At 37.2% G+C, this 284574-nt stretch overlaps 17 protein-coding genes and 1 pseudogene across 26 annotated transcripts; 11 read left to right on the forward strand and 7 right to left on the reverse strand.

The window, feature by feature from the left end:
* Positions 1-47397: 47397 nt before the first annotated feature.
* LOC120418549 (uncharacterized) lies at positions 47398-92504 on the forward strand. The gene is made up of 7 exons (XM_039580981.2): positions 47398-48307; positions 73190-73480; positions 86847-87093; positions 90097-90224; positions 90376-90432; positions 90593-90699; positions 91133-92504. Exons 2-7 carry the CDS (start codon positions 73202-73204, stop codon positions 92301-92303), a joined length of 1989 nt encoding a protein of 662 aa, XP_039436915.1. The 5' UTR covers positions 47398-48307; positions 73190-73201; the 3' UTR covers positions 92304-92504.
* A 6282-nt stretch (positions 92505-98786) lies between these two features.
* LOC120418557 (zinc finger protein 706-like) lies at positions 98787-100075 on the forward strand. Its single transcript, XM_039580987.1, has 3 exons — positions 98787-98936; positions 99164-99319; positions 99556-100075. The coding sequence occupies exons 2-3, from the start codon at positions 99176-99178 to the stop codon at positions 99646-99648; spliced, it is 237 nt and encodes a 78-aa protein (XP_039436921.1). The 5' UTR covers positions 98787-98936; positions 99164-99175; the 3' UTR covers positions 99649-100075.
* An 8009-nt stretch (positions 100076-108084) lies between these two features.
* LOC128092258 (zinc finger protein 706-like) lies at positions 108085-108951 on the forward strand. Its single transcript, XM_039580988.2, has 2 exons — positions 108085-108242; positions 108368-108951. The coding sequence occupies exon 2, from the start codon at positions 108375-108377 to the stop codon at positions 108606-108608; it is 234 nt and encodes a 77-aa protein (XP_039436922.1). The 5' UTR covers positions 108085-108242; positions 108368-108374; the 3' UTR covers positions 108609-108951.
* A 1891-nt stretch (positions 108952-110842) lies between these two features.
* LOC120418544 (uncharacterized) lies at positions 110843-131041 on the reverse strand. The gene is made up of 12 exons (XM_052709897.1): positions 130906-131041; positions 128573-130843; positions 123931-124898; positions 123458-123860; positions 121749-122857; positions 121210-121630; positions 115934-116283; positions 115046-115333; positions 114926-114979; positions 114528-114743; positions 112141-113190; positions 110843-112025 (listed from the first exon to the last, which is right to left on the reverse strand). Exons 1-12 carry the CDS (start codon positions 130976-130978, stop codon positions 110877-110879), a joined length of 8352 nt encoding a protein of 2783 aa, XP_052565857.1. The 5' UTR covers positions 130979-131041; the 3' UTR covers positions 110843-110876.
* On the reverse strand, positions 114373-116509 carry LOC120418518 (uncharacterized). Its single transcript, XM_052709542.1, has 4 exons — positions 115662-116509; positions 115046-115355; positions 114912-114979; positions 114373-114762 (listed from the first exon to the last, which is right to left on the reverse strand). The coding sequence occupies exons 1-4, from the start codon at positions 116369-116371 to the stop codon at positions 114405-114407; spliced, it is 1446 nt and encodes a 481-aa protein (XP_052565502.1). The 5' UTR covers positions 116372-116509; the 3' UTR covers positions 114373-114404.
* Positions 118782-119934, forward strand: LOC128093291 (transcriptional activator cubitus interruptus-like). Of its 3 annotated transcripts, none has more exons than XM_052709544.1 (3): positions 118782-119044; positions 119120-119511; positions 119577-119934. In XM_052709544.1, the coding sequence occupies exons 2-3, from the start codon at positions 119446-119448 to the stop codon at positions 119751-119753; spliced, it is 243 nt and encodes an 80-aa protein (XP_052565504.1). In that variant the 5' UTR covers positions 118782-119044; positions 119120-119445; the 3' UTR covers positions 119754-119934. The 3 variants fall into 2 exon arrangements, 2 of the variants coding, with proteins under 2 accessions (XP_052565504.1, XP_052565503.1); XM_052709543.1 differs by having other exon boundaries at positions 119120-119934.
* Positions 123407-125072, reverse strand: LOC120418517 (uncharacterized). Its single transcript, XM_039580954.2, has 2 exons — positions 123931-125072; positions 123407-123860 (listed from the first exon to the last, which is right to left on the reverse strand). The coding sequence occupies exons 1-2, from the start codon at positions 124969-124971 to the stop codon at positions 123426-123428; spliced, it is 1476 nt and encodes a 491-aa protein (XP_039436888.1). The 5' UTR covers positions 124972-125072; the 3' UTR covers positions 123407-123425.
* Positions 131042-134104: 3063 nt separating the features above from the next.
* On the reverse strand, positions 134105-135125 carry LOC120418543 (elongation factor 1-alpha-like; annotated as a pseudogene).
* A 974-nt stretch (positions 135126-136099) lies between these two features.
* Positions 136100-136960, forward strand: LOC120418530 (mediator of RNA polymerase II transcription subunit 20). The gene is made up of 2 exons (XM_039580966.2): positions 136100-136271; positions 136334-136960. Exons 1-2 carry the CDS (start codon positions 136189-136191, stop codon positions 136902-136904), a joined length of 654 nt encoding a protein of 217 aa, XP_039436900.1. The 5' UTR covers positions 136100-136188; the 3' UTR covers positions 136905-136960.
* A 3358-nt stretch (positions 136961-140318) lies between these two features.
* Positions 140319-141613, reverse strand: LOC120418528 (CDAN1-interacting nuclease 1). Its single transcript, XM_039580965.1, has 3 exons — positions 141459-141613; positions 140700-141401; positions 140319-140636 (listed from the first exon to the last, which is right to left on the reverse strand). Exons 2-3 carry the CDS (start codon positions 141398-141400, stop codon positions 140459-140461), a joined length of 879 nt encoding a protein of 292 aa, XP_039436899.1. The 5' UTR covers position 141401; positions 141459-141613; the 3' UTR covers positions 140319-140458.
* A 250-nt stretch (positions 141614-141863) lies between these two features.
* On the forward strand, positions 141864-197160 carry LOC120418520 (serine-rich adhesin for platelets). 4 transcript variants are annotated; one of them, XM_052709592.1, is made up of 7 exons: positions 141864-142072; positions 162787-163026; positions 177471-177736; positions 185285-187890; positions 188146-188331; positions 188533-188685; positions 195484-195747. In XM_052709592.1, the coding sequence occupies exons 2-7, from the start codon at positions 162977-162979 to the stop codon at positions 195499-195501; spliced, it is 3279 nt and encodes a 1092-aa protein (XP_052565552.1). In that variant the 5' UTR covers positions 141864-142072; positions 162787-162976; the 3' UTR covers positions 195502-195747. The 4 variants fall into 4 exon arrangements, with proteins under 4 accessions (XP_052565552.1, XP_039436890.1, XP_052565551.1 ...); XM_039580956.2 differs by lacking the exon at positions 195484-195747 and adding an exon at positions 195885-197160 and having other exon boundaries at positions 141865-142072; XM_052709591.1 differs by lacking the exons at positions 188146-188331; positions 195484-195747 and adding an exon at positions 195885-197160 and having other exon boundaries at positions 141865-142072.
* A 4972-nt stretch (positions 197161-202132) lies between these two features.
* LOC120418532 (nucleobindin-2) lies at positions 202133-204808 on the reverse strand. Its single transcript, XM_039580969.2, has 4 exons — positions 204662-204808; positions 204318-204537; positions 203978-204082; positions 202133-203822 (listed from the first exon to the last, which is right to left on the reverse strand). Exons 2-4 carry the CDS (start codon positions 204477-204479, stop codon positions 202341-202343), a joined length of 1749 nt encoding a protein of 582 aa, XP_039436903.1. The 5' UTR covers positions 204480-204537; positions 204662-204808; the 3' UTR covers positions 202133-202340.
* Positions 204809-216063: 11255 nt separating this feature from the next.
* LOC120418531 (ADP-ribosylation factor GTPase-activating protein 2) lies at positions 216064-225470 on the forward strand. Of its 4 annotated transcripts, XM_039580967.2 has the most exons (7): positions 216066-216423; positions 216490-216681; positions 216753-216884; positions 223081-223224; positions 223345-224107; positions 224174-224431; positions 224492-225470. In XM_039580967.2, exons 1-7 carry the CDS (start codon positions 216352-216354, stop codon positions 224635-224637), a joined length of 1707 nt encoding a protein of 568 aa, XP_039436901.1. In that variant the 5' UTR covers positions 216066-216351; the 3' UTR covers positions 224638-225470. The 4 variants fall into 4 exon arrangements, with proteins under 4 accessions (XP_052566277.1, XP_052566278.1, XP_039436901.1 ...); XM_052710317.1 differs by having other exon boundaries at positions 216064-216681; XM_039580968.2 differs by lacking the exon at positions 223081-223224.
* Positions 225471-240343: 14873 nt separating this feature from the next.
* On the forward strand, positions 240344-248559 carry LOC120418534 (keratin, type I cytoskeletal 9-like). Its single transcript, XM_052710102.1, has 9 exons — positions 240344-240729; positions 240807-240896; positions 243085-243228; positions 243306-243395; positions 245739-245861; positions 245949-246098; positions 247672-247791; positions 247855-248070; positions 248130-248559. The coding sequence occupies exons 1-9, from the start codon at positions 240554-240556 to the stop codon at positions 248476-248478; spliced, it is 1458 nt and encodes a 485-aa protein (XP_052566062.1). The 5' UTR covers positions 240344-240553; the 3' UTR covers positions 248479-248559.
* An 8025-nt stretch (positions 248560-256584) lies between these two features.
* LOC120418525 (uncharacterized) lies at positions 256585-257680 on the forward strand. Its single transcript, XM_039580962.2, has 3 exons — positions 256585-256994; positions 257064-257235; positions 257320-257680. The coding sequence occupies exons 1-3, from the start codon at positions 256747-256749 to the stop codon at positions 257356-257358; spliced, it is 459 nt and encodes a 152-aa protein (XP_039436896.1). The 5' UTR covers positions 256585-256746; the 3' UTR covers positions 257359-257680.
* Positions 257681-260860: 3180 nt separating this feature from the next.
* Positions 260861-261937, reverse strand: LOC120418516 (uncharacterized). The gene is made up of 3 exons (XM_039580953.2): positions 261806-261937; positions 261578-261701; positions 260861-261423 (listed from the first exon to the last, which is right to left on the reverse strand). Exons 1-3 carry the CDS (start codon positions 261873-261875, stop codon positions 261090-261092), a joined length of 528 nt encoding a protein of 175 aa, XP_039436887.1. The 5' UTR covers positions 261876-261937; the 3' UTR covers positions 260861-261089.
* Positions 261938-262972: 1035 nt separating this feature from the next.
* On the forward strand, positions 262973-270765 carry LOC120418515 (keratin, type I cytoskeletal 9-like). Of its 2 annotated transcripts, none has more exons than XM_039580952.2 (4): positions 262973-263208; positions 267078-267237; positions 270253-270448; positions 270541-270765. In XM_039580952.2, the coding sequence occupies exons 1-4, from the start codon at positions 263148-263150 to the stop codon at positions 270679-270681; spliced, it is 558 nt and encodes a 185-aa protein (XP_039436886.1). In that variant the 5' UTR covers positions 262973-263147; the 3' UTR covers positions 270682-270765. The 2 variants fall into 2 exon arrangements, with proteins under 2 accessions (XP_039436886.1, XP_039436885.1); XM_039580951.2 differs by having other exon boundaries at positions 262975-263214.
* A 10752-nt stretch (positions 270766-281517) lies between these two features.
* On the forward strand, positions 281518-282805 carry LOC120418561 (uncharacterized). Its single transcript, XM_039580992.1, has 3 exons — positions 281518-281720; positions 281835-281993; positions 282054-282805. Exons 1-3 carry the CDS (start codon positions 281648-281650, stop codon positions 282557-282559), a joined length of 738 nt encoding a protein of 245 aa, XP_039436926.1. The 5' UTR covers positions 281518-281647; the 3' UTR covers positions 282560-282805.
* Positions 282806-284574: the final 1769 nt, after the last annotated feature.

The following is a 284574-nucleotide window of genomic DNA, read 5'->3' on the forward strand; positions in this document are numbered from 1 at the left end:
TGTTTGCAAATATTTCATTCCATTTTACAAAACGGAAGCAATCACGTTGCTGTTAACCTTTCGTCGTTGATTGGTGAATATGGAAGCTTCTAATCATATTGTCATTTCTTTATTGGTTTTACTAGCTGTAAAAGAGTGATGTGCTATTGAGAGATTCGACAGAAACGTGCACGCATCCTGGTGGCGAGTAGAAGCACTACGCAACGATGTTCGGAATGACAGCGTGCTTGGAAATATTATTTTTTTTGCAGTTTTTGATTTTTATTTCCTTCAAATATTTTTAAACGTCGATGAAAGTTATTGTAAAGTGTGGCAATCGCATAAACGAATCGAATGATGTATAAATCATAGGGGCTAAGTTAATTTTTCATGTTTTTTCCTCAAATTTACCAAAAAGATCTTTTGAAAAATTGATTTAAATATGATTTATTTGATTGATAATGCTCCTTATGTGTGTATTATTGATAGAACAAACTATTAGAGTCATATTACAGCATAATTACAATAATTTTCTCAAAAAATTGCCAGTTATTCGAATTTTTCCAAAAAATTCCAAAAAATCACCAAATAGTAGTTTATGCAACAAGTTGCAAAAAGAGGATTTTTTCAGCACGAGTCGTACATTTATCCAACGAGGTTCACCGAGTTGGATAAATACGACGAGTGCTGAAAAAATCAAGTTTTGCAACGAGTTCCATACAACATTTTTTGCAATTTCGAAAAACACCCATTGAGTGAAATTTTAAGTCGAATTTTCATGTATTTTGTCAATAAATCGTTTAAATAAAAAAAATGTTGAAAAGTGTTACTTTTCAAAACAAGTGCTGAAAAGTTCAACTTTTCAGCACCCATTTCAGTGCTGAAAAGTAGAACTTTTCAGCATTTATTTTGAAAAGTGTTGCTATTCGATTCTGTTATTTTTGGTACAGAAAAGTAGGCTATTTCGTCGTTCAAGAATGACAGGAAAAGTAAGTAGTTTCACGACGGAATTGCAAAAATGCATTTTTAAGGTCAATATTTTGGTCAAAGGGGAAGAAAAGTAAAGTTTAAACACTTTTACATAACATTTCATCATTACTTTTAACTTTTGCCACATTTAACTCAAGTTATCCAAAATATCGATCATCTTTTTAGAAAAATCGTTTAAATAAAATACCAGTCACAATTAATCACTACAAATCATAACGCATTATGATCGTTATCGAAATTGCCACACTTTGCAATACCCCACTTTTCTGAAAATGCTCGATTTTTCATCATAAACGCGATTTTTCCCTAAAAACTGCTCAAACTGTATGGGGGCTGCCATTCCGAACACCGCTGGAACAACAGCGAACCTAGCGGAAAAAACGTCGTCGAATTCTTCAATCAGTTTGCACTAGTTCAGTTGTTGTTTCCAAGATGTACCTTTTTAACTAAATAAAAATAAAATGAAACTGTGACATCACTACACAGCAAAAAATCCGATGGTAAAATCGCATGCAAAAGCATGCACATCACCTTCGTCAAAATAAACACTTAATATTACACACTGCATGTACAGTTTTTGTTAACACAAAAAAAAAGTTGCAACCGACGGGATTCAAACCTAGCACCTACAGTAAGGACTGGCGCCTTAGCCCACTCGGCCATCAGACCGATGAAATCTGTAGGGATAAACGCATATATGAGTTTGACATTTCGGTCAAGTAGGTTTCCCATACTGCTGGGCCACATATTTCGGGGTGTAAAATTACATAGAATTGCATAAAATAGTGCAATATTTATTTTACACCCAGGCCTTTTACACGCAGCTGGATTACTACATTTTTAGCTGTGTACGCTGTTTATCATCATAACCCAAAACGTACTCAAACCTAATCTTCCACGTGCTCATCATCAAAAGGTCTTCTCTTTTTTGTTTCTCAACATCGCAACTTCAAGAGCTTTTTATTGTTTAGGGAATGTTTGCTGTCTGGCCACGCTCCTTCATCATCGAAGCGACCCAAAGACTACGACAACGTCAAAACGGCGACGCGCAAAGATGCTACCTGTCAACCTGCAACAACAACAACCCCAAGAGGTCATCAATGACGCACATGTGTCGCGGGCTGTTTTGGGCACCCAAAGTCCTCCATTTATGGGCCAAAGCGTAAACAGACAGGCCCCGGCTTTCGTAACCGTCCTAACTGGTTTTGTGATTATTTTGGGACCCTCATAAATTGCAGCCACCACCAACAAAGCTGCCTCGAGTTGAAACCCCCCGTTTGAACTTTGCAACCGATTAGCATGCTGTAATCACGTTTGATCATAAATACTCCTCCCACAAACTGTCTTAATCGTTGAATTTATTATCAAACCACAGACATTTCCACTAGCATAAATTGTAAACGGTGCCTGGAGTCTGCGGACAGTACCTTTCATTTTCCTAAATTCCACGCTTAGGAGCTGTCATGATTTAAATTAACTGCAAATCGATTTTTGAACCGGTTGAAAAAGGAACAGCTGAGCTTAAGCCCACCCAGCTGAGGCGTATAGCGCAACAAGTTTGAAATCGCTTCATGCGTAACGTATTTTTCATACGCGATGTATCATGAAAGATGTAGCGCAACATGTTTTCTGGGTTGCCATCTAGTGGGTAGTAGAAGAAATAGGGAGAGAATATTTCATGAATGAAACCAGAAAAGTTGAATAGAAGGGTATTCGGAGCGAGACAAATGGAAATCGAAATATTTAGGTGTACCGGGTTAGTTAAAAGGTTAAACATGATTTCTAAAATTAAACAACACTGTTGTTGATGAAGAATATACTTTTTGCATTTCCACTGTGAAACTGTCAACTTTTCCTGTCTTTCTGGAGAAACGAAACGACATACTTTTCCCTACCAAAAATAACAGAATGCAAAATTAATAACTTTCAATAAAAGTGCTGAAAGTTCTACTTTTTAGCACTGAAATGACAAAACTTGATTTTTTCAGCACTCGTCGTATTTATAAATGTACAACTCGTGCTGAAAAAATCTTCTTTTTGCAACTTGTTGCATAAACTACTATTTTGCAATTCCGTTGTAAAACTATTTCATTTTTTGTTTTTTATTTAAAACCAATCAAAGCACAAGAACTGTCAGACGATCCTTTGTCTTTTGCCCGATTGGTAACTCCGTTTGACAATTCTTGTGTTTCGATTGGTACTTTTGGTTTGAGATGTCCGTTCTCTAATAAGCTCCAGGTTCTCTAGGCGAAACGGCCTACCTCGCCCAAAATAACAGTACTGAAATGCAATTGCGTCGTGAAACTACTTACTTTTCCTGTCATTCACGAACGACGAAACAGCCTACTTTTCACTACCAAAAATAATAAAATCAATTAGAAACGCTTTTCAAAACAAATGCTGCAAAGTTCTATATTTATCTATTCTAATCTAATCTTATCAGACCCTAGCGCAGCCAATCTTTCGAAGGGATCCTGGAGAGTGCCTTAGGTTAGATGACGCCTAGCACTCTTCTTGTCATTTATTAACATTTGTAGTGCGCCATTGCATTAGAATGCATTGAAACATCACAAGCGTTAAAGCGGCCAGGCCTACTGCGTAAAGCCGTATCGCAGAGATGACTCGTAATTGGGTTGAGTTTGAGCACTGAGTGTTCGAACAACAACACAATTCTGAATCGACAGGGGAGGAAGAAGCGTGGGGACACACCACCATACGCTCCGAGATTTGGTTGTATTCGTTGGGAGCACCATGCTAAGAAGGGGGACCCTCTGGGATGGGACATTGTATTTCCACGAATGCCCTGGACACTATTTGCCGTGGTTATAGCGCCACAACTCGCTCTCTGTAACAGTATTCCTAATTCCAGTCCACGCTCACAAAGTCGTCATGGCCTAGTGGTTAGCATTTTTGCTTTCCAATCCAAAGGACGGAGGATCGAACCGACTTTGATTTTTCGTTCATATTCATCATTTCAAATTTCTGTGTTCTTAACTTTCTCGTTGGGAGCAGATGGGAATCGAACCCAGAACCATTCGCTTACAAAGCGAAAACCGTAGCCAGTCAGCCACGGCCGCTCCATGCTGCAAAGTTCTATATTTAAGCACTAAAATGGATGCTGAAAAAGTTGAAGTTTTCGTCGTATTTATCCAGCTCGGTGAACATCGTTAGATAAATGTACGAATCATGCTGATAAAATGCAACTTGCTGCATAAACTACTATGATATCATTTCTTGTGTGCTGAAAATTTAACTTTTACTTTACGATACTGTTTTGGAGTTTGGCACTTATCTTACCGGCCAACAACAGTCAAGATTCAAACGGAGAAATAAACGTTTCACTGAAAAAAGGAACAAATTAGGACACACAGTTTTAAGGTTTAAAAACATCAATAATCTCAAAATTTCAATATTAAAAAAGTCTCTAAAGTTGATATCAAAGTAGTTATTGGCATTTTAGAAAAAAAAAGAATGTTTTTTTGAAAAATGACTCATACAAATATTAACTCGATTCGACCTAGAGCTTTTTAAAACTGAGATCGGCGAAGGTCAACCAATTTTAAACATCAAATTGATACTTAGTTTTTCTTCAACTAATTTTTTTGGGTGTATATTTTCGCACGTTTGGCTAATTAGATCCCATTTTCTGGTGATAATTCTATCAAAATCGTGTTTCTGATCCAATTTCACAATGGAAATAATCATTGAAGTTTTTTTAACTGAATTTTTGCACCTTCAAACCGTGTCCCGATTGACCCCGCTTTCCATTCACCTAGATTGCCCATATTTGACCCAGATGCTAGCTATTCCCTAAAAATTTTAGACAAATTTGTGAGGCCGAACAAAGGGGTGTGTAAAAGAACTCGCTGTTGAACTATTTGAATAGTTTGGGACAATTAATTAGTCAAAACTTTTTTTTTTCAAATAAAAATATCTGCTTAGCCTGGTACATATATTTTATAAAGTTATTGCCAACCCCCTTTCAAAATCGGAACCGAAAAATCAGGGGGCAACAAAAATATTTTTTCAAAAAACTTCAACATTTTAACGGAAATTCAACTGCAGTCTGCTGGAATTAACTGAAATTGCATTCCCCTGTTTCTAGAATAATGTTAAGCATGTTTGGGCTTATTTAAAAATCTCTTGAATATTTGAAAATTTTCGATGTACAGTATCGCAAAAAGTTTTTATTTTTCGTCAAAACTAACATTTTTTGAAAACTGATAATTGCAAAACAACTGAACTAGCGTAAAATGCATTTTAGAACACTTTTTTTTATTGAAATGATTGGGTTATGGCTTGTTTATTAAATTTTAATATTTTTTTTTTATTTTGATGCCCCTCCCCTCGACTTTAGCCAGAGCCGAGTGACAAAAACTTTAGAAAATATATGCAACAACCTGATTTCATAATTGATTTTGTACATATTGAAAATCGGATTAATTGTTTACATATTAATATATTTTTTTTTAACTAATTGTCGGTCACGCCCGTGTGGATCAATCGGACCGCGCACTGGACTCACAATCCGGAGGTCGCTGGTTCGAATCCCGCGGCGGGCGCTCTAAAATTCTTTGTGTAAATATGGGTATTCGGCGCCGTCGCTCCGTGCCATACTTTCATACACTTAGGAGCCCAGGGCGGCGAAGTCCTTGTAGATAAAAAGGAAGACACTAGTGGTTGGTACTAGCAATAGGGACGTGGCGTTACATCGTGCTGCCATCTGGTTTTTTTAAGTGCAAGAGTGGAAAAGTGCTGAGTCATCGTCTAAAAATAGACGGCGTCCTATCTCGCCCAGCAAAATGAAGTCGATAAAGTAGTCGGTTTCGATGAGAAAAAGTGGAAAACGTGGTCTAAAAATAGCGACGCCATCCCCCTATGGTGGCCGACAGCTATAAAGTCAACTTCGTTTTTTGTCGGTAGCACAAACTAGAATGTCCCCAGAATCACATGCAGTTTGATTTTTTTCCAGAATATGAATGTAGGGTCGAATGGTTTTTCTCCAAAGTGTGTATGAAGAATTCGGTCAAGCAATCGTTATCGAATAAAACTTTATTCTAAAACTACAACTTTCTCACCCATAATAATGAGATTACAAACATGAAAAGGTGTCGTACCTCTAATGCTAACAAAATACCAAGTGCATCCCAAAGCAAACCAGCCCACGAAAAGTCAATAATCATTATATTAGAACGGAAGCAAAATATTTATCCTTCCAAGTTTCACCTTCACCCTTCTATATTTGAATCCCGGCGACATGACCAATAATCACATAGCGACCCGGGCAACATTTCTGGTAAAATATCGCTATAAAAAACGGCCATCCAAATGCAACCACCCACTCACCGCTTCCACCTGAATTATGTGGATTAATTATTTATCCGTGCGCACGAGTTAATCACCACCCTTCGACAGAAGGGGAGGTTGCATTCGGCGTACTTTATTAGAATATATATGTGAACGTGGACTTTTTCACACAGAATGTTTTTTTGGTATTATTTCTTCATGTGAAATAGTGTAGGATCAACAACAAATTAAGATCAACATTCATGTTAAAACTGGTGATGTTTTGATGAAATTCACATACAAGTTATTATATTTACTTCCAGCAAAATTATGTCTTCAACTACCGTAAACCGGGGTGACTTTGATAGGATTTCAATTTGTTTTTGGAATATTTTCCAACAGGTAAGGTTTTTCTCAAGCTTATTATTTTTAAAAAGTGTACTGGAGTAGGCCACACAAAGTCCATGCACTTTTATGGAAAAAAAGTTTTTTCAATAGTGTTTAAAAAAAATAGTTACGTTAAAAAATATTAGTTTAAATTCCGGGGTGACTTTGATAGTAATAGTTTTTCTTGTTAAAATCATATTTAAGATGATCAAACTTTATTTGTACGTTAAATGTACCATCACTAAAGAAGCTGATATAGTTTTTAAGATAAAAAAATCAATGTTTTTATTTAGTTAACTAAGTTTATAAGCTTTTAAACAAAATACATATAAATTTAAGGTAAAATTGTTAAAAAGTCGGAATTTTGCCTGAAATTTGTTAAAACTAGTTTTGATTATAAAATTATCGATTCATATGGCATTTTATATTGAAATCGAAGCAAGAATCGATAGTTTTCACATTTTATATGAAGTTTGTTCTACTGAAAATGTCTATAAATTGGGAGATTTTTTTGAATTATGTTTCCAAAACACATAATATCAATTATTTACAAATTTATTTTACCTTCTCCTAGTAGAAAATTGTCCAAAGAATCCGAAAATGCATTCCATTTTTTGATTCAAAATCAGGTTCATTGAGAAAATAATGACACTTTGAGAATATAAAAATAATGCTATTTATCGACATTTTCTTAATTATAGTTAACTAACTTTCTAAACTTTTCAAAATTTTATGAAAAGTTCTTTTTGAGGTACTTTGAACACTTCTCTACCACGGTCAGTATGATTCTAAACAATTCCGTACGTATTTTAATTGTATTTTTCATTTTGCGGAAAAATCGCAAACCTATCAAAGTCACCCCGGCTATCAAAGTCACCCCGTTTTACGGTACCATTGTCTACCAATTATTTTGATGTAATAACCGTCTGCAAACTGTTTGTAAAGACTTTAAAGTTCCACCATGTAAAAGGACAACAAAACTATGAAGTTACAAGCTTTAATTACCTAGCTATTAAAAACCCACCACCAAACAAAGTTACTCCAAACATTCCTTCTTTTGAGAAAAATGGCCACCGCCCCCCTCCGCCTAACCCCGGTAGAACACGAAACGAAAATTAGCTTCTAATAACTTCGTGATTATGGCCCATTCGGGCACTTGGTTATTTGCTTTTCCACCCGGCTAGCGCTTTCGCGTTATGTAAATCTTGCAATGCTAATAAAGTCATTCCTTAATGTACCTGTACCTTCCATCTTGAAGTTGGGACTTTTGGAAAGTCGCACGTGGATTGAGGAGCGGAGGTTGCCGGGGTGAAGGAGCAGCCATAAACATGCCCATTTATTGACGTCAATGTGCGCAAGTATGGCGCTCATTACTCACGAAAAAAATAGGATCGATCGATGGGTGATATGAGGTCCAGAGGGCTATAATTCGATATGTTAATCATAATCACGAATATCAATACAGGCGAATGCTGCGTGTGGTTAATTATAGGACTGAGCCTAAGTCGACACCAATGGGGATGCGTTAAAAATGTTTGGGCACAATTAAATACGATATCGATATTTAGGCCGCTGAAAATAATGCTGATGCTTTTTTTCTTTAGATATTATTCTTGTATTCCTTCGATTACTCTAGAGCGACATAATATTTTTGCAATCTTTTTGAAACAACTTGTTCGTCTTGTTCCAATCAACAAATAGATTAAAAAAGATTGTATAAATGTTGTGTCGTTTTAGAGAGTCGAAGAAATACAAAGTGTAACTCTTGCGCACTATGCGAGGTTTAACTGTATTTCAATTTTGGGGCAATGACTGTTAATGATGGTTTTGAATTCAGAGTCCAGAAATAACAAATTATAATGAAAAATAATCACTTTATGCAAAATGCTTCAACAACCAACACAAAGAAAACCATGTGTTGATTTATACATTCTGATCAAGATTTAAATGTTTTTCTAATACAAACATGGCCGCCGAATGGCCGATCGGAAATGATGCCTTCCAGAGCCTTAAGAGGCAGTTTTTGTAAATATTGCTCGGTTTGATCTAGAGGTCGTATCGAGGTGCTCCGATTTGGATGAAACTTTCAGCGTTTGTTTGTCTATAAATGAGATAAACTCATGCCAAATATGAGCCCTCTACGACAAAGGGAAGTGGGGTTAAACGGGCATTGAAGTTTGATGACCAAACAACATGAAAAATCTTAGAATTGCTCGCATTTCCGTAAAACTTCATCAATTCCAACTCTCTAAGATGCATTTGAAAGGTCTTTTGAAACCCTTTAAAATGTGCCTTAGGCATCCAGGATTGGTTTATTTTTTTCTCAAAACTTTTGCAAATTAACATTAGCATTAGCATTAGCATTTGGAGGACGCCCCACCACCGGAAGGCTCCACAACGCTTATCCCACTGTTTGGTGTGGTTGTGTTAGACCCTCATCCGGAACAATAATCCAACACGGGAGATACCATGTCTTCATCTTTTGATGAGTGTGTAATACAACCCAGGGCATAAGGGGGTCCTGGCCGGGCCCAAGCTATCCTCAGGGATGGGAAGGATCGTTAGTAAACACCTATCTAAAGTGCGCAAGGACCCCTACGTCACCTTAGTGGTATAGATGTTTGTAGGGAGGTTTTGGACTCAATGTTAGTAGGAGAGGTAGAACCCTAGGATACACCTCGAAAGGCGTTGCGGGTTGGTTGTAACAGTATTCCTAATTCCAGTCTATACTCACCAAGTCTTCATGGCCTAGTGGTTAGCATTTTTGCTTACCAATCCAAAGGACGGGGGATCGAACCCCGCCTCGAGTGACTTTGGTTTTTCGTTTATATTTATCATTTCAAATTTCTGTGTTCTTAACTTTCTCGTTGGGAGCAGATGGGAATCGAACCCAGAACCATTCGCTTACAAAGCAAACACCGTAACCAGGCAGCCACGGCCGCTCCTCCAGTTTAATTTTTTCTCAAAACTTTTGCAAATTACTGCACAAAAAGGATTTTTTTTTAAACCTTAATATCTTTTTGCAACAGCCTCCAACACCCATACTCGTATAGGTTGAAAGTTAGGGAATTTCATGGACGGTATTAACTTTTTGGCCAATCGCAGTTTTTCTCATAGTTTTTCGATTTTTCTATAACAAACATTTTACAACGTTAGTGTTTTCCCTGTAGGCTTCCATAGAGGCACTTTTTGGTCTCAATTTTGTCATATTCGGAATCCTCGGAAAATTTCACGTTAGTTAGAAGTATTGGAGTCGTAAATTTGATTTCAAAAATAATTAAATAAAACATTTTTGAAAAAAGAAATAGATCTTATTTACCCTGTGATCTATAGGGTAGGGTAGTCATCAATGAGACACTTTTGGTTTTCAACTTTCAACGATTTTTCTATATTTTATATCAGCATGTTTTAATGATCTTTTTGCTGTATTTTCTTTCTTTTAGTGTGTTCTAACATTGACCAAAATTTGAGATCGATCCGACCGACATCTACAGCCAGAGTTATTCAACTGTCTCATTGTAGACGCACTTGGCAGGAACAATGAGACAGCTGGGGAACAATGAGACACTTTACGAAAATCAACATTTTTCTAGCAAAACATCATGTTTTTGTATTGTTCCATTGCAGGTGACTTGCCTTGCACATTTTAGAGCAATTTTGCCTACATGAAACTTTTAATAACAAAAGTTACACTAAAAAGTATTGAAATTTTGTAAAATCCATATATTAATACCAAATAATTTAGTATTTTTGGTAAAATGACGTTTAAACTCTATAAATATGCCAAAAATCACTTTTAATTCATGTTTTGAAAGATTTTCATCGATTTTGAAAAGTTTATTGAAGAAAAATCAAAGTGTCTCATTGTTACCCATGGGCTAAAATGAGTGGGGAACAATGAGACAGCCCTGGATTCTGGGTATATTCTAAATTTTGGCCAAACCTAATGAAAGGACATTGTAGCCCAACTTAATCCCTATGGAACGTCGAAAGAAATTTGAAGAAATATTAGTTTTTGTGTAAATGGCAGCCTACGAGCGAAAAAGTATTTTTTGTCCATAATTTACTTTTACACCCCATAATCAAACATTAATGAATTACTTTTCAAGGGAGCGTCCATAACCAAAGCCACTAATATGGCAGATGTGTATCCAGTAGACACACCTTTCCCCCAAATATGAGCCTGATTGGTTGAAACTACGACTTGTGAGAGCCATTTTATCATTGTTCCCCGTGTCTCATTGACGACTACTCTACCCTACGTCAAATGCTGTATCATGTAGGCGAAAACCTGTTTTATCCCTTATCCAACAAATTGTTGAAATAGTAGTTTATGCAACAAGTTGCAAAAAGAGGATTTTTTCAGCACGAGTCGTACATTTATCCAACGAGGTTCACCGAGTTGGATAAATACGAAGAGTGCTGAAAAAATCAAGTTTTGCAACGAGTTCCATGCAACATTTTTTGCAATTCCCAAAAACACACACTGAGTGAAATTTTATGTCAAATTTTCATGTATTTTGTCAATAAATCGTTTAAATCAAAAAAATGTTGAAAATTGTTACTTTTCAAAACAAGTGCTGAAAAGTTCAACTTTTCAGCACCCATTTGAGTGCTGAAAAGTAGAACTTTTCAGCATTTATTTTGAAAAGTGTTGCTATTCGATTCTGTTATTTTTGGTACAGAAAAGTAGGCTATTTCGTCGTTCATGAATGACAGGAAAAGTAAGTAGTTTCACGACGGAATTGCAAAAAATATTTTAATTGAGTGCATAATTGGCAAAGGGAGCGAGCGGTCGTAAAAAAAAATTCGGAGTGAAAAGTAATTTTTTTTGTGTGTGCCTTTTGTTTCGCATTTTTGTCGTGAATTGTGCGCTTCGAGGAGAAGATTACCCTCCGAAAATGTAGCGTCATCAGTGCATAATTGGCAAAGGGAGCGCGTGGTCGTAAAAAAAATCGGAGTGAAAAGTGATTTTTTTGTGAGTGCCTTTTGTTTCGCATTTTTATCGTGAATTGTGATATAGTTTTCGATAAAAACGATCCGAGTTCGTTAGGTTTATCGCGTAACAAAATTATTTTGATTCATCAAGAACGTCGTGTGGTGCGCGAGTTTTTTTTTGTGTTGAAAAGACCTTCCCATAGCTCTGTAGCTCGGAGGGCTTGACGTCGGTTGTTTGTGTGTTAAGCCCTCTCCATAGCATCGTAGCTCGAGAGGCAACGAAAATCAATACCTTATCTAGCTAACAGAAAGAAGATCGGAAGGCACTTGATGATTGAGTTCGTCGCGTCTATTCCGTAACAAATTCATGAACTATCATTGCAGCATTGCGTTTAACACCTCATTTTATAAATAAATATTATTTGGTTTTATCTTTCCACAGCCGGCTGTCTAAGATTAATCCATTTCATTTAAAATTTAACAACAGTTAAACGGGAAATGTCTCATCCGCAGCAACCGATTGTTTGCCTTGAGAATAAAATATAATACCTTTCAACAAACACTATGATTTTGGGTCGCATCATCATCTTCTATGATGAATCCTGACCAAACACCCTATCCTACTAACCAATTTTCAGGTTCCTGGCGCTTGTGGGATGTAAGCACAGAGTAAATCAGCTGCCCTAGTAGCAACCTGCGCTAACTAACATTCCCGTCCCTTAAAATCGAGATCTACAAACTGACATGGCGGGCGCCGTTGGTGGCCAATGACTGTTACCTATTCGCAACTGATCTTGTTCTGGAAATCATGGTGTTTTATCTTTTCAGTGCATTCATACATGCTGTTGATAAGGGAAATACCACTTGATAGTCGAAGCCTATGATCAGTAGTGCTGAAAGGATATTACGGTTCTTTTCAGCAACGGAGAAGGACAACCATGGGTGGTCTCTCATGCTCATGCTCATGCTCATGGAATTGCAAAAAATATTTTAAATCATTCTGAATGGCATTTTTTCCAATCACGGAATTGCATACACGGAATAAATTTTGTTAATCAGTTTTGCTTTTGAAAACAATTCAAGAAGAATTTATTACATTCTGAAAGAATTCTTCTTAAATACGCTCCACTCGACATTATCCATAAAAAAACGAAAAAGTAGAATTTCGTTTTGTAAATCTTATATATTATAAAACTCTCACTATACTTACAAAACTCTCACTTAATTGAAGGTCGATTTCAAATTCATCGGACTTTGCTTAATTCGCGAAAAACAACTACAAAGTGTTTAATTGCAGCTGTTCCCAAGGTTAGCGAAAGTGAACGGGTGGGTGTAAAATTCCCGCGACAAATTACTACACCGCGTTTTACAAACCATGGGAAAAATGAATGATTCAAGTGTTTCGGTTGCAAAAGGAATTTTAATGCCCCTTCAGTGGACGGTAATGGTCGCTTTTGCTTTATCAAATTCAGAGCAATTTACGGTGGCTCACCAAGCTCGTCAAAGTGTTACGGCAAAGAAATTTCCCCATTTTCTTCGCTCAGATTTGCTCGAAACTTCCGAAAAGTGAAGCGGCCCCTCCCTAACTTCAACATCCCTGTCGGCTGTTTCGAATCATGGCCTGGAGGGAAAACCCCGGGCTCCTCCGGAAGGCATTTCCGTAGTCTTGAAGGCGCTGGATAAATGAGCTTTTCCACTCATTTTCTCTGTTCTAGAGACCTCCAGGGCACACTGAAGGGGTGCTTTTTGCCTCTATCGAGCACTCAGTTGCGAGGAATAGCCCGAATTGGTGATCATTTTAATATGAAAAATATCACAAAAATAAATAACAATCAAGACATTTATTCATCCAGAAGTGAATCAGAACATGTTCTATGAATCAACGTTTTATGTTGCTTTGAATAGTTTCAGATCCAAATTCTGACTCCTAACCAACTATTTAAAACTTTGATAAATTTTCATAAATTTAGAAGCTTATTCCTAAGCTATAAAATTTTCTTTAAAAAGAAAAAAGGATCTATTTGGTTTCAAATTGCACTTTTTTTAGAATCTAAGTGTACAAAAAGTCTGCGAGTGTGGGTTCAATCCGGCCTGGCCAGCCGTTCGACCGGCCGGAGCCCAACGCCGCGAAGGTGCCTGTAGGCGCCCATTTTTATGCTAATTCATGTTTCATGTTGGTAACATGTATATTCCGTGATTAGAATGCATAAAATTTAGCTCCTTCTAGAATAAATTCATGTTATTTATACCTGGAATAAATCAATTTGATATTTTTCGCCCGTGGTAACTGAACTGCCTGAGCTGCTAAGGTATAGCCCGGGCAAAATTTTTGGTGAAATTTTCGACCAAAGGAAAACATTTTCTTGCAAAGAGAATGATTACTTTCCGACCATTAACATCGTGACAGGACGGAAAAAAGCTCGATTGTGAAAATAATTGACTTTACCGGAGATAATAAATAACACGAGGAGGAGAAATTTTGCACGGATTTTTGGTGCAATAAATCATAGAGAAAGATATGTAATATATTTTACTCGGTGGTGGAAATAATTGATTGTTCTGAATGTCTAACATAGAATATAATAAGAAGAAAAAACATTCCTAATAAATGAATGATAGTTTGCAAAAAACTCTCTATAATTTTCCGCAAATCGAATTTTTGTATAGTTGAAGTTTTAAATTGAAAATTATTAGAATGACTTTGCATGATAAGAATATAAAAAATAGCGAATTTAATTGCTTTCGATTCTAGAGTGACTCATCTAGACTGAATCAAAATAAATGCTGAATTTTTTTTTTTCAATTCTTCAAATGGCATACCATACTCACAAAAATTTTTATTTTCTCCATAGTACGGTAATGACGCCACGAAGCCCTAACTTTGTATATAATTATCAGCTCCAAACAATCAAAAAGCCACCCTCCCTCGTCCCATGCTCCTAATCACCAACCCAAACTCCTCCCCCTGAAACCCACCCCTAAACTCCGTCGGTTGGTCGTGGAGGTCAAAGGGCATTTCGGACGCACGTGGAACCGAGCTTCACGGTGGGGTCCAAAGCATCGCACGCGCAGGTGCCAACACCACCAGGCAAGAATTTGCATGCGATTTAGTGATTTCTTGCGTGCTAATTGATGGCCTCTAAGCTAGCCAACCACTAACCGGGAGCCATTTTAGCCCTGGTGGAGCCACCAGAACCGTAATTTGAGATTACACGAAATTCTGCGTACCTGGAAAAGTGCTTTCAGCGGCGTAGAAATATGGTTTATGAATAATGATTTATGGCCAGGCAGAGTCGGGTCGTAAATTTATCACAAAAAAAGTAGTTAAAGAGTATATATGTGTCAACAGTAATTAATGGGCGCAATTAAATATAGTATAATTGTTTTATGAACAATTATTTAAATTACTTTTTTATGCAGATTGATATTTTCAAGCTAAACAAATATTTCTCAATCTGTCAAACAACGCTACTTTGCTAATTGCCAAATTCCTCAATTCCTAAAAAAAACCTTTCTATAAAATAAAACTAAAATCAAAAAATGGTTCTAACTATCTCTGAATCCAACATTTCGATGCGAAAAAAATATACTACACAAAAAAACAAGTTTATGTCCAAAACTAACTTTTTGCATAACAGTAGAAATGGTTTACAATCATAAGTTAAAAAAATCATATGCTTAAAGAAAACAAAACTAACTTAATCCACCTATGTGGTTGATGCCTTCCTCACTCTTTACCAACAAAGGGTAATAAGATGGGTTTTGATACAAATTTCATCATTTTAGATCCGGAATAACAAAGTACATAAATATCACTTAAGTGGTCATAACTCGAGGTAGGGTTGCCAGATTTCCAATGTTTTGGACTCGTTGGGAAGGTCTTTCGATTACCTAATCAACGATATATAACATGATTATATTTGGAGCGATTTCCTGCCATTTATTCAACTTCTGAAAATATGCGAAAACACATTTTTATACATAACTTTTGAACTACTTATCGAAACATCAAACAATTCAATAGCACCGCATGGGACCCTGAACCAAGTCGAACGCAACTGGTTTGGTCAAAATCGGTTCAGCCAGTGCTGAGAAAACTGAGTGAAATTATTGGTCACATACACACTAGGGTGCCCAGAATATGGGCAAATGTTTCAAAACCTCGCTCCACAAGCCGAAAACTGTTCCCTAGGGTATTCTAAGCCTCTGTGCAAAATTTGAGCGAAATCGGTCAACATTAACCCATTGATACTCGGGCATGAAGTTTGTATGGGGAAAATCGTCAAAATGTATGAAGAAACGGCATAGTTTCGTAATACTCCCTGTAGGTGGCATTGCGAGTGTCCAAAGTTTGCCAAACGTGAGATTCTTATGTGAAATTTATTGCCCAACAACTTTGTAGAAGAGTGCAAGACGATCCGAGTTAACCCCAAAAAGTTATTAGCATTTTAGTGAAGTGGTCTCCAACCGACATGGCCAAAGGGCCTAATCCGGTATTGCCACTAAGGAAAGCAAGCATAAAATTGTAATTTTGGGATATTTTTTGTCAAACAAAGAAAACAAAATCAACAAAGTATGAATTAGACTAAATCGATCCAGCTGAATCCGAATTTAAAGGTTGATAGGCGGAATTTTCAAAAAGACGCAAGACATTCAAGATGGCGGCCAAGATGGCGGCTGTATAGAAAACCCTAAACACAAAGGGTATTATGCGACCTTCAAATGACTACTCAAATTTAACTAATCTTGGGGCTCTGCACACGATTAAGACCACTACAGACTTCCAAACAGACAATGTTATTCAAACCAAGATGGCGGCCAAGATGGCGGCTGTATAGAAAATGCTAAACACAAAGGGTATTATGTGACCTGCAAACGACTACTCAAATTTAACTAATCTTGGGGCTCTGCACACGATTAAGACCACTACAGACTTCCAAACAGACAATGTTATTCAAACCAAGATGGCGGCCAAGATGGCGGCTGTATAGAAAATCCTATAGATAATGAAATACTAAAATTCTAAAATACTAAAATACTAAAATACTAAAATACTTAAATACTTAAATACTTAATTACTAAAATACTAAAATACTAAAATACTAAAATACTAAAATACTAAAATACTAAAATACTAAAATACTAAAATACTAAAATACTAAAATACTAAAATACTAAAATACTAAAATACTAAAATACTAAAATACTAAAATACTAAAATACTAAAATACTAAAATACTAAAATACTAAAATACTAAAATACTAAAATACTAAAATACTAAAATACTAAAATACTAAAATACTAAAATACTAAAATACTAAAATACTAAAATACTAAAATACTAAAATACTAAAATACTAAAATACTAAAATACTAAAATACTAAAATACTAAAATACTAAAATACTAAAATACTAAAATACTAAAATACTAAAATACTAAAATACTAAAATACTAAAATACTAAAATACTAAAATACTAAAATACTAAAATACTAAAATACTAAAATACTAAAATACTAAAATACTAAAATACTAAAATACTAAAATACTAAAATACTAAAATACTAAAATACTAAAATACTAAAATACTAAAATACTAAAATACTAAAATACTAAAATACTAAAATACTAAAATACTAAAATACTAAAATACTAAAATACTAAAATACTAAAATACTAAAATACTAAAATACTAAAATACTAAAATACTGAAATACTAAAATACTAAAATACTAAAATACTAAAATACTAAAATACTAAAATACTAAAATACTAAAATAATAAAGTACTAAAATACTAAAATAGTAAAATACTAAAATACTAAAATACTAAAATACTAAAATACTAAAATACTAAAATACTAAAATACTAAAATACTAAAATACTAAAATACTAAAATACTAAAATACTAAAATACTAAAATACTAAAATACTAAAATACCAAAATACTAAAATACTAAAATACTAAAATACTAAAATACTAAAATACTAAAATACTAAAATACTAAAATACTAAAATACTAAAATACTAAAATACTAAAACACTAAAATACTAAAATACTAAAATACTAAAATACTAAAATACTAAAATACTAAAATACTAAAATACTAAAATACTAAAATACTAAAATACTAAAATACTAAAATACTAAAATACTAAAATACTAAAATACTAAAATACTAAAATACTAAAATACTAAAATACTAAAATACTAAAATACTAAAATACTAAAATACTAAAATACTAAAATACTAAAATACTAAAATACTAAAATACTAAAATACTAAAATACTAAAATACTAAAATACTAAAATACTAAAATACTAAAATACTAAAATACTAAAATACTAAAAAACTAAAATACTAAAATACTAAAATACTAAAAGACTAAAATACAAATCAAAATTCATAATCATAATCATAATCATTAGTCTGGGGCACTTGAAAAAATACTGCATTCTTCTTTTTACTTAAAGTCTAGGAAATGTAAGTAAAAAACACAGCCAAAGCTGACCCCTAAAAAATACATTTTTAAAAACATTGACGAAGTCACGCACAATAATCAAGTACTTCCAACACACACAGTATTTAAAATTTAAGGGCTCTTCTTTCCAATGCTTTTTAAAGATCAAAAATTTGTTGAACAATGGATTTTCCGCGATTTTTTAAATCTAATCCCGTCTAAAGGCGGAGTTGGGTTGTAGAGGGATAACCTTGTCTGTTTGGACGTGTGTGGTCTTAATCGTGTTCAGAGCCCCAAGATTAGTTAAATTTGAGTAGTCGTTTGCCGGTCACATAATACCCTTTGTGTTTAGCATTTTCTATACAGCCGCCATCTTGGTTTGAATAACATTGTCTGTTTGGAAGTCTGTAGTGGTCTTCGTGTTCAGAGCCCCAAGATTAGTTAAATTTGAGTAGTCGTTTGCAGGTCACATAATACCCTTTGTGTTTAGCATTTTCTATACAGCCGCCATCTTGGCCGCCATCTTGGTTTGAATAACATTGTCTGTTTGGAAGTCTGTAGTGGTCTTCGTGTTCAGAGCCCCAAGATTAGTTAAATTTGAGTTGTCGTTTGCAGGTCACATAATACCCTTTGTGTTTAGCATTTTCTATACAGCCGCCATCTTGGCCGCCATCTTGGTTTGAATAACATTGTCTGTTTGGAAGTCTGTAGTGGTCTTAATCGTGTTCAGAGCCCCAAGATAAGTTAAATTTGAGTAGTCGTTTGCCGGTCACATAATACCCTTTGTGTTTAGCATTTTCTATACAGCCGCCATCTTGGCCGCCATCTTGGTTTGAATAACATTGTCTGTTTGGAAGTCTGTAGTGGTCTTAATCGTGTGCAGAGCCCCAAGATTAGTTAAATTTGAGTAGTCGTTTGCAGGTCACATAATACCCTTTGTGTTTAGCATTTTCTATACAGCCGCCATCTTGGCCGCCATCTTGGTTTGAATAACATTGTCTGTTTGGAAGTCTGTAGTGGTCTTAATCGTGTGCAGAGCCCCAAGATTAGTTAAATTTGAGTAGTCATTTGAAGGTCGCATAATACCCTTTGTGTTTAGGGTTTTCTATACAGCCGCCATCTTGGCCGCCATCTTGAATGTCTTGCGTCTTTTTGAAAATTCCGCCTATCAACCTTTAAATTCGGATTCAGCTGGATCGATTTAGTCTAATTCATACTTTGTTGATTTTGTTTTCTTTGTTTGACAAAAAATATCCCAAAATTACAATTTTATGCTTGCTTTCCTTAGTGGCAATACCGGATTAGGCCCTTTGGCCATGTCGGTTGGAGACCACTTCACTAAAATGCTAATAACTTTTTGGGGTTAACTCGGATCGTCTTGCACTCTTCTACAAAGTTGTTGGGCATTAAATTTCACATAAGAATCTCACGTTTGGCAAACTTTGGACACTCGCAACGCCACCTACAGGGAGTATTACGAAACTGTGCCGTTTCTTCATACATTTTGACGATTTTTCCCATACAAACTTCATGCCCGAGTATCAATGGGTTAATGTTGACCGATTTCGCTCAAATTTTGCACAGAGGCTTAGAATACCCTAGGGATCAGTTTTCGGCTTGTGGAGCTGGGGGTCATTTTTTCTGGGCACCCTAATACACACACACATACACACAGACATTTGTTCAGTTTTCGGTTCTGAGTCGATATGTATACATCAAGGTGAGTTTTCGAGCTTTAAATAAAAAGTCTATTTTTAGAGCAGGATTATATAGCCTTACCTCAGTGAGGAAGGCAAAAATTTAAAAAAAATGTTACGGTGCTGTACGAAGAAATTATCAAAAATTCAATATATCAAACATGTTTAAAAGATTACCAACGCAGGGAAATGGATTTGAAACTAACTTCAAATAATAGCACTGAAATTTTGAAGGTTTTCAGAAAAAAATCAATTCTTTTTCTTCTTCTTCCTTATTTTCTTCTTCTTCTTCTTCACTACTTCTTCTTCATTACTTCTTCTTATTATTATTCTTTCTTGTTTTTCTTCTTCTTCTCTACTTCTTCACTACACTTCCCGACATCTTCACGACATGTTCGCTACATCTTCACTTCTTCACTTCTTCGCTTTTTCACTTCATCACTTCTTCACTTCTTCACTTCTTCACTTCTTCACTTCTTCACTTCTTCACTTCTTCACTTCTTCACTTCTTCACTTCTTCACTTCTTCACTTCTTCACTTCTTCACTTCTTCACTTCTTCACTTCTTCACTTCTTCACTTCTTCACTTCTTCACTTCTTCACTTCTTCACTTCTTCACTTCTTCACTTCTTCACTTCTTCACTTCTTCACTTCTTCACTTCTTCACTTCTTCACTTCTTCACTTCTTCACTTCTTCACTTCTTCACTTCTTCACTTCTGAGCAATTCTCTACGAAATCGGTCTTTTTTCTTCAATTTTAATTTTTGTATTTTTTAATCCGACTGAAACTTTTTTGGTGCCTTCGGTATGCCCAAAGAAGCCATTTTGCATCATTAGTTTGTCCATATCATTTTCCATACAAATTTGGCAGCTGTCCATACAAAAATGATGTATGAAAATTCAAAAATCTGTATCTTTTGAAGGAATTTTTTGATCGATTTGGTGTCTTCTGCAAAGTTGTAGGTATGGATATGGACTACACTGGAAAAAAATAACACACGGTAAAAAAAATTTGGTGATTTTTTTATTTAACTTTTTATCACTAAAACTTGATTTACAAAAAAACACTATTTACTATTTTTGTTATTTTTTGATATGTTTTATAGGACATAAAATGCCAACTTTTCAGAAATTTCCAGGTTGATGTTTTCTAAGTCTCACCCAAACAACCAACCATTTTCTATCGTCAATATCTCAGCAACTAATGGTCCGATTTTCGATGTTGATATATGAAACATTTGTGAAATTTTCCGATCTTTTCGAAAACAATATTTTCAAAATTTTCAAATCAAGACTAACATTTCAAAAGGGCCAAACATTCAATATTATGCCCTTTTGAAATGTTAGTCTTGATTTAAAAATTTTGAAAATATTTTTTTCGAAAAGATCGGAAAATTTCACAAATGTTTCAAATTTTAATATTGAAATCGGACCATTAGTTGCTGAGATATTGACGGTAGAAAATGGTGGGTTGTTTGGGTGAGACTTAGAAAACATCAATTTTCCTGTTTTTAAACCTTTGCATTGCAATATCTCAGCAACTAAAGGTCGTATCAACAAAGTCCGAAGAAGCAAAATATAGAGAATTTTCTCAGCTTTTCAAAACTATTTTTTTCAAAACTGGGCAAACATGTGCACTAATTTAAAAAATGAAAAACTGCGACTATTTTCAAAAAAGTCACTTAAATATGGCTATAACATGAAAACGGTGCACTTTATCAAAATTTCACTGAAGTACTTTTTGATTGCAAATTTGATTTTACATCGAAAAATGAAGTTGAAAAATTTTCACGACCAATATTTCGATATTTTAAAAAAATCAGTATTGATTAAAAAAATCATAGCTCGGTCAATGATTTTTTGCACAACCTGGAAATTTCTGAAAAGTTGGCATTTTATGTCCTCTAAAACATATCAAAAAATAACAAAAATAGTAAATAGTGTTTTTTGTGAATCAAGTTTTAGTGATAAAAAGTTAAATAAAAAATCACCAATTTTTTTTACCGTGTATTATTTTTTTCCAGTGTAGTCAATACCTACAACTTTGCCGAAGACACCAAATCGATCAAAAAATTCCTTCAAAAGATACAGATTTTTGAATTTTCATACATCATTTTTGTATGGACAGCTACCAAATTTGTATGGAAAATTATATGAACGAACTAATGATGCAAAATGGCTTCTTTGGGCATACCGAAGGCACCAAAAAAGTTTCAGTCGGATTAAAAAATACAAAAAAAAAATTGAATGACCGAAATCCTAGAGAACTGCTCTTCTTTAGAAACTATTCCGTGAAAATCGTTTTAAAATTGTTTCTCATCAAATTCCATTGAGCCGTTTGGTTATTCGCAACAGCAGCCCATACACTAATTGAAATTTGAAATAAGAAGACAACAACTTGTTTGGTTGCAGTGCTCCCTTAAAAGTTCTAAAAGCTGTGAGATTCCCTGTGTTTTTAGAAACTTTACTAAATAAAATTCTGAAATTATATATTTACTGGATCATTTGGTTTTTTACCACATTACGTGAAAATCTTGATTTAGCCGAAGTGAATAGTAGTCTTTTTATAAATACGGACTGTATAAATAGCCTACTAATTTAAACATGATTGCATTGTATTTCTGACTAAACAAGGGCACATTTTGATCGCTATTATTTCCTCAAATATTTAAAAAAAATGGTGTTCTAGTTTCATTTGCCCCTGCTGAAGATTTGAATATCCAATATTCGAACATGAGAAGTTTACAAAATCTTGGAGAAATTGCTGAATGAGTCTGTGTGGAAATTCCAATTTGATGTTCCGTTATCTGAAAACGGTACATAGTCAAAAGTATTAGCAGGAAGATTGAAAAAGTTGCAGTTTTGGAGTGCAACATTATTCTATTGTGAAAGCTTTCAAAACGTGTGATTTGTCGCCACTGTTGAAGGTCATCTGTATTAGTGCAGTTGCATAAAACAGAAATCGAGTGATACGACAGCGAGCGAGACAACACAACAGGTCGTTGAACCTGTCACTATGATCATCGGGACTTCAGCTGAAATTTGGTGAGATCCATCCAAAACAAACACATAAATAAAAAAATCTTCTTACTAAATACGCGCTGATTTCTTGTCCACGGATAAGAAATCGGAATCCAATTGATGCAAACGTTCTTTAAGGCGGGGCCTGTCGGTTCAAGCTGAGGTACCTCGCGTACGGCTAGCCTACGTAAAAATGGGTCACCGAAGCTCGGCAGAGCTAACACCCAGTCACGAAATATTCTAGCAGAGCTGGTTCTGCCAGAATCCTGCTAGAACGGTTGAACATTTTTTCTAGAATACTGTAAGAATATCCAGCTCTGTGAGAACTCTGCTAGAATCCTGCTAGAACGTCGTGACTGGGCACCCTCCAAATGCCTATGCGAGTTATTTGCATGTATAAAATATTAATCTAAAATACATGGAAAAAACTCAATTTGTAAGAAGAGACAGCGTGGTTTCGTTTGGTTGGTTGCACACACATGAGAAGTTTACAAAATCTTAGTTTGAGTGAAACTCAATTTAAAAAAAAAACTAAGTTGCTCAAGTTCTTCTAGAACAAACTCTTCCCTGACAGTCATTCATCAGCCTGGTGTCAGTGAACGTTTCCGCGCGGGTGCGTTCCATTTTAAGGAAGCACTCGCGACTCGCGCGACTCATCTTCAAAACAGAACCCTTCTCTTCAACCTGGCACAAATGCATTTCCGGTTGTCATTCAAGGCGTTTATCCATTCATACTTTGATTTAAGCAGCGACTGGTTGTGCGACGTTCGAACGAACTCGACACGTCAGCACACTTGCAAAATGTATTCCGACTCCGTGGCCCTGTTGTAAAAACGGCTCCTTCCTTAAGGTGGGTCATTTTTGGGCCAGCAGAGCGTATAATTTCCGCGCCACCAAAAGATGAGCTTTTTGGAGTTGCACCAAACAAGAAAAATAACTTTTTGGTTTCGGTGTCACGGCGCGTCGTCCACTTGATGGATTTAAAACTAGATCGTCTTCTCCGGCTTATTTGATGGTGATTTGTCAGACATGAAGCGAGTTTTGGCGTGTGTTGCGATTTTCCACGGGGTTTTCACTAGAAATGAACGAACGCCCAGCTATAATCGATTCTTGCTAATTTGTTTGAAATTTACCGCCTCTCGAATGTTCACATATTTAGCATCGTCCAAATCGATTCGACGTAATTTAATTGATTGCCTACCATCAATATTTCTATTAAAAGCCAACCCCAAAATTAAGCTCCTCGCGATGGCCACTAATCTGGCTGGCTGTAAATCAGCGCAAAATGTTGCGTGTTGGTTGGCTTTTTGGCGCATGATCAATTCTTTAGCAAACAGAAATCTACAAAACAAAACCAAAAGAAAAACAAGAAATCTCCCCATAATGTTCTATACAGTGTGGCATTTCCCGTCCACAAAATGATACCTTCTCAAGTTTACTGCTGCAGTGAGGAGGGTCCCACCCCGAGGGGGTACATAACAACCAATTTCTATTTTACATAACATAACCCGTCACTCACAGCCAGCCAAATCCACCCCCTTGCACACAGCAGGAAAAGCCCGTCCAAGCCAAGTTGTGGTGGATTTGCGGACCCCGTCGAACCGAACCACTGCTGCAGACCGAGACTCAAAAGACCCTACTCTCTTCGAGGCGGTAACAAGAAAGTTCTGAGATTACAATCGAAAAACGGTTTCGTCGAAGGCATGTTACAGACCCTCAGCAGAGACATATGGTGGTGGCGGAGGTGTACAAGGAAACCTCTTTCAGGTGTACTATTATGGCAACAGAATATGCACGATTACGGGGAGCGAAACAGATGTTTGAAATTGTTTTCTAAAATAACTAAATAAAAGAGACTCACAAACGTCAACTATGACAAAATATCTAATTTAATTACTGTTAAAAAGTTATTTGAAATTGTTAATACAAGTCTCCATACAATGTTGTGGGATGGTCATACATAATTATTAGTTATAGATTATAATAAGAACTACATATTCAGAAAAATAGTTATACTAAAAAAAAGTTTCTTTCTTTATTTTTTTTTTTACTATAAGCCGAATTCTCAAAATACATTAAGCATGAGGGTGCAAAATCTTTGACCAGGGATACGATTTATTGATGAAATTTGATTTTTGTAAAATTTCAACAATGGGTAATTCTTCATCAACGCACACATCAATTCCCCCCCCCCCCTCCCCTCTCCCTCTTTCAGTAAAATGAATCACAAATCCGAAATCCATTTTTCGATTGCTCGAGACAGTGGAGCGGTACGATCCCTTTCTTTTTTTCTTAGGCAAATGTCATTTTAAAGAATTTAATGCTTTTGCAATAACCCATACCAGTAATTCTTTAACAAAAAAATCATTAAAAAAAGTGTTTTTTAAGCTTGGCAGGGTAACTTTTCAAAGCAGTAGTTCTCAACCTTTATTAACCCATTCCCTCTTGGCTCAAATTCAATTTACAAATACTTGAATCATTTTTAAAACGATTTTTCATTACCTGCTCACTTAAAAAAAAATATGGATGCCGAATAACTTTTACAAAAAAAAACATTTTTTGAAACTCTATTGTTTTTCAAAGTTATAGAACTTTGCTTAAAAGATGCAAAAACTCCCAGGAATAATGTTCTCAAAAACTCGAATCAACGCAAACCCACACAAATATATTTTATGCAATTCGGTAACCTCGGTAAACCTCGTTGGATAGATGTACAACTCGTGTTGAAAAAAAACTACTTTTTGCAACTTGTTGCATACAGCACATATTCAAATGCTGCATTTTCAAATGCTGCCCAGTTAAAAAAAACAAATTCAATTTGATTTTCAGTAAATTACCTAAACCTAACAAAACCTACTTATTTATTTATTTTTCAAACACTGCTCAATTTGAAAGAAGTGCTCAAGGTTTTTAACAAGCATTTTGGAAGCAGTTTCCAATTCAAAAATATTGCCTGTCAGATTCATGTTTTCAAGAATATTCTACGAAATGCAGAAAGTTGATTATACATTTCCAGCAAAAAAAAAGAATATTATTCAACTCTACAATAAAAAACAGCATAAAAAGTTTAAACTTAGTAATTTTTAAATCACTGTAAAATTGATTAAAGTAACGATGAACAAGTTGCATTTAATGTGAAATTAATTTTCCTTTTAATATTTTGATTACAAATAATGTATTTTTGACATAAAATTTAAAAAGAATTTTGCAATATTTTGTTATTGTGATCCGCATGTAAAAACTGCTATTTATGAAGTTTTGCCTAAACTTTATTTGAATACTCAAAATTTCTTATTGCTGAAATATAGGAAAACAAACAAAATTTTACACCTTTTTAACTGATTCTTATAATCAGGATGTTTAGGATGTGCTTCGTATTTGGGTAATTCTCCGCCAACTCACACAGCAGTTGCCCCGAACCCTCTTCGATTTGCGTGAAACTTTGTCCTAAGGGGTAACTTTTGTCCTCGATCACAAATCCGAGATCCGTTTTTTGATATCTCGTGACGGAGGGGCGGTGTGACCCCTTCCATTTTTGAACATGCGAAAAAAGAGGTGTTTTTCAATAATTTGCATAACCCCGCAAAGTTAGATAAAAACACGAAATTTTAAAATGATAAATTTTGTTCTAAATGAAAAAATGACCTTTCTGGGTATTGGATTGGACCACACACACACACAAAATGAAAAAATGACCTTTCTGGGTCAATATAGATTCGAAAAGTACATTAAATTTCCCTCAAAATGACATGCTCCAAATTTTTTTACAGTCAAGTAACGGAAAATGGCAGAATTTTTAAAAATTTTATAGTGTTTTTTTCGATGAAAATTACTTTTTTTTTTTGGAATTCTGAGTTCGCCATCAAATCGGGCGTCTAATTTTACATAAAAGTAAATTTCTATCTCATCACCGTTTCAGGCTGCAAATTATTGAAAAACACCTCTTTTTTCGCATGTTCAAAAATAGAGGGGGTCGTACCACCCCTCCGTCACGAGATATCAAAAAACGGACCTCGGATTCGTGATCAGGGACAAAAGTCACCCCTTAGGACAAAGGATCACGCAAATCGTAGAGGGTTCGGGGCAACTTTTCCCGATTTCGTGTGAGTTGGTAGAGAATTAACCATTTGAGATGTTTCAGCAAATCATATTTCTAAAATGACGGGTTTTTTTAATTTGCCTAAATTAATCTAATATAACTATTTTTAAATAAGTATTTGGCGTCAAGGGGTTTATTTTGCATCTTGAACTACTGCAAACTTTTAGGACACTTTTCTGTTCATAATTATGCTAAAAGAACACATTTTCTTATTCATTTTTGAACAGTTTTCAGAGTACCTTGAAATTGCCGTGAAATTCCTCTGTTTTGTAATTGGCATGCCACGAAATTTCGATTTTTGTTCCGTGAAAAATCATTAGCCCTACATCCAATAATGGTCAAATTCCCCCTTCAGAGGGAATTCCTCACCGACTGAGAAACGCTGTTTTAAAGTGTACCAATATTTTAGTAAGTTGTAGAGCAGACAATTATAGAAGATGTTTAAATATAAGGGAAAAAATCGTAAAATAATGAACAATGAAAACCGGACCTCAGATTACCCCTTTGAGCAAAGTTTCAAGCACATTAAAGAGGTATCTGTAACATTTTTCCCGATTTCACTTGAGATGGGGGAAAATTACCCTAATACATACTTCAATGTCAGAAGGAAAATTTGCAATCGAAAAGTACTTTAACGAATTTTTGATAAAATGCATCGTTTCGTATTCAATTTTAGGTTATATTTTTTGGAAATTTTTACGTTGTCTGTATTTTAAAAATAATTTGTGAAGATGAGCTACTCAACAACTATTTTTCAAAGCTTTCTTTCAAGTTTCTCTTTGAAACCTTGAAAAAATAAATAATACTTTCTGAGATACATGATTTCATCGATTATAAGCAAACTTTAAAAAAAAAAAGAATTATCCGTTGAAATCAATGAAAAAATCGAGTCAGACTTGTCGGAATATTATCTTAGTTTGTTCTAGGAAACTCATCATACTCGGAATTTGAAGTAAGAAATTTCGAAATTGCATGAGAGTATAATAATGAACGGGATTATTTTTTTTTCTTAATCCATATAAGTTGACAATGCATCACCCATGTTACAATAAATAAAAAAAACGACTTATTTAACACCAAATATTTGAAGATCTGAAAGCGCAGAACCCATTCAACTTACACGTTACCGGCTACCTTTACTCAATAATTCAAAAAAAATTATAAAACGAAATATGAAAGTCAAAGGAAATGAGCCAGATGATCAGATAATCCTAAGACATAATCCTCCAGAACCTACCATTATTCTATCAATCAAATTAGAGATGTTTCGACTCTCGAACATATGTTTTGAATTATTATAAACTTTTTTAGCGAGCGCTCAAAAAATATCATTATTTAAATATTTCACACTCACTTAAAATGATCTGATCTAGACCGAAAGCATAACAAAAACCATATGCTACAAACTTCGTGGGAAATTTTAAATTTCCCTCTATACAGTTCGAGAAATTCCCACAGTCCTTTTAAAAGTCACCTCCATTCGACAATATGTTGCAAAAGCACTCACTTATTTTTCCCACCAAGGATGACCAACTGACGCAACGATGATACTCACCTCAACCCTAACTAAAATAGTGAAGAAGAAAACGCAAAAAATAAGCGAAAAGACTAAAATTTAAACAACTGCCTTGCTCAACACATTTCCAAAGGACACTCGTGTCCTAAAATGCGATAGAGGGAGAAACACATTAAAAAAAAACAACCGAGGGTCAAAACGTCAAACGACAAAACATATGCCGACGACCGGCGACCCATATGTCAATGTCCCCGAGCCCCGTGGGCCGCAAGTGACGGAATGGCGGTGTAACAAGTTATGTTCCGGTCCGACGACCGCAGCAAGTGTGCGACGGCAGACTTAGCAGACAAGTTGAAATTCCCTCAAATTTAGTCCTTGCTTTCAGGTGGTGTAGAAGCATTCTATGCGCAGCTTAATCCAGTTGCAACGCGATGCTTCAGAAGGGGGAAGTTTTGCCGTTTCTTGTGGCAGGGTAGAGAGGGATAACAAAAAAAAATGAGGGGTATAACTAACCGTTGGAAGTTGACTCCGCATTTCGACGTTGACGAGCTACCTTGTCGCATGGCGCTTTTTGTCGTTCCGAGAAAACGCGTTTTAATGTTTGACTTTGAATACACAAAAACTAGAGCACGCAATGTAAACAAGAACAAACTCGTTTTGTTTGGCTGGCCATTCTGTGCATTTTCCCAAAGTTTGGTTATATTTGGATGCCTAAGTCCCGAATTATAATTACAAAGGATTAAAATCAAATTTTGTGGAGCTGAGAAGGTCAAAATGTGAGGCATTAAGAGGTGCGCAAATGGCGTTCTTAACTCAATTTGGACCCAAAAAAAACGTGCGACAAGATAGCACAACAACGACGATTTGACCCTCTGTCAACTGATGAATATTCTCAAAGAGCACCTGTTGATATGTTAAGCAAGAAGTTAACAATTCGTCGCCGTCATGCTATCTTGTCGTATGTGCATTTTGGGCCAAGTTGAGTTAAGAACGCCATTTTGTGCAGCTCACAACGCCTCACCTTTTGACCTTCACAGATTCCCAAAATTCGATTTCAATCCTGAGATATTCAACGAATTCCGAAAAAAAACTGCGTGCATTGACAAACACTTAACATATGAAAGTAGTTTCAATCTTGTTGTGATATCTTGTCACTCCCTGAAAATTGATGTAAGTGCGAAAATTTGCCAAAGGGATTTCAGGTCAAAACGCGTTCGACGCACCGTAAACATTTCTGGAGTTTTTTTTTTTTTTTTGAAAATGTCCAATAAACCAAATTTCCAGTTTTTGCTTTTTGGGTGTTTTTAGAACCGCCTTGAGTCAGGGGTATTGAAAGACACCCAAAAAGCAAAAACTGAAAATTTGGTTTACTGGTCCTTTTAAAAAAACTCCAGATTTGTAATTATAACTCGGGACTCCAGCAACCAACCTCAACCAAACATCTATACAATGCACATAATGGTCAGCCAAAACAAAACGTGTTTGTTATTGTTTACATTGCGTGCTTTCGTTTTTGTTTATTCAAGGTCAAACATTAAAACGCATTTTTCTCGGAACGTCTAAATGGCGGGTGCGACAAGAAAGCACGACGATGTCGAATTGTGATTAAATTTAAAAGTAATTGGGAGCAATTTCATATTTTAAACATTATAACTGATATTTCAAAAACTCATTGCAATATTTACAATTCAACAAAGAGCTAGAAAAAAACAATATTTAATTAAACTGAGTAACCTTCAAACCCAACCAACCTTTAAATTAAAAATCAACAATTACCAATGAAATAACAAACCAACATTTCTTGGAAAACTGAATAAGACTAAAAAAGTCACCTATTCTGATAAAATTTAAATACCTCAAACCAGAAGGGAGCAATAAATTGAAGCAAGTGCTATCCATTCTAAAAAAAGACATCGGGACTTCACCTGTCCCAACTGACTTCGCGCCCTTTAAAACCTGTTTTTATTAAGTATCTTAAAGAACTTTTTGCACTCATTTGATCCTTTCCTTACACACACTCATTTGTTTCACCTTAACGTTAATTTCTTCCTTTCCAACCCCTATTTTTTCGTTGGTTTCTTTCCGTTTTCTTGCTTTTCATAAACATAGGTTTCGCTTCCGATCGCAGGCCGGCTGTTTCTTCTTCCGAACGGAGGAAGAGCCACAAGGAAGAAACAGCAACAAGTGGATGTGTCAGGTGCATCTCTCCTCTTAACCGACTGCCGTAGCACGAGCGGCGCGAAATGCAACGTCGAAGAATGACGCAAGGTGCACAGAAAGATGAACAGCTCAAACTACCTGAAGTCGTCTCGTGTACGCAACGGTTCGTAACGACGACAACGACTGCTTCTTCCGCTCCTCTCACATGAGAACACGCGTGGGTGGTTCGGAGGAAGTGGTCATCGCGGCATCATAGAAGGCAGGGTAATTTCACCAAATCCTCCTCCATTCATCTGTCGGCATTAGTGTCAAGATTCTTTTGGCGGGTAGAAATATTTCCATCGGAACAATGGGATAGCCCCCTGGCGAACGGCTTTTGCTCATTGTTTGCCCGTTTGATTTAGCTCACCGGCGGTGAGTTTGTGGTTTTCCACTTTCCACTTTCAATCTGTTCTGTTGGAAAAACTGAAAAAAATGCCACCGACCGCAACAAATTCTATGTTTTGCCGTGTTCTGGAACGTCGTATGTTGGGCAGGCAGTTTTTTTTTTTTTTTCATTTGAATTTATTTTGTTATAGTTCCACTCTCATCCGTCCTTTCCCTTCATTGATGCAAGAGAGTTTACTTTCTAGGGTGACCATCGGATTGATTCACGAAAAGTTATTGTAATCGGACTTAAAAGTGTTAAAAAATTATTTGTTCAAATGTTCACACTTTTCAATTAAATAATTCCAAATAAAAAAATGTTCAAATTTTGCACATCTCATGTTTAGTAGCCGGATAAAATTTTCTAATTAGACAATTAAACTGTGATAAATTATGCTATGACAATTAAATTTACTTTAACAATCGAAAAAAATATTTACACCTACAATTTTTATGCACGTTGTATAATCCTTTGATTGAGCATAATTATATTCTAGAAATGTTTCGATCTCACTTGGTTTTTTGGCCAAATTTTCCCTAGTTTTTGTTTAATTGCATTTGAAGAACCTTCTGTTACCAAGCGGTTAATGAAAAGGAAATAGTTGCAAGGAACACCAAATCTCTAATAACCAGCCATTCACACAAGTTGTAAAATTGTTATTTCGTTAAATAAAATGAATTGAATTGAATTGAATTGAATATTCTAGATATAAAATTTAAATGTTTATGTTTTACGATTGCAAAATTAAGTGGAAAATATATTTTACGAAAAATTGTAAAGTTATGGAGCATTGCCCTGCGCATTTTCGAGATATTTAAGTTTTAAATTTGCATCTTATTAAAACAACAACTTTCAAAAAAGACAAAAAAATCCCAAAAAATATTCCTGAAAAGTTAGTTTTTCAAAATCACACTAATCATGAACCACCCTAATATTCAACCCAACCAAAAGTTGCCCTTTCCCATTTGCAACAGCTCTTTTGATGACACCAACGCTCCAAAACTTCACCATTTTTCGGAAAATCCATTTCCACTTAATTTTGCGATCTGGACCACTGTGCAATCGGGTTAAAATTTTTAGACAAATATGATGTTATTTTAAGATTATTCTTATGCAAATTGAATAAACATATTTTCACAATAGAAGCTGATAACTTTTGAGATAAAGGATAATTTTTTTCACATTTCACCTGCCTATAAAATTAAAAAAATGCCTTTTTAAGTATTTTATCACCGCCATTTTTGCCGCCATCTTAGATTTAATAATTCTAAATCACTTTAGAGCAGTTTAGGGGTACTAAAGCTTAACAATCTAAACTAAGACAATGAATTTTATTTGTCGTGATTCAATTATCCGAAGTCTAAACTGAATTTTCATAATAAATATTTGGAAAAAATATCCTATCCACTGAAAAACTCATATTTTGTTCAAATATATTAAAGGTTTAGTAAGTCGGTTTATTTAAAAAAAAACATTTCCAGAGCGTGTGATGCGGTATGCAGGCTTGCCACAAATACAGTTTTTTTTGCACATACCAAACACTTAATCGAGTATAACTTTAAAGAAAAACATTCTTACTAAAAACTGAACATGCCAAAAGATGTTACAAATGTTTATCTTTTTGGCCAATTTAACAAAAACTGCTCACATCTATTTTAACTGTAAAAATAAATTCATTTGTGTTTCGGGCCTGTGCTGAAAAATCAGTTTTTGTGGCAAGTCTGACGGTATATCCACGCATCCTTCCTCCCCTGAATATTCTGTGAACAAAATCCTCTCCTCGGTTTATACAACGCAATAGGCCTGGCCGCTTTAGCATGGGAAACCTACTTGACCATATTGTCAGGCTCAAGAGGCGTTTATCCTTTGCACTCTTCATCGGTCTGATAATCGAGCGGACTAAGGCGCCAGTTCTCTCTGTGAGTGCTGGGTTTGAATCCCGTCGGTTGCCACTTTTGTAAAAAACTAAACATGCTGTCTAATATTAAATGACATTCAATCTGGGTAATTCTCTACCAACTCACACGAAATCGGGAAAAGTTGCCCCGACCCCTCTTCGATTTGCGTGAAACTTTGTCTAAAGGGGTAACTTTTGTCCCTGATCACGAATCCGAGGTCCGTTTTTTGATATCTCGTGACGGAGGGGCGGTACGACCCCTTCCATTTTTAAACATGCGAAAAAAGAGGTTTTTTTCAATAATTTGCAGCCTGAAACAGTAATGAGATAGAAATTTGGTGTCAAAGGGACTTTTATGTAAAATTAGACGCCCGATTTGATGGCGTACTCAGAATTCCGAAAAATTGTATTTTTCATCGAAAAAAACACTGAAAAAGTTTTAAAAATTCTCCCATTTTCCGTTACTCAATTGTAAATTTTTTTGGAACATGTCATTTTATAGGAAATTTAATGTACTTTTCGAATCTACATTGACCCAGAAGGGTCATTTTTTCATTTAGAACAAAATATTTCATTTTAAAATTTCGTGTTTTTTTAACTTTGCAGGGTTATTTTTTAGAGTGTAACAATGTTCTACAAAGTTGTAGAGCAGACAATTACAAAAATTTTGATATATAGACATAAGGGGTTTGCTCATAAACATCACGAGTTATCGCGATTTTACGAAAAAAAATTGAAAAAGTTACTTTTTGCGCTTCTTTTTGTTTCGTCGTCCGTGTCTGTCGCGGGTGACCATGAACGGCTATGATCGATGACGACCAACTTTTTCAAAACTTTTTTTCGTAAAATCGCAATAACTCGTGATGTTTATAAGCAAAACCCTTATGTCTATATATCAATTTTTTTGTAATTGTCTGCTCTACAACTTTGTAGAACATTGTTACACTCTAAAAAATAACCCTGCAAAGTTAGAAAAAACACGAAATTTTAAAATGAAAAATTTTGTTCTAAATGAAAAAATGACCCTTCTGGGTCAATGTAGATTCGAAAAGAACATTAAATTTCCCATAAAATGACATGTTCCAAAAAAAAATTACAGTCGAGTAACGGAAAATGGGAGAATTTTTAAAACTTTTTTAGTGTTTTTTTCGATGAAAAATACGTTTTTTCGGAATTCTGAGTACGCCATCAAATCGGGCGTTTAATTTTACATAAAAGTCCCTTTGACACCAAATTTCTATCTCATCACCGTTTCAGGCTGCAAATTATTGAAAAACACCTCTTTTTTCGCATGTTCAAAAATGGAAGGGGTCGTACCGCCCCTCCGTCACGAGATATCAAAAAACGGACCTCGAATTCGTGATCAGGGATAAAAGTTACCCCTTAGGACAAAGTTTCACGCAAATCGAAGAGGGGTCGGGGCAACTGCTGTGTGAGTTGGCGGAGTGTGTGAGTTGGCGGAATTACCCATCTGTTAAATGGAAAAAATAAATAAAATCGTGAAGACTTTCTTTTTTGTCATATACATTTTCCTAACACGTCAAAATGAAAACGACAGGCAACCCTAAACATTCTGATACACATAAAAAAAACAGGTCGCTACCGTCCGCGGGCAGTTGAATTCCAACGGACAAAATTTTAATTTCTCGTCGCGCTTCGCTGAGTCCTTTCTGGAGTCATTCTGTGGAAATGATTAACCTTGCGACCGGTGAGCACGTGGAGAGTCGGTGCATGTATGTGTGTGTGCAGGAACTTTTGACCAGTAACGAATTTTGAGATGGTTGCTTAAACTGTCATAAAGCTGGTCGAAGAACTTGTATGAAATTAGAGTCACTTAGAATAAGCTTGAGCATAACTTTAATGTAAAACTCTTCAAAATAAAAAAATCAATTTAAATATCAGCGGTAAGATTAATATTTGCAAAATATGTGGATGTTTGAACAGAAACCAAAGACACGGCATGAACTTATATCTAGCTTTTATGTAGTACAGTTTTCATGAGGTAAAACCACCCCACACCAGAATTCTTGGAACTAAATAAAATTCGTTAGCTTTCTTAAGTGTTTCTTATCGCCATCCGGTAATCATCAGCCATTTTATGAGTAATTTTTCGTACGTCACAGACGAAAAACACTAAAAAATCACGCCAATAAAATTCAACCTAGCAAAAGGACGCGAAGAAAAAAGCAGCTCAAACACGAAACCTGCAATAACCCCCTCCGAAAAGAACAGGTATATCACGAAATATGTGTATATAAAACACACCGCCCTGTTCCCTCCGTAATGAAAAAAACAGAAGAAACGATTTAGATTAACTTCAAGAATATTAAAATCAAACACAAACCGCATAATGTTTGCCAGGGGGCACATAACCCCAACTGCCAACCCAAGAAACCAACTTTCTTCCCCCTTCGCCAAGACTTTTTCGGACTTTTCGCTCCTGAAAATCGACCGCGTAAGGTTTAGACTGGTTGTTGGAAAATGTTCACCCCACCTTTTAGCTTAGAAGCAGCTCACGATCGCAGTCATTAGCGTTGAATATTCCATGTGCCCGGTCAGGTGTTATTACTCCGAGGGCAGAACACACCAAGCTGGTTGGTGGTGGCACTTAAACGCGTTGCTTGTTTTGACTCTATCGTGTCCAACTCATGAACACGAGCCAACACCTACGTGGGGCAGTTTACTGGCAAAAGTATGCGATTTGGTGGAAATCTGGGAAATGATTTACATACCGTGTGGTGTACTCGATAGCAAAATCCCTTCAAACAATTATTAGTTTCTCTGAAGTATTGATTTTTAACACAGTTCTTTTCCATTTTTTTCTTTCCACATTTGGCAATTGCATCGGCCTTAACAGTTATGGTTATTTTAATCAGTTTCAGTTTGTCACACTTTCAAGCAATGAATTTCGGAAACCCAAATTTTAAAATTATGCTTGTGAGAAAAAAAACAACTTATGAATAACTTCATTTGAGTATGTAATACAAAATATTACATAGCATTTTTTTTTCTCTCTTTTTCAATAATCTGTCTCAGCAACTTATTATCCAATTTTTTTTTTGGAAATTAAATATGTCTTTATTGAACATTCTTATAATAATTACATTTCTTTTACATGCTAAGTGGTATGGCCTAATGCTCTTCATCTTTGTTGTATTTTTCGTTTTATTATTAACTGATCACATTCATTTTATTTACTTCAAATTGTTTAACATTATTGCATTGAATCGAATACATTTGGGTAAAAAAGAAAAAAAAACACTTTAACAACTAATCCTAACTTAAAACAAAAAAACTAAATTCATTGAAATATTCAAAATCATTAGAACGAGTAAACTACGAACTGTATTTTAAGATGAATGCTCCAAGCGTTCTTACTTGTTCTTGGCGAGTTTTGCAACCACGCAGTGTTGTTGTCATCTCGATGAAAATGTTCAAAAGTTCTTGTGGTGAAAACAGGTCACTACTGCCTTCACCCGTTGATGTTGGTTGGTTTTCCCTTCGGTTGCTGACTGAAGCCAGGAGGTGTTGTATTCTCTGCAACTTTTTGCCGCTGATTCAACGGCAATGGCTGCAGATTTGGAACCACTCGAACAGATCCCGCTCCAGGTGACGCCAAAGCAGGAAAATCCACGTCCGTGTATGCTGGTGGTGTTTGCGACGATTTGGTTGGTGCCTCGTCGTCGCTTGCTGCCGATTTTTTACAAACTCAGCTCGTTTTGGGCAGCTTCGATTCTTGGTCAAATGGTCACCGCCGCAATTGAAGCATTTCGCTTCGATGTTCTCGTTGATTGTTTCGCAAGCTTGAGTTTTGTGCTCACCTCCGCAGGTTGCACAACGACTCTTGTTGAAACAGTTCCTTCCACCATGTCCAAACTGCAAACAGTTCGAACACTGTGTCACGTCACGGTGCACTGGACGATAACGTTCCCAAGTCACGATGATGTTGAAAATTCCCCGAACTGCTTTCAGCTCAGACGGCGTTGTCGATCCTTTCTCGAGATGAACCAGGTACAGTTGATCACGATACTTGATGTCCTTGTTGTGTCTCGTCATCTTGAAGACTTCGATCACGTTCAACTTAAGAGTTTTGAGCACTTCTTTCAGCACACTCACATCCATGTCGTACAGGCCTGGGAGGAACTGTTTCATGGGCCGTTTACCTGGATCGTCATGGCTGTAGTATTCAATCTTTGTGTTGTTCAGGAAATCCTGAACGTAGTTGTTATCCTTTCTGGTAGGTAGCAGAATTTTGAGTCCATCAGCACACAAGCGAATGGAAGCTCGTAAAGCACCAGATTTGATAAACCCGGTCAGCCACTTTCGCACCGAATCCGATGACAATGTTTTCACAAAAATGGGTGGCAACTTTTCCCGTCGTTCAAATTCTTTCTTCTCGCTCACGCCCACAGGGAGGGTAGCGAACTGGTTTCCAGACGAATTTTGAGCGTCCTTGCTCAAACCGCCTGGCTTTGCAGGTAGCGCTTCGGCATTCTTTAGCTTCTTCAAATCTGCCGATCCTGCTGGTGAGGACCGCCTCTTTTTCTTGCCGTGAGGCATTTTTTGCACTTTTTAAGCACTTTTCATGAGCTAATATCCAGGAGTACCTCACTGATTGGTGTTCCACAAAGGAATAACTTATTATCCAATTTTGAAGGATCTCTCAATATTCTTTCCATCTCGATGATTCCCTTACTTGGTTGTCCCTTGGATTTAATTTGCTCCTGAAATACTTTACATGTGTTAATATTTTCTGCTTCTCATGGATTTCATGGACATTTTCCGAAGTGAAACGGAGCATTGAAGGGAATTTGACATTGAATCGAGTCTTCTGTTATCGTCAACTGGGGCGAATCGGGACTATAGTCTGAACAGGGACAGAGCGTTTAAGAGTACTTAAAAGCTCCAAATTTGGAAAAGAATGCATACATTTTGTTGCTCTGAATCTGGTCTAACCGAAGCCACCCAAATTTTTTTTTAAATATTAGGCCATAACAACTACATTTCTAGATTTTTTTTTTAAGTTCCTATAAACAATGGGATTCCCCATGTTACCTTTTCAAACAAAACTCTAGATTTTTCAAACAATTGCGCTTTCTTTAAAAAAAATCCTCACCTCGATTTTTTTTCCAATGCATTTCCTTAGCTTCAAAGTTGCCTACTGAAAGAAACATATCAAATAAAAAAAAAAGAAAAAAATTCTAGTGCTTAGAAAAGTTTAAAAAATTCCTTTTTTAGATACCGTTAACCGGGGTGACTTTCATAGGATTTCAATTGATTTTTCTAATATTTAAATATTATAATATTTTTCTAATATTTATTATATTAAAGTTTATTAACTTTTAATAAAATGTATTTAAATTTGAGGTTAAGTAAATTTAAATTTCCAATTTTCATTAAAACTAGTTAGAAATTGAATTTTTAATACAAAATATTTATTTTGATGTCATCAACACCAACTTTGTAGCATGATAAGAATACAGTTATACTGAATATTTATATAAATCTGAAGATATTTTTGAATTATTTTTTAATAACACTTAGCACTTGTGACTTAGAAACTAATTTCAACTCTTCTATGTGTTAAACTGTCAAAAGAATCCGATAAGGTAATCCATTTTCCGGTTCAAACCCATTTTCATTGAGAAAAACATGACAATTTGAGTAAATAATCTCATTGTTCTATTTATTGATAATGATTTCATGATTATAGTTAACTAAGTTTTAAAACTTTTCAAAAAATTGTGAAAACTATCTCTTGAGGTACTTTATACACTTCTTCATCAAAAAAGCTTAATTTCAAATTTCAAGCCTAATTTAAAAAAATAAGTACATCAGTACAGTTATCAAAAATTTGCAAATATGATGCAAATAGCCGGGACCGTGATGTAGGGGTAAGCGTGGTTGCCTCTCACCCAGTCGGCTTGGGTTCGATCCCAGACGGTCCCGGTGGCATTTTTCGAGACGAGATTTGCCTGATCACGCCTTCCGTCGGACGGGAAGTAAATGTTGGCCCCGGACTAACCTTAAAAGGTTAGGTCGTTAGCTCAGTCCAGGTGTAGGAGTCGTCTCCCTGGGTCCTGCCTCGGTGGAGTCGCTGGTAGGCAGTTGGACTAACAATCCAAAGGTCGTCAGTTCGAATCCCGGGATGGATGGAAGCTTAGGTGTAAAAAGAGGTTTGCAATTGCCTCAACAATCAAGCCTTCGAACACCTAGCTTCGAGTAGGAATCTCGCAATAGAGAACGCCAAGGCAATGCTGTAGAGCGAATAATTTTTTGTTAAATTTAAGATTTTTTTAAGACTCCCGGTCCCAAAATTCAAAACTTGTTTAAATGATCAAATGATCTTTGTTTGATTAAAAATTAAAAAAGCCAGAGAGTCGACCGTATTTGAAGGGATTGAAAAATAAATTCACATATGGAGCAATATTCATATCGAGATGAAAACAAAGCTGTTTTTTAAATACTTGAGTTTTTTTTTTAATAGGTCCTGTAAACATATGAAAGACAATAGTTTATAGGACCTTTTCAAAAAACTCTAGAATTGGTCATTGTTGATCCTGGCCATTCAAGGTCACCCGCAACCTCGAACGATGAAACAAAGAGAAACATAAAAGGTACTTTTTTGAAACTATTTTTCGTAAAATCGCGTAAATCTTTATGGTTACAAGCAAACCCCTTAATAACATAATATGTTTACATATAATTTTTTTTTTTGTAATTGTCTGTTCTACAATTTTGTTATGTTACATTCTTAAAATTAATCCTGTAAAGCTACAAAAACACACAAAATTTAAAATAATTTTTTTGTTTTGGATTCAAAAATTCATTAAATTTCTTATTTAAATGCCAAATTTGTTAACAGCTGGGTGCTGAAAAGACAGAATGCGTAACGTGATTTTCAAATGCTCCCAACTGCTCCTCACTACTACAAGTGCACTACTACTGTAAACATAAACAAAGTAGAAGGCTTTGTTCAAGCTCAAGCGTGACATATTTTTTGCTGCTGAAGTGACTGGTTTTGAAACATTTTGAATCTGTTGATGTTAAAGTTTTCGCTGAAAAATTAAGTGCTTCGCGCATTTTTTGTTCGTAGACTAAACGATGGGCGGCCAAAATATGCTTTTTTTATTTTCCACGTGACGATAAATTGCGTCAGAAGTGGGTGGAATTTTGTGAACCAGAAGAACAACCGAATGGAAGTTCCGAGATTATGTATCTTTGTATTTTAATATTTGTTGTCTTGGACTACCTCAAAAGCTGGATTATTTTTTTTAATCCTGACAAAATAAATTATAGATCGATTACAATACTTGCCATTTCTTGGTATCATTTTGCAAACAGTAAATTGGTTCCGCTTTGACAGTTCTAAATTGAGGCCGCTTTGCGGACAACTATTCTGCACCCAGGTTAACAGTATTTATTTTTCTCGATGAAAAATACGTTTTTTTTCTGAATTCTGAGTACGCCATCAAATCGGGCTTCCAATTGTTTATAAAAGTCCTTTTGACACCAAATTTTCAAACCATCACCATTTCAGGCTGCAAATTATTGAACAACATGTATTTTTTTAATGTTCAAAAATGTAAGGGGTTGTACCACCTCTCCGTAACGAGATATCGAAAAATGGAGGATTCGTGATCAGAGACAGAAATTACCTCTCAAAGGTACACAGAAACCAAGGAAGTTGTTGTCTTCTTATTCCAAAATTGTGGAAGTTAAGGAACCAATCCTGAAATAATATGATTATACATTTTTTTTTGTAAATGTTTATCGAAACAGTAGCCTAGGGGATGAATAAAAAATAATATCGATAGTTCCCGTAGTTTTGCAGATACTAAAATGTCTGTAACAAAAATCTGGGTGCAAAAGTTCTAGTTGATGTGCACCGTAACACAAAGTTTCACGCAAATCGAAGAGGGGTCGGGGCAACTTTTTCCCGATTTCGTGTGAGTTGGTGGAGAATTACCCATACATGTTACATTTTGACAATCATAATAGAGAAGAATGCTTGAATTTTTCAACTCGCTTATTAAACCGTGTATTGCATGTTGAAGCAAAATGTAATTAGCAGCCAAAAATTATGAATAATTCGTCATTTTTTCAAGGCATAATCCATCACGCCCAGTGGCAAGGTAACTCACTGTAATGATCCATCTTCCAGTGTTCTCAATTTATTTTATTGCGCAAAATAAAACTAGACAGGTTTCGGTCCGCCAGTGAACCCCTCCAAATCACACGTTGATCCAGAAGTAAAAGTTCTTACTTCGCTCCCATGTCGAAGGTTCACCCACAGTCACCAAACGAGCTAAACGGGCCTCCTCGTCGACCTGCGACCTTTTGGTGCCGGAAAACCGTGGAAAATGTTGTGGGACAAAAAAAAAGAAACCAACATTTATCCGCCCCTTCCCACCACCCTCAGAAACAAGAAGGCACTAGGTGCCGAGGCTCATTTCGATTTAACAAACTCCTCTCACGAACAAACGTAGCGGCCGCGTGTTGGCTCTGAATCATGCCCACGTGGCATCACGAGAGGTATGTAAAACACATCATCAGCACTGCGTTACCACCACCCACGCAAACCCCTCCCACCATTTCTAAGGTAAACATCACGATCCATCATGTTTAGTGTGAGTGTTTGTGGGACACAACACTGTTGTTGACCAATTGTGAGCTATTGTTTGATTTGACTGTTGAGCATATATTAAGGAGAAACCCTGCGAGGCTATCATCATTTGTTAAGGCACCTGAGCGAACGCACCAGCCTAGAGATACGATCGGTTCTGCCACGTGGAATGTCGGCTGCAGATTAATAAGGACGCACGCTAGGGTCTGCCCCTTTCGTGTTTCGTCCCGAAATCGTTGGTAACGAGACGACGGGACAGTAGCAAAGTAGAGTTTTTATTGTGTTGCAATTAAAATAAAATTCAAAGCAGCACATGGATCCGATGACGATTAGTCATTAACAATGAAGCAATGGATAAAGTACCTCAGATATGCGGCCTTGGCAGGATTTAAACGATGTAAATCCAACCCTAACGTTATTGTCGCCATTTTCAACACATTTAACAAGGGAACTATTTAACAACTGAATTAAATACAAAACTAACATTTTCTAATATAGTCATTCTAGCTTGTTTTTGCTATAAAAAACATTTAATTAATTATAGAATTCAAGACCATTTATTAACGGTACTCGTCAATCAAAATATGGTTAATTTAGAGTTTTAACAAAAATTCGTGTATTTTTAAAACTACGGAATTTAGGGATATGTTTTATTAAACTCATGAATTATTGTTTACAACAGGATTAACAACAAAGTACGACATTTTTTACAATCAAATAGTCCATAGATGCAAAAACTTTGTAAAAGAAAACTGTAACTGGAGAATTCTATCGATTAATTGGCCAATTCACAAAAAGAACACGTATTTAAATTTGCAGAACAACAGAGCAAAAAGATTTTCTCATATTTTTCCAAAGGTTTTATGACCTATTCCGGTCTATGGTCCAAACAATCAAAGTTTTCAAAATCTTAAACGTGTCTCATTGGGTTGAAAATGAAAAAAACAACGTTCTAACAGCTTTTTCAATAAAAATTTATGTTTCGCGAAAAACAATCTTGGAAAAACACATTTAAAAATTTAAAGGAAACGCTGCCATTTCACGTTACTCAACCGTCAACAATTGAGAGATTTGTAATTTTTTGAGAAATTAGTTGTACTTTTTGAATCTGAAATAACCTACTCTCTTGGGTGACAATGAAATAAGAAAATTTTGAAAAATCTTAAGAGATACACCCTGGCTCGATTCTTTTGATAAAAATAAGTAACTGTGCCAATTTTGAGCCGAATCGATTAAAAGTTGCTTTTTATCGTTGATTATTTTATAGGAAAATTCGAAAAAATGTATGGGGAAAAGCAAACATTTTAAAATTCCGCCAAAAGATGGCGTTGAATATGTCGGATCTTTTTTTTTTCAGACAAACAATGTTGTCAAACAACGCGAAATAACACCGACGAGTTATTAACGATTTAAAGAAGACGTTTTTGTATGAAATGTTTTTTTTTTTTCAACGATAAAAAGCGACCCTTAACCGATTTCAATCAAAATTTTCATAGTTACTTATTTTTGCCTAAGGAAACGAATCAGGGGGTATCCCTGATGTCGTTTTTTTAGTATTACCCTACTAGAGAGGTTTTTTTTCTATTAGAACAAAAAATGGATTTTAAAATTACGTGCTTTTTGTAAATTTGGAAGATACTATTTTAGAGTGACAAAGTTGTAGAGCTGAGAGTTGTCTGGTTGTACAAAGTTGTAGAGCAAACAAAAACCAAAATTTTGATGTATAAACATAAGAGGTTTACATGTATTCTATACGAGTAAACGACTATCCAGGTTACTATTAATAATACATACTACACTGAAAAAATGTTATGTTTTCCGTTATGAGCAATGTAACTAGCTTATATCTTTGAGCCCATACATGCAATTGAAATGTGGTCAAACACAAACTTATGGGAAATTGGACGAGCTTTCCGGTAAAAATATATATTCGAGACTGATAAATCAAGTCTGTCATATAGAAATTGCCAAAAACCATCAAAAACCAATTTTTTCAACATTTTTATTTTTAAAACCACTGTAACTTCACAAGGATTGGACTTAGGGCAATGGTCAATATGGAAACTTTTAAGTAAAATTGTCTGGAGAATCGACTCTCGTTTTCGGTTTTTGAAAATTTTGATGTTTAGAGCACTTTTCAAAAAAACGGTTTCAGTAATTGATTTTTGTATTTTTTTAGGTGAGTGGCTCCATCCTGCATTTTTCGTGAGTCTTTTTGTAACATTTTAGGCTATTTTCACAAAAATTTTGAACGAAAAAAAATCGAGGGATCACCTTAAACTTAAACTTAAACTTAAAAATCAAAAAATCTCATAAAAGTAGAGTGTTTTTTTCTTTCAGTGTATTTTTTTCGGAAAGCCCGTCAAATGTCCTACAAGTTTGTATTTGACCACTTTTTGATACGATGCAACGGCTTCGAGATACAGCAATATTTAAATTACGAAATACAAAAATATTTAAAACACTTACGCCCTTCTCAAATATCATTATCGAGTGTAACTGGCTCCATATACACAAAAATGGCTTATATAAGCATAGGATAACATGTCTACAAAGTTTCACTGAAATCGGAGAGGGTCGGGTACAACCGATTCCCTATTTGACATGGAATTGCTCAATTGTAAAAAAAAATAAAAATCCAAAGGGTAATTTTAGAAAAAATCCTAAGAATTTGGATCAAAATCGCTTCAGGAAAGTTTGATAAATTTAAAAGCTTTTCTTGATTTTTTTACAAATAGTCCATTAAAATAAGAAGAGACTCAATCGAAGGCGGTGGTCTAGTAAATAAAACAAACATCTAAAACATAAAGTCACAGCAAAAAAAAAACAATTTAAACATGTGCTTTCTGTTACAATCGAGACACAAATGTCCCAAAACTAGTGACAGTGAGCCGTTTTCTTCAAGTTGTGTGTAACCCACACACCTAATATTTTTCCTTCACCAGGCACTGACTGGTAGTGGATGACCCTCCGGACTACCCCGCAGCAAGGAACGAAAAAACTTATCCGTTCGCCGGTATCTACATCTCTCCCCAGTTCAAATCGCACACACATGTCAGTCAGTCAGTCAGCCCGCGCAGCACTTTCTCGGCAGGCTGGCCGGTTCTGCCACCAGTTTTTGTTATTTTTCTCCACCCAACTCTAGGGGGGGAGTGCTGCGGAAAATTGCTCTCTTTCTCCACTGGTGGTGGTATGTCCTTTTATGTACAGGGCAAACAGGGCTAAAAAACATCAACAACAAGGCACGAACCTCACGGCAAAGCAACGAAGAAAAAAAGTGAGTATAATTCAAATGTTAGTGTAGCACACTTTTTGTACATAAAGGTGAGGGGAGAGAGAGAGAGTGCGCGCGAACATAAAAGAAAAACTATGGCCAGCATAATGGCACAGGTGAGTTTTATATACTCCATCCACATCAGCATGCACCGGCCGACCGGCAACAATCAAACCATCAAAAAACTAACACAATCATCACGTTATAGCATTTCTTTGGCGCGAGTGCACGGTAGGGTGGATCTTAGATCACACCGTTCTATAAAATGGATTGAACTTTCATAGATTCTAATCTTCATATTGATCCAATGTTTTTTAAACCTAAGTAATTCTTAAATTTGAAATTTTGATGCAAAGTTTTATTGTTTTTTTCCGATCTGTAACCAGATAAAGAGGGGTGAAAAAAAATATTTTAAATTTCAAGCCTTATTTTAAAAATATTGATGCAAAAAGTTTTACAAAATACTTTATTACTTTATACAGAACTACAGTTGTGCTACTGTCAAAATTTTATGAAATATCAATAAATTTATGGACATTTTTTTCCTAAACTTTTAAGTCTTTGGTCCATCATAAGACCAAAAATTCAAAATTTGTAAAAGCCTTAATGTTTTGTTAAAAATACAAAAACAAATTTCAAACAATGTAATCAAATAGTTTTTTTCAAATAGTTTTTTATTGTGATAACAGCTAACAAAAGTTGAATGTTTTCTCCATAAAAGAGAGGAAAACTCTCTTGACTTGTGATAATTGCTGACAATAGTTGAATATTCCCTTTAAAGCTGAGTTTTTTTAAAGAAGGGAAAACTCTCTTGTCCCTCAGTACTGCTGACAAAAGTTTAATTTACCCTTTAAAGTTGAATTTTGCCTTCTTTAAGGGGTTACATACATGTAAATCATCAAAAAGGTCCGAGGTTGATGTGAGCACACATTCAAACTTTTTTATAAACTTTTTGCAGGGCATTTAAATGTACATTTTCAGCTATTAACAAAATAAATATGAAGACATTTGGATGTACCATTGCCGAGATATGGCTATTTTAAGTTAGCAGTTTTAGATAGAGATAAAGATAGAGATAGCCGGGGCCGATTTTTCGAAAAAAATGCCAAACTTTGAAGGTCTGTACCGAGCTCCAGAGTGCTCCAAATTTCAATGTTATATATATCAAAAAATCCGCAAGGATCTGGCCTACACGCCAATGATGTTGAAAATAAACACATCAGTGGCCAAAATGCCTCAAAAAGTGACATTTTTGAAAAAATCTTTTTTTACGGGTTAAATCCCATTTAAAGTTGAAGGGCGGAGCGCCAGCTCCTGTTACGTCCGTTCAAGCTCATGTTTTGGATTTGGGCTTAGTATGCCCACCGGAACAAACCCTTGAATGCCCGCACAAAAAGTCATTTTTGTTACATCCTAGTAAAAATATTGTTTAATTTAATGTTAACATGTTGAAGTTATAAATAATGTTATTTAATGTTACTGTTACAAAGATATATTGTTATTTGGGTAATGCTCTTCCATTTCACACGGAATCGGGAAAAAATGCCCTCTTAAATTTGCGTGAAACTTTGTCCTAAGGGGTAACTTTTGTTCCTGATCACGAATCCGAGGTCCGTGACGGAGGGGCCATACGACCCCTTTCATTTTTGAACATGCGAAAAAAGAGGTGTTTTTCAGTAATTTGCAGCATGAAACGGTGATGAGATAGAAATTTGATGTCAAAAGGACTTTTATGTAAAATTAGAATCCTGATTTGATGGCGTTTTAAAAATTCTGAAAAAAACGTATTTTCATCGAAAAAACATTATTTTTTTAAACTCTGCTATTTTCCGTTACTCAACTGTAAATTTTTTTGGATTATGTAATTTTTTTTTCTAACTTTGCAGGGTTATTTTTAGAGTGTAACAATGTTCTACAAAATTGTAGAGGGGACAATCACAAAAAAAAATGATTTATAAACATAAAGGGGCTTGTTTGTAACCATCACGTTTATCAGATGCTTTAACAATAGAAAGTTGCTTGCTCACTTTTATTTGAACTATTTATGATTTTGAAATAGCCAAAAACCTACAAAGGAAAGCTGCAATTCATGATTAAAGTTCCGATAAATCGATAATAGAAGTCGGCTCATTTTCCATTCTGAGGGGTATATTGTTATTTAGAATAGTATCCTGCACGTTGTGATATTTTTTGGTATTGATTTTCCTCTTCCTTATAAAGTTATGAAAATAATCAATTATTAATGATTATCAACCTGGAATTCAAAAATAATATAACTTTATGCTGATTCAATTTGGCACCAAATTGGATCAGCATACATTCTTAAAATTGAACTAAATATGGAGCATTTTAGTGTGAACATCAATTTTCTTTGAAAATGATTGACGGCTTCACCTTAAAAGTCTTTCTTTTCAAATTGAGAAGTCCAATGATCGTTTCTTTAGTCTAGATATTACGATAAATTTAGATCTAAAACTTCCCATCGATCTCCCTCAGGTCCACCCCATCGCGCTCTCGATCGCTTGATGTGTACCTTTTTCATTATTTTTTTATTCGCACATACAAGTTCGCTCTTTTTTTCTCTATCTCTCTGCCTCTCTCTCAAACCACCTTTCGCGGGCGCCTTCTGCTCTTGTTTTATGTGTTCCATTCCATTCCATTCCACTCCTTCGATTCGCTCTTTCCACCTGTATTTTCCACACCACCACGGATAGTCAGTCGCCTCAGTCTACCCGGTCGTGGCCACCTTCGATCCGTCAGCCGTTCAGTCGCCTTCTACTCCTCCTCGGCGCCCGTACATAAGCCGCCTTAGGTTTAGGTTCTTTTAGTTGTTCGCGAGCGTTGTCAAGGATACTCCACACGGGGACCGTTCTGTGTGTACCCGCGAGCCGTCCGGTTACCGAAGTAACGCAAAATACAAAACAGTTCCAGTCCGTACGTCCGTCCGTCCGCAGCAAGGATCTTCGGCCAGGACATTCCTATCCGATCCCGTGCGAGTGAGTGAGTCGGGACTTTAAACCCCCTCCAAGACCGTGCATGACCAATAATCATTTGATTTGGTGAATTACCAAGATTTGGTGTGTGCTGCTCGGAATCCACGCGGGCAGGAGGCCTTTAAAGGATAACGAGCCCTCGCCGGAGCTAGACGAGCACGGCGCTCAGAGAGGTCGTGGGCCCCCAGGACAACTCGCAGGACACCCGCAGCCGACCCAAGACACAGACCGCAGTTGACGGTGCCCGGTGCTGGTCGGTGCCGGTCTTGACTCTCTAGTGTTCTACCCCGCGCTTCTAAGAAGATCTTCGCGTACTCCATAGTTCAAAGTTGAAGAAAAGTGGTGTTCTAACTTGAAAGTGATATTCAAACAAAAATAAAAGTTCCAAGTGTTTCAAAAAAAAATCAGAGTGTTTCGCATCGCTAATCCAACACGAGAGCAATAAAACCGTCCAACGTTCCAGGTGTGTCGTGGTCAGTCGTGGGTGCTGCGGCCGGAGACTGCCGCCGTTCACCAGAAGAAATAAATTCCTGGTCACGGTGCTATGATTTCGTAAGTATCCATCCTTATCTCCGGTTGCTTCTTGACTTGCGGAGTGCGAACTCTTCAAGACAAGAGACATAGAATCATACATTATTAATGAGTGTAAAGAGTTAAATTAATTCACTCTCGGGGGCAAGAACATTTCACTTGGCGTTGCGTTCATATCGCTAGTGTGGCTCATGGATTGTGGGGGAAAAAGAAGATTTTAAATTTGAAGAATTGTTTGAGATTAGTTGCTGTTTAGCCAGTCACGCTTGTTTGGATTGGTCTTGTTTGAAATTTTATTTTATTCTGTTTAAATGAACATAATATTTCGATGCCTCTGTGCTCTCTTATGTTAACTGAGTAGAAAAACCAGCAAGCTTAGTACAAGAGAGCACAGAGACATCGATTTATTTTTTTATTTTCTAATAATTTGTACCAGTAATGTTACGTCACAATGGATCCAGTTCTAGTGATTTTATTAACTTGCAAATACGCTACAAAATATACTAAATAGAACTGATTATTAAACACTTCTACCCTATGTTGAATCCCCAATAGTAATCATACTAATGAAAACGTTATATTTTAATTTTTAATTTTAATTTTTGAAATCGGTGGTTAATTTCGATTTTAATTTATGATATTCTGTATCTTGGGAAGGGATTTTCTGATCGATTTGGTGTCTTCGACAAAGTTGTAGCTTATGATTAGGACTATTCAGAAAAGATAGGACGGAAAAAATCTCTTTTGTTGTGAAATTTTGAATTAATAAAAATAAAAATTTAATCCCGAAATTTTTAAATATATTTCAGGAACTTAAAAAGACATGACATGTCGAAAACCTAGACATTAAAATTATTTTTTAAAGCAAAATCTAATTTTTAATAGAAAGATTCTTTAATCTTTTTTGATAAAAAGTACCTTTTCACACGCATAGCTATTTAAGGTATACATTTTCGATGTTTTTAAGGTTTTCGAATTAAAAAAAACTAATTCTTGATAAAAAAAAACATCTTTTAAACAATATTATTAAAGAGCTGAGAAAATTTCCTTAAATTTTCTATCTGTAACAATGAAAATCGGGCAACCTGTCAATTTTTTTTAAACAAAATATTAATGAAAGTTTTAAATTGATTATTCTTTTAAGGACAATATCTTCCCTTTTTTTCAAAAAAAAATCTTCAAAATGTATAAAAGCATCAGTTACAAGAAAATAAAAACAAAAAAATCTTTAGTTAATCTTCCTCAGATTTCAATTATATTTTGATTTAAATATATCAACCAATGCTATAACATGTGGCCTAGAAAAATTCTATAAAATTGACCTTAGTATCTGTTTTTTTTAAATATTTTTTAAGTTAATAATGGGAAAATGATATACGAAAATAATAGGCTAGTTTCAAAAAAAATAAATTTGGTTCATAAATAACCAATCAGGCCAGAAATGGTTAAGATGAACCATTGAAAAAAATTAAAATTTTAAAAGGTTAGTTATACAACTGTAATTAAAAAATAATCTTCTCGAAGTGTCATGATTTTCTCAATGAACATGCTTTTGAATCGAAAGATGGAATGCAATTTTGGATTCTTTGGACAAATTATCACTAGGAGAAGGTAAAATAAGTTTGTTAATAACAAATATTATGTTTTTCTGAAACATTATTCTAAAATATTTACAAATTTCATATAAAATGTGAAAACTTTTGATTTGTGCTTTGAATTCAGATTAACTTGCAATTTAAATCAATAATTTTACGAAAAAAAACTAGTTTTAACAAATTTGAGGCAAACTTTGACTATTTCACAATTTTACCTAATATGTATATGAATTTTGTTAAAAAGTTTATAAACTTAGGTAACTAAATATAAACATTGTTTTTTTTTTCTTGAAAACTTTATCAATAACCTTAATGATGGTATATTTGGCGTAAAAATATAATTTGAACACCCTAAATCTGATTTTAACAAGAAAAAAACTATGACATCGAAGTCACCCCGGAATTCAAACTAAGAATTTTAAAGTAACTATTTTTTTAAACACAATTGAAATAACTTTTTTTTCAGAAATAGTGCTTGGACTTTGTGTGGCCTACCACAGTACATGTTTCAAAAAAAATAATCTTGAGAAAAAAAAGCTTACCAGTTGGAAAATATTCCAAAACTAAATTTAAATCCTATGTCACCCCGGTTTACGATACCTTTCAAAAATGAACAACATTTTGGGAGTATTTCTTGGACCTTTCCTTTCCATGACTGTTTCGATTTCAAACTGACTAATTTTTGTCTAGATAATATCAGAATGATATTTTAAATGCATAAAATTTTGATATTTTATCAGTAAATAATTTGAAAATTCAGCTTTAACATTAAATAAAAAAAAACATTGTCATACAAAATCCGCGAAACTTTACCAATCAAATATTATTCACCTTGTTCCAAAGTCCCGAAGCTGATTCACACCCAAATCCCAGACGCTTTGTTTCCAAGTGACGATTCACAATCACCGACACCGATTCGGGGTGAGGGCTCGCAGTCTCACAGCCAGCCAGCAACCAGCCAAACTCACATGTCCTGCCACGGTTCAGCGAGTTCGGCCAATTGACCGACCCAGCCGGCTCACAGCCACAAGTTTCGTGAGTCAGGAAATTTGCACCAGATACACTCCATTAACCTAACAAGACAATTTAAAAGTCAGAATAATAAACTGTTAGAAATCCATTTTATGAACGAGCACACACAACCAAATACATGTCCGGGGTTCTGAAAGGTGCTGGTGGCCACTTCAAGGTGATCATTTCTTCACCGGAGAGCTTGTGTTTTTCCGGCATTACGTCCGCTTTTCAAGTGGGTGAATCACTACACGGAACAGTCGATACATATTGAATGAGACTTCCTAGTCTGAAATCAATAACAGAAGGCATTCTTGGCGGTGCGGTAACCAAAATGCTTATTTTAGATTCAGTTCCGTCAAAGTTATTAAATCGTTGTCATGGTTGAATTTTTTATTCCAACTTAGTCAAGCCCGCCATTAGCAGTGATTACCATGCATAAAACAAGGATTATGCTTTAATTAAAGGCAAGAAAACTTAAAAGCAATCACAAAATACTTCAACTGACCCAAAGAAATGCAGCAGCATGATTTATCGACCGCCGCTCGCTGCGCTGCTGATTTGAACTGAATTAAAAATGAACGGTTGTGGTTGGATGAATGATTTATTATTGACCTCTCTACTTGGCGAAGATAAGTGATGTGAGTGCACTGACAAGTTGACAGCGGGATCCGATGAGCTTCTTGAAATTTTCAGGAAATGCGCAGGTCAATTAGCTTTTAATGGCGTTGAACTTTTTGAAAAAAAAAAATATTGGCAATGGAGTTCAGTCACAAAGTGCGGTTGAGTGCTGATTTTTTTATGTTTAATTAATTTACAATCATCAGACAAAGATCATTATTTCTTCTTAAAACAAACAATAGAATTCGTTAATAAGTGGAATAATTAAATTAAATTAAATTAAGAGGCAGTATTTGTAAATATTGCTCGGTTTGTTCTAGAGGTCGTATCGAGGTGCTCCGATTTGGATGAAACTTTCAGCGTTTGTTTGTCTATACATGAGATGAACTCACGCCAAATATGAGCCCTCTACGACAAAGGGAAGTGGGGTAAAACGGGCTTTGAAGTTTGAGGTTGGAAAAACGTTGAAAATCTTAAAATTGCTCGCATTTCCGTAAAACTGCATCAATTCCAGTTCTCTTAGATGCATTCGAAAGGTCTTTTGAAGCACTTCAAAATGTGCCAGAGACATCCAGGATCGGTTTGATTTTTTCTCATAGCTTTTGCAAATTACTGCTAAAAATGGATTTTTTTAAAACCTTAATATCTTTTTGCAACAGCCTCCAACACCCATACTCCCATAGGTCAAAAGAAAGGTAATTTATAGGACTATAAGCCTACGGTATTAACTTTTTGGCCAATCGCAGATTTTCTCATAGTATTTCGATTTTTCTATAACAAACTTTTCTCAACGTTAGTTTTTGCCTTGTAGGCCGTCATAGACATCCAGGATTGGTTTGATTTTGCCTTCCTCACTGAGGTAAGGCTATAATCCTGCTCTAAAATAGAACTTTTTATTAAAAGCTCGAAAACCCACCTTGATGTATACATATCGACTCAGAATCGAAAACTGAACAAATGTCTGTGTGTATGTGTGTGTGTATGTGTGTGTGTATGTGTGTGTGTATGTGTGTGTGTATGTGTGTGGGTATGTGTGTGTGTATGTGTGTGTGTATGTGACCAATAATGTCACGCAGTTTTCTCAGCACTGGCTGAACCGATTTTGACCAAACCAGTTGCATTCGACTTGGTTTAGGGTCCCATACGGTGCTATTGAATTGTTTGAAGTTTCGATAAGTAGTTCAAAAGTTATGTATAAAAATGTGTTTTCGCATATTTTTGGAAGTTGAATAAATGGCAGTAAACTGAACCAAACATCATCATTATATACATCGTTGAATAGGTAATTGAAAGACCTTTCCAACGAGTCTAAAACATTGAAGATCTGGCAACCCTGTCTTGAGTTCTGACCACTTTAGTGATATTTATGTACTTTCTTGTAGCCGGATCTCACTTAAATGTATGTAAACAATGTCCGGATCCATCATCCGACCCATCGTTGGTTAGGTTATCAAAAGACCTTTCCAACGAGTCTAAAACATTAAAGATCTGGCAACCCTGTCTCGAGTTCTGACCACTTTAGTGATATTTATGTACTTTTTTGTAGCCGGATCTCACTTAAATGTATGTAAACAATGTCCGGATCCATCATCCGACCCAGCGTTGGTTAGGTAATCGAATGACCTTTCCAACGAGTCTAAAACATTGAAGATCTGGCAACCCTGTCTTGAGTTCTGACCACTTTAGTGATATTTATGTACTTTCTTGTAGCCGGATCTCACTTAAATGTATGTAAACAATGTCCGGATCCATCATCCGACCCATCGTTGGTTAGGTTATCAAAAGACCTTTCCAACGAGTCTAAAACATTAAAGATCTGGCAACCCTGTCTCGAGTTCTGACCACTTTAGTGATGTTTATGTACTTTTTTATAGCCGGATCTCACTTAAATGTATGTAAACAATGTCCGGATCCATCATCCGACCCAGCGTTGGTTAGGTAATCGAAAGACCTTTCCAACAAGTCTAAAACATTGAAGATCTGGCAACCCTGTCCCGAGTTCTGACCACTTTAGTGATATTTATGTACTTTTTTGTAGCCGGATCTCACTTAAATGTATGTAAACAATGTCCGGATCCATCATCCGACCCAGCGTTGGTTAGGTAATCGAAAGACCTTTCCAACGAGTCTAAAACATTGAAGATCTGGCAACCCTGTCTTGAGTTCTGACCACTTTAGTGATATTTATGTACTTTCTTGTAGCCGGATCTCACTTAAATGTATGTAAACAATGTCCGGATCCATCATCCGACCCATCGTTGGTTAGGTTATCAAAAGACCTTTCCAACGAGTCTAAAACATTAAAGATCTGGCAACCCTGTCTCGAGTTCTGACCACTTTAGTGATATTTATGTACTTTTTTGTAGCCGGATCTCACTTAAATGTATGTAAACAATGTCCGGATCCATCATCCGACCCAGCGTTGGTTAGGTAATCGAATGACCTTTCCAACGAGTCTAAAACATTGAAGATCTGGCAACCCTGTCTTGAGTTCTGACCACTTTAGTGATATTTATGTACTTTCTTGTAGCCGGATCTCACTTAAATGTATGTAAACAATGTCCGGATCCATCATCCGACCCATCGTTGGTTAGGTTATCAAAAGACCTTTCCAACGAGTCTAAAACATTAAAGATCTGGCAACCCTGTCTCGAGTTCTGACCACTTTAGTGATGTTTATGTACTTTTTTATAGCCGGATCTCACTTAAATGTATGTAAACAATGTCCGGATCCATCATCCGACCCAGCGTTGGTTAGGTAATCGAAAGACCTTTCCAACGAGTCTAAAACATTGAAGATCTGGCAACCCTGTCTCGAGTTCTGACCACTTTAGTGATATTTATGTACTTTTTTGTAGCCGGATCTCACTTAAATGTATGTAAACAATGTCCGGATCCATCATCCGACCCAGCGTTGGTTAGGTAATCGAATGACCTTTCCAACGAATCTAAAACATTGAAGATCTGGCAACCCTGTCTCGAGTTCTGACCACTTTAGTGATATTTATGTACTTTTTTGTAGCCGGATCTCACTTAAATGTATGTAAACAATGTCCGGATCCATCATCCGACCCATCATTGGTTAGGTAATCGAAAGACCTCACCAACGAGTCTAAAATATTGAAGATCAGGTAACCCTGCCTCAAGCTATGACCACCTAAGATGCCACTTATGAGCCCTTGAGTAATATGTGTGTTTTTTGTATTCCAAAACTTAACGAAATTAGACGAAATTTGTGTCCAAACCCATTTTTGGAAAAAAGTGAGGAAGGCACCAACCACATAGGTGGATTAAGTTAGTTTTTCTCATAGCTTTTGCAAATTACTGTTAAAAATAGATTTTTTTAAAACCTTAATATCTTTTTGCAACAGCCTCCAACACCCATACTCCCATAGGTCAAAAGAAAGGTAATTTCATGGACTATAAGCCTACGTTATTAACTTTTTGGCCAATTGCAGTTTTTCTCATAGTTTTTCGATTTTTCTATAACAAACATTTTACAACGTTAGTTTTTGCCTTGTAGGCCGTCATAGCGGCACTTTTCGGTCTCAATTTTGTCATATTCGGAATCCTCGGACAATTTCACGTAAGTTAGAGGTATTGGAGTTGTAAATTTGATTAAAAAAATAATTAAATAAAACATTTTTGAAAAAAGAAACAGATCTTATTTACCCTGTGATCAATAAGTCAAATGCTGTATCAAGTAGGCGAATATCTGTTTGACCCCTAATCCGACAAAATATTAAAAAATATTTTAATTCATTCTAAATGGCATTTTTTCCAATCAAATTTACAACTCCAATACTTCTAACTTACGTGAAATTGTCCGAGGATTCCGAATATGACAAAATTGAGACCAAAAAGTGCCGCTATGACGGCCTACAAGGCAAAAACTAACGTTGTAAAATGTTTGTTATAGAAAAATCGAAAAACTATGAGAAAAACTGCAATTGGCCAAAAAGTTAATAACGTAGGCTTATAGTCCATGAAATTACCTTTCTTTTGACCTATGGGAGTATGGGTGTTGGAGGCTGTTGCAAAAAGATATTAAGGTTTTAAAAAAATCTATTTTTAACAGTAATTTGCAAAAGCTATGAGAAAAAATCAAACCAATCCTGGATGTCTATGGCACATTTTGAAGTGCTTCAAAAGACCTTTCGAATGCATCTAAGAGAGTTGGAATTGATGCAGTTTTACGGAAATGCGAGCAATTTTAAGATTTTCAACGTTTTTTCAACCTCAAACTTCAAAGCCCGTTTTACCCCACTTCCCTTTGTCGTAGAGGGCTCATATTTGGCGTGAGTTCATCTCATGTATAGACAAACAAACGCTGAAAGTTTCATCCAAATCGGAGCACCTCGATACGACCTGTTACACATTGGTGAAAAACTCGCTCTTAAATTTAAATTTCAATGGTAATAAAAATAATTCTACCAAATTATCACAAAATCATTAAAAATTAATTATTAGTAGTACAGAAACCATAAATTTCAGAAGGTTTGAATTATTGAAAAATTGTATCAAGTCAGGTGACTGATAACTTAAAAAAACCTTACTTAATCCACCCTTAGGTTGTTGGTGCCTTCCTCACATTTAGAGGGTAATGGTATCCAAAATAGATACAAAAGGGCGGACCTTTCAGTGTTCTGTCAACTTGATTAATTATTATCATAATTCTGGGCACTTACGTGCATATAACTTTTGACAGGGGTCAGATCAGCAATCTTTTGAACTCGTTGAAAATGTCTTTTGATTACCTATCCAACGACAGGTCGCATGATAGATCCGGACAACGTTTTCATCAAATTATCTGAGATCCGGCCTCTAAAAAGTTCATAAATAACACTTAAGTGCTTATAACTTTTGATAGGGTTATCAGATCTGCAATCTATTGGACTCGTTGGAAAGGTCTTTTGATTACCTTTCTAAAAATGTATAACATGACGGGGTTTCTTACAAAAACCACCCTTTTTACAATCTTCCGGACTTTTGTTAAAATCGTTTTTTTAGCATAACTTTTGAAGTACTTAACTAAACTATATAATTTTCAATAGCGACTTATGAGACCCCAAGACGGATCGAATGAGACCAAAACGGTCCAAATCGGTTCAGCCAGTGCCGAGATAATCCAGTGCAAATTTTTTGATCAACATCCCACCACACACACAGACATTTGCTCAGAATTTGATTCTGAGTCGATAGGTATACGTGAAGGTGGGTCTAGGAGGTCAAATTAAGAATTTCGTTTTTCGAGTGATTTTATAGCCTTTCCTCAGTAAGCTGAGGAAGGCAAAACAGGTCGATATAGACAACTTTAAAAAGGGAAGAAAAAAAATGAAAAATATTTGTAGTTACCATACTCAGTTTAATTTTTAATTACATCTCAGAAAGGGTATATTTTTCATGCTAGAAAAAAAATATGGTATAGGTACTTATGGTATGGGTACTTTTGTACCCGACCCTCTACTATTTCAATGAAACTTTGTTATCCTAGGCTTATATAAGCCTATGTTATGCTAGGCTTATATAAGCCATTTTTGTATATATGGAGCCAATTGTACTCGAAAATGACATTTGAGAAGGGCGTAATTTTTTTAGATATTTCTGTATTCTGTAAATAAAAAATGACTGTAACTCAAAGCCGTTGCATCGTATCAAAAAGTGGTCAAAGACAAACTTGTAGGAAATTGGACGGGCTTTCTGACAAAAATACACTGAAAGCAAAATAAACGCCACTTCTATGCGATTTTTCAATTTTTATGTTTAAAAGTTAAATTTTAAGGTGAAGTCACGATTCTTTTTCGTTCAAAATTTTTGAGGAAATAGCTTTAAATGTGACAAAAAGACTGTTGAAAAATGCAGGATAGTATGTCTCTCCTAAAAAAATACCTGTTTTTTTTCGTGAGTCTTTTTGTCACATTTTAGGCTATTATCACAAAAATTTTGAACGAAAGCAAATCGTGACTTCACCTTAAAATTTAACTTTTAAACATAAAAATTGAAAAATCCCATAGAAGTGGCGTGTATTTTTCTTTCAGTGTATTTTTTTAGAAAGCCCGTCCAATTTCCTACAAGTTTGTCTTTGACCACTTTTTGGTACGATGCAACAGCTTTGAGATACAGTCATTTTTAAATTACAGAATACAAAAATATCTAAAAAATTTACGCCCTTCTCAATTATCATTTTCGAGTGCAATTGGCTCCATATACACAAAAATGGCTTATATAGGCTCAGGATAACATGTCTACAAAGTTTCATTGAAATCGGAGAGGGTCGGGTACAAAGGTACCAGAAAAATTCCAGATTAGAGCTGGAATTGCTCTATAAATTTAGTGAGATATTCAAAATTTAATCAATTTTAAACAAATTCAGGTCAAAACAAATATTGTGAAAAAGTATTGGTCATATTCGCATAAACATTTTTTTTCAGGGGGTTAGGCAAAAAAATAACAACTTGAATATATATTACAATTTGTCACTAATGCTAAATATTTATTAAACTAACAATGTTTTTGTTATCTATTGTTTCTCTAATTGTTAAAATAAATGCTGGAAATTTAAAAACATTACACAAGTTCTAACCCTTATGTTTCAACAAGATAGAAAAAAGTATTCGATTTTTTTTGCGATATGAATAAAAATAATTAATTTCTGTGATAGAAAAATAGTTCCAGCTTTTGTTACCGTAAACATGGCTGACATTGATTAGATTTAAATTTATTTTTAAAATATTTAATATTCAACTGGTCGACTTTTGTGAAGATTTTTGAAACATGGGGTAAGAAACGCATCGTTCATTTATTTTATCAAAAAAGGGTTTTGAAAAAGCGCTTCAAAAAAAAGATTGAATAAAAATTGTTATTTTTAAATCCGGGGTGGCCAATTGCATTGATTACGGCAAACAGACCTCCGGTAGGGTTTCTCTAAATGTTTCATTTGAAAATATCACAATTAAATGTTCGTTTGACTTCGTTCATAATCTTTTTTTCGTCAAATGAATATAAAATTTGAAGTTTAGTAAATAAAAGATTTCAAATCTGCTAAAAAAAATAGGAAAAGATTTTTAGCAGGGTGAATAAATTTGCTATCAAACTTGTTCTGCTGAAAATTCCAATAAATTTATATTTTTTAATCCGCTTTAAAGGAGATTCAAATTTTTTACTTTGAAACTAATTTTAACTTTTTGTTATAGAATGTTGTCCAAAAATTTTAATTTTATATTATTTTATTGAGATAATCATGGCAATTTGGGAGTATCAAAATATCATTTTTTATCAATATTTCCATAATAAACGTAAACTCATTAGTAAAACTATTTAAACTTTGTTGAAAACTTCTTGAAATAGTTGAACACTTTTCAGAATGGTTTCAAAGAATTCCTTGCGTATTTTATTAATATTGCATATTTTATAAAACTGCAACAAAAATCTTCAACCTATCAATGTCACCCCGATCATGATCTTTGTTTATGCTACTGAAAATTCTGTTAAAAAACTATTTATCCACTTTTCAATTTTTAAAGAAGTGTTATTTGGAAAACTACGTTTTCAGCTGAAGTTCAACTGAATAAACAAACAAATCCTGCTATTGATCTACTGCCAAACACGTATAAAGACTAATCAATGCCATCACCCAAACCCCATAAAACGACAACACTGCGTCAACAGGACGACATCGGGTGAAAAAGGACAGTTCGACCAAACACTCTCCCCGTGCCCTTCCTCCTCCTTCAGCAGGCAAGCCCATAATTTATTTTTATGACATCTTTTCCACCTGGCCGTGTCACCACTTTCCTCAAAGCAAACTCTATAAAAGCCGCAACAGCGCCGCAAGTTCCAAGTTCAACCCCTCACTACAGTCGGCAATCAACCGGCTTTTCCTGCCAGAAAACCTGCAAGAGGAGGCCAGTTCTCACTAAAATCAAAAAGCTAGTAATTTCGTCGAACATATCAAATTGATTTTAAAAATCGAATTTAACTTAGAATTTTTTGATAAGCAGCTCTTAAACATTATGCAGACTTGTTTGTAGACAAATTATTAAAGTCTTGTTTTGACTTCGGAGAGAACTGCTCTGGAAGGGCTCTACCCTTGGATGATAATAAAGATAAACGAGCTACACGCAAGGAATCGCCCAACGACTGCCACCAAAGTAACAACTTCTGAACAAGTTCTGACGACCATGCGTTCAACGTAGTACTTTATGATCCACGCGTCACCGATAATGCGTCATTAGTGGAAACCCCCCGAGGAAGAAGAAGAAAGTGGTGAAAAACAACTCCATCATTCCGTCCGAAACACCCCGACGTGGTGGACCAATTACGAACCTTGGCACTGGGAGAATTCACAGTCGCTATTTGATATCATTCTGTGGATCTTTTCGTGCCATCGTTTAAATTTGGCCAAAATCAACGACGCGTGCAAATGTTACTCTCTCTTTCGCCGAACGGTTGACTGGCGCCGAAGACCGGGGTGTCCACACCGTGTCCGGAAGGAGCGACAGTGACGTGATGGTTTGCGGGGTGCGGGTGAAGGTGGCGAATCATATAAAATAATGACAAACGCGCAAAACCGGAACCGTGCGATGGGAAAAGGAGGGTAAAAGTGAATTTAGCCAACATTTCGAAAAGCTTTGAGAAAGATTTTGGTTTATTCTATAATTTGCGAATAAAAAGATTTAGTGAATTTATGAGGACAAATATTTTCAAACATTCATATCGAAACAGAAAAAAATGTGTTGGCCTACACTTCTTAAAATTTCCTTAAACAGGTTAAGTTTATTTAATAAAAACACAAAATTTGTGTTTCTTAGAAAGAGTGTCAAAACATAACTTTTAACATAACAATTGAATATTAAAAAAAAACGAGTTATTGTCGAGTCACACAAACAAAAGAACTCAATTTCCTCTGATTCTGTAGAATTATTAGCATTTCGGAATGAGCACATGATTTTGAAACAAACTCCATCATTAACTCAAAAATGCACTAAGAAAAATAAGTTCCCAAAATCGTGAACAAGCGTTCATGAAATTGGGAACTAATTTTTCTCCGTGTGATGAAATGGGACATTTATGCAAACAGGAGCAAACAGCCCTGAAAACTTTTAAAAATATGCATAATATCATATTCAAAAATATATAATTTGAGCGATCAAATTTTATCAACTTAACTTTAAACTTTAGTAACTTTAAAAATGTCAAGAACTTAAAATAAAAAATTTAAATGATATTTTCCACGAGTTGATTTTATGAAAAAGTGAAAAATCCTTCAAAACCCCCAAAAAATGTACTATATTTTGTTTCATTTTCAAAAAATTTGGACCAACAAATTTTATCAACTTGTGCAATAGTTTAAAAGTTTTAGTTTTGTCTTCTTAAAATAACTAGAGATCCCGGGCAGACGGTAATAACAAAATTCATGCCATTTCAATAACAAATACTGTTAAAATAACAAAAAGTGTTATTAAATATTCCTGCAAAATCCATTTCTGCATAAGAGTTTCATAACAGTTTATGTTATCATAACAAAATTTGTTATTGGTCCGATATTGGTTGAAAGCCCAAACAACTTTGGAATAACATTTTTTGTTATGGAAGAATACCTCCAATTGTTATTGGGATGATCGGATAAGTTGTTAAAATAACAAAAAATAATAACAAAGATTTGTTCGAAGAATAACTAAAAATGTTATTAGTCTGTTATTACAATAACAATCCAATAACAAAAAATGCATAACGACGAATAACAAATCTTGTTATTAATAACATAAAATGTTATTGGCCTAGTATTTTCAAATATCAAAAAATGTTATTCCCAAGTTATTTCCGTCTGCTCGGGAAAAAAAACTGAACATGATCTTGTAAAAAAATCACACTTAAAAAACAACTTGCGGAAACTATCATTTTGCATATATTTTTTTTCTTATTACTTTATATTTTTGGAAGACTATTACATAAGTTGATAAAATTTGCTTTCCCAGAATATAAATTTCTGAAAATGAGCCAAATTTTTTAAATGTTCCAATTTCGATTTTCAAACAAAAAGATCATCCTGATAATTTTAATGTAATCATTCACTTGAGTGAGATACTTTGGTTCGTTTATATTGTTTTTCATTAAACTTTTTTTTAATGTCGAAGTTTCGGAAAAAAATATTGTTTGATTTTACTTAGGCCGTTGCAAATATTTTTTGAAGTTTATGTCCCTCGGCTCTGAGCAAAGTCGAGGGGGGGGCAAAAAAATTTTAAAAAAAAATAAGATTGAATTTACAAGCCCAGGTTTCAACATTTGGATGAAAAAAGTGTTTTAAAATGCATTTTATAGGCGTACAATTGCTTTCCAATCATTAGTTTTGAAAATATCGAGGTATTGACGGATTTTTTTTTTTCGCAAAAAAAATAACTTTTCGTGGAACTGTACATTGGTATTTCATGAAAATTTAAAATGTTTTGAAAGGAGTTCAAACATGCTAAATATGATTATAAACGTGGGAAAATGCAATTCAACTGGTTTTCAGTTGATTTAACTTTAATTTTCATTAAAATTTTGAAGTTTTTCGAAAAAATATTTTTTTTGCCCCCTGATTATTCAGGTCAACTTTGAAGGGGGGGGCGACATAAACTTTGAAAAATATTTGCAACGGCCTTATTGGGGCTTATAAAATTTTAAGTGTGTTGAGAAATGTAAAAAAAAATCAGTAACTTTTTTTACAATCACTTAAACCAGCCTTAAGCTTAATTGATTGGTTTAGTTTGCTGTAAACGGTTTTATGAACAAAAATATTCCGCTTTTTTAATGATTCTAATCTAGCAAGTGAAACCTCAGAATGTACCTCTTTAAATTCGCAAGCTGTTAAATTTCATATTTTTTAGCTAATTTAATAGTTTTATATTTTTTTATTCACATTTTTTAAAGTATTGTAAGAGATAGAAAATTACAACAATTCAAATTCTTAACTTTTTCAAAAATGTTATCAGTCTTGGCTCTTTGCCAAAACGCTGGTAAATTTTTTTTTTCAAAATTTATAGTCTTACTCTTGTTAAAATTATAATTATTGTAAGAATACTTTATAACGCACATTTAACCCCTTTTCCCCCTAAGCAAAATATTCAAGTAGAGCAGAAAACGTGACACCATGAAGTGTACCCTAAAATTTCATTCTAGGAAATTACTCAATGAATGTTATGAATGATGCCACCCCAACTGAGTGGCATGATTTCGTGAATTTTAGTAGGTGTGGCAAGTTAAATCAGAACCATGATAATTTTCATTAAACCTAGTAATATACGAACGAAGTTGACTTTATAGCTGTCGGCCACCATTGCTAGTACCAACCACTAGTGTCTTCCTTTTTATCTACAAGAACTTCGCCGCCCTGGGCTCCTAAGTGTATGAAAGTATGGCACGGAGCGACGGCACCGAATACCCATATTTACACAAAGAATTTTAGAGCGCCCGCCGCGGGATTCGAACCGGCGAGCTCTGGATTGTGATTCTAGTGCGTGGTCCGATTGATCCACACGGGCAGGACAGTAATAAACCATACTTATTAACTCACCGATGATCGTATGCTACTGATACCGTTGCCAAACAGTTCAAAACTACTCTAAGCCCACATTTCAACCCCTTTTTTGCAAGGCGCCGGCGTGTGGGGTGAAACACGTGTTGTTGTCACCCACCCACCCCTACGCACCTGATGTGTGCACAGAGAGCCCAACTTCGTCATCGTCGTCATTCTGGCGCGGGCATGATGTACCAACCAAACGAAATATTTGCCACCAAACAATAAAAGTGCACCACACATTTTTCTATAATGTGTTCTACGCCATGTGTGAAACCCACATTAAAAGTGAAGTTGCACCAATTGCACCTCAAATTTGTGTTTAAGCTCACAAAAGCGACCCCGCCAAAACTCTCTCAACCCAACACCTTATGCAACGAGGAGAACAATACCTTTCCCTCAATGTAGAGGGAAGGGGAGGGAGGGAGCATAAAATCATCGTCAATTACCGGCCATCAGACCCCGCAGGGTGCGGTCAAAGATGGACCCGCGCGGGCTTCTCTTTTTTTGTGCATTGTTAACAGGTGCGAATCATCGCCGTCGTCTTCGTCTTGGCAGCTGAAGAAAGAAAATGAAACTGAACCATCCCCAATTAACGTGCTGAACTGGTGCCCCAGACAGACCCTGGGTGAATTTTTTATGGGAGGTTCGATATCGCACTTTTTTCAAGTGCATTTTTCAATTTAATGCCCTGATTTTCTAATATGTGGGGAGACTTGATCTCGTCAGCGTGTGTGTTAAAAAGTTTGCAATGTTTTAGAATGTTTTGCAAAGTTGACTAAAAATCACTCATCATCATCATCATTTTTAATGTTAGAAAATAGAACAGTTGTAAATTTTCTGATCTATTCAAAAGAAATATTTTTGAAACTTTAAAACTTACTTTGAATAACATTTCTAAAAGGTCAAACTTTCAGTTAATTCCAAAATTTAAAAAATATTTTTTTCGAATAGACCAGAAAATTTACAATTGTTTTATTTTTTTAATATTGAAAATAATACCATTACTTAGTTTGCGCGATATTGGTACTAACAAATAAAAAGATGTTTGGATGGGACTTAAAAAAAACTTAAATTTTCTCGTTTCTTTTTCATTTATTCGTTGTATTTCAGCAACCAGAATTCCAATTTTAAAATTTTATTAATTTTTCGAAAAACATATTTTTATGGTGGACAATCATGGACAATCATTTAAAAAAAATCGAAAAACTGAATTTTTCAGTCAAAATTAGACATTAGGTGGCTATATCTTAAACACGGTGCACTATATCAAAAAATATGAAAAGTTTTCGATTGAAAATTTGATTGACATTAGAAACTGAAGTCAATATTTTTTTGAGTAAAATTTCTATTTTTCCAAAAAATAATCAAACAAAAAATCATAACTTGTCGCCAAATTGTTGTCCATACTTCTCTATGGTTCAAATGTTACGAATTTTTGTCTCCTTAAACATATCAAAAAATTAAATATTCAATACTCAACATTACGCCCTTTTGAAATGATAGTCTTGATTTAAAAAAAAAAAAATTACGAATGTTCAAATATTAATATTGAAAATCGGACCATTAGTTGCTGAGATATCGAAATTAGAAAATGGTGGGTTTTTTTGGGTGAGACTTAGAAAACATCAATTTTCCTGTTTTTAAATCTTTGCATGGCAATATCTCAGCAACTAAGGTCGTATAAAAAAAAGTTCAATATAATATAAAGAATTTCCTCAGCTTTTCAAAAAAAAAATTTCCAAAGGTGGGCAAAAAATGAATAACAACGACTATTTTCAAAAAAGTTACCTAAATATGGCTGTAACTTGAAAACGGTGCACTTTATCAAAATTTTTGCAACCGATATTTCGATTTTTTCAAAAAATCAGTATTGATTCAAAGATTCATAACTTTTAGCCCGTTTTTGAAATTTCTGAAAAGTTGGCATTTAATGGTCCCTAAACATATCAGAAAATAAAAATAGATTTTTTTGGCAAATCAAGTTTTAGTGACAAAAATTGAAATTAAAATTAAATTTGCAATTTGAAAATCGACTTTTTTACAACATGAGAAACTTTTAATCTGTTTTTTTTTGTATAACAATTAAATTTTAAGTGTGTTGAGTAATTTAAAACGAATATATCATTTTTTTTTTTATTTTAAAGTTTTTTTCTAAAAAGTGACACTAAAAGCTTTTTCTTTGATTTTATATGTATAGAAACAATAAAAAAGTTGTATATCTGTTATATTTTTATTCAATAATTGATATACTTATAAACAAAAAAATTAGGGCAGCGAATGACCAAGAAGGTTAAAGCTGCCAGAAATAAATGAATTAACAACAACAACAACAGCAACTTATACACTACAAAATTCAATTTTACATCGAAAAATGAAGTTGAAAAATGTTTGCAACCAATATTTCGATTTTTTTGAAAAAATCAGTATTGATTAAATTTTTTTTAACTTTTTGCCCGTTCTTGAAATTTTTGAAAAGTTGGCATTAAATGTCCCCTAAAACATATCAGAAAATGAAAAAAAATAGTTTTTTTTTGCAAATCAAGTTTTAGTGACAAGAATTTAAATTAAAAATTACCGTGTATCCTTTTTTTCAGTGTAGTCCTTATTCATGCCTACAACTTTGCCCAAGACACCAAATCAATCGTAAAATTCCTTCAAAAGATACAGATTTTTGAATTTCTTCAATTTTGTATGAACAGCTGCCAAATTTGTATGGAAAATTATATGGACAAACAAATGATGCAAAATGACTTCTTTGGGCATACCGAAGGCACCAAAAAAGTTTCAGCCGGATTAAAAAATACAAAAATTAAAATTTAAAAAATAATACCGATTTCGTAGAGAATTGCTCATATCTTAAAAATATGAGAGACACTTAAAAAATCGAAAAAGTAGCTGGAAAATTATGAAAACAGTGAATAGGCAAAAGAAAATGAATTATCGTAGGATTCAAAAGAGGCCTATACAAACTAAACATAAAAAAATGCATAAAAAATCGTAGAACAAAAGTAGCTCAAAATGACCTTCCTGAACACACAAAAAAAATAATTATCGAAAAAAAGGGCCGTAGAAGATCAATAGTTAAGGAAGCTTTAGTTTTCCAAATCAAATAAGGTTTAACAAAGCTATTGTAAACATTCGTCAAAAAAAATCTGTTGTAACAACATAAATCAAACAACTGTCTCCCCTATCCACACGTCAACCTGTCCAAGTCTGTCCAAAGTGTCGAGTAAGCGTTACGTACGCTCATGTACCCTGTCTTCACAAAACAATCGCGGCAACAAAACCAAAATCAACACACACACCCACACCTACAAAAAAAAACAAATTGAGCTAATTGAAAGGTGTGTAATCTCACCCGTGCACACGACGGTTGCATTTTGTGGGTTTGTTTTCTTCTCCCACACGCAAAGAAGTCGTCGTCGTCGAAGCTTCACGATTTTTCGCAAACAGAGATAATTTTCCGAACAATCCGAACAAGCAAATAAGATTCAATACGAGAGAGAGAAAGAGAATTATGAAATTGCTGCACGCGTGTGTGTTCCCAGATGCAACCGAATGAGAAATAAGAGTGCAATTGGAGAAGAAACATTGAAGAAGAAGAACAATTGCAAACGCAACAAAAACACAGAAAGATGCACCTTTAATTACACTCACACACACACACGCAGAAGCAACATGTTTTGATAGGCGTATCATTGCATTGGTTGATTGTTGATTGGTATGCAAATTTGTGCCCCAGAAAAATGGCACCAATTTTCCAATCATCTTTTTGCTTTGCGCTCTTTCGCTTTTTTTTCTTCACAGAGAAAGAGCAGTATTTAATTAAACTCAGCTGATGCACACACACATACACGCACGCAGTTGAAATCGATCACAATTAGTTACATCAATACATCTGCATCTGCCGCAGGTGCGCGTGGCTAACTAACGAACTAAAAAAGATTTCTTTTTTTAAGAAAAAGTCATTGTCATTACATAACCCAAGGCGCACCCTGCGGTAAAATTCGTTTTTCATGATCTCGAAATAAAAAAAGTTTATTTGAAACCTAACCTTACCCAAAAAATGCATCTCTGTTTTTACATCTTTCTTTATTTAATGCCTTCTTAGTGCTAATTATGCACAGTAAAAATAATTTTAAAAAACGCTTTTGGTTTTCAAAAAAATCTAAAATATTTGTGATTTTATATTCTTTTTCTGTTTTGGACTAAACAAAATATCACTTAAATTTAAGAATTAAAATTTTATTAACTGTGCACAACCAAAGGATGATTTCAAAAATTGGTGATGGGAAAGTAATTTCCTCTTGCAACCCAACCCCACAAAACGTGTGGATTGCAAATTGGCTTGGAGATTTACACAGCAGCCCCGCCAAGCCAATTACAAAGTTATGATCGCTAATATAGATGCTAAATTGCGATTGATGATGATGAATTGATTTGGAACAAATGGCCGCCACAAGCTACAATGATTTGTTGGTTTAATGATGCGTTTTGAGTGGCGGTGTTCAGTGGATTGTTGAAATTGAAAGTTGGACGTTCATGCACTGTAAAGGAGGCATACATTGTACAAGTATGATTTGACTTATTATTTAATTTTGTATGCTCAAAACTGACACCAATACTATTTGAAATCATGATTAATTGAAATCAATAACAAAACAAACATAGAAGAAAGTCAAAACCAAAATAACAAAGAGAATAAGAGATAAAAAAAACACATTTTCTTACAATTTTGCACTTTTTTGTTTCTAAAAGCTAGTTTTCACCATATCAAAAAGTGGAAAAATGACTGGAGGTCATGCTATTAATACTACCCCTTATCTTCCAACAATCTCTCCCTCCAAAGTGAATAATTGATTAATTAATCACATTATTCAGTGCGTGTGTACCTCAGCGGAGACCCCATTTCACCACAGGGACAACACAGGGACCTCACTCAACGATAGGTAGATGAAAGTTTTTCCGCGGCAAGCCCCCCAAAGGCCATCTCCCCTTCTCCGTGGAAGTGGAGGAAAATATTACTCATGTTTTCCGCTCTAGTTGGTCTGTGGAGCAGTAGTAGTATACCTATTCGTTGGCACGTGTGAAAATTTGTACCACGATTTGTTGTGTTGCCCCTGAGGCAATCAGCGGAAAGTACCTGGTAGTTTAGCAACACGGGCAAACATTGTGTACGATGATTAATCGATCACGGTGCTGTCAAATCGACGTGTGATTCATAAGGCGGTTTGTTTGTGTACTAATTTCACCTGGGCGAAAAAGTCCTGTTCATAATTATTATGGTTTACATTTTCTCTGATTTTTTTTTTTTTTTTTTTTGATTTTTAATAAGTCCTAGAAAAAAGAAAAATAAAAATCATAACTTGAATTTAAATTTTCAAGCCAATATGGAATGATTTTGAATCATTTTTGGTCAACACATTTAAATTTTTTTTTATCTAAACCAAAGCCAAATGCACTGCCATTCAGGGATGTCAAAGCCATTGACATTAACCCTCTACAACCCAACCCCGCCTTTAGACGGGCTTTGATTTAAAAAATCGCCAAAAAATCAAATTTTCAACCAATTTTTGATCTTTAAAAAGCATTGGAAAGAATAACTCTTAAAATTTTAGAAAATTTGTGGGCTGGAAGTTTTACTTGTTTTATGTGACTTTGCCAATGTTTTTAAAAATGTCATTTATTTAGTGGTCAACATTGGCTGTGTTTTTTACTAACATTTCCTATTTTTTAAGTAAAAAGAAGTATGCAGTAATTTTTCTAGTGTCCCAGACTATGCCTCTACGCATTTTTTAAAAGTTCATATGATAATGGTGCCATTTTATAGCAGAAAATGTGAAAAACAAGCATAAAATTGGAAAAGTGACTGTAAAAACATGAAAAAATTAGATAGGCAAAATGTAATGATAGGAGGTGGTAGAATTGGCCAAATACTACCAATAACAAACATAAACGTAACAAGAAAAATGCAAATAAAAAAATACTAAAAATGAAACAAGAAAAACATAAAACAAGAGGAGTAAAGTTTTTCGTAGAACAAAAGTTGCTCAAAATGACCTCCTGAACACGGGAAAAATAAAAAAAAATCGAAAACAAAATTTGGGCAGTAGAGGGTTAACAACCTTTGTAGTTCATTGGTAAAGAAAGGGAATATCCTACAGAACTTCAGAACTGAATCTCGTTCGTAGTAAATTTTTTTTTGTGTACGTAACATTTTGTATAGAGAGCAATTCTTCTAAGCAAGAGGAAATTTTATCAAATTTATTTTTGGGATTTTTTTTTATTTGGATGAAACTTTGTGTTTACCTTTTCTATGCCCAAATAAGACATTTTGCATCATTTCTATTGTTTAGTTCTTAGAATTTTTTACAAGTCTTGATACAATTGTGGCAGCTTTCCATACAAAAGACTAATAAAATGTTCAAAAATCTGTATATTGAGATCTTATGATGGTTTAGTTTAATCGGCAAATGTGTCGATGTTGCTTAAGACTTCTCAGAACAAAAATCATACTCTAATACAACATTACCGATTTTCGATTCGACTTTTCACGCAAAATATTAAATTGCGCAAAATTAACATTTTTGAAAAATATCATTTCTGCATACGTCTAAAATAAAAAAAAATTGCATCATTTTAGCTTGGTCAAAATTAATTTGGCAGTGTTGCCATTTTTTCGAAAAAAATCACATTATTTTTAAACGTGGAAGAAAGTCGGAAAACTGTTTTTGATTTGTTTTGAAGTGTCCATGATTGTTATGGTGCTTCAAAAATAAGACCCCCTGCTCCACAAGCAAAAAACGTTTTTTTGGGTTATTTTAAGCATCTGTGCAAATTTTGAGCGAAATCTGTTGAGATTACCCCATAGATACCCGAGCCTAAATTTGGTGAAAAAAATGTTTTCATACAAAAATTACATTTTTAAATCGCTAATAACTTTTCAGGATCAAGTTATACAACTTTGGTATGTTCTACAAAGTTGTAGAACATTAAATTTTCAATGAGAATCTCTCTTTTGGGAATATTTGGATAGAAGTTGCGACATTGAATATTTTCCACCACCATAAGTTTCTAAGATATTAGTACAAGAAAATAAAAGGCTGTTTGGTTTAGGCTTAAAAAATCAACTTTATTGTTCCTTTTTTTTATATTTGCTGTATTTCAGCAACCGCTGGTCAAATCTTAAAAGTCTCTTAGGCAATTTTATTGGAAATTTCACAAACATTTCGAAAAAATATTGTCCGCATTTGACACTATTTGAATAAATCGAAATACTGGTATTTTTTAGTTTAAATTAAACTTAAGGTGGCTATATTTGGAATGTGCACCGTCATTATCAAAAATCTATTAGTACTTTTTAATTTAAGATTTTTTAAATAGATTTTTCATTGAAAGTTAATGTCAAAAATATTTTCGAGTTTAATTTCCATTTTTTCCAAAAACATTTTTTATTTTTCAAAAAAAATACAACATTTTTGTCCCTACTTTTCTATGGCTCTAAAGTTGCTGTTTTATGTTTCCTAAAACATATACAGTCCAGCCTCGATTATCCGATTATACGAAGGTTTGTGTGAGTCTTTGGGTAATTAAATCATGAACACATTTTTATTATTTTTATTAAATTCGAATTCTGTGACCCCATTTCAGTAAAATTTGAGTTGCGGATTGCCTTTTAGCATGCCAAATACATTTTTACAGTATTTCAACCACATAATTTTGGTCGCCATCTTGGATTTAAAAATTCTAAATCACTTGAGAGCATGTTTGGTATCATGTTCAAGCTTAACACACAAAAACAAGACAACGAAAAAAAATCGTGATTCGATTATCCGAAGTGAATTTTTTCCGAGGCCTTCGGTTAATCGAGTCTGGACTGTAATTATATTTATGTATTTAAAAATCTGGATTTTGAGAAATTTAATTTTTGTAATGAAAAAGTTAAACAAAAATCGGCAATTTTTTTCCGTGTATCATTTTTTTCTGAATAGTCGTACAACTTTGCCGAAGACAACAAACCGATCAGAAAGTTCCCTTTGAAAATAACAGATTTTCGATTATTTACGTACAATTATTGTATGGACAGCTGCCAAAATTGTATGGAGCCTTGTATGGATGAACCAATGACACAAAATAGCATCGCTAGTTATAGGGAAGTTGGGGGGAAACTATAAAAATGCACGAAATCGGCTTATTTTGTAGAGAATTGCTCATACGAGACAATTATGTGAACATAGTCAGTAAAAGTCTAATGATCCATATAATATTAATTCTGAATTAATCAAATAGAAATGTTCCAGAATATTAAAAATAAACATTTTCAAAATACATGCTAGAAACTTACAAATTTCTCAAATTCGTTTGTTAGTGTTAACAAACTAAGTTTCAAAACCTTTCATCATACAACTAAAGCATAATACTTTCACATGAGTAATGGTTCCGTAACTCCCGACCAATTTACGGAAATTTTCCTTCCATTTTCGTGGAAAAAACTTCCTGTGGTTCGCGTGCCTTAACCCCATCACCCTTGGCGTGTTCTATGCCAGAAAAGTCAAAGGTCTGCCACACGAGAAACCCGCTTCGCTTCCACCACATCTAGATTAGTTCCGTTGGCTCATCGCAACACAAAAGAAAGCACACCAAACAAGCTCCCTCCGTCCCCCGCGGAGCTTTATCGGCAGCTTTTAATCGGTATTTTTAATTAGTTTCTTGTGTGTGTGTTGTGACTGTTTGTTGTTAGGTTAGAGGGCTTATGGAAAAGCCGGAGGTAGACATCGACGAGAGCGGAAACAATAAAAACATGTGCCCGCGGGTTCCAATTCTTGTGCAAAAAAGAAAGAATCGACCACATACATAATACTAGCACAATGTACGGGCGATGTAGTCTGGCATTAGAACAGCCATAGTAGAATGCTTCATTATACGGTCCATTATGCTAATGCCACTTTTGATTACAGGCGAAATTTCCCGACCCCAGCAACGACAGTAAAATAGCACATGTTACGGTATTCGCGCCCTGCTTCAACTCTGGGGAAGGGAAGGGTGACCCCTGAATCTGGTGGTCATAAATCAGCACCACACTGGTAGGCACTGGTTTATGGTGCCCCATGGGTGGTGGCCACGGCCCTTGTACACGTGCCCTAACAGGGGTGCGCGAGTTTTCTGGGGCTTATCTGAGGAATCACGTGTGTGTTCCACAGTGCGGGTGGAAAGCAGGTCTTATCATTTCCAAGGAATCGCTTCCGTTTTTGGGGAGGGTGGAGGAAAATGAAACATTGCAATGTTTCTTTCTCGTGGAATTAGATTGTTTCAAGATACACCCAACCGGCGGTCGCATGATTGTGATGCATGGCGGCATGAAAGTATATCAGAATCTGCATGAAAACTGTCCTCATGCATTTTTTGCGATATAGGGGTATGACATCTTTGCCCGTTACCGACAATTATCGACATTACCGACGGCAGATTGATTGTATTGCAGGAAAAATATGTTAACAGAACGAGGATTGAACCATCAACTTCTAGGTTGCTGATCCGACACGCTACCACCGCGCCATGGACGCTTGATGAATGATGAGGGAAAGAGCGCGAACATAATGTTCTATCTGGAGTGTTGCTCGGGGACGCGCCATCATTATATGTGTTGGTGAGAACTGCAGATCGCTGACGTGTTTACACGCGGGCAAAAATGATCTTTGGGCTTGCTGCAAAAAATGTAATAAAATATAACATTTTCTGCAACAAATCCACTGTTGCAGATTTTGAGATATATTTTTCCTTTGGGTGTACTAATAAAAACCATGTAGAAGATATTTACCTCAGAAACAATACAGTAAAATACTTTTCAAAAAATCAGCAATATGCAGTAAATGACTGTCAGGTTCTATTTGGAGTAACTTATAACTCATTATTAGATTTAAATGCCAATGCACCTTCAAATAACCGTTCAACCACTTTTCTCAGACATGCAACATACGATGCACCAACAATTGCCCTTACTATTACGTAAATCACCCCCTCCTACTAAACACAAGCAAAAAAAAATCCAACTTTCTTCCTGCAACAATCTATTGATTTAATATTCCCCCTTTTCTTCGCTCTCCCCCTCTCTTCCAGACCCACCGCCCAATGGCGCCGCAAAACTCCACACTAATTCACGGAAACGCCACCGCCACCGGTCCGGCCTCAACGATTTCCGCCGCCGCCGACGAGGAACTGAGCAGCTACAGCCCGATCCTGGCCGCGAGGACGAGCCACCGGCGACGACCCGCACCCCCTCCGACGCCCTGCTCCTCCTCTGGTGCCGCCACCGCTGGGGCGAAATCGATCGCTGGGGGTAGTTCCGGTGGCCACCACACGATCCGTGGAGGCACCGAAAAGGGCGCGGTGAAACGCGAAACGGCCGCGGTAAGTAGTAAATCGTTGGGCAGTCAAGTCTTGAGCTCTAGCTCACCTTAGGAGGGGAACTTTGAGGTGAATTTTTTTATCAGCAGTTGGCACGCGAAAACATTCGAAACTAAATTCTTTTAGTTTTTAAGCAATGCATAACATTCTTCATGACAATACTTGTAGTTTAAGGCTAGTTTATTTTGAAAGTAACTAAATTCTAACCCTAGTACCAAACAAGTTGAACAGCGGTTTTATGACCATTGCCTGACTGGAAATTTTTAAACAATGGTTTATAAAACTTCTGTTCAACAAGCGTGCTACCTGAGAACGTTGATGGACTTTTTATCCAAAATTATTTAATGAAAAGTTCGTAAGACTAAGACCATCAAACTTTACGATTCATCGGAATTTTATAGAAAATCTTATAAATAACTATCGAGTAAAAAACAAAAGTTTAAAGCTGGTGCCGTCATCTGGGGCGAAACGGGACACATGGGGCGAATTGGGACAGCTGTTTTAGCCTGGTTACTGCACAATATTTGGATGTTTTTGATTGTTTTCGGATAGAACAGACACAGATAAACAAAAATAGTGCATCGATTTTCAAATTTCAAGCTTTGAAGTGGTCTAAAACGTGCTGTTCCTATTCAGACTGTAGTCCCGATTCGCCCCAGATGACGGTAGTTAAATTCAACATTCTAATTTACAAAAAAAACAAGTTCTTAATTATTTCAATAAATTCACTCATGTTTTGGAAGAACATCAAACATTATGATCGATTGGAAAGTTATCAAAAAAAACCATTCGAACAAAAGAGGAGATCTTCAAAAAATCGTTCAAAGGGCTCGAAAATGTGGTTTACAAAGTGGACGCTCAAATCCCATTTTTTTAATTCCCTATTTTTTCCAGGAATTTTCAAACTATTAAATCGCCTTGATTGCCAAAACAATTTTATGCGCTTTACTTTACATTAAATATTTGTTATGAAATATACCTTGTTTGTTGTAGAAAATGTTGTTTTTCTCTTACTTTTTGATGGATTTCATATAAATTTAATTCAGCGCAAAATGTCGTTAAAATTCCGTGTATTTTATTGAAACTGTGAAGGACTAAAAATGCTTTGCCCAAATAGTTTTTAACCGCTAAAAGAACACTGTTTTGCAACCAAATTTCTAAAACAAACTGAATATAATTTATTTGAAAGTTCTAAACAGCTACTTCAAGCTGAACACAAAATAGTAGTTCATGCAACAAGTTGCAAAAAGAGGATTTTTTCAGCACGAGTCGTACATTTTTTGCAATTCCGAAAAACACCCATTGAGTGAAATTATAAGTCAAATTTTCATGTATTTTGTCAATAAATCGTTCAAATAAAAAAAAATGAAAAGTGATACTTTTCGAAACAAGTACTGAAAAGTTCAACTTTTCAGCACCCATTTCAGTGCTGAAAAGTAGAACTTTTCAGGATTTATTTTGAAAAGTGTTACTATTCGATTCTGTTATTTTTGGTACAGAAAAGTAGGCTGTTTCGTCGTTCAAGAATGACAGGAAAAGTAAGTAGTTTCACGACGTAATTGCAAAAAGGAACTTTTTCAAAACTTTTTTTCGTAAAATCGCGATAACTCATGATGTTCATTAGCAAACCCCTTATGTTAATATATCAAAATTTTTGTAATTGTTTGTCCTACAACTTGTTAGAACATTGTTACACTCTAAAAAATAGCCCTGCAAAGTTCGAAAAAACACGAAATTTTAAAATGAAAAAAAAATATTCTAAATGAAAAAATGACCCTTCTGAGACAATGTAGATTCAAAAAGTACAATAAATTTCCCATAAAATGACATGTTCCAAATTTTTTTAAAGTCGAGTAACGGAAAATGGGAGAATTTTTAAAACTTTTTTACTGTTTTTTCGATGAAAAATACGTTTTTTAGGAATTCTGAGTACGCCATCAAATCGGGCGTCTAATTTTACATAAAAGTCCCTTTGACACCAAATTTCTATCTCATTACCATTTCAGGCTGCAAATTATTGAAAAACACCTCTTTTTTCGCATGTAGAAAAATGGAAGGGGTCGTACCGCCCCTCCGTCACGAGAAATCAAAAAACGGACCTCGGATTCGTGATCAGGGACAACAGTTACCCCTTAGGACAAAGTTTCACGCAAATCGAAGAGGGGTCGGGGCAACTTTTCCCGATTTCGTGTGAGTTGGTAGAGAATTACCCAATAAATAAACCTTAAACATTTTTTTTAAATTTTTGGTAAATTTTGAAATCCAATTCTAAAATATGTTTGTTGTAAAAGTTTTTTAAAGGTTCACAGTGGCATCAAAGAAAAGGGCTAACAAATATTTGAAAAAAACTAACCTTAAACAACAGAACCCATTAAGCTTTTGAAAAATCGAAATCACTGTTGATAAAAAGCTCATAGAATCTTAACTTATTCATTACTATGGCCATAATGTTTTATTCATTCTGTCATAATGTTGAACAAAATTACACCAACTTCTACGAGCAATATTGTTTGTTGATTTATATATCATAAATGTTATATTCTGCAATAGTTACTGTTTTCTAAATCTTTTCTTCATATATTTATTATTATCAATAAAAATATTTCTGAAATTTTGAAGTCAATCCTACAATTTAAAAGTTCAGGTGTCAGGATTGATTTAACAGATTTGAAAATATTTTATTGAAAATAAAAAAATATGAATAAATAATGTTTAACAATTAACCGCTGACCAATTTACCAGGAATTCTTCAGTTAAAAATGAAAAAGGAAATAAGAAAAGCTTCAATTAGGCTAGTTATAATTTTTTTTAAAGTTTTTGTCATCCCTCCCTTTCAAAATCGGCCAAAAATATCAGGGGGCAAAAAAAATTAACAAACTTCAAAATTTAAATAGAAATTTAAGTGCATTTAGCTGAACTTAAGGGGAATTAAGGGGTTACATACATGTAAATCGAGAAAAAAGTCAGAGGTTGGTATGAGCACACATTGAAACTTTTTTTTGAATCTGTTTTCAGGGTATTAAAATATACAATTTCATCTGTTAACAAAACAAATTTGAAAACATTTGGCCGTATCATTGCCGAGATATAGCTATTTGAAGTTAGCAGTTTCGAAAAATGGGTGCCACAATATCTCTACACTGCTATGACCAAATCGGCTCAAAATTTTGGTGAAGACTAGTTAAACCAGTCCCGTGTGCATGACGAAGGCCGATTTTCAAAAAGTTTATTTAAAAAAAAAGATAAAAATATTTTTATGTTTTTTATAAAAAATTTGTCAGTTTTTGATTTTTGTATTTTTTTTTAAAGCAAAATTTCAAAATCGGGCTTCGTCATGCACACGGGATATATCTTAAGAGTCTTCAACTCAAATTTCAGCCAATTTGGTCCATCCCATCTCGAGATATCGTGGCACCCGTAAATGAACTCGGTGTTTAGAGAAAAACGCTCTCAAAGTTTAACAGTCCGCTTTGCGCATGGCAATATTTTTAGTTTAAATCGTCTCTAACTCAGTTTATTCATGAAATTTCTTCATGAAACTTTCAGGAGTGATTGAAAATTATTTTTTCAGAGGATTCAATAAATTTTCTGAATTTTGAAATTTTACGATTTCTTACATGTATGTAACCCCTTAAAGATGCATTCCCCTGCGTTTAAAATTTATTATTTTATGGTTTATTGAAACATCTTTTAAGTCCCGCAAAAGAAAAGAAATGGGTATTTCTTTTGTCAATTTATTATTCCTTTTTTTAAATAATGATTACGAGCAATTCCATGCCAAATAGGGAATCGGTTGTACCCGACCCTCTCCGATTTCAATGAAACTTTGTAGACATGTTATCCTACGCTTATATAAGCCATTTTTGTGTATATGGAGCCAGTTTCACTCGATAATGACATTTGAGAAGGGCGTAAGTGTTTTAAATATTATTGTATTTTGTAATTTAAATATTTCTGTATCTCGAAGCCGTTGCATCGTATCAAAAAGTGGTCAAAGACAAACTTGTAGGAAATTTGACGAGCTTTTCGAAAAAAATACACTGAAAGAAAAAAACATGCCACTTTTATGAGATTTTCTGATTTTTAAGTTTAAAAGACAAATTTGAGGGGGAGCCCACGATTTTTTTTCGTTCAAAATTTTTTTGAAGATAGCCTAAGATGTTACAAAAAGACTCACGAAAAATGCAGGATGGAGCAACTCACCTAAAAAAATACAAAAATCATTTACTGAAACTATTTTTTTGAAAAGTGCTCTATGCGTCAAAATTTTTAAAAACCGATAGTGGGAATCGATTCTCCAGACAATTTTACATAAAAGTCTCCATATTGACTACTGTCCTAAGTCCAATCCTTGTGAAGTAACAGCGGTTTTAAAAATAAAAATGTTGAAAAAGTTGGTTTTTTGATGGTTTTTTACAATTTCTATATGACAGACTTGATTTTTCTGTCTCGTAAATATTTTTACCGGAAAGCTCGTCCAATTTCCCATAAGATTGTCTTTTACCACTTTTCGAAATAACTCGGTTTTCTGATGATTTAAGCTGATTTACTATCCAGGTTACTACCATCCACTCAACTACACTGAAAAAAATATTCTGTTTAAAGTTATGAGTAATGTAATTAGCTTATATCTGTGAGCCCATACTTCCAATTGAAATGTGGTCAAAGACAATCTTATGGGAAATTGGACGAGCTTTCCGGTAAAAATATTTACGAGACTGAAAAATCAAGTCTGTCATATAGAAATTGTCAAAAACCATCAAAAAACCAATTTTTTCAACATTTTTATTTTTAAAACCGCTGTAACTTCAGAAGGATTTGACTAAGGACAGTAGTCAATATGGAGACTTTTATGTAAAATTGTCTGGAGAATCGATTCCCACTATCGGATTTTGAAAATTTTGACGTTTAGAGCACTTTTCACAAAAATAGTTTCAGTAAATGATTTTTGTATTTTTTTAGGTGAGTTGCTCCATCCTGCATTTTTCGTGAGTCTTTTTGTAACATCTTAGGCTATCTTCAAAAAAATTTTGAACGAAAAAAAATCGTGGGCTCCCCCTCAAATTTGTATTTTAAACTTAAAAATCAGAAAATCTCATAAAAGTGGCTTGTTTTTTTCTTTCAGTGTATTTTTTTCGAAAAGCTCGTCAAATTTCCTACAAGTTTGTCTTTGACCACTTTTTGATACGATGCAACGGCTTCGAGATACAGAAATATTTAAATTACGAAATACAATAATATTTAAAACACTTACGCCCTTCTCAAATGTCATTAACGAGTGAAACTGGCTCCATATACACAAAAATGGCTTATATAAGCGTAGGATAACATGTCTACAAAGTTTCATTGATATCGGAAAGGGTTGAGAAAAAAGTACCTGAAAAATTCCTGTTTTGGGCTGGAATTGCTCCAACAAAACAACTGAACAAGTGGAAAATGCATTATAAAAAACACTTTTTTCATTCAAGTGTTGAGACTACGGCTTATTATTTCAATTTTTTTGTCTCTCCTCGATCCCGGCCAAAGCCGAGGGACAAAAACTTTGCAAAATATTTGCATCGGCTTTACTACCTTTATAAATTGAACACTTTATTCCTAAATTGAAATGAGAAATTTACTTTAGCCATAAAAGGGTAAACTCTATCAAAATTTCGTTTTGTCCTTTTTTTCTAAAGCTGTCAAGCTTTGGTATGAACACTCACTTAAACTTTTCAGGAAACTGTTTCCAGGGCATTAAAAAATACATTTTCAACCTTTAACAAAATGAATTTGGATTCATTTAGTCGTATCGTTACCGAGCTATTTGAAGTTAGCAGTTTAAAATAATGGGTACCACAATATCTCAACACTGCTTAGAGCAAATCGCCTCAAAATTTTTAGGAAGACTTGTGAAATAAGTCCCGAGTTCATAACGAAGGTCAATTTTCGAAATGGTGGAAAAAAGATAAAAATGTCTGTGTTTTTTTTTCTTATAAAAAACGTCAGCTTTTGATTTTTATATTTAAAAAAAAACACCCAAAATTTCAGCCAATTTGTTCATCCAATCTCGAGATATCATAAATCAACTTAGTGTTTCGAGAAAAAACGCTTAGAAATGTCATTAGTTTTTTTTTTCACATGACAAAATTTCAAGCTTAAATTGTCTGTTGCTCGCTTTAATCATGAAATTCTTGATGAAACTTTCAGGAGTGATTGTAAATCATATTTTAGTGGATTTGATAAATTTTCTGTAGAATGAAATTTTGAAATTTTCTACACCACTGAATACAGTTAACTTCATTAAAATTTTCCATCTGGCATCGAAAATATTTGTTTAAATTTTGGAACAGATATTGTATGTTTGTCAAAACACATTTTTTAAAAAAAATCCTCCAGAACTAGGTTGCAACAAAGAGCAAAAAGTCTTTAAAATTATTAAAAAGCGCATTCATAGCTAATTAATTCATACAAATAGTTTCTTTAAAATAATCTTAAAAGACTACCAAATATGTATGCCAAAGTTATAACATGTGTCCTGCTCTAAAAAAAAGCATTATATCGTTCAACTGTAATCCTTTTAAATTACACAACCTGTCGTCCTCGATTTCCTTAAGGGGTTGGGTTTGGTTTGAGTGCACCCCCCAAAAACGGGGGTAGCAGGGAGTCGGGAGAAACCTTCAACCCCCGCCTCAAACGCAAACTTTTCGCTGATGTTTGATCGATGCCGCGGGCATAAATAAAAGGTGGTATAAATAAAAAAAACCCCAGCGCCAATTTACCTGTGCACACGATGTTGATGGGCTGATGTGACGTAGGGGCAGTTTTATGTAGGGGCAGGGGGGGCAGAATGGACCAGGGGGGCAGAATGGGCCACCCTTGGTTTTGGGCTTTAGAATGGATTTAGACCAATTGTAAGGCAAGGGTCTTATAAAGGACGTCAAATAACTTCACCATACCGTAATCAGTAGGGGGGGTAGTGCAGGGGTTGGGTCGTTTGGTGGAGATTAATATGGTTTGGTTGGGTTCTTTTATACGCTTTGGGTGGTGTTGGCGTGGGGGGGTTTTGTTGAGGGCAGGTTTTGGGGGTGGGGGGGTATTTGGGGGGCTTGGCGGTGTTCGGGTAGTGTGGGGTAGTAATTGGGGTGTATTTATTATTCAGCGTTACGGGGTTTTGATGGGTTGTGTCGGGGGGGGGGTCGGTAGGGTGGTTTGGATTTGAATCCGGGGGGCTGTTGGGTAACTCCATTGCAGGAATGTGTTTTTCTTGATTTAGGGTGGTTTGTTGGGTGGTTTTGGTGGTGGGATAGATGGGTGAAGATCTTTTATAGGGGTCTGGATTTTGGTGGGGTGGGGGGGGTGGGGGGGGGGATGGTGGTGGGGTTTTTTGAGTGGCACTGGTGGTTCTTTGGTTTCGAGGGGATTTTTTGGAGGGGGTAGGGTTGTGGTGTCGATGGGGTGGTATTTTTGGGGGCTATTTGCTGGGGTTTCTAGGTTAGAAGGGGTCATTTTGGTCATTTCTTATATCCCGTCAACGTTCGTATTAGACAAAAGGGTTGTTTTTCTACGTTGTGCGCCCCATTCTGCCCCTCAGGGCTGGCCCTATTCTGCACCGCACCCTGGCCAATAAAAAGTCGGAGATAATAATTTCTTTTGTGTGTATATCAATGGGGCGCTTATTATCTGATTTGTTGCAGATATTAATTTTTTCTAAACACGGTTTGATCATTGAAGGGTTCATCCCTAAGCTGATGCCGGTCTTCAAGGATTGCTGTTGTGTTCATGGGTGTCTATGGTGTGTGGGAGACCATGGGGTTGGGTGGCGGGAATATTCTTGACAAACACCGACCAGGTTTCTTATCTACTGGTGGGCGATACAAGCTGCTAGGGGGTGTGTGCGCTCGCGATGACGATGATATTGAACCACGTTCGACAAGGGCTCAAGGATTCACGTGCTCGGTTGGAATAGACAGGACACGCTAATGTTGAGTCGTTCTGCTTGATTTGAAGGCTATAAAAACCTGGAAATAGAGCTGAATCGGTTTGGAGGAAAATTGATTGGGAGAAAGTTTTGATAACTGTTATTTTACATTCTTTTTAATTTTTTGATAGTATAATGGCAGTAGGTCATATTTAATATTGTAAGAGATCAATGCAAATTTGTCAATTTCAGAAACATAACCTAAAATTGAAAACATTGATTTTCACTCACGTGCCAAAACACCCCAAAATCAAGGGCACCCACCGTGGCAAATTAAACACCTCATAACATCGCAATAAAAGTGCCATCGTCACTTTCATGCCAAACCGAACCAAGCCCAAATCATTTTCCCAACGAAACCAGACGCAGGGCGAGCCACGTGACATCAACCTGATTTTTTTTTGGCGAGAAGCTAAATCAAAACCGTTTGGCGCCCACAACACCGTGAAGCAATTTCACTTTTAATCGGCCCAAAAAGCACAGTTGATAATGAAATTTGATACACTTTAATACCGCTTTGGTGTACAACTGTTTGCAGCAAATAAAAACTGTTGAATTAGGTTTTTAGGAAACGAAATTTTACGAAATGTATTAAACCATTTTTCCTTTTTTATGATTTTACGTATGGTTTTGTATAGATATGTATTTATTCATAAGGCCAATGCAAATAAATTTTGAGTTTTTGTCTCGCTAATTTTCTCAAAAAATCAGGAGGTAGTACAAAATTTACACGAAATTATTGATAAAAATCTAAAATCTTCAACAAAAACGATTGAAAACTATTTTAAATTTACGCATATTTTGGCTTATCAAATTAAATCAGGCAGATTTGGGCATTATTCAAATGTTGAATATTGGGACCATATATCGGAATAACTTTAGAAACTTTAGCAGAAATTTTGTATCACAAATTCTTTTATATTTTGGAAATTTCTAACAGTGGCATAACTATAATTTTTTAAGCATTTTAAGATAATTTTAAAACTAAAGAACCATTAAAAATTAGACTTGAAATTTAAAATAAGATTCAATTTCGATCTCGATCCCGAGAAACATAAACTTCGAATAAAATTCGTAATAGTCTTATTATCAGTTTGTCTTCCTAGAACTTAAACAAATACAAATAGAAAAAAAATGTTATAATAAAAGATCCATTGAAACTTCCATTTACATAAATGGTCAAAAAACAACCCACACAGTAAAAAATTGTGTAAATTTGGAAAGTTTAAAATTGGAAGGATTTAGGAGAATCACACTTTTTTTCTGGCATAAAAGATGTACTCATTCCCAGGTTTAATATTACCATGATATTTTTTACTGTGCATTGCATTCATTTTCCATGGACGATCTTGGAAACTATTAATCAAAAAAATGGAAACATTTCTGAAATTAAAAAAAATATTGCAAAAACATTAAAATTACGACAATTATTTCAAAAACGATCCCATAATTTGGCCATGTTGAAAGGTAGTCTTGAAATGGCCCTAACTAAAAAACTGTTTTGACTTCTCATACAAAGCTACTTTTTGATTGCAAATTTGAATTAACGAGAAAATACCATTTCCAAATTGGCTAAAAACATTTCTAGAGTTTTTTTAAAGGTCCTATAAACATATGAACGACAATAGTTTATAGGACCTTTTCAAAAAAAAAAACTCTAGATTTTTAATGAAAAACATGCCCTTTGACAGAAAATTGTGAAATTTGTCAACTGTTACAATTGAAATTGTAATTTTTGATTCTTTTTTGTAAAACACTTGTTGGTATTTATTTAATTTCCACAACTTGTGTTAACAGTAGAAAAGCACCCTTTATTTTCCCCTTTTCTTCTTGATGGCGGAACCAGGCTAGATTTAACTTCAACCATTACCAGATTTATTACCACCGGTCATCAAGCAATTAAACCACTTTCGCACATCAGTCAACGAGATTTGCGCTGATCGCGCGCGCGTTACTACCTGGAGTTACCCTGCTCATAAAGCTCAGCAAAAGAGAAAATCCGATTGTGGGGTGTACTGTGCTGCTGTTCAGTTCGGTGATAATATTAAGAGAAGACGCAACAAAAAAAAAACTCCGCCGCACCCTAATCGTTTTTCCATTTGTACACGATTAGAGAGATTTGGAGCGCAGCACAATGCAATGATTCAACCAACCACGCCAAACCGACAGAAACTGGTCAATGGACGGATGAAACGCGGAAAGTTTTTTTGGAAAATGCTATTACTAGCGTTGGGTTGTGGTTTATGGGTGGCTTATGCAATTGCCTAAACGCTGTAAAAGTGCTGTTTTTTGGGGTTGATAAAAAGTGTTGGCTGAAACTTATCTGCCGCCAGATGGTGGAACCTAGCCATTGTGGTTGGATTTATTGGATATTTATGCGAAAGTTACAACTTTTTGTGATGGTCTGATTTCTCGCTTTATAATTTATCAAATAACACTGTCAATGTCAGCCACAAAGTTCAATTTAAAATCCAACGTGACATTGAAACTTAAAAGAATCCTATCTCTTAACCCTCATCGTCCTCTCAGCCGTTAAAAGTCAAGACGTTCGTCAATGCTGCAGTTGAAATGCAAAAAAAAAACGAACTTACATGTCGAAACAAAAACAAATCCAATCAAGCGTCTCATTTGGGCGCATCCGACATTTTCCCAGAGCCCATCTTGCAACCCGCGTCAATAGCGCGCGCACATTATGCCAAACATTATACCCACCCACGCCATGGTGAAGAACCTCTCCAAAAACTGACCATTTACGGCCACACCGGTCGGTTTGGCGTTGATGCGGCCTCCCAAGGTTGTTGATTTATTAATACCACAATTAAGAGCCTTCGAATTTTTCGCACTGACTGTTGTTTAAATTGCTATGTAATGGGCTGACTTGAAGAGTTTTTTTTTTCTTTCTTTAAATAGATTCTGTTTTGACAAATCCATTAAAAGTTTCAACCAAATAAAAAAAATCGACATATTGTAAAACGTTACAGCTAAATCAGCAAAATATCTCAAGAAACTAATATGATAGATTGGCAATATTATTCTGAAGAACTCTGAAATTCACAAATTATTCTTTTTTAACATCAGAATTGGACGAATCGTTACCGTAAAATCTTAAGTGGAAAATGAAGGATGATTTGAAAACACTCTGAATTTGCATTGTCATTGTGATGACAGACAAAAATTTAATGGAATTCAAATGGACGAAAAAATATGCAAAATTATAATAGTCAGAAGAGGTCCTCACAATACCAATTCAAAATCAAAATGTGAATTTCGGAGGAAAAAGTATCCACGTAATTTATGGTTGTCCCCTTGTAAATTTTTAATAACGTCACAAAATTTCTGAAAAATTGTCTTTTTTTGTTTTTGAAATAAAGTTATCCATCCTCATCCAAAAATAAAATTTCAAAGCTAAGAAAATTCTTTACAATTTTTCCATGCGGCCCTCAACTTTCAATCGATGATGTCTTGGAAACTATTAATCCGTTTTTATTTTTTAAAGTGAAACTCGTTAGAAATTTTCTCAGCCTTTAGAAAAATATATTTTCATTTTTTTTTTTTAATCAAGACTTACATTTCAGAGGGGAGAATTTAATTTTAAAAAATCTGAAATATTTTTTTCATAGGATTGAGTAAATTTAACGCGAGTTTCACTTTTAACATTAAAAATCGGATCAATTGGTTTCAAGATATCATCGATTGATTTTTCACATATTTAATTTTAGTAACCAAGATCGGATCAACAACGTCCATAAAGTAAAATTGTAGGGAATATTCTCGGCTTTTCAAATATATTCTTTCAGAGCTGGTCAATTTATCAAGAATTCACAAAAGTTTTTTTTTATTTTCAAATTCAATTTTACATCCTAAAAATATTTTTGATTTTTTTTTTCGATGTTATCTATGATACTTTCAAAAAATCATTACTTGGCTAAAAACGTCAAGCTCAAAATTTAGCACTTTTTGTCCACTAAAAATATAAAAAGATGGAAAAAATTGTCATGAAAGATAGTTTAAAAAAATTGCTATTTTTTCGTGTTCCTATTTCCGAACAATGTTTATCATTACCTACAGCTTTGCCCACCAAATCGATCAAAACATCCAATCTCAAGATACAGATTTTCAAATATTTGTATAGCACTCTTCTTTATACAGCCCCCAAATGGGTATGGAAAAACCAATAATGCAATATGTCTTATTTGGACCAAGGATTCGATGGACACAGTTTCATCTGAATCAAAAAATACAATGAAATATCGATCTGCGAAAACGTAGAGAATTACTCAGGATTAATATCGATATAATTGTAAAATTTTGCAATCCTAAAATTTAAATTCTGGGATTTTTTTCTATAAAAATATTTTTAAAGATGGACAAGAGGACGAAATTATTTAAAAATCCAAAATATATTTATTTTATTAAAAAAACGAAGTTGAATTTATAGCTGTCGGCCTCTATTGATAGTACCAACCACTAGTGTCTTCCTTTTATCTACAAGGACTTCGCCGCCCTGGACTCTTAAGTGTACGAGAGTATGGCACGGAGCGAAGGCGCCGAAATGCAAATAAAGCAATTAGCAAAAATTAAAAAAATTAAAACGAAAACAGATGATGATTTTTTTTATCTTTTTGATATTTTTATGATCGATTAATAATAACAAGTGTTTTGTTTTTCAATCATTTTATTAATTTTTTTAAAGAATAATTATATTTATGGTATGCAATAATTCTTAAAATTTAAAACTTTGTTTCAAAAAAGAGGCAGGTCACAATCAATAATATCAAACTAAATCAAAATTGTAACTATTTTAGAAAAAAATAAATCCAACAACTAATGTATTTGATGGAATGACTCACATTCCATTGCGTAAACCAGCGCTGCCGTTTGTGCAAAAGTACACTCACCCTCCTTTCAATGCTCTGCTCTGCGGTGACGAGTCCCTCATCAACTCATTCATTCATGATCTCTTGATGAGAGTCTATTTTTTTCAAGCACAGCAGTGCGGTGGTCAGTTGGTCCAGTATAATTAAATTTTCTGCAAACTTAATTTTCATACTGCACAGCGTGGGTCTTTGTTTTTTTTAGTCTCGTTTTTGGGGGGTGCTTTCTCTTGCGCATGTAAATTGAGTAAATCAAAATATTAGATAAATATGGTGTGCGCGGTTGTTGTTGTTTTTTGGGGGAGGAACCCGCTCCCCCCACAAGCTTGGCAGATGCCGTAATGACCATTGTTTCAGTTTGTTAAAGAGGCAGTCAGTCAGTCAGTGGTGGTGTTACTTAATCGCATTGGACTTGTTTTGAGTGCGCGCAATTCGGCATGCCAGCTGACAATTGCTTCCTCCCCCGCATGGGGCGGAAAAAGCAAGTGACGAATTGAAATTTTCAACCATTTTTTCCTCTCTCTTTTCTTTTTAACAGAGATCCTACTACCGGGATTCCGCCAACGACACTGACGATGATACGGCAACCACTACGGATCCGGGACATTCGGAGGACGTTATCTCGTCGGCGCCGACGACGTCCACTTCGGATGAGGAGGTGGAGATTCCCATCTGGATCCGGGGTGAGCCACGGTTTGTGGCGGGAATAAACGAGGCGACCACGTGTAACAACATCATTCAGGCGCTGATCGATGACGAGCTGCAGAGCGGAAATTACAAGAAAGGTGAGGGATTTGGGGAGAAAAGATGAGGAGTGACTTGAACGATGGGATGCTGCGCGAAGTGACGAACCTTTGGGAATCGCTTGTAATCAATCTTAAAATATTTTAAGTTTTCACTCGACCTTTTCAAATATTAGGCTAGATTTTTGAAACGTTACACTATTTTTCTCTAACCTGTCAAGCAATAACATCAGTTAATATGCCGCGGAGTTTAACGTTTTACTTCCACTTGCAATTAAATTTGGACACGTTTTTTTATTTTGAAAGAATTACAAAAAAAGTATTAGATTTTTTTCACAGGAGTTAAACTGATCCCAAGTAACATTTTTTTCAGGAGTTCTACAAGAGCTCTTCAAGATAGCTACAGCATAGCAGTTTGGACCGCGGTAGGATAAAATTCTCTTCAAAACTTCTTCAGGAGTTTGGAAGAGTACTTGAAGAGAGTTTTATCCAACCGCGGTCCAAACTGCTATGCTGTAGCTATCTTGAAGAGCTCTTGTAGAACTCCTGGAAAAAAATGTTACTTGGGATATCTTTTTAAAACTATTTTGCCATACTTTTAGTTTCAATTTCAAATTATGCTTCCTCTTCGATACCGGTCATGACCTAGGCACACCAATTGTTAATAAACTTTTCGATGTTAAAAAAAACCTCAGTCAAAATTGTACACTTGCTAACAAATTATATTTCAATATTCTAAATCTTTAAACCACCATTTCTTAATGCCTAAAAAGGGATTTTGACCGTTTTAATACTATTGGTTTGATTATATTTTGTTTGAATATTAATTTGTATTTGGGAGCCCACAAAATTCAACAAAAGCTTCGTGTTATAAAATTATTCTGTATAAAACATAATTTTGAATTTCTGACTTTGAACAAATTCAAGAAAGAAGTTAAGTTTTTCGCTCCTGTATCATATTTTAATCACAAAAGCAATTTTTAAACAACTTTTGAATTTTCAAATCTTTAAAAAAGTAGAACACCTTCAGTTTAGCTTGGAATTAGATTTATTTTTTAATTTTTATATGTTTTGTTTTCCTCATTGAGAAAAAGCTTTAAATTCACTCGAAAAATTAAATATTTAATACAGTGGTGACCAAGATATGGCCCGTGGGCCAAATGAGACATTTTATACGAACACTTATTTGCTGGAATTTTTTAAAAGCAAAATGATTGAACAATTCAAAGTATCACTCTTAAGTACCTCGTTAACTTTAGAACCTGTTTTCAATTGCAACTGATTATGCAAAGTTCGTTTTTTAAAAAGCTTTTTAAGTAAATTTTTGATTTCTTTCCAATTTTACCAGTGTTTTGGTATAGTCAAAATTCAAAAGAAGATGAAAATTTAATTTAATTGTCCAAAAATGGAGATTGGTTGGTAAACAGGGTCAGATTCATAGTCAATAAACATCAAAATTTAATCATTTTCGCTTATTTTTCCGAAATTTAATGCAATTTTACAATTAAAAAACGAAGTTGACTTTATAGCTGTCGGCCACCATTGCTAGTACCAACCACTAGTGTCTTCCTTTTTATCTCCAAGGACTTCGCCGCTCTGGGCTCCTAAGTGTATGAAAGTATGGCACGGAGCGACGGCGCCGATTACCCATATTTACACAAAGAATTCTAGAGCGCCCGCCGCGGGATTCGAACCCGGCGACCTCTGGATTGTGAGTCCAGTGCGCGGTCCGATTGATCCACACGGGCGGGCGGCAATTTTACAATTGGATTGTTTAAAATTTAAATTGAATAGTTTTTGTTCTCTCAAATATTCGTCGCAATGAGAGAAACATTAAAAATGCTTCCATGTTGTAAGATCAGTTTTAAGAAGGTATTTTTGTATTTAAAAATATTTAAATAAGGTTTGAAGAATTTAATACTAACATTAACAAAATATTTATAAGATTGAATATTTAATGAATTCCAAAAGTTTTTTTTTATTTGGGGCCTTTCACTACATTTTTATTAACATATGTTTCCAATATCCACAGAACTTAGAAGTTTTTAAATTTGACAAAGTAGTATTCATTTCTATAATTTTTGTGAGCAAAATATTGGAAAAGCGACATGAAACAAGTATAATCATCAAGTCAAAACATTTCTACAAATTTGAATCTACTTTCCAACGTTTTGAAAGATTCAAAATTGGTAAAAACATGGGTTGTTTCTTGGTTTACAAAGTATACTACAAAAATAATGGTAAAAAAACGAGCAAAAATGAAAAATTTAAAGCAATTAAATTTAAAAAAATGATCTAACAATCATGTCAAATGTTTTAAGCACTTAAATATTTTTTATGTGCTTTTCTAAAGCAAAACATCAAGATAAATTCATGAAATGGAAGAAAAACAAATATAAAACAAGATAAGAAACATGTTCTGCTCAAAATGAAAAAAAAAACAATAATAATTCTGAGAAACCAAGGGGCTGTTGTTCACAGTAAGAAAAAATGTTAATATTTCATCTGGGAAGGGGTACATTTTTTATGTAAAAAAATGAGTAATTTTAACTCTTAAAATGTGTAATTTTACCACTTTTCTGCTGTGACAACACTTTTTCAGTCTGAATTGATGTAAAATTACATCATAAAAGCGTAAATATTCAACCTTCCAAAATTATACCTTCTATATTTACACAATTTTACACTTTGTTGGTTATTTAAAATAATCTCGTAATGTAAACTTGGCATAAAAAAATTGAAATAATATTGATTTTCTCTATTAAAAATAACCTATCACTGGAAAAAAAATCATAATCCTACAACAGCAGCAAGTCATTTCCATTAAACAACCCATTATACTCACTCAATTATGCGACAAATACCAGTCTCCTCACCGGCGGTCACTCTTACTGCGTCACCATTTAAGTCCAGAAAAAGTAGTGCGCATGACTCATTGAAATTAATTACTTTTCTTCTCTTTGTTTTTTTTTTTCTTTTTTTCGTTCACCCAAACTAAATTGCTCCTGACCCCGTTGTCCTGCTGCCTACCTTGGTTGGCCGCAGATGTCGCAGTGTCGCGTGATGTCAACGATTACGTGATAACGGAACGATGGCGTGAGGTGGAGCAGGTCCTGACCGGCGACACACGAATCCTGTCGATCTGGAGCGCCTGGGGCGACGCCAAGAACGAGGTAACCCTTTTCATTACTCTCTGCAAAATTAGTTTTTCGACTCAAAAAATAATGTTTTATTTTTAAAATTCATAAAATGTCACCACTGTTTTCCCGCCCCACTTTCGTGACTTACCGAACCTCCCCTTGTTTGAACTTTTCCCCTTTGCAGGTACAGTTCCGCCTGAAAATCAATAAAGCCAACATGGAAAGCGCCAAATCGAGCAAGGTTTGTGTTTTAACCTTTCGTTTTTATTTCGACTGCCCTTTTTTCGTTGTTTTCCCTTGCCCTGAATTCGACATTTGAATTTCAACCCGCGATGTCTAATGTGTTTTTCTGCTTCCATTTCCTTCTTTTTGTTCTCCTCCCCCAACCACTCACAATCTAGGAAAGCAAATCTAAGAAACAGAAGGAAAAAATTGGACTCATAAACCGCATGATGAGAAAGGTGCTCAAGCAGGGCGAGGCCATCCAGAACCACCTCTCGATGATAAGGTAAGGGGGAGGAACACGGAAACGACGGCTTTGGCGCCAGTTTCTTCCTTAAAATGGAGCATTTCCGGAAGATTTTTTTTTTCTCTTTGGATTTTGACGTACTACTAACTACGGCTGGCACGAAACTTTGCCGATAATCATAGTGGAGTACAAAATTATACTAGCTGTTTGACTGGCCATTATTCTAGAGCACAATCAATTATTGGAAGGACAGATTTACAGAAATTTAAATAATATTCATAACATGCACGAAAAAGTTCAAAAATTCATCTGGTCCAGTGGTCCAGACATAAATATTTTGAACAGAACTAATTTAAATCATAACTTTTTTCAAATTTTAAAACAAGTATTTTTTTTTTAGATTTTATTCGAAACTTCGATTTTTAAAAATTATCCGCCAAAACACTGAAAAAAACTATCTCCTCTCTTCCAGCCAAAGATCGGCCGAAAAGCGCAACCAGGACAAGTTCCGCAAGTACGTGAAGAAGCACAACGGCGGCAAAACGGTCATCATGGAGAACTTCCTCGAGGACGCCACCACGCTGTACGACATTTCGAACCCCAGCGACGAAAGCAGCGTCGTCGATCACTGCAAGTGCAGCACCAAGGACAAGTCCCGTCGGAGCACCTTCCCGAGCAAGCTGTTCTCGGCGGCCAAAAAGCAAAAGGACGTCCTGAAGCCCAAGTACTACGAATCGTCGGACCAAATTGATGCGCTGAAGAACGAGGACGAACTGCTGCTGGTGATCGAGCACACCTCGGACAGCGACAGCGGAATCTTCACGAACAACCAACTCGGCCGGAAGAACACCCTGCCGAAGAAGCCAAACTTTGGCTCGATGGTCGAAATCGACAAACTTGCCAAAGAACCGTCCGCCGAGGTGGTGGCCGTTGACATCGGGACCACCCCGAAGCGCAAGTTCCGTCCAAAGCGTCGGCACAACTCGCTTCGCTCGCGGAACGCAAACCGCCGCAAGCTGGACTACGACAGCGACGACGTGACGCCCCCGATCGACGACTTTGAAAACATTAATCTCGAGTTGCGCAAAGGAACCTTTAACCGGACCTCGTTCCGGTTCGATCTGATCCGCCAGGAAATCTCCACCAAAATGCAGGAAATGCAGAACCTGCTCGAGCAGGAAGACGACCTGCTCCGCCGCCTAAAGCTGAAGAGTGCCAAATTCCAGGCGGAGAACCAAATCTACCGGTCCCACATCGGGCTCGACTTCCACGTCGAACGACTCCAGGAATCGATCGACAGTTGCGCCAAAGAGATCATCGAAATCGAGCAAGAACTGCTCCAAACCAAGGCGGAAATTGAGGAGAAATCTCCGCTCATCGACAACCTGAAGGCCCTGCTGGAAGCCCAGGAAGCCAAGCAATTCCGAGGATTCTACTCCTCGTACTCGCCGTCGGGCTCCACTGCCGACAGCCTGAACGATTTGTCCTCGTCGACGGCTTTCGACGGTGCAACGGCCCATCCGTCCACGTCCTCGAAGGCTAGCCTGGCGTCGTCGTCGGCCAAGTCCAGACGGCACAAAGAAACGGAGTTTGTTGACAATGTTTACGAATTTTGTGATAATAACCAAAGTTTTGTGGTTTAGTGAAGCTTACGAATACGAAACGATTATGAACCTTCCGAAGAAAGATACGTTTTTTGCTAACGCGCGCGCGGATTATAATGCTCAAATACTGTTTACGTATATTTAACGAAAAAAAGGCATATATATTTTAACTGTTATTATTCTATATTATATACTCTCTTTTATTGCGCATATCTATGATTAAAGTTTACTGAACGCAAATATCTATATTAAACAACGATCTATTTTACTGGTGATGACAGCCCAAAATTATACACGATCAGATCATTTAAAAAATATAAATCATTGATTCAATAGTCCAGAATCGATTATCTGAAGTCCTCGGAAAAGTTTTATTTCGGGTTCGGTTATCGTATCTTTGGATAATCGAATCACGAGCAAAAATGGTTTTCGAGGTCTTGTCCAGCCCAAATATGACCTCAAAAATGATGATGAAATATTAGGAAAATGCATTTGGTAATGTAACAAGCAATCAACAACTACAATTTTACTAAAATGGGGTTGCAAAACTGTAATTTGATGTTCAAAGTCAACTCACAAGAAATCGGGAAAAGTTGCTCGACCCCTCTTCGGTTTACTTTAAACTTTGCCGAAGGGGTAATTCTGGTTTCTGATCACGAACTGTCAAAAATAGAGAGACATGTCATTTTAGGAAAATTTAATCTACTTTTCGAATCTGCAATAACCCAGAAGGACAATTTTTTCATATAGAACAAAAATTTTCATTTTAAAATTTCGTGTTTTTTCTAACTTTGCTGGGTTATTTTTTAGAGTGTAACAATGTTCTACAAAGTTGTAGAGCAGACAATTACAAAAATTTTGATATAAAAACATAAAGGGTTTGATCAAAAACATCACGAGTTATCCCGATTTTACGAAAAAAAGTTTTGAAAAAGTTGCTTTTTGCGTTTCTCTTTGTTTAGTCGTTTGTGTTTGTCGCGGGAGACCTTGAACAGCAATGATCGACAACGACCAACTTTTTCAAAAGATGTTTTCGTAAAATCGCGATTACACATGATGGTTACAAGCAAACTCCTTATGTTTAAACCAAGGGTCCTGAATTACAGTTCAAAGATCAGAAATCACTCACTCATTTCCGAACAAATCTTTGCCAATCATTAGCGAGCGAACACTATGATCAGAGAGGGGAGAGCCTAAAAAATACTAGCGCGGCGCTCAATTGGCCTGCACTACAACAGTTTGTCGTCAATAAGAATTTGACATGGTGGGAATTTCTGCCAAATGTGACTTTGATTTTGTGTAAACAACATAATTACAAAATATTATTGATATAATTGATTTTAAGAAATTTCTTAAATGATCAAAGCAAAGCCGATCGCAAACTATTCAGCTTTGAGCGATTAACGAAATCGGTCTCTTTGAACCATTCGCTGTAATACCCGATTGGAGTGAGAGGGAGAGCAAAGAGAGAGTGTTCAGTAGCGATTGGTGTGGAAGTGACAAACGGTAGAAATACATCAGAGAAGTTTTTTGTCGCGCAGGATTTGTGCTCGCGAGTGACTGAGTCTTTTTGGAGTAATCAGAACCCTTGGTTCAAATGTTTAAACATATTTTTTGTAATTTTCTACTCTACAAATTTTTAGAACATTGTTACACTCTGAAAAATAACCATGCAAATTAACAAAAACACTTAACTAAATTAAAAAGATGCCCTTCTGGGTTATATTATCGAAAAGTACATTTTAAAAAAATCCTCCTTACACAGAAAAAAATCATGGTAATATTACATTTGGGAAGAGGTACATCTTTTATGTCAGAAAAAAGGTGTAATTTTACCTCTTCAAATTTGTAATTTTACCACTTTTCTGGTGTAATGTCAATTTTTCAGTCTAAATGGAGGTAAAGTTACATCATAAAAGAGGTAATATTCAACCTTCCAAAATTACAGCTTCCAAATTTACATTACATTTTAAGATTTAAACAGCGATTCCACGTCAAACAGAGAGAATACAAATCAAAAGTGCTCCGATTTGGCTTAGATTTGGCATTGGAGTTCTTTGACATAAATGATAAAACCAGGATTTTCCAAAAAAACACATATTTCAAAAAATCATATATCCTGAATCAAATTAATAGCAACACAATTATTAGTTGGGCTTTTCAGGAAAAACATGTTGAGTTCCGAAAACACTAGTTGAATATATGAAAAGGTCCTACGAAAAAATCATTTGCTGATGTGAAGGTCTCGGGACCAAAGAAAATATTTTTCCCTTATTTCTTTTAATATTTTACATAATATATTCAAAAATTGCGATTATCCATTAACAGAGTTGAGGGATAAGATTTTTTGAATATAGAGCAAGCCCAAAACAGATTTTTTCTGGTACTTTTTTCTCGATCCTCTTCCATTTCAATTAAACTTAGTAGACATGTCATCATACGCTTATATAAGCCATTTTTGTGTATATGGAGCCAGTTGCACTCGATAATGACATTTGAGAAAGGCGTCAGTGTTTCAAAAATTTTTGTAATTCATAATTTAAATATTGCCGTAACTCGAAGCCGGGAAAGGAAATTTCATGAACTTTCAGAAAAAAAATACACTAAAAGAAAAAAAATACGCCAGTTCTATGATATTTTTAGATTTTTAAGTTTGTAAGTCAAATTTGAAGGTGAGTTCACGATTTTTTTTTTCGTTCATTTTTTTTGTGGAAATAGCCTAAGATAATCCAAAAATCCTCAAGAAAAAATTAGAATGGAGCACATCTCCTAAAAAGATACAAAAATCATTTACTAAAACTGCTTTTTGAAAAGTGCCCTGCCATCGGCCTGCTGGACATCGGGATGCACGACCCAAAGTACTGAGGAAGCCCCGATTCTCTCCGACGCAGTCGCGCAGTCCGCAGCCAGCGCTCATCTTAGCCATCCCGATCCTGCTGTCGGAAGTAGAGTCGGGGTCTTCCGGTCGTCACCGTTAGGCAAGTACTCGCACCATTCGAGCTCTGCCTTCCCTGATGACTGTTCCGTTTCCAGAACCATTCCGGAAAGCTGTTCAATCCTTCACCCGAACGTCTCAGTCCCACCTGCACCTGCCCGTCAAGTTCCCGGTATCGCCGCTAGACGCCAATCGCCGCGACTGCCGTGTAACGATTTACTCAACATCTACTACCAGAACGTCGGAGGCATGAACACACGGGCTCTCGAGTACCGTCTCGCGTGCTCCGCTATCTCTTACGACGTAATCGCGGTGACGGAAACCTGGTTAAAGAACAACACGCTATCGAGTCAAGTCTTCGGCAACGGGTACGAGGTCTTCAGATGTGATCGCGAGCAGTTTATCAACAGCCAGAAGAAAGACGGTGGGGGAGTAGCTATCGCAGTCCGGCAGGGACTCAACGCGCGAATCGTTTCATCGGACGAGTGGAAGTGCGTTGAGCAAGTTTGGGTCGCCATCGATCTTGCTGACCATACCGTCTACATCTGCGTTGTGTACATCCCTCTCGACCAAACTAACAACGCAAGCGTATTTGAAATCAACTCGTCTTCGGTTTCAACAGTCTCTTCAATGGCACGTCCCTACGATGAGCTAGTAATTCTCGGCGACTTCAACTTGCCCAGACTGATATGGCGGCCAAGCCGGGATGGTTTCCTGTATGCTGATCCCGAACTCTCAACCCAGACCTTGCACGTAACAGAGTTCCTAGACAACTATAGCAGCGCACTTCTGCAGCAGATCAACCAGTTCCCGAACGAAAACAATGTGCTGTTAGACCTTTGTTTCGTCAGCTGCCCAGATATTGCACCCCCGATAGCCATCGCCCCGGCACCATCCACCGCTGCACCTATCTTTGCCTGTTCATTTAGCCAGCGAATTTACGCCCATTGTTTGTGAAGTCCGCTATGACTATCGCAAATCCGACGTTCCCAGCATGCTAGAACTACTTCGGAGCATTGACTGGGAGAACACACTTGACAAGGACAATCCTGACGATGCTGTGCAGACCTGCACCAATATTATCGGCTATGTCATCGACAGACACGTCCCGAAGAAACCAGTTACGAACGCCCGTGTTCCATGGCAAACCAGCGAACTTAGGAGAGTCAAGGCTGCTAAGAGGTCGGCACTGAAAAAGTACTCAAAACATCGAACGTTACCATTGCACAACTACTACGTGCGACTCAACAGCTGCTACAAAAGGATGAGCAAACAGTGTCATGCCGATCACGAAGTACGTACCCAGAAGAAGCTTAAGTCCAATCCGAAAGGATTCTGGAAGTACATCAATGAGCAGCGGAAGGAAATCGGGTTGCCGTCGTCGATGTTCCTTGGCGACAAGACAGCTTCGAATACGGAGGACATCTGCCAGCTGTTTGCCGCAAAATTTTCGAGCATGTTCACACAAGAAGATCTGTCACAACAACAAATCACCGCTGCTGCCAACAATGTCCTTCCAAACGGGCTGGTCACAATCACAATCGATCGCTTGCAGATTCTGGAAGCCGCAACCAAACTGAAGTCATCCAACACTGCAGGTCCGGACGGAGTTCTATCGATCGTCCTGAAAAAATGTATCGACGGGCTTCTAGATCCTCTCGGACATCTCTTCAGTCTGTCCCTCTCCACCGGCTCCTTCCCAAAACTCTGGAAGCACGCATATATGTTTCCGGTGCACAAGAAAGGGGACAAACGGAACGCAGACAACTATCGCGGGATTTCAGCACTGTGCGCCACTTCGAAACTCTTCGAGCTGGCGGTCATGGATCCGGTGTTTTTCTTCTGCAAGAACCTTATCAGCGACGACCAGCACGGTTTTATGCCTTCGCGGTCAACCACGACGAATCTGCTCACTTTTACGACATTCGTGACCGATAGTTTCACCGCCAAATCGCAGACCGACGCGGTGTATACCGACCTGTCGGCCGCATTTGACAAGCTGAACCATTCTATTGCAATCGCAAAGCTGGAAAGAATGGGAATCGGTGGGGTTCTCCTGCGTTGGTTTCAATCCTATCTAACCGGCCGGAAAATTAGCGTCAAGATCGGTGATTGGCTGTCCGCTGTCTTTGAAGCCTTTTCGGGAATTGCACAAGGCAGTCACTTGGGACCACTTGTATTCCTGCTGTACTACAACGACTGTAACCATTCTATCTCGGTTCCACGCCTGTCGTACGCGGACGACATGAAAATCTACTGCCGGATTGACAATGCATCTGATGCTCAAGTTCTCCAACAACAGCTGATCAACTTCGCGGAATGGTGCAAAATTAACCGAATGGTCGTTAATCCAACCAAATGCTCCGTTATCTCTTTTTCCAGAAAACGTAACCCGATTAAGTTCGAGTACCAGATTTGCGGCACTTCAATTCCTCGTGAGAACTGCGTTAAGGACCTGGGTGTGCTCCTCGACACGGAGCTGACATACAAGCAGCACATCTCCTACATCGTCTCCAAAGCATCGCGGCAACTTGGTTTTGTCTTCCGTACAGCCAAAAACTTTACTGACATCTACTGTTTGAAGGCACTTTATTGTGCGTTGGTCCGTTCCACACTAGAATACTGCTGTTCTGTGTGGAGTCCGTACTACGAGAACAGAGTAGCGCGAATCGAGAGTGTGCAGCGAAGGTTCATCCGATATGCCCTTCGATCTCTACCCTGGCGGGATCCCTCCCGACTGCCCAGCTACGAAAGTCGCTGTGAGCTGATCAACCTGGACACGCTAGCAGTACGACGAAATGTGTGCCGATCACTCCTAGTTGCCGACGTTTTGACCTCGAGAGTGCAGTGTCCGGCCATTCTCCGTGGATTGAACATTTTCGCCCCCATTCGGACTTTTCGGAACTCCCCATTCCTACGTGTCCCTATCCGTCAAACAAATTATGCAATGTACAGTGCACTGACAGGGCTACACCGGGCGTTTAATTTTGTCGCTTCTTTGTTCGATTTTAACTTGTCTCGTGATGTTATCAAAAGGAAATTCTTGTTGTTCTTTAGACGTTAATTTATGTATTAGTTTGTAAGGTAAAACACCATTGGGGCCCGAGCCTGTTGGTGTCCAAATAAATAAAAATAAATAAATAAATAAATAAACGTCTTAATTTTCAAAAACCAAACGCGAGGATCGATTTTCCAGAAAATTTTACATAAAAGTCTCCATATTGACCATTGTCCTTAGTCCAATCCTTGTGAAGTTACAGCGATTGTAATAATACATAAGTTGAAAAAATAGAGGTTTTGGCCATTTTTTGCGATTTCTATACGCGAAACTTGATTTTTCAGCCTCGAAAATATTTTCACCGGAAAGCTCGTCCAATTTTCCATAAGTTTGTCTTTCAATATAACTCGTTTTATAGTTGATATGAATTCGTTACATTCGAGTTTTCTAAATGTTCGTTCTAAACTTTGCCACAGACTGAACAGCTCAAACGACCATTTCAAAGACCGAATATTTCTCTCTTTTTACGATGTTGCTTCCTGCATCGCTTGCACGTGTTTGACGCGACATCTTACGGGTCTAGCGCCCAACCAGCAGACACGACTTTTGATACGTCAAGTTTTTGCCCACATTCGTAAATAGAAAATCTGCATGCACAAGCACACTACTCTCGTTATATTATCTTAAGAAATAACCATTATTTAAACTTTGTTCTACTTTAGCCCAGCTCTACAACAAGGTGAGTGTTAAGATGGAGGTTAATAACGAAGTTTAATCACTAAATTGTTGGAAAAGCTGCTCAAAATGTGCATAAATTGCATTTCCTACCCCAGGTTTCTAGAGACATCTGTGGTGTGTAACACACACATTTTTCCATGTGGGGGTTTTTCACCCACCAACAGCAGCAAAAGCAACGCTCAGTCCCCCCCTCTCATGAGTAATAGCTCTCTTCTTTTTGCATTGCAGCCACCGCAAAAAATGGCCCGTGGACACCAGAAACTCCAGTCGCAGCAAAAGGCCCAGGAGAAAAATGCCAAGCTCAAGAAGCAGCAGGGCCACGGCCTGAGCGACCAGATGAAGGCGGCCCAGAAGGCGCTCGTATTTTCCTGTTCAGTGTGCAAGGTTGGTTGGTTGGCTGGAAAACACATTCCCACACTTTCACCTTTTTTTTTGATTTTGTTGAAACGCAGACATTGAAGCAAGGCTTGGAGTAGGGTTCTTTCAGTAACCCCATGATGCCATACAAGCTTAGCTGGCAAATCAATTTTGAACTGACCTAAATTTAAAATAATATAAAATTGCAAAGTTATTCAAAAACAAAATTACATTTCAAAACTCATCGTTTTCTTTGTTTCCAGTCCCAGATGCCAGATCCGAAGACGTACAAGCAGCATTTCGAGAACAAACATCCCAAGGTGGAACTGCCAGCCGAGCTGAAGGAGGTCGTGTAACAATTTCCACTGCGCAGCGGTCCCAACTTTTGTTTAACTTTATTCATTTATACCGGAAATATTAGCAACAACAACAACAACAGCAGAAAACATGTAAAATTGGATTTCGGACTCTAATCTTGTCGAAGCTGAATTCAGAAATACAAAATATATACATTCAAGAGAATGAAAACTAAAAAAAACATTGTTCGACACTTTTTGCAGTGTGATTTACAAAGATATTGGCGGTCTAAAGGTTATAATTTATGAAATAACACAAACTCCACTAATTAGAAAAAAAGAGCGATGGATTTGATCCGTTCCAAAGCCATGGCGACACTTAATCAAAATGAGGTAAGAAAAATGCATAGCAAAATTTCAACACTTCTCTGTACACCAATACCAGCGTTAAGTTACGTTCAATAAAAAGCGTCTCGTTACAAATTTAGTTCGATACTTTTTTTATTAAAAGAATTTTCAAACCGTACGCAAGAATACTGAATAATAAAAATTTAGCCGGCACCAATTTATTGTCATACATTTAACAAAGCTCAAAACGGCTTTTGTCTAGCCCTATAATGTCTTTTGATATTTTTACTTCGTGGTCTACAAACCATATTGGATCTTTTTTGTTTCACCAGAAACTTGACTTTTCTATTTCTTATATTTTTAAGCTTTATGTTTAAAAAAAATCACTTGCAAAACAAGATATTTGTCAATGTTTTAAACCTCAACGGTAGGGTATTTTAACCATTAGTGGACCCCCTAGTAGAGTCGACGAGCATTTTTCACAATTATTCAATATTTTAAGCACTATTTCACAACCCTTTGTACAACACAACGAAATCTGAAGTCTTTTGAACAATTCTGACTATTTGTTTCATCAATTATTTGTTTTTGTGCAGAAAAATTGCCATTTGAAAAAAAAGTGTTTTTTGCTAGTTAAAAAAGTAATTTTAATGCAAATTTTTCCATATAACTTAAATAGTTGACCAAAATAAAACAATAGATTTGTTTACAGTTGCTGATAAAACCACGCATGTTTATTTTCAAAAAAAAAAATGTTTTCTTATTGATTTATTATTATAAAATATCATTTCATACTGCAATAATGATGCTTCAGTTAAGTAAAATTAACTAAAGTTTTGATCAATTATAAATTCTTACAGTTTCAGCAACTTTGGTAGTTTTAACATGAAAACAGCTATATTTATACTCATGATTAAAATATATGCAAATAGGGTGACCACAACAAACATTTATTGAATGTTTAAGAAAAACTTTTGCTTAAATATACAGTATTTTTTAATTTTTGTAAGTTAAAATAACAGGGATCCACTTTTGGAAAAGTTAGGATTTTCGTTGTCCTATATAAGACCCCCTTAATTTTGCTCGGAATTGAGCAGTTCTTCGTTTTGCCTTCCTCACCTTACTGAGGAAAGGCTATAAAATCACTCGGAAAATGAACTTCTCAATTAGACCTAGACCCACCTTTATGTATACCTATCGACTCAGAATCAAATTCTGAGCAAATGTCTGTGTGTGTGGTGGGATGTTGATCAAAAAATTGTCACTCGATTATCTCGAGACCGGCTTAACCGATTTTGTCCGTTTTGGCCTCATTCGATCCGTCTTGGGGTCCCATAAGTCGCTATTAAAAATTATGCAGTTTAGTTAAGTACTTCAAAAGTTATGCTAAAAAAACGATTTTGACTAAAGTTCGGAAGATTGTAAAAAGGGTGGTTTTTGTAAGAAAACCCGTCATATTATACATTTTTAGAAAGGTATTTGAAAGACCTTTCTAACGCGTCAAAGACATTGAAGATCTGACAACCCTATCATAAGTTATAAGCACTTAAGTGTTATTTATGCACTTTGTGGAGGCCGGGTCTCCGATATTTTGATGAAAACGTTGTCCGGATCTATCATGCGACCTATCGTTGAACAGGTAATCAAAAGACCTTTCCAACGCGTCCAAAACATTGAAAATCTGACAACCCTATCAAAAGTTATAAGCACTTAAGTGTTATTTATGCACTTTTTGGAGGCCGGTTCTCAGATATTTTGATGAAAACGATGTCCGGATCTCTTATGCGACATATCGTTGAATAGGTAATCAAAAGAACTATTCAACGAGCATAAATTGGATTGGAGATCTGACTACCCTATCATAAGTTGTAAGGACATAAATGAGGTATGAATAATGAGTCAAATTGATAAAACACTGAAAAACACCGCCCTTTTGTGTCTATTTTGGATAGCAACCATATGAGGAAGGCATTAACCACCTAAGGGTGGATTAAGTAACGTTTATTTAAGTAAAGTTCCTTAAACTTACACTATTTCGGCTAACTGAAGTGAAATAATCAGTGAAAAATAATTGGACAGTTAATTCAGTCATAAAATGAAAATGCTGTTTTGTTGTAAAAATGCTAGTGGCCATGGCTGATTTGAGATGTCGAACTCAAAACACTTATTTTGGCGGAAAGGACACGTCAATGTCAGTAAACATTGTTTTAAATGGTGCTGAACATGCCAAATAAACTATTTGTAGACAAAAACACGCTTTTAATTGTGATTTTATTGAATTTTTCATCAAAAAAACTTCAGAGGGTCTACTATTGGAAATGGGCCCACTAATGGATAACGTACCCTATTTACGGGTTTAGTGTAACGGATTGTCGAATATTTTCAGTCGATAAAGAAAATCTCAGATCGATAACGTTAACGCTATTATTGTCGTTACCATTCCTGCTACAACGTCATTATTAACGTTATCGTTGATCATCCCGAATATGAATACCGTAGTTCATGTTAGCTTAGTTCTTCGATTGTACAAGAAATACAACGATGGGTTTAGTAAACGCAACATTTCATTTTAGGTACGGTAAGCCGGGGTGACATTGATAGGTGGAAGTTATTTTTGCAAAATGAAAAATACGAATTAAATACAAACAAAATGACATGGTATGGTATGGTATGGTATGGTACTTTTAATTAATTTTGGATTCACTTGGAACTTTCAATTTACTTAACTATAAATTGGTCCAGATACAGTGGTCCATATCGCAAAATCAGTGAAAAATTGATTTTCCGAAACATGGTGAAGTTTTAGAGTTTTGGCGTCTTCAAAAAGTTGTTGCAAATGAAAAAGGGCACCTTTTTTTAATTAACTTTTTTTTACGTATTTTTTTTTATTTTCGAGATATTTTGATATGTTTTAGGGGACAACTTTTGAAGACCGGCTCCGTGGCTTAATGGTTGCGGCTTCTGCCTCGAAAGCAGGAGGTTCAGGGATCACATCCCGGTCGGATTCCCTTGAAATTTGGAATCAGGAATGTAGCACCCGCAGTCGAGCAGTTTTTGACAGTTCGCTCCATAAGAAATACATTGTAGAAAAAAGCAAAAACTGCTCGAATGGAAATGCTCCATTCAGAGCCGTACCTTGGGTCCACGGCGCCCTTGGCGAAGCATCAATTTGGCGCCCCTTAAAATTTTTCATCATTTTGATATGTTTACTTAAATTTTCAGCGATTGCTTCAAAGAGTTTTAATAATATAGTGGTAATTGATGAAATAAATATAACAGCTAAAAAATTCAACCACAGTTTAATTCTTTGAAGAATATTCAAATTAATGTTTTATTATTTTTAAACCATTTCAATCGATTAAAAGATATACTATTGGTTTCCAATACAGATAGGTTGTAACGAAAAGTTGCTTTAGGATTAATGTTGACTGAAAATAGCAGAGTGTTGTTTTATCTTCTTAAGCAGAATTTGATCTGACCAAGCTTAAATTTCATGGTATCAACAAACAATTTTCCTGAATTCCTGAAAAAATAGTTCAACTGATTAGAAAATGGAATCCTTTTGAAACTTGTTTTTGGATGGATTCCTTTTGAGACTATTTTTTTCAATTTATTTTTGAAAACAATACTTCTCTTCTCTGTGACTGTGTTTTTTGATTGATATAATATTTCTAAAATTACTTTTTACCTTTTTAACACATTAAATTTTTTTGTGTTTATTTTTCGTCATCTAAAGTTTCTTAATTTTTTTTATAAAAACCATTACACTCAGCTTCTATCGGATGGTGAAGTAAAACGTCGGTCCCGGTTTCTCCTGTCTCGTCAGAGGCGCTGGAGCAGAAATCCCACGTTAGAGGAAGGCCATGCCCCGGGGGGCGTAGTGCCAATAGTTTCGTTTTCATTACACTCAAATAGAGGGTGACGAGCGGGAATTCCCGGGAAATCGTCCATTTTTGGACCTCTCGATTCCCGGGAAATTTGGTCGAAGCAAAATTATACAAACTAATCAGAAAAAAACATTTGAAAATTCGAAATTGTTTAGAACATTGGATGTTCAATGTATGATTTTCAAGTTCGAATTAACCAATGCTTCTCTTATCTTCTAATTCAGAAAGTGTAAATTTTAACTTTCCAATAACTATAATTGGGAGAACTTATAATAATGTGGACCCCAAAATTTACCTTAAAGCATACTTAGCAGTTAGCCACAAGAAGAAAGTCTAATTTTTTTTATATTTTTGTTTATTATTTCTAAGAGGGAAAATCCTTTTCAAGATTAGTATAATATCCATATCCTCTTTCAAGCATAGCAATCCTTATAATCTATTTTTTTAAATTCTTATTAATTTAATTTCGCTGTATCAAGGTAATTTCCTTTTTTGATGTCATGGAGTAATTTTGTGTTTCGCTTAAACCTCAATATTAAATTATATTTTAGAAGAAAAAACCCTGGAAATCATTGTAAAGTCCACCAAATGTGAACATTCGGGTTTTCCTGATTACTATTTCTTCAATTAATATTTACAAATGGACCTTAAAAAAGAAAAAAACATCTTCAAATTGTTGTTTTGAGTCGCTATTTATCATATTGTAAAAATCCCGATACTGGGAAATTATATATTAGCTAATTTTTTATTTCACAAAAATCTAATAACAAGTTCATACAACAAGTTGTATTGCAGATTCAGAAAAAAAATCAAGAGGTAGATCATAGTCATCATATTTACAAATGGACCTTAAAAAAGAAAAAAAACATCTTCAAATTGTTGTTTTGAGTCGCTATTTATCATATTGTAAAAATCCCGATACTGGGAAATTATATATTAGCTAATTTTTTATTTCACAAAAATCTAATAACAAGTTCATACAACAAGTTGTATTGCAGATTCAGAAAAAAAATCAAGAGGTAGATCATAGTTCCCAAAAATAATGAGGCTACTAATTAACGTTTCATTGAATAAGTATGAATAAATCGTAACTGAATTCATTGAAAAGAAACACATTTATAACTTTTCTTTATACATTACTGGCACTATTGGCATAGTTACACTACCGGGTCCCGGGAATTCCCGGGAAATATCCAAATTCAACTCTCGATTCCCGGGAAATTGAAAATCTCGAGAATAGTCACCCTCTACACTCAAAGCTTTTAGAACCGTTTGTGTAAATGTGAAAATTTAGGTGAACTGGATAACCCAGCACATGGAATCCATGAAATAAATAAAAAATGTATGTGAAAGATAAGCAACTTTATCCATTCCATTAAAACTTAACATAACAAAAATTTTCAAGGAAAATGTTACAAACATTCTTCAAATTATTGTCCCTAGTAGCAAAATTAAGTGGAACTTTGTGTTTTTCCAAAAAATATTGCTGTTTTTGGAGTTGGAATTTTGCTTTGGTTTGAATTCTAATGGGTCCGCGATAATGGTGTTTCTGCAAATCAAAATTTTCAAGAAATTGTATAATATTTTACTTTTACGACTAAAAAGTTGGGGGGCATGCCAATCCATGCAACTTTGTCGAAGACACCCAAATTTTACTTTTTCACTCTTGCTTCAAGCAATTGAATACAAACAGCATAGCAAACCAGTTTTTTTTAATATATCAATTCAGGAATATAATATATTTAGAGCAATTTATGCGCTCTTAAAAAACCAACATTTTTATGTTGAAAAAAAAAATATTTTGCTAGAAATTTAACAAAAGTCAAAGCATTTTTTGTGTTAGAAATATTCAATTTAAACAGTTCGGTATTTCGAAAACGTAGGCCAATCTCAACGCACAAGTTTGCATTTATAACGATAAAAATATCTCAAATGTCATTTTCTTTAAACTTGAAATATCATTTTTTTTATTACAGATTTTCAATAGAAATGTGTAAATTTCAATTGAAGAGCTGATTATATATAAAAAAACAACTTCAAAACATAAAAAAGCATGATGGTTCCTGATGCTGGAAAAAATGGTGAAATTTAAATTGAATTTTATATACTGTAGTTGTAATATAAAATCTCTAGCTATTTCAAAGAATTGTTATAAAACTCCTGAACTTTTTGCCACTTGGGCGCCCCCTTTGATAAATGAATTTAGTGAATTTAATTTTAAATTTAATTCTGGTAGAATTATTGAAATAGTTGATTTTGGCGCCCCAAGTGTTTAACATAAAATAATATTTGTAATATTCCAATCCAGATTATCGAGTTATTTTGTAGTCCTACTTTAAAATTTGGCGCCCCTTTTGTTCTGAATGCCTTTCCACGATTTTATAATAACATGACAAATTTGTTCAATCATCGTTTTTGGCGCCCCCCAAGGGCTGGCGCCCTTGGCGATCGCCAACTGCGCCAACCCCTAGGTACGGCGCTGGCTCCATTGAACTTTGAATATGAGCAAAAAACCTTTAAGAATCAGGTGGGATTCGAACTCACACCTTTGAATTGATGGTCTGGGACGCATACCAGTCGGCCATCATGGAGTTAATGCTCTTGAACTGAATTGATCCGTAGTGGGGGAATAATGTCACAAGGTATAATTAACCAAACCATTATATAATTACTAACACCGTCTCAAAACAGCCCACGGCCATCTCATATACTCATGAACTGGACAAGGGAGTCGTGGATTGCCTGGCCCGAGTCATCTGCACTACCGATCCATGTCTGTACAATTTCAGAAGAAATCGTTAGCCATAGAAAGGTATTTCGCTTCAATTGGGTCCTAAAATGAAGCTTAGATTGCTGATATTATTGTTTACAGCGATAAAGCTTATTTTTCTGAGTACAATGACCCTTTGTACGACCACAAAGAGTTTTAAATGGATTTTTAAATCAATTTTGAAAAATTATCCTCGCGGTCCTTCTTGACAGAAAAGCTCCTACTTGACAGCTCGTTCCAAGGGGACCATAGTTGATCTATCGAAAAAATGTTGTCTTGTCAAAAAAAAAAATTGCATTAAAATGAAAAAAAGTGATCAGAAATGGTTTTTAATCGTGTTTTTTACCGTTGTACATAAAAATTGACATGGGGCTTTAGTACCCAACTGACCTTTAAAGGTTCTTGAGATATATGGTGGTTACTAACCGAACCGTCTCAGTTGAAATATACTGTGGTCATGGTCAAGTCCTGCCAAGACGGGGGTTCAAATACATACATACATACATACATACATACAAAAACCCAAAACTTTTGAGCCATAGCACTGTATGTACCTTACAGTGCACAGCCACAACATTTTCGATACCAATTCCCTACCTATCCATGTTTACGAGAGGGCTGCAACATAAATATTGTGATTTCGGAAATAAATCGAAATAACAGCGCGAGTCATTTCCGTCTTGCGAAGCTATTTTATGTTGTTTCTTTTCTGAGTGTATCTCAAATGTCACTCTCGAAACCAAAACAAAATTTCGCCGCGGCACCAAACTGAATTGTCGCGAGTGGAGTAGCGAAGCGACTAGCGCCGCGACCAACAAGAATCACAGAACCGACCCCAAGTATTGCCGGAATTTGCTCTATGGATGTGGATTGGATGGACCATGGCATGAAATGCAGCCTGAGAAGGATGTGCAAGGTGCTTGTAGGATTAATAAGGGTGACTTGGCATCCGGATCAGCTCATTTCTGACGGGACGTAACGAACCAAATTGACGACGAATTTCGAGGCCAGATAGCACTCTTGGTATTCTGCCTCTCCTTCTGAATCTGGGAATCAATTGAAATTCATTATATAACCCCACTAAACGATTCGTGTGGTAGTTTAAGCTCCTAATTTATCGGAACATGAGATTCTACTCAATAATTTTAATTTTTTGTTTTCATTTCTCCTTTATTTCGCTGATATCAGCGTAAAATCTCCAATTTATACTTCAAAAATTCAAGCAATGCCAAGCAATCAAAACAAAACAACCTACCACACTGATTCAAAACCGCTTAAACGTGTATGACAGATATTTCGCGACAAAAAATCGTCGCGAGAGTTAAACTCGCTCAATTCGGTTTAGTGCTGCGGCGACAATACTCATGCAGCATAAATTTGTATGCTACCGACTCGATGTGGAGCAGCTCGGTTGCTCGGTAGAGATTTTAGCACCCCTAAAATTTTTACCGCGCCCGTACCAATACAAACATATTTTTGACAGAAGTTGGCCCTCTTTTGCGTCCGTGATTCCAAACTTTGACAGCAGTAGCAAGGGCGCACAGGCAAGCTGGAGTCATCTGGGACGGAAAGGACGAGCGTTTTTCCTAATTTCCAACTAAATTTTCCGAGTTTTCACTAATTTTCTGGTTCCAAACTATTCTCTCAACGTAAGTAAAGTGTGTTTATAGTGTTTTGTGAAGAAATTTCCCCCGAAATTCGCCTTCAAATATGCTTCAACATCCAATCTCAAATCGGCCATATTTTTGTGCTAATTTTTTCCCACCCTGGTCAGATTCGAAATGGCTCGCGGACACCAGAAGATCCAGTCGCAACAAAAGGCCCAGGAGAAAAATGCCAAGCTCAAGAAGCAGCAGGGCCACGGCCTGAGTGACCAGATGAAGGCGGCCCAGAAGGCGCTCGTATTTTCCTGTGCGGTGTGCAAGTCCCAGATGCCGGACCCGAAAACCTACAAACAACACTTTGAGAACAAACATCCCAAGTCGGAACTTCCGGCCGAACTGAAGGATGTTTAACCAGTGGGGGAGCACAATCACCGCCGCCGCGGTGGAGAGAGATTTAGAGACACACACACACACATTCACACAAAACTCCCGGAGGATGTCGTCGAACCGAGATAATTCCACAAACACAAGATTTAAATACTGCTTTCAGTTAGTTTTGTAGCATTTTTTTATGTTTTTGTGATTTTTTTAAACAAAATAACTTGTAAATAATTCCACCCAAACCAGACGGAGCCGAATCAGCTTCCGGATTACAACATTCGCTATAGATTCAGTCCAGAAATGTGGCACGGGAAGGAATGAAGCTAAAACAAATAAGTATTCAATAAAGAACGAGTGATGAAACAACGCTAAATTGGGTAAGCCTTTCTTCGTATGGTTCCAGAATATTCCTTTGAGTTGATGACATGTTTTTGGAACAAATTTAAGAAATTCATTTTTCGGTTGATTTTATAGCTATTCTGCGGTGATGAAGGCAAAAATCCAAAACACTCAGCCCCCGGTGGTTGATCACTTTTTCGTTTGACACTTTTTTAGTTTGTACCCCGTTGGTTCGAAAGTGGATTGAAAGTCAAACTAAAAAGAGACAAACTGTCACTTTTTACACGGTGCTCACGCACACTATCACTAAAAACTTTTGGTAGTGTGTGTGAACTCCGTGTAAAAGTGGTGTCAAACTAAAAAGTGACCCCGTTCTTATGACAACAGTGTCAAACCATCGGGGTTTGAGTGTAAAATTTGAAATGCTTTAAAAAAAAATTTAGTGCCTCAATCAAAATCCAAAAAAATAGCCGATATGGGGCAATTATTTCTATTATTATTATCAATATTTATGTCAAACAAGCTCTTCCCGGCAAACTTCGTCCTGCCTTTTTTTGGTTTCCTGACGTTTCTTGCTTGTTTGCTAATTCAGCCTCCTGTGATCAAAATTTGATTTTACGCAGCTTTTCCCATACAATCTGCAGATTTTCCGGAATCGGTTCCAGAGTGGCCAAAGTGTCAATTAGTTAGCGTAAGAACCTTCCTTGGGCTAATACGAACCCAACGCAACAAAAAGCACCTCGATCCGACGCTTCGTATTGAACTGATTCGCGTTCGAACAAAACCGTCGAAATTTTTTATATATATATATAGATGGATAAAGGGGATTGGCATTTCCTCTAATACCATTATCTCGACAAAATTAAATTAAAACTAGTTGAAAATCTTTCAATGATTCTCTTCAAAGAATAGCCAAAATATATAGGAAAAACATGTTTATAACTAGTTTATTGACCACATTCCAATCAATCAACTCACTTTTCATAAGTTCTGACTATTTTAAATTTACTTGTCACAAAACTAATAACTTTAACGCAAATCAGGCTTCGTTTTTTTGTTCTCCTTCTGCCCAATGGTGCTCTGGTGCACTATTTTGAAAAATCCGTAAAATAAAGTGTAGTAGGCCATGCTGACTACTAGCATTCTAATTACAGTTCGTTTCCGGCCAACCAACAAGTCGGACGTAATAAAGCCACAGTTACTCAACAAACTGTCTTTCACAGTAGCCTAGAAACGGCTACAAGTCTACATCATTTGGCGACGAGAAGAACATTTTCCTGGAACTTTCTCTAAGTTTTTGTCAACTCAAGCCTCCCAGGAAAATGTCCGACGTGGATCTTTGACAAGTTGTTCTCAGGTTGGACGCGCTCCTTGCAAAGCAGAGCATGAAGTTGGAAAAAATTCAAGTTTCGCCATGTTCCGAACCTGCCAACAACGAGCTCCAGGAGCTCTCTGTGTCTAGCGCACCGGAGAACCACGCTACGGACGAGTGCCACCGTGTGGCCAACCTCAAGCAGGTCGTGCAGACGGACTTGAAGCAGAAAAGGAAGCACATCCGCATCGCGCTCAACGGGACCTGGATACTGGTTCCGACACCACGCTGTGTGCCATGAATCCGGATCAACACCACGAATCGCTTGGACGCTGCAACACAGTTCGCCTCGAATCAAACCAACGAGATTTTTCTCGGGCTCGACAACAGTTGACTCAACATGCTGCGAATCAAAACAATACCGTCTGCAATCACAAATTACTTCCCATTCCCACATTGACGTTCGCCCCTTTCTTTAAGTCTTCTCGACTCTGACCCGCGATAGTCAAAGGTTTACGAGCCGTTTCCACAAGCTACCAGGTAAGAAAATAGGACACTTGCAAGGAACCAGAGCCATACTGATGTCATCAACCAAAAAACTAAATCATTTTTTACATAAACGTAACAAATTTATTCCAACCCACGGCTCAACCTCCCTCTCCCCTGTCAAAGTACCCACAATCGGGACAGCTCGTCTGCTGCAGCAGTCCCGTCTCCGCAAAATGCCGACAAAACTCCGCAAAAAACTGCCGATACTCGATCGGATCTACTCCCTGCCGCCCCCGGCACCCCTCCCGATACTCACCGTAAATCCGCGCCACGTTGGGACAGCGCGAAAGCTTCACCAACTCTCCACTCACCGCACAGTGGTGATCCTCGTCCGTTCGATGCGCGCCGATGTGCTGCTTGGCCATTGCGAGCGGATCCACCAGAACGCGCACTTGGCCTGAGTGCAGCCGGGACGCGTCCATACCCTCGTCGTAATCGAAGTCAAACTTGTTGCCCTTCTTCAGCAGAGCGGGGAAGTTGGGATTTCCGCAGACCACGTGCTTGTCACCGCTCTTTTTCGCGAGAACTATTCGAATATTTTTATCGGTCAATACGTACGTGTTCATGAACATCGTTTTGCACACTTTGACCAGTCGGGACTGCACGGGCAGGAAGTAGTGGTTGAACAGGCGTTTGTTCAACGGAGCCCGAGAGCTGGGCACATTGCAGATGTGGTCGGCGATGAACTGACGCTGTGCGGTGTGAGACTTGAGCGTGAGGAGTTTGGACAGTAGCTGTTGGCGCACCTCGTCCGAGACTCGCGTCCTGCACTGGAACTGGCAGGAGTGGCCGCAGTTTGGTCGAAGAACGCGGGCCGGCCATTGCTGTCCGCCTCGGGACGTGTAGCTGAGGCCGCGTAGTTTGCGCTTTTTTCGACTGAATTTAGCGAGTTCTTTTTCTTCCTCGGGCGGAAGAATTTCAGTCTGACTGTCGGTGTCGGAATGGTCGTCACCTTCGTCGTCATCGTCGACGGAATCGTCCTCACGGGGAAGAGCTTCCACGAACTCAGATTCAATGTCCAAAGGGTCATCCTTATCAGCTTCTTTGGGTGACTTGCTAGCTTCATCACAGTCAGGTAGAATTTCGGCGTCGTTGATGGCTACTTCGAAAGAACTTTCAGGTGGATTGCTCAGCAGATGTTTTACTTGGCTCGTGGTTAGCTTGAACACACGCAGGAACGTCTTCCGGCATACCACGCGCACGGTTGACCCGAAGGGAAGCATGAATCGAGCTCTGAAAAGTGCACTCTGAAAGTTTGGAAAGTAAACGGTCAAAGAATACTTTGTTTATGACGGCGTGCCTCACAATCGTCAAAGCTATGTGGAGGGCTAAAATTATCGCAATTTTCTAAAATTTACTCACCTCATCTGGATGCCTCTTGCCCGCTAACAACTGGACGTGCTCTGAGAGGAAGATCTTTTGCTCCTGTTTGGATTTCTCCCAAAAGCTGCTCCGTATCTGCTCAATCACTTCCTCCGTAAACAAGTTCTCGCACTGCAGAGCGCATTTGCACCCTCCCTCCCGGACTACCTTCGCGACCGCTGGGACAAAAGCCTCATCATACTCGAAGTAAAACTTGCCCCCCTTTTTCAGCAGCGCCGGAAAGTTGGGATTCCCGCAGACCACGTGCTTGTCGCCGATCTTTTTCGACAGAATTACTCGGATTTTCTTATCGCTCAAGCGGTACGTGTTTATGAACATCTTTTTACACACTTTGACCAGCCGCGACTCAACGGGCAGGAAGTAGTGGTTGGACAGCATGCGGCGACTGGACAGCGATTGCGGTTTCGCGACCGGCATGGCGCAGATGTGATCGTTGATGAATCGCCGCTTATCGTTTAGGGACATTCGTAGCAGATGCTCCAGCAGCTGTTGCCGCACCTCGTCCGACACTCGCAGAATGCACTGAGCATGGCAGGTGGGACCGCAGTTTGGCTTGACCGTGCGTGCGATTCCTTTCTGGTTATCGGCTTCCGGATCAAGAAGGAGTTCCTCGTCTAAGGAATCGTCGTCACGGGGAAGTACGACCAAGAAATCGTCTGCGTCAAATTCATCCATCTCGGTTTCAATATCCACAGGTTCGTGCTTCACCGGATCGCAAGGTGACTTGCCAACTTCATCCCGGTCAGGTAGAATCATCTGGTCGTCGATTTCCGGTTTGATATCTTCCACTTTGACGCATTCCTGGTCGATTTTGAAGCGTTTGTCCGGTAGAATCTCCTCCGAGTCGTCGTCCTGCTGCTCAAACTCCGACGGAGCCGCTTTTCGCTTGCCGTTCGATTCTGCGGCCATTGCGATTCTGGTTCTGGGTTTATAGATCACAAAATTACCGCCGAGTTCGGCATCTTTGGTGCAAAATGTAAACATAAACAAAAAATGACAACACAGCTGTTTGACGACAGTACCAGCCCGCTAGTTTGAACCGTTTTGTGAAAAATGAGGAAAATGTCAGCCGCCTCGGGTGACTGCCAAGAGAAAAAGTCAGGAATTGCAAGAAAACTTATCTCATTTTGCACAATAATTCAAAAAATCTAATCAATTGTTTCGCTCAACAGCATTGCGCCCCATTGTGGGATTCCTACTTGAAACAAGATGCCCTCTTGCCGCAGCATCCAGGTCTCTTGGACATAACGTCATGATTCGAAATCCGGACACTTAGTAGCATAGCATTTTTGTTATAGCTGGCAAAAAATCATGTAATAAGTTCTAAATGTAGAAATATCATCAGGATGTAGTATAAACAGTCAGTTTCAAGAAAATGCATGCAAAATATGTCTTTTCAAACAATTTTTCATCAGAATTTCAAAATTAAGATGACTTGTTGTGCTTCGAATCCCGGACACTGATAAAAGCTGATTCGAAATCCGGACACTTTTGCTTCGAATTCCGGACACTCGATTTTACTTATGAATCGCACAAATTTGGACTGAAATGTTAGTGAATGGCATTCTTTAGGTCTCAAATAAGCTGTTAACATCAAAACAATCGACAGTTTATATAAAAATTTGCTAGAATTTAAGGAAATCGTAACCATACATTTCTGCTTTGCCTTCCCGGTGCTTCGAACACCTATGAAATATTTCAAGTGAAATGTTTCGCATTTTTGGTAAACTTATAATTTTATTGTATTTAATTGTTTTGGCATTAACTACAGCGTTCAAACAAACTTTAAATGAAAGTTGATGTTGGAGTTCATCAATTAACACAGTTTTGGCATTCATAATGCCAACTTATATCCAAATAATTGATAAAACAAGATGAAGTGTCCGGGTTTCGAAGCGTCCGGGAATTCGAATCATGACGTTAAATAGAGGGAAATATCAGTTTATTGTACAAAGTCAGCATCGTGACAAGTTGCACTCGCTCAGGTGTCAAGGTTTTCCGTAATCCCAAGTACACGAACTCGAATTTAAATTTGAACCCATTCCACTCATGTACTTCGTTTTCGTCGTATTCATAGCCATTCCAATCCGTCTTGCTTGCGTCTTCATGTCGGTGTGTAAACCCTTTTCACCGTCTTTAGGTCTCTATGTCCGATAAATTTGATGACCTGGAAGTCTAATAAAGGGAACGAGAAGTACAAACACAAATAAATCAACGTGATCTTATTTATTTCACTCCATAGCTCAACCACCCCGTTCAAAGAACCCACACTCGGGACACTTTGTCGGCAGCAGCAGTCCCGTTTGTGCAAAGGCTATACAAAACTCGGCATAATACTGCCGAAAATCGACCGGCTCCACTCCCACCTGGCACCCCTCCAGATATTGACTGTACATCCGTGCCACATTGGGACAGTGTGAAAGCTTCACCAAAGCTCCGCTCACCGCACAATGATGGTCCTCGTCCATCCGATGCGCCGCGATGTGTGCCTTGGCAAACACGAACGGATCCACGACTTCGTCCAGCAGATCCGGATTCTTGGTATGTTCGTTCAGCAGAATCCGTACTTGGCTCGATTTAAGCTGAAACGTGTGCAGGAACATTTCTAGAGTTTTTTTTGATTAGGTCCTATAAACAAGTGTAAACATTGAGTGTATCCCGCTTACTCCGATCGACTTTGACATAAGGTGTGAAAGGGATACACTCAATGTTTACATTTGTTTATAGGACCTTATCAAAAAAAAGTCAAGATTTTTCGACATACCTTCGCGACGGTTGAGCCGAGGGGAAGCGTGAAGTGGGCCCTGTACAGTGGGTTCTGAAAGATTGGAGAAGAAAATAATGTTTTACAATGTTTCCTACCACGAACAAGTATTCAACTAACCTTATCTCGGTTGTTTCTCTTGTCGACCAAAACCTGGATATACTTGGACAGGAATTTGCGTTGCTGTTCCTTGGACATTTTTCGAAAGCTTTTCCGCATCCGCTCAATCACCTTGGCCGGAAATTTGGTCTCGCACTGAAGGTCGCATTTGCACCCTTCTTCGCAGTCTTCCTGCGGTACAGACACCGCTTCGCCATAGCCCTCGTTGTAATCGAAATAAAACGTGGTGCCCTTCTTCAGCAGCGTCGGATAGTTTGGATTTCCACAGACCGCGTGCTTGTCACCGACCTTTTTGGTGATGATGTTGCGCAATTAGGTTTTACACCGTGACGTCATTTGACAGCTCGTGTGCACTGTTTACATGGTCTTCGTCGATTGTCGACGAATTTCCCCGAACAAAATCGACGACCGCTCGAACTGTATGTTTGTTACGTTTTATTTTGGATCCAACTGTAATTTTTCGTTATGTTTAAATCCTTGACCTGGTGCACAGTTTATACTAACAGGCTATCGTAACCAATAAAACAACAAATTACAATTACAAATTACAACTGTGCTAAGTCCATGTAAACAGTGCACTCCTTTCTAACCTCCAAATCGAGTCGGCGTAAAACCTAATGTTCGCGAATGCAGATCGTACGTGTTCATGAACATCGTTCTGCAAACTTTGACCAGCCGAGATTCAACGGGCAGGAAGTAAAAATTGTGAAATCGTCCAGAAAATGAACGCGGTCGTGCGCCTGGCATGCTACAGATGTGATCGCTGAGAAATTTACGCTGATCATTTTGAGATAATTGTAGCAGATTCTCCAGTAGCTGCGGCCGCACCTCATCGGGCACTCGGCTAAAGCATTGAAATTTGCAATCAGCACCACAGTTTGGCCTGACCGCGCGGGCCGGACATATTCTTCCAGTTGTGGTCGTGTAACTGAGACCTCTAGTTTTGTACTCTTGTCTGAGTTTGTTGCTAATTCTGTCACCAGATGCGACTTCCACTAGGATGTTGGAACCGGAATCGGTATGTTCGTCGTCATCGGGTAATTCTTCGTCGATGGAATCGTCATCACGGGGAACGACTACCGCGATGTCTGGCTGCTCGGATTCCGGTTGATTCACTTCCGCGGTACTTCCATCACCATCTGTCATTTCAAGTTTTATCGGACCATTTGGTGATTCGCCGACATGACATCGGTTCACCTCCTGCTCAATCGCGGCGCTTTCCGGATCGAAATCTTCCACTTTAACGCAACCGATATCAATCGGAAAATCTTCAAAATCTATCTCCACTGCTCCCTTGTTGAGATCCTGGTCTAAGTCGAACGACATCCTCCTAAACCGTTAATCAAATGAACCGACCTGTACAGAATTCAAGAAACTGGATTAAACTGGACAACCTGTACACGGAATTGCGTCCACCGGATCCATCGAGCTTAGGTTTTTGTGTACGGAAAGTGTACACGGTTACAAAAAATCCCACTTTTTGGAGTTCAGAAATCGCACTTTTGGCAGTTCGCTTAAGCGAACTCGAAAAAGTGTGATATTGCGAACTCGCAAAATGGTGAAAATCACCAAAAAATGAGATCGAGTTGCCGAACTGCCAAAAGTGGGATTTTGGACTTAGCGAAATTTTTGCAAACTTTTTGAAACCTTTCATTTTGTCATTTCGTTCAAGTTTTCTGATACAGGTAGTTCGCGGATTGGATCAGGTAAGCGAATTCCGTCGAAAGTGGCAGAGGTGGCCAAGAGCAGTCGGTTCCCCGGAGGACTGGCTTTGCAACGGATTTATTGGAGTTGGAAACCATTCACTGGAAGATGGATTGTTTGGCAGTGATTGCATGAGGAATCCGTCACACCGGTGGACCAGTTCCTCTTGCCAAATTAGGCAGGCAATCCATCCATTGGCAAGAGGGACTGGTCCACCGGTGGACGGATTCGTGGGCAATCTTGTGCAGGAGGAATCCGTCCACCGGTGGACAGATTGCCTGCCCAATTTGGCAACAGAAACTGGTCCACCGGTGGACGGATTCGTGGGCAATTTTTGCAGGAGGAATCCGTCCACCGGTGGACGGATTGCCTGCTTAATTTGGCAAGAGGAATTGGTCCACCGGTGGACGGATTCGTGGGCAATCTTGTGCAAGAGGAATCCGTCCACCGGTGGACAGATTGCCTGCCCAATTTGGCAAGAGGAACTGGTCCACCGGTGGATGGATTTGTGGGCAATCTTTTGCAGGAGGAATCCGTCCACCGGTGGACGGATTGCCTGCTTAATTTGGCAAGAGGAACTGGTCCACCGGTGGACGGATTCGTGGGCAATCTTTTGCAGGAGGAACTGGTCCACCGGTGGACGGATTGCCTGCTTAATTTGGCAAGAGGAACTGGTCCACCGGTGGACGGATTCGTGGGCAATCTTTTGCAGGAGGAATCCGTCCACCGGTGGACAGATTGCCTGCCCAATTTGGCTACAGAAACTGGTCCACCGGTGGACGGATTCGTGGGCAATTTTTGCAGGAGGAATCAGTCCACCGGTGGACGGATTGCCTGCTTAATTTGGCAAGAGGAATGGTCCACCGGTGGACGGATTCGTGGGCAATCTTGTGCAAGAGGAATCCGGCCACCGGTGGACAGATTGCCTGCCCAATTTGGCAAGAGGAACTGGTCCACCGGTGGACGGATTCGTGGGCAATCTTGTGCAGGAGGAATCCGTCCACCGGTGGACTGTAAAAGTTTGCACCGTTATCTGGGCATTTTTTTTTTTTTTTTTTTTTTTTTGCAGGAGAAATCCGTCTACCGGTGGACGGATTGACTCAGTTGGCAAGAGGAACTGGTTCACTTATGGACGGATTCCTCCTACAAAACAGTGCCCAAACCAAACCCAGAAAAATGATCGTAAGTCTTTTGGGCACGGGTTGGCCTACCTCGAACCGGAATTCCGCGCCCAGGAAGTGCGACAAAATTCTACGAAGCATTCCATTTTTTTTTCGTACTGTATTTATCACCATCTGCAACGGATATCACCGAAAACAAGATTCGCAGTTGGTCCACTTCGGACGCGGAGTTGACCACGTATCTGACATAAATTTTCTTCTATTTTTACATCATCTCGGGAGATCTGCCGCTGCTGCTGGCGGACGAAGTCAACCGGATATTGCTGGATCTGCAGATGCTAGGCGAAGAAGGACTTCCGGAACATGTGTTTACCCGGTCGACGAAGTGCTCTCCAAGGTCAACAAGCTGTGCTTTTGCTCGAAATTCGTCGGCAACGACTGCTCAGCGCCTGAACAAGACAAAAACAAACACCAGTTGATAATCCAACGGCGCAACATCTATTTCTGCAGCAGTTGCTTAATCGCAAGGAGCTCTCCGACTCGGCGTCCGCCCCGACTCGGCGTCTTCGACGGCACCCCTGCTTCTTACAAACCAGACAACCGGAGCAGAACTCCAGGATCAAGTGGATCGATTATGAATTGCTGGTATGATCCGTGACGTGGCGGAAGCATACGAGCCAACGTGAGCCGCAACTCGGACTTTTCAGACATTAGTTCAATGATTCGGTACTCGACGAACTCGTTGGCCTCGCTGGTAAACGCGACCCGTAACAGGAGTACTACCGACTCGTACGGACATCTGTGGGCTAGTGCGCTGGGACCGGCGCTTGGAGTTTATGTTGCCATGCCTTCTTGCCGGGTCTACCCGCACATCAACCGCCTACAGCCATGTTCTCTTAGCACCATCCGGAACATTTTTGACCAAGTAGCAGGTAAGAAGCGTCTTCAGTGTAACTCCCGATCAGCACTAACGTTAAACTTCCTATTTCCAGCAAATCATCGATATCTCTAGCGAGAAGTAGGAACAGCCAACCTCCTCGTCCAACCAGTGACACGACAAGAAGCGGACAACGCAAGCAATGCTCAGCAGACAAGTCCTGCGATCGCTACCTTCGAAAAGCCGTACACCGCGTCCGACCGGCCAAAACACCAGACCCGCACCTACAGAAATGAGGTAAGACTTGTTTCAACTAGCCGTGCCTACGGTGTGGCCTCACCGAACAGACGCTAACCGTTGCATTACTTTCAGAAGCACTACCAAGCGCTACACCGATCCGAGTTCGCTGGACAAGCACGTCAAGGCGGTGCACGGGCCGAACTTTTACGCGAACAAGAAGCAAAAGGGCTACGGGTACCAGCACGACGAAGAAGGCTCGAACCCCATGTTAGACGGAAGCCGTCGGTCGGAGGACATGCATGGCATGGCATGGCACACAATGGCAAGACAACGAGCATGAGCAGTCCAAGCATCAAGTCGTAGTCGGACGCACACTCGACGGGTCAACCACCGTTCAGCAGTTCGATGTTGATCTCGGCGCTTACTGCTAGGCTGGTGGACGATTACAACGGTGCAGCATGCAGCTGGGCGGTCTCGGAGCTTTTGATGATCCGGCTTGGCCGTACGTGGACGAGAATTTGCAGGTGAGTTTGAAAGTTGATCTAGTGACGTATTTAGCTTGTCTAACTTATGGTCTCTTCAATTTCAGGTCGCCGATCTGCCACACGTCCTGCAGAATATGGTTGACCTCGGCGGTCCGGCCGCAGGAGGTTCTCGGAATCGCTTCAAGAATCGCATCAACAATAATGGTTTTCTGATGAGTCCAACATCCCGGAGATCAACAGCCAACGCCACTTTGGGCTCGTCGGGTTTGACCGGCAAATAACCGATCTCAAAATGGAACCGGGCACGACTCCGCCTTTGCCCATCGCCAAGAACAACTGCCAGACGACAGATTTGATAGGTTTGCGAACTCCGCCGCCGACGTGTGTACAGAGCCCGATCTCGACTATGCGCCCGCAGCAACTACAATTCATCGTCCTACGATTCGATGTCACCGAGAAGCTCACGGCGGTCCAGTGTACGGGAATGAATGGAGGTCAGAGTTTGCTGCTGCCAATCCTCGCATCTGATCTCAACGAATTTGAAGCGTTTTAACCAGAGCAACAGCAGCAGATGCATGGCCAGGTAGACTGAAGGTTTTCGGAGCCGGTCAGACGGGAATCTCAAGACCAGTACCGCCAGCAAGTTACACCCCAACCAGGAAGTCGTGATGACCGAGAACAAAAAAGGCCACGTGACAAAACTGCTTCCTTGCTCCAGTCCTCGAAGGACGCAATCGGCACGTAGGTGAACATTACCTCGGCGGCTAGAACAACTTCCAGCAGCACCGCTAAGTCCTTCTCCTGCTCCTTCAGATCACGGTAACAGAACAGGCCGGATCTGCAGATGAAATATGTATAAATATATTGTATTTTCTAAAACATACTTTTATAAATAAAGACTTCGTTGTTGATTTATTTTCACTTAAATTTAATTCAAATCGGATTCCAAAAGAAAAAACCAAGAGCGCCTGAGAATAGGCAACCTCCACAGCACCTGAAACCAGTGAAATATTTCGTCATGCTCGAACTCAAAACTTCATGAAAATCATGATATTTTAAGATCGACCCACTAAACCATAAAAATGGTTATATGGGTTGAACTCGAATTTTCATGATAATAACCATAAATATCTTGACTTTTTTTTGATAAGGTCCGATAAACAAAAGTAAACATTGAGTGTATCCCGCTTACTCCGATGGACTTTGACATAAGGTGTGAAAGGGATACACTCAATGTTTACATTTGTTTATAGGACCTTATCAAAAAAAAGTCAAGATATGGTTTTATTTGGTGAGCGTGTAACATAAACAAATGCAAAGCACAGCTGACGACAGTACCATCTCGCTAGTTTTGACTAGAGAGTAACCACAAAATAATCCAATAAGATTTTTACCCTTTGTTTAACTGATACACTTGAGAGTGTAACGGATAGCTCGTTTGACAGCTGACGCGAGAATAAAGGCAGAGCAGAGACATGGCTTTCTTTTTTTTCTTTTTTGATATTCAGCTTTGGAGCAGAGAGGAGACGGATCGCGAAGATGTCTAGGAAGATGTACTTCCGGAAAGCGGGTGGTTGGGAGGATTTGTTCCGGAAGTAACGTAGAGTAATTCGCAAACGACCGCGTCTCCCAGGCTCAATGGGCAAGGAAAACTGTTATTTTACCTTTTTAAAGAAACAAGGGAATGTGTTCAAAGGACATAAACGTGATCTTATTTATTTCACTCCATAACTCAACCACCCCGTTCAAAGAACCCACACTCGGGACACTTTGTCGGCAGCAGCAGTCCCGTCTGTGCAAAGGCTATACAAAACTCGGCATAATACTGCCGAAAATCTACCGGCTCCACTCCCACCTGGCACCCCTCCAGATATTGACTGTACATCCGTGCCACATTGGGACAGTGCGAAAGCTTCACCAAAGCTCCGCTCACGGCACAGTGGTGGTCCTCGTTCATCCGATGTGCCGCGATGTGCGCCTTGGCAAACACAAACGGATCCACGACTTCGACAAGCAGATCCGGATTCTTGGAATGTTCGTTCAGCAACGCCCGAACTTGGCCCGATTTAAGCTGGAACGTGTGCAGGAACATTTTTCGACATACCTTCGCCACGGTTGAGCCGAGGGGAAGCGAGAAAAGGGCCTTGTAAAGCGGGTTCTGAAAGATTGGAGAAGAAAAGGAATGTTCAACGGAACGCACTGCTGCATGCCTGACCACATGCCTCCCGAGCTGCGATGCTAAAGGGGAGGACCACTTTGACACGTAACTAACTAACCTTATCCTGGTTGTCTCTGTTGTCGACCATAACCTGGATATACTTGGAGAGGAAATTGCGTTGCTGTTCCTTGGACATTTTTCGAAAGCTTTTCCGTATCTGCTCAATCATCTTGACCGAAAATTTGGTATCGCACTGACGATCGCATTCGCACTCTTTTTCCGTGCCTACCTGCTTTGTCGCCACCGCTTCGCCACAACCCTCGTCGTAATCGAAGTGAAACTTGATGGCCTTTTTCAACAGTGCCGGAAAGTTTGGATTCCCACAGACCACGTGCTTGCCGCCGATCTTTTTGGCGATGACGTTGCGCAATGCCGACCGATGCAGATCGTACGTGTTCATGAACATCGTCATGCACACTTTGACCAGTCGAGATTCAACGGGCAAGAAGTAATGATTGTGAAACCGTCCGGAAATTGACCGCGGTCGTTTACATGGCATGCTGCAGATGTGGTCGCTTAGAAATTTTCGCTGATCGCTTTGGGACAGTTGTAGCAGATTCTCCAGTAGCTGCGGCCGCACCTCGTCCGGCACTCGGGTAAAGCATTGATATTTGCAGCAGGCACCGTTGCTTGGCCTGACCGCGCGGGCCGGAAGTATTCGTCCAGCTCTGGTTGTGTAACTGAGGCCTCTGGTTTTGTACTCTCGTCTGAGTTTGTCGCTAAGTTTGTCACCGGATGCGACTTCCTCAAGGTTGTTGGTACCGGAATCGGTATGTTCGTCGTCATCGGGTAATTCTTCGTCGTTGGAGCCATCATCACGGGGAATGACTACCACGAAGTCTAGCTGCTCTGATCCCGGTTGGTTCACCTCCGCGGAACTTCCATCACTATCTGTTATTTCAAGTTTTATCGGACCATTTGAGGACTCGCCGACATAACAATGGTCATGCTCAGTCGCGGCGCTTTCCGGATCGAAATCTTCCACTTTAACGCAACCGATATCAATCGGAAAATCTTCAAAATCGATCTCCACTGCTCCCTTGTTGAGATCCTGGTCTAAGTTGGACACCATCCTCCTGATCCGAACTGTACAGAATTCAAGAAACTGGATTAAACTGGACAACCTGTACACGGAATCGCGTCCACCGGATTCATCGACCTTAAAATTTTGTGTTTACGGAAAATGTAAACATAAACAAAAAGCCAAGCACAGCTGACGACAGTACTAATTTGGACTAAAAGTAAGGGAGCGTTCTTTTATTACGTAACGCGAAAAATCGGACTTTTAGACCCCCTCCCCCCCCCCTCGTAACAAAATTTCCATACAAATTTTAAAAATTTTGTATGGAGCGTAACACGGCCTCCGACCCCCCCTCCCCCCCTACTGCGTTACGTAATAAAAGAACGCTCCCTAATCCAGAGAAAGCAGACACCATTAAATTAAATTTTTAGAGTGTAACGGACACCTCGTTTGACAGCTGTCGTGAAAATGTAAACAAAGACAAAGAATCAAGCAACGAGGCAGACAAGGTCGATTAACTGGCGATTGGGAGGATTTGTTCCGGAAGTAACGGAGTGTAATTTGCCAACGACCGCATTTATCTATACAGGTTCCCTTAAAACTGTGGGCATCAAAATGGATTTGGATTTTTTCACCTTTTTGAAGGAACAAGGGAATGTTAGTTTCGCACAGAGAACACTACAAACGTTATCTTGTTTTATTCCAATCCAAAACTCAACCACCCTCCCCCCGGTTAAAGAACCCACAGTCGGGACACTTTGCCGGCAGCAGCAGTCCCGTCAGCACAAAGTTATTATTAAACTCGGCATAATACTGCCGATAGCCAATCGGCATCACTCCCTGCTGGCACCCCTCCTGGTATTCACTGTACATCCGCGCCACGTTGGGACTGTGGGAAAGCTTCACCAAAGCTCCGCTCACCACACAGTGGTGATCCTCGTCCATCCGATGCGCTGCGATGTGCTCTTTGGCAAACTGGACTGGATCCATGACTTCTTCGACTGGCAATTCCGGGGTTTTCGACATATTTTTCAGCAGAGTCCGTACCTGGCTCGAGTTCAGCTTAAAGACGTGCTGGAACATCATCTTGCATACCTCTTCGACGTTTGACCCGAGGGGAAGGTAGAACTGGACCAGGGAAAGTGCGTTCTGAGAGTTTTGAAAAGAAATAAACGTTAATACCAGACGACATGCCTTCCAAGCTGCAATGACGTGTTACCTTTCTACGCTTTCTCTTGTTGGTCCGAAGCTGGACATGCTTGAGCAGGAAGTTATTTTGCTCCATTCTGGACTTGTTCCGAAAGCTGCTCCGAATCTGCTCAACAACCTCCGCTGGAATCAAGTGTCCGCACTGCAGTTCGCATTTGCAACCTTCTTCCCAGACTTCCGGCGGTTCCGCCACCGCTTCGCCACAACCCTCGTCGTAATCGAAGTAAATCTTGCTGCCCTTCTTCAGCAGCGCCGGGAAGTTTGGATTTCCACAGACCACGTGCTTGTCACCGATCTTTTTCGAAATAACTTTGTCCAGCGTTTTCTGAGGCAAATCATACGTGTTCTTGAACATTGTTTTGCACACTTTGACCAGCCGGGACTCAGCGGGCAGGAAGTAATGGTTGTAAATGCGTCCGGCAATTGATCGCGGTCGTGCGGCGGGCATGTTGCAGATGTGATCGCTGAGAAATTTACGCTGATCGCTTTGAGACAATTGTAGCAGATTCGCCAGCAGTTGGTGGCGCAACTCTTCCGGCACTCGGGTAAAGCACTGTAACTTGCAACCGGCACCGCAGTTTGGCTTGACCGCTCGGGCTGGAATTATACTTCCAGTTGAGGACGTGTAGCTGAGGCCTCGAATTTTGCGCTCTCGTCTAAGTTCAACCACTGACTTCAACCACAGTGGTTCGCCGACGCCTTTGCGCGTGCTGGCTCTGTGCTGAACGTCGGACGGAAGCGTTTCATCCTGGCTGTCAGTGGCGGAATCCTCTCCATTAGCTGTTTTGAATTCGTCCATCTCGCGTTCAATATCCAACGGTTCGTGCTTCACTGGATCATCGGTTAACTTGCTAGTTTCATCACAATCAGGCAAAATCATCTCGTCGGAATCGTTTCCTCCAGCCTGATTGTTCGCCGGAACACAGTCCGGTAAGATCAACTGCTCAGTCTCGTAAATTTCCGGTTTGATATCTTCCACTTTTAAGCAACCGATGCCAATCGGGACATCTGAAGCTTTCTCGAGATTCTCGTCATCGTCGAACTCCATCATCCTGAACTTAAGAACTCTATAGACACTGGACAAAACAAGACAATCTCAACAACACGAAATTGCATTTACTGCGGGTTCATCGAGTGCGATGAGTTTGACAAAATGTGTGAACATAAACAAAAAAATCAAAACACAGCTGATGACGGTACCATCGCGCTAGTTTGGACTGGGCATTATTTAAATTTGACGGCTTCTGTGATTCTGTCCCACAAGCAAATGGCTCAGGGATCACATCCCGGTAGGTCTCCTTGCAATTGAGCAGTTAGCATTAGCATTAGCATTAGCATTTTAGGACGCCCTATCCACGGATGGCTCCACAACGCTTATCCCACTGTTTGGTGTGGTTGTGTTAGACCCTCATCCGGAACAATAATCCAACACAGGAGATACCATGTTTTCATCTTTTGATGAGTGTGTAATACAGCCCAGGGCATAAGGGGGTCCTTGCCGGGTCTAAGCTATCCTTTGGGGAACGGAAGGAATGTTAGTAAACACCTATCTAAAGTGCGCAAGGATCCCTGCGTCACCTTAGTGGTATCCAGAAATTAAAAGTGAGAATGTGTGCGTGCAACATGGAGTTAAACTTTTCGAAGCGCCGTGGTAAACTTCACAGCAACTTCACAAAAAGTTTAACTCCATGTTGCAGATTTGACAGCTCGATAGATGTTTGTAGGGAGGTTTTGGACTCAATGTTAGTAGAAAGGTAAGACCCTAGGATATACCTCGAAAGGTATTGCGGGTTGATAAAAAGTGGTTTAAATTTTGTTTTTGGTTAAACTCGCACAGCCGGCTGTTCCGAGGAAAAGAATAAAATTTAAACTGATATATATGTTATTTTGAAATTAAAAGCAAACGATCAGGTGTTTGGGGATGCAAGTTGGCTAATTAATATTTGTTTTTTTTTACGTGGAATGCCAATTTAGCATGATTTAATAGATGACAGAATTTTAAACTCAAACAGCCGACCGAACAGAAAATCTACCTGTTTTATCAAAATATTTTGAAAAATATGACTGAAAAATATTGAAATTAAAAAGGTAACGGTAATTGAAACAGCAAAAAAAAATCTAACATTATAAACTCGAATTTACTGTTTAGTATTGAATACAGCGCGAAAATATGTGATTAAAGGAAGTTATCAATATCGAGCGAAGAAATATGACCGGCGAAAAAAATCCTGAAAGAAAAGCATGTAATTAGAATTGCCTCACCAAATTATTAATCCATTCAATGCTCTGTAACTTTATCATTCAAATCTAGAGTTTTTTTTTGAAAAGGTCCAATAAACAAAATTTTGATTTTTTGCTTTTCGGGTGTTTTTGAATACCCCTGACTCAAGGCGGTTTTAAAAACACCCAATAAGCAAAAAATCCAAATTTTGTTTATAGGACCTTTTCAAAAAAAACTCGAGAAATACTCTTTTTTCCTAGGGTCGAAATATTTGTGACTGTAAACAATATTTTTCCTGTTATTTCACTGAAAATTCACTTACGAGTTGACAATTGGCAGAGCACGTCGTTCACCAATATTAAAAAAAAAACCAGTATTGTTAATTTTTACAATTAACACTATTTTTTCCAGATTTAGAATTCTGGACTCAACTGGTAGCACTGCCACCTTTTTGGAGGTTGCGCCACGCTCAAAACACAAAAGCACAAAAGCGCACAAAGTAACACGAGCGGCTGTTCCTTTCACACTCATGATGTTGCCCCGCTCTTGCTCAGCAACTCAGCTAATCGGCTAGCGATGACGATGACGAAACGCCTGCGTCATCAACTCTCACTCTCCACCAGAAGTCGGCATGAGAGGCTCGGTGCTGCGATGACACCCGATGATTTCCGACTGCCACAGCACAGCACACCGTCTCCTTGCAATTGAGCAGTTCTCTACGAAATCGGTCTTTTTTCTTCAATTTTAGTTTTTGTATTTTTTAATCCGACTGAAACTTTTTTGGTGCCTTCGGTATGCCTAAAGAAGCCATTTTGCATCATTAGTTTGTCCATAAAATTTTCCATACAAATTTGGCAGCTGTCCATACAAAAATGATGTATGAAAATTCAAAAATTTGTATCTTTTGAAGGAATTTTTTGATCGATTTGGTGTATTCGGCAAAGTTGTAGGTATGGATACAGACTACACTGTAATGTTTGTTCTAAAAATTCAAAAATAAATATGACTTTCATGCTGTCCCATATGCAAAATAAAGGCAAGTCAGTTCCTCATATAGAAATGTCTCGCAAATCGTTTGAGTGGATGAAGAATTGTTTAAATTTAACAGAGTATGTCTTTATGAATACATAAAGCTTGAAAATATGATTATCGGTTCATTTCTGGAGAAATATTTGAATATAAAAAAAGGAAAGAATCCAAACCTTTTGTGCTTTTTTCTATTGCAAGGGAAAACCACGAATAGATAAAATAAAATGCGTTCCGTTATGGCTAATATCCACACCATACAATGAGTTCTATTTGTCTTGAATTAATAGGCTTGATCCTGGTTCTGGAAGAGATTCCACCTCCGAAAAGCGGAGTTTTTTTAAAAATTAATTTCAAGGGTTTAGCAGTTGAGATTTGCATTCATATCTAATTTGCCTATGTAGTATTTTAACAATTTCTGGTGTCGTTGCTGGTCATATTTTGATATCTAGCTATTCTATCAAAATCTGAAATAAACCAAAAAAAATCATTTGGTGACCATTAATTACTTGGAAAACTACCAAAACAAACTTGGAAATGACAGTTGAAACAGGTTGAACCTCTGGTGTAAATGTGCAAGCCTACCTTGATACCATGACTGACCTGCCTTTATTTATGGACAAATAAAGTCAAGTCGGTCTCTTGTTACAAATTCCACAAATCTTGATTTTTTTTGATAAGGTCCTATAAACAAATGTAAACATTGAGTGTATCCCGCTTACTCCGATCGACTTTGACATAAGGTGTGAAAGGGATACACTCAATGTTTACATTTGTTTATAGGACCTTATCAAAAAAAAGTCAAGAAATTTACCTTCAAATTGTTAGTTTTTTGAATCAAATTTATGATAGTGGTGTTTTTTAGGCTGATATCGAAATAACTGTATAAAACATTATAAAGAAATTGTTGATTTAGAATGAGAAAAATGGTGAAACTTTTTTTGGACTTCTCATAGCGTTATCTCAGCACTCACTTTTTACATATGGGACGGACTAGATTGGAGCGGCAGTGCTTCCATCAATAATTTTATACCAAAAATCACTTTTTGGTGAATATAACTAGAAATTAGTAAAGTGTGTAAATTTGAAATTTAAACAGCTGAAAATGAAGTAATTTGTTTCGACTTTATTTTTCAATGCTATCTAAAAATTAAGATTTAAAAAATATATATATTTCGATGCCGGCATTGAAAAAAGGACTTATATAAATAAATCCGTAAAAAATATTCACGGGATTTGTCCACGAGGTAGAGTGGGGAGTCTCAGATTTAAAAAAAAGTGTCCACGTGGATTATTAATGGCAACCTTGCTTGGTTCTGGGACTTCTTCAAAACGTAACTCAGCGCTAGTTCAACTAATATCATACAAGCAACGCAATCTCATTTATTGCCACCCTTAACTCAACCTCCCCGATTTCCCCGCTCAAAGAACCCACAGTCGGGACACTTTGTCGGCAGCAGCAGTCCCGTCTTGGCGTACGCCATACTAAACTCGGTATAATACTGCCGATAGCCGATCGGTTCCACCCCCAGCTGGCTCCGTTCCAGATATTCGTTGTACATTCGTACCACATCCGGGCAGTGGGACAGCTTAACGATTCCGCCACTCTCCACACAGTAATGGTCCGCGTCCTGGCGATGCGACGCGATGTGCTCCTTGGCCAGCTCGAGCGGATCTTCGATTTCGACCAGCAGGTGCGGATATTTGGTCAGCAGAGTACTTACCTGGTTCGCGGTCAGCTTGAACGTGCGCAGGAAGGTCGTTCGGCAGACTTCGCGCACGGTTGTTCCGAGTGGGAGGAAGAAGCGGGCCCGGAACAGGGGGTTCTTAAATGGTGGTTGAGCTGAGTTGCAGAGGTTTTTCTTATCGGTCAATAACCGGATGTGGTTGACGAGGAAAGTGTCTTGCTGCGGTTTGGGCTTTTTCTGGAAGTTGTTTTGTATCTGCGCAATCGACTTCTCGGGGAATTTGCTCTCGCATTGTAGATGGCATTTGCACCGTTCTTCCCAGTCGTGCTGCGTGACCAGCTCCGACTCGTCACCACCCTCGTCGTAATCGAAGAAAAGCTGGCCGCCCTTCATCAGCAGGGGTGGAAAGTTTGGATTTCCGCAAACCAGGTGCTTGTCGGTGCCCTTTTTGGCGAGAATATTGCGCACGATTTTATCGGTGACGTCGAACGTGTTCAAGAACATCGTTTTGCACACCCTTGTCAGCCGGGAGTCCACGGGCAGGAAGTAGTGGTAGGACAGCGCGCGGCGATCGGTCAGCGAGCGCGGTTTTACGACGTACATGGCACAGATGTGATCGCCGATGAATTTGTTCTGCTTTGTTGGCGTCATTTTTAGGAGATCGGCCAGCAGCTGTTGGCGCAACTCTTCCGATACTCGGAGAACGCAGTACATGAGGCACGAAGCGCTGCAGTTTGGCTTGACCACGCGCGTTCTGTTCTCTTTTTTGGTAGCTTTACGGTTTGGCAGCTTTTCTAGAAGCAACGAGTCCTCACTCTGACTTTCGGTGGCGTAATCGTCGTCGTCTTCGGCTTCATGATCGTCAACGGATTCGTCATCACGCGGGTTGTCCTCGGTTTTTATGTCCACAGCTGTCAGCGGGAATTCCGGCGCGGTACCTTCATCTCCCTCCACAAACTCAAGTTTTATTGAAACTTTTGAAGCCTCGCTAGCGTCGCCACTGTCCGGTAAGATCTCCTGCTCAGTCTCGTCCAATCCCACTCCAATCTCCTCCACCTTAACCGTACCAACGTCAACCGGGAAATCTTCCTCTTCACTCTCCTCCTCCAAGGTTTTCCCGCCATCCCCGTCAATATCAAACACGATCCCGTTTTCTCTCTTCACCACCCTGGCCAGCTCCGGATTGCCGCAAATGACGTGCTCCGCGGCTCCCTTCTCGATCAGCAAATTCCTCACTCCCCGGTCCGTAATGTCGTACGTGTTCAGGAACATGGTCTTGCAAACCTTGTGAAGCTTCTTCCCCTTCTCGAAAAAGTAATAGTTGGTAAATCGCTTAAGCGAAGGCTTCCCTTCAACAATTCTTCTCCTCTTCGGAGCGAGCCTGCACAAGTGATCGGCCAAATATTTCCGCTGCTCGGCCAAAGGCTTCTGCAGCAGTTCCTTCAACATCTGCTGCCGCAACCCAATCGGAAACCGCTCGAAGCACTTGTAATTGCACGCCGCGTTGCACGGCGCCTTGACCTTCCTTGCCGGAGCCACCCGTTTCGTTACCGGCATTATGTAGCTCAACCCGCGTTCTATACGTGCCAACCGGATCGCCCTGCGTTGCTTCCTGCCCAACCCAGGCTCCTCACTACCACCATAATCCATCGAATCGTCCTCGTCCTCCTCCTCCTCCTCGTTCGTCTCCCGCTTGTTCCGCACCACCTGCCGAACCCGGCCGTTGCTCTCCTGCAGGGTGTTCAAAAAGTGCGCCCGGCACACCTTCTCCAACCCCATGCCCATAATCGGCAGCATGTAATGCGTTTGGCTGGGGCTCGGTTCGCGCGTGTGGGCCACCAAAAAGGCCGTCCGCCCGGCCGCCGTCAGCATCTGGTAGCCGGCGCGGAGCAGCAGCCGCGCGTGCAGCGAAAACTTGAAGCAGCAGTTGAGCTTGCAGTTGCAGTTCTCCAGGTCGTGTTCCGGCGTGACCGGGAAGTTTACCAGCGCTACGATTGAAACATAACTTTTAATATCTCACACGTAAAAAATAAAAACAAATAATTATTACCGAAACTGCCATTCTCCAGCTCGTAGCCGGCGAAATAGTTCCGGAGGAACGCCTCGTCCGGTTCCGAGGCCATTTTAGGCCAGCTCACAGTTACTTTATCACAAGGGTTTTGAAAACTAAACTGAAGCGGACCACCGAGCTTCCGAGCTTGGTTCCAGCGCGTTTTGTTTACATTACTCGCTCGTTGCTTTGGGCATAAACAAAAAACGACGGAAAAGTAAACAGGACAGTGCCGAGTTGCTAGTTTGAAATTTAGAGAAAAGCATAAGTGAGTGACGACAGCGCCGCTAGTGGCGGCTAGCGAAACCAAACTGATACAGAGCGGTAAATTACAGATTGTCAAGGGAAACAGATCCAAACGCGCTGGACACCAAACGCCCTTTACGTTTCAAAAGGCCAAAAGGATGACCCCGGCAGATTGTAAAGGGAAACAGAATGGTCGATGCAAAATAAATAGGCACTGGCAACGTGTGTTTTGCGCTTGCAACACTGCCAGTTTTGCTGGGGGTAAAGGACGCTTGGTGTCCAGCGCGTTTGGATCTGTCAAACGTTGGCCAATCATGAATTAAGTCATTCCAGGTGTGGCAGTCGTCTTCCTGCTATAGACATATCCAGCGAAAGCTCAACGCTGCTTTTTGATGGTGAGAGATTTGACAGCTCCCATACTAAATGTCTCGATTTTCATACTTTTTTGTTAATTTTCTTTTAAAATCAAATACTTAACATATGAAAACTATATATTTTTGGTGCACAAAATCCCTGCTGAATCGAATGGTGTATGCTTTTCTCGATTGCAAATTTTTCGAACAGTTTTTATTTTAAACATTCTAGACACATTTTGTACACCTAATCAATCAATACTTTTATCATAAATAATCATTAAAAGGGTGTCGAGCACTGATTACGGTTGCGGAAGTGGCCTGACAAGCAAGGTCGCTTACACGAGAACCATCACACTGCTCCGACGAGGGAGAGGAGGGTGCTGGTGGAGAGCCGATTAAAGCAGCTTCCGAGGAGAATCTGCTACCGGAAACAGCGGCGGCCGGTACAAGTCAGCGCTATTCAGGAATTGAATATCACACATCGAACTTGCTAGTCAACTAAAACACGACGTCGGTAGAGTTGTCCATCTGTACTATCTCAGCTGAATCGGCTTGCTCGTTTGGATTTTGTGTGAGTTTGATTCGCAACTACATTATTTAAACGAGCGTCAAATTCACACGACCAATAAATTCAAGTAAATTTCAAAAGATCACAATTTATTTCATGCTAAGCTCTCGAATAGATACAACGTTTGCCGCGAGTCCCTCTCGGATAGTACCGACTCTAGTAGTGGAAGTGGTCAACTCGTGCGTTTTTTCAAACCTCTTTGCCGGCTCGTGTAACACCCTGACCATTTTTTGAAACGGCATAACCATCCGTCGGCCAAGGGGTAAGACAGTGAGTGATTTTGAGAAATTTTGAATAACATTGAGTTAAATTGAGCCACTCAAGTTACTCAGAATTTCTCAATCATCACCTTGATCTTCATGAACGACGTAACGAATTTTGACATTGACATTTGAACGCTGACACTGACAATTCGCAAATCACAAAAACAGCGGGAGCGGAATTTTTTCCATAACGCACAAATTGGACGGAATAAACTCTCGGTTTTAGTGTCGATTCCGTGCCGTGAGGTAGGTTCTTTTGGGAGAAGAGCGACATTCAAAGAACTGTGTTAAATATAGTAGTTTTTTTCAGGTGGCGATGGTGATTACGGGCAAGCGAGTACAAAAAAAAGCGGAACGGGCCGGACCACGAGGTGTTGAATTCCGTTCATCTATCCTTTTCCATCACGTCAATACCATCAAAAAAGTCCGCGGGCCAACCTGTCGAGTAGAAGGAGTAGAAGCTAGCGGCCGCCACTGCTGCTTCCGGTTCGGGTGAGATGAAGAGCTGCTAATAAGAAACCGGCCGCCTCTGAGAGGAAGCCAGCTGAGGGAGGCAGGAAGGTTCCGGCCACTGCTCCAAAGACCAAACCGGCCAAAAAGGGAAAGACTGCTGCTGCTACCGGAAGCTTTACTACAGCTGGCAAAAAGGCTCGTTGGCTTTGCCAAAAAAGGCCAAGGCCAAAAAGAGTGCCACAGGTGCCACTGGAAGAAGGTCGCCGCCACCATGGGTGATAAGAAGACCATCGAAGCCAAGGTACACACCCCCTGGTGCGACCGTACGTGCGGTTGGCAAAACGTCCGCAGTTTTCTAATCGATGGCTGGAAAAGCTCGAATAGCATGTGCATGTGCGCTCGTGGAAACGACCGGAAATGTCCTGCTCGAGGGGGAACCACCACCAAAGTCGATGACATTGAGACCGCTGAAAGGATTTGTTCATGACCATACGAATTGGACCCGGGCAGACACGATGGACTGCCGGTCGGACATATATTTGGACGCGAGAAATGATCTGCTGGATTATGTGGCCATCAAGGAATTGTTCGGTCCCAAAAAGCACTAGCGAGACGAACTATTCCACCAAATGCTCACGATCGCGTACCAAATGCTAGAGATGATTCCGCAAGTGGCGGAGCCCTGTTCTGTCTGCCGTTGTAGCTCGGACTGGCCAAGGCTTGTCTGGTGTGGTTGAACTGCTCCCGTTTCTGAAACTGCCAACTCTTGCAGTGGATCCCGAAAGGTACGAGGACGAAGTGCCGCACGCAAAACCATCCCTCGAACCGTCGCCAGCGTTTATCCCAACGGTTCGTCCGTACAGTGCCGCCGACTTCAACCCATCCACCCTCGATCTCAGCTGTGCCCTTGATCGCCCCCTGACGCACCTGTGGCCGGTGTACGTGTTCAAAACCCGGGTGAACGTGCAGAATGGCGACCGCCGGAACAACCCGATATGGGAGTAGTTCGTTGCGAAATACTTGCTGACCACGTGCCGGCCCTACTGAAGGCACTGATTGTGGGAAGGTTTCCGGCTGGGTTGCTCAACTGAAACAGGAACGCGGATGGACGGAACTCAGATTGTGAAAGTTTGGACATTTGGAGACAGATGGTGAAAATTCCATTGGATTCAAGGAGGATGTGCCAAGCCTTATCGAGCGAATTGGTCGTGGAACAGACCAAAGGCATCGAAACCAACCGCATTAAAAAAAAAAATAAGCAAAAATAAACACTTTTATTTATTAGTTTTGTTTGACTCTTTTGGCAATAGCTGAATTCTCGCGAGTACCCGTCGGACATAATCGGAAATCGACTTCTAGTTCACTAAAGGGAACTGTCCTCGCGTTCGCTAGTATCGAATGTTGTTTGGTGGCCTTTTCGGCTACCACGCACAGAGGCCTAAGTGGGACGCGGAAGACGATAGCGTCATCACCAGACTTGATGGACTTTGCAGAAACCTCGGAGGACTTGCCGGAAACGACGAAAGACCTTCTTCTTGATCTCGTTGAACTCGCAAGCAATGTGAGCGGTGTGCCAGTCCAGCACTGGGGTGTATTCTTTGGAGATCCGACCGGGGTGGTTCAGCTCGATGACCTGGGCGGTGAGTTCCTTGAGTCATCGGCGACGTATCCACGACTTAACGGACAAGTTCTTGATGTAGTTTCCGGGCACGGCCTCCGGCAGGGCTTCTTGTTGAATTTCGACGGACTTGATATCACTGGTCAGGTTGACCGGGCGAAGACGATGGCGATACCGTGCTTGTTCATACCGGTTTCCGTTCCCGAACCATCGATTTTGTTGACGTCCTTTAGGGGCAGATGCAGGGGCTTGTCGGTGGGACGGGACGGCGTCAGGATACCATCCATAGTCTCAAACAGGAACTTGCCATCAGCCTTGCCCTCGATGTCCCATCCCGTGAACTAGTACATCTTGGTGGACGATTCCAGCATGTTGTAGCAACGGCGGGCGGGTTTTAGCCGATGTTGGAAATTTTGAAGATAATACCAGTCTCGAATTCACCGGTACAGGCGGCGACGAACAGCACGGAACATTCCGTAGCGAAATCCTTAACTGGCGGAATAGTTTGTTCCGGGTTTCGTTGACTGATAGTTTTAAAAACTTTAGCAGCATCGTGGAGTGAATTTTTTTCTAATTTATTTGTAAACACGCTCTTCTGTCAAAAGCTGGTTATTTCACAGATTCCGCAACTCGGTGAAAAAAAAATCATGAGGAAGATTGAGTAACTTTGAGCCACATTGAGTAATTTTGTAAAATTGAGTCACTCAATTACTCTGTGTCCTACCCCTTGGTTGCATACCATGAATAATACACCCATCACCTTATATCAGAAAATATATAACACAAAAATCAGTCAAAAGACTTCAAAAATGCTTAAAACGTTGAAAAGTTAAGTTCACTGCAAAAGGCCAAACAGGAGACTGAAATTTGTTTTGGTTTGGCCTGTTTTGCCACGGGCTGAACAAACAAAGCATAAACAAAAACAATCTGAAATCGTGTTAGGTCAGGGACCAAAATGGAAAGTGAAACTTCCACTGTTTTCAAAAGACCAAAAATGCAAAGGGCCAACTCTCTCCCCACGGTGCAAAATATTTTGTAAGGGTCTTTGTTGCTTTTTTAGCCATTTTCTCGAATAAAATATTTTTTTGATAAATGGGTACTAAAGCCCTATGTAAATTTTTATGTACAACGGTAAAAAACACGATTAAAAACCATTTCTGATCACTTTTTTTCATTTTAATGCAAATTTTTTTTTTGACAAGACAACATTTTTTCGATGGATCAACTATGGTCCCCTTGGAACGAGCTGTCAAGTAGGAGCTTTTCTGTCAAGAAGGACCGCGAGGTTAATTTTTCAAAATTGATTTAAAAATCCATTTTAAACTCTTTGTGGTCGTACAAAGGGTCATTGTACTCAGAAAAATAAGCTTTATCGCTGTAAACAATAATATCAGCAAATTAAGCTTCGTTTTAGGACCCAATTCTAAGTACAAGACATTGTAGTCGTGATAGTTTTCCATCATTTTAGTGAATAATCTTTTAGATAATCTTGATTCTCTTGAATTAGGATTTAAAATATGTTTGCCAAACTTCATCCTCAAATTTCTCAATGTTTTGAAAATGGACTTTGATCCTTTTACAATGTTTTGCTTGACTTGAGCTTCTGCTAGTCACCGCGGGGAGGCGCTTGAGTTTGTTTATTGGCGATTGCAGAATCCATCTCCTAGTTGTAAATATTTACGGTTCCAAAACCGGGACGCGGCGTCGTAAATCTCGTAAATTCTTTGGAAATTAAATCAATTTTATATATTAAAAAGTTTAAAGTTGTCCTAACACAAAATGGGTGTCACAATTTTGCAACCGTATCCGGTGGAGAACAAATCTGGCTCTCAAACGATCGAGTTCCTGGTAAAGCGCGTGCTGTAAGTTAAACTCCACATTTTAGTTGGCACCAAAAACATTAACAACAATCTCTTTCCTCCAGCGCCCTCGGTGCCGTCCAAGTTGGCCACTTCCTGGTCGATTGTGAAACGTACTCGTCCGTACCGCAAATCGGCCCGCCCAAGACGGTTCACATCCTGCACAACTCGGAGCAGCCGGCGTCGGTGTTTTCCATTTTGGACTCCGGCGCCAAGCAGATTCCGCTCGTAACCGATGGCCTGTTCGACCTGTTGATGGCGCGCATTTCTTCGGTTTACACCTCGAAGAAGCAAACCAAGATCGAATCGAAGGGGCCACGGTTCGAGTTTGGAGACTTCCTCATCAAGCTGGGCAGCGTTACGATGAGCCAGAACTTTAAGGGCGTCCTGGTGGAGGTCGAGTATCGGCCGTGTCTGGTGGCCGCCAGCTGCTGGGAGCTGATGCGCGAGTTTCTGCAGGGCTTCCTGGGGTCGAACGTGTCGAACACGATTCCGGCGTACTTTGCCCAGCGGATCAACATGAACACGAACCACACGAAGGCGAACGACATCTATCAGCCGATCGACACGATTAACCAGTATTTGGAGCACTTTACCAACTACCGGAAGCAGACGAGCTCGGGGGCGAGGCCGTAGGGGTGAGTTGATTGCTTTTGCTTACAATTATACAAAAATACATTCTAAACATTAAACGAAAGCGATTGTTTATCTTCGATGTGATGACAATCCAGAATATATTTCCAGAAAAAATCTTCATCAATATATATAAACTTCTAACTTTCGTTTCTATTAAAACAAAAGTTTAAGTAAAATTGACTGAAAACATCTACAAAATTTATTATTTTTTAAACCCGTTTTGCGCATTTCGATCAAAATTTAGTAAAAACTAGTTTTTTTTCTTAAGTTTAAAATTTAATGCATTTAATGCCCGACTTTGCCAAAGTTTGTATGTACAACAATAATATGCTTCAAGAAAAAATAAGTAGAACAAAATTCAGTAATTTTATTGTTTTAAAATTGTTAAATAGAGGATGAATTTGCACAACAAAAAAAAAACAAAATATCTAAATACAAAAGAAACAATAATACAAAAATATAACAAAAATACAAAATTTCAAAAACACCAAAATATGAAAAGAACACAAAAATACAAAAGAACAAAAAATATATAAATGCAAAATGAAACAAATACAAAAAAAACAAGTACACAAAAATAATATTTTTTGTGAAAATATAAAAATACAAAAATGCTGTAAAAATACTATAATGTTGTAAAAACACAAACATTAAAAAAACAGAAATTCAAAAATACAAACATTCATAAATATAAAAATCCAAAACTACAAAAAATACTTCCTTAACCTGATAAAAAGTTGTAAACTCGAGCCAAACATTTCATTAGGGCACAAAACCAAAACGTAAACATTCGAGATTATTCCACTATTCCATTCATTAGTACACTCCCTACATGCCCTCCAAGAATCAGATTGTTAGCAAAGAATTTTTATGTTTCACATACCTATTCAATCACAAAACTTCAACAATAATCAAAATTTCTACTGAATTCCTCATTATTTCTTACTAAACAAAAGGGCCCGTAAACATTATTCAAAACAACAATCCGGTGACAGCGCTTTAGTGCCCTTTCAGCTCTCTTCGAAATTGCATTTAGAAAGGGCCCATTATGAACAACAGTTGGAAAGTTAAAAGGGCCCAATAACGATTTTTTTTAATTATGAGTTTTATTGCGAAAATCAACAAAAATTAAGAAGCATTTAAGCAGAGTTGAGGATAATGATGTGCAGTGTTGCAAATGAGTGATAGAAAAGCTATCAATTGATTATCTCTGCACCAAAAACATCCGAGAGTATAGCGGCCGTCACTATAGCTTCTGAGATCACTTCTTGTGTCTCGTCTCGTGATTCCCAGCGATGTAATTCTCTCTCTCTATCACTCTTCCCTTTTTCCTCGACTATGCGCTCTCACCGCTGAGTCTCTCAATCTCTCCGAAAACTGCAATGAATGAACGCGAGACGGCGATTAGGAGCCGACCACGCATGACGTCCCGTTAAACTACGTTTGCGAAATTGGTTTTGTGGCGGCTTTTGTGGTTAAACGCTGTTGCGGTAGGATGATCGTGGAAGTGGGAATGAGAGAGAAAAGGAAAATGTCAATCGCGAGTGTGTAAACACGAAAACGTGTTCGGTTATGTTCGGCGCTGAGAGTTTCAATAAGGAGAGAAAAGCAGTTGTATTTGAGGCATGAATATTCATGCGGGATAATTGTAGTTGCTGAGAGATGATATTTTGATATTTTAACAACCCTGATGATGTGTTTTATCGAATCATCAGTAAAAATACCATCAGTCAAGCTTCTTTTTTAAATAGGAATTGAAACAAGTTGTCCACTTTTTGCAAGCGATTTTCTCGAATCGCGGTTTTTGGTTTTGTGCCCTAATGAAATGTTTGGCTTGATTGTTTATTTGTGACGAGAGCCTGTTAGTTACAATTACGATTACTAAGAATACAAAAATACAAAAATTGGAAAAATAAAAAAACAAAAATACAAAAAATGTTAAAATACTTATATACTAAAATACTAAAATACTAAAATACTGAAATACTAAAATACTAAAATACTAAAATACTAAAATACTAAAATGCTAAAATACTAAAATACTAAAATACTAAAATACTAAAATACTAAAATACTAAAATACTAAAATGCTAAAATACTAAAATACTAAAATACTAAAATACTAAAATACTAAAATACTAAAATACTAAAATACTAAAATACTAAAATACTAAAATATTAAAATACTAAAATACTAAAATACTAAAATACTAAAATACTAAAATACTAAAATACTAAAATGCTAAAATACTAAAATACTAAAATACTAAAATACTAAAATACTAAAATACTAAGATACTAAAATATTAAAATACTAAAATACTAAAATACTAAAATACTAAAATACTAAAATGCTAAAATACTAAAATACTAAAATACTAAAATCCTAAAATACTAAAATACTAAAATACTAAAATACTAAAATACTAAAATATTAAAATACTAAAATACTAAAATACTAAAATACTAAAATACTAAAATACTAAAATACTAAAATACTAAAATACTAAAATACTAAAATACTAAAATACTAAAATACTAAAATACTAAAATACTAAAATACTAAAATACTAAAATACTAAAATACTAAAATACTAAAATACTAAAATACTAAAATACAAAAATACAAAAATACAAAAATACAAAAATACAAAAATACAAAAATACAAAAATACAAAAATACAAAAATACAATAATACAAATATACAAAAATACTAAAATACTAAAATACTAAAATACTAAAATATTAAAATACTAAAATACTAAAATACTAAAACACTAAAATACTTAAATACTTAAATACTTAAATACTTAAATACTTAAATACTTAAATACTTAAATACTTAAATACTAAAAAACTAAAAAACTTAAATACTAAAATACTAAAATACTAAGATTCTAAAATACTAAAATACTAAAATACTAAAATACTTTAATACTTTAATACTTAAATACTTAAATACTTAAATACTTTAAATACTTAAATACTTAAATACTTAAATACTAAAATACTTAAACTTCATAAATTCACACAATTATAAAAACACAAAAATATATTAACAAAAATACCTAAATATAAAAATAAAAAATACAAAAAAAAACAAAAAAATAAATAAAGAAAAATAACAAAAAAACCAAAATATAAAAATACACAAATACAGAAAAACCAAGAGAAAACACAAAAACAAATAATAGAAAAATACAAAATTACAGAACTAAAAAAATACAAATATACGAAACACAATAACAATAATACGATAGTACAAAAATAAAAACAACGAGACTCTTTCGATACTGATCAATTTGATCGACAATTTGGCACCGAATTGCGATCAATTGCGATAATATTGATTCATCGAATTTGAAAAATTACAGTTGTGAAATTTGGATTGAAGTCAAAGTTCAAAGATCTGGTGAAATTTTACAAAGTAAATTTATTATTTATTGAGTTTCTTTTCTTAATAAATAAATACGTGGTATAATGTCAAGTCTACACATCTATAGTTGAGTATATTATAAACAATTTTATAAAAAACGACTTCATCAACAAACAACTAGCTAACGGGCTTGTTCAGTTCTTCCAAGCACGTGTCTGGAATGTTAAACTTGAGAAATTCTAGCTCTTCCGGCGCCGGGAAGTTGTCAACGACGGTGATGAAATCGCCGTTCTCCGCACAGTCGGCAATCATGTCCAGGTAGCCGAACCAGTAGATTACGATTCCTGCGCCGAATCTGAGAAGGAAAAAAGATTGTTAAAATTTCTTAGAATTGTTTGATTTTGTGAATTTCCCTTACCTATTCCCATAGCTAATGAGCTGGTCCCTCACGTACTTCTGGTGCGAGTCCATGTCCCCGAACGAGGCCTTACTTTCGATCCAGTTCACGGCCCGTCCCTTGTACAGACACGGAATGGCCAGCTTTAAGTCGGGCGTTTTGTCGTAGCCGGTTCGCCTCAGGTCGCCCTCGTCGTAGAACACCATCCCCATGTCCTTGGCCATCTGCTTCAGCTTCATCTCGTACTCCTCGCCGATGCAGCGCCGTATCGTGTCCGTGATGGGTCCCTCCATGTTTTCGTTGTACAAGCAATAGCCAACGTTGGCGCCGAGCACCGAGTCCGGAATGATGTCGGGATGGCGCAGCATCTCCGAGACCTCAGCCTTCGTTTTGTGGGAGTACTTTTTGAGCAGCAGCATCCGGCACAGCGATAGTGGTGGAATCCGCAACGAGAGGGACATTTTGAGCAGCACGTCCAGCGAGGCGCCGGACTTTATCTTGCGGCCGTAATCCGCCAGCAGGTCCTCGGCGCGGGCACTTATCCGCGAGTGGGACTGCTTGAGCCGCTGCTGGACCTCCCGGGACAGTATGCTGCCGAGCATTTCGGGGCTGTGCTGCGGGAAGCGCCGGACCAGCTCCCGGTTGCAGTCGATCGAGTGGCCGCGGAACTTGTGAATCACCTGCTGGATCTCGCTGAACTGCTCGTAGTTGAGGATTACCATGCTGGAAATACAAGCACACTTGTAGTCACTTGATATAAATATTTTTAAATTTACAAACCTTACTAAAAACTAATAAATTTTGAACACGATTGCCGTAGAGATTCGAACGTAAAATGAAAACAAAACAAAATATTCATCAACAAGCGCCAAAACACGAGAAACGTCAACAGCTGAGTTTGACAGCTACCTATTTTTTATTGCCAACGCCAGCGACCCTTGCGGCGACTAGCGTAACAAATCGAGCAGTTTGTTTGACATTTCCCGCCGCTGTCAACCGCCACTGCTCGAACGCGTTTCATTTTCACGCAGTCCTCTACTGTAAACTGTCAGTTGCAGATTCATTCTTTCGGCGACTAGCGTAACAAATCGAGCAGTTTGTTTGACATTTCCCGCCGCTGTCAACCGCCACTGCTCGAACGCGTTTCATTTTCACGCAGTCCTCTACTGTAAACTGTCAGTTGCAGATTCATTCTTTCGTTTAATTTTGCAACGAGTGGACGGAAAAAAGTCTCGGTTCTCGCGATCGCGGATCGGTTTGCTGGGGTGTGTGTAGTTTTGCAACATAGAAAAAAAAGTGTGTGCGTGCGTTTTTCTTTTAATTTTCGATCATTTTTGTTTTTATTTCGTCGCGAGAGTGCGGGATTTACGCGTGAGAAAGGAGGTTCAACGAAGGTGTGTGTAAATTTCTTGCTGGGGGAAGGGGGATTTGTTCAGAAAAGTTTGGCTCAAGTTGTGCTGATGTTGCTGCTGCTGCTGCCTTTTTGGAAAGAAGGAGAGAAGAAAAATGTCGTTTTGTGTGTGCGCCCCGTGAGCTAAGCAGCCCATGAGATTAGTACGGCTGGAAAGTTTAAGCAAATGAAGAGAGAAGCACGAAACGAAGCAGGCCCTTTTTCCCATCCCAGGAAAGTGCGAAATCGGTGTCCAAGCAAGAAAATAAAATAAAATTGTTCCACGAATGCGTCAACGAGAGGCCTTGCGGGGACTGGCCTCGTAAAAGTCTGAATAAGGAAAAACGGGTAAACACCACCAAAACTAGCCGCGGCAGAAGTAGAACCCGATTTGCATGTGTCAAAATAGAAGAAAAAATATTACTCATGTCTAGTGTTGGCCTCCCCGTCTCCACCTCGTAAAGGGTGGCCCCTTCCGGAATTTGCCCGTTGGAGCGAGAAGGAAAAATGGGCTCCCCAGCTGTGCAAGAAAGAGAGCAAACCCCTCAGAGTTGAAATCGTCACGCAGTCGTCGTTTCTTTCGTCTGCTTCTTCTTCGGTGTGTGGTGCATGTTATTTTTGTTGTGTGTGGCAAAAGTGCACTAAACTGCTGCCTCAGCTGGGGCCCCGCTCAGCATAGAGAAGATGTGAACGGTCGACGGGCGCGCCGTGAAGGAATGATCGTCGAGAGAAACCTGGGAATCGTCGACGTATGTTGAGAACCAGCAGGAACCTCCGTGGAACAAATCTACTCTAATTAATCTGGGCGGTTAAAATATTCGGTTGATCAATCTGACAAATTCTCACAAATTTCACAAAACGAGTTTCATCTCTGCCAGGTCGAGCTTATTTTGTTCGAGCGCTCCGCGATGATGCAATACAAAAAGACGGTGTGGTACGAAAACTGTTTGCGGCAGCCTTGAACGCGAGTTTGGGGGTTAAAATGCGGTGCAATCAAACTATTTATTTAGAAAACAATCGGTTCGTTTTTTACTCTTTGCGATATAGCGAGACCCGAGAGTCGGTTCAAGTTGCTTCCTGTCTGGGATACACACGGTCATGGGCGCACAAAATGTACAAATATTTGGGATTAGAAAGCTAATTTTCTAGGAAAGACATTTAACTAGCTTATAACGAGCAATTGAACTCAAAAAATACTCCAAAGAACTAATTATGAGGAAGGTACCAACCACATAAAGATAGGTTAACGTTTTTTTTAAATATCTTAAATCTTTCTGTATGTTTTTTGAAAACTTTTTCTCACTCTTGTCTATTCAATAGTTATAAGTAATAATGCCTTCGATTGAACTACGATGTAACACACAGCTGGAAGGAACTCCAAAACTCTGTTATGTATTTAAATGAACTTATTGTAACTTGATTATTCAAAAATTAACCCGAATGGAGCACTTCCATTCGAGCAGTTTTTCCTTTTTGCCTTCCTCACCTCAATGAGGAAAGACCCACCTTCACGTATACCTATCGACTCAGAATCAAATTCTGAACAAATGTCTGTGCGTGTGTCTGGATGTGAGTCCGTGCACCGAAAAACATGCACACGATTATCTCCGGACTGGCTGAACCGATTTGGACCGTTTTGGTCTCATTCGATCCGTCTTGGGGTCCCACAAGACCCTAGTTAATATTATGAAGTTGAGAAAAGTACTTCAAAAGTTCTGCTAAAAAACGATTTTAACAAAAGTCCGGAAGATTGTAAAAAGGGTGGTTTTTGTAAGAAAACCAATCATGCTATATATTATTAGAAAGGTATTTGAAAGACCTTTCCAACGCGTTAAAAAGATTGAAGATCTGACAACCCCATCAAAAGTTATGAGCAGTTATGTGTTATTTATAGACTTGTTTTAAAGCCGGATCTCACATATTTTGATGAAAAAGTTGTTCGGATCTATTATGCGACCCATTGTTGGATAGGTAATCAAAAGACCTTTCCGACAAGCCCAAAAGATTGAAAATCTGACAACCCTATCAAAAGTTGTAAGTACTTTAGTGTTTTTGATACACTTTTTTGAGGCCGGATCTCAGATAATTTGATAAAAAAATAAGTGCTATTTATATCCTTTTTTGAGGATGTGTAGTGTCTTTACTTTATGAATGTGAGGAAGGCACCAACCACCTAAAGGTGGATTAAGTAACGTTTTTTTACAATGTATTTCTTATGGAGCGAACTGTCAAAAACTGCTCGACTGCGGGTGCTCCATACACTGTAACTGAAAATCGCACTTTGCTGAGTTCGTTTTCGCACTTTTTCATACGATTTTTTCAGTTCGACTGCGATTACACAAAAAAGTGTAATCGCAGTTGAACTGAAAAAATCGTATGAAAAAGTGCGAAAACGAACTCAGCAAAGTGCGATTTTCAGTTACAGTGTAGAGTTATCTACGTGCGCATGTATTGCGTGTACGTACACGAAAAAGATTGACGTTAAATTTTGTCCGGCCAGCAAAATCAAATGGTGCGCTAGTGTGTGTACGCGAAACGTCATAAAGCTCTATTGGTTTTCGTAAGTAGGTAGAATACCGATGCAAAAAAGGCTGTGTTTACCAATGGTTCTTATGTCCTTTTGAATACTAATCCGAGAAGTTAGTGTTTTACAAATATTTTTCTTTTATATATATTTTTTATATTCCATAGCAACAAAAACTGGCAAATTTCTTTGAAAATGTCTAAAAAAAGGAGAAGCGACTTCAAATCCAGAGTTTTTTTTTTGAAAAGGTCCTAATTGAGGTTTTGCAGCGCGACTGTGTTTCAAATGTGTTTACGTATATTCAAATTTTTTTTTTTGATTTTCGACAGACTTTCTTGCCAAATAGTCCAAATTACTATCTTTTTCTAAATTTACAATTTTCTCATAGAAAAAATCAAACAAATATTGGAAAGTTGTACACCAAATTGTCGGAAATATTTTTTCTCATCCGAATCCAGCAAAAGTTTTATAAAAATGTTGATTATGAAGGAAAAAACAAGTTTTTTCAAAAAATTATAGGTTTACGCTATTTGTGTGTCTTTTAGCTTTGCTGCAAATTCTCTATACCTTTTTTTTAAAAAAAAAAACCTTAGAAAAAAAATAATACCAGTCAATGTAAAATTTTCGATAAGTTTTGAATGTCTTAAATATGTTATATAAAATATATTTTACTAATTATTGAGGTTTTGCGGCACGACTGTGTTTCAAATGTAGGTGGCGCCAAAATGAGGTTACTTGCCAAAAATCGTTTTTCTTTCTGCTGAATTGAAGAACAAATTCGCTTATTTCTCATGATTCCCTGCATCAATCTTAATGAAACTGGTTGCAAAAGACGAGAAAAAATTTTTGCTTTAAAATAATGAACATCAATTTTTGGGCGCGCAAAAATTTGTGAACTTTTTCTTCAAAAAACATATTTCAGAACACGAAAAAAATAGTTTCCCCATATATATCAAAGAAATAAGCAGTTACATAGTTGATAACAGATGTGTTAACGTATATTTAACAATTTTTATTGATTTTTTACAGACTTTGTTGCCAAATAGTTCAAATAACTATCTTTTACTAAATTTAAAATTTTCTCATAGAAAAATCAAACAAAAAGTAGAAAGTTGTACACCAAATTGTTGGGAATAATTTTTTTCCATCCGAATCCGGCATAAGTTTTATAAAAATATTGATTTTGAAGGTACAAACACATTTTTTCGAAAAATCATAGGTTTACGCTATTTGTTCATAGGTGGCGACATGTGTCTTTTAGCTTTGCTGAAAATTCTCTATCTTTAAGTTACTACCGCCAGCTTGAGAAAATCAGGACTACAGCCTGAATAGAGAATTTGCAGCAAAGCTAAAAGACACATGTCGCCACCTATGAACAAATAGCGTAAACCAATGATTTTTTGAAAAAAATGTGTTTTTTCCTTAATAATCAACATTTTTATAAAACTTATGCCAGATTCGGATGAGAAAAATTATTTCCAACAAATTGGTGTATTACTTTCCAATATTTGTTTGATTTTTCTATGAGAAAACTGGAAATTTAGAAAAAGATAGTAATTTGGACTATTTGGCAAGAAAGTCTGTCAAAAATCAATAAAAATTGTTGAATATACGTTAACACATCTGTTATCAACTATATGACTGTTTATTTCATTGATATAAACGGGGAAACTCATTTTTTCGTGTTCCAAAACATGTTTTGTGCGCCCAAAAATTGATGTTCATTACTTAAAAGCAAAAAAATTTTCTCGTCTTTTGCAACCAGTTTCATTAAGATTGATGCAGGGAATCATGAGAAATTGGCATTCATAAGCTGAACGACATGCGACATCTAGTGTTGAGTAGCAGAACAGAGCGAAGAATGTCGATTGAAATTTCCGTCCTTTGAGGTTATGTATGCGAATTCTGTTTTGTTAAATTCCAGCGTTGAAAACAACTTTTGAGCAAAAACTCGAGCTGATACTTTGTTAACTTTTGATGCTCTACCATTTTAAACAATTGAGTTTTTTCAAAAAAAAAAAAAAAATCAGATTTTTTTTTATTGCGTTAATTTATAGAGGGCAAAAAGTTAACAATCGTACTACTTGAATTTTTTCTCAAAAGTTGTTCTAAGAGCTGAAAATTCAATTTTAAGTTTGCATTCCTAAGTAACCGAACAGCGAAAATTTGAATCGTCATTCTTCGATGCTTTGCGCCATCTGTCGGAATTTTCGAGCTTTTGATCGCGATATTCGCGATTTTGTTCTTCAATCCAGCAGAGGAAATACGATTTTAGGCAAGTAACCTCATTTTGGCGCCACCTACATTTGAAACACAGGCGCGCTCCAAAACCTCAATAGGCACAGGAGATTTTAGAGCAATAAATTTGGAAATTGGTGTACCACATTGTTTTGTTCTGTTCCTCTTTTAACCTTTGGGAAGTCGTGTTTTGGCGATTCTTACAAGTGCCCTTACAAAGTGTGTATGTGACTGTTACATTGGATGTATCAAAATTAGTGGTCAAATCAAATTTCTATCAATGTCACCCCGGGCTATCAAAAGCACCCCAGTTTACGGTACAAAGTACACGAACGCGACTGGCGCTGGGTTAACCATCAAAGTTGATAAAAACACGATGCAAAACGTTGACTTAAATAGCTGTCTTAATTCGTTACATTTGTCGTGATTTGCCCCAGATTCCGGTGAAAAACAATTTAATATGATATTTTTTTCAAATTTAAATTCCTAAATATTATGCCCAGTCTTTTAACAAAACGTAAAATTAAATAAAAATTATTTAAAGCGCCAGGCATTTTGTGGATCCCTGAACTAAAATTTTAACAATTTTCCCTAATGCTGATATATGCCGAATACAAATTTTAATGCTTTAAAATTTGTATAGATTATAATGTATTCAACTGTTCATCTATTTCTACAACCAAATATGAATTTCCAGATCACAATTTTATTTTTTTCAACTTCAGGAATTCCCGGGAAAAATATTATAAATCCCGGGATTTGGAAATTCCTGGTTTTGTAAAAATCCTAGGATTTTTGTCCCGGGAATTCCCGCGATGGACGCACTACTCAAAAGTTGCAGTAATGGAGCACTTCCATTCGAGCAGTTTTTGCTTTTTTCTACAATGTATTTCTTAGGCGTCATCCATAAAGTATGTCACGCTAAAATCGGCCAAAATTAACCCCCCCTCCCCCCTATGTCACACTTTGTCACGCTGGCTCCAACCCCCCTTCGAAAAGTACGTCACATTCTGTTGAACCCCCTCCCCCCTTCATATTGATTTGTGAATAATTATTACATGATTTATAAATAGGATTATTTATAAATTCGGAGTTCAATCGAGAAAGTTTTTAATTTTTACAGGTTGTGTTTAGATTTTTTTTTTGTTGAATGTTGTAGTGATAGAAATCACCATCAACAGTTTTTTTTTGAAAATCTAATAATTTAAGCATATTAAATCTATCATCCGAAACTCAGTTTCTTAAAGTCTTGTGTCGTGTTTGATTTATGAGTAAATTTTACCTAAAAAAAAACTTTTTTTAGATATATTCTTTGACTGAATTTTCAGTATTCAGGAAATATTCTAGCGTGACGTCACGGTCTCACGGACCCCCCCCCCCTCTCCCCCTTGTCACACTTTGTCACGCTTGCGACAACCCCCCCTCCCCCCCTAGAGCGTGACGTACTTTATGGATGACGCCTTATGGAGCGAACTGTCAAAAACTGCTCGACTGCGGGTGCTCCATTTTCACATAATTTCGGGATCTGTTCATTAGGTTGGTACAAATTTTATTTAAAGTTTTTGTCTCCCCATCCCCCTTCCTTCAAAGTTGTCCCGAAAAATCAGGGGGCAAAAAAATATTTTTTTAAAAAGTTCAAAATTTCAATGGAAATTGAACTGCAATCACCTGAAATCAATTTAAAATGCATTCCCCTGCGTTTAAAATAATTTTTAGCATGTTTGGGTTGATTTAAAAAATTTTGGTTTTTTTTTATTATTTTCGATGTTTACAATGTTTACAAAATGTTTTTTTCGCTTAATTTTTAATTTTCGTCAAATCTTACATTTTTTCATGTTACAAACACATTTCCATGGAAATGTTAAAAATATGGCTTGTTATTTAAATATTTATATTTTTTTTTATTTTTTGCAAGAAAAATGACCTATAGTCTGGACAAACCACTCAGCTTTGCCCCCCGCAATAAATATGGGATGGGGCCACACAGCCGTAGTGGCGTCGGCGACGATGGCTCTGACTCGCGGTGAAATCCGTGACTCAAATGAAACCACCCTAGTAACATTTTTAAACTTACAGGTTTTATCATGGTTCTGAAAACCCTCATATGGTTTAAATAGGCTTTTATGGCCTACTTAAAACCTAAAATGTTACTAGGGCAATTTGATTTGCCCTTTCGATGCCGCGGCACCCAACTCGATCGTTGAAAGATGGTTGATGATGGGTGACCAGAACTGTGCAATTAAACAATGTGGCCAAGCTATGTTTCATTAGATGGAAAAGGTTTAGCCAAATTTGAAGCTTAAAAAATTGCAATTTGTAATAGAATTTTTCACTCAAATAATTTGTAAACATTTTGAAAGCGAAATTATTACAAAACACTCCCTCGTTTTCGCTTTTTAACCGCAGCCATTAGTTGAACAATACACGTTACTGAACGTCCTTTGTAAGTCTCCGGTTCCTCTGACGGCAGACATTATTATTGTTATATCGCCTGGTGTACTGTCACTTTTGTCCGTCTTTTACGGACACTTCCGAACGACGACAGGCCGCGAATCGCGCCACAGGTTTAAACAATTGTGGGGGAGGGGGTCAGTGGGGTTAATTTAGAGAGACTGAAACATTGTGAGTTTAGTCTGAAGTTTTATTTAGTCAACTTTTTTAATATTTAAAAAAATGTCAATGTTTGACAAACAGTTGAAATTTAAATAACTCCATTTTACCCACCTTACCCCAAGACTCTTCAATGACTTTCGGAGTTGCGGGCGCGTGATTCACCTGAATATGGATAGGACAGCTCGAAAAAAAAAATGTGTCATAACAATTGGTCGCCAGACGGCGTGTTTGTATTACGTACGAGCGTCTCCTTGCTCGCCTGGAATGTGCCACCTTCGTGAGGGGTGGTGGCCTGGTGGTGTCCCACCCACTAACATTCCCCCCTTTCCCTTCCCTTTTCCACTTTGATGCATTTGCCAACTACTATTTGCAACCGGGTGTTGTTATGCGTCACCGAAAAAAAACCGCAAAAAAGAGTTGTTAACTCACTTTTGATTGCAGTTATGGTTGCACTATGCTTTTTTAATTGATTTAATTACTATTTTTGGAATAAATTGACTACAAATATTGTAATCGAATTAAACTAAAATTCTGTTGTTTTCAAAAGAGATCGTATACTTTATCTCTCATAAACTGCAGTGTTCCTCAATAAAACAACTTAAAATTAATGGGCAATTTCTTTTGACCTCACATGGGAGTAGCGCAATTTCCACCATTAGCACCACTTCTATTTCGGCATTCGTTAGATGCATGGACTAAGTTAGCACCATAATCTACAGCACCGAAAAAAAAAAGAAAGGAACGCCTTTTTACGATTGAAAGAGCCGCACGCGGCATAACAATGAGAAAAATAGGTACTCTATAGTACTAGAAAGCTCGTTGGCTGGCGAAAACAATCGTGCATAAGGTTTACAACGTTACCATCACCGTCCGTCCACATTCCATGATACGAGGAAGGAGCTTTATTGATTAGAAAGAGCGGGACCAAGTGAATGAATGAAACCGATTCGGGGGGAAGTTGGTCAGTTGGCGAAAGAAACTCAAAGTGAACATAAGGGAGTGGAAAAAAACAGTCAAAGGGGGTAAAAAAACGTCGAGCTCTGGGTACTAAATGGGCAAACAGCTGGATGGATTACACTGGGGTTTGGAAAGTGTTTCTTCTTCGATGTAATGACCCCGTAGGGTAGGCGATGTGGACACACAGTGGTGTTAGTACAGGTAATTGTGTGGAGAGCTTTCTACTAGTAGGTTCCCGAGTATCATTTTTAAACCAACTAGCCACCACCTAGTTTTATTAAGGTTTTATAGTAGCATCTTGATTGCTTAAAAGTTATATTTGGGCATTCGCCGCAACCAATAAGCAAGAGCTAATTAATAGTTTGTAACAAGGTTTTATGCCTTAGACATAAAACCTGGTGAAAATAAAAGCCGATAAGGTTTTATGAAAGTTTTAATAAAGCCTTGAAAACCATATGGCAATGCCATGCCAAACGGTTTTATCGCAAGTCAAGTGTCATTAGGCATGCAGAAAGCTCACTTAAAACCTTAAGCTCCTAAAAGAGCATTTAACGCAGCCAAATAGCAATGCTTAAATATGGCGCTAGACGCGTGGTCTGATTGAATATGATTGACCGCCATCATAATTTCATTTGGCAAGACGAAGACTTATTTTTTTCCAGAATAAAATCTGTTTGTCATACAGTCATCCCACATATTCGGAACACCCACAAATTCGGAACACTTTTATGATAATTTGTCAATAGCATGCCAAGAGTAGCTTTTCTGTCGACCCTACTATTTTTAGAACCTCCATTTGGACATTATCTTGGACTTCATTCCAAGACTATTTTGTCCAGAGCAGCAAAACACTGTCTCCAAATGGCCTCTTCATAATTGTGAGATGTTATTGTGCCTCCCACAATTGTGGAACACCTGAATTTAACTGATATTTTCACAAAAAACGTTACTTAATCCACCTTTAGGTGGTTGGTGCCTTCCTTGCATTCATAAAAGTGAATACCCTACACAGCCTCAAAAAAGTGTAAAAATAACACTTATTTTTATCAAAATATCTGCGATCCGGCCTAAAAAAAGTGTATATAAAACACTAAAGTACTTATAACTTTTGATAGAGTTGTCAGATCCTCAATCTCTTAGGCTTATTGGAAAGGTCTTTTGATTACCTATCCAACGATGGATCGCATGATAGATCCGGACAGCTTTTTCATCAAAATATTTGAGATCCGGCCTCAAAAAAGTGTATAAATAACACTTAAGTGCTCATAACTTTTGATGGGGTTGTCAGATCTTCAATCTTTTGAATGCATTGGAAAGGTCTTTCAAATACCTTTCTAACAATATGTAGCATGACGGGGTTTCTTACAAAAACCACAGGGTTGTTACGGACGGCGCGGATCGCGCGGATGGCGCGGATGGCGCGTATCGCGCGGATCTGGCGCGGATTTGCTGGCTAATTTTGTTCAGGCGCGGATTTCGCGCGGATAGCAATTTTCATAAATAAAATAATTGAGAACGATAGAATTTCTTTCAAGTTACGAAGGAAAATATTATAAGCAATTAAATAAATTCAATCTTTTTCTATGCGTGCAAAAATATCTATTTCTAAGAAGTTGTTAATGAAGAAAATTTTCTTCTGAAAATTATTCATTGTTTTTTTTCTTAATACGAATCTTAAAAATAATCTTCAAGGAGCGTTTATTTTTAAAAATGTATTGAGATTTCTTATGTCGACATCGTTTTACATAACATTAAAACTCATTATTTTTGTTAACATTTGCTGACCTGGTTTAAATATTTTTCTATAATTATTCACATGATACATTTAATTTTTATCTTCTGACTCATATTTTAAACATTTTCCAAAGATTTAAACATAAGGATGTACATAAATGATTCTTAGGGTATGTTCCGGATTGGAACCCTTAGATTTTTTTTAAGATCGGTACAGGGTTCCAAAGTTTCCAAGGCATTTTTTAATATAGGAAACAATAAATATTGAGCGAGCATATTAATTACAGAATTTCAAAAAGCTTCAGATCTTTTTAGATTTTTTAAGTTTTTTCATTCTTAAATTTAAATTTTGAAATTTGTGGTTTATTAAAAATTGAAAGATTCTGTTGCCACTCTGATTTAAGTAGAATTGGTTCTACTCCCAATTATCAAAACATGACGAAATCCACTTAGCAATCTGCTAAAATCTCCGTCTAAAATTGAAAATTTCAGAAATTACATATTCAATTAAACAAAAAAATAAATAAATAGAATTCATAAATTTAAATTGCCAAAACTTGCAGACTCAAAAACGCAAAGAGAAATATGAATTCTCACATTCAAAAATTACAAGAAAAATTAACATAGATTTTTTTTAATTCATAAATTTTTAATTTTTTAAGAAAGTTCTTCAGTTATTGAATTATAAAATTATTAAATTATGAAACTATTAAATTATGAAATTATGAAATTATTAAATAATTAAATTGTTAAATTATTAAATTGTTAAATTATTAAATTATTAAATTATTAAATTATTAAATTATTAAATTATTAAATTATTAAATTATTTAATCATTAAATTATTAAATTATTAAATTATTAAATTATTAAATTTTTAAATTATTAAATTATTAAATTATTAAATTATTAAATTATTAAATTATTAAATTATTAAATTATTAAATTATTAAATTATTAAATTATTAAATTATTTAATTATTAAATTATTAAATTATTAAATTATTAAATTATTAAATTATTAAATTATTAAATTATTGAATTATTAAATTATTAAATTATTAAATTATTAAATTTTTAAATTATTAAATTATTAAATTATTAAATTATTAAATTATTAAATTATTAAATTATTAAATTATTAAATTATTAAATTATTAAATTATTAAATTATTAAATTATTAAATTATTTAATTATTAAATTATTAAATTATTAAATTTTTAAATTATTAAATTATTAAATTATTAAATTATTAAATTATTAATTTTATAAATTATTAAATCAATAAATTATTAAATTATTAATCCCTAGATTTTAGAATTTGGTGATTTATTTTAGGGTTTTATATTTTTTAAATTTTTGAATTAAATTTTTTTCCTGAGTTTGTTTTTAAAGCAAAGATATTTAAAGTGTTGCAAAAAATGCTAATATTGTTTCAGAAATGGCAGAAAAGGTTCCACTTGGTGCAGGTGGGATATGAATCCACAACTGATCAACGGATCAGTAATGCTTTCTGTATTATTCTTTTTTCGTTTAAAATTTTATTCATTATGTTACTCTCTTCTATGTTTGTCGCGATTTTTATATGGCGCGGATTTCGCGCGGATTGGGTCTTGGGGTCGGCGCGGATCTGGCGCGGATTTTTTTTCGACTTTTCCGTAACAACCCTGCATCAGTCAAGTTTTTATTTCACATAGGAATTAAAAGATGGTTACTGGCGAAATCGCAGTTTTTGGTTTTGTGCCCTAATCAAATGTTTGATTCGATTTGTCGTTTTGCCAAAAAAAAAAAAAAACACAACACAACAACAGCATAACCTGCTTCACCTTCTCACGCCTGTATTTAGATAATATTTTTGGCTTTCAAAAATCCATTCAAATATTGCAAATTAGATATAAAAGACCTGGCAATACTTTCAAATTATACGTGCACTCTAGTGTCGCTTAGAAAAACTTTTGAAATTTCGCTGTAATAAATTTTGATGGAAATCTTGTTTGGATCCTGCTATTTTTACATTTTTTTGATAAGTTTTTGCATTTTTTTAGATCTGAGTGTTGATGACCTGACAACATTATTGTTAAGAACTTGTGATATCGTAACTCTAGTTTTTTTTTTGGTTTCATTTCATGTTACATACTGAACTTATTCACCTGATACCGCCTTTTCTACACAACAAAAAGAGCAAAACAGACGAAGAGTTTAAAATTTAAAAAGTAAATATACCTATTTTTATTTAAAAAAAAACGGTGCTTAGGAGTCTACGGGTACTTTTCTGGCATAGTTGCCTGACTGTTAATCCACCTATGTGGTTGATGCCTTCCTCACTTTTTACCAACAATGGGTAATATCAGTGGTTTGGACACATAGTTCAGCTTTTTTTTTAAGATCCAGAAAAATAAGTACACAGATATAACTGAAGTGGTCATAACTCGAGACAAGGTTGCCAGATCTTCAATGTTGTGAACTCGTTGGAAAGATTTTTCGATTACCTTACCAACGATGGGTCGGATGATGGATCCGGACACTGTTTACATACATTTTAGTGAGATCCGGCTACAAAAAAACTACATAAATATCACTTAAGTGGCTATAACTCGAGACAAGTTTGCCAGATTATCAATGTTTTGGACTCGTTGGAAAGGTCTTTCAATTACCTAACTAACGATGTATAACATGATGATGTTTGGGTCAGTTTACTGCCATTTATTCAACTTTAGAAAATATGCGAAAACACATTTTTATATATTACTTTTGAACTACTTATCCCGTGTTGGATTATTGTTCCGGATGAGGGTCTAACACAACCAGATCAAACAGTGGGATAAGCGTTGTGGAGCCTTCCGGTGGTGGGGCGTCCTCCAAATGCTAATGCTAATGCTAAAATTACTTTTGAACTACTTATCGAAATTTCAAACAATTCAATAGCACCGTATGAGACCCTAAACCAAGTCAAATGCGACTGGTTTGGTAAAAATCGGTTCAGCCAGTGCTGAGAAAACTGAGTGACAGTTTTCGATTCTGAGTCGATATGTATACATCAAGGTGGGTTTTCGAGCTTTAAATAAAAAGTTCAATTTTAGAGCAGGATTTTAGCCTTACCTCAGTGAGGAAGGCAAAACTGAATTAACACATCGTTGATGTAATATTACTCAGTTTCTTATGTATTGTTATGATTATTTTGAAAAAGATCGTGTTAGCAGCAGTGCCGGGATGATGATTTTTTGTGGTATTCTTTTTGTGCTGTATTCGTGATCGTGTTCAGAATGCAAGGGAGCGCGTGGTCGTAAATATATTCCGAGTGAAAAGTGATTTTTTGTGTTCCTTTTGTTTTGCTTTTTTGTCGTGAATTGTGTGCTGTTACGAGGCCATGCGCTTGCCTTTCTGATTTTTTTGTGTGTCTTGAGCGTCATTTGTTTTTTATGTGCTTGTGTAATTATTTAATTGTTTTTATTTTATTTTCAATGCCCTTTCTATATCAACGCTGATCGGAAGTCACGGCGTCGGGTAAAATGTGTATACATTTTTCGACTAAGGTTTTATTTTTTTACGGTAAATATTCCATATCTATTAAATGTTCGAAAGACGCGATGACATTTTGGATCGTCGAGATAACTGTGTGTGAGTGATTTTGTGTGTTAACTAGAAATACCTTCCCATAGCATCGTTGCTCGGAAGGCTCGCCAACAGGAAAAATAACAGAAGCTTTAAAAAAATCTGAAGTAATCAAAAATTATAACAAATATTAAACCAAACAAAATCCTAGAACTTACAAATCAAATTTAGCCAAAACGATGCCAATGACGCTTCTAAAATGAAATGAAATCATTTGCTGACGTCCCTAAAGACCATTATTGCTTCAAGTCGGTGGCACCATTTTGCGACAGGGATGACTAACCAAAATGAAAACGTTAAAATCGATGACTGGTGGTGCCAAGGTTCGTCTTCTCTTCAACCTTGTTTTGCATCCTTGTTGGTCACCGCCATTGCGGACTCAGTTTTGGCAATAATGAAATGATGTTCCGGTTAAGTGTTGGATTGTTCGGAAGTCTTCAAAAGAGCGAGTAAAGTAAGTTAATGCTTATTTAGAAAGCACTTTGTTGTCTATATTTGAAGTTTGTTTTAAAAGGTTTTAACATAATAAGTGAATTGACTAATTCTAGAGTATGTAACAAAAAAAATCAACTTTGCCAATAAAAGGTTGCAATTTGATGGAATCTGCTCTAATTGAGGAAACCTCTCGTTATGCTTGTTTCGCTCATGCCCATCAGTGGCTGCTGCGCCCAAATTGGACCGGAAATCGACTTCGTTTCGACTTTGGCACTTCTGCTCTCACAGAGTTTACAAGCATACCTAAAACACACTCAAGTTTAGGTTCATTCAAATGAAAATTTCTCATGCCGACGCACCACCGAGTGACATTCACGGTCCATTGAGCGATTTGATTAAATTGGATTTTCATCAATCAGTTATTTTTGCGTATGGTTAGATTTATTCGAAATAGAAATGAAATAAAAAATGTTAAATCTCTTGTTAAAGTTATACAATTTCGCATTAATATTTATGTTGGGAATAGTTATAACAAATTAATTTTAGTTTAAACAAAATAAAAATTAAAATCACTAAGACGACTTATTGATTAGGAAACCCTCGTCATCCGTCACTGCTCTCACTTCCACCTAGCAATTTTCTCATTTTCTTACGGTAGCGAAAAGATCGCCTACAGCAAAAAAAAGAACAACAAAATCAACCAACAACACTTTTGTTGCTGCTGCTGGTCTTTCGTCATGCACGTTGGTTCGTTTTGCCTTCCTTTTCGTGTCGTCGGCCGAGAGATTGGGCCAAGATTGTGGCCGCTCAGCATGGCTTAATCTTTTTCACATCATTTTCGTGGGTTTATTTTGTTTTTCTCTTACTCACACACAGAAAAATAACAACATCAACATCAGCAGTCACATGTGAATTCATTCAACTTTTTTTTTGTTTGCGGCCAAAACGAACCAGACGACGATGTGAAAATTGCTAGTGCCGAATGGGTTTCGTGATTCGTTTTGGCTGCTGGCTGGCTGGCTGACACATTCCCATGAGAGAGGGCGGCTGCGATGAGAGCTAATTTAGAATCGATATTTTGAAGTACCGTTGGTGGGAGTGGAATGTGGAATGTTGAGCAAAATTGTTTAAAAAATGCTCGGAATAAATAAAAAGCACTATGTTTTACATCGAACCACTTCCAAGGTAATTTGGTAACTTTTTTTCCTTCAGTTGATCTACTCAATCCAGCTGTTAAATACTAATATTGTTACCGAAACTCAATTAATGAACTGAAATGAATACATCAAAGTACAAATTTATTAATTCTTTTCAAATGAAAACAGAAAACATAAACATATCGGAAAATCTTTGCAAAAAAGATTAGTTCGAATCTTATGAATATTTATAAATTTGATCCGATAATATTGTATAAAATAGTTGCTAGATCACCATTTCTTTAACTCATAGGAATAATATTTTTAATATCTTTTCAACAAAGTACAAAACGGTTATCCAGGAAGACAATTTCTTTTAAAATCAGAGTTATTTACATCCTTGTCAAATTTATATAAAATCTACACATGTATCTTAACTTCTAAACTTAGCTTGCAATCCAACTTTTTGAATTAAATCTTACTAATTTAGCCACCTAAAATTTCTATAAAATTTAACTTAAATACAGGAAAACACACCAACCAGACCTTTTGCACCAAGATTTGTGCTACAGACATTTTGGTATCTTCAAAACTACGGGAACCATCGATATATTTTTTTATTCATCTCCTAAAGAACGGTGAGCAATTCTCTGAGATTCCGGTCATTCGATCTTTTTTTTTTGAATTTTTTATCCGGCTGAAACTTTTTTGATGAGTTTGGTATGCCGAAAGAAGCCATTTTGCATTTGTCCATATAATTTTCCTTGCAAATTTGGCAGTTCTCTATACAAAAATGATGTATTAAAATAAAAAATTCTGTATCTTTTGAAGGATTTTTTTGATCGATTTGGTGTCCTCGGCAAAGTTGTAGGTATAGATAAGGACTACACTGAAAAAAATGGTACACAGTAAAAAAACTTAATTTGCAAAAAAAAACAATATTTTTATTTTTTCATTTTCTGATACGTTTAAGAGCCAGTTTTTCACCAATGTGTAACAGGTCGTATCGAGGTGCTCCGATTTGGATGAAACTTTCAGCGTTTGTTTGTCTATACATGAGATGAACTCATGCCAAATATGAGCCATCTACGACAAAGGGAAGTGGTGTAAAACGGGCTTTGAAGTTTGAGGTCGAAAAAACATTAAAAATCTTAAAATTGCTCGCATTTCCGTAAAACTTCATCAAACCCAACTCTCGTAGATGCATTCGAAAGGTCTTTTGAAGCACTTCAAAATGTGCCATAGACATCCAGGATTGGTTTGATTTTCTCTCATAGCTTTTGCAAATTACTGATAAAAATGGATTTTTTTAAAACCTTAATATCTTTTTCCAACAGCCTCAAACACCCATACTCCCATAGGTCAAAACATAGGTAATTTCATGGACTATAAGCCTTTGGAAATAACTTTTTGGCCAATCGCAGTTTTTCTCATAGTTTTTCGATTTTTCTATAACAAACATTTTACAACGTTAGTTTTTGCCCTGTAGGCCGTCATAGCGGCACATATTGGTCTCAATTTTGTTATATTCGGAATCCTCGGACAATTTCACGTAAGTTAGAAGTATTGGAGTTGTAAATTTGATTGGAAAAATGCCATTTAAAATTAATTAAAATATTTGTTAACTTTTTTTCGGATTAGGGGTAGAACAGATATTCGCCTACTTAATACGGTATTTGACGTTTTGATCACAAGGTAAATAAGATCCATTTCTTTTTTATAAATTTTTTTTTTATTTATTTTTTAAATCAATTTTACAACTTCAATACTTCTAACTAACGTGAAATTTTCCGAGGATTTCGAATATGACAAAATTGAGACTAAAAAGTGCCGCTATGGAGGCCTACAGGGCAAAAACTAACGTTGTAAAATGTTTGTTATAGAAAAATCGAAAAACTATGAGAAAAACTGCGATTGGCCAAAAAGTTATTTCCGAAGGATTATAGTCCATGAAATTACCTATCTTTTGACCTATGGGAGTATGGGTGTTGGAGGCTGTTGGAAAAAGATATTAAGGTTTTAAAAAAATCAATTTTTAACAGTAATTTGCAAAAGCTATGAGAAAAAGTCAAGCCGGTCCTGGATGTCTATGGCCCATTTTGAAGTGCTTCAAAAGATCTTTCAAATGCATCTACGAGAGTTGGGTTTGATGAAGTTTTACGGAAATGCGAGCAATTTTAAGATTTTTTAGGTTTTTTGGACCTCAAACTTCGAAGCCCGTTTTACCCCACTTCCTTTTGTCGTAGAGGGCTCATATTTGGCATGAGTTCATCTCATGTATAGACAAACAAACGCTTAAAGTTTCATCCAAATCGGAGCACCTCGATACGACCTCTAGAACAAACCGAGCAGAATTTACAAATACAGTAGTTGTTCGGTAACTGGGCGTTGTTTAACTGGGCTGCTTTTTAACTGGGCGCTCGATAACTGGGCCGTAGCCCAGTTAAAAAGCAGACAAACGTCAAAAACCCAAAACAAACCGAAATCACCGAGGGGTTAATGGATGCAAAAATCATGGTCAACAATTAACAAACTTTTTTCAAACTTTTATGTTATTTTAAGTCACAATTAAAGAAATATGAAAAGTAATCATTGTAAATAAATTTTAGTTTTGTTTATTTTTATATTTCATCAAATAAATATTATGCATCGGTAGTCCCCTCGTTATTTTTCGTCCAGCCCAGTTAGCGAACAGCATTCGATGACTGGGCTACGTTCTCAGCCCAGTTACCGAACAACTACTGTACGGCCTCTTAAGGGGTCATCAAATGCCAACTGTGCAGAAATGGGCAAAAACTCGTCGATCGAGTTATAAATTTTTGAATCAATACTGATCTAAAAAAAATCGAAATATTGGTATTATAATTTTTTCCACTTCATTTTTAGATGTAAAATCGAAATTGGCAATCAAAAAGTACTTCAGTGAAATTTTGATAAAGTGTACCGTTCTAAAGTTACAGTCATTTTTAGGTAACTTTTGTTTAAAAAATAGTCTCAGTTATTCATTTTTTTTTTTAATTAGTGCCCATGTTTGCCCACTCTTGCAAAAAAAATGTTATGTTTAAATCAAGACTAACATTTCAAAAGGGCCAAACATTCAATATTACGCCCTTTTGAAAGGTTAGTCTTGTTTTAAAAACTTTGAAAATATTGTTTTCGAAAAGATCGGAAAATTTCACGAATGTTTCATATTTTAACATTGAAAACCGGACCATTAGTAGCTGAGATATCGACATTAGAAAATGGTGGGTTATTTGGGTGAGACTTAGAAAACATCAATTTTCCTGTTTTTAAACCTTTGCATGGCAATATCTCAGCAACTAAGGGTTGTAACAACAAAGTTCAAAAAAGCAAAATTTAGAGAATTTTCTCAGAATTTCAAAAATATTTTTTTGCAAAATTGGGCAAACATGGGCAATACCACTAATTTTAAAATAATGAATAACTGAGACTATTTTTTTCAAAGTTACCTAACAATGACTATAACTTGAAAATGTTGCACTTTATCTTGATTTCAGTAGAGTACTTTTTGATTGCAAATTCAAAATCTCACAACTCAGTCAAAGATTTTTGGCCCATTCTGGAAATTTCTGAAAAGTTGGCAATTTATTTCCCCCAAAACATATCAGGAAATGAAAAAAATAGTGTTTTTTTGCAAATCAGTTTTAGTGACAAAAAGTGAAATAAAAAACACTAAAAAAAATTTACCGTGTATCATTTTTTTCAGTGTAGTCCTTATCCATATCTACCTATAGCGATTGTCCAAGCTTCATACAAAAAAGTTTTTTTTTTTGTATGGACAATGGTCCACGTGGGGGGTTAGAGACTACCACTATAGTGTCCACGTGATTTATGGATTGTCCCTAGGCAAAATTAAATCTGTCAAATTTCAGTTGTTTATTATCTGTTTTACTAAAATATATATCTTAAATTCAGTTTATCGAAAAAAATTACTGAACTTTTCGAATTAGCTTTTACTTTATTCTTTTGACCCTTAAAACAATTAAAAAATTTATTGTTTCAAAAAATACATATTTTGGGAATCCTACTTTTAGTAAAAAAAAAAGTTTAATACAGAAATGGGTTATTCTTTTTAAGCGTATGGCTATTTTGCTGAGTAATCCTAATTTTAATCCACATCTTTGCTGAAGAGTTTAGAAAATCCCAAATCTTCATATATTTACGTAACCATTTTTGTATGACCAACCTGCAAAATTGTATTCAGATTTGTATTTGTAAAATACTAATTTAAAAATCGCGGAATATTATTTGAAAATTAAGAAAATTACTCAATTTTTAGTCGAAATTTAAAAAAATACATCCAAATTAGTAGTATTTCAACCAAGTTGGGTAAATACGAAAAGTGATTAAAAAAAAAAATTTTGAAGCGAGCAGCAAACATTTTTTTTTTGCGATTACGAAAAATACCCTTTGAATGAAATTTTAAGTCAAATGTCCATGTGTTTAGTCAATTCAAAGTTGAAATCAAAACAATATTGAAAAGAATTACTTTTCGATTATGTTAAATATTTTTGGTGAAGAAAAGTGGGCCATTTCAACATTTGAAAATGACAGGAAAAGTTTGTAGCTTTACAATGGAATTGTGAAAAGAAGATTTTTTTCAGCTCTCTGAAATAATTTTATTTATAATTTCGTTGTGAAACCACATTTTTTACAACAATCTACATTTTTACGCAAAAAAAACATTCGGGTTCTGAAAATTTAAACTTTTCAGGACATGTATCAAATTTTACTTTTCGATACTGTTTTGGAGTCTTGACCTTTAGTTTGACGGAACATAAATTCAAGTGAGGAAACAGTTTTTTCATTAGAAAAATCCAAAAATAATAAATGCAAGAAAAACACCATTTAAATCTAAAATTAAGTTAAAATGACAATACATTTAGAAAATATGTTGAACAATTTTTGAAATAAATCAATCGTTAAAACATATTTCTACTATCCCAACCGCTCCCTTCTGGGTTTAACTTCTGTTCGATGACCTGGGCCGATGATCAAGGTTTGCAGAAAAAAAAAGCAAAGTAAATCGAGATGCATGAACTCATAGGCGCATGTTACACAGTGTACAAAACGTCAGCAGAGTGAAGTGAAGAACGCGCATGCTGTGGAGTACGGCCCCAAAGGAATTACGCAGGAAGAAAAGGCACTCTGGCATTTCTATTCCGACACGACTAGGTGTGTGATCTCATGCGTGCCTGCCGACTTGGTTGGTGCGCGGTATTGTTGGCAGAACGGGAAAATCGAGCGATTATCTCATGGTTCTGGCAATCGAAGTGAAGATCTGATCAACGATTCGTAACACGAAGAAGCAAGAAGAAGTGGAAAAACATAAGTGAAGAAGCAGCAACATCAAGCAACACCCTGAGCAACAAATTAGCAAATGTTTTAAATTTCTGCAAAATTTGCGTGATTTTCATGTGATTTTTCTTTCTCTCATCCACCAACAGCGTGCGTAAAAGGCTAGAAAAGAAACGTGTGCGTGTTTGTGTGCAATCTTTTCTGGCAGATATAAAGTGAAATCAAAAAATCAATCTTGATGTAGATGTGAAACCAAAGTGCTCGAAGAACCCAATCTAAGGTGAACTCGTCTCGAGTGCCCACGTGGAGGAGCTCAGCACTACCGCCCTCCCTCGCACAATGGACATTATCGACGTCGACGACGTGCTCGGAGATGACTCATTTATCGGGTAAGTTTCAATTCTTGTTTGTTTCGTTTTAACTGCAATTACCTCTCCGGTGCGATACGGTGTGAGCAATAGGGTGTCCAAACTATGTACTTTAAAATCCTATAGCCCAACAAGTCGGGCTTATTTCTATCAAAATAGCAAACAAAAACATAGGATCGCTTTTTTTGGACACCCTAATGAGCAAACATCGACTTTGAACCGGGGAAGCATCAGACAACAAAGTGTGTGTAACAATCTTGTGTATGTTTATAAACTTGATGTGTGCGTGTTTTTCCTTGAAGCAGAACGCCCAGGAGTGCCGGCTCGTTTTTGAGTTCGCTGCTCTGGAGTTTGTTTTGATTTTGCACGTACGCACTCTTGCATTCGAGTGTTGTGTGAGTAGAATACATTTTATGTGTGCAAAATTGGAAAACGAGCTGTGGATTGTACAACTTTTCACTTGAATCAATTTTTCAAAAAACTGTATAAAAAATGTTTAAATAGGTTTCAAATGTTAAAATCATTGGATTCTCTCATATGTTGAAATTTAATTTTCTAATTTTTATTAAAATTATGCATACTATAAGGTGTAGTAGTTATCGAAGTATAGCTTTTTGAAGTTAACAGTTTCGAAAAACAGTTGCCACAATATCTCAGTACTGCTTTGACCAAAACGGCTCAAAATTTTGGTGAAGAATCAGTAAACCAGTTCCGTGTGCATTACAAAGGCAGATTAAAAGAAAATAAAATTTAGTTTGGTGTTTTTTTATACAAAAGATCAAAAATAATTTGATTTTTGTATTTTTATGAAATTGAAAATATCAAAATCGGGCTTCGTCATGCACCCGGGATATGTCTTGAGAGTATTCAACCCAAATTTCGTCAAATCAAATCCTCTCTGCGGTAAACATAACGCAGTAGGGCTGGCCGCTTTAATTTTCTAATACAAAAGTGCTTGGGGCGTAATCTAATTACGAGAATTCTCAGTCTTTAAGAAGCTTTATTCAGGGTGGCCACTCAAGTCGGGAAATCGGCAAAAAGTCGAGAATTCGCCAAAATCCACATGAAAAATCGAGTAAAAGTCTGGAATTTGTGATTTTTTGTCCAAAAGTCGGGAAAAGTTGAAAATTCCAATCATAGGGTAGGGTACCCAAGTAACATTTTAAGCTTTATCAAAGCTGTCACAACCGCTATAAAACCTATCAGCCAAAACCAACATTAAAACCACCAAGTCGTAACAGCCTCCCCAGAACCCCGATAAACCTCACTTAAAACCCAAAAGGACCTCCGCAAAAGGTTGTTACGGCCTATTTATAAAACCCACATAGGAGTTCAAGGCTTTACAACGAAATCCTAACAACCTCCTTAAAGCCTTGATAAAGCCTTTGTTAAAACCTTGTTAGGAGTTAGGGAAAATGACATTTCATACGTCTTCATGCGTCTTATGACAAACAGATTTTATTCTGGCAAAAAATGAGTCTTCGTCTTGCCAAATGAAATTATGGAGATGGTTGTCAAAAATGATGATGATGATATGATAGATATTGGAGGTAATTGAAATAATTTTAAACCTTATTTCTCGAAATTGGTGGCTCAAATTCAGCTGCGGTTAAAATTTTATTGATGATTGTAGGGGAGATAGAGCCAAAAAAATCAACTCGCTTCATCAAAAATCATTATTTTGTAGTCATAGTTTTTAATGTTAAAAAATATTGTGTTGCAAATCTTTGCAAAAAATGTTCAAATTATGTTTGAACTTCTGTGGCTATGCTAACGATGTCACAAATTCATCATAATTGTGTGTTTTCATCAAATTTATGATTTTTAATTTTTTTTTGCCAAGATGGCGGTCAATCATATTCAATCAGAGCACGCGTTTAGCGCCATATTTATGCACTGCTTTTTGGCCGCGATAAATGCTCTATTAGGAGCTTATGGTTTTAAGTGAGCTTTTTGCATGCCTAATGGCACTTGACAGCTACAACACCCTTGGTTTTAACAAAGCATGCGATAAAACCGTTTGGCATGGCATTGCCATCTGGTTTTCAAGCCTCTATTAAAACTTTCATAAAACCTTATTGAAAGCCAGTCGGCATTTATTTTCTCCCGGTTTTATGTCCGAGGCATAAAACCTTGTTAGAACCTATTAATTAGCTCTTGCTTGTTGGTTGCGGTGAATGCCCAAATAAAACTATTAAGCAATCAAGATGCTACAATAAAACCTTAATAAAACTTGGTGGTGGCTAGTTGGTTTAAAAATGTTACTTGGGTAGTCATCAATGAGACACTTTTGGTTTTCAACTTTAAACGATTTTTCTAATTTATTCATCAGCATTTTTTAATGAGCTTTTTGTTGCAATTTTTTTCTTTAAGTGTGTTCTAACATTGACCAACATATGAGATCGATCCGACATCTACAGCCAGAGTTATTCAACTGTCTCACTGTAGACGCACTTGGCAGGAACAATGAGACAGCTGGGGAACAATGAGACACTTTTCTAGTAAAACATCATGTTTTTGTATTGTTCCATTACAGTTGACTTGCCTAAACATTTTAGAGCAATTTCTCCAAAATGAAACTTTAATTAACAAAAGTTATACTAAAAAGTATTTAAATTTTGTAAAATCCATATATTTATACCAAATAACTTTGTATGTTTGGTTAAATGAAATTAAAACTCTTTAAATATGCCAAAAATCACTTTCAATTTATGTTTTGAAAAATTTGCATGGATTTTGAAATGTTTAATGAAGAAAAATCAAAGTGTCTCATTGTTACCCATGGGCTAAAATGAGTGGGGAACAATGAGACAGCCCTGGATTCTGGGTATATTCCAAATTTTGGTCAAACCTAATGATAGGACACTGTAGCCCAACTCAATCCCTATGGAACGTCGAAAGAAATTTGAAGAAATATTAGTTTTGGTGTAAATGGCAGCCTACGAGCGAACAAGTATTTTTTGTCTATAATTTACTTTTACACCCCAGAATCAAACATTTATGAATAACTTTTCAAGGGAGCGTCCATAACCAAAGCCACTATTATAGCAGACGTGTATCCAGTAGATATACCTTTCCCCCAAATATGAGCCTGATTGGTTGAAACTACGACTTGTGAGATCCATTTTATCATTGTTCCCCGTGTCTCATTGATGACTACTCTACCCTACTTGTTTTAAAATTATTTTCTAACTCTTGAACAAGTTTGTTATATTTTGTACAATTTTCAAATTAAATTCACTAAATTTTTCTTCAGTAATTTACTTAAAATTAGAAAAAAATCGTTCACAATTTCAATCTATTTTAGAATGAAAATGTCATTTAAGGGGTTACATACATGTAAAAAATCTCAAAATTTTAAATTGTAGAATATTTGTTAAATCCACTCAAAGGATGATTATTAATCACTCCTGAAAGTTTCATGAAGATATTTCATGATTAAACTGAGTAAGAGACGATTTAAGCTCAAAATTTTGCCATGCGCAAAGCGAGCTGTCAAACTTTGTTGGCGTTTTTCTCTACACCCATAGTTGATTTACGGGTGCCACGATATCTCGAGATGGGAAGGACCAAATTGGCTGAAATTTGAGGTGAAGACTCTATCCCGTGTGCATGACGATGCCCAATTTTTAAAATTTGCTTTTTAGAAAAATACTAAAATCAAAAACTTTTGGTTTTTTTTTCATGAAAAACACAAAAATATTTTTATCTTTTTTTAAATAAACTTTTTGAAAATCGGGCTTCGTCATGCACACAGAATCGGTTTAACGAGTCTTCACCAAAATTTTTAGCCAATTTGGTCAAGACAGTGTTGAGATATCGTGGCACCCGTTTTTTGAAATTGCTATATCTCGGCAATGATGCAACCAAATGTCTTCCAATTTGATTTGTTTGTAGGTGAAAATGTATATTTTTGCCTTCTGAGCGGCCGTGGCTGACTGGTTACGGTGTTCGCTTTGTAAGCGAATGGTTCTGGGTTCGATTCCCATCTGCTCCCAACGAGAAAGTTAACCCGGGCATGGTCTTCGGGTCTATAGGACCCAGTAGCACTATAAAAGTAATTGTAACTTTTGACCAAAAACACCTAGAGATCTGAAATTTTGTGACTTTGTGTATCTTACTAAGACACACATTCTGGCCAAAAATGAACTTCCGGTGGCCACCGGAAGTGCCCACCAAAAAAAAACTGACACCAATGGTATTCCGGGTCTATAGGACCCAGAAATGATTTCAGCTGCCAAAATTCGAGATTGTAACCGATTTTGGATGTCTTGACCGCAAATGAAAGGCTAGGATGTCTACTTTCTGAATCCGACTGGCAGAACCGGTTTTGGACACCGTGGCCACCGGGAACCTGCTATAACCGAAAAAAGTCCTTTTTGAGGCCCCTACTTTGGGGACCTGTATCTCCGAAACGATTGCACATAGCAGGTTGCTTCCGGTTGCATTCGACAGATAATAACCTGAATTTTAAGCCCCAGAAAAAATAATTGGTCCATAGTGGCCACCGGTTCCGGTAACCCGGAACTTCCGGAAAACTTGATTTTTGCAGTTTTTGACATAAAACCGTCACACAGACCAGTATTTTGAAACGGATTATTTTGCAAATCATTGCAGAAGGATACTACATACTACCCCTGACTATTTGGTATCGGTTCTGGCCAACTCTGGCCAATCCGGAACCGGTTCCAGGGTACCACTAAAACGGTTCCAATAATTGTCACGCTAGAAACCCGTCATGTTGCATATCAAACTTCATGAAATTGCATGTTATGACCATCTGAGGTCATGCCGATGTCCTCTGACCCAACCTGGTCACTCCGGAACCAGTTACCGGTGGCCACTGAGGGACACTATCGGAATATGCAATGAACCCTATCATCCGACGTATCAAACTTCATGAAATTGAAAGTTATGACCATCTGAGGTCATGCCGATGTCCTCTGACCCAACCTGGTCATTCCGGAACCAGTTACCGGTGGCCACTTGGGGACACTATCGGAATATGCAATGAACCCTATCATCCGACGTATCAAACTTCATGAAATTGAAAGTTATGACCATCTGAGGTCATGCCGATGTCCTCTGACCCAACCTGGTCACTCCGGAACCTGTTACCGGTGGCCACTGGAGGACACTATCGGAATATGCAATGAACCCTATCATCCGACGTATCAAACTTCATGAAATTGAAAGTTATGACCATCTGAGGTCATGCCGATGTCCTCTGACCCAACCTGGTCACTCCGGAACCAGTTACCGGTGGCCACTGGGGGACACTATCGGAATATGCAATGAACCCTATCATCCGACGTATCAAACTTCATGAAATTGAAAGTTATGACCATCTGAGGTCATGCCGATGTCCTCTGACCCAACCTGGTCACTCCGGAACCTGTTACCGGTGGCCACTGGAGGACACAATCGGAATATGCAATGAAACCTTTCATCCGACGTATCAAACTTCATGAAATTGAAAGTTATGACCATCTGTGGTTATGCCGATGTCCTCTGACCCAACCTGGTCATTCCGGAACCAGTTACCGGTGGCCACTGGAGGACACTATCGGAATATGCAATGAACCCTATCATCCGACGTATCAAACTTCATGAAATTGAAAGTTATGACCATCTGAGGTCATGCCGATGTCCTCTGACCCAACCTGGTCACTCCGGAACCTGTTACCGGTGGCCACTGGAGGACACTATCGGAATATGCAATGAACCCTATCATCCGACGTATCAAACTTCATGAAATTGAAAGTTATGACCATCTGAGGTCATGCCGATGTCCTCTGACCCAACCTGGTCACTCCGGAACCTGTTACCGGTGGCCACTGGAGGACACTATCGGAATATGCAATGAACCCTATCATCCGACGTATCAAACTTCATGAAATTGAAAGTTATGACCATCTGAGGTCATGCCGATGTCCTCTGACCCAACCTGGTCACTCCGGAACCAGTTACCGGTGGCCACTGGGGGACACTATCGGAATATGCAATGAACCCTATCATCCGACGTATCAAACTTCATGAAATTGAAAGTTATGACCATCTGAGGTCATGCCGATGTCCTCTGACCCAACCTGGTCACTCCGGAACCTGTTACCGGTGGCCACTGGAGGACACAATCGGAATATGCAATGAACCCTATCATCCGACGTATCAAACTTCATGAAATTGAAAGTTATGACCATCTGAGGTCATGCCGATGTCCTCTGACCCAACCTGGTCACTCCGGAACCTGTTACCGGTGGCCACTGGAGGACACTATCGGAATATGCAATGAACCCTATCATCCGACGTATCAAACTTCATGAAATTGAAAGTTATGACCATCTGAGGTCATGCCGATGTCCTCTGACCCAACCTGGTCACTCCGGAACCAGTTACCGGTGGCCACTGGGGGACACTATCGGAATATGCAATGAACCCTATCATCCGACGTATCAAACTTCATGAAATTGAAAGTTATGACCATCTGAGGTCATGCCGATGTCCTCTGACCCAACCTGGTCACTCCGGAACCTGTTACCGGTGGCCACTGGAGGACACAATCGGAATATGCAATGAAACCTTTCATCCGACGTATCAAACTTCATGAAATTGAAAGTTATGACCATCTGTGGTTATGCCGATGTCCTCTGACCCAACCTGGTCACTCCGGAACCAGTTACCGGTGGCCACTTGGGGACACTATCGGAATATGCAATGAACCCTATCATCCGACGTATCAAACTTCATGAAATTGAAAGTTATGACCATCTGAGGTCATGCCGATGTCCTCTGACCCAACCTGGTCACTCCGGAACCTGTTACCGGTGGCCACTGGAGGACACTATCGGAATATGCAATGAACCCTATCATCCGACGTATCAAACTTCATGAAATTGAAAGTTATGACCATCTGAGGTCATGCCGATGTCCTCTGACCCAACCTGGTCACTCCGGAACCAGTTACCGGTGGCCACTGAGGGACACTATCGGAATATGCAATGAACCCTATCATCCGACGTATCAAACTTCATGAAATTGAAAGTTATGACCATCTGAGGTCATGCCGATGTCCTCTGACCCAACCTGGTCACTCCGGAACCAGTTACCGGTGGCCACTTGGGGACACTATCGGAATATGCAATGAACCCTATCATCCGACGTATCAAACTTCATGAAATTGAAAGTTATGACCATCTGAGGTCATGCCGATGTCCTCTGACCCAACCTGGTCACTCCGGAACCTGTTACCGGTGGCCACTGGAGGACACTATCGGAATATGCAATGAAACCTATCATCCGACGTATCAAACGTCATGAAATTGAAAGTTATGACCATCTGTGGTTATGCCGATGTCCTCTGACCCAACCTGGTCACTCCGGAACCAGTTACCGGTGGCCACTGAGGGACTCTATCGGAATATGCAATGAACCCTATCATCCGACATATCAAACTTCATGAAATTGAAAGTTATGACCATCTGAGTTCATGCCGATGTCCTCTGACCCATCCTGGTCACTCCGGAACCGGTTACCGGTGGCCACTGGAGGACACTATCACACTATCACACTATGTCTATAATTTCTAAAATATCAAAATCAAAGGTTAGATGAAAGAGTTTCTGCACCCAAATCTCGGCAACACTCGGTTTGAGAGAAAGACGGCCTCATGAAGTTTTATATGTCGGACGATAGGGTTTCTATTCAAGTTTGATATTTCGGATGATAGGGTTTCTAGCATATTCCACAAATGTCCCCAAGTGGCCATCGGAAACCGATTCCGAAGTGACCAGATAAGTTCAAAGAACGTTAGCATGACCTCAGATGGTCATGACTTTCAATTTCATGAATCTTGATACGTCGGATGATAGGGTTTACTACATACTCAGAGAGTGTCACCAAGTTGCCAACGGTAACCGATTCCGAAGTGACCAGATAAGTTCAAAGAACGTTAGCATGACCTCAGATGGTCATGACTTTCAATTTCATGAAGTTTGATACGTCGGATGATAGGGTTCATTGCATATTTCGATAGTATCCCTCAGTGGCCACCGGTAACCGGTTCCGGAGTGACCAGGTTGTGTCAGGGGACATCAGCGTGACCTCAGATGGTCATAACTTTCAATTTCATGAAGTTTGATACGTCGGATGATAGGGTTTATGCATATTCCGATAGTGTCCCCCAGTGGCCACCGGTAACCGGTTCCGGAGTGACCAGGATGGGTCAGAGGACATCGGCATGACCTCAGATGGTCATAACCAGGCCTGCAAAATGTTTCCAACCCAGCGTACACATGAAGCAAACCAAAATGTCAGTTCAGCATCTGACTGTAAGCTTACTGTGTCCGTTCAACCACTGCCGCCTGACTCGTGCCGGTCGGCTGCTGGAGAATGAGAGACGTAAAAAAATGAGCTACACTCACTTAATTCGTGTCGTATGACTGACTCGTAAAATCCTCTCTAAACAATATTTTGACTTTTTTTAAACAATTGAATGGTTCTAGACTGTGCAAAACACTTAAAACAACCATAACTTATATTCAAAATTACATTTCCACACATAAATACCAACTTTTTGTGTAAAAATTTGTTTCTTTATGTGTGTGCGTGCAACGTCGAATGAGCGTTGGTCGACTACTGCCTCGCATTGCAGTTGCTCAGTGAGCTAGGGCACTCACGACTGAGTCGGGTTTGTTTATGTCACGGTTTTGCGGTTCAGTGAATGGATCTGAAAGAATCGTGTATGCGTCGCCGATTTTCGCGTCAGGACCCCTGACATTTTCAGCTCTGGTCATAACTTTCAATTTCATGAAGTTTGATACGTCGGATGATAGGGTTTATGCATATTCCGATAGTGTCCCCCAGTGGCCACCGGTAACCGGTTCTGGAGTGACCAGGATGGGTCAGAGGACATCGGCATGACCTCAGATGGTCATAACTTTCAATTTCAGAAGTTTGATATGTCGGATGATAGGGTTCATTGCATATTCCGATAGTGTCCTCCAGTGGCCACCGGTAACAGGTTCCGGAGTGACCAGGTTGGGTCAGAGGACATCGGCATGACCTCAGATGGTCATAACTTTCAATTTCATGAAGTTTGATACGTCGGATGATAGGTTTCATTGCATATTCCGATAGTGTCCTCCAGTGGCCACCGGTAACTGGTTCCGGAGTGACCAGGATGGTTCAGAGGACATCGACATGATCTCAGATGGTCATAACATTCAATTTCATGAAGTTTGATACGTCGGATGATAGGGTTCATTGCATATTCCGATAGTGTCCCCCAGTGGCCACCGGTAACCGGTTCCGGAGTGACCAGGATGGGTCAGAGGACATCGACATGATCTCAGATGGTCATAACTTTCAATTTCATGAAGTTTGATACGTCGGATGATAGGGTTCATTGCATATTCCGATAGTGTCCCCCAGTGGCCACCGGTAACCGGTTCCGGAGTGACCAGGATGGGTCAGAGGACATCGGCGTGACCTCAGATGGTCATAACTTTCAATTTCATGAAGTTTGATACGTCGGATGATAGGGTTCATTGCATATTCCGATAGTGTCCCCCGGTGGCCACCGGTAACCGGTTCCGGAGTGACCAGGATGGGTCAAAGGTCATCGGCATGACCTCAGATGGTCATAACATGCAAATTCATGAAGTTTGATATGCAACATGACGGGTTTCTAGCGTGACAATTATTGGAACCGTTTTAGTGGTACCCTGGAACCGGTTCCGGATTGGCCAGAGTTGGCCAGAACCGATACCAAATAGTCAGGAGTAGTATGTAGTATCATTCTGCAATGATTTGCAAAATAATCCGTTTCAAAATACTGGTCTGTGTGACGGTTTTATGTCAAAAACTGCAAAAATCAAGTTTTCCGGAAGTTCCGGGTTACCGGAACCGGTGGCCACTATGGACCAATTATTTTTTCTGGGGCTTAAAATTCAGGTTATTATCTGTCGAATGCAACCGGAAGCAACCTGCTATGTGCAATCGTTTCGGAGATACAGGTCCCCAAAGTAGGGGCCTCAAAAAGGACTTTTTTCGGTTATAGCAGGTTCCCGGTGGCCACGGTGTCCAAAACCGGTTCTGCCAGTCGGATTCAGAAAGTAGACATCCTAGCCTTTCATTTGCGGTCAAGACATCCAAAATCGGTTACAATCTCGAATTTTGGCAGCTGAAATCATTTCTGGGTCCTATAGACCCGGAATACCATTCGTGTATGTAGAAAACGAAGACCATGGCCAGGTTAAGTACACAGAATTTGAAATGATGAATATGAACGAAAAATCAAAGTCGCTCGAGGCGGGGTTCGATCCCCCGTCCTTTGGGTTGGTAAGCAAAAATGCTAACCACTAGGCCATGACGACTTGGTAAGCTTGGACTGGAATTAGGAAAATACTGTTACAGAGAGCGAGTTGTGGCGCTATAACCACGGCAAATAGTGTCCAGGGCATTCGTGGAAATACAATGTCCCATCCCAGAGGGTCCCGGAGTACCAAATCTTCTTAGCATGGTGCTCCCAACGAATACAAACAAATCACGGAGCGTATGGTGGTGTGTCCCCACGCTTCTTCCTCCCCTGTCGATTCAGAATTGTGTTGTTGTTCGAACACTCAGTGCTCAAACTCAACCCAATTACGAGTCATCTCTGCGATACGGCTTTACGCAGTAGGCCTGGCCGCTTTAACGCTTGTGATGTCTCAATGCATTTTCAATGCAATGGCACACTACAAATGTTAATAAATGACAAGAAGAGTGCTAGGCGTCATCTAACCTAAGGCACTCTCCAGGATCCCTTCGAAAGATTGGCTGCGCTAGGGTCTGATTAGATTAGATTAGATTAGAAAATGTATATTTTTGCCTTCCTCACCTCACTGAGGCAAGGCTATAAAATCACTCAAAAAATGAACTTTTTAAAGAAGCCTCCAAGATATACCTTTACGTATACATATCGGCTCAGAATCAAATTCTGAGCAAATGTCTGTGCGTGTGGATGGACGTAATTTTTTTTTTCTCACTCACTTTTCTCGGAACTGGCTCGACCGATTTTGTCCGGATCTATGTCTTTGGATTCGCCTTCAGGTTCTTTAAGTCTTTTTTGAATTTCATCCGGTTTGGTGCAGTACTTCAAAAGTTATGATAGAAAAACTGTTCTGGTTGATACAAAAAAGGGTCATTATTTACATAATTTGAAAGCTCCGGCGGATAGCTGTCGGAACTTTCCGCTCAGTGCACGCACACAAACGCTGCAGTGCTTTCAAATGGTTCATTAAATTTATCATAGATGGCAGCTCTCAGATGTTTAGTGTCTTTACTAAGTAAGCGTTAGCCAAAGCTTTCGTAGTGTGTGGTTGCAAGGTTTTTAGGAGGAAGGCAGCAACCACCTTCTGGTGGATTAGGTAACGTTTTTTTTCTATAGATTAAGCTAAATTTTATTTTTTCCGGAAACTTAAATATCGTATAAAATCCAATCGTTGTTCGTTCTGAATAAAAAAAAATGAAAAACTTTGTTACGTTTTGTAAACATGAAAAATGTATTGAAGAATCAAAACAGTAAATAAAAGAAATGTTGATTTAAGTTATTGCAAATATGTTTAAAGAATTAGTCTCTTCGAACATTTCGCATAATGTAAGTTGTAAAACATGGAATCTAATCAACCTGAATTTTTCATTGAAAATAAACAAAAACAGTTAAATACTGAAAATTGGATACATCAGCATTGATCAAAAAAATCAATATCAAAATTTACAAATTTTAGAAGGGAACTTATTTTTTTAAAGTCTATGTCTATATATTTTTCTAAATTCTTTAAAGTCATGTTAAGCGCTCTTTGTTTTTAATTAAAATAAAATTATGAATAAAATGTTATACTCAGTTAGCTTTAACTTTCTGCCATTTCCAGTTGAAATTAAGTATCAAAAACTATACATTTGCCAGTTTTAAAATTGGCATTGAAATTAAAAGTATTTGTAAGTTTTCGGTTGTTTTTCAAAGGCTATTACACTCAACCCCCGGTGGTTGGTCACTTTTTCGTTTGACACTTTTTAGTTTGTACCCCGTTGGTTTGACAAAGTCAAACTAAAAAGTGACGAACTGTCACTTTTTACACGGCGCTCACGCACACTATCAAAACAAACGTTTGGTAGTGTGTGTGAGCTCCGTGTAAAAGGGGTGTCAAACTAAAAAGTGATCCCGTTCGTTTGACAACAGTTGCTGTCAAACCATCGGGGTTTGAGTGTATTTGTTTATGTTTCTACTCTGAATCAAAATAATAAGTGCTATGCCATTTTGAAAGTATTTTTTAGGAGTTTGTTGTTGAGTTTCTTTTTTTCCGAAAATTGTGAATAATTTGTTGTTTTTTTTTAATTTGTTTAGATTTTTTTCGATGGTTGATATTAACTTTTTTTTTATAATTAAAAAGAGTTTTTTGTTTAAAATCATTATTTCGATAAGAAATACCTATTTTTTGAGATTATGGAAAAGTCGAGAAAAAGTCTGAAATTTGAAAATGGGATTTGAGTGGTCACCCTGTTTATTTTACACAACTCAAAATGTAAATAATAGCTGGCCTACCAGTACTTTTAGAAAATCGTCGCCCGTGTGCTATCTACTTTTCTCCTAGAAGATTTCGCCCGTCTTCAAGTCGATGTTCTGCAGGCACTTATGGGCACAATGACTAAGTTTTAGCAATTATTTTTAAGCAATCATGTTTTGCATTTTAAATTCAACCAGACGTTTAACTATTACCCAACATCAGCTCCAGGTCGTCATCAAATTCCAGATCGGAATTGAATTTTGATAAACTTTGACAAACAACAAAAGCGTTCACATTTACGGCGAGTGGATCACGAAACCGGAACGATTTTTAAACCACACGGGACATGAATCATGGCGCTGCTGTCGTGTGTCTTTGCTCGAAACCGTTTTGGACGTGCTTGATAGATTTTTGAACTTCGATCAAGTTAGGATGAACAAGACGAACACAAAACTCCGGGGGCAGGGTCGATTACCTCACATTTACGGCTTAATTGGCGCTGCACCTTGGGTGAAGGTTCATTTTTATGTGAGTGCTTTTTTTTGTAGGAGATGTTTAGAGACATCCGTGAAACGTAATTGCAATTATAGCTTTGTTGGGGGTTTAAACGCCTCAAATGGGTTGAACGATGCACGTTTTCTGAAAATTTTCTAATCTGATTTGCTCGCATTGGATCGGCTTAATTGAAACCGAAACACGGTTTTAAATGTGCATAAAGTTTAAGCTGGAGAATTCCAAGGGGGTGTTCTCATAAATGTTTCATGATGCTTTTTAGTTTATAGCTACAATAGGTGTAATGGTTTTCCCATCATAAAGTGATATATAAAGCTTCATCACGTGATTAAACATAATTTATCGAACATGAACTGTGAATTTCTCTTTTTCTTATTTCGCACCAAACCGGTAAATTTGAAATGTTTTTCTAAATAAAACATTTTTTGGTGATATTAAATTCAATTCAGTTGAATAATGCAATTAATAGTATAAATATCATTCGATTACCCTTCAATTGATTCTTGAAGTTGCATAATTTATCCCTTTTTATTACTGTTATTAAGTATACGATTTCAGTAGTCACAATAATAAAATTGGGTTTCATAAATAAAATGGGATATTTCTTATAAATAAACTTTGCAAGTTTTTTCTTGTATTTTTAACCATTTACTATTTGCTAAAATTTTGAGAAAAAAGAAGGTTTTGGTATTTTTGCTGTGTAATTGCACCACCGTTATGAAGCTATGCTAGTTGACCACCACAAAAACAAAAAACAAAACAAAAGCAACTCTAATAAATCAGTGCTTCCCGCCGTCGTTGGCGGTGGCTGCTCTGGCCAGGTGTTATTACGGTTTCAACACTTTCCGGCCACTAGTTTGCATACTAATGCGCACTAATCTCGTTTTCATGCGATCGATTTTAGCTGGAGCAGCTATAACTAGAGGTCTCTCTCCTAGTCTGGTGGTGAAAAGTACCGAACTGTAAAGCCACCGCCGTAACCTTAACCCTTGAGTGCTGAGTTTGAATTAAATCAAATTATGAAATCGGAGCCTTTGGAACGGTATGTCCACGCATCTCTCTTTCCCTGTTGATTCTGTACGATGTGATCCGTTCTCAGAATCCTCTCTGCGGTGAACACGGCGCAGTTGGGCTGGCCGCTTTTATTTTTTACAATATAACAAAAGTTTAAGTGGCCCCTCAAGGGTTGATGGTTCTGAAAAAAAAACCTAACTTTGCCATGCCTGGCTGCGGGAGCGCAGCTATTCCGTTTTCCACAACAGTTGTCTTCTCGGCTTCGTGGTGGCGTAAAGGCCCAGAATTCTGCACGCCAACTTTGGACATTCCATTGTGTGCTTCGAGTATCTTTTCTAAACCGATTTTTCCTCTTCTCTCTCTCTCTCTCCCACATTCTTGCAACAACATCTGCAGCGACACGGAACGATTGGATGATGAAGTGGAGGAAATTTTAAAACAATGGAAGTCATCCAGCACATTCCCTTCGTCAGATGGCGCCACCACCTCCAGCAGCAGCAGCAATAGTGTCGTTCCGACGGCAGGGTCAGCTTCCAACAGCTTTGGCTTTGGCGGCAGCACTAATCACCATCATCATCAGCATCTCTACGGCAACAGCAGCAGCAGTAGTGGTGGCAACGGCTACGCCAACAACAACAACAGTTTCAACAGTGACAGCAAAGGTGAGTTGGCATTTTTTTGTTGTTCTATAAAAGTTGCGGTTGGCCCTCTGGTCCAGTTGGCACCGTGATGGATGTGGTGGCCTAATTTCGTGGTTTGATCCAGATTTTGAATTGAACGCGGTGGTTGTTTAACCTTCGGGTATCTTTGTACTTTGTACCTATGCAACGGAGAGACTGGGCAGCGAATGTGCAAGAAGCTGCCAGAAATCCAACAATCGATGGGTTAATTAACGTTCTGACTAAAATCTCACTTTGTTTTGCGTTTTGACATGACTTTGTTAGCTGAATTAGTCTATCTTTTAGTTGACCCAAACAAATTGTTAGTATTGATTTTGAAATTTTTAAGTTTCATTGAGATTTAATTGATGAGTTGACTAAACCTAATCGGTTCTGGAATTCGCAAAAGGTCCACTATTTCAATTAGTTTTAATCAATCTTTAAGACAGTTTTAGCAGCTAAAAGTTTGTTTTTTTTTACATGCCGAGATGGTGGCAAAAGACGGAATTTAAGGATTTTAAGAATTTAAACTAAAGAATTTTAATCAAGGAAATTATAAATTTTAGGAATTTGAGAAATTCTACGAACTTATAAGTACCGTAAACCGGGGTGACTTTGATAGGATTTCAATTTGTTTTTTGAATATTTTCCAATAGGTAATGTTTTTATCAAGATTATTATTTTTAAAACATGTACTGGGGTAGGCCACACAAAGTCCATACACTATTTTGGAAAAAAGTTGTTTCAATAGTGTTTAGAAAAAGAGTTAAGTTAAAAATTCTTAGCTTAAATTCCGGGGTGACTTTGATAGTCGTAGTTTTTCTTGTTAAATCATATTTAAGATGTTCAAACTTTATTTGTACGTTAAATCGTTAAATGTATCATCACTAAAGTAGCTGATATAGTTTTTGGGAAAAAAATCAATGTTTATAATTAAATTTATAAACTTATTAACAAAACACACATAAATTTTAGGTAAAATTGTTAAAAAGTCGGAATTTTGTCTGCAATTTGTTAAAACTAGTTTTGTTTATAAAATTATCGATTTATATTGCATTTTATACTGAATTCGAAGCACGAATCACAAGTTTTCACATTTGGTATAAAATTTGTTCTACTGAAAATGCCTATAAATCTGAAGATTTTTTTAAATTGTTTTTCAAAAACACATATTATTTGTTATTTTCAAACTTATTTAACCTTCTCCTAGTGGAAAATTTTCCACAGAATCCGAAAATGTATTCCGCTTTCCGATTCAAAATCATGTTCATTGAGAAAATTATGACACTTTGAGAAGTTCAAAATAATGACTTTCATCAACATTTTCTTAACTGTAGTAAACCATCTTTTTTAACTTTTCAAAATTTTATGAAATGTTCTTTTTGAGGTACTTTGAACACTTCTCTACCACGGTCAGTATGATTCTAAACCATTCCGTACGTATTTTAATTGTACTTTTCATTTTGCGGCGTATTTTAATTGTACTTTTCACCCCGGCTATCAAAGTCACCCCGTTTTACGGTATAATAGGAGTTTTTTAAGAAACTTAAGGATTTTTTGGAATTTAAGGAATTAAAGGAGTTTTAGGAGTTTAAGGTTTTTTTATGGATTTTAGGAACATTAGGAATTTTAAGAGTTTTAAGAATTTTAGGTATTTTAGAAATTCGTATTTAATTAAAAAAATTGTTAAGATTTTTTGAACCTGAATTTTATAAATGTTATGAATTTTCAGATTTTTTTTTTGAATTTCACGAATTTATAGAATTTTATGAATTGTAGGTGGGTAATTCTCTACCAACTCACACGAAATCGGGAAAAGTTGCCCCGACCCCTCTTCGATTTGCGTGAAACTTTGTCCTAAGGGGTAACTTTTGTCCCTGATCACGAATCCGAGGTCCGTTTTTTGATATCTCGTGACGGAGGGGCGGTACGACCCCTTCCATTTTTGAACATGCGAAAAAAGAGGTGTTTTTCAATAATTTGCAGCCTGAAACGGTGATGAGATAGAAATTTGGTGTCAAAGGGACTTTTATGTAAAATTAGACGCCCGATTTGATGGCGTATTCAGAATTCCGAAAAAACGTATTTTTCATCGAAAAAAACACTAAAAAAGTTTTAAAAAATCTCCCATTTTCCGTTACTCGACTGTAAAAATTTTTGGAACATGTCATTTTATGGGAAATTTAATGTACTTTTCGAATCTACATTGACCCAGAAGGGTCATTTTTTCGTTTAGAACAAAATTTTTCATTTTAAAATTTCGTGTTTTTTCTAACTTTGCAGGGTTATTTTTTAGAGTGTAACAATGTTCTACAAAGTTGTAGAGCAGACAATTACAAAAATTTTGGTATATAGACATCAGGGGTTTGCTTATAAACATCAAGAGTTATCGCGATTTTACGAAAAAAAAGTTTTGAAAAAGTTACTTTTTGCGTTTCTCTTTGTTTCGTCGTCCGTGTCTGTCGCGGGTGACCATGAACGGCCATGATCGATGACGACCAACTTTTTCAAAACTTTTTTTCGTAAAATCGCGATAACTCGTGATGTTTATAAGCAAACCCCTTATGTCTATATATCAAAATTTTTGTAATTGTCTGCTCTACAACTTTGTAGAACACTGTTACACTCTAAAAAATAACCCTGCATAGTTAGAAAAAACACGAAATTTTAAAATGAAAAATTTTGTTCTAAATGAAAAAATGACCCTTCTGGGTCAATGTAGATTCGAAAAGTACATTAAATTTCCCATAAAATGACATGTTCCAAAAATTTTTACAGTCGAGTAACGGAAAATGGGAGATTTTTTAAAACTTTTTTAGTGTTTTTTTCGATGAAAAATACGTTTTTTCGGAATTCTGAATACGCCATCAAATCGGGCGTCTAATTTTACATAAAAGTCCCTTTGACACCAAATTTCTATCTCATCACCGTTTCAGGCTGCAAATTATTGAAAAACACCTCTTTTTTCGCATGTTCAAAAATGGAAGGGGTCGTACCGCCCCTCCGTCACGAGATATCAAAAAACGGACCTCGGATTCGTGATCAGGGACAAAAGTTACCCCTTAGGACAAAGTTTCACGCAAATCGAAGAGGGGTCGGGGCAACTGCTGTGTGAGTTGGCGGAGAATTACCCAGGTATTTTTAGGAATTTTATGAATTTTCTGAAGATTAAGAATTTTATAAATTTTATGAATTGGGTAAATGCGTAAATGTTATGAGTTTAATAAATGATTTGAATTTTATTAATTAATTGAATTTTAGATTTTTTTTTTATTTTTTTAGAATTTTTAGAATTTGATGAATTTTATGAATTCTATGATTTGTTTGAATCATAAGAATTTTATGAATTTCACGGGATTCGAACTGACGACCTTTGGATTGTGAGTCCAACTGACTACCAGTGACTCCACCGAGACAGGACCCAAGGAGACGACCCCTCCACCTGGACTGAGCTAACGACCTAACCTCTAGGTTAGACCGGGGCCAACATATACTTCCCCGTCCGACGGAAGGCGTGATCAGACTATTTTATGAATTTTGGAAATTTTATAAATTTAATGAATTTTGATAAATTTTATGAATTTGATAAATTTTATATTTTTTTAAATAAGATGATTTTTTTTAACTTTTTAGAAATTAAAAAAATAAAATTTTATTTTTTTTTTCATAATTTTTAGAGTTTTTGTAATTTTATGATTTTTGGGAATTTAATTATTAAAAAAAAATGAATTTTGGGAGTAAAATAATTTTTATTTTATTCTATGAATTTTAAAAATGTAATGATTTTTTTAGAGTTTTATGTAAATTAGAATTTATTAGAATTTTAAGTTTTTTTTAAATTTAGGAATTTTATATATTTTATATATTTTTTTGATTTGATAAATTTTAAGAATTCTTAGAATTTTAGGAATTTTAGGTATTTAAAAGGGTGCACAGCAACCAAGGAAGTTGTTGTCTTCTTACTCCAAAATTGTCAAACTTACGGACCCAATCCTGCAAGAATCTGATTATAAAAATTCTATAAATTTTATAAATTTTATAAATTTTATAAATTTTATAAATTTTATAAATTTTATAAATTTTATAAATTTTATAAATTTTATAAATTTTATAAATTTTATAAATTTTATAAATTTTATAAATTTTATAAATTTTATAAATTTTATAAATTTTATAAATTTTATAAATTTTATAAATTTTATAAATTTAATAAATTTAATAAATTTAATAAATTTTATAAATTTTATAAATTTTATAAATTTTATAAATTTTATAAATTTTATAAATTTTATAAATTTTATAAATTTTATAAATTTTATAAATTTTATAAATTTTATAAATTTTATAAATTTTATAAATTTTATAAATTTTATAAATTTTATAAATTTCATAAATTTTATAAATTTTATAAATTTTATAAATTTTATAAATTTTATAAATTTTATAAATTTTATAAATTTTATAAATTTTATAAATTTTATAAATTTGTTGAATTTTATAAGTTTTATAAGTTTTATAAATTTTATAAATTTTATAATTTTTATAAATTTTATAAATTTTATAAATGTTATAAATTTTATAAATTTTATAAATTTTATAAATTTTATAAATTTTATAAATTTTATAAATTTTATAAATTTTATAAATTTTATAAATTTTATAAATTTTATAAATTTTATAAATTTTATAAATTTTATAAATTTTATAAATTTTATAAATTTTATAAATTTTATAAATTTTATAAATTTTATAAATTTTATAAATTTTATAAATTTTATAAATTTTATAAATTTTATAAATTTTATAAATTTTATAAATTTTATAAATTTTATAAATTTTATAAATTTTATAAATTTTATAAATTTTATAAATTTTATAAATTTTATAAATTTTATAAATTTTATAAATTTTATAAATTTTATAAATTTTATAAATTTTATAAATTTTATTATTTTATAAATTTTATAAATTTTATAAGTTTTATAAATTTTATAAATTTTATAAATTTTTTAATTTTTTTAAATTTTATTAATTTTATACATTTTATAACCTTAAGAAATTTTGGGACCATCCATAAACCACGTGGACAATTTAGGGGGGGGGGGGGGGTATGGCGATTGTCCACGCTCCATACAAAAAAGATTTTTTTTTGTATGGACAATTGTCCACGAAGGGGGGGGGGGGGGGGGTTTGAGATTCCCTAAAAAGTGTCCACGTGGTTTATGGATGGTCCCTTTTAGAAATTTTAGAAATTTTAGAAATTTTAGAAATTTAATAAATTGAATAAATTTATAAATTTTATAAATTTTAGAAATTTTAAAATATTTAGAAATTCTAGAAATTTTAGAAATTTTAGAAATTTTAGAAATTTTATAAGTTATATCAATTTTATAAATTTTGGATTTTTTTTAAGAATTCTATGTTAAGAATTTTAGGAATTTTAGGAATTTTTTTTTGAAATATATTAACTTATCTTTTTGAAATTTTAGGAATTTAAGAAACTTTGAGAATGCTAGAAACTCCAAGAGTTTAAGTAATATTATGGATTTTAGGAATTTTAAGAATTTTTGGGTATTTTAGGTATTTTACAATTTTAGGAATTTGAGGAACTTGAGGAATTTTAGGAACTTTAAGAATTTTTTGAATTTCAATGCTTTTAAAATTTGAAGGAATTTTTTTTTTAAACTTAAGAAATTTGAGAAATTGCAGGAATTTTATTATTTTTATGAATTTTATAAATGTTATAAATTTAATGAATTTTATATATTTTGTGAATTTTATAATTTTATGGATTTTTTTTTAATTTTTAAAGTTGAGTTTTTAAATGTTAAATTTCGCAAGCAACTTCAACAAGCGTTTCATAAATGTATCAAAGATGATTATGGGACTACGTACAAGAAGTAAAACAATAAAAAGTCAATTATCTGAAATTCGCACTTACTTGTTTCTCTCAAGGCGCACTAAACATTCAATTTAAACTCACAAACAATAACGTTTCCCCAGAAATTCTGGGTGTTAATTATTATTCTGGAATTATTTACTACCCAAGCATGGGAGAGCTCGAAAGTGTCTTAATTGACCAAAAATCAGCACTAATTCAACGCAATTTGCAACGTGTGCGTTTTGTCTACTTTTCAGCATCCCCTTTTTTCGTACCTCGTAGTTGTGCAATCTTGTCGTATGTCGCTTGGTTTTCGCAAAACGATAATTTTTCAAAGAATTGAGAGCCTAGTTAAACATATTGAGTAAAATTACTTTCTATATTATATTTCTTGAATCAAAATGAGTTGTCATGAAACTTTCTGCACCAGCCAAAAGAAGCCTCTGATCGACAAACCACTACTCTCCAGCAATTTTTTAATCGTTTTGGGAAGGAAGGAAGGCCGGCCACTTTCAGTGAATGTCGTTCGTTGTGCGTTGCTCTTTTTTTAAATAAAAATAATAATTGTCATTGTCGTTTGGCGTGCGGCGGCAGTTCGACCGACGTGTGTAAGTTAAGTTGAAGTACCAGTTTTGCCTACTCACATACTTGGCCCGCGAGTAGTCGCAAAATGTGTGGTGGGAGCTTTAATCTGCCCACAGCAGCAGCTATAAGCAGCTTGGAGGCTGAGGCTGCGAGATTTTTGCACGCGTTCAATGCTAAGATGCAAGGAATGGAATAAACAAAAATCCTTCCGCGAACGATCTCTGCCAGCTGGTGAGCTGTGCGTTGAGATGAGCTTGATCAGGAATAAAGATTTGTTTAGTTTCACCATTACTTAGGAACAAACAAAAAACTGTATTGATACAGTTATTTTGTAATTGACTCACAAAGAATCAAATGCAAGAAACGCACTTCCGGCACTCAACACATGAACTGATAAGGAAAATACAAGTTGCGATTCCGTTCAGGTTGCGACACTAATTGGCAGTGCCTTTTTCATTCGAGAGCTGTCTTTCTTTTCAATCGAATACTACAACAACGTGTCCCGTTTGCTGGCTTGTTTGTGTCGGATGCACCAAGTTTGAGATTTGAAGCCAGTTGCGTCGACTTCTCTTTTGGTAATGTTTATTTTTTTAAGGGTGAATATTATTTTTGGCAAATAAGACAAAAATGGGGATTTATTTTGATGCAAAAAAGGCAAAGTTTTCCTAATTTTTATGCCATTTTTTCACTATTGCCCGATACTTTGATTTTTCCTTAGTGTCGTGATGGAAACAAGGGCGTCTATAAAAGGCGCTTAAAATGAACATTCAGCAACAACAAAAAATCTAAACGCCCTATTCCCAGCTTCACGCGGAGCATAACTGACTCATCGATGCACATCGATTATTTATGCACGTGCAAAACTCCGCTGCAGCTCGCGTTGCAAACGTGGCGCCGAGGTCTGGCGTTGGCGGCTTGTTTCATGCAGTTTGTGGAATGTGATTGGAACCAGTGTTTCTTTGCGCCCCTTTGCCTGTAATTATGTCTGCGCGCACTTTGGCAAATTCGACCAGTTGCATAACTCCAGTTGTTACTACACGGCACTTACAATGTACCTTTTGCTTGTCTCTCTCTGTGTTTTACAGGCTTAAAATACATCGACACACGAACGTTTACGCGGCCAAAGAAAAAACTGGACTCGACGTTCAACGCGTCGAGCAACGTGTCCGCCGAGCTGGTTCCCGGAACGCACCACGAGCACACCATCAAAATGTCCTCGCCGCTGTTGAACCTGCAGATTGGCGGTCCCGTCACGCTGTCCCCGACGCCGACGTCGGCCAACTCCAGCGCGAGTCACCTGATGCAGAAGAGCTGGCTGAACGACGTGTCGCCGCCCGGTTCGATCATGTCGTCGATGGAGTTCTCCGTCAACGAGAAGCTGGGCAGCAGTTTGATTACGAGCGGGGACTTTACCAACGTGAGCTATCTGCTCAATGGGGCAAATGGCGTCTCCGGGGGGGACGAATCGGCGCTGAACAGTCACAGCAGTTACGACGGGTACCGGCTGGCGGACGTGATAAAGGACCGCAAGTTTCTGGAGAATCTGTCGTCCTGCTTTGACGAGAACACGATGACGAAGGACTGTGCCATCTCGAGGACGGACTTGAACGGCATCGAGGAGGGGTCCGGGTTTAGTACGATGCAGAGTTCACTGGAGAGTGTGACCGCCAAGGGTGGGATTACGTCGAGTGGGGATGCGACGATGGTGCTTGAGAGTGGGAAGGCTGATGCGACGTTCGAGTTGGAACCGGTGGCGGTGGCGCCGGCGGTGGTTGTCCGGGAGCGGTTGAACGGGACGTTCGAGAGGAGGCGTAACTTTGACACTTACCGTAAGCCAAAATCTAGTCTGAACAGTACATTTGACGCGCTGCCGAAGGTGGACGCCGACGAGCCGATTCCGGTGGTCAACAAGACGTTCGATGCCGGTACGGATGGGGACAACCTGTTGGATGCTACGTTTGGAGTAGCGGTGGCGACGGACAACTGCAACGGAACGTTCTCGTTGAACAGGACGGCTAGGGTGAACGGAGGTGCGGAGAAGCAGCTGAACCAGACGTACGAGTACTGTGAAAAAGCTTCACCGGCGGTTGCCGACCGAACGTTCGAGGCGCGCCGAAACGGGACGTTTGTGGAGGACGTGGGAAGTCCGGCCAACCGAACTCCAAACGGAACGTTTGAGTTACCGGCGGAGGACCGGCTGGGTGAAGCCTTAGAGCTGGTCCAGTCGACTCCGTTCGTGCAAGTGCCTAGGGCGAAGCGAGTCAGCGGAATCAGCGAGTACGAAGTAAACTGTTCACCGATAGCAGTCGCGCCCCGCCTCTCCCAAGCGGTACGACGAAGTCGCAACCTGGAACAGGACATGGCCGCCAGCGTGAGCCACCTGGAGACGGACGACTTTGACGTCGAGTTCCGCAAACTTCCAATCACCCCCAACGCAAAGACTGAAAGCGGCGGCTCGCACCTGCTGGACAACAACGAGAAGCGCATCTCGCTGCAGCACTTTGAAGAGTTCGAAAAGTCCATCATGGAGAGCGAACACAACGGGCTGGACTTTGACGAGATGCTCAACTCGCTGACGTCGGACGTGCGGCGAGCGACGGACAGCAGCGTCAAGCTGCGCCAATCGCTGGACAATATCAAGAAGCGCCACTCGCGCATCAACACCGAAAAGCAGCAGCAGGAGGAACACCGCAAGCGGGGGACGACCGAGCTGAACGACTCGACGACACCAACGACGGCGTCACCCCTGGACAATAAGCTGGCGGACTCGATGATTCGCAGCATGTCGTCTTCGGGCGGCAGTGAAAGACTGTTAAACCGTAGAAGTAGGTACAACGACGATGTCCACCTGACATTGTCGCCGCAGCAGCAACTGCAAAAGAGCGTAACCGAGCAGCAGCAGGAAGTGGAAACGAACGAATCGAATCGAACGGCGACGGAAAGCAACGCGAATCCAGCTCCTACTGCACCAGAGGTAGGAGGTAGCGATAAGAAGAATCGGGACCGATTCAAGACGATTCGAATCAGCAAACGGCGCGAAGAGGGCATGGTCGTCGTTGAACCAGGCGATGACGATGGCTTTGCGGCCGCCGAATCGGCTGCCCTTCCGGTGGAGGAAGAGCTGCCCGGTTCGCCGCAGGTCGTACCGATCGCCAGTGCCTTTGGCCGTGTGGACTACAATTCGCCGAAAGAGAGTCGACTGGCGGCGGAGCAGAACAAGACTGAGGAAGCGGCGGTCTTCAAGCGACCGCAGCTCGTGGGAGGCATTCCCAAGGCGGAGAGCAAGATCCGATCGCTGTCCAAGCCACGGAGCTATTACGGCGCAACGCCTTCGGCCGGTGGCTTCGGCTTGAGGCCCAAAGACCTGTCGCTTCCCCTCTCCGCCAAGTCGAGCTCAACGGACAATCTGGAGAACGACCGGCCCAACTACCAGCAGCCGCCGCCGCCGGGCCGACTGTCCCTGGGCGGGAAGCTCGGTGGCAGTGGCGGCGTGGGTCTCAACAGCCGTGGACCGGCAGTACAATCGAACCTCAAGTCGCCGATGGGAACCAAGTCAAAGTCTCACCACAATCTGTACTTTAACCAATCAGGCAGCAGCCTGGGAGGTTCCAACAGCAGCCTCCACAGGATTCCCGCCGGTTCGCTCGGTCTGTCCGCACAAAAACTGTCGCACAACAATAGCAACACGGAGGTACGTACCGTCCCAAAACGGGACAGCATGACCAGCATGAATTAACCCACTTGTGTTTGCGCGCGCATCTCTTCATGTATGTGTTTAGTTAGTCTCAGAATCATACAACAGCGTTCATCAAACCATCCGATCATCCCATCCCATCCATCCTCTATGACTAACAAACCCCCCTTCCTCAACTCAACAAACCCTTCTGCAACAACACCGCGCCGAGATCGAGTGTGTGTGTGTGTGCTAATATTCCCGTTTTTGTAGCTGAAAAATAACACTTCCAAGCTGCAGCTGCAGCTGCTGCGAGGGCCTCGGGCCAGCTCGCTGGTGCGTCCCGTTGCCGCGTCCATGCAAAGCCCCGTCCCGGAGCTGACCTCGCCCCCCAATGGGTGCTACGAGCCGCCGAGCGCGTCCCTGCTCAACAACAGTATTACCAACGCGAACTCGAGTGTATGTTTCTGGTTTAATTTTAGCTTAGTTTTGTTTTAAGGATTATTTTGGCATTAATTAGAAAAAAAAACTCGTTTCGTTAACTGCTAGCTTTATTTGTCTAGTTTAAGTTGTCTTTGTTTCAAAATTAATTCAACTTCCTAGCTTTGATTCCAGTAACCGGATAATAACCTCTCTTTGTAAATTTCCCCACCCACACAGCTATCGGGTGTGCAGATGCGGGCACCGAAGGCCGGCGGTGTCGCTGCTGCCGCGGCCTCCCGACTGGGAGGGCTAGTACGGCCCTCGTCCGGCTACTTTAGCTACAGCAGTTCGCACAAGAAGGTCGTCGACTCGGACACCGAATCAATCAATGTGAGTACTGGGAGGTTGTAATCGTCAGCTATCATCAACTCGACATTTTCGGAGCTGATGTCAGTAAACGCTTCAGTTTCGTCAAGGTATGGAGCATGCTCTAATCGATGGAATTGAATTTTATTGGATTTTTTTTGCAGATAAATAAAATTGTAAATTTCGAGTATAAATGCTATAACATTATCTTAAACAACCATGCGCACCCACGTGTATCTGTGAGGGTAGAAAAAAATATGGGGGTGTGCAAGGTTTTCTAACGTGATTCCATAGCATTTACTGAAAATATGCCCATTTTAAGCCTAATAAGCGGTCGTGTTTGAATGATGCTGGATAATCTGGAGTGTTCCTTGACATTTAGGGTAGGGTAGTCATCAATGAGACACTTTTGGTTTTTAATTTTCAACGATTTTTCTAATTTTTTCAACAGCATGTTTTAATGCGCTTTTGGTTGCATTTTCTTTCTTTTAGTGTGTTCTAACATTGACCAAAATATGAGATCGATCCGACATCTACAGCCAGAGTTATTCAACTGTCTCATTGTAGACGCACTTGGCAGGAACAATGAGACAGCTGGGGAACAATGAGACACTTTACGAAAATCAATACTTTTCTAATAAAACATCATGTTTTTGTATTGTTCCATTACAGGTGACTTGCCTTGAACATTCTAGAGCAATTTTGCCGATATGAAACTTTAATTAACAAAAGTTATACTAAAAAGTATTTAAATTTTGTAAAATCCATATATTTACTCCAAATAACTTTGTATGTTTGGTTAAATGAAGTTAAAACTCTATAAATATGCAAAAAATCACTTTCAATTCATGTTTTGAAAGATTTACATGGATTTTTAAATGTTTTATGAAGAAAAATCAAAGTGTCTCATTGTTACCCATGGGCTGAAAAGAGTGGGGAACAATGAGACAGCCCTGGATTCTGGGTATATTCTAAATTTTGGTCAAATCTAATGAAAGGACATTGTAGCCCAACTCAATCCCTATGGAACGTCGATAGAAATTTGAAGAAATATTAGTTTTGGTGTAAATGGCAGCCTACGAGCGAAAAAGTATTTTTTGTCCATAATTTACTTTTACACCCCAGAATCAAACATTTATGAATAACTTTTCAAGGGAGCGTCCATAACCAAAGCCACTATTATTGCAGACGTGTATCCAGTAGATACACCTTTCCCTCAAATATGAGCCTGATTGGTTGAAATTACGACTTGTGAGAGCCATTTTATCATTGTTCCCCGTGTCTCATTGATGACTACTCTACCCTACTAAAACCAAGTTCACCAACGAGTAGCGCAACTTTTTGTGAACATTTCTGTTTATTTTCACTTTTATTCAAAATTATGTTATTCCTTTTACAAGCATATATTTCAAAAATGCATTCTAATCAGTCGGGATGCATTAGGCCACGCCCATTTTCCTGTTTTCAGCTTAGTTCTTTTTTTCTTCCAGCGCTCTTTTGCTTTTGCTGCTTGGTGCTGCCAAAATTGATGAAATTTTAAGCGAACACTCACGAAAAGTAGCATTTATAGAGAAAATTTCCAGGCATCGCTGGCTCACTCCAACAGGCGCTGCTGGTGGTGTTGGTGGCCATCCTTTGTTCTTTCTCTCGCTCAGCCTTCGATTGGAATGGGTCGGCAAAATTCAAACGTCAAAAGACTTGGCGCGTTTGTTTTTTTGATAGCGCTTGCTAATTATTTACATGTTTCGGGATTATTTTTCAAGTGAGTGACTGACTAATGTGCAAAAAAACATGTTGCCGGTAGTTGGAAGCAATTTTATATCTAAAGCGCTTTGAAATGGTTAGCGCAAGTGAAAAAATATTGATGGCGACTTTCGTTAAGCAGTCAACCTCTCATCTTGCGTGTGGATGTGTGTGCCACCAAAGTGATGAAAAATGGTCTTGCAAAATAGAAATTATGATCAAAAGTGCATCAAATTTGATCTTATTGGCCAGTAAATGGCATAAATTTGCGTGCTTACTCAAGGCGGTGCTGTTGCTGGTAAGTTTATAGCCTAAATAGTATTTTCGGAGCTCTAATCGAGCTTGATGCTCGATTAAAGCTCCGAAAATACTATTTAGACTCTTCATCACTAGCGTGCACAGGGTGGGGCAACATGGGGCAGTTGCCCCACCATCCTCAGAAATTTGTTCTAAAATTGCCAAGGGGGTGTCCATAAACGACGAAATTATCAAAACGCTCATATTGTTGCCCCACCTTCCTTGAGGATCTGGGCACGCTAGTGCTCTTCATATGACGAAAATAGGTGTTTGATTAGAAAGGGTATCCAAATTTACAATTTTATTTATTGGCAGTAAATCCAATAAAATTCAATGGAGCACCCGCAGTCGCCCAGTTTTTGACAGTTCGCTCCATAAGAAATACAAAAAAGCAAAAACTGCTCGAATGGAAATGCTCCATTCTGTGGATTGGAGCATGTTCAGCGAGCCCAAATCTACCATACATTTTCGAAACTAAAGCGTTTACTGACATCAACTTTATAAATGTCGAGTTGTGTTATTGATCAAATTCATTTACATTGATATTGTGCTCAATTGAATATCCTTAATTCGTTTAAAAAATAAACACAAATTTACAAACAAACAGTTCTCCAGTTTCTAGCCACTTGATATTTAGGGTAAAATAAATTATTTTTGATAAAAAAAGTCCTCTTTTTTAATGTGTTTTTAAAAAACCAAGAAAATTCTCACAACATAGGACATTTACTAACATTTCCTATATTTAAAATTTAAAAAAAATTGAGCATGAGCATGAGCATGGTTGACTGCCAATGAGCTGCTACTCCGTTATTGACGGATCAGCTGAAGTTACACAATGAACCAACAGATGAGTAGTGGGAGCTAATCATCCTCACTGTATAACCCCTGAAGATCTCTGCTTTAAGTCAATACCGGCGCCCCCCCAAGGAGATGCAGTTCAACAAAGGTAGGAATGTTAGTCCGATAGTTGAAGTTGCAGACTCATCAGATACAGAGTTTGTCGCTCTATACCTGTTGACACCGCATGAGACCGTTGAATCCACAGCATCTCCTTCAAGCATCACGGGAAGTGGGGGAATTGTGTTAGTAGGGGAAGGAAAGGGAAGGTCAGGATTCATCTTGGTAGATGATATGACCAGAAAGTGAAACATGATCATTGCCTTCGGAGCTACGACGCTATGCGAAGGACTTATTATCGCGTATATTTTTACTTCTTACCGCCGGCGTGCCATCCGAGCAACGATGCTTTGGGATGGGCTTTCAAATCGAAATGAAATTTGAATCAACGCATTATTCGGTGACGTACAATTTAAAATAGATTCGGATTCATTATTGGTAGTAATATGACCAGAAAGTGAAACATAATCGTTGCCTTCCGAGCTTCGACGCTATGAGAAAGACTTAATTATATACTCAATCCCGTAATTTTTTACTTCTTACCGTCGGTGTGCCTTCCGAGCAACGTAGCTAAAGGAAGGGCTTTCAAAACAAAATGTTGAACAAAATTTTTGTGGTGCTGTTCAAAATATGTTTTGACTAGTGCAACATGATTGTTTCTGTTGATTAAACTTCTTCTATTAAAATTTTGATGTTTATGGATAATATTTTGTTTTGTTCCCTAATTTTTCGGAGCAATTTTCAAGCGAGACTTAAAAATTTGCAACAGCCTAAACTAAATAAATGCAAATTTAAATATATTTAAAAAAGAAACAAGAAAAACAGCAAACGGGAAAACTTTAGTTTTTCATGGAACAAAAGTTCCTCAAAATGACCTCCTAAACACGGGAAAAATAAAAACCTTCGAAAAAAATTTTTTACGTTACACGGTTCAAATTAGTAGAGTAAACCGAGGCAAGAGTATACCCAAGCCTTTTCTGGCCTTAAGGCTAGTACGCTGATCGGAAGGAAAGGGGTCAAGAAATGGCTTTACGAACAGCAGAACAAAGGAGAGGGAGCGATTTCTTGGGGCTTTTCTTCACCCTCTCTGGTTTGCTTTCGCTGCCGCCGCTGCCCATTTGAAATTTTTCTTGACCGATTCCTTCCGAAGTGCATACACCGCTTTAATTGCAATGAAAATTTCCAATATGTGGCTGGTGAATGCTATTTGTGCGTAGAAAAATAAGTTTAAAAATAATTTCCATTCTATTTTTGCGGGCAAAAATCATTTTTACTCTACTTTGTTAGTAAATTTTATGTTTGAAATACAAGGTTTACAAAACCTAAGATTAACCCAATCAAAAAACTTACTATGCAGCTTGATTACTGTGTTAATTCCAAGTAAAATCGTGTAAAGATATTTCACTGAATTGTTTTTGAAAATGCACTACAACCTTAAATTTCCCATAAAATGTTATGTAGAGAAAAAATAAAAGTTCCTTAAGTTGGTTGATTCATAACAAAAACATTTTAAAACGATGAAAAAATAACATCCTTGCAAAAAACATCATTTTTTTAAACAAACTACCCTAAATATGACGGTTTTCAAAAATGGAAATTATTAAAACTTTGAACTACTTGTCAAAAATACCCTATTAATCAATTATTTTTTTATCGTGAAATTTGTTGCATGTATATACAAATAGGTAAAATAGTTCACTAGCAAATTATGATATCCACCCGGTCTTGGGGCAAGAGTGCGCATTTGTGATTTTTACAGATTTTGCCTATATCTTAACCAGATATATTTTTTGGAAAAGTCAAGTAAAACTTTTTGAAGACAATTGATATAGAGCAATTCCAGCTCAAATCAGGAATTTTTCTGGTACTTTTGTACCCGACCCTCTCCGATTTCAATGAAACTTTGTAGACATGTTATCCTGGGCCTATATAAGCCATTTTTGTGTATATGGAGCCAATAGTACTCGAAAATAACATTTGAGAAGGGCGTAAGGTATTTAAATATTTTTGTATTTTGTAATTTAAAAATAACTGTATCTCGAAGCCGTTGCATCGTATCAAAAAGTGGTCAAAGACAAACTTGTAGGAAATTGGCGGGCTTTCTGAAAAAAATACACTGATACAAAAATACACGCCACATCAATGACATTTTTTGATTTTTAAGTCTTAAACTTAAATTTTAAGGTGATGTCACGATTTTTTTTCGTTCAAAATTTTTGAGGAAATAGCTTAAAATGTTATAGCGGTTTTAAAAATAAAAGTGCTGAAAAAACGGTTTTTTTTTTGTGGTTTTTGGCAATTTCTATATGACAGACTTGGGTTTTCAGTCTCATCAATATTTTACCGGAAAGCTCGTCCAATTTCCCATAAGTTTGCCTTTGACAGCTTTTTGATTTATATCGTTTTTATATATACGTAGGCAAATTTACTGTCCTGGTTTCTACCACACTGAAAAAAATGTTCTATTTTCAGTTATTAGCAATGCAATTAAGCTTATATCTGTAAGCCCTTACATCCAATTGAAATGCTGTCCAAGACAAACTTATGGGAAATTGGACGAGCTTTCCGGTAAAAATATTTACGAGACTGAAAAACCAAGTCTGTCATATAGAAATTGCCAAAAACCACCAAAAAACCTGTTTTTTCAACATTTTTATTTTTAAAACCGCTGTATATCTTTCCAAGGATTGAACATAGAACAATGGTCAATATGGAGACTTTTATGTAAAATTGTCTGGAAAATCGATCCCCACTGCTGATTTTTTTAAATTTTAAAGTTTGGACCAATTTTCAAAAAAAAAACAGTTTTAGTAAATGATTTTTATATTTTTTTAGGAGAGACATACCATCACATATGTGGAACTTAATTTCAAAAAGAGAGAATCGTACGGTCCTGCCTCTAGCGGTGGAGAGCTGCAACAATTAGACAAGATTTTCTGCCAGATGGGATCGAGGGGTTTCAAAACTGTGTAAAACATTAAGATTTCAAAATCTATACCCCTCGTATATTGCTGCCCGGTGAAACTCTGGTATAAACCTGTCAAAACACAATCAAAGTAATCCATGGATGAAACTGGGACAGTCAATCAAAACGATTGACAAAATAAATAAAAAATGGTTGGATATGGAATAATCCTTAAATTTCTTTCGATATAATGCCGTTCAAATCATTTAAGTTTATTAAACCTACTTATAAGTTTTCCATATTGGTTTCACGCAAGTATAAATCTAACAAAATTTGTGGAGTTGCTTCTAATGTTTTTGGTGATTGGTCATTGGACATGTACTATAGACAGTCGTGTTTCTTCAAGCAGCTTGACGGGGTCAGCAACTTTTTCTATGTGATTTAAAGGAAGCTTCTACAGTAAGATTTCAGTAATATTACTTGCTGAAATGTTTTAGTTGAAAATACCTCTCAGCTGCGATTAAATAATACAATTTTTCGCATCCGTAAACAGAGCTTGATTGTTTACGTTTGGTTTCTGTCTATCTGGTATAGTGACATTTCTTTGGTCAAAGGATGCCATGACAATGTCGTGGACAAAATCCTTATTATACCACTAGACAAATCTTTCCGGGCCCACTTTTTGAGAGAGAATTTGTACGGAGTTCCACGTATGTGATACCATCCTGCATTTTTCGTCAGTCTTTTGGTAACATTTTAAGCTATTTCCTCAAAAATTTTGAACGAAAAAAAATCGTGACATCACCTTAAAATTTAAATTTTAGACTTAAAAATCAAAAAATCTCATTGATGTTAAATTGCTTGAAGCTAAAGTCTTGGCCACTCCTGATGAAAAAGAAATAAAAAAAGAGATTCAAACATTTTAGGCATAACTTTTGTATCAAAATCTAATTAAACATGAATCTCACCTTTCTTTTTAGCGCACCTCCAAACGATAAACAATCTCAACTATTTGATGGAATCTTTTTGAATTTTATTACTTTCACGATTCATAAAAAACATGGTAAAACGTGCGAATAAACCAGTGACCATCAGTAACATTAAATTAAACAGAATCACATGCCTTTTTAAATCTAATAACCTTATACTGCCAGTAACTCAATATCAATCAAGAAGGTGAAATGTTAAATCTATTTGTTCTTTGTTGAATGGATTAATTTCTCGTTTGATATCAAATTAAAAAAATACTTTCAGTAAAATAAATTGTTCCATAGCCTTTTAATGTATTCCCCGCTTCTTTCGAGCTTATCATCCATTTAATCTAACCATCTTACCCTTTTTTTATCTTTCCACGCTAATCTTCCACACACTAAACTCGCAGAGCCTCTCATCGTCATCGGCTAGCTCTAGGGGAAGCTTGTATCGCGTAGATAGTCAAACCATAGCTAACAATGTACAAACCGGCGGAACCGCGCCCAGCGTCGAGGACATCAGCTTCGGCCTCAAGGCCAGCCTAATCGAACCAAACCGAACGACGGGACTGAAGGCACCCACAGCAACGGCGCCGAAACCTTCCGGACTGCGGCCACCGTCGCAGCTGCGACCGCCCACCGCTCGGAGCGGACTTCCGCGGCCAACCAGCTACGTGCGGAGATAAACCGCGTCGTCGTCGTCGTCGTAAGTTTATGTTTTTAGTTTTCTTTTTTGTTTTGCTTTCCCCGGGCGCGACTAAATTGTACATTCTGGAAAGAGAAAAAAGGTTCTTCGAGAAACTTACGCAGGGTTTTTTTTAAAACTAGCCTTTTTGTAGCCAATTATGTCGATTTACTCTCTTTCAATTGTGAATTTAAATGTGCGCATTGGAAGCCTTATTTAAAAAATGTTACATATTTCATACAATTTTAAACGCGCGCTCTTTAAAATTTCGCAGCTCTTCACGACAAGAGATTAACTTTTGTTTTAATAGCTTTTGTTTTCGTTTCGACAAACAGGGACATTTTTAAATTTGTTGCGTTTTCAATCAAGTGCTCTTTTGAACAACCCCTTTTTTGCCTCCGTGTAACACGTGACACGCCTCACGATCGAATAGTTTTTTTTTAGTTGTTTTTAAAAGCAAAGTTTATATTTAACAAAATCCTGTGTTTAAAACGCCTACGCCTTAACCGAACCATTAAATGTTTCATTAATTGCCATTCTGATCTACTACACTGTAAGTAACACTCGTTTGTTAAATGAAGTAAAAAAAAAGAAGAAGCAAGATCGTGTTCTTGTCTTTCGCGGTAACCATTATTGCATTTCGTATTCTTTTTCCTCTTTCGAACCTATCCTTAGTCGTAGATCAAAAAACAAACAAAAAAACAACACTCGATTCGTCTTAGTCTTAGTCTATGTGATACAAGTGTAAGCAAGCTCTCCTCGGTTCAAAATTTTACTCGTTATTCTTACCATTAAATATCGCGTCTGTAAATCGCCTGTTAGATTTTAAGTTTACAAAAGTATCGATCCGAATCCGACCCCCCCTTGTATTATGTTTGAGAAAGTCGCACACGCGCAAAGACTCGATAATTCCTCTACAATACATATGCATACTGAAATTACTACATAGGAATTGAACAAAAAAAAAACGAGAAGTTAAAAGACTTACGAACAAACAAATACTGTTAGATCGTTGCTGGAATGAATAGAAGAGAGCGAAACAAAAATCACGTTATACCACATCTAACCATTACGAAACAAATATTAAAGCAAAACACTCGTAGTTAAGGCCGGAAACAATTTAGAAAAAGATTCTCTCAGCGAAAGCAGCCGGTTCGCATATCCGCTCACTATTTGAAACGGAATAGTAAAAAAAGGATGTGCAACCGCTGGAATCGTTTCGTTGAAGACAAATGTAACCCCAAATATAAAAGAACAAACATTGGAAGCTATCATATACAACACACAACTTGCGCTATCGTTGGATCGTTTCGGTCTGTACATATAAATATATATCTTGATAAAGAAATATATATATATTTATACAACTAATATTATCAACAACAACAAAAAAAAACCTGCTGAAATCGTTTGTTTGAATGTGTTTGGTGGTAATCTCACATCCATGATGAAGTTTTAAATTCGCGAAAAACGGATTCGTTGAACGGAACCCACGTTTCATAGAATCATCAGGGGGGAGGAAGAAGACGTGGACATACCGTACAAAACGCTTCGAGTTCTTTATAGATATAATGGTGTATGGTGCGTAGTGTTGTTCGTTGCAGAAGGCTTCTGGACATAAACCAGTTATCGAATGCTGCTCGCTAACTGGGCTGATCGAAAATTTACCAGGGGATCGTTAATGCTAAATGTTTCAAAATTGAAATTGTAAAATTAAAGTAGTATCTTTTTGCATCTACTGACCCCTCGATCATTTTGCTTTGTTGTTGTTTTTTTTACCGTTTGGCTGGTTTTAAACTGGGCTACAAATCCGTTAGCAAGCGCCCAGCTAAAATGCAACCCAGTGAACGATCGCCTAGTTATCGAGCAAGTTCTGTACAGTATTTGTTCGGTAACTGGGCTGAGAACGTAGCCCAGTCACCGAATGCTGCTCGCTAACTGGGCTGAACGAAAAATAACGAGGGGAACACCGATGCATAATATTTTCCTGATGAAATATAAAAATAAAAGTTAATCAAATTTATTTACGATGTTTACTTTTCATATGTCTTAAATTGTGACTTGAAATGAAATAAAAGTTTGAAAAAAGTTTTTATTATTTATTGAACATGCTTTTGCATCCATTAACCCCTCGGTCATTTCGGTTTGTTTTGGTTTTTTGACGTTTGTCTGCTTTTTAACTGGGCTACGGCCCAGTTATCGAGCGCCCAGTTAAAAAGCAGCCCAGTTAAACAACGCCCAGTTACCGAACAACTACTGTATTAGCAAAAATCCAGATATATACAGCAGTTCCATATGAAAGTTAAAGAAAAAAAAATAAAAGTTCTCCGATCGGGCTCAAAATTTTTCTGGGGGTTCCTTGGCCAAAATAATTAGACCCGTATTTTTTTGTTTTGCCATTAGGGTGGCCTACGCCGTGTTAGGGTGGTCCGAAAAATGGCCATTTTCGTCGATTTTCACAAAAACCACTTTTTTCAAAAAATCATAACTTCGCTCCATTTCAACCGATTTTAGCTGTCTAGGGCGCAAATGAAAGATGATAAGTTGGACTTTCAAGAAAAAATAATGTGGAGTTTCAAAAATCTAGCCTAACATTTGAAAAAGTCTTATGAAAACATCAAATGCCGTTTTGACGGTGTCTGGACCAAAGAGCCTATATCTGAAAATATTTTTAACGGATTCCTCGAACAATTTTACATAATATATCAAAAATTGGGTGAGGTTCATTAACAGGATTCAGAGATATGATTTTTTGAAAATAAAATCCGGGTTTTTCGACGCGCCGCGCGCGAAAACGAGAAATTGACGAAATCGGCAAAAAATCACCTTTTTTCACTAAAACTGCGATAACTAAAAAATTTCAGCGATGACCTATAGATGTTAGGGTACCAAAATTTTCGTAATTGAAATACGCAACTTTTGGTACCCTAACATTTATAGGTCATCGCTGAAATTTTCGAGTTATCGCAGTTTTAGTGAATAAAGTTGATTTTTTGCCGATTTCGTCAATCTCCCGTTTTCGCGCGCGGCGCGTCGAAAAACCCGGATTTTATTTTCAAAAAATCATATCTCTGAATCCTGTTAATGAACCTCGCCCAATTTTTGATATGTTAAAAAATTGTTATAAAATTGTCCGAGGAATCCGTTAAAAATATTTTCAGATATAGGCTCTTTGGTCCAGACACCGTCAAAACGGCATTTGATGTTTTCATTAGACTTTTTCAAATGTTAGGCTATATTTTTGAAACTCCACATTATTTTTTCTTGGAAGTCCAACTTATCATCTTTCATTTGCACCCTAGACAGCTAAAATCGGTTGGAATGGAGCGAAGTTATGATTTTTTGAAAAAAGTGGTTTTTGTGAAAATCGACGAAAATGGCCATTTTTCGGACCACCCTAACACGACGTAGGCCACCCTAATGGCCAAACAAAAAAATACGGGTCTAATTATTTTGGCCAAGGAACCCCCAGAACAATTTTGAGCCAAATCGAAGCACTTTTATTTTTTTTCTTTAACTTTCATATGGAACTGCTGTATATATATGACCTTAACTCTCTCTAGTTTGTCATTTCTTGAATAAAATGCAATTAAAAAGCAACCTAGTCGTTAAAAAAGGAGTGAGCTTGGTTGCTGATATTTATCAATAGTTAGACATTTTTTAACTTAAAATTTATTCTTTAAAAAAATGATCAAAAATGAATATTGGTATTAAGATTTTCTACGATTCTTTGCTATTTCCAAGCAAATTCTTAAAAATTGTTTTTTTTTTGGTTTTCCGGAACTTTAACTCAAAACTAGAGCTGGGACTTCGGATATCCGGATAATTTGCAGAATTAATAATTCTATTAGAAAATGAACTAACTTATACAAGCCAGCTTTGTCACACGACTGTGGGGTGACATAAAGATGAAAATAAATAATTTTACAGGTTTTCAAAAAACCTCTAATTTTGTATCACATTATTAATGGCCGAATACTAGTATCCGAAAAACTATCTGATCCGTTGCATTTTTATTTTTAAATCTATTTTGGTTTCATCAAATCTTTTTATCCAAATTATTTTCAGTTCCGATACGATTTTCGTAAATCTCTTTTGATTTGGTTTGATTAAAAAGATGATATCTGATTTAATATAGAAAAAATGTGAATTATCCGGATATCCGAAGTGCCAGCTCTATTCAAAACATACAAATAGTTAAAATATACTTACATAAATTATGAAATATTCTAAAAGAAGCCAAAATTAGTTATTCTATTTAAAATATTTTGAATAATAGGTAAAATTTGTTTATGCCTAAGTTTTTTGCCCGAATTTTAATGCCGAATTTTGTAGCGGGTGTAGGGACACTTCGCATAGACGCCCTTGCTCCCACTAGCGGAATGAAACGACGGGAAATGCAAACCAGATACTGCGAAGTAACAAAATCTACAAAATTTTGAAATATAAACTTTTGCTCTTAATGAGAAAATTACCCTTCTGGGTAATTGCAGATTCGAAAAGAATATTAAATATCCATTCTAATGGCATGTTTCTAGATGTTTGAAAGAATAGTTACGCACAATTTCGGATGTTTCAAAACTAATTTTGTTTTTTTTTTCGATGAAATAGTAGTTTATGCAACAAGTTCCAAAAATAAGATTTTTTCAGCACGAGTCGTACATTTATCCAACGAAGTTTATCGAGTTGGAAAAAATACGACGAGTGTAAAAAAAGTCAACATTTTTTGCAATTCCAAAAAACGCTGTTTGAATGGAATTTTATGTCAAATATTGAAAAATATTACGTTTCGAGACTAGTGCTGAAAAATTCAACCCATTACAGTGCTAAATAGCAGAACTTAACAGTACTGGTATTGAGAGGAATTTATTTTTTCTTTGTCCGAGAATGACAGGAAAAGAGTGGGGAGACTTGATCCTCGGGGACACTTAATCCCAAGCGAAATTGACTGAAACTCATTGTAGAAATAAGAAAAAATTAAAAAAATCTGCATGAGTTACACACATATTTCTAAAAAGTGCTGTAAAAAACCTCCAAGAGATCTCTTTTCTTTGTTTTGATGTGTATACTGCCGTTCTACGCATAATTGTTCCATGTCAGTTTTGGACGATTTTGACTTTATGACATTTTTAGGTTTAGTTTGATATGTTCTTTAAGAAAAATACATAAAATCTGGTACTTTGTTCGGAAACTCATTAAAAACAACACTAAGTCTGTTTGTCCCATCGTTTAACTTCTACGCATAATTGTCCTACCAAGTATTTTCCCTTGCGGAATCATTAGTTTTACAAAGCATTGTGTCTTGTTGACTTTTTGTAAAGCAAGAGAATAACAAATAAGGGTGATAAACTGCTAACTGGGGCGATCAGGGACATATGGAGTGAATATGGACCCACGGGACAATTATGCGTAGAAACACAGAAATCGGTCGAAAAATTTCAATCGCGTTTTTCTCAGTTGCACTTTTTTGAACATGGGACAATTATGCGTAGAACGGCAGTAAATACAAAACAAGAAATCGACCTCGCGAACTTGATTTCTTTAGAGTCGCTGTTATTTTCATTTGTGTGCACTTCCACTCCCTTCCCTGTTTTTTTAGAGGACGGCAAGGCAAGATGAATTGTTTGCAATGGTAGGCCGGCCAACAGAAAGAAAAAAACATAGTCCATTAGATATCACGAGGAAAATGCCTTTATTTCAAATTTCCTATAATATTACACCAAAAACATTGATTGGAAAACGGATTAAAGTCAATTCGATACAGATTTTGTTAAGTTACATCATGATTAGATGCCTTCGTAATCATTTCTTCATCTCTTTCAGGGTAATATTATTTCAACAGTCTTAAATTTGCCTCTTTTGTGTGTGTTTTCCTCTTTAATGTTGTCATCCAAAGAAAAAAATAAGTAAAGTGTGTCAAATCAATTAATGTTATTTCAAGTTATTTCCCACCTATTGTAGATTTACCTGGCATATTATCCCCCCTTTTCTGCCCTAATAAAAATTTTCATTGAAGATTCAAAAAAATGCTAATGTTCATACTGCTTAGTAGTGTGTGTGAGTGTCTGTGCTACCCCTGCTGTCGTTTTAAAGTTATTATTGTTTAAATTCCTTCCTCTTCGCTTGGCTCTCGTCTCAGAATCTCTTGGAGTTCCGCGTGCTGCTGTGCGAGTATATCTCGCTAGTGTTTGGCCGCCGCTTGTACGGGAGGTTGTCCAACATTTGGAATGTTTTGTTGTTGCGGCTGGGGCTGCTGTTGCTGGGACACGGGCTGTGGAGCCGCCTGGTTGTTGGCTATGGGTTGTTGTTGTTGCTGCGGTTGGACTGGTGGGTTGACGGGGGGTTGCGGAGCCGCGGCAGCAGGTTTGTTGTTGGGAATCTGGTTTTGCTGGACGGGGGGTTGATATTGTTGTTGTTGAGGTTGTTGTTGCTGCTGCTGTTGTTGTGGTTGGGGCGGAGGTTGCTGGTGGTGTTGTTGGACTGGAACTTGATGTTGTTGCTGTTGTTGGGGTGGCGGATGCTGGTAGACGTTGGACTGCTGGCCAGTTTGTTGAGGATGTTGTTGCTGCGGGTAGGCTTGCTGTTGATAGTTGGGATCCGCGTGGTGTTGATACACCTGGTTAGGGTGAAGATTCACCTGCTGCGGATATCCTTGCTGTCCGTGATGTTGTTGTGGTTGTTGTTGCTGGTAGTGCGGGACTTGGTTCGGATGTCCTTGCGCCTGGGGATGGTACTGGGCGTTCTGCGGGATGGCGTTGGGATGAACCTGGTATTGGCCGCCCTGTCCCGGGTAGTAACCCTGAGGCATATTAGGATGGGGTGGAAGCTTTCCCTCGGCGATCAACCGCTGGATCTGCTCCTGGTTGCGTCGTTCGTACTCAAGGTACTCTTCATGGGTAAACTGAGGCTGATGATCGACGGTGTCCCACTCCGGATCCTTCTGGAACTCTTCCCGCTTGGTTTGCTCCAAGAATTCGTCATAACTGATCAACCCATCCTTGTTGGTATCGGCTTCCTGGAACACGTGCTCCCTCATTCTTTCCATCTCCTCGGCCCGCTCCTTCATGTCATCTTCCGGAACACCAGCCTGGTACATTTTGTTCAACTCGTTGATGAACAGCACCTTCACCTCGTTCTCGTCCCAATACCCATTCCCGTCGATATCATGCAACATGAAGAATGACTTGGGATCAAAGTCCTGACCCTCCATATGATCCTGCTTTTCCCAAACCTCCTCCAGCTGAGCCTTATTCCCAGGGTGGTGAATCTTCTCGTGTTTGTCATGCTTCTCCTGCTGCTTCTTCAGCTCTTCCTCGTACTTTTTACGATTCTCCTCGTCCAGTTCCCGCAGCTTCTCCTGCTTCTCAAACTCCTTCTGCAGTTCGTACTGCTTGAACTCCTCGCGCCGACGCCGATCGTTCTCGGACAGGTCCTGCGAAGTCTTCAGAATCAGCTTCTTCAGATCCTCAATCTCGAACGTGTGCTGGTTTTCGTGATCGACGTGCTCAGTAATCTTCATGTGATCCCGGTCGATCTCGTTCGTCAGCTCGAACTGGCGCGTGGCCAGCTCGCGCAGTCGCTGCAGCTCGATGCGCTTCAGCTCGTCCAACCGCGAGCGTACGTTGTGATTCACGTACTCCAGCTCCTGGGCGATCTTGCCGGACTGTGGAGAGACAATAGAGGAGGGTGGAATTGTAGCTTACAAATCAAATTTTTGTTTGGCCTAATAAAAACGTCCACTTCTCGAGTGTCGATTCTTTCCTCAGCTAGGCAGTCGAAAAATCGCGCATAATCAGTTACGATAACAAAACAACTTACCCGGATGTCGCTTTCTTCTGCTTTATCTAGTTTTTCCCTAAACGAGGGATCGCTCTCGAGCACCTTCACGACCTCTTGCAGGTATTTGTTGTATTCGATCACATTCTAAAAACATTCGAGAGAGAGGGAGAAACACATTACACAGTCGTCACTGCTCAATTTGATGCCATTCACTAGCGATCAAGCGATAGTACATGTACTAACAGCGCTCAGTTGTATAACATCCAAACGATACAACCCAATTTGAACGCGAATTTGAAACCCACACTCTTGTACGTGTGTTGGATAAACAACACGATACGATACACGAACTTCTCGATAAGTGAATCAACCAACTCACCTCCAAAGGTTCCACGTTGCTGTCCTTGGAGTGGTCCTCCTCCTTCGGTTCCTCCTTCTTGGGTGGCTGCGTTACGACCGGAAGGGAAAGGACACCTTCCAGGGCCACCACCACCAGCAGTAGGAACAGGGCAGCGCCTCCGCTACCGGAGCGGCGCGTCATTGCTACACGAAACGGGACCTTGGCCAGTTAGGTCGCAAGAGAGTGGAGGGGGAAAAACCTGATGGCCACAGAAAAATGCATTAATCAACAGCCGAATACGAAAGCGCAGAAATCTGTTGCGTTCAGATGTGAACATGTCAAAAATTTGGATTATGTGAAACTTGTTAAAAAGTACAACTTACCGAGAAGGACAGCCAAGCAGGACAGGACAGGACAGGAGGCTTGGAACCGGAAGCCAAATTACGGAGAAAACGGAATTTTGTGGTCTGGCTCGGGAGACGACGAATGTTTAATGTTTGTTGTTGTTGTTGCACCACGACAGAAACTGATTGACAGATCGAGATACGTGTTCTTTCGACATCAGCAACACAGGTGGGCGCAGAGGCGTCTCGCATGGTGTGAAAGAGGGGGGGCTCCGATAGGGTGATTGCTCTGTGCCTCAATCTGTATTTATTTTAGACTATAGTCTATATATATGTATACATAATTAATATATGTATACATAATTCGACGGTAACATTTCAAAAGGCATCATGTACATTTTGACACTTTCTGGGTTATTGCATATTCTGAAAGTATGTACTCCTCTCCACCAAAAATGAGCAAAAGTTACTTTAGTAAAGTCTGTTTAATCATGATTTTAAATAAAGTAACATAAACAAAATCTCTGCCATCAGCAGTCTTTGTTTATATAGCCCTGTCAATCTGTCAAACAAAAGACTACATGAACCTCGTGACGAAAAAAAAGCAACATGAACAAAGCGCCATGTACATTCGGCGAAGAAAAACGAATCATAACAAATCGTCCCCCTCAATGACAGCAGGGTGATATAGACGTTGGTGATTTCAAAAGAAGTTATGTTTGTTTTTCTTAAATAAAACGACGGAAATAATGTTTTATTGAATTTGGATGATCAAGTATCAATGAAAGCAACGTTTTTCATCGTTTGTTATTATTAGAACATCTTATTTTGCTTCTATATTAAAATGGGAATTGAAAATGGATGCTCAACATTCAAATGCGTTTTTCTCAAAACGCATGGTTTGTACATGATGCTTTTTGAAATGTTGGCGTCGAATTTGGAAACAATCCTTGAAACCATAGACTTATTACAAAATAGTCTATGCTGGAAACATTTTCATATTTTTTTCCTAAAGGCCTTATAAGCTATGGGATAGGAACTTTTGGATTAAAGCTCTAACATTTTTAAAGAACGTAATGATAAAATTGTGCAAGAAATTAAAAAAAAACAGCAAAATGAAGTTGTTATTTTTATTCTGTGAACATAAATATATTGTCAAGGCAATGTTTCTATGGAACTATTAATAAAAATGATAATTTTGAACACAACTGGTTATGAGATCTGCCTGTGTGGATCAATCGGACCGCGCACTGGACTCACAATCCAGAGGTCGCCGGTTCGAATCCCGGGGCGGACGCAAAAAATTCTAAGTGTAAATATAGGTATTCGGTGCCCTCTCCCCGTGCCCATACCTTCACACTTAGGAGACCCGGGAGGCGGAGTCTTGTCGCAAAAAGAACGATACACGCCTGTGGATCCGTTGACGAAACCGCAAGGTTTAAGAGGGCCACATTATAAGGTGTTACGTCGATTCCGTTCCGGTTATGAGATTCTTGATTCAGCGTTCAGACTTGATGGGACATGTGGTTGTAATAACTAAATATTGTGGTTTCGGAAATAAATCGAATTTTCGCGGCGACTTATCTACCACTACGCTTCCAAACTTATCAACTCTAATTCTGAGTGTAACAAGGATAAACGTCACTGAAAAAATATTTTGTCGCTCTGGGCACCAAATCGAAACGAGCGATTTCCACTATCGCCGCACTTTTTCTCTCCGCCTTTTTCTGTCAAGCTCTGATGCTATGAGCTTGCGTGATGCCGTTGGAGATTTTGGATGATGATGTTGACCATTTCTGCAGGTAAAAATAGTGCATATTTTATTTTGTTTTTCATTAAATAAACAAAAAAAGTTGGTTCATCCATCGACATAAATTTTCGTCAATCAAAACAATATGAGGAATCACAAAAAAGTTGGCTTATACCACATATGTGGAACTTAATTTCAAAAAGAGAGAATCGTACGGTCCTGCCTCTAGCGGTGGAGAGCTGCAACAATTAGACAAGATTTTCTGCCAGATGGGATCGAGGGGTTTCAAAACTGTGTAAAACATTAAGATTTCAAAATCTATACCCCTCGTATATTGCTGCCCGGTGAAACTCTGGTATAAACCTGTCAAAACACAATCAAAGTAATCCATGGATGAAACTGGGACAGTCAATCAAAACGATTGACAAAATAAATAAAAAATGGTTGGATATGGAATAATCCTTAAATTTCTTTAGATATAATGCCGTTCAAATCATTTAAGTTTATTAAACCTACTTATAAGTTTTCCATATTGGTTTCACGCAAGTATAAATCTAACAAAATTTGTGGAGTTGCTTCTAATGTTTTTGGTGATTGGTCATTGGACATGTACTATAGACAGTCGTGTTTCTTCAAGCAGCTTGACGGGGTCAGCAACTTTTTCTATGTGATTTAAAGGAAGCTTCTACAGTAAGATTTCAGTAATATTACTTGCTGAAATGTTTTAGTTGAAAATACCTCTCAGCTGCGATTAAATAATACAATTTTTCGCATCCGTAAACAGAGCTTGATTGTTTACGTTTGGTTTCTATCTATCTGGTATAGTGACATTTCTTTGGTCAAAGGATGCCATGACAATGTCGTGGACAAAATCCTTATTATACCACTAGACAAATCTTTCCGGGCCCACTTTTTGAGAGAGAATTTGTACGGAGTTCCACGTATGTGCTTATACACCGATCGAGTAATACCAAATTAAGCTTTGGGTCTCAAACAGGCCTTGAAACTAAAGTTTTCTAATTTCAACAAGCACATCATTTCTTCAGTACTTTTAGGTATTATGGGGACTTGTGGTGTATGGGTAAACGAGGTTGCCTCTTACCTCAGCTTGGGTTAATTCCCAGAAGGTCCCGGTGGCATTTTTCGAGACGAGATTTCTCTGATCACGCCTTCCGTCGGACGTCGGACAGAAAATAATGACCCCGGTCTAACCTAGAGTTTGGGTCGTTAGCTCACTCCAGGTGAAGGAGTCGTCTCCCTGGGTTCTGCCTCGGTGGAGTCTAGGCAGCTAGGCAGTTGACCATTTTTAAATCGCTATGACTTGGGTTTATGAAAAACCAAGTGACGTGTTTTTTAATGCTCTAAATATGTCTCCAAGACACCATAACTGCCAAAAATGATAGAAAAAAGATACGCAATAAAAACACTTTTTTTTGTAGGGTCACCCTAGTGCTTTTCATACAAAATGCTGTAGAAAGAATAGATAAAGAGATAGAGATTTTGTGTCTTCGGCAAAATTGTTTGAAATGGCTCGTACTAAAAGTGTACCTCTTTCTCATCTTGGAGCGAAGATAGTTTTTGAAAATATTAGCAATTGCAGGCCCGTAGCCAGGGGGGGGGGCTTCCGGGCTGCAGCCCCCCCCCCCCGAAATTTTTTCCAATTTTTTTAAAATTGAACTACCTTAAAAAAATCTTAAATCAATGATTGTGTGTTCTCTTCCCAGAAATAATTTGTAAGATAGAGAATCAAGAATTGATTGATCAAACTAAGTAATTTGCCTGTCCATTGCCGGGCTCAGTTTTTGTAGATTATGGATCCAAAATTTGAATATTTAAAAATTGAGCTGCAGATTTGAACATTGTTCCATTCAGTAACATCTCATTTATCTTGTAGTTTTAGCATTACATTGGTTAGGATGGTCCAAATCTGGGCTTACTTGGGGCTATCCCCTGAAATCAAAGATTTACGCATCACTAGCCTAAGTTCCAAAATTTGAGCTTTTTCTGACCACTGACCACCAAGTTTGGGCAAAATCGTCAAATTGTATGGAGAAAAGCATCTGTTTCAGTTTTTGACCAATGGAAGGCGCAATAACTATCCAGTTCTTATCAATTTTCAGAACTAATATCTTCTTTAAATTTGGAAAAACTTTCCCGAAGACACCTTATTTTTTTGGGTTTTTTGCTAAAAAGTTATTAACCTTCGAAAATAGTAATTTCCGAGCGGACTGCTCTAAGGGGCTACATAGAAATAATTACCGTCATCTGGGGCGAATCGGGACTACAGTCTGAATAGGGACAGCAAAAATCCTTAGATCTTGTTGTCTTATTTTTGATTGTAGAACTTAAGTATGACCCCTGAAGAACCATAAAATAATCTTGAAAATAATTTAGAATTTTTGGATTCAATGTGGCGGTCAAAATGGAGGTCAAGAAATATTTCTGGTGTTTTTTTTTTAAAGGTCTAATAAACCAAATTTCCAGTTTTTGCTTTTTGGGTGCTTTTGAAACCGTCAGGGGTATTAAAAAACCCCCAAAAAGCAAAAACTTGGTGTATTGGACCATTAAAAAAACAGATGCCGAATTTGATGTTAAAAACAAGCAAATAAAACATGCCGATTTCATTTGTTCCTGATTCGGTTATCCGAAGTCCTTCGAACTTCGGATAATCGAAACTTTGGATAATCGAGGCTTCGGCTAGTCGAATTTGGATTGTAAAATTAATGGCCCTCCTTTATTTGCATTAAAACCTTTAAACTGTTCATACATGTTTTTTCTCTACATTTTTCAAAATTTATCATAATTTCTCAAAAATATTTAGATTTTGTTTTCAAAAACGAAAGCATTTAATATGAAAAACATTTGAGTGAATTTTGACTATTATCAGAAATACAATTCTAATTTTATCGTTTTGGTTTTAAGAATATGGTTAGTTACATATATCTAAGACCTTAGAGAAAAATGCTTGAGAAATATCTGTGTGTATTTTTTTATTACTTTTTCGTAAACCTTTTTTCCGAAACCACTCGTCCAAAATGCTTTCTTTTGGTCACATTTTTTAGTTTCCACCGTGGCCAATCTCCAATTTTTATTTAATATATCAAAAATCGGAAGATCAACTAAGTGAATACTTATTATCAACTAATTCTCACTTTGTGCATGAGCTTGCGATTTTTAAAGGAAGAAATAAAATGATAAAAATATTCAAAACGTAAAAAAAAATTAAGCTTGGATTCAAAAACCCTGAAATTAAATTAATTAAACATCACTTTCAAACTATTTAATTTCTATTTTTTGGATTTTACAGATTAGAATTTGCATTTTGAAAATTTTGAAAATTTCTTTATTATTTTTTTTATAATTTCTTATTTCTGAATATTAATTGTAAATATTTTCCAAAGTTTATGTTGCCACCTTTTCAAAATGGACCAAAAAACAGAGAGCAAATACAATATTTAAAAAAAATAGCTTAACAATTTTAATGGAAATAACTTATTTCGATTAAGTCTTTTTAGGACCAGCGACCAGGTCGGTCCGGAAAACAAATTTGAAATGTTTTTCCTGCTTTGATAATCATATACGACATGTTTGGGCTCGTTTAAAAATATTTAGAATTTTTGTAACATGTCGCGGAACCGCGGAAAGTTTTTTCTCACGAAAAAACTACCTTAATCCACCTATGTGGTTGATGCCTTCCTCACTTTTTACCAACAATGGGTAATATGAGTGATTTAGAAAAATAAGTACAAAGATATAACTTAAGTGGTCATAACTCGAGACAGGGTTGCCAGATCTTCTATGTTGTGGTCTTGTTGGAAAGGTCTCTTGATTATCTAACCAACGATGGGTCGGATGATGGATCCGGACATCGTTTACATACATTTAAGTGAGATCCGGCTTCAAAAAAGTACATAAATATCACTTAAGTAGTCATAACTCGAGACAGGGTTGCCAGATTTTTAATGTTGTGGACTCGTTGGCAATGTCTCTCGATTACCTATCCAACGATGGGTTGGATGATGGATCCGGACATCGTTTACATACATTTAAATGAGATCCGGCTTCAAAAAAGTACATAAATATCACTTAAGTAGTCATAACTCGAGACAGGGTTGCCAGATCGTCAATGTTGTGGACTCATTGGAAAGGTCTCTCGATTACCTATCCAACGATGGTTTGGATGATGGATCCGGACATCGTTTACATACATTTAAATGAGATCCGGCTTCAAAAAAGTACATAAATATCACTTAAGTAGTCATAACTCGAGACAGGGTTGCCAGATCGTCAATGTTGTGGACTCGTTAAAAAGGTCTCTCGATTACCTATCCAACGATGGGTCGGATGATGGATCCGGACATCGTTTACATACATTTAAGTGAGATCCGGCTTCAAAAAAGTACATAAATATCACTTAAGTAGTCATAACTCGAGACAGGGTTGCCAGATTTTTAATGTTGTGGACTCGTTAGAAATGTCTCTCGATTACCTATCCAACGATGGGTTGGATGATGGATCCGGACATCGTTTACATACATTTAAATGAGATCCGGCTTCAAAAAAGTACATAAATATCACTTAAGTAGTCATAACTCGAGACAGGGTTGCCAGATCGTCAATGTTGTGGACTCATTGAAAAGGTCTCTTGATTACCTATCCAACGATGGGTCGGATGATGGATCCGGACATCGTTTACATACATTTAAGTGAGATCCGGCTTCATAAAAGTACATAAATATCACTTAAGTAGTCTTAACTCGAGACAGGGTTGCCAGATTTTTAATGTTGTGGACTCGTTGGAAAGGTCTCTCGATTACCTATCCAACGATGGGTCGGATGATGGATCCGGACATCGTTTACATACATTTAAGTGAGATCCGGCTTCAGAAAAGTACATAAATATCACTTAAGCAGTCTTAACTCGAGACAGGGTTGCCAGATTTTTAATGTTGTGGACTCGTTGGAAAGGTCTCTCGATTACCTATCCAACGATGGGTCGGATGGTGGATCCGGACATCGTTTACATACATTTAAGTGAGATCCGGCTTCAAAAAAGTTCATAAATATCACTTAAGTGGTCATAACTCGAGACAGGGTTGCCAGATCGTCAATGTTGTGGACTCATTGGAAAGGTCTCTCGATTACCTATCCAACGATGGGTCGGATGATGGATCCGGACATCGTTTACATGCATATAAATGAGATCCGGATATATGTGAAAACACATTTTTATACATAACTTTTTAACTAGTTATCGAAACTTCAAACAATTCAATAGCGATGTATGGGACCCTAAACCAAGTCGAATGCAACTGGTTTGGTCAAAATCGGTTCAGCCAGTGCTGAGAAAACTCAGTGAGAATTTTGGTCACATACATACATACACACACACATACACACACACATACACACACACATACACACACACAGACATTTGTTCAGTTTTCGATTCTGAGTCGATATGTATACATGAAGGTGGGTCTTCGAGCTTTTAATAAAAAGTTCATTTTTAGAGCAGGATTATAGCCTTACCTCAGTGAGGAAGGCAAAAGGATTTCGCCATAAGCTAGATATTTTGAAAACTAATGATGCAAAACAACTGTACTGATTTAAAGTGTGTTTTGAACACTTTTAAAATAATAAAACCATAGCTTGTAGTTTTGATTTGTAACCCTCTCAACTTTGGTCAGAGTTTAGTGACATAAACTTCAGAATAATATTCGCAACGGCTAATTGAAGATTTAAAAATTTTACACTTTCAAATTTCTAAATTTTCATAATTTTTGATTTAAATTTTTTTGGTATAAGACAAAGAAATGCCAGAAATCAAAAATAAAAATAATAAAAACATAAAAAATTTAAGATAACAATTCAACAGAATAATATCAAAAAATCTGAAATTCCAAAAATTAAAAAATCTAAAACTGAAAAATTAATAAAATAATTGATACTTAAGAAATCCTAAACTAAAAAAATATCATTTTAAAATTAAGTTATTCAAAATCCAATAAATTATGTTTTTTCAATCTTAATTTTTGGATGCTTTAAATATTTTTATGTTTGAATTCTAGTATTCCTAAATTAATTTATATTTACCAGAAAATTAAGTGATTTTTGTAATGGCTTTTCCCTTATTTCAGCATTTTAAGATTCAGCGTTTTGATAGTCAGCTTCATGAGGCAATTCTTCAATATTATTTAAGCGAATACATTATTTTCAAACGTTATTTTCAGTCGCATCCAAATAAACAAATCAAAATCTCATCAACACATATTGCTCCCGAAGAAATATCAAACGACGCTTTTTGTTTCTGTTCCTTTTCAGCTGCGTACCGCTTAAGAGAAGTCTTTTCGTAAACCTTTTCTTGACCGTTCCTTGAGATTTTTTTGTATGGAGTTTTAAGAGTCTCCGTACTACAGGACATTTTTTAAAATTTTCGTTTGAAAGTAAAATATAGTTCTTGTAGCAAAATTCAGACTAAGATTTGATTTACAGGAAAAATGTAATTAATTTAAGAATTCTTACATAAAGTATTCTTTACTTTTAAAACAAAAATTTAAGATAATAATTACACATGATAATTTAAAAAAAATCAGAAATTCCAAAAATGAAAAAAATCAAATACATAAAAAAATATAAAATAATTACAGCTAAAAAAATCCTTAAATTATAAAAAAAAATCATTTTTTATCATTTTTAAATAAAGATATTCAAAAAATAATTTTCAATCATTTCAATAAATTATGTTTTAATAATCTTATTTTTTTGATGCTTCGAATATTGGTATGTTTGAATTCAAGTGCAGACTAAGATTAGATTTACAGGATAAAACTAATCAATTTATGAATTCTTACATAAAGTTTTCTTTATTTTTAATTTAGCAAGGTTTCGTAAATATAAAATTTCTAAACCATAAAATGTGCAGGATTTTGTTCCTAGAGTCAAGATATTGCTTGAACAAACATCGATTTTAATAAATGGTTACAATCCTAAATTATTAAACATGTATATAGATTAAAATTTTATTAAAAAATTATCTTTAGAATTGAGATTCGCAATTCGCAATTTTCAGTGTAAGAACGGGCCTTGACCGATCTTATGCACTAGGTTCCCGACGAACACGCACTGCCCTTACACCTACATCTCACCCTTGCTCTGAGTCAGTACGAGCAGCACGCTAGAACACGCTTTGAGTGTTCGTGCCAGGCATGCACACCTTCTTTTCCGGTTACGCATTTTAACTCGGCCGGGGGTGGTACATTACGTAGGGTTTGATGTAAGTATAAGCGCCTAACCATTTATAGTGTGCCTATTAACTTTCATTAAAGCAAAAACTGTTTTATTTTTAGTATGAATTCAAAAACTTATTGTTATTTACTGTGTATTGTTTTCTCCTAAAATCTCCCCTATTGTTGAGTCGTGTTTATCTGTTGGTATTTCTTTTGTCGCGGTGCTGTGTTACAATATTTTGGTCCTAAGCATTTTAGAAAAGTTTTTCAAAAGTACAATAGTAATATTTGTGTTAATCCTTTAATCATTCCATAAATTGAGTAAGGGCTCGAACCTCACTTGCTTAAGAAAAAGGTGAAGTTTCAAAACAATGGACAGTGAAGGAAATATACTATGTAAAGAATCAATAGTAAAAGGAAGATAGTAATTTATGAAGTAGATATAGATATTAACAATAGTTAATAAAAAGAGGTAACAAATAAGCTTAGATTGTAATTATCTTTAGAATTGAGATCTGATTAAATTATTTTGTCATGTTTTAAAATTTTATTTTTGCTCAAATTTTGGACCAATTTTCAGAATACAATGAGTAATGAATTTGAAAATGGCGTTTAGTCGGAATATTAAAGTTAAACATGAGTCGTTTTAATGTTTGATGCAATCGAGGAAAATTTTAACGGTTACATATGCATTTAAAAATGGTTACATATGCATTATTAACAACTCTTCCAGTGAATATTTTGGCGTTAAAAATTAATGTAATACATTTTATCTAAATTTTTTAACACATTAAAATTAAACACAGGCACTGATTTTTTTTCTTCAAATATATATTTATTATAGGCCTACACAGAAAAAAATGTGAATTTACTCGACACGGAAAAAATGAATCACATGTAAACTCAGTTGATGTAAACTTGAGATTCGACGTAATTTTTTTTTGTTGCCATGGAGACACTTCAGAAGCTGAAATTTCAACGATTATATTTTTTTGTATTTCATTAAAATTATTTATTTTTGAGAGCACCAGGAGCTTCGCAAAATATGAAATGGCTTCAATAGCTTAGAACAATTAAAATAAAACAGGTTTAAGTTTGTTTATAAAATTTTAAGAAAAACTAATATTCCAGTTATGAGTTTTATGTTGTGCTAGAAAAAATGAAAAATGTTAGATAAACCATCACAATTATCACACAGCTGAAAATGTAAATCCAGACGGTTTAAAATTTCTCTCAGTATAAATTACAGAAAACATAATACTTATGGTTAGATAAATCGATATTTCTTTAAAAAAAAATTTATGCTTTCAAAAATTTGATTCAAGTTAAGTATATTTTAAATTTAGCGACGTTTATCACGAAATTAGATTACAATTAAACAATTCAAGAAAATGTTAAAAAAACACTTTCTCTACTCCTTTAATACAAACTAGCTGTTAAAATAAAGAAAAAAAATGACGAACGAGTTTCTTCAATAAATACATTGATAACTTAATATGAAAATCTTCGAAAACTTTTTTGCATACATTACATTAACATTTTACAATTCATCTCAATAATTATACCACAAACCAAGTGATGGTATAAATGATTTGCTGATTTTTATACTCCTTGAATTTTTGCACCCAAGCCCCCCCCGAACAAAAATCCTGGCTACGGCCCTGAGCAATTGTTATACCACTTTAATAACGTTTTGACCAACATGTGTAAAATTTCATTCTTAACAAATGCTTCGTTGACACCGAAGCTTCCAAAATGCGGAAGCTGCTCCTGAAGCGGAAATAATTTTTTCCTGCTAAATTTGCGTTCCCTATAAGGCAGCGATGCTTAACATAGGGCTTAGATCGGCTTGCAGTTCAATGGAGAGGTTGAACAGGTAGACGAGTCGTCTCTGATTGTCGCAAATAGATTTAAATTGCATTTTATTTTTACTTGAATATAACTTTACCCATTCATCTCTCGAGTTCATAAAAGTTATTTTGTATCATAGGTTCCTCCATACAATAATTATTTTTACGAAATTTGGAAAACGTGGCTTGTCATTAAAAAATGTATAAACTTTAAACTTTAAAAAATATTCATTTCATAAAATTGCTATTGACAGACGTAATCCAACTTTTCAAAAATGTAAACATGTTTTGAGTTTTATTTTTCTCATGTTTTAGAAATTATGTTTTCTTAAGAAACAAAATTGTGTTCCATCGACATATTTTGAAAAGCTTAGAAATTTTGCCTAATTTCTTTTTTCGTAATAGTTGATCCGATCTTTGGTCATTCAAACAATGAAAATTAAGCCTTCTGGCAAGAATGGTTGGGTGTTTTTATTTTATTTTTTATTCAATTTACCAAGCAAGCAAATCATCTTTCGAGCTGTGCTTTCACGTGGCAAAATCTTTTGCACCGGGGCTTGTGATGATCGATCGCAAGATTGACGACGTCACTGCTGGAGCAAAGTGTCACGTCAGGATGGCTCGAAGAAGCTGTCAAAAAATAAACTGGTCGTGCGAGATTTTTCAAGGAAAACCGTGTGATAAATTTAAACTTTTCTCCATAAATCCGGTCAATTTGTACTACAAAAACATTCCAAACTTTACGGCAGTCTTCGCGGCGGTAGTTTAGCATATTTTGTGGCCGATTTTGGTTTTGGGAGGTGGTTGAAAGTTGGATTTTAGTGAGAAGGTGGGTCGTGTCTTTTCGTGGGAGCAAAATTTTTTGTTTCGTGAAAGGAAAGGATTCAGCAGCAGACGACGATGGGAGCAGCTCCAGCAAAAACTGACACCGATGCGATCTTCAACCGACTGCGCTCGATACCCACAAACAAGGTAAAAACACACCAAAATTTGCTGACCTTCGAATGCCGTTCTAATTGCTTCCGCGTTGTTCCGCAGTGTTGTTTCGATTGTGGGGCGAAAAATCCAACATGGTCCTCCGTGACGTACGGGGTGTTCATCTGCATCGACTGCTCGGCCGTCCACCGCAGCCTGGGTGTCCACCTGACGTTTGTCCGCTCGACGAACCTGGACACCAACTGGACCTGGATGCAGATTCGTCAGATGCAGGTCGGCGGCAATGCCAAGGCGGTAAGCGCAAAAGTCAAGAAGTCTTGTTCTTCAAGCGATGACGTGTATGTTTTTCTTGCTTCCCTGTTTAGGCCCAGTTCTTCCGTCAGCACAACTGCAACACGACCGATGCCCAGCAAAAGTACAACTCCCGGGCGGCCCAGCTGTACAGGGAAAAGCTGTTCCATCTGTCCGAGCAGGCGCTTCAGCTGCACGGAACTACGGTGAGTGTTGGCTTCGTGTGCATTAATTGCATTAGCTATGCAGTTTTATTTTTTTTCTGCGTGATGTTTTTTTTTTGTTCTGTGGAAAATAACGCGTGGCGAAGTGCGAGTTTTATTTTTGCTGATTTGTGTGCTGTTGCGTTTTGGAGTGAGCTTCATCACAAAGACACCATTGTGTGCATTGTTGCAAGTTATTCATTTGTAAAAAATTATTTAATGGGGGTTTTTACATTTTTTTTTTTGCGAAAAAAGCGAAACTTTGGGGTATTGACAAATAAGGAGAGCAGGATCCGATTTGGACAAAAGTCGAGATTGTGTGTGCCTTTGATGATTTAATAGGCGATTGCCAACCAGATTTTACTAAAATGGGGTCACAGAACTCGAATTTGGCGTTAAAAGTAAGATTTTTTTTTGTTCGTGATTCGATTATCCGAAGCTCCATACAAACCTTTATACTCTTTTTTACAGTCGGCTAACGCCAAAGATTTTCATCGGTTTCAGCGAGAATTTCTCATTTTAGAAAATACTTTTTGACGGGAAAACACCTTTGTAATAATTTTTTTTCGAAAAGCTGAATAAAATTTCTTTAAATTTTCTTTTTTTGACTTTGTTTGTTGGACTGCTAGTTGCTAAGATACAGCCAATTAAAATTTAAATTTGGTGAAAATGATTTTTTTAGTGTAATTTTCCAACTCGTGATATTTTGGAAATTATTGGTTCGATTTTCAGTGTGAACCTTTTAAAAGAGCTTTTTATTCCACACATTTTTTCCATCTAGGGGCTCATTATGTGACACTGAAAAAGCTCATTTTTTACCAAATTTAGACTTGCAATAAGGTCCGATTAACTTAGTAAAAAAATGTTGGACATTTTCTCAGCAACGGTGTGTGAAAAAGGTGCATCCTTAAAACATTAAAACAATTGTGGCGTAAATTTTAATTTCAAATTTGATTTGAATTTTGTTCGATTTAAAAAAAAAACACGGTTTTGTCAACGAACATATTTCTCCAATACTAGATTTTGCACATCCAAATTAGTTGCCCTTAAAACATATAAAAAAAAAATAAAATTAAAAGTTTTTTTTGGATTCTACTGCTAGTGATAAATTACAAAATCGAGTTTTTTTGCATTTATTTTTATCTGAAAGTCCTGATCATAACTTACAATTTTGCTGAAGACACCAAATTGATCAGGAAATCCCTTTTCAAGATTGCTGAAGACACCAAATTGATCAGGAAATCCCTTTTCAAGATACAGATTTTTGAATATTTACGTTTCCATTTTTTGAAAAACTAATAAAACAAAATTCTTTCCTTCAACATAGGGAACGCATGGATAAAGTTCAGTCAAGAAAAAAAAACAATACACAAAATAAAAAATCTTGAAAAAAATTGCGGAAATCCAGAGAATTACAATTGCAATTTAATTTTTGCGTAGAACGGTAGTAAACTCTTTTTTTTTTGTAGAATTGATTATGAATCAGGCATGGTTTGTTGACTTCCTCACCTTAATGAGAAAAGGCTATAAAATCACTCGAAAAATGAACTTCTTAATTCGACTTCCTAGACCCACTTTCACGTATACATATCGACTCTGAGTCACATTCTGATCAAATGTCTGTGTGGATGTGTGTAGGTATGTTTACAAAAAAAATGTCACTCTATTAACTCCGGACTATATAAACGGATTTTTACCGTATTAGACTCATTCGATCTGTCTTGGGGTCCCATAAATTTCTATTTGAAATTAGCAAGTTCAGTTAAGTATTTTTTAAAGTTATGCTAATAAACGATTTTGACTAAAGTACGAAAGATTGTAAAAAGGGTGGTTTTTGTTAGAAAACTAATCATGTTATACATTTTTAGAAAGGACATTTTCAACGCGCCCAAAAGGTTGAAAGATCTGGTTTCCCTATCAAAAGTGACAAAAACTATTTATTTTGTCTTTATCTAAAATTAAATATTTTTTTAAACTGCTCATTTTGAAGGAATGTGAACTTTTGTTTATTTGTTTAACACCAACAGGCACCACATGCCCAAATGGTGAGCTTAAATCTAAGTATACATGTACACAAAATATCGCCTAAAAAACAATAAAAACTTATTTTTGATGACGTCACGGGACAGATTAAAATCGAACAAAGAAGCTACAAAATTGAATGCTCTGTGTAGTCCAGTCAACGCGCTATGCATAGCATAGTTCGTCCGGCTAACAGGAACACGCAAGAACGGAGTGTTACGAAGCGTTCGAAGCGAGGCCATAATGTCTAGTCCTCGAAGAATGGCTGGGCACTGCAATCTAGAAGTTAGAGCGTCGGAGATTACGAGTGCACGGCTGACATTTCTACGCACTGCTAAGGTGTCAAGGTTGATCAGTTTACAGCGGCTTTCGTAACTAGGCAGATGGAAAGGATCCCGCCAGGGGTGTCGACGGAGCGCGAACCGGATGAATTTTCGCTGCACACTCTCAATCCGCACCGCACTGTTTTCGTAGTAGGGACTCCATACGGCAGAACAATACTCCAGCGTTGAACGGACCAAAGCGCAGTACAGAGCTTTCAAACAGTAGGTATCTGTAAAACCTTTTGCTGCACGGAAGATGAAGCCGAGCTGTCGCGAGGCTTTGGAAATCATGAATGATATGTGCTGCTTGTATGTGAGTTCCGTGTCAAGAAGCACGCCGAGGTCCTTGACACAATTTTCCCGGGGGATTAATGTGCCGCAGATCTGGTAGTCAAACTTGATTGGGTTGCGTTTCTTGGAGAAGGTAATGACAGAGCACTTGGTGGGGTTGACGACCATTCGATTTGTTTCACACCAGTCCGCGAAGATGTTCAGATCCTGTTGGAGGGCTTGAGCGTCGGTTGCATTATTCACTTGACAGTAGATCTTCATGTCGTCTGCGTAGGACAGACGCGGTCCAGAGAGGGAGTGGTTGCAGTGGTTGTAGTATAGAAGGAAGACGAGTGGTCCGAGATGACTTCCCTGTGCGATACCCGAAAGGCCATCAAGGCAGCCGACAAGCAGTCTCCAATCTTGACGTTGATTTTCCGGTCGGCCAGATAGGACTGGAACCAACTGAGGAGAGTCCCGCCGATTCCCATCCTTTCCAGTTTTGCGATCGCAATAGCGTGGTTAAGCTTGTCGAACGCTGCCGACAGGTCGGTGTACACCGCGTCGGTTTGCGATCTGGCGGTGAAGCTGTCGGTCACGAACGTCGTAAACGTGAGTAGATTCGTCGTTGTTGACCGCGATGGCATAAACCCGTGCTGGTCCTCGCTGATCAGGTTTTTGCAGAAGAAGAAAACTGGAGCCATGACCGCTAGCTCGAAAAGTTTCGAAACGGCGCACAGTGCTGATATTCCACGATAGTTGTCCACGTTCCGTTTATCACCTTTCTTGTGTACCGGGAACATGAAGGCGTGCCTTTGGAAATGATCCAATTGAGAGGGATAGATTGAAGAGGAGATAGAGAGGCTCCAGGAGCCCGTCGATGCATTTTTTCAGGACAATCGATGGAACTCCGTCCGGGCCAGTCGTGTTGGATATCTTGAGCTTGGCTACGGCTTCCAGAATCTTAGAGCGATCGATTCTAATGTTGTTCAGACCCAGACCGTTTGATGTGACATTGCTGGCAGCGGCGGTGACTTGTTCTGGTTGCAGGTCTTCTAGCGTAAACACGCTCGAATATTTCGCGGCGAACAGCTGGCAGATCTCATCCGTATTCGATGCTGTTTCGTCTCCTAGGAACATAGATGACGGTAACCCGATTTCTTTCCGCTGCTCGTAGATGTACTTCCAAAATCCTTTCGGGTCCAAGCTTGAATTAATTTAAAATGGAAAAAGAACTCATTTTTGAAATCAATGACAAAATATTATACTTCTGCTAAATGTGAGAATTAACAGAAATTAATGGAGAAAAATTCATTTTCCAAAAACTGCTCATGCATGAGAGAATGCAATAACTAACAAAAATAATCAAATATTATTTCAAAAAAGACTGCATAAACAACTAAAAAAATATATTGTATGGAATTATTCAGCAAATTTTCACAGAATTTCTAATTTTTTCGATAAGCATTTTTGAATTTTAGTTTTCGTCAGCCTATTTTTCAATCACCTGCAAAGATGAAATCTTAAAAAATAATAAAAACTGTTGTTCTATCTTATCAAAGAAATTCACATAAATTGAGAGCTTTAAAGGTAAATCGTTTTTTAATCCACCCTTAGGTGGTTGTTGCCTTCCTCACATTTAGAGGGTAAGGCTATCCAAAATAGATACACAAGGGCGGACCTATCAGTGTTCTATCAACTTGTTTAATTATTCATACCATCAGATTGGGTAGTCAGATCTTCATAATTCAGGGCACTTATGTGCTTATAACTTTTGATAGGGTTGTCAGATCTGCAATCTATTGATCTCGTTGGAAAGGTCTTTTGATCACCTATCCATCGACAGGTCGCATGAGCTGTCGGACAACGTTTTCATCGAAATATATGAGATCCGGCCTCTAAAATGTGCATAAATAACACTTAAGTGCGCATAACTTTTGATAGGAATGTCAGATCTTCAATCTTTTTAATTCGTTGAATAGGGTAGGGTAGTCATCAATGAGACACTTTTGGTTTTCAACTTTCAACGATTTTTCTAATTTTTTCATCAGCATGTTTTAATGAGGTTGTAGTTGCATTATCTTTCTTTTAACGTGTTCTAACATTGACCAAAATATGAGATCGATCCGACATCTACAGCCAGAGTTATTCAACTGTCTCATTGTAGACGCACTTGGCAGGAACAATGAGACAGCTGGGGAACAATGAGACACTTTACGAAAAACAACATTTTTCTAGCAAAACATCATGTTTTTGTATTGTTCCATTGCAGGTGACTTGCCTTGAACATTTTAGAACAATTTTGTCAACATGAAACTTTTATTAACAAAAGTTACACTAAAAAGTATTGAAATTTTGTAAAATCCATATATTAATACCAAATAACTTAGTATTTTTGGTTAAATAAGGTTTAAACTCTATAAATATGCTAAAAATCACTTTTAATTCATGTTTTGAAAGATTTCCATCGATTTTGAAAAGTTTATTGAAGAAAAATCAAAGTGTCTCATTGTTACCCATGGGCTGATATGAATGGGGAACAATGAGACAGCCCTGGATTCTGGGTATATTCTAAATTTTGGCCAAATCTAATGAAAGGACATTGCAGCCGAACTTAATCCCTATGGAACGTTGAAAGAAATTTGAAGAAATATTAGTTTTGGTGTAAATGACAGCCTACGAGCGAAAAAGTATTTTTTGTCCATAATTTACTTTTACACCCCATAATCAAACATTTATGAATTACTTTTCAAGGGAGCGTCCATAACCAAAGCCACTAATATGGCAGACGTGTATCCAGTAGACACACCTTTCCCCCAAATTTGAGCCTGATTGGTTGAAACTACGACTTGTGAGAGCCATTTTATCATTGTTCCCCGTGTCTCATTGATGACTACTCTACCCTACCTTTCTAAAAATGTATAACATGACGGGGTTTCTCACAAAAACCACCTTTTTTACAATCTTCCGAACTTTTGTTAGAATCTTTTTTTAGCATAACTTTTGAAGTACTTTACTAAAATTTATAATTTTCAATAGCGACTTATGAGACCCCAAGACGGATCGAATGAGACCAATACGGTCCAAATCGGTTCAGCAAGTGCCGAGATAATCCCGTGCATTTTTTTTTGATCAACATCCCATCACACACAGACATTTGCTCAGAATGTGATTCTGAGTCGATAAGTATACATGAAGGTGGGTCTAGGAGGTCAAACTAAGAATTTCGTTTTTTTTAGTGATTTTATAGCCTTTCCTCAGTAAGGTGAGGAAGGCAAAAAAAGTACAGGTAAAGAATTCTATTTTTTTATAAAAACGCATTGGATTTCGGTTGCCCCTTCCTTCCCCCCCCAGAATGGTCAAACCCCCCCCCCCCCCCCCCCCCAAATTCCGCACCGGTCAGTTTTATTACCACCTGCGACACCGTACGTTACACCGAGTGATGTCGCTTACAATTATTTCATTCAATTCTCGTAATTCACAAATCACGCCTCACACCGCTCTGCCATTTCTGTGTTTCTCTCTCTCTCTCTCTCAATTTCCGATTGGTTGACTACTCGACACTCAAAATTTGACCCACTCAGCCCCACATCGACAGCGTGCACGAGGGCAGCACCGCCGAGAGCAACAAACCGGATGAGGTGGACTTTTTCGCCGACTGCGACAGCTTCGAGACCGCCGCACCGGCGGTGACCACCGACAGCCACAACAACATTCTGAAGGATGATGTGAGTATGATTGGTTGTTTTTTCGTTGTTGGTTTTTTCTTCAATGTGATTTTGCTTGGCCTTTTTCGCTGATTGGTTTTGAATTGTTGGAGATTTTAAAGTTAAAATGATTTGTTTCAGATTCCAAAGCTGGCCAGCGTGAGCAACACTGAAGCGACCGAGCATGCCCAAGGTCCGAGCGTTGATTTTCTCAACTCGACGATGCCGGTTGAGCCGCCCAAGTCGACGATTGGTGTGCGGAAGATTCAGCCGAAAAAGGCTGGACTTGGAGGGAAAAAGGGTGGCTTGGGGGCGACCCGCGTCAAGACCAACTTCGCCGAGATTGAAGAGAAGGCCAACCTGGCAGAGAAGCTCAAGATGTCGTCGGTGCCCGTCCCGGAGAAGCCCGTCAGCGAGGAGGACCAAGCGCAGGCCCTGGCCAGTGTGCGGCTTGCCTACCAGGATCTGTCCATCAAGCAGCACAAGGAAGAGGAAAAGCTGAAGGCCACCGATCCGAACAAGGCCAAACAGATGGAACGCCTCGGTATGGGCTTCGGATCGCGCGCCGGTGTGTCACATTCCGCCATGACCGAAATGAAAACGCTGAACCAGGACTCGTCGTCATCGTCGTCCTCCGCGTACGACAAGAAGGGCTCGTCGGTGTTGCTTTCGAAGGCGTTCGAGCCGAGCAGCGACTTTTTCGACGAGTACGCCACTTCGATGTACGGCAGCAGCGGCAACAGCAGCAACAACAACAACAAGAACTCGACGTCCGGTTCTTCCATGAAAGACTACACCGATGCCACCCTGATGGGCTTCGAGACGATCGAACCGTTCGACACGAAGCACAACATCCAGAGCATGTTCTCGGCCGGATCCAGCGCCAAGAACTCCAGCATCAGCGGTAAGTCCGATTTCTGACGCGTTCCTCCTTAGCAAACAACTTTACCGCTTTAAACCTTCCTTCCAGATCAACCAACCTACAGCCGGAACGCCAACAAGAAGTCAACCAGCGGAGGAGGCGACTACGAAAACTCGGACGCGGCCCAGAAGAAGTTTGGCACGGCCAAGGGCATCTCGTCCGATCAGTACTTTGGCGACGAGAGCTCCTCGTTCGAGCGGTCCGCCAACCTGGCCAAGTTCCAGGGCTCGAACAGCATTTCGTCGGCGGACTACTTTGGCCACGGCAGCGGTAGTGCCGGTGGTGGCGGCGGCGGCGCCGGAAGAAGTAAGAATTTGACGTTCTTTTGATGTACGAATTAGTTTTTAAAACTGGCGGCCTTTGCAGATCGCGGACCGAATCTACAGTACAACGGGCCGGATTTGGACGACGTGAAAGAGAGCGTACGAAACGGGGTCACCAAGGTTGCTGGCCGCTTGAGCAATTTGGCCAACGATGTCATGTCTTCGATTCAGGATAAGTACGGTTATTAGTGGATTTTGAGCCTTTTTTATCGTCAGATGGAATATTTTTAATTTTAATTTTATACAAAAGAAAAAGTTTAGTTCATCAGTTCAAATAAACGTTTAGCTATGGAAAATCTTCCGTTATCTTCCTGCGAAAATCTTGTTTCAGTGATTGTAACAACAGTTGTTATTCCTTTCTTTGTGTACAGCTTGTCCAAGTAACGTTACAGGAACGTGCTAGTTAATGCGTCCACTCAAAATTACAAAAAAAAAAAAAATCCAACAGTCAAAATAATTAGAACACCATTTACACACCTGGCGGAACCATTTCATACCGTACTCTAATACTAATGAAACCTGATGAAAAATCAACTACAATCATGCGAACCGTTTGTATTTAAGCGATTATTAGGCAAATTTCCCTTGAAACTTTTAGAATCACCCCCCGACACAGAAACAAACAAAAAAAAAAAAACCTTAAATACTATTGAAATACAAAAATGACTAAACTAGGGGCTCAGTGTGTACCAGATAGAAACACTCGTTAAACAAAAAACAAAAACAAAACAAAAACATTACCGTATCGTAGTGAAATGGTGGGACACGAAAGGGCACGGAATGCGTGCGCACCGTAGGCGAATCTATCTATAGAAGCAAACATATATTACAAACACCCACACTAAGAAAATCTTGTTCTACACTCGGCAGATTGCGGTCTCTAAAACAAACAAACAAAATGAAAAGTGTATCGTGTATTGATTGTGGCGAAAGTAAAAGTCTATCTATTTGTATAAAAAAAAAGAATTATAGACCACTTGGAACGATAAAGTATGAAATATATATATTCTTCTTAGTTATTAGTCGGTTGTTTTCCTTTCCCTAATGGCAATGTTGAAACTTGAAAGTTGTTCAGTGAGATCACAATCCAGAAAGGCGAGATTGCGTTACGGTATTCACGAACGGTCACTCTCCCTCACTCCTAATGTAAACATCCACTGACGTGAGCAGAATACACTCTACTTACAAATTGACATTGGCCTATTTATATGTTTTGCTTGATTTGTTTTGAAACGTTTTGATGTAATATACTTTTCGCTATGAAACATTTGTGAAATTTTTCGTTTTTTTAAACAACATGTTCAATTAAAAAAAATCAAGACTGACATTTCAAATGGGCGTGATATTGAATGTTTGGCCCTTTTGAAATGTTAGTCTTGATTTAAAAAAAATAAAAATATTGTTTTCGGAAAGATCGCAAAATTTCACGAATATTTCATATTTTAACATTGAAAATCGAACCATTAGCTGCTGAGATATTGACATTAGAAAATGGTGGGTTGTTGGGTGAAACTTTGAAAAACTCATTTTTCTTGTTTTTAAATCTTCGCATGGCAATATCTCAGCAACTAAGGGTCGTATCAACAAAGCTCAAGAAAGCAAAATATAGAGTATTTTTCTCAGCTTATCAAAAATAGTTTTTTTTTCAAAAGTGGGCAAACATGGACACTTTTTTTTAAAAATTAATAACTCCGACTATTTTCAAAAAAATGAAAAAATACCTAAAAATGGCTATAGCTTGAAAACGGTGCATTTTATCAAAATTTCACTATAGTAGTTTATGCAACAAGTTGCAAAAAGAAGATTTTTTCAGCACGTGTTGTACATTTATCCAACGAGGTTCACAGAGTTGGATAAATACGACAAGTGCTGAAAAAATCAAGGTTTGCAATGAGTTCCATACAACATTTTTTTGCATTTCTGAAAAACACCCATTGAGTGAAATTAAAAGTCGAATGTTTATGTATTTTGTCAATAAATCGATTAAATCAAAAAAATGTTGAAAAGTATTACTTTTCAAAACTAGTGCTGAAAAGTTCAACCTTTCAGCATCCATTTCAGTGCTGAAAAGTAGAACTTTTCAGCATTTGTTTTCAAATGTGTTTCTATTCGATTCTGTTATTTTTGTGGATAAAAGTAGGCTGTTTCGTCACGCGAGAATGACAGGAAAAGTAGGAAGTTTCAAGACGGAATTGCAAAAAGGTACTTTTTGATTGCACATTCGATTTTATGTCAAAAAATGAAGTTGAAAAATTGTTGCGGCCAATATTTCGATTTTTTTTAAAAAGCTGTATTGATTCAAAAATTTATGACTCGGTCAATGATTTTTACAGGGTGGCCACTCAAGTCGGGAAATCGGGAAAGTCGGGAAAAAGTCGGGAATTCGCCAAAATCCGCCACAAATCGGGAAAAAGTCGGGAATTAATGATTTTTTGTCAAAAAGTCGGGAATTCAGAGCATACTTGTTTGAAAATTATTTTTTAACTCTTGAATAATTTTGTAATATTATGTAAAATTTTCAAATTGAATTCACTAATTTCTACTCTAGGAACATACTTTAAATTTAAGGTTCTTTTCACTATTTCACTATGCCGGGAACCGTGGTGTAGGGGTAAGCGTGATTGCCTCTCACCTAGTCGACCTGGGTTCGATCCCAGACGGTCCTGGTGGCATTTTTCGAGACGAGATTTGTCTGATCACGCCTTCCGTCGGACGGGAAGTAAATGTTGGCCCCGGACTACCCTAAAAAGGTTAGCTCACGGCTTGTCTAAAGGTTATTTTTATGAAACTTGAATGAACCTCGGTAATTCTTTCTGGAGGTTGTTGGGGGGACTGTCCTGAGTCAGAGAAACTGTTTTTCAAAATTATCTATCGGTAAAAATTGATCTTATCTCAATTTGAAGTTTTTTTTCTGAAATGTAGACGCGTGGTCATTTTTAAACATCCTAGAACTCTTTGATGTCGTCCAAATGTGTGCTGATCTAGTCAGCCACATAAATAACAGACTTTCACACGGGGAACAACCATAAATAACGTCTTTACGACATTGTGGACTTGCCACAAATTACGTTACACTCATGATTATAATGTTTCAGCAACTTTTTCTTTTAAAATTCTCTAAATGACACATTCTCCGGCAATGTACACCTTAGGATGAAATTTTGAAAAGCGTGTATGAGCTATTTGGATATTTTTCCTCGATTCTAGACTACTTGAAGCTTCGAAAATCATGGTTTTCATTAATTGATCATTTGAATATCATTATATACAAGTTGGTTAAGTTATGCATCAATTCCTGATAAAATCATCGTTTTAAATTTTTTTTCTAAAAACTCCTTGTTTTCAGCGAAATAAAATCCAAAAATTATTCTTTAGATTGCATTTTGTAGCTTTTTAGTTGTACTAAACGGAAATGTCATGGATTTATAGTTTATCTTAAGTTAAGTATTTTTTCAAACTAGTGTAAGTTTACCATTTTATTGCGTTGCAACGTCACGAAAAAAGGACAGTTGTTTATGCCAACAGAAAACTAAATATTCAATCATTTTGATATTTTAGATGCTCTTTGTACTTGGAAAGAGCTTTCAGATGCAACCTAGAGCGACTAAATTGGTTGTCTAGATCCAAAGTTACAACTGGTTTAAGTTTGCGTTGCAACGTCACGAAATTTTAAATCATATTGGTCACATGGCAAAAAAGGTGTATGCGTAGTTGGTTTTTGATGATAAAAGGTTACTAAATATTATATATTTTTATATAATGTTTCCGAGCATATTTACAGAAGAGTTGTACATGGGTCATTCACAAATTCCGTTACTTAAGTTTGAATGCAACTCGATAAAAGTAGGTATTTTATGAAACTTGTTGAACAAATCAAAATATACCGATGTTCACAATGGGGAAAAAATCTAAAACTTTCAAAAAAGTAATCACTTGGTTACTGGATGGCCCCTTTATGATAAACTGATTTACGCGAGGGTTCAAATACAACGCAACGATTTTTTTTTATCCTGCACCCTTATGTAGGCCAAATTATAGTGAAATTTACTAAACATTAAAAATCACGTGATTCGATTGTTTTTTTTACAAACTTTTGTCACTTTGTTGATGGACGAACCCTTATCTAAATAAGTTGTATGCAACGTTTAGTTGTTCGCAATTAAAAATGTTATGTTGGGCAGGTAAACACTTTTATTATTTCCTCAAATTAAAATTTAATTTAAAAAGCACAAAAGTCAACAAAATAAGTTAAGTTGTTTGCAGATCACCCCTTAGGGCCATCAACAAACGATATGGGCACTTTATTTATAAATTTCAAAAAAAAAACGAAGTTGACTTTATAGCTGTCGGCCACCATTGCTAGTACCAACCACTAGTGTCTTCCTTTTTATCTACAAGGACTTCGCCGCCCTGGGCTCCTAAGTGTACGAGAGTATGGCACGGAGCGACGGCGCCCTCCTGAAAACTTGAAGCTCCTCCTCCCTTCTAAAACTTCCACGTGTTTTGTAAATTGCTCAAAAGCATTAAAATATTAAGGGAGCGTTCGTGAATTACGTAACAAAATATTTATATTTTTAGGCCTCCTTTACCCCCTGGTAATACATTTCCGATACATTTTTTGTGTAAATCCTCGAACCCCCTCCCCCATGATATTATGCCGTTACGTAATGCATGGACGTCCCATTATATGGATAGAGGAGGGGAGAGAGGGGGGGGGGGGGTGTCCTTCGTGATAATAGAATAATACAAATATTTATTTTTACTTTAAAAACGTTTGGAAAACTTCGTAAATCGTACTGCTACTGTGATAGCGGTAAAGGAGGAGGGGGGGGGGGGGGGGGTCAAACATGGGCGGGCCAATCAATTCACATGTCCTTGTACTGTCTATTAATGTCCTATAATAAAACCTTAATCTACAGTTGTTCAAACTAACAAAAACTATGATTTATTTTGAAACTAAAATTTCGTGACGTTGCAACGCAACGAAAAAAAAAAAAAAAACAAAGCGTTGCAACGTCACGAAATGTAAGTGGTCTTTAAAAATCGGGGTTTGATTTTTTCGTAAAACTAATGATTGCATTCGATTTGTTGGCCAATTTTGCACTAAAAATGGAAGAAGAACTCCAAAATTGTCGTTTAACAGAGCAGAGTTTATGGCGAAAAATGAATTGGGTCAGGATTGAGAAAAAGTCACGCGTTGCAACGTCACGCTACATATTCCCCTCTCAAAAATCGAATATTCGCTTAAAATAATGCTTCAATACTGTTTCTTATAGGAAATTTAATGTACTTTCCGAATCTGTAGTAACATATGTACCTTTTCAATGTATTTTTTGAGTTACAGCCGAAATACTGAAAAAAGAAAAGTCAAAGCGTTGCAACGTCACGGCGGAATGTGTCAAATATTTATTAATTGTCTTGCTCGTTGTTAAACTTATAATTTATTCCAATTCAACTCAGTTAAGATATAATATAGCTGTTAAAAAATAAAGAATTAAGAAGTGTTACTAATCAATATGGCTGCTATTATAAGCCACTACTGCCCGAAGCAGATTGTCCGTAAAGCGAGGGTGATTATTTGAGACTTTGTATCGATCCCAAGTTCCCGTAAAGTCATGATGTACGGCTTCGATGGATTGCTCCGTGTATCGCGCTAAGCCTTGTTGCTTTACGTTGCAGAATTCTGCTACATGATATTTCAGTATATGTAGTTTAGGAGTCGCAGGAAGGCCAGCTTCTATCCAATGTTTGCAGAAGTCATTGATTTCGTACTGAAAATTCGCGGACAAATCCTTCTTGAAGCAACCGTTGATAGTCGTATTGAACTTTTCCAAAAGTTCAAAATAAGTGTTCGAGTGATCTCGAATCGCGGCTCGTTTGGACAACAATTGCCGGCAGTGTCTCCCAGCAAAGCCATATTTCGTGTGCTTGGCCACGTGTGCTGCGCTCGTCCAGGCTTCTGCTACCTCGGGATGTTTCTCGGCAACTGCTTCGTAGATCTTGTTCATTAATCCCAAGAAAATATGAAGCGCAGGGGGGGGACAGATGTCGAGGATTTGCTTGTCGTCATCGCCGCAAAGCAATGGAACATTTGAACAATTGTAGTAGTTTTTCGCCAGCTTCATATCTTTCTTCGATTGTGACCACTGATCAGCATTTAGCTTTATCTGTCCAATGGTTCTTGTTAATCCTCTCTCTGATCCCAACGTGTTCTTCTGAGCTGTGCAGTATGCGCATGGGTGGGAAGAGCTATTCGACATGATTCCAGTTATGATATTAATGATCTTCAGATCCCCTAAACAAAAAATAATTAATATTATTGATTTACTACAATGTTTCAGTCTTACCAACAATAAACGCTTCCACAGATTTCAATCCCAGTTTGTTCCAGATCCTTTGAACGTTTGCATAACTTTCGGGAATGTTCATCCCAATCGCCAGAATGAACGTCTGCCGAGCTCCTGAATCTTTGAAAATTGTGGGAGAGTCACCACTTGCTTCAACATTCATGCAGATTTTTAGCGATCCCTGGCCTCCGTCAATTCCTATCTTTACACTAGGATTAACGATATTCCTTCTCGTTTTGATGTACTCCACTAATCCATTGACAGATTTGCACACAATGACCGGGCGAGATGATGTATATCCATCCGAGAGATCAACGGTTGTCCAACAAATTTCGAAGAAATCCTCTAGCTCGTGAGTGTGCACTTCCAAGGCTCGTTTAAACCCTGGCTGTATCGCCGATCGTTTGCCGTTGCGGATTTTTTTGGCCAGTTTATGCACCTATTTTACAATTATTTATCAATGTTATTGTGTTACTATATCATAAATATAAAAAAGCTTTTAAAAAATTACTTGATTTCCACTAAGGTTTAAAGTTGTTTTCCAGTCCAATAACCGTTCGTGAGGAATCGGGCTTGCTTTGCGGTTCTTTTCCGGGTTGACCATTACTCTGGTAGATTTTCCTCTTAGGTTCGGTAGATCAATTACACCTCCTTCCTTTCCGGCCCGTTGCTTCACGATGTTGGATGCGACTTGTCCTTCGACGCCACTTGCTAGCTCAAGAATGTTCTTAATCCTGGCGCTTTTCAAACAGATGTGGCGTTTGCCTCGCCCGATTTCCGTTGCGCACTTCGCACAACGTTTCACGACTTTCGTACACTTTTTCTTGGATGTTCTCTGCTTGGCCGTTTTGGGAATCAACGAAACTCGTGCTACTCGGCACAGTTCACAATTTTCGTGCATGTTATTACTTCTTGTGGCTGGTTGTTTATGCTGCTGGTAGTCATGAATTTCTGGTGCTTTAAATGGCTCTCCTAAGAAGTACATTATCTTGTTAGTTAAAAAAAAAAACAAGTTAAAAATGATATTACCTTTACTGCAACGGTAAACGACCATATAACACGATGAGCACACAACTTTAGGAAATCTATCATCAAATTCATCGAATAAGGGGATGAAACACCGTTTAATCACACTTTTGAAGCCGTTCGACAATGTTCTTCCATTGTTTGCCTTGGCAAAACACAATAAGCAAACCCGTTGCCTGTTTTCCTCGTGGTCGCGCATTATGAACGTTAAACTTAATCTCAATAACTAATACTCAAAACAACGCAAAATTATCTCAAAACAGAAAGAGATAAACAACAAGCCTACTTTGATTGATTTTTGACGTATTGATTATCATTGATGATAGCGGAAGACACTTGAAAAACAATTAAAGTTAAAATTATTGTACAGTCTCATTTCCAGCTGATTAACGTAATTTGTGGCAAGTCCACAATGTCGTAAAGACGTCTTTTATGGTTGTTCCCCGTGTGAAAGTCTGTTATTTATGTGGCTGACTAGATCAGCACACATTTGGACGACATCAAAGAGTTCTAGGATGTTTAAAAATGACCACGCGTCTACATTTCAGAAAAAAAAACTTCAAATTGAGATAAAATCATTTTTTACCGATAGATAATTTCGAAAAACAGTTTCTCTGACTCAGGACAGTCCCCCCAACAACCTCCAGAAAGAATTACCGAGGTTCATTCAAGTTTCATAAAAATAACCTTTAGACAAGCCGTGCGTTAGGTCGTTAGCTCAGTTCAGGTGTAGGAGTCGTCTCCCTGGGTTCTGTCTCGGTGGAGTCGCTGGTAGGCTGTTGGACTAAATCCAAAGGTCGTCAGTTCGAATTCCGGGGTGGATGGAAGCTCAGGTGTAAAAAGAGGGTTGCAATTGCCTCAACAATCAAGCCTTCAGACACCTAGTTTGGAGTAGAAATCTCGCAATCGAGAACGCCAAAGCAATGCTGTAGAGCGAATAGTTTGATTTTTTTTTGATTTTTTTTTTCAATATTTCAATATATTTGAGTATGGAAAAGCTGTTTAAGACATTCAAAATCTTTATGAATATTGGACTCTTTTTTATGAATCAAATGTTCGCTTTCAATTTTCGTCATAAAACAAGTTGTAAAGTTAATGAAAAACTAATATAAAAATAGAGCCTAATGGCCAGCTTAGAATTATGATTCTATTTCATTTTGTCACATAATTGAATATTTAAACTTGAGTTTGGCAATGGTATTTTTGGGTAAATATTTGTAATTGTTTGTAATTCATTAAGTAATTTAAAATATGTTTTTTTTTCCAAATGTTGCCCTTGATCGTTTTTTTGTGAGTATGGGTAAATTACCTACCATAGTTAAAGCTTGATTTTCAGTTTGCGGAAAACTTAAATATCGAATAAAATCCGAAATTGAAAAACTTTTTTACGTTTTGAAAACATAAAGAAAATATTGAAATTGCAAAAAAAATAATCCAAGAAATTTTGAGTTATTGCTTAATTCTTAAAAAAATTGTATCTTCAAACATTTTGCTTAAAACAAGTGGTAAAACATAAAATCATATCAAAGTAAATATTGATTGAAAAAAAAACACAGTTAAATACTTCTTACGATACCGATAAATTGATTAAAAATTTAAAAGATTAAAAATATCAATATCAAAAATTACAAAATTAAAAAGGGAACTTGGCAAAAACATTTTATTTTATGAATTCCTTGACATTTTTTTAAATCTATTTAATGAATAATAACAGCAATTATATTTTAATCATTCTTTGATTTAAAATGATGATAAAGTCAAACAAAAATATCACGTTTGCAAATAATACGTTTGCCAATTAAAAAAATACCATGAAAGTTATAAGTATAGTTGAACTTTTGATTCTTTTTCAAAGACTAATGGTTTGTGTTTCTACTCTGAATAATAATAATGAAATTACATTTTTGAAGTTTTCTTTATTTGTTGTTTAGTTTCTGTATTTACAAAAAAATACCTACATTTGGGTTTTTTTTAATTCATTGAGATTTTTTTTTTCGGTGGTTAATATTGACTTTTTTTATAGAAAGTTTTTTGTTTGAAATCATTCTTAAAATATGAAATGTCTATTTTTTTAGCATTCTGGAAAAGTCTGGAAAAAAGTCGGGAATTTGAAAATGGAATTTGAGTGGTCACCCTGTTTTTAGCCTATTCTGGGAATTTCTGAAAAGTTGTCATTTGATGTCCCCTAAAACACATCACAAAATAAAAAAAATAAAAATAGTGTTTTTTTGCAAATCAAGTTTTAGTGACAAAAAGTGAAATCGAAAATCACCAACAATTTTTTACCGTGTATCATTTTTTTTCAGTGTAGTCCTTATCGATATCTACAACTTTGTCGAAGACACCAAATCGATCAAAAAATTCCTTCCAAAGATATAGATTTTCGAATTGTCATAAATCATTTTTGTATGGACAGCTGCCGAATTTGTATAGAAAATTATATGGACAAACTAATGATGCAAAATGGCTTCTTTGGGCATACCGAAGGCACCAAAAAGGTTTTGGCCGAATTAAAAAGTACAAAAATTGAAATTAAAGACAAAAGACCGATTTCGTAGAGAACTGCTCAAAGGCGAAATAAATTTTAATTGAAGGGTTAAAGTTACCCTAAATCCAGTTTTTATGATAAAAAATATAAATAAAAACAAGATTTCATTTCAAAGAAGATATTTTTAACCTCGGGTGCGCACTATGCGAGGCAAAGTGGTTTTTCAGTTAATTTTTGTGTAAAAGTTAACTTTTCATCAAGTTTTCAATTGAGGGTTGTTTTTTACCCCAAATAAAGATAATTTTATGGTATAGTAACTACTTTAAACTAAGTAGTAGTTATATAACTAAAGTTTCATTTTTAGGGTTAAAACTTAACTATTTTCGCATAAGTTTTACTTTTTGGTCCGATTTTGGCAGGAATACAATTTTTTAGTGATTTTGAATCAGTACCATCAGAAATAAAAGTTATCCAATGCGTTTGATTTTGTTATACTAAAATGTATGGAAATTTTAGTGCGCACATTTGACCCGCAAAATTATTTTTAGAAAAAAAGATGGTAAAAATAAGAAGAAGAGGATTTTGCAAAAATCCTTAAGCGTTAACAAGCTAATTGGCTAGGATAAACACTAATTAAAAGGTTACAAAGATTCCGTGAACCTGAAGTTTTGTAAACCTTATTTTGCAAACTTCAAATATTAGATTAAAATGGCCCAAAAGTGACTTTTCCCAAAAACATTCAAAAACATATTATTTTTTTTACTTTATTTTTGTAAATTCATAAAATCGACCCTAAAACAAGTAGAAACCCCTAGTATGAGCTTTTTAGGTTAAAATTAAATATTCAAAATGTTGGTGCGCACCTTTGCCCCGTACTACTCTAATCCTTTTTACCTATGGTTGTCTTTTCTCGTTTTATTTTAATTTTAATGCTCGTATTTTGGTTTGCGTTACCATTAGGCTATTTGGCTCGGTTTTCTATGTAGGTTTAAATGGAAATTTCCTCTAGATGTCTGGGAAGTGACAATTTTATAGTTTTCGATTCTGACAACAAGTGCACTTACCTCAAAGAACCTTAAAACCGAACATCGAAGACCACATTTCATTTACGATTCCAATAACCCATTCATCACATTAAAAAAAAAAGCGCGCCACAAACAGCCAATAATTCAAATTCCGACCTTGATCCTTGATCGCGTATCCGCGTGGGCGGTGATCATATCGAACCAAATTTTACGAGGCTTTGTTTGTGTTTTTTTTTTGCTAGAGAAGAGAAGAGGTGGTGATTAAAATAATACTTTGTTATTTTGTTTTTCTTTCCGATTGATGATCGACCGGTTCCTCATTCGCGCACGTAGCCACCCAGCAGGTTATGATGTGTGTGAACCGATGTTCCGCGGGTCGTAATCTGTTGATCTGTGGCCGATTGACGAGGTGCGACCCGTTTGTCTTTTCAGCAAGGATCAGCTGGATGCATTTAAGGATTCAGATGAAGTTGACTGATGGGGCTGGATTATTTGGTGTTGAATCACAACTGAAAAGGATAGCTTGGAATGTGATCACTAGGGTGTAATATCAAAATCGATTTTCCAGCACAGCAATTTTTCAGTTCCTTTTGGGGTCCTAAACAACTCCCCAAAGTTTGGGCACGATTGGATTAGTCCTCACTTTGCGCAAAGCGATTCAATTTTCCATATAAATTTGTATGGGAAAAACCAATTTTTTTAATTTTGATATTTATAAAATCCACGTTTCAAGCTGTACTAAAACCGGATTCATATTCAAATGCTCTGGAAGGTGCTCTACAACTTTCCCGAAGAGAGTATGGTGCTAGCATGTCCCTAAGAGAAGATACAGCGTCCTCAAAACTCGTCTAAAACGTGATTTTCGAGCAAAAAACACATTTTAGACGAGTTTTTAACACGCTGTATCTTTTTTTAGGAGCAAGTTAGCACCATACTCTCTTCGGGAAAGTTGTAGAGCACCTTCTAGAGCATCTGAATATGAATCCGGTTTTAGTACAGCGTGAAACGTGGATTTTATAAATATCGAAATCCAAAAAAATTGTTTTTCCCATACAAATTTATATGGAAAATTGAATCGCTTTGCGCAAAGTGAGGACTAAACCAATCGTTCCCAAACTTTGGGGAGTTGTTTAGGACCCCAAAAGGAACTGAAAAATTGCTGTGCTCGCTAAATTTGGACAAATTTATTTTTTTCCATACAACCATATTACACCCTAGTGATCACTGTGCTTTGATTTATTTGAGTTCTGAAAGTCGCCTAAAAAAATCGAGAAAACTTTTTATTTTTTTGATTATTAGCAAATATTATAAATCGAGATGATTTATACCTGGAAAGTCGTTTTTCACCTTCCTGATTAAAAATATAAAAAAAGCAATCCCCTTTAACGACCCCCGGGTCTTTGGTGGTCTCTGTTGCAAGTTTCTGCTCATTTATAGGAAGTGTTGCGATTTTGAGCTCTCATCCGCTCATGAGCGAGCATTTTTCGCTCATTCGTGAGGAGGAGCGCGACGCGAGCTAGCTCACGTTTGCTCGTGCTCGTGTTTGCTCATTTATTTTATGAGCGAAAATGCTCATTGCTCGCGCTCGCGCTCATTTTTGCTCATTTTACCTGTAACGGGTAAACGATAATAACTTTTTTTTTCAGCAGAGCTTCGAGGTTGTTTTTTTTTTCATGGAGGCTTGAATATGCTTAATAATATTGGATGAAGTTATTTGTCATATTTTTTTGTTTTGAAACATGTTTTGGAGTCAGAGTTAAGGGGTTAAGGTGTTACATTAAGATCTGTACATAGCAAAAAAAACCATAGAAATACTACTTCTGGGAAGTACGTCTTTTCTGTTAGAAAAACGCGTAATTTTACTTCTAAAAAAGTGTAATTTTGCCACTTTTCTGGTGTAATGCAACTTTTTCAGTCTAAATCGAGATAAAATTATAACATTCAAGAGGTAATATTCAACCTTACAAAATTAAAACTTCCAAATGTACACTTTTTTACTGTGTAGAAATAATTCGATTAATAAAAAAGTTGATAATAGAGTGTCACGTGAAAGTGAACTATTTAATAAAGCTGAAAAGTATCTTTTAAGGAATACAAATATGTTTTCTTGGTAATACGTTTAGTCATGTTTTAATTCCTGGGCACCTCATCTTGTTTAGTCAATTATTTGTAAATAATTTTGCATAATAAATGTCAAATCTGTGTCTTAGATAATTTTCACATCAATTATCTTATTTATATGCTGGAGTCGATCCAAATAAATAAATGAGAAATGAGCGTGCTCACAAGTAAAAACATGTTTTAATATTTAAAAAATCGATTACCATCCTATTTACAACTTATTTAAGACCTAAAAATTCCGTTCCTTGACAGTTTACTCTAAATTTGAAAGTGAAATAAGCTAAAAAGAGTGTCTGGGATTCTTAGCAAATTAAGACACTTTACTTGCGTGTCAGCCATTTTTCATTTATCGGGAAATTAATCTAGTTTTCTAAATTATCAAACTCTGAAAAATATATATATATATAGGCTGACAACATTAAAGTTTCATAAATTTACCATTACCACATTGATCACACAAAAAACTGGGGTAGAAAAGTATCCCCCGCAATCCACCGCGATCAATTTTTGACAGTTCGACGCCAACGAATAACTTGATGAATTTACCGCGGTTAACCAAAATAAAATTACCAATGCAACTTTGATGGGTTCATGTCCCTTTTTCGCGATGAAATTATCTTCAAAAGTGGTAATCCAATTGGCCTGTGCCAAATTCATAAACAATACTACAAATCTACCTGATTTGCTGATGAGCGCGAGCGCATGCGTTGAGCATGAGCGAGCACAAGCTACCTGTTAAGTCCTCATGCTCATGAATGAGCGAGCACGGATTCTGGCTCGCTCGCTCATTCGCAACCCTGTTTATAGGCCTCCGAAGGTTATGTGGTGTGAGTCACCCAAAACCTCTTTTACGCAAATAGACCGACGTTTTACTTCCCCATCCGATAGAAGGCGTGATCAGGCAAATCTCGGCTCGAAAAATGCCACCGCGGTTTCATACGTCTTCATATGTCTTATGCCAAATAGGTTTGATTTTGGCAAAAATAAGTCTTCGTCTTGCCAAATGAAATTATGGAGATGGTTGTCAGAAATGGCGATGATAAATAATAGATATTAAAAAAAAAAATTCTATTGATAAATGTAGGGGAGATAGAGCCAAAAAATATCAACTCGCTTCATCAAAAAATCATTGTTTTGTTTTGTTGAACGTTAAAAAATATTGTATTGCAATTCTTTGAAAAAAATGTTAGAAATATTTTTAAACATCTATTGCTATATTAATCATACCAGAAATTCAGCATAAATGTTTTCTATTTTTTGGCTTTTCAGGTGCTTATGGTTTTAAGTAAGCTTTTTGCATGCCTAATGACACTTGACAACTAAAATACCATTGGTTTAAAAAAAAGCATGAGATAAAACCGTTTGGCAGTCGAGATGGATCTTCTACGGTCTTAGACGTCAACAGACAGAGCAAAGAAAAACCGTTTGGCATGACATTGCCATTGGGGTTTCAAGACTCTCTTAAAACTTTCATAAAACCTTATTGAAAGCCATCTAGCTTTTATTGTCAAAAGGTTTTAAATCCGAGGCATAAAACCTTGTTAGAACCTACTAATTAGCTCTTGCTTATTGGTTGTGGTAAATGCCCAAATAAAACTATAAAGCAACCAAGATGCTACTATAAAACCTCAATAAAACTAGGTAGTGGCTAGTTAGTTTAAAATGTTACTTGGGTTTGCGGAGGTCCTTTTGGATTTTAAGTGGGGTTTATCAAGGTTCTGGGGAGTTTGTTACGACTAAGTTGATTTTGGCTGATAGGTTTTATAGCGGTTGTGACAGCTTTGATAAAGCCTAGAATGTTACTTGGGTTGTCTTCTTATTACTTATAGACCCATTTATGCAACAATCTGATTGTAAACTTGTATTTTTTTGTAAATTGTTTTGTAGACAGTAGTTTAGGGAATCAATCAAACATTGTATCGATATTTCCCCCAGTTTTGAAGATAACAAAATGTGTGCCACCAAATTGTTGGTCCAGAAGCTCTGGTAGGTGTGCACCGTTAAGGATATTCATATTGATTGGGAATACAAAAAATATAACTTTAACCTCGAGGTTGAAATTTCATTTTACAGCAACCGTCAACTGGGGCGAATCGGGACTGCAGTTCGAATATATTCGAATTGTTCCTATATATAGGAACAAAATTTTGAAAATCGATGCACTAATTTCTGTGTTCTGTGTCTGTTCTATCCGAAACTAAACAAAAACATCCAAATATTGTGCAGTAACAGGACTGTCCCAATTCGCCCCATGTTTTCCGTTTCACCCCAGATGACGGAGGTTTAAATTGCAAAATTTAGCTAATCTTAATACATCGATGAAATGTTAATTATTTGACAATTTTAAAATTATGGAAAAAATTGATAATTTTTACAACAAAAAATTATTTTATTTTTTTGGCAAATATAAGTGATGAGCTTAGTGTCAAAATAGCTCAACCAGGCACGAGGACTTTTCTAGATAATCAAATAACAATGACACCTTGTACCTACAAACACAAAGTGTTTAAAATTATTTTGAAATAGTTTTGAAAAAATCTTTTCGCGGCCTTTCCTGATTTTTAGTCAGTTTGATCCAATTCTGGTATATACTTTATGAACCGATTTCATTAGTTGTTTTATTTGTTAACTAATCCCAGAACTTTTAAATCATAGAAAGAAGTGTTTCTAATGAGCACTTCTCGATTTTGTCCACTAGCTTGGAATTTCCCATCGATAAACCGCGCCAGTTTGAAGCCATTATCATCGTTGGCGATTGGCGCTGAATGTAATTATGAGCATGAGTCAGTTCTACCGGTTTGCCGCTTAAGGACACCCCTCTTGGTGCGTGATCGGAAACCTTCGAACGATCAATTGTCACGCGCTTGAAATCGACTGCGCGCGAACATTAAGGCACGTTCGAGTACTTCTAATGGCTCCAAGGGAGGGATCAGAACGGCCACTGCCCACGCGTCGATCGCGCGATTAAACGGTTCGGCAAACGCGGACCTATCGATCAGAAGCGAACTGAACTCGGAAGTTAAATGGTCGAGATTGTGGATCGTACAGCGAACGGTTAAATTGTAGTGAAACTTTGTATTATCTTTCAGTAAAATAAGATGAACAGTGCGGTGACTTGTCGAGTGTTTCTGTTGCTGGGACTGCTAGTTCTGGTCAGTGTAGAATGTAGTCGCGTTAAGTTTCTCGGAGAAGACGTCGGCGATGACGAAGACGATGTGGCGTTGATACGAGGTGCCGTCAATATTGGACGCGATATTACTGGATTTATCTTTGGGTTAGTTTTAGATACTAAAAAAAGCTTGAATTCAGTTGAAGAAAGTATGTGAAAATTATTCAAATTTGTTCCCTCAGTGGCCGGCCTACGCGTCGCAGACCGACTGTACGAACCACTACCACGAGGCCGGATGATGTCCACCATCCGAATGCGGGAGGAAACGTTGGGTAAGTAGTGAACATTTGCGTCACGTTCTGTAAGAACTTGGTTCCCTGAACACACTCCAATCGACATAATAACGTTTAAGTTAATTTCTGTCCAGTTCTTCATTGTGTCACCCCCTACAGCGTGCTACAGACCCATCATGCTAAGCTAGTTAATTTCTGGCCAGTTCATACAAGTTACCAGTTCTAAACATTACAAATTTATGGAATCGTTCTTAGAAACCATGCGCCTCCATTAAGCTCTCTTTCTTAGAATAAATCCATGGAGGCGCCTGGCATCTTAGAACGGAACCTAGTTCCGACGTGACCAAAGTATGGCGTGCGGGCCAATTGTGACCCGCGAGGACATCTTTTGTAGCCCGAGGACTTATTTTGAATAATCATGTAAAATTGCCTTTTGATTCATCTGTGATTTTGTAAAATGAAGGTTCAGTGTAAACTTTGTTTTGTTTATCTTTTATTGATATAAACTTATGATTCTTTCGTATTTTGATCCCGATTAAACGACACAAATATTTTTCTTTAAAAATGTATCTCAATTGGGTTGAAAATAGGAAGTTTTGTCATAATTTTTATGAAACAGTTTTGGAATTGGTTATAAAACATTGACTTGAGCTGGAACTGTGAGATAAAAAAAATCCATATTTATTTTTAATTCATGACGAACCATTGATTTTTAGACTGCGCCTCAAACTCATTTTGTACTTTGAAACCTCCCACCTCGGGATTCGAACTCTTGACATTAAGATTACAAAGTGACTGTCATTTGATTCAGGCATTCCAAAATGTATTGACATTTTATTGCAATTGAGGGATAATTTTAGGAAAATATATCATAAGTTGCATTTTATTTTAAAATAAGTTTACTCCATTGGCTTCATCCATAAAGTACGTCACGCTAAAATCGGCCCCCTTCCCCCCTTTGTCACGCTTTTCCTATACTTATAACATGCAATGTCACACTTGCTCAGACCCCCCTCCCCCCCCCCCCCCCTAGAGCGTGACATACTTTATGAATGACGCGATTACATATTTTTTCAATGTCTTTGTCACCCTTTTTAAACACTTTTATTGCATATTTTTAGGGGGTGTGTTGATTTTAATAAATTTCAACCGATTGATCAGAACCAGATTTTTGTTTTGTTTTGAAATGAAAAAAAAAAACGCCTGAAAAATCAAAAAAACTTTTACTGATAGATGTGTCTCAATGAAAGTAATTTTATTTTTTTCATTATTTGGCCCGCAAGCTCAATAGCAAAATCTTGATGAATAAAGCGAGTTATTGTAATACCTTTATTTAATACTGCTATTATTGGTAAAATTTTATCAGTTTTGCCTTCCTCACCTTACTGAGGAAAGGTTATAAAATCACTCAAATAAGCTAGTTGTTGCCTAAAATTTTACAAAGAGTGCTAAGTTTGGAAAAAAAATATCAGTTTTTAAAAGTTTTTCGCTGTATATTCAAACAACATTTCATCAAAAAAAGCCTTTGTTTTTTTCTGATTTCTTGCAAGTTTCCACAGATTTTTTTTTTAGAAAATATTTCTATCGGAATGATCATGTGTTTGACATTTCAAATTTGTTTTTATTATCCTTAAATTTGATGATTCATTAATGTATCTAAAATGTTGAAAATAAGTTAGAAGGATTATGTGTTTTTCTTACAAAAAACGTTACTTAATCCACCTTTAGTTGGTTGGTGCCTTCCTCTCATTTATCCAGGTTTTTAAGCGAAGATGGCGTTCTAATGGTGAACGTCCGAAATGTCAAAATCTCGCAGTGGTACCAATATTACAAAAGAAGTGTGCCCTGGCATGACAGCCACATTTGTTTTCTTATGTTGGTGCTACTACGTGATTTTGACATTTCGGACGTTCACCATTAGAACGCCATCTTCGCTTAAAAACCTGGATAGAGTGATTTCAACCCCCCTAAGGTGTCCACATGAAAGAGAAAGTGTGACATTGCGTGTTATAAGTATAGGCAAAGCGAGACAAAGGGGGGGGGGGGGGGGTGTGTGTGTAAATTTTGGCTGATTTTAGCGTGACGTACTTTATGGATGAAGCCAAAGTATTTACTTCGATTGATTTTATAGCCTTTCCTCAGTAGGAAGGCAAAAAGAAGATGCTGCAAAAGAACATTATTGAATAAATACAAAAACATTATTTTTATATTTTTTTCCATTGAGAAGAGTGGAGAGACCTGAAAAAATAAAATGTGTAGAATGTAGCCGCGTTAAGTTTCTCGGAGAAGACGTCGGCGATGACGAAGACGATGTGGCGTTGATACGAGGTGCCGTCAATATTGGACGCGATATTACTGGATTTATCTTTGGGTTAGTTTTAGATACTAAAAAAAGCTTGAATTCAGTTGAAGAAAGTATGTGAAAATTATTCAAATTTGTTCCCTCAGTGGCCGGCCTACGCGTCGCAGACCGACTGTACGAACCACTACCACGAGGCCGGATGATGTCCACCATCCGAATGCGGGAGGAAACGTTGGGTAAGTAGTGAACATTTGCGTCACGTTCTGTAAGAACTTGGTTCCCTGAACACACTCCAATCGACATAATAACGTTTAAGTTAATTTCTGTCCAGTTCTTCATTGTGTCACCCCCTACAGCGTGCTACAGACCCATCATGCTAAGCTAGTTAATTTCTGGCCAGTTCATACAAGTTACCAGTTCTAAACATTACAAATTTATGGAATCGTTCTTAGAAACCATGCGCCTCCATTAAGCTCTCTTTCTTAGAATAAATCCATGGAGGCGCCTGGCATCTTAGAACGGAACCTAGTTCCGACGTGACCAAAGTATGGCGTGCGGGCCAATTGTGACCCGCGAGGACATCTTTTGTAGCCCGAGGACTTATTTTGAATAATCATGTAAAATTGCCTTTTGATTCATCTGTGATTTTGTAAAATGAAGGTTCAGTGTAAACTTTGTTTTGTTTATCTTTTATTGATATAAACTTATGATTCTTTCGTATTTTGATCCCGATTAAACGACACAAATATTTTTCTTTAAAAATGTATCTCAATTGGGTTGAAAATAGGAAGTTTTGTCATAATTTTTATGAAACAGTTTTGGAATTGGTTATAAAACATTGACTTGAGCTGGAACTGTGAGATAAAAAAAATCCATATTTATTTTTAATTCATGACGAACCATTGATTTTTAGACTGCGCCTCAAACTCATTTTGTACTTTGAAACCTCCCACCTCGGGATTCGAACTCTTGACATTAAGATTACAAAGTGACTGTCATTTGATTCAGGCATTCCAAAATGTATTGACATTTTATTGCAATTGAGGGATAATTTTAGGAAAATATATCATAAGTTGCATTTTATTTTAAAATAAGTTTACTCCATTGGCTTCATCCATAAAGTACGTCACGCTAAAATCGGCCCCCTTCCCCCCTTTGTCACGCTTTTCCTAAGTATAGGCAAAGCGAGACAAAGGGGGGGGGGGGGGGGGTGTGTGTGTAAATGTTGGCTGATTTTAGCGTGACGTACTTTATGGATGAAGCCAAAGTATTTACTTCGATTGATTTTATAGCCTTTCCTCAGTAGGAAGGCAAAAAGAAGATGCTGCAAAAGAACATTATTGAATAAATACAAAAACATTATTTTTATATTTTTTTCCATTGAGAAGAGTGGAGAGACCTGAAAAAATAAAATAATACACAAAAAAAACCAATTATACACAATTTTTTACATTTGATAACAAAAACTTCAAATGAACGTTTTTCTTCATTTTGTTTGATTTTCATGGAAAATAATCGTTATTTTATAAAAAAAATATGATTTTGTGTGCATGAACAGTTCGGTGGACTTGGCAACAAAAAATTATCGTTTTACTATTCATACAACCAGTTGTCTATAATAGTGCCTTTGGGAGAGACATGATCCACACATTGTTATGGACCTACCATAAATCACGTGGATACATTTTTGTAAATCTCCAACCCCCCTTCCCCATGGCAATTGTCCATACAAAAAATCTTTTTTGTATGCAGCATGGAAAATCGCCTCCCTACCGCCCACACCCCCCTCAAAGTGTCCATGGGGTTTATGAAAGGACCCTAGATACTTTGTTGAAGAAGTTTAAAAACTAGATTTGTGCTCAAAATTGGTTTTAATTTTGATATTTGTAATTCTCATACAATGCATTTCATTTTTTTAAAGCTATTTATTCAAAAAGTAAAACTTGCAATTTCTTCACAAAGTGCTGAAGTTACCTTAAACATTTTAAAAGCGGGTATTCAAAAAAGGGTATCATGTTTACCCACTCTTCATTACGAAAAGGGAATCCATCGCCAAATCAGCAGAGAGGTTTTCCTGATTTTATTTTGCTGATATTTGCCAAAAAATTCTCTAAACCAGCAAATTTTTTCGCCAGAAACAACAGCTCAGCAAAATTAAGCAGCTTTTTTTGAAAACTTATCCAAAAAAGTTTCACTCGTTGAGAAACATCAATGTAACTTGTAAAATCATTCCCCTACCCAGATATTTATTCTCCCGAAACAATCTTCTGGTTCATTTTGGCACAAGCAGCTGAATCAGTGAGGGGGAAAAAAGTTGCAGGAAAAATATTATTTTAATCGCTTTCACTACTTTTTTCATAAAAATTTCATAGTTTTTTTCAAGTTAAAAGATTCTTCTTGATATTTGGAATAATTTGAAGGGCAACAAAAACAATAAAAAAATATATATGTTTGCAACGGCCTTATTCAAACTTAAGATTGTCACAAATCGTAAAATTGGGTCGTTAAGGATGAATAAAACATTCGCCGCGCAATCAGTATCAAATACAGCAATGCTAATAAATTAACTCTATCCATAGATTCTCCGGTTCATCGGCAGCCGCTGGCTCGCAAACGATCCAAACTGGGAACCAGCATGGCTCGTCCGGATCAGCTGCCACTGCCCAGACGGCTACCGTGAATAATGGCGGCGGCAACTCGGGGTAAATAAAATCTTCACTTGTCTAATGTCCAACGCTGTTTCCATTGAAGGAGTAACGAGAAACAATAAATTTCCTTCGACTCTCCAGACTGGGAATATCTGCGGCCGCGGCCAATGCCAACTCGCACCACCAGACCTCCCCGTCTTCCCCCGGTCATCATAATGGATTCTCTGGCGGCGGCGGCGCCTCGGGAGCGGCTGCCAGCTCCCAGAGCTTCAATGGCGGAGGATTCCCAGGGTAATTAAACTCTCAATTACATGTAGTGCGCAGGATGTGAGTGTTCGGCGGGGTGTGTTTAGTATTCTAGATATGAACTGTGGTTGATGCGTGTGATAGAGATATTCCAGTCAGGTGCGTTGATTTAGTGGTGATATTATGCAGTGAAGCCTTCCAGTTCCATCAGATTGGTTTCACACTTTCAGAGGAGCTTGGAAGATCTTGAAGATCTTTAGATAGAACTAAAGGTTAGACAAATAACAAACTAATAAGGACATTAAATTTTCAAGTTTTTTCCCCTTCCTTCATTTTTTTTACTAAAAATAAGGGAACTGAAAATAATTATTGACTCAAATTTTTATCTCCTTGTAAAAACATGTGGGTAATTCTCCGCCAACTCACACAGCAGTTGCCCCGACCCCTCTTCGATTTGCGTGAAACTTTGTCTTAAGGGGTAACTTTTGTCCCTGATCATGAATCCGAGGTCCGTTTTTTGATATCTCGTGACGGAGGAGCGGTACGACCCCTTCCATTTTTGAACATGCGAAAAAAGAGGTGTTTTTCAATAATTTGCAGCCTGAAACGGTGATGAGATAGAAATTTGGTGTCAAAGGGACTTTTATGTAAAATTAGACGCCCAATTTGATGGCGTACTCAGAATTCTGAAAAAATGTATTTTTCTTTAAAAAAAACACTATTTTTTTTTTGAAAATTCTCCTATTTTCCGTTACTCGACTGTAAAATTTTTTGGAACATGTCATTTTATGGGAAATTTAATGTACTTTTCGAATCTACATTGACCCAGAAGGGTCATTTTTTCATTAAGAACAAAATTTTTCATTTGAAAATTTCGTGTTTTTTCTAAGTGTTATTTTTTAGAGTGTAACAATGTTCTACAAAGTTGTAGAGCAGACAACTTTGTAGAACATTGTTTTACTCTAAAAAATAACCCTGCAAAGTTAGAAAATACACGAAATTTTAAAATGAAAAATTTTGTTCTAAATGAAAAAATTACCCTTCTGGCTCAATGTAGATTCGAAAAGTACATTAAATTTCCCATAAAATGACATGTTCCAAAAAAAATACAGTCGAGTAACGGAAAATGGGAGAATTTTTAAAACTTTTTTAGTGTTTTTTTTTCGATAAAAAATACGTTTATTCGGAATTCAGAGTACGCCATCAAATTGGGCGTCTAATTTTACATAAAAGTCCCTTTGACACCAATTTTCTATCTCATCATCGTTTCAGGCTGCAAATTATTGAAAAACACCTCTTTTTTCGCATGTTCAAAAACCACCCCTCCGTCACGAGATATCGAAAAACGGACCTCGGATTCGTGATCAGGGACAAAAGTTACCCCTTAGGACAAAGTTTAACGAAAATCCAAGAGGGGTCGGGGCAACTTTTCCCGATTTCGTTTGAGTTGGTAGAGAATTACCCATGTACAATCTATTGTAAAATATTTAGAATACATTGCTAAGCGCTCATATATGTATTTTTTTCATGTTCCGATGTCAAAACGTTTCTATAATGAAGAAATTAATGCTAGGCAATAACAATTTAAAATCCCAAAATTGTTTTCTTTTCAATTCAGGTCCAGCATTTCGGCATCCGCTGCGAATGCAAACTCCTACAATACTCAGCACGGTAGTGGCGGAGGATCAGCATCGGCAGCCAATGCCCAATCTGCTTCCTTTAACTCGAGATATCCTGGGTAAAAATTTGCCTTGACCCCCGGAAAAATATTTTCGCATACCAATTAAGTTTGAAATTTCAGATTCGGCTTTTCCGGATCCAGTTCAAGCGCAAACTCAGCTAGTCAAGGATTTGGATCGTCCATTGGATCCGGCGCAGGAGTGGCCACCGGAAATGGTTTCGGAGGATCCGGTGGGAGTGCGGCAGCTGCCAACGCACAGACGGCCACCATCAATTCCGGCGGATTCGGAGTGTCCGCGTCGAACGCGAACGCCAACAGCTTGAACCAGCAAATTGGGTAACTTTGTCTAAAACATTTTTTTAATCATTTTGTCAATTCAAATTTAATCGTTCCAGTGGTTTCGGCTCATCCAGTTCGAACGCCAACGCCAACTCCTTCACGCACGGGTTCGGTTCCAATGGGTTTGGAAGCAGTGCGGCCAACGCGCAGTCAAACTCGTTCCAGAGCAGCGGACCGTTGGGTTCGTTTGGGGCGTCCAATTCGGCATCGCAATCGCAGGGATTCACCGTTGGGGCGGGAGGTATCTCGGGATCGGCGGCCCTTTCCGGAAGTCAAACGTACAGGATACCCTACCACAAGGACGTAACGCTATCGTACTCCAGTGGGTTCTCAACGGCTGGGAACCAGGGTGGACAGGGAGGGGATTCGAGTTACGCGAATGGAGCTTCGTTTACGATAAATTAAACATAATAGTATTGAAAAGTGTTCATTGTAAATTTTACAAAAGAGAGTATAAATAAAATGTATTTATTATCTATCTAAGAATACCTGCGACTCTGCGAGCTGTTTTTAAGAAGCTTTATTTATTTTTTCTGAATGAACCGGTTTTAAACCAATAAAAAAAATATGTAGGTTTTTGGTGGCATTTCATAACGAATAAAAAATCAATCATAAAATGGTTGATTTTTCATGCTTATAATAATTTTTATACTTATAATTTCATACATATAATTATTACCATTATTTTCATAATTGAGAAAAAAATGTATTTGAAAAATACCGGAAGTTTAATAAATTTGATTAAAGCCGTTGCAAATATTGTTCAAAATTATGTCGCACTGCCCCTTCAAAGTTGGCCTGAATAATCTGGGTGCAAAAAAAATAAAAAATTCGAAAAACTTGAAAATTTTAATGAAAATTAAAGTTTAATCAACTGAAAACCAGTTAAAATGCATTTTCTAGCTAATCTAATAATCTAATCTAATCTAACACAAACGCAGCCAGTCCGATGAAAGCATGCTGGAAAGTCTTGTGATTAGATTACGCCCCAAGCACTTTTCTTGTCAATATTAATAATTGCAGTACATCCGAGAACACCCGAAAATGTATTACAAAAATTAAAGCGGCCAGCCCTACTGCGTTGTGTTTACCGCAGAGAGGATTCTGAGAACGGATCACATTTCACAGAATCTACAGGGGAGGAAGGATGCGTGGACATACCGTACCAAACGCTCCGAATCAGTTAGGTGTGGTGTGTTAGTGTAAATTTGGCAGATAATTATATTTTTAGGGAGGAAGTGGAACTGGTTAAATGGGAATTGGGGAATGGGTAAGAAGGTGAGGGGAAGGAAGGTTATTTAATTTATAGTATAACAATATAGGGGAATATAATCATCTAGTAAATAATTATGGAAAGCTCTCACCCAGAAACAGCAAATCTTCAAAAGGCACAACCGGATGGTTTACCAATCGTCAGCTCCTAGGTTTTTCTCAAGAGACAAGCCGATAGAAATACGTTGAAGTGTTCCTTTTACTATGATCTTTCCTATGTTTATAGGATCCTTTTTAACCGAAAAAAAAATCTCTGGATATATAAGAAATGAAGTTTATGAAAGCGAATGCCTAAAAAACAGAAAAAAAATATCACCATTTTTGTCAAAAATAATTGTTTAAAAAAACGAAGGTAACCATGAAAACAAAAACCGTTTGCTGTTCTTTGCAAATGTCAAACATTTAAATTTCAAATAATGAAAAGAAACCTTGATTTTTTCTCAAAATGGAATTCTCTCACCGGGATTTGGGTACACGGTCCTTATCAATGACCGCAACGAAGATTTCCCAAGATTTTCTTGCCATTTGCGCGATTGTGGCTCCAACCCAGCTTAGCGACGACTTTCCATAAAAGCAGCAGATCAGCAACGTCACCTGGATCTGCCAAATCCACACAAGGAATCGAAACCCGGATATATCCACCATCTCCACCTTTTCCACTACCACTCACAAGATCCTCCAGAACTAGCCGATAGAAATCCTCAGAAGACGACAAAAAAAAAAAACGCGGATCGAAAATTCAAACCAACCGGTCGCGATCATAGCTTACCTCGACCTCCCCAGTTAAAATGCATTTTCTAGCGTTCATAAACATATTTAGATTTCGATATTTTCAAAACTAGTTATTGGAAAGCAACTGTAAAATGCATTTTAAAACACATTTTTCATCCAAATGTTAAAACCTTGGCTTGTAATTTAAATTTTTATATATTTTTTTTATATTTCCCCCCCCCCCCCCCCCCCCTTCGACTTTGGTCAGAGCCGAGGGACATAAACTTCAAAAAATATTTGCAACGGCCTTATTTAATTTTATTTAAAAAAAAAAGCTATCAAAATGAACCTGAACTAATTTGGTACACACTGCACCGTGTTTACTTCTTGCCACTTAAAGTTTTTTTTTGCATTTAAAAATACCCTTGAGTATTAAGTTTTTATCTGAGGTCTCGACAGATATTCGTCGAATTTTCAATGTCTTTCGAGAAAATGTGTATTTCTTAATTTTTTAGAAAAGGTCTTTTAAACATATGAAACACAATAGTTTATAGGACCTTATAAAAAAACTCTTGATTTGACAATTAACAGTTTTTGAGGGCCAAAAATTAAAATAGTCAAAACTAGATTTCCTTCAGATTTCTTGAACGAAGTACTGAATATTTTTGTTTTTTTTTTTAAAGTGCACACATTTGAACCAAACTGCATAAAAAAACTCAAAAGTGAATTAAATCAGGAACAAATCACTGTCTGAAAATTGTTTGTTGTATAATTGTGGGATTGTTATTGTACCTTGCACAAATAAAGAACACCTCAATTGAACTAATAATTTCACAAAAAATTCTACAGCCCAGACTCGATTATCCGAAGGCTCAGAAAAAAATTACTTCCAATAGTCGAATCTTCGAACAATCGAATCAAGATTTTTTTTCTCGTTGTATGACCCATAAACTACACAGGTGGTTGGTCACTAGGGTGACAATAAAAAAATCGACATCAGAGATACCATCTGACTTGATTCCGAATGCAAAAATAAGTATCTGTGCCAAATCGGTTAAGGCTAAGGGGTCGCTTTTCATCGCTGAAGTTTATATGGGGAAAATCACGAAAATGTATGGGGAAAAACATCGTTTCAGTAATTTTTTGCTAGGTGGCGCAGGTCTCGCCCAAAATTGTCCAAGTGTGAGATTCTTGTAGGAAATTTAATTCCCTACAACTTTGAAGAAGGGTGCAAAACGATCCGAGTTGATCCTGATTTTTGGTGATTTTTCTAGAAAAAAATATTTTCTTATTTACTTCCTATATACCCCTTGTATACTTTCAAGTATATAAGCCGATTTCTTTTCATCGCATTGCTTATAACTCATCAGGATCAACTCGAATCGTCTTGCACCCTTCTACAAAGTTGTAGGTTATTAAATTTCCTACAAGAATCTCACACTTGGACAATTTTGGGCGAGACCTGCGTCACCTGCTGCAAAAATTTCCCCATACATTTTTGCGATTTTCCCCATATAAACTTCAACGATGAAAAGCGACCCCTTAGCCTTAACCGATTTGGCTCAAAATTGGCACAGTTACTTGTTTTTGCCTAAAGAATCGATCCAGGAGGTATCTCTTGCGATTTTCCGAAATTTTCCATTTTTCTTGTCACCCTATTGGTCACTTTTTCGTTTGACACTTTTTTAGTTTGTTTGTTTTAGTTGGTTGGTCTAAGTCAAACTAAAAAGTGACAAACTGTCACTTATTACACAGCGCTCACGCACACTATCAAAACAAACGTTAGATAGTGCGTGTGAACTCCGTGTAAAAGGGGTGTCAAACTAAAAAGTGACAGTTGGTGTCAAACCATCGGGGTTTGAGTGTACTCTAAAATGATTTGGAATGTTTAATTCCTAGATGGCGGCCAAAATGGCGGCAGTGCAATGTTGAATAAAAAAAAACATTTTTTTTTATTTAAATGGCAATTAAAATGGGGCCGCAGTCCGCGAATTCCGCCCGATTTCCCGGAGTTACAAAATTTCTGGAAAACGAGAAATTTTCAACAAATTTCCCGGGATTCTGATCGTGTTTTTGATTAATATTTTCCAACAGAATTGTATATAACAGCAACTTTAATGTCCAAAATGAGTGTGAGGATCAATGATTGGTTTGAATGCTATTAAAAAATCATGCAACTTTGAGAAAATATTATGAATTTTCTTATTTTTTATGCTGTTTTTCAAATCGTACCAAATAAAAAATAATATGATTAGTATTTTTTTGTTGAAGAATTATGTTTTTTATCAAAGTGTTTGGATAGTTAAAATCTATGCTCCACAACAATAAAATTGCTTTTAAATTTGTCTCAGTGACCATAACGTTGAAATGTAAAAAATATGTATATATTCTGTAGAAATAATGTTTTTTTCATGGCAAATTACTTATTTCAGAACAAGTAGGGTAGAGGACCCAGTTTTCGCCCTGCTCCAGTTTTCGCCCACCTACTGGATTTAATCTATATTTAGCAAACTCATACCGTTTTTTGGTTGAATTTATTATGCAGGTTTACATATTCATTCATTTCTAGCACTAATTGAAACTTTCTTAATGAATTTCTATTGTTTATTAAGTTTTTATAAGCTTTTCAAAAAAAGCCTTACTGCAGCCGCCATATTTTTGTCAATTTAGACTACAGCGGGTAATAATGTTAATGAGGGAAAACAACTCATTTTGTCCGAAAATAATGTGAATGAATAATTCATTAGTTCACTGCATGTCTGAATTTCATGAAAATCTAGTGATTTACCTGTTTTAAACGTTTACCAAAGGTTATTTCAATAAAATAAAGTGGGCGATTTCTGGGTCATGAAAAAACATTCGATCCAATTTTCGTCCAGGGCGAAATCTAGTATTTTATCTAGAACCAGTTTTCGTTTACCATAAAAACTTTCCTAATCGCAGCGAAATGTGCTTGAAAATATATTTGGAACATTCTAGATTATTGTTAAAGGTTAAATAATCATTTTAATTACTTTCAATGTAAGGGGTTTTGGTTCAAATGTTGTAAAAGTTTACTGGTACATATGAGAACAAATTAAGCAGAGGATGCAGAAGTAGTTACACATGTGCTTTAATATTTTTATTAAGAGGTACTCGATGTTTTATATTGAGTCAATTCGGGAGCAAATGACCCATAGGGTTAAAGCTCCCCTAACAAAATCAACAACAACGTGGAGCTGATTGTAACTGTGTGTCCTTATCTTGGGTGAACAGGGACACATGAGTTCTATCGCAAATTTTGATTCAGTCATATTTTTTTAGTGAGAGTGAGAACATGTTTTGGTTTTAGTTATATTAGACAGAGAATCTCAAAATAAGTAGGATATCTGAAAAAAAACTCCTAGGATTTTTTGAACCTCAATTTATAATATGTACGACAAAATATGTGCACATCAATGAAATTTAGCTTCGGGAACATATTGTGTATCAATAGGAGACCATATTTGTTTAGCTTTGTGTCATAATTTCATTTCATTTCATGATTTTTGTCGTGGGCGAAAACTGGTTCCAAGGGTGGGCGAAAATTGGATTGAGGGGGGCGAAAATAGGCTCTTCAGAGCACTTTATGAAAACGCAAAATTTTATCAAAAATGAATAGGTAAATGATAAAAACCTTGTGGAAACTTAAAATCAAATAGTTTATCAACGTTCTACAACAAATATGTATGTATGTATGTATGATCCCCATACCCGCAGGCAACTTGGTCCTGGAACACATGTGAGCGCTAGGTGAACAATTCGATCATCTTTTACTCCGTAATCTGTACACCCACGTGCATAAGTTTTTTTGCACGAATTTTTATGCTACAAATACCGGCGCATAAAATACAATGGTTTCCCTCTTCCCACCCCAAGCGCCGGAAATTTGTAACGGGTGTAGGGACACTTTGCATAGACGCCCTTGCTCCCATCACGTCACTGAGGGTATGGAGCGACGAGAAATTAATAAGCATGCCCCCTCAGTCGAACCTTCATTAGAGAAGCAGGCAATCCACAACTCACAGCGAACGACCAAGGGAACACCCTACCGCGTATATAGTAAGATTGGCGTGGTTGGTCTTTAGTGAAATGTATGGATGTTAGAGTGGATGGAAGTGTCAATTGAAAATAAAAATGGAAAGCTCTCACCAAATACGAAGAATCTTCGAAACCAGCTCATTTCCGATCGTTTCGCCACATGTCACATGAATCTTGACTTTACTTGAATCCCTGTCTTAATCAGCAGAGCTTCCGGCAGCAATCCTGATACCGCACGATTCACTGCAAGCGACCCACTTTAATGAGGATGAATGATGATCACCACCCACATCTGCTTCGACAATTCTTGAAAAACGACGTCGCCATTCTGGAATTTATGTTGTCGAACTGGAACCACTGGCAACGCTCTAGCTGATGGCCACTTCGTGAAGTTACCCAGGTCCTGATCTTCTTGTTGCTGCTGACATCTCCTCCCGGTGGAGCAACTCTGCCGAGTCGAGAAAGTCGTATTTCAAAAATATCACCGAAAAAGTCTACCTTTCACTTCCATCACTTCAACTACAAATGTCTTGAACCGAAAATTATAAAGAGATCTCCGTATTTTAAGAAATTTTACACTTTTAAAGACGATTAAATGGAAAAAATGACAGCGCTCAAAAAACGCGTCCGAACACGGGCACAGATTGCTTCGATCCTTATCAACGTTCTACAACAAATAGAACCAAAAACCATAAATTGTCATCAAATTCTCATCAAATTTCCTAGATTGCCACTATAAAGTGGGTGATTTCTGGGTCCTCTACCCTATTTTCAACTTGCAAAGAAATCGAAAATTATTGAATCTGCCTTAAATATCTAATTTCTAGCGCTATTTAATTTGAAATACTATTTCATGGAACCAAACTCAAAAGTTTACAATATTTGAAGCGAGTTTTTGAAATTTGGTTGCATTCTTTGGGTAATTTTCATATGATTTTTCATGATTCCATTCATGATATGATTTTATTTATATGATTGTATGTCCTTATAAATTAATTAGATTGAAATAATTTTCATAGTGTAAAAGTGGTTGAAATTAAACGATATTTTTTCATATTTCTAATGAATAACTTCAAACAATTATTTCGCGAATATTTTCAAACAAATTCTTCTCGAATAACCCTTTTTGAAAATGCAATTATATCAATTCAATTTTCATCCATTTTGGTCGTGGTAAACAAAAATGGTGAATATCTCATTTTCAAATGATATAACAAAAAAGAATGTTAAAATAGGTTGTCGAAAATAAAAAAGGTAATATTCATTCCATAGTAGCGTAATTTTTGTTGTCCAACATATTAGCAAACTATATTCCTTCATCCTTAATGTACGTCACGCTAAATTCGGCCAAAATTTACCCCCCTCTCCCACCCCCCTTTGTCACGCTTTTCCTATACTTATAACATGCAATGTCACACTTGCTCAGACCCCCCTCACCCCCTAGACATACTTTATGGATGACGTCCTAGTTGTGAATGCTTCAGAAATAAATATTATCTAAAATAAATCTTGACATGAAATTTACAGACAAGCTGATTAGTTCAATTTGAACAGTAGATTTAAATGAATAAAATCAAATAAGGTACTCTAATTATTATTTTTGTATGATTTCAAAACATTAGTGCCAAGAAGGTAGGAAAATGTATACTTCCATTTGTATTTCGGGAATTCCCGGGAAATTTACAAAAAAAAAATCCATGAAATCCTGGGAATTCCCGGGAAGGGATATTGGACGCTCTAATGTTGAAAGTAAAAAAAACAAAATGCTTTTTGGTCATGATTCGATTATCTGAAGTCCCATACAAACGAAACAAACGAACCTCGGCCAATCGAAACTTCGGATAATCGAGTCTAGACTGTATCAGGTACCTCAAATTTCATGCTTCCCCTTGAGTTAAGCCTGCGCAGAAATTTTGTTGGTCGGTGTAATCCGATGATCGACAACGAGAGAGCTGACTTTAGTAATTTTGGCCGCTGAATCCGAAACTAGAATCTAATTCCACCAAAAAGTGATGATATTTACTTACATCACAAATTTATTATAGATATTGTTTTTGCGCGTTCTGAATGTCTTAAACATATCGAAAAATCTCATTTTGTAATTTGCGGGATGACTCTAGTGCGTTTCAGTCCATTGCGCACATTTTTTAGCAAATAGCACAAAAGGTGGAGCGTAACAGCCAAAGGATGAAGTCTCTGAAGTCTCCCTTACGTACAACAGCACACATTTGTGATACAATGTGTAATTAATTACGATCATTCCCGCGAAGATTGAGCGTTGACATTCATTCGCATTCCTTCGCCGAAATCCGCAATATCATCCAGCAATGGCCTTAGTGCAATAGAGCTGCAATATCATCATCAACTCACAGTCATAACTTGGAAAAAGGCTACTTACCCCTACCCCGAGATACTTTCTTCGCCGAGGGTTGTGCCGAGCGTAGCTATGCAGTACTCGACGAGTGTTTGTACGGCGCAGAGAGCGCCCGAACGGGCTGGATTAATATGCACATTCATTTGATTTCAAGTCAGTTGATCGCGAACGGCTAACTAGCTTAGTCGGGGTGTGTACTTAAAGTCGTGCTATTTGTAACGTTTGTGTGTGTGGCCTTTGAACTTTCCCGCGCGATAATGAGGCATTCTTCGCTTCTCACGGTGTTCGCGGTTCTCGGAGTGGTGCTGACGACGGTTCTAGGTCAGCAGCAGCAGAGCCTGCCCAAGTCATCCGGCAGTACGCCCCTCGATGGAACCGCCTTCGAGGAGGTCGTCGTTGAGACGTCTTTTTACGTAAAGGGTAAACCAGCTGCGGCCTCTCTGCGCCAGCAGCGAATCTTGGCCGGGCGAGAGAAAGGCATCGTGCGAACTCGGCGTGAAATCAGGTCCTAAGGGTGTAAAGTCCGATCGGGCGGTGTTATGTAATTGAGCTCTTGTTTTCATCTCTGGTACAGCCATGGAACCGAGCTGGACGGCGTACCGCTGAAGTCGAACGCCCTGAGTCCGGTCGTGGGACACCACAAGCATTCCCAAGATCAGCAGGACTTTTTGCGGTCGTTCTTCGACAAAGGCTTCAACAACGGAGCCGCAAAAGCTGAGCACCGCGCTTTCCACAAGCAGAAAACGGTACGAATGCCAGAAAAAAAGCATTTGATCAAAGTACGAAAGAAATACCGAAAATTCATAAATCAATCTTGCCTTTCTCACCAGGTGACGACGAAGCCGTCCCGTGGAAATATGCTCCATTGAGGCCGCCACCTGTGGGACCATTCGAAGTCCATGTGGTCCGGACGTATCATTCGTGCGAATGCAAATCGACTTGTGTGACTTTCATGTGAAATTGGCGGTTCGTTTTGTTTGTTGTGCTTATTTGATTTGTAGGATGTTGTTGACCTGTTTAAAAAAAAGCTGGTTTTGATTTTTTTTTTTGTTCGGTGATTTTTTTATTTTATGTGGTGTTGACTCGTAACAGACAGTGTTTTTTACAAGATTATTCAGTTTATCAACACAAACCAAGCCTAATCAATTCAAACTGTTGTAAATTAAAAGTGAATAAATTTTTTTATAATCCGATAGTCTTTATTATATGTTTTTTGCCATATAAAGTTGTATTTTTTTAAAGTAAATATTTAAATGTTTTATTTAAAGGTTGAAGATTGATCAGTAAAGGGTTAAGGCCAATTTATGTAGAGGAGATTAGTATGCCGATCGAGTTTTCGCCCATACGCGGTACAGTTTAAAGCTTAGAGTCCAGACTAATCAAATGCACCACGTCGTCGTAGGTTTTTTTTCTACCTTCGCACCTATTGCGCGTCGTCTGTTCGTATCGTTGTTTAGGGAAGGAGTCACTATACCGATATGACGTAGCAATCCATCAAATGTGATCTAAATCACTCGACTTGTTCTTGGAGGAGGCGTTTGGTGAATGAATAATTAGAGGTTTGCTGGATTGACACTTGCTTAAAAGTTAATCGTCCCAAAATGTCTAACCAACGCAAAAAAAAAAACCGCGGTTGGTGGTGTAGCAACAAGCGTGGTTGCCTCTCACCCCAGATGGCTTGGACTCAATCCCAGTCGACCCCGGCTAGCGTTTCTTGAGACGAGAAATGCTTGATCACGCCATCCGTCGGATGGGGAAGCAAATTGTATGTCAAAATCTGCATTTTGAGTAGGGTAGCGTCATCAATGAGACGCTTTTGGTTTTTACCTTTACATGATTTTTGTATTTTTTTTTCATCAGCGAAAATTAGATTGATCCTACCTCTACAGCCAGAGTTATTTCACTCGTCAGGAACAATAAGACACTTTTTGAAAATCCATACTTTTCTAACAAAACATAATATTTTTGTTTGATTTCATTGTAGGTTACTTACTTTGAACAGCATACATTTACTTGAATTTTGAAATATCAAATGATGTTCTAAAAAGTATTTAAATTTTATAAAATATTTATATTTATATGAATCGGCTTTATATCTTTGGTTAGGCGTCATCCATAAAGTATGTTACGCTCTAGGGGGGGGGGAGTCTGAGCAACTGTGACATTACGTGCTATAAATATAGGAAAAGCGTGACTAAGGGCGGGAGGGGGTGGTAAATTTTGGCTGATTTTAGCGTGACGTACTTTATGGATGAAGCCTTAAAAGAAGTTGAATCTCATTAAATTTGACAAACATAATTTTCTATTCTAATCGATTTATCGATTTCTAATCGATTTGGTGTCTTGAACAAAGTTTAAGGGGTTACATACATGTAGAAATTATCAAAATTTTATATTAGGGTAATTTTCCGCCAACTCACACAGCAGTTGCCCCTACTTCTCTTCGATTTGCGTGTAACTTTGTCCTGAGGGGTAACTTTTGTCTCTGATGATGAATCCGAGGTCCATTTTTTTGCTGTTTTATGTAAAACAAGCCTTACCCGACAAACTTCGTTCTGCAATTTTTGCGTTTGTTGACGTTTTTAGTTTTTTTTGCTCATTCAGCCTCCTGTGATCAAAATTTGATTTTACGTAACTTTTCCCATACAAACGGCAGATTTTCTGGAATCGGTTCCAGAGTGGCCAAAGTTGTAACTTTTTGGCGTAAGAACCTTCCTTGGACTTATACGAACCCAACGCAACAAAGAGCACCCTGATCCGACGCTCCGTGTTGAACTGATTCGCGTTCGAACAAACCCGTTGGATTTTTTTATATGTAGAGATAATAATATAAGAAGGTTGGACGTCCGATATGTTGGCGTACTCAAAATTCCGGAAAAACGTATTTTTCATCGAAAAAAAACACTAAAAAAGTTGATGAAACTCTGTAATTTTCCGTTACTCAACTTTAAAAAAATGGGCACATGCCATTTAAAGGGAAATTTAATGTACTTATCAAATTTACATTAGCCCAGAAGGGTAATTTTTTAATTTAGAACATTTTTTTTATTTTAAAAGTGTAACAATGTTCTACAAAGAGCAGACAATTAAAAAAAAAATAGATATATAAACATTAGTGGTTTGTTTGTAACCACCAAGAGTTATCGCGATTTTACAAAAAAAAGTTTTGAAAAAGTTGGTTGTCGTTGATCATGACCGTTCATCGGCACCCGCGACAGACACGGACGACGAAACGAAGAGAAAAGCAAAAAGTAACTTTTTCAAAACTTTTTTTTCGTGAAATCGCGATAACTCGCGATTGCGATTTCTTTTTTCAAAACAAACGTTTTGAAAATCGGCCTTCTTCATGCATACATAACGATTCTTCACCAAAATTTTGAGCCGATTTGGTCAAAGCAGTGTTGAGATACGTTTTTTGAACTGTTGCTTATCTCGGCAATGATACAGTCATGCCCCGGTTTTGCACGCCTCGGTTTTGCACTGCCCCAGTTTTGATTCGTACAGCTGTCTTGGTTAAGCACGGCCCAGTGCTTAACTGAAGCACAGAGCTTATGGGATTTTGGCTATATGGGAGACATTGAATTTAAACATATGAAAAATCATGTAAACATCAAAAAATTATAGTTTTTTTTTTGAATCGGGATGATGTCAGCTATTCATTAAAATTATAATTTCATGAAAATTTTCACAAAAATACGTATTTTTCCTGTATTTTGAAAATGCAATGCTTCTCGATACTCAAAATTATTGTTATTGCAATATGGCTATCAAATGATTGGAATTTTTCATGCATTTCGAATGTTAAACCATTTTTTTTAAACACTCAAAATTTCCACAAAACTACGTATTTTCGAAAAAATACTCAAAATTTCAGTTTTTACAATATGGGTATCGAACTATCAGGGTGTTTTCATACATTTCGAATGTAATAATAACAATTTTTAGAAAATACTCAAAATTTTCACAAACCTACGAATTTTCAAAAAATACTCAACATTTCTGTTTTTACATTATGGGTATCAAACGATCGGGAATTTTTCATAAATTTCGAATGTTATAACAACATATTTTGAAAACACTTAAAATTTTCACAAAACTACGTTTAAAAAAAATTCTCAAAATTTCAGTTTTCAACAATATGGGTATCAAACGATCGGGATTTTTTTTCATAAATTTCGAATGTAATAACATCATGTTTTGAAAATACTCAAAATTTTCACTAAACTACGAATTTTCGAAAAAAATACTCAAAATTTCGGTTTTTACAATATGGTTATCAAACGATCAGGATTTTTTTCATACATTTCGAATGTAATAACATTTTTTTTGAAATACTTAAAATTTTCACAAAACACGCTTAGCTGCGGCATTCATGTAAAATCTCGATCGTTTGGTACCCATATTGTTAATACTGAAATTCTGAGTATTTTTTCAAAAATACGTAGTTTTGTGAAAATGTTGAGTATTTTCAAAAAATGTTATAACATTTGAAATGTATGAAAAAATCCTGATCGTTTGATACCCATACTGTAAAAACGGAAATTTGATTAATTCTTTTTTATTGAGTTATAAAAAAAATCCAAAAACACAATCGTAATACTCAGCTCCAACTCAACGCATGTCCTCCAGAGTACGTCGGCATTCCGTCCTCTCCAACAGCAAACCCGTTCGAGTACGAAATTGACAGATCTCGATCTCCGGGAAAGTTGTACGTCTGACTCCCGCCAAACGATGCCGATCCGGTCAAGCCCCCGGGGCCAACGTTGAACCCTTGCGATGCCGCATTCGCTGCCGATGCCCCAAACGAACCCAACGGTCCTCCACTCTGGAACGACTGGGCCTGGGCATTGGCCGCACTCGCGCCGAACCCGTCCGGGCCAAACCCTTGGCTGAAGGCGTTTGCATTGGCGTTGGCACTGCTAAAGTCGAACCCCCTGAAATGGGTCATGCCGAGTTTTAGGGTTAGGTTTTATGATCTGCGCCGAAATTCAGTTCAGTGACTTGACCGCGCGAACGACCGTGGCTCGTAAAACCCGGATCTGATCATTTATGCACACATTATATCGCTCGAATTGGTCGTAAACCTACCCAAATTGACGCTTCTGCCGGGCCGAGGATCGTCGTAGAATAAAATTCGCAACGGCCTGGTCTGGCCGGGGCCAAGTCACGTCCAACGGCGTTGTCCATTGAGGAGCGGGTTCTTCGGCGGCGGCTTGATGACGATGGTCGAATTGAGTACACAACATTTGAATGGAAACAGTGCGTGGATTAGGTGAAATGGGCTGTACTTTTGTAGCTAGGCGGTTGAACCCTTACCGGTGGATTTCGCAGGAAAAGCCGTGTAAAATACGAAGTAGACAACCCAAATCCGGGAACACTTTCCCATCGTGATGACGCCAGGTCAGAGCAGGTGAGTCGCCGAGCAGGTGAACGTTTCGTTGTGTACTGATATTTGCGAACTGACCGCGGATAATTACGAACAGGTCAGGTAAGTGGCGTTTGAACAATATGAGTTCTGTTTGTTTTTCTCAACGTTTGTAAGTTGGCCAATAATCGGGTGATTGGCATTTCGAACTCAATGTTTCAGAAATATGAGATTAAATAAAAGAATCCGTTGATTTTTTTTACAATTAAATACCGAAATTTAGATATGAGTTCAAAATGAAATAAAACAATCAGTTTTTCGCATTTTTTTGCAGCAATGTTAAAATGGAGGGGGTGGTTTGATTTCGATGAAAAAAAAATGTTAGAGCACGTCCAGAAAATCGATGCCTCTATGCTCTTTTATGCTAACTAGATAGGAATCCCAGCAAGCTTAGTACAAGAGAGCACAGATGCATCGAAATGTTAACTTCAACTATCAATTTGCAGTGTACAACAATTTAATTTGCCCTATTACTAATCAAATGTGTGACACAAGACCCAAGCAAAAAAAAAAACCGGCTCAGCTCAAGGTATTTTTCTGGCTTGTAAAAATCATGAACTTCTTTCGCGGGGATTTTTCAACAACGGATCATGACTTCTGTAGTGTTTATAGCACCATATCAGCAAAAACACGACAAAACATATTTCCACCCCTCTGCCTACACCGCATGTACGGGAAGGTCATCGTTTCAGTTCATCTAGATGAACTCTGTGTTGCTCGATGATTCCGTCGTACCTACAACTTTTGCAAGTTTCGTCGACAAAATCAACCTCGCCAGACTCTTCACGAGGGATTCTTGATTAACATACAGTGTGTATTATACCTTTAACTTCTTCGCATTTGTTGTGTTTTCTTGGGAGTTACCTTGGCTGATACTGGCTACGGCACAGTTAAAAATGTTTAAGAACTATTCAATTGATTAAAAATTTGTTATTGGAAACTAACAATCATGTATGGTTTCAATTCAAAATGATGTCTTTAGTTGATGATTTTTTTTTCGCGGTGAGCCTTCAGCTGTGGATGCTGCGAAGATTATAAAGACAAACAAGGCTAATTAACCGGACAGAACCAGGAATACGAGTTTTAGCGGAAGAGGACATAAGACGATAAGCGTCGAAAAATTGGATTTTAGTTTGGTTTTGACCGTGACAGCGAACGGAACGTGATCATAGTGGGTTTAAAGTGCGGTGTGTTGTTTGTGTCATATTGAGAAATTACTATTCTTTTGGCAACATGAAACTATTCATTGGCGTTGTTGCACTGCTGGTGGTTTCGGCTTGTGCTCATAGTGAAGGTAAAGGTACGTTTAGAACTTATGGTTGTGCTAAAATGTAACAATTTTATTTAAAGTTTAATTCAAGTGTAGTAAGATGTAAATATTAAGTTCACAGCAAAAAATCCGATGGTAAAATCGCATGCAAAAGCATGCACATCACCTTCGTCAAAAAAGACACTTAATATTACACGCTGCATGTACAATTTTTGTAATCACAAAAAAAAAGTTGCAACAGACGGGACTCAAACCAAGCACCTACAGTAAGGACTGGCGCCTTAGCCCGCTCGGCCATCAGACCGATAAAAAATGGAAAGGATAAACGTATATGTGAGCTTGACATTTCGATAAAGTAGGTTTCCCATACTGATGGGCTACATATTTCATGGTGTAATATTACACAGAATTTCATAGAATAATGCAAAATTTATTTTACACCCAGGCCTTTTACACGCAGCTAGATTACTACTTTATTTGCTGTGTTGGGATAATCCATTTTATAGAAAAGTACACCTTGGATATTTTTTTCAATAATTATGTCAATTATCGCCGTCATGAGCAGAGTTGACGGAAGAATATCAGTGAATTTGCACGTTTCATAGAACAATATTCAAAAAAAGGATTCTGGGAAAAAGCTTTTCAATTTTGTTTACACCTTCAAATTTACCTCCTAATTGACCAAAAAACAATCAAAAAAGTATCATGAATTGTTTGAAAATCAATTCTAAATATTATACAGCCAAAAACAAAATATCATATTATCAGAGGATTATAAATTTGTATACATCGCAGAATGCATCGAGAATATTGTTTTATTAGTTTAAAAAATCGATAAATCGTGTGAAAAGAAATTAAATCCTGAAATTTGAAAGAGCGTCACTTTTCATTTAACGAAATTGGGCTAATCGCTGCTTATATAAAACCAAAACTGATACTAGTTTTAGAAAACATGTTTACAAACTCTTTTTTTAATGTGACAGAGGGTTGAAATAACATTTGGTGGAACCTATTGGGTAACAAAAAGTTTAGCATTGATTTTGGTGTTATTTCAAATAAGGCTGCTAAATTTGGTTGGGATACATTTTATTGGAGGTCAAATATTTAATTTAATGTCTCTCTATACTAGAGCGTCCAATTTCCCGGGGTTACAAAATTCCCGGAACACGGGAAAATTTCAACCAACTTCCCGGGAAATCCTGGAAATATCCGGTAAATTTAAATTATATTGAAATTGGTTTCTGAAATTGTTTATGACTAATATAATGCAAAAAATTGTAAAGGACAGCGGCTTTAACGGTTAAAATAAGTGTCAATTAACTGCTTGACTGCATGTCAAAAATCGCACAGCTACAAACAAAATGAATATTTTTTTCAAATTACAATAAATCAAGAACAATAAATCAAAAAAATATCTCAGGTATTTTTAATGGAAAGTATTTTTTACCAAGTGAGTAAAATGAATCCATACTCAAAAATCACAATTTTTTTAAACTTGTTTGAGAGAGTGTGGTTTGACCAATACCCATATTTGAAATGAAAAAGAAGAAAAAAAATGCAGAAATTATGTTTTTCATGACATACATCTTTTCTTTTGTTTTACTTCAAGTTTTGAATAAATATCTTTTTTAACTTTTTGAGCACCTCTCAACCATACAAGGTAATTTTTTCATGATTTTTTTAAAGGTGTTATTATACCACATGATTTTCAGGTTTATAATTGACTTCGCTTGAAAGTTTTTTCATGACACAAAAACGTAATTCAAATTGTACGAACATCTCATTTGGTCATGGTAAACAAAAAATGTTTAATAAACTCTCTATCTTACTTTGGCAGTAAGGGGTTTATATATTTTTTAAACGAAATAACACCAGTAATTTTATAAAAAAAATCATATCTACATTGTAGTAAATCATTTTCATTATGCAAGATCTTTTTCCAGTTGCTTCAGAAATTAATATCATCAGAAATAAATTTCGATATCAACATTTCTGATGATCTGATACATATATGAACTTAACATTGTATATAATTGAACAAAATAATGATAAGTTTTTTCATTAAATTTTTTTCATAGCCTTTTTTTAAATATTGGTTCCAAAAAGTTGTATGCTTCCGCTTGAATTTCGGGAATTCCCGGGAAATATTTGTTTCCGGGAAATCCCAGGAATTCCAGGGACAAGAAATTTCACGCTCTATAGAGTAAAGTCTACTCTATACACATTCTTAAAAAATTGGATGCATATGTGAATAAATTTATCGATTTCCAGCGGCTTTTTGAAGAAAAATATAAAAAAAGACAAAAAATATCTTCTAAAAGAAAGTTTCATTCACCCCCAACATGTCAGGAAAGAGCCTTCTTTTATGGTATCAATGATCAGACTTTCCGATTTATTCTATCTTAATGTACTTGGAAAAATACAGCGTGCGATAAATCAGTTAATATAAAAATTGTTGCAAATTATTTAACTGTTTCAAAACAATTTTCTGATTGTTTCTATATCCAAGAGCGAAAGGAGTTCCCATACTTAGTTTTGAATATTTTTTTATCAATTTGAGAACTTTGGACTCATTAACAATCCATTATGTGAATGAAGTTTTTGCTGTTTTTAAAAGGTTTCAAATGTTGTTGTATTACCATTAGAGTGATATTAGCTCAAGACTTTATAAGTCAACTGGGTCGTAATTTTTTTAAGGTGCTGTGAATAACACAAAACGTGTAATGCTTATTTTTCTAAGTACAATAACACTTTGTTTTATGCTGCCAATGCTGAAATGTTAACAAACAGTCTATCCTTTTCACTTCAGACTATGTTTCCATCAGAAACGAGCAGGATAGGCTGTTTGTTAACACATCGGTGTTTGTCTATTAACATTGTTTTGCTGGATTTGATTCGATAAATTTAGCGTGCAGCCTTTCTTGACAGAAAGTTACGTTTTGAAAACTCAGGTTAAACATTTTGAGAAAAAAATTCAAGTCATAATTTTGCGACCTTTCAAGCAAGATACTTTGTGTCAAGAAATCTTGCGATCCAAAATTAATTTATAAGTCAATTTTCAACTTGTTGTATATGTTCAAATTTTCAGAAAAATGTACCTCATCGTTGGGTGCGTTTAAACTCAATTTTAGTACCATAAGACTTTAGGCTCTTTTTTGTTTTTTGCTTAAATTTCCAGCATTTATAAATTGTAAAAAAATAAATATTTGAGTTTTGAATTTAAAATTGTTATCATTTTTGGAAACTGAAATAAAATTGTTGTTTCCAAAAAAGATGTTGTACTATTCTGCAAAAATCGATGACCAAAGCATTGATTGTTTCAGCTGTAACCTAAAACAAAATAAATTCAGATTACCATCTTCAAGAAACAATTCCCAGAAACCATTGCCAAAAACGGTTTCTTGCTCCAGAAAATAAAAATTTAGAGCACCGAATTGAAAACGACAACCGGTTTCGCAACTTTCTTTGTCTGGCTCATATCATTCAGTGTCACCCTGGAACCGGTTCCACCGAGCGCGCAGCAGGGATTTCCCATGCGCAGTTTGATTACATTACCGCTCGCGACGGTGTTTGGAACAGCACCATGCTGCCATCCACCTACGAAGTCTTCGGCGGCGCGAAGGTTCAAGAGTCTGCGATTGTGACGCCCATCGTGGGGATCGGTGCGAAACTGGTTGGCGGCAGCAAGAATAAACGACCTGCTCTGGTCGTTGTTTCTAAATTAGCATCCCACGTCCAAAATTGGTGGAACTTTGTATCTGGTTGAGCTTTATCAATTTGCATAGCCGGGGTCGTAAACGACTCTACATGGGCGGATGGAGTCGCCTTAATTGTTTATATATTTTTTGTGTTTTTATATGGTTTTATTACATGCAATTAACTGAACATTGCAGATGCAGCCCAGAAGAGCAAATCGGATGTGGCTACGTTCGAGGAGATTAAGGTGGAGTCGTCGCTGAATGTGCGGAAAAATAATCCAGCTGCCCGGCGACACGTGCGAAGCGTTGTGGAACTGCTGATGCCCAGCGTGGTTCGAACTAAGCGACAGTTTGGGTAAGTAGAGTTCCTTCACAAGGGACCATCCATAAACCACGTGGACACCTGGGGGGGGGGGGGGGAGTTTGCGATTGTTCACGCTCCATACAAAAAAGATTTTTTTTTGTATGGACGATTGTCCACGAGGGGGAAGGGGGGCGTTGAGAATTCCAAAAATGTGTCCACGTGGTTTGTGGATGGTCCCTAAGAGATTAAAAAGTATAAGAAGAAATTTTTCAGATCAATTTAATTCGTTTCGGTAATGGAATGGAAAGGTAATCAGTCAAGTTTACAGTCACCGACGGTCTCGTCGTTTAGAAAAATGGGTCTCCTTAAAGTGGAATAAATAAGTTGCATGATAAAATTCATAGGATTTTTTAGTTACAAAACTGCTTTACAAAAAATATGTGCAGGACAGCTAAAATCGGTTGAAATGGTGCGGAGTTATGATTTTTTGAAAAAATTGGTTTTTGTAAAAGTCGACAAAAATTGCCATTTTTTGGACCACCCCACGGCGTAGGTCACCCTTATGGGCAAATAAAAAAATACGGGTCTAATTATTTGGGCCAAGGAACCCCCAGAAAAATTTTGAGCCAGATCGGAGAACTTTTTATCGAATCATGCAGTTTTCGTGGGAAATTGCTGTTCCTACAAATTTATAAGGTACCGTAAACCGGGGTGACTTTGATAGGATTTCAATTTGTTTTTAGCATATTTTCCAACAGGTAAGGTTTTTCTCAAGATTGTTATTTTTAAAACATGTACTGGGGTAGACTACACAAAGTCCATGCACTATTTCGGAATAAAAGTTTTTTCAATAATGTTTAAAAAAATAGTTACGTTAAAAATTCTTAGTTTTAATTTCGGGTTGACTTTGATAGTCATAGTTTTTCTTGTTAAAATCATATTTAAGATGTTCAAACTTTATTCGTACCCGAAATGTACCATTACTAAAGTAGCTGATATAGTTTTTAAGAAAAAAAAAACAATGTTTATATTTAGTTAACTAAGTGTATAAGCTTTTTAGAAAAATACATATAAATTTAAGGTAAAATTGTTAAAAAAGTCGAAATTTCGCCTAAAATTTGTTAAAACTGATTTTGTTTATAAAATTATCGATTTATTTTGCATTTTTTACAGAATTTGAAGCACGAATCACAAGTTTTCACATTTTAGATGAAATTTATTTAACTGAAATTGCTTATAAATTTGGAGATTTTTTTTTTAAATGGTGTTTCAAAAACACATATTATTTATTATTTACAAATTTATTTAACCTTCTCCTAGTGGAAAATTGTCCAATGAAAGTATATTTGCAACGGCCTTAAAATATTTGGTTAAAAAACTGATATTTGTCAGAACAAGATTTGTCAGAACAAGATTTGTCGAACAGTTTGTTTTAATTATTATAATCATAAACAGCTGCCGGGAACCGTGGTGTAAGGGTAAGCGTGGTTGCATCTCACCCAGTAGGCTTGGGTTCGATCCCAGACGGTCCCGGTGGCATTTTTCGAGACGAGATTTGTTTGACCACGCCTTCCGTTGGATGGGGAAGTAAATGTTGGCCCGGTCTAAGCTAGAAGGGGGGGGTCCTGCCTCGGTGGAGGAGTCACTTGTACACGGAGAAAAAAGAGTTCCCAAAATCGTGAACAAGCTTTCATGAAAATGGGAACCACGAACAAAGTGTTCGAATCCCATGGTACGATTTTGAAAAATGTACCATGGCATTTGAACACTTTGTTCGTGGTTCCCATTTTCATGAACACTTGTTCTTTTTTCTCCGTGTAGGCAGTTGGACTAATAATCCAAAGGTCGTCAGTTAGAATGGGTGGATGGAAGCTTAGGTGTAAAAAGAGGTTTGCAATTGCCTCAACAATCAAGCCTTCGGACACCTAGTTTCGAGTAGGAATCTCGCAATCGAGAACGCCAAGGCATTGCTGTAGAGCGAATATGTAGTTTGATTTTTTTTAACAGCTGTTCCACAAAAATGGTGATACCAAATATCTCGTTTTCCGATCTAAAATATTTTTAACTGATTTCAACCTTATTCTTTCAAGGACTTTTCGCTCAATGAAGCACTTCCATTCGAGCAGTTTTTGTTTTTTTCTACAATGTATTTCTTATGGATCGAACTGTCAAAAACTGCTCGACTGCGGGTGCTCCATTGGAACCCAGATAGTAACATTTCGCCTCTCCATATAGGCTCTCTACACAGTATATAAGTGAAGAATATTTTAATACAGGAAAATAAAACTTAGGTTGTTTTTAAGAACAGACGCTTTTTTCAAACACATATCGAGTCAATCAACCATATTTCGATCTATTAACGTTGTCTTTAAGTGAAAAACCTTCAAAAATTTGAAATTTTTGAAATAAGGAATAGTTTGGAATAGTTCTTCTTAATATTTCTTCAACAACTCAGAAATTGGCATAAATTTCATCTGTAGATAAATTTCATAGACAACATTACTCAAATGCTTAAAAATTGCATGGCAAAAGCTCAAGTTGACTCACAAATTAGATCCATATAAAAAAGTGGACTCCGAGCAAGACTCCGAGACTTCTTTTACGATCGTTTTGACCTTGAAACGAAAAAAGAACCGAATTTGTCCACATACTAGCAGAATCCAGCATTTTATGGCGATCGTCTCCTTTCTGGGGGGTAGTCCATTGATCGATTGAAATAGCTATACTTTCGATGATTTTCAAAGTTTTTTTTTTCAACAATTTGAGATTTTTTTGGAAGGAACTTGCTGTGCATTCCCATCAATCGAGGGATCTTACTTTTAACCAATCTCATTACCATGATTGAACAAACGTGTCCGGAATCGCCGATACTTTCCGGCTGGCCAGATCATTCAAATTGAGACATCAAACTTCTAATTTGTGGTAAATCGCCCATTGAGTTTCGGGTGCAGGGTAATTCTCGCGAAAAAAAAAAATCGCTCCGTCGCGCATGGTCGTAAAAAACAAGCACTCAAGTCCGCGCCACTGATGCCAATCTGATTTCGATTCGTTTTGTTTCTTTTCCAGTGGTGGGTTCGGAGCGGCCAGTTCCCAGGCGAATGCCAACGCCTTCAACCAGCAGTTTGGCCCGCAAGGTTTTGGCGCCAGCGCTGCTAACGCCGGCGCTCAGTCGTTCTACAACCAGGGACCGGGTGGCGGCTTTGGAGCCTCGGCGGCGAACGCCGCTTCGCAGGGATTCCAGGCTGGGCCGGGTGGATTCTCGGTAGGTTGAATACCATTGTGTTGAAAGAAGTAACCATGCGTCTCCTTTAAATGATTAAATAAAAAATCTTTATTCTTCAAAAAATCTTTCAGGGATCGGCCAGCCAGTCCGGTAGTCAGTCCTACAAGCTGCCCGGAAATCGCGACGTCAGCCTCTCGTACTCTGGTGGATTCTCGGTAGCTGACGGCAAACCAAGCGTATCACAAGGAAACTCGATCAGCTTCTCAGGATAAACGAACGCGTCCCGAAACGAGCCATAAAAATGAACAAATTGAAACCAGACTAAATTAAATCTAAATCTATTTTAAAACACGAAATGGCGTTGCTGAGCTCGTTTCTTAAATTAGAACACTCCGAAAGTGTCCTCCTCGACCCCCAACTGATCCGGGTTCGGTCTAGAAATGGGTTAATAAGTGAGCTTACGCAAAACTCTGACCGTTTGAGAGGAGTGATTTTGTATGCAGGCTGAGAAGTCCAAGTTTACGAACGATGACAGTGTGTGAATTTGCAAGTGATTTTCCATAGCTTGGAAGTTTAAGAAAAAGTCGATTCTTGATTCGTAAAGTAAAAGAAGAAAATAATTAAACTTTTACATCAGGGTTGTCCTAAAAAAGTAAGGATGGTCTCAAAAATTCAAATTTTCGGTTCAATCTTCTCTTTATTCAAACCGATTTAAGCTCTCTTGGATGCAAATGAATGTTTATTAGTTAGGCTTTAGAGCAAAAATAGTTTGAGGATCGGAAAATATAGCCTTTCATTTGAATAGGTAGCACGTAGAGCGTCCAATTTCCCGGGGTTACAGAATTCCCGGGAAACGGGAAATTTTCAACAAATTTCCCGGGAATTCCCGGGAATTCCCGGGAAATTTTAAATTTATCAAAAATTGTTCTGATCCTAATTTTGTTTAATATTTTGCAACAAAATAGTACAAATAGCATCAAAATAAGGTCAAAATAAGTGTTCAATTATTGCTTTGGTTACTTGTAAAAAAATACAACTTCAAGAAAATATAAAAATATAATTTTTAAAATCAAAGTGTTTGGAAAGTAAGTAAAATGAATCCATGCTCCAAAACGATGAAACTGCTTTTGAATACGTCTCTGTGACCAGTTTGAGAGAATACGATAAAGAATAAAATTGATTCATTTCAATTCAATGGGTGTTTATTAGAAATTAACAGTTCTGCTCCAGGATGTTACATTTGCAATTCAGAGATTTGGAGAACCTTTCAACTGAGATCAATTCATAAGCCTTTACAGGGAGGGTACATTTTTCTATGTTTAGATTTTGATAGCTCTTTTAGGGATAAATATAAAATTGCGAATTTAGAATAAATGAAAAAAAAAAATCATGCAGAAAATATGTTTTTCATGGCAAAACATTGAAATGAAAAAAAATTAAAGAAAATATGTTTTTCATGGCAAATAATTTATCCAAAACAAATCTAACTGGTTTAATCTCATGAATAAATCGACAAGCATTCAATTTTATTTAAAAATCTGCATTTTTATGTAATCCCAACTCAAGTTTTCAAAGGTTTGGAGCGAGTATTTGAAATTTGTTTGCATTTTTGGGCACTTTTTATATAATATTGACCGAGCCACGTAGCCCAGTGGTAACGCTTCCACCTTGTAAGCGGTAGATCGGGGTTCAAATCCCGGCTCGGACCAACACAACTGGTGATCTTTTCCCTTCTGGAATCGATTGCTTAGTAAAGGGAAGGTAGTGCATCGTCACAAACTGGACCTTATCACGACACCTTAGGGAGGCGACCTATGGAATGTTAACATTAACCCTAACATGTTAACATTAAGTTGAGAATGAAACTGCCACTGAATCCGCTTTGTAAATGCCGGCCCCGATACTCTTCAAGGGTGTTCCCCTCAGGAACTGGGAAAGATTTACTTTTTTTTTATATAATATGAAGTAGTTTTTTATTAAATCTTATTCCCTTGGTAGCTCTAGTGCTCTATAAATTTTCAATTTTTAACTATAATTAAAATGTATTTATTTAATTTAATTAACCTTTTTTCCCGCAAAAATCCTCTAAGAGACATTTAATGATACCAATTCATTTTTTTCCAATTTGGTCATGGTAAACAAAACGTAAAAAAATGATCTTGGGGAGAAGAGGTACCTTATTTTCAAATGATATAACACATTTTAGTTGTTTATTTTCATTTCATAATGTCGCAATTATTGTTGCACAACAAATAATCAAGATGTATTCCTAGTAGTGAATGCTTCAGAAATTAATATCATCTGAAGTAAATCTTCACATGAAATTTTTAGACGAACTGATAAGTTCAGTTAAAACAGTAAATTGAATTTGATAAAATCTGGAGCAACATTTGAAAGGGGCGGTACGACATTGCTCTTACGGCCTTTCATTACACGCGTTTAAATGGAATGAAAGGCCGTAAGAGCAATGTCGTACCGCCCCTTTCAAATGTTGCTCTGGAAATAAAGTTTAGTGCATTATTTTTTTTTGAAGTTTCAAAAAGTTTCAAAAAGTTAAGAAAATGTATACTTCCGCTTGAATTTCGGGAATTCCCGGGAAATTTAGAAATTTCCCGGGAAACGGGAAATATTTTTTTTCGGGAAATCCCGGGAATTCCCGGGAATTTTTTTCCCGGGACGGGAAATTGGACGCTCTAGTAGCACGTAACTTAACAATGCCGTTTTTACCGGGCACAGTATTTTTTTTATTAATGTTGGAAGGTGTAATATTATCTTTTTATGACGTAATATTACCTCAATTTGGACTGCAAAAGTGGCAAAACCTGAAATTTACCATTATTCTACATTTTCATATTTATTTTATGTCAGAAAAATTACACTTTTTTTTGGCACAAAAGATATGCCCATTCACAGATTTAATATTAACACAAATTTTACTGTGTATCTGGACCAAAGAGTCCAGTATGTTTTAAAGTTTTTTTGTTGGGGCTTGGGAAAATTCACATATTATACTCAAAAATGGGAGAAGTTCATTGACAGAATTCCAAGATAAAGCTTTTTGGATATAACCGTGCGCGTAAACAAATTTTTTTTTCAGTAATATGGTCAGGTTATAACTTAAACATTTAAGATAATCTGCACATTTTTTAACGAAAAAAGTTTATTTTTTTATTTTTTTGCGATCGTTTTGGATCAAGAATTGTTAGGATTTCTCCTTAATTTATTAGTTTTAAATGCCATTTTATCAAAAAAAAAAATTATTATCAATTTTTTGATATTGGCATTTTAATGTTTCGTAAGCCCGAGGAGACGGAAATAACTTGGGAAGGTCAGTTTTTGATATTGTGAGAAGGTCGAAATAAGTTATCAAAATCAATAACAAAGAATTGTTCGAAGAATAACTCAAAATGTTATTATGTTGGTATTGCAATAACAAACCAATAACACAGAAGGAATCATGAAGGAATAACAAGATTTGTTATTTTGTGCGGAGAGGTGAAGCAGCATAATAACAAAAAAAAATATAATGATTACCCCGACGAATTGGTCAAAATAAACCCTAGTTCTAGCCAATTTAAGCAAAGTCCCTTAGGAGGTATATCAAATAATTTAAAAAATCATCTTTCAAAATTTCAACATTTTAGAATAATTTAAGCTTAAGGACCCCATTTCATGATCAAATTAATAACCCTGACAAAATTGGTCAAAATTATCCCAAAGATCTAAACATATTTAACAAAAGAAAAAATAATAACAGATTGTGTTATGGACTCGTTGAAACTTTTCCATTTGTGCGATTTATGGTAATTTTATTTCTAAGTTAGAATACCAAACGAAAAACAAATCTTTTTATCAGAAGAGTTTTTGAAATGTATAACATTTCCTCTTATCAGCGTGTTTTTAAACATTTTCGATATAATATCACTTCAATACCAAATCTTGATACTTTATCAGAAACTGTTATTATTTTTTCTTCTTGAAGTTGAAGTTCAGGATATAATAATAACACTTTTTGTTATTTTAAAAGGATTTGTTATTGAATTATTATTAATTTTGATATTACCGTCTGCCCGGGAGGCTTTAATTTTTCGATGCTCAACTATTTTTCCTTAAAAGTCTTACTAATAACATTTCATTTTTGGAGCAAATGTGAACTAAAAATGGTTTGACAAAGAAAATTAAAAACTAAAAAAAGTATTCGTTTTGTTTCTTTCGAAAATTTTAAATTTTGGAACCAACTCCACCCCCACATAAGGTGGGGTTGGTTCCAAAAATTTAGAAGAGAAGGAACTTTCTGACCAATTTTGGTCCTCTTCAAAATTTTCAGTTTAACCTTCATGTAGAATTGCTGTTTGTTTATTTAGGAAGCAACAAAACGAGTAAAATTTTCAGGATATCATCCTCTCGTACCGAATTTCGCGCTCGATTGGTGGCTCGATTGGTAAAATTTGAGTTATCTTATGATTTTTTTTTGGATTATTTGACCATAAGAGCTTACAGTTCTTGTTCCGGAGAACAACTTTTCCGAAGACAACATTTTACACTAAACACATTTTATAAAACACATATAAAACTGTAAATAGGAGCGTTTGGTAGGGTATGTCCGCGCATCCTTCCTCCCCTGTAGATTCTGTGAAATGTGATCCGTTCTCAAAAACCTCTCTGCGGTAAACACAATGTAGTAGGGCTGACCATTTTATTTTCTGCAATACAGTTTCGGGTGTTCTCGGATGTACTGCAATTATTAATAATGACAAGAAAAGTGTTGAGGGCGAAATCTAACACTCAAACGCTTGGGTAGTCATTTGACTCTTATTTTTTTCTTAACACTGGAACGCCCAACACATGTCCAACTTACACGGACGCCCAAGCCTCCCAAAAAAGTTGGAACGGTAACTTCAACACGCCCGTTCTCGGGCATAACTCAACCAATCGGGACGATTCTTGTTCCCAGTGATTTGTAAGAATGTCTAGATGATCCTAAAATTTTGCAGAACTTGATTTGAACAAATCTGTAATTTCTGCTACCGAAAACATCGTTCCAATTTTTTTTAAGCGGCAATTTTCGGCGAATTTTTTTTACACGCGAAAAAAAAAAGTTGGAACGATGTTTTTGATCGCAAAAATTACAGATTTGATCAAATTAAGTTCTGCAAAGGTCTAGAATCATCTAGACATCCTAACAAATCACTGAAAAGAAGAATCATCTTAATTGGTTGAGTTATGCCCGAGAACCATTGAGTTGATGTTACCGTTCCAACTTTTTTGGAGCCTTGGGCGTTGGAATGTTAAAAATCTCATAACTTTGGGTAGAATTGACCAATTTGGTTGCTTCTGGTTGCAAAAAATCCAGATTTGTCTATATTTTTAACAGTCAGATGGCAATGGAGCCGGTTCCAGTTCAGTGAACCGTTTCCGGTTGGAACTTGTTCCGGTGCCTGAAGGACTTGACCATGTCATGTATCCATGCAAGAGAACAACTTTTCCGAAGACACCGAGGCGATTCGTCCACTCTGAAGATGGTTACATAATTTATATAATTGTCTTTCAAATTCCTTCTTTTCATACAAGGTGAAATGGCAACTACGAGCATGTCTGGTTGCATAATCCGTTAGTTAGGGAAAACTACACAGAAAAAAAACATGATAATATTATATCTGGGATTGGGTACATCTTTTATGTCTGAAAAAATGTAATTTTACCTCTAAAATGTTTAAATTTACTATTAATTTAATGTTTTGGCACTTTTCAGTCTAAATAGTGTAAGTATTACATCATAAAAGATGTTGTATTACACCTAAAAACTTTACACGATCCAAATATACAATCTTTTTAAAAACTTTTTAAGCTTTTGTTCCAGTTTTGTTTTGGAAACAATCGCGTTGCTTCACAAAAATATCTGTTAGAATTTGGCTCTTAGAATTCATTTTAATCAATATAATTTTACTTGAGTTCATTTCTGGCGCACCAAAAATAGGTAAAATTTTCGGTTTAATTTTATGGAAACCAGGCACCTCTATGGATTTTTTTCTAGAAAGGGAGTTTCAATGAAGGCGCTTGTTTGCTTAGAATGAATAATTAATGTATTTGCTAAAATAGGAATAATAATAATTGGAATGACCAACATAGATAAATAAACACGATAAGGTAAATTGCCACAGGATTCTAACCTGCATAAAGCAGTAAATAATGTTTAATCACATAAAAAAATTGTTGTGTTTGAGATAATGCAATCATGGGTTGATCTGCTAAGATCAAATATTCTTTTTAAAACAAATGACTTCAAGAAAGAAGAAAGCACAATCAATTGAAATAAATCTTGACAAACACGTGTTCTCAGTGTTATACATTTAAGCTTGTCACTTGAATTTATTTACGACTTACCACAATCACTTTTCGGTAAGTTTGGCTTCCGGCTCCCAAATAATCGATCAATATTCAATACTCGTTCACCACTGTTAAGTGGTTACAACTTACTGTAGGTTTTGTAGTTTGAGGTGTCTGAAGACGTCCAAATCTCGCCCAAAATATCTATTCTAGACGACTTTTGTCTCCTTCACGGATGTTTTCGAACTGGAGTACTACTCGAAAGGATGCGTGGTGTGAATTAAAATCGGAGTTGATTGCTTGGGAAGATACGGCCAGGTGACAGTTGACGCACCAAGTAACGAAACTATTGGCACTACGCCCCCCGGGGCATGGCCTTCCTCTAACGTGGGATTTCTGCTCCAGCGCCTCTGACGAGACAGGAGAAACCGGGACCGACGTTTTACTTCACCATCCGATAGAAGCTCAGTGGATAAGGCGGGAATCGAACCCGCGTCTCATAGCATCATCGGGATCGGCAGCCGAAGTCGCTACCCCTGCGCCACGTGACGCACCAAGTACAAACTTTAATTCCCTAAAAGTACCAAAAATAGTACCCGGATGATGAAGAACCATTGCGATCATGCGTGTTAATCACCTTGAAGCGTGCCAAAACTCTTTTTTGTTAGATGGAATAACCCCCGTTGGTTCTCACTGCTGCTGGCGTTGCTGCTAGTCACGTACTAGCCAGCATGATTTATGCTTGGCAAACAATCAATCAAGCTAGATACGATTTACATTTTCCCTAGCACGTGGGCTCCGGAGTAAATTCACCGTAATTTGAATTCATCAACTGCCAGAGCCTTTCGTCAAAAGGGATAAGATACCTAGTAAGATGGGACAAATATGGCAATAGATATTCTACAGCGCATTCGCAGAAATCTACGCATACGATCCTTGATCGTGAATGCGATGGTGATTGACTGGGCGCGAACCTGCGTCATTGAAGTCACTAGAACAATAAAGATGCAACGCGACTGATAGGTTCTCACGAGGTGCTGCTCACTAGACGTTGTGGCAACACCACAGTTGGAGTTCTAGGAATCTACCCATGAGTCATTGATGGAATGAAAATATTGGATGTCATACATAAAAATTGCTCGCGTTTTTAAGCGTTTTGATGATGATGATCGTTGCTGAAATTACGATTCATGATTTATAATTAATAAATGTTTGGCATAAGGCTAATAATAAGATGACAGTACTGGAATTTGTCATAAGCAGAATAATATTTTGTTTATGTATTTTTTTGCTTTTTTATCCTGGGATGTTTCTTTTATTAATTTGTATAGCTTCGTCGAAATTAGGTTCTCGAAAAAAAAATACAGCTTAGAAGGAAAAGGATTTAGGTTAATGGCTGAAACGCCTTCAGAATCCCTAGGTAAACTGCATTAATGACGCAAGCACCATCCGTAGATCAGGACCAAACCAACCGACATAATCTATGCACGCCACGTACAACATTATGATCATTATAAAATAGCCAGCTACTGGCCAAGAATTACCATACAATAGAGCTGCCAAGATTTAGGTTTCCGAAGGTGCGATCTGCGGACACATCCGTTAGCAACGCACGCCGGTTCTGGGTAGCAACTGATGATGGCTCGCAAAAAAAGGCGCCGAAATGTCCAGCACAAATCCCGTATCGCCCTTTTTTATGGCGAGGCCAGCTCTGGTCACGTTCCCGGTCTCCAGACGTTTGATGGACACCTTGAAAAGGATCCGCTTTTTACACACAAAATTAAGCCCGCAGCGGTTGCACAACTTGGAACAGGTGGACAACACATGTTCAATGCCGAACGTTCCCCGGGAGGAGAGTCGATTGGCAGGAACGTGCTGTTGAGTTGCATATGGAAATTGGCGCGAAGCAAAAAGCCATCCAGAATGGACTTTTATATAATATCGATTTTTGTGCTGGACGAGACCAAACTGTCAAGCGATTGATCGAGACACTTTTTTCTGGGCGAAGATTCGTTCGATCGAATCTCATTGATATTGGTGACATGGTTGAAATTTGCCGACTTTGAACCACGCGATTGGATGAGGTTTTTAGGGTTGATGAGTCATTCGATGCTACCAAATTTACAAGTGATAAAATATATAAGGCCAATTTAATGTTAGGTTTTTTGCCTCTCAAAATTAGAAATTTTGAAAAAAGCTCCAATTGCTTAAAGGTGAAAAATTTGACGATTTGTAGATTAAATTTTCAAAAGATCCTACATATCTGCATAAAAATCTGACGACTCATAGTTTTTTTTTGAAAAATTTCTCTAGACTTAAATATATTATTAAATTATTTCCTATAGATTGCACTAATGCTTAATTTTCTTATAGATTGTACCAGATTTTGTTTAAATAACAATTATATTATTGATAACCTCCTGATCTTTTGATATTGATATTGAATTCGATATTGAAAAGGAGAGAATGACAAACATCAAAAATAAAATTTATATTGTCCTATTATGAATATTTAAATATTTAAACAAACTTTTTTTCTAGAAGATTAAATAAAAATTACTCTGTGAAAATATCCAAAAGATGAAGCTGTTCTAGGAAAAGCATACCTGCTCCATATTTCTTAAGGGGTTACATACATGTAGAAAATCTAAATTTTTCATATTTCCGATTTTTTATTAAATCCTTTAAAAAGATGAATTCCAATCACTCCTGAAAGTTTCATGAAGATATGTCATGATTTAAGTGAGTAGAAGACGATTTAAGTTTGAAGTTCTGCCATGCGCAAAGCGGACTGTCAAACTTTGTGAGCGTTTTCTCGGAACACCGAGTTGATTTACGGGTGCCACGATATCTCGAGATTTGATGGACCAAATTGGCTGAAATTTGGGATGAAGACTCTCAAGACATATCCCGTGTGCATGACGAGGCCCGATTTTGAAATTTAGCTTTTCAAAAAAATACAAAAATTAAAAACGGACGATTTTTAATATGAAAAACACAAAAATATTATTATCTTTTTTTTAAATAAACTTTTTCATAATCGACTTTCGTCATGCACACGGGACCGTTTTAATGAGTCTTCACAAAAATTTTGAGCCGATTTGGTTGAAGCAGTGTTGAGATATCGTGGCACCCGTTTTTTGAAACTGCTAACTACAAATAGCTATATCTCGGTAATTATGCAACCAAATGTCTTCAAAATTATGTTGATAATAGTTAAAAATGTTCATGTTAATGTGGTGACTTTGATAGGTTTGATTTTTTGGGTCTCCTACGAAAGGCCGAATTTCAAAAGGCCGAATCCCGAAAGGCCGAAATTCATAAGGCTGAATTACTCGAAAGGCAGAATTCTCATAAGACCATCATGAACATCATATTCAATGAAAATCGTGAATATATGAGCAGAATTCCATAACTATTCTGCCTTTCGAGATATTCGACCTTTTGAGACGTTTTGCCTTCTGAGTAAAAGACAATATTCGGCCTTCCGAAATTCTGCCTAATTGAGTTTCGGCCTTTTGAGGCAATCCTGATTTTTTTCCTCAAACTGAAGATTAAAAATGAAATAAATACGGAATGCTCTGGAATCACACTCATTATGGTGTTCAATGTACAAAGTACTTCAATTAGAAGTTTTCATATTTTTTTTAAAAGTTCAAATAGTTAGTAGAAAATGTTGTTTGAAATTATTATATTAATATTCTCAAAGTGTCATAATTTTCTCTATGAAAATGATTTCGTATCAAAAACGAATTTTCCACTAGGAGAAGATTAAATAAGTTTGGTAATAATAAATTTAATGTGTTTTGAACATAGGCATTTTCAGCAAAACAAATTTCATATAAAATGTGAAAATTTTTTACTCGTGCTCCAGTTTAAAATGTAATATTTATCGATGATTTCATAAACAATATTGGTTTTAATGAACTTCAAGCAAAATTCTGAGTTGTTAACAATTTTACTTAAACTTTGTACGTATTTTGTTAAAAAGCTTATAAACTTAGGTAATTTAATATTGATACATTGATTCTATGAACGTCGTTTTCAAAAGTTTACTGTAGCCTTTAATTTTGACTGTTACACAATATTTTTTCTATGAATTCCAGTCTTACGGTCACGGTCAAATTGTTAATTGTTAATTGGCACTTATGGTATTTTTACAATCATAGAATATTGAGACAACAGACGGGAAAAAAAGTTCAACTTAAAGGGTTACATCTACGTAGAAAACCTCAAAGTTTCATATTAGAGAAAGTTGCATCCACTAAAAAGATGATTTCCAATCACTCCTGAAAGTTTCATGAAGATATTTTGGGATTATCCCAAATGCCACCCTAAGCCAATCCTCCCATGACCATTTGCGCACTTTGTCCCCAAACAGTTAAAATTCTTCGGCATTTCTTCGGGTTTTTGCAAATTCGCAAATCCGGTGCGTTCGTCACGTCCGATCGCTTCTTCGCTTCTGCTACTGCTTCTCCCGTTCTGGTCATTTGACCAATCTTGGGAGGATTCTCTCTCCCTCATTTTGGCCGTTTGCCCAACCGCGTGCTCGCACACACTCTCTCGCATGTGCTGTGAACGTTTTCAAGTAAGTCAAATTTAAATTTATTCTAAAATCTAATAAAATCGATAGCCTTACATACGAAATTAGTTTGCGCGCACACCACTGAAACAAAAGAGGCAATAATAATTTACCCTGCATGAATACCAACTAATTCTTTCGCTATTTTCGGTATAAAAGCGCCTGTTCCCGGAGCCAGAATTATCAGTTATCGGTGGAAACTTATCCAATAAACAGTAGTTTAAGTTTAGCGCCCGATATTTGCTCAACTTCAGCTGAAGAAACGAAATTTCGTAACGAGTAAAAAAATCTTACGTGTAACAAGTGAAATATATATAATTACAGTGAAAATGTACAAGATCGTTGCTCTTTTTGTGGCCCTGTGCGGCGTGAGTGCGGCGTACACGATCCCGATGAGAAATGGTGCGTGAATAAGATGGACTTTTATGTGACACAGATTCAGTGATCTTCAGTGAACATCTCAAAAAGGCTTGCAGTGATACTAATCGATCAATGTTTTACCCCTATTATCGTCAGCTATCATGTACTACCGTCAGGCGATGCCCTACATGGCCCCACAGCAGGCAATGTACGGATTCCACTACCAGAACCAGCAACTGCAGAATCAACGCCGTTCAGCCGGAGTATCTGCCTTTGCCGCCGGAAACACCATCGCCACTGGAACGTATCTGAAGGGTAAGAACTGGGCCGGGACAATGCGTTCAGGATTCAAAAAAATATCGTTCTCCATTGTAGACTGCCAGAACTCGGATGTGGAAAGTGCTGAACTGCCGGTTCAGGCCGACCAGAGTGTGCAGTCCGTGGCTGAAGCTTTCCCAGAGGAAGCCTACCCGGCCGAAGCTGATGCTCCCCAGTATGACGTTCCGGCGGTTCACGAGATCGAAGAGCCCCTCGCTGAGGAACCCCAGGCCGCTCCGGTTGCCCCCGTCGTGATCCCGGACCAGAAGAAGAAGGTCACCGTTCAGCTGGAGTCGGCTGAGGAAGACGAAGAGGAAGTGTTCGTGGGACGTCGCGGTGCCCGTCCTGCCCTGCCCAACACCTACTTCCCGATCAACTTCGGAAGCACGAACGGAGGAGCCATCGCAATCGCCAACTCGTACAGCACCGGCAAGGGAGGATCGGCGCACAGCACGGCCACCGCCTACGGAAGCCCAGCGGCTGCGGCATCGGCTGACCTGAAGAAAACTCCGGTGGCTCAGCTCAAGAAGAAGCCCGCCAAGCTGCGTGCCCGGAAGTACTAGACGCTTGTCCAGTGTTCTGCTTTAGCGATAAGGTTCCGTACCGTCCCACAGTCCCTCCTTAACTTATTAAGTGTAACTACGGTCAAATTTTGCCTTCCCTTCACACTCCTTAGGATAACGCAATGGCATAGTGCAAGCTAATCGATTAGTTTTGTAGTACAGCGACAAGGGTTCACTATTTATTTTGTGATTTAACAAGGAAAAATTTCAGAAAATCGTTCAAATACATCGAGTTGTGAACAAAAATGTGGCTTTACTATGGCATAATATCACATGCCTTGATTTCTGGAGAATGGGCGGGATTTGATCCTTTTTTGTATGAAGCAGTAGCCGCAACCAATAAGCCATGGAGTCGATATATTCAAATTATACACCAAGCTAAAGAAAACGCAAAATTGTTCCTTAAGGGCTAAGAGAACCAGCTGGGAATTTTTTCAGTTAAATTGAAATTTCTCGAAAACGATACATTTTCTCAACAAACCGACATTTTGTAGCCAACATTCTAACGCACCTACTGGTTAAATATGAGCTTGATTGGTTAAGCCTAGCCTGCACGGTTATCTTTTTAGTAAAAGCCATTAAAACACCTTGAAAAATGCCTGCAAAAAACGTACAAGAATAGTAGGAGTTTTCCCTACACTTATTTTTTGAAAATTCTGAGGCATTACCATCCAAAGCTAGTAAAAGCAATTTTTTCTACAGAATTTATTCAAAATATAAGCCCTCTATACGACAATAATAATGGTGGCAAAACGGGCAATGAAGTTTTTATTAAATCTCAATATTTTTTGCGGCAGCTTCCATCACCCATACTCCTTTAGGTCTAAAGTTAAGGAATTTTATGGACTACATATATGGTTTAACTTTTTGGACCATCGCAGTTTTTCTCATAGCTTTACGATTTTTCTATAACAAACTTTTACACCGTTAACGTTTGCCCTGTAGGCCTACATGACGGTATTAGAAATAATCGGAAATTTCCACGTAAGTTTTAAGTAGTGGAGTTGTAAATCAGATTTAAAAAAAAATTAATTAAAAAAATCAAATCAATGAAATTTACAACTCCAAAGCATAACTAGTTAATTTACAAATTTCCTATAAAACTTCTGAATTTTATTAGTAATAAATATTTATACTATCCCATTTGTGTTTAAACATTATTGTACTATAAAAAACGTTACTTAATCCATCAGAAGGTGGTTGCTGCCTTCCTTCTAAAAGCCTTGCAACAACACACTAAGAAAGCTTTGGCTAACGCTTACTTAGTAAAGACACTATACATCTGAGTGCTGCCATCTATGATAAATTTAATGAACCATTTGAAAGCACTGCAGTGTTTGTGTGCGTTAACTGAGCGGAATGTTCCGACAGCTATCCGTCGGAGCTTTCAAATTATGTAAATAATGACCCTTCTTTGTATCAAACAAAACAGTTTTTCGAACATAACTTTTAAAGTACTGCACCAAACCGGATAAAATAAAAAAACTTAAAGGACCTGAAGACGAATCCCAAAACACAGATCTACGTCCATCCACACGCACAGACATTTGCTCAGAACTTTTGTCCGTCAGGACTGAACGCAAACGCAAAATTTTGCGCCTGTCATCATAGCCTGCCAGTCATCGACCATTGAACAAAGCAACTCCTGCAGATTGTTCGACTGACAGCTGATGGAAAAATCGAACTGGCACAGCGTTCTGCGTTCACCACTGCGTCGAACGGATAATCTTGCTCTTAGCTTAAGGGGTTACATACATTTAAATTGACAAAAAAGTCAGAGGATGGTGTGAGCACACACTTCATTTTATTTAAAATCTTTTTTCAGGGCATTAACATATACATTTTCATCGATTACACAGCGTAACAAAATATTTTTTTTATTTTTTGGCAGCACGAAAAAAAATGCTCCTCTAGAGATCGGCTTCCCGAACACAATGCAACCTGGCGCATATTTTTATTGTTATCCTAACTCGAGATATTCAATGCAGAAGTTTTGCATATGAATCACCCCCCGT

Source organism: Culex pipiens, chromosome 3 (genome assembly GCF_016801865.2).
Source record: "Culex pipiens pallens isolate TS chromosome 3, TS_CPP_V2, whole genome shotgun sequence".
Taxonomy (NCBI): Eukaryota; Metazoa; Arthropoda; class Insecta; order Diptera; family Culicidae; genus Culex; species Culex pipiens.

Bases quoted from the DNA above. Each gene is read 5' to 3' on its own strand.
- LOC120418549 (XM_039580981.2), top strand. From the start codon at position 73,202: ATGGCGCCGCAAAACTCCACACTAATTCACGGAAACGCCACCGCCACC. The intron at 73,481-86,846 runs GTAAGTAGTAAA...TCTTTTTAACAG, and splicing joins TGAAACGCGAAACGGCCGCG to AGATCCTACTACCGGGATTC. The intron at 90,700-91,132 runs GTAAGGGGGAGG...CCTCTCTTCCAG, and splicing joins AACCACCTCTCGATGATAAG to CCAAAGATCGGCCGAAAAGC.
- LOC120418557 (XM_039580987.1), top strand. From the start codon at position 99,176: ATGGCCCGTGGACACCAGAAACTCCAGTCGCAGCAAAAGGCCCAGGAG. The intron at 99,320-99,555 runs GTTGGTTGGTTG...CTTTGTTTCCAG, and splicing joins TTTCCTGTTCAGTGTGCAAG to TCCCAGATGCCAGATCCGAA.
- LOC128092258 (XM_039580988.2), top strand. From the start codon at position 108,375: ATGGCTCGCGGACACCAGAAGATCCAGTCGCAACAAAAGGCCCAGGAG.
- LOC120418518 (XM_052709542.1), bottom strand. From the start codon at position 116,371: ATGTCGTTCGACTTAGACCAGGATCTCAACAAGGGAGCAGTGGAGATA. The intron at 115,356-115,661 runs AGGTTTTACGCC...TAAAACCTAATT, and splicing joins GATCTGCATTCGCGAACATT to GCGCAACATCATCACCAAAA. The intron at 114,763-114,911 runs CTTGACTTTTTT...AACTCTAGAAAT, and splicing joins GCGAAGGTATGTCGAAAAAT to GTTCCTGCACACGTTTCAGC.
- LOC128093291 (XM_052709543.1), top strand. From the start codon at position 118,950: ATGCTCAGCAGACAAGTCCTGCGATCGCTACCTTCGAAAAGCCGTACA. The intron at 119,045-119,119 runs GTAAGACTTGTT...CATTACTTTCAG, and splicing joins CCCGCACCTACAGAAATGAG to AAGCACTACCAAGCGCTACA.
- LOC120418517 (XM_039580954.2), bottom strand. From the start codon at position 124,971: ATGATGGAGTTCGACGATGACGAGAATCTCGAGAAAGCTTCAGATGTC. The intron at 123,861-123,930 runs GTAACACGTCAT...CAAAACTCTCAG, and splicing joins ACAAGAGAAAGCGTAGAAAG to AACGCACTTTCCCTGGTCCA.
- LOC120418544 (XM_052709897.1), bottom strand. From the start codon at position 130,978: ATGGCCTCGGAACCGGACGAGGCGTTCCTCCGGAACTATTTCGCCGGC. The intron at 122,858-123,457 runs GTGGGTTCTTTA...CGTAAACACAAA, and splicing joins GCCGGCAAAGTGTCCCGACT to ATTTTAAGGTCGATGAATCC. The intron at 115,334-115,933 runs GTCAGGCCAAAC...ATCACCAAAAAG, and splicing joins GAATATGTCCGGCCCGCGCG to GTCGGTGACAAGCACGCGGT.
- LOC120418530 (XM_039580966.2), top strand. From the start codon at position 136,189: ATGGGTGTCACAATTTTGCAACCGTATCCGGTGGAGAACAAATCTGGC. The intron at 136,272-136,333 runs GTAAGTTAAACT...TCTTTCCTCCAG, and splicing joins TTCCTGGTAAAGCGCGTGCT to CGCCCTCGGTGCCGTCCAAG.
- LOC120418528 (XM_039580965.1), bottom strand. From the start codon at position 141,400: ATGGTAATCCTCAACTACGAGCAGTTCAGCGAGATCCAGCAGGTGATT. The intron at 140,637-140,699 runs GTAAGGGAAATT...TTTCCTTCTCAG, and splicing joins CTCATTAGCTATGGGAATAG to ATTCGGCGCAGGAATCGTAA.
- LOC120418520 (XM_039580956.2), top strand. From the start codon at position 162,977: ATGGACATTATCGACGTCGACGACGTGCTCGGAGATGACTCATTTATC. The intron at 187,891-188,145 runs GTACGTACCGTC...CCGTTTTTGTAG, and splicing joins ACAACAATAGCAACACGGAG to CTGAAAAATAACACTTCCAA. The intron at 188,332-188,532 runs GTATGTTTCTGG...CCACCCACACAG, and splicing joins TTACCAACGCGAACTCGAGT to CTATCGGGTGTGCAGATGCG.
- LOC120418532 (XM_039580969.2), bottom strand. From the start codon at position 204,479: ATGACGCGCCGCTCCGGTAGCGGAGGCGCTGCCCTGTTCCTACTGCTG. The intron at 204,083-204,317 runs GTGAGTTGGTTG...GAATGTTTTTAG, and splicing joins GCAACGTGGAACCTTTGGAG to AATGTGATCGAATACAACAA. The intron at 203,823-203,977 runs GTAAGTTGTTTT...GTCTCTCCACAG, and splicing joins CAGAAGAAAGCGACATCCGG to TCCGGCAAGATCGCCCAGGA.
- LOC120418531 (XM_052710317.1), top strand. From the start codon at position 216,352: ATGGGAGCAGCTCCAGCAAAAACTGACACCGATGCGATCTTCAACCGA. The intron at 216,885-223,080 runs GTGAGTGTTGGC...TGACCCACTCAG, and splicing joins TTCAGCTGCACGGAACTACG to CCCCACATCGACAGCGTGCA. The intron at 224,108-224,173 runs GTAAGTCCGATT...CCTTCCTTCCAG, and splicing joins CAAGAACTCCAGCATCAGCG to ATCAACCAACCTACAGCCGG.
- LOC120418534 (XM_052710102.1), top strand. From the start codon at position 240,554: ATGAACAGTGCGGTGACTTGTCGAGTGTTTCTGTTGCTGGGACTGCTA. The intron at 240,897-243,084 runs GTAAGTAGTGAA...TCCATTGAGAAG, and splicing joins AATGCGGGAGGAAACGTTGG to AGTGGAGAGACCTGAAAAAA. The intron at 243,229-243,305 runs GTTAGTTTTAGA...TTGTTCCCTCAG, and splicing joins ATTACTGGATTTATCTTTGG to TGGCCGGCCTACGCGTCGCA.
- LOC120418525 (XM_039580962.2), top strand. From the start codon at position 256,747: ATGAGGCATTCTTCGCTTCTCACGGTGTTCGCGGTTCTCGGAGTGGTG. The intron at 256,995-257,063 runs GTCCTAAGGGTG...TCTCTGGTACAG, and splicing joins CGAACTCGGCGTGAAATCAG to CCATGGAACCGAGCTGGACG. The intron at 257,236-257,319 runs GTACGAATGCCA...CTTTCTCACCAG, and splicing joins CTTTCCACAAGCAGAAAACG to GTGACGACGAAGCCGTCCCG.
- LOC120418516 (XM_039580953.2), bottom strand. From the start codon at position 261,875: ATGGGAAAGTGTTCCCGGATTTGGGTTGTCTACTTCGTATTTTACACG. The intron at 261,702-261,805 runs GTAAGGGTTCAA...ATCGTCATCAAG, and splicing joins TTTTCCTGCGAAATCCACCG to CCGCCGCCGAAGAACCCGCT. The intron at 261,424-261,577 runs GTAGGTTTACGA...GACCCATTTCAG, and splicing joins CGGCAGAAGCGTCAATTTGG to GGGGTTCGACTTTAGCAGTG.
- LOC120418515 (XM_039580951.2), top strand. From the start codon at position 263,148: ATGAAACTATTCATTGGCGTTGTTGCACTGCTGGTGGTTTCGGCTTGT. The intron at 267,238-270,252 runs GTAAGTAGAGTT...TTTCTTTTCCAG, and splicing joins CGAACTAAGCGACAGTTTGG to TGGTGGGTTCGGAGCGGCCA. The intron at 270,449-270,540 runs GTAGGTTGAATA...AAAATCTTTCAG, and splicing joins CTGGGCCGGGTGGATTCTCG to GGATCGGCCAGCCAGTCCGG.
- LOC120418561 (XM_039580992.1), top strand. From the start codon at position 281,648: ATGTACAAGATCGTTGCTCTTTTTGTGGCCCTGTGCGGCGTGAGTGCG. The intron at 281,721-281,834 runs GTGCGTGAATAA...TATTATCGTCAG, and splicing joins CACGATCCCGATGAGAAATG to CTATCATGTACTACCGTCAG. The intron at 281,994-282,053 runs GTAAGAACTGGG...TCTCCATTGTAG, and splicing joins CACTGGAACGTATCTGAAGG to ACTGCCAGAACTCGGATGTG.